Here is a 288,358-nt window from a genome sequence, read left to right on the forward strand (position 1 = left end):
TGGGCGCCGGCGCCTCGCTGCAGGGTGCGGACGCCCGCAGAGCCAGCTAGCTAGCGAGCGCGAGCAGAGGGAGGGTGGGTAAGCGAACCGAGGAAGGGTGGGCGCGTTGGTGGGTCTGGGAAGCAGACATCTCCGAAAAGCAGGGGCTACGCGGCTGTGCTGCCCGTAGGACTGCAGTGCCACCTCTCCCAAGAAAGCCCGCTAGCTCACACGCCCGCGCGCGTACGCACGTGCACACGGTAGGCAGGGAAAGCACAAGCGAGAGCATTTGAGTGCTGGGCGCCTTGTAGCTATGGCATCTGCCCTCAACAGCAAAATTCACCCGCCAGGGACTTGCCCGAGCTCCAAAGCCGATTCCCGGGGTGGCACTAGCTGGAGAATGGACTGTGATCCCGAGATGCACGTCAAAATGTGCAAGAAGATCGCCCAGCTCACCAAGGTAAGGTAGGGCGCTGAAGCTGGCGAGCTGTGCGCCCGGGGCTGCTAGAGCCAGGGAGGGAGGGCAGACGCGCCTCTGGGGAGGCCCGTGCCAAATCCGGACAAACTTTGTCTCTGAAGCCAACCAGGAAAGGAAACGGTGCTAAATCTGGTTGACTTGACCTTTTGGAGGCACCATTCTGAAACAGAGAGAACCTTTGCCAAGGAAACTCCCGCAGCCTGCCTGCTGAGCAGGTGGGTTGTGCTTTTACCAAGGTGGGAATGTGAATGAATCGTGTGTGTGTGTGTGTGTGTGTGTGTGTGTGTGTGTGGTGTGTGTGTTTTCGTTCCTTTGCCATCAATGCTTAAGTGATCGTGCCTGGAATGTTGTGAATTTTTTCAGCGCCGTACTTTACAGCTGGGAGGTCATGTGAGCACTATTTAAACACTTGATTCATTTATTCCTTCCATTCAACAAATATTTGAGTCATTTGTTGAGTGCCAGCAGCTTGCCGTGGCACTGCACTAACCCTGGAAGGCAGCCCAGGGGACTTACTATCAAACTGGCTGCAGACGTGTGTAGGAGCATAAATGGGGAAGAGTACAATTCACTATATAATTATGGGATTAGAAAGGACCTTGGGAGGTCAGCCAGACCTTCTCCCTACTTCATTTCAGAGACACAGAGTCGTGTGTCATATTCATGAAAACTATCAAGAGGCTGCCACCAGTGCTGGCTGTTAACCCTCTTCAGCTTCCCGATTAAGGAGCTCCTTGTCATAGGTTCCCCTCATGTGCCTTGTCTGTCCATGGAGAACTCCATTCCTCTCTGTCTTTTGCACAGGGTTTGAAGTGGATGCAGCTAGCTGTTTGTGCAGGTTTTCCTTTTAGTCTCCTAATAAACTCCTTAGAATATGCCTGCCAGTGGAAGGTGGGAGCCAGATTCTGTCCAGAAATATATAGAACATACTTTTTCCTCACTATCTCCTTCTTACTTCCCATACCCACTTTTTTTGTGGAATCATGGGCATTCTCACCACCAGACACACACTATTTTGCAGAAAGGAATAAAGCACAGAGTGGGAACTACTCAGCTACCTTCTCCTGCCTCTCTAGTTAACTTCCCCTCATTCTTTGCACATAAAACTATCTCCAAACAGTGATCTCTAGTCAAGGACTGAAAAATGGGAATGTAGATAACCAGTGGAGAACTTGGCATGTATGACTGGCACGATGGATCTAACCTACATTCATCTACTTAGTGACACCAATCAAAACATTTATTCTGCCTATAATCCCAGTAACTTGGGAGGCTGAGGCAGGAGGATTGCAAGTTCAAAGCCAGCCTCAGCAACTCAAGTGAGGCCCAAAGCAACTTATCTAGACGCTGGCTTAAAATCAAAAAGGGATAGGGAGGTGACTCCATGGTTAAGTGCCCCTGGGTCCAATCCCCAGTAGAAAAAAAAATAATTCAAATACCTAGAAAGGCACATGGCACAATGTAAGCCATCTTCTCTACCTTCAAAGAATCTAAAATATTTTTGAAGAAAAAGGCTTGAATATGGAGAACTAAGACATTGCTATTTTGTCAGTTGCTAAATTGGGTATTTCAAATTTCAAATTGGGTATTTGCTTCTACTATAGAAGTAGAAACAAAAGACTATGTCCTTTGAATACATTCAAATGGATAGGATATGTCATGTGAACAGGAACAGTTGGGTGAGACTCTTTGGACAAATACGATCCTTGAATTTTATGTGAATTTATGAAGTGCCTAGTATGTACCAGGCACTATGTTGAATATGGATGGCATAAAATTTAATAAGACAGCTCCTACCTTTCTGAGGATGTCAGCATATAAATAGATTACTTCAATATTACATAGTTATCTTTCCACTCATTAATATTTATGGTTTAGTTATAATGTGCCAAGCAATGAAGATATAGCAGTAAAGAAGGCAGGCATGATCCCTGGCACACAGTAGGCTGTGTTTCTTAACTACAGGTCATGGTTGAATATTATGTAGTGCCTTTCTTTACCATTTTTTTCATACAATTGCTTAAATTAGGAATTTTGTATTGATAAGCCATCTTTCTTTGTATTGAACATATTTTCCCTATCTGCACATTTAACCCTTCCATGAGTTTTATTTTGTGTCTCTCATTGGTGAGTTTAATCCAGGTGCATTTATTGTGATTATTAATATATCTGGGCCTATCCTTCCATCATATTTTTTGTTCTTCATTTATCAATTCTTCTCTTTGCTTCCTTTTTCTCCATTCTTGCCTTCTATTGGATTAATAACATGATCTATATTCCACAACTGGATTAAGATCTCTGGACTTTATTTTTATTCTTCTCAGATTTGTGTTTTTCAACATAGATTTTTAACTTTACGGTTTCCTAACAAATCTATCATCTGTTTTTTTCCTACAAAGGAGCTTTGTATACTTTACCCATTTAACAGTCTTTCCCTTTCTCATCTTGACATCAATGACTAGTTGTAGCTTTACCTTTTAAATTTAAAATGTTTTTATAGTCAAAAGTTAATTGAATTTACTGACATTTTATCAATTTATCTGCTCTTTTTTTCCCCCCTTGAATCCAAAGTGCTTACTTTGGGTTCACTTTTCTTCTGGCTGAAGTCCATCCTTTACTAATTCTTTCTGTAGGGAGTGGTGATTGGGTAGGCAGTTCTTTGTATACTTGAAATTATTTTGCTCTCATTGTAATATAACAATGTATTTGGATATAAAATTCTACTGGACCATTACTTTCCCATAGCACATTGATGGCAGTACTCTATTGTGTTCTAGTACAAATTATTGCTAATTGTTGTTTCTGGTTAAAAATTCTATTGCCAATCTAATTTTGATTGCTTTGTAGATAATCTGCTTTTTTCTTCTTTATAACACTTCAAATTTTTATTGTTGTTTATCTTCAATGTTCAGAAGTTTCACTAGAACTGTGTTGGTGTTTATTTATCTTTGTCCTCTGCAGATGTAGGAGAGTACTTGCTATGAAGACTCATGCCATCTTTAATTTTGGAAAATTATCAATGATTTTTTTTAAATATTGTTCCCTTCCATTGCCTCTATTCTCTTTTCTGAAAGTGCCACTATGTTGTATGAGGAAGCTTCCCCATCTGGCTCCTAAGAGGCTATGTTTTTTTATTTGTTCTTTTTAGGTATACATGATAGTATAATGTATTTTGACATATCATACATACATGGAGTATAACTCCCTGTTCTTGTGGTTGTACATGATGTGAAGTTTCACTGGTTGTGCATTCATAGATAAACATAGGAAAGTTATATCCCATTGATTCTACTGTCTTATCCATTCCCATCCTTCCTCCAGATCCGCCTTCCCCCATTCAATCCTGTGAATCTCTACTCCCCCACCCCATTGTGAGTCAGCATCTGCAAATCAAAGAGAATATTAGGTCTTTGATTTTGAGGATTGGCTTATTTCACTTAGCGTGATACATCCAGTTCCATTACTGGCAAATGCCATAATTTCATTCTTCTTTATGGACGAGTAATATTCCATTGTGTATATGTACCACATTTTCTTTATCCATTCATCTATTGAAGGGCACCTAGGTTGGTTCCATAGCTTAGCTATTGTGAATTGAGCTGCTATGAACTTTGATGTGGCCATATCACTATAGTATACTGATTTTAAGTCCTTTGGGTATAAACCTAGGAGTGGGATAATTGGGTCAAATGGTGGTTCCATTCCAAGTTTTCTGAGGAATCTCCATACTGCTTTCCATAGTGGTTGCATTAATGTACAGTCCCACCAGAAATGTATGAGTGTACCTTTTCCCCTATGTCCTCGTCAACATTTATTTTGGTACTTGTATTCTTGATAATTGTATTCTGAATGGGGTGAGATGAAATCCCTGAGAGGTTATTTTGAAAAATTCTTTTGTCTCTCTGTTGCTTCCTGGTGGATTCCTTAATCATGTCTTCCAATTTGTCAATCTTATAAATAATTTGTCTGTTCCAGACTTTTTCCCATCTGTTAAGTTTTAGAATTTTAATAATTATATTTTTCATTTCTAAGATCACTGTTCCTATTCTGCCTGTTATGATTGATAATTTCATGCTTAACTTTTACAGCTTAATTGGAGTACAATTTACATATCATAAAATTCACCTGTTTTAAGTGTGCAGTTCAATATATTGTAGCAAATTTATAGTCATTGTACCATAACTATGACCCAATTTTAGAATGATTTTTCATCCCAAAGAAATCCATCCCTCATGCCCATTAGTACCCAGTCCTTGTTCATATTCTCAACCCTATAACCTTTAATTTACTCTTTGTCTCTTTATATTTGTCTTTCCTGGAAATTGCAAATAAATGAAATCATACAATATTTGATCCTTCTCCTCTGACTTTTGTACTTCTTTTTTTTACTTAATTGCTAAATCTTAGCATAATATTTTTGAGGATCATTCATGTTGTAGCATGCATCAATAATTCATTCCATGTTTTGCTCTTGTTCAGATGTGTCATGTTTTATCTATTCACCAATTGATAGATATTTGAGTTTCCACTTTTTTGACTAATATCAATAATAATGCTATGAACATTATATTAATCTGCAGGTCTTTGTGTGTTCTTGGGTACATAAGAGTAGAATTGTTTGGTTGCATACTAAATTTATGTCTAACTTTTGAAAAAATTGATATTGTTTTTCAAAGTCACTGTACTATCTTGCATTCTCTAGCTCCTATCACCCAAGCACTCAATTCTCAAATTTCAGTGAAATACACTTCTTTCTATACTCCACTTTGCACCCATCTTTCTCTTTTTTGTGCTTATTTTAAAATTTTTTCATTGACATAAAACGTATACATATTTATGGGGTACAGTGGGATATTTCAGTACATGTATATAGTGTGTAATGATAAGATCAAGATAACTGGTACATCTATCACCTGAAACATTTAGCATTTCTTTGTGGTGGGAACATTAAAACCTTTTCTGCTAGCTGTTTTGAAATATACAAATAATTGTTGCCAACCATATTTACCTCATTCTGGTATAGGTTATTCCTTATTTCCAGGTGCACCCCTGTATCTAATAGCCATTCTCTCTCCTTCCCCTCACCCTTTCCACTATTCTACTTTCTACCTTTATGACATCAACTTTCTTAGCATCTAAGCTTCCTGGCTTTGTAAGTGTGAACATGCAGTGTTGTCTTTCTGTGCCTGATCTATTTTTGCTTAATGTAATGTATTCAATTCCAACTACCATGCTGCAAATGACAAAATATTTTGTTTGCTAAAGCAGTGATATTTCATGTGTATATATACCACATTTTCTTTGTCCATTCATCCACTAATAGACACCTAGCTTGATTTCATACCTTTGTATTGTGAATATATATTCATCCATTTTCCTCTTCAGGTTTTCTGACTGAAATATCTTCATCTCTAAAAATCATATCCTGTTTCCTCTAAGAAAAGCCTTTGGAAAAAAAACCCCTCACTGTTGTGAGTCAAAATGTGTCAAATAATTGTTAATAAATGTTAATTACTTTTTTCTTATCCATCTGTTGCATTAGTAGTTTATACAATGTCTGGTACATAGTAAGCCCAAAGTAAGTCTATTAAATTCAATCAAAGTTTCCTTCCACATATTTGGCTAAGATTTTTTGCATGATACTTATTCCTAACATATTATAGTTGATTTGTGTATAGTAGGTCTCTCAAAGTAATAAGTGCCTTAGTTTTTATTTTTAATACTTGACAACTAGCAGGCATTCAATGGTAGTCTAGTCAGGAAATATTTACAGCAATCCAAAGTCCAGGATGCACACTAAAATCACTTACAGAGCTTTTAAAAACACACAGCCATTACAGACTTGACAATGAAATGCAGTGTCTGATCTTAGACTGGATTCTATCCTGGTGGGGAAAAACATGCTACAATGTTTATCCAATGAGATAATAGGGCCAATTGACAAAATTGAAATACTGATAATAAAGAGAATAAAGCATCTGTATCAATGATAAGTTCACTGGCATTGACAACTATATTATGGCTCTGCAGGAAAACATTCTTGGGAAATGCACATTGAAGTATATCTTACTTTTAAGGAAATACAATGCCTTACAAAGCATTTTATGTTATAATAAAATGTAGACTATAAAATATATTTATAGAATAAATGATAAATGGGATGTAATGTTAAAAATTAGATGATTCTGAGTAAAGGGAATGTGGATGTTCTCTGTACTAGTCTTTATCTGTTCATTTTTTCCTATGTGTGAGATTATTTCTAAGCACAAAATTTAAAAGCAAAGAAACAGAAAGCATTGGTGCACCCAGGTGCCATTGGACAAGGAACAGAGGACGTGGGAGCAGGCATTGGTATTCTTCTCAAAGCCCTTCAAGAGTGTCCAGTGCATAGACAGGGTTGAGAAACCACTGTCTTTGGAGCAAGCAAAGGTTTAAACAGAAAAGTGTTCATAGAGGAGTTATTTGGAAGGGGAGGAGAATTCAAATCCCCACCCCCCACACTAAAGCCACTGTGAAGCTTTTGGTCTTGGAAGCATGAGGCAGGCTTTCTCAGCCCGTGCCTGCACCTGTGGGCTTCTGTCTGCACTCTCCCAGCAATCTCCTGCTCATTTTTTCCATATGGAGCTCTCACCACAACCTCACCCCAGGAAAGGCCCACTCTCTCCTACCCAAGATTCCCTGGTTCCTACTTTCAAGGAGGGAAAGTCTTGCCCCAGATACAAATCTTAATGAAGAGCCTTTTGTCTTAAAACAACAACAACAAAAAAAAATGAGTGGGAGAGCCTATGCTCCTCCCCATGACCCCATTTTGATGGCTAAGGCTGACTTTTGGGAATCCTGACCACAGCAAGAGAGGCGAACAGACCTGTGGCAGTACCTCTCATCTGGAGCAATTAGAGGAAAGGTACCTTGGAGGGAATGAGCAGACTTCTTAGTGCCAGAAACCATCAAGCTCAAAGTAGGAGTAGAATGGGACCCTCTTGGTCACTCTTGTTTCAGACATCTGCCAGTTTGTTGGAAGACCCTTGTTCTGGAACAACCCAGTCCTAGTATGTGAGAGCTGGCCCCAAGGTGCCATGAGATCAAAGAAAAAGAAGCATACAGATCTGAATTGCACAGAGTACAATTTGTCAGGGTATTTTGCTGAGGGAAGCATGGTCTGGGTGGCAATAAGTCCTGTAATGCACTTGGTTTATCTTAAGATAATATCAGAGTCAGGCACATCCCTGGACCCTGGATCCATTTGTAAAGCCCACATGTGACTCTAATGGCTTTATCTATTTATTGTTTCTAGGAAAGTATGCAAGAGAAGCCAGCTAGGGTAACTCAGGGGCAATCATGACTATGGTCATATGGATCTGAATCCATACAACGCTGCAAGAGCAAAGGTTCAATCAAGTGCCCACACCTTCTCCACACTATGGTCCTTATGTTTGTGTACTTTTCAAAGCCTTTAACATACTTACTTACTCCTCGTATGCATAGCAATTCTGCGTGGCAGGGAAGGAAGCAGGGTCTTTGATAGAAGGAGAATCCAATGTATGGGTGCAGGGTCTGGGTTCGGCATTCTTGCCTGATGTCATGTTAGTATGTATTGACAGAGCTAGGATACCAAGACCCAGTGCTGGGGTGGGGGTGGTGGAGTTGGGAGATGTTTCCCTCCTGTTTGTCCTTATGTTTTCAAGCCTCTCTCAATCATCTTTACTACTTTTCCCATGCAAGGGGGGTGGACATATCTGATTAGTCATGTTGGTGAAGCAACTGGGCCTGTGGAGCTCTTGTTTCCTGCTCCCTTCTTCCTCATATAGCTATCTGCCCACAGAAGCACATGTCCTACTCTACCCGTCCATTCTACAAGGAGGTGAAGTGCTGGAGGAGGAGCTGCCCCAGACTGACATTGTGAGTGGATTGGTAAGGATCAGGAATTCATCTTGCCAGGGACATAAAACACATCTCCAATATTAGTGTTGTTGGTAATAAAATGATGTTTTGGTTTCAAACAGCCTCATGCCTTGGCCTTGTATTTCAGTTAGCTCAGTGGGAAAGAGGGATTTTATTTTGGAGTCCAATAGACAGATCTTAGGATGGGGCCAGTTTTAAGGAATATGGTAAGGTATCATAATAGAAACTAATTCTTTCATTTGGGAAAGCATCCTAACCTTAGGGTAGGGAACTTTTGAATTGCAGTGTAGTAGTTATCTAAATACACATTCCATACAAAGCTGTGGAAGTCAAAGTCACCACTTCACACACAGTTGTACAACCCAAGCATGGGGACTGTGTGTCCCTTGTCCTAGATCTCAACCATGGTCTATGAAGACAGATTAGCTGAGAAGAGTGATATTGGGTGTGGGGTACAGTAGGAGGTGGGCAATATAGGGGAAGAGGATGTAATGGAGAACAGCCTCTGCATATAAATCAGAGATATTACAGGAAAGAAAATTACAATTTCTACGTAGGTTTTTTGTTTTTTTTTTTTTTTTTTTTTTTTTTGTGCCAAGGATTGAACTCAGGGGCATTTAACCACTGAGCCACATCCCCAGGCCTTTTTATTTTGAGACAGAGTCTCACTAAGTTGCTTAGTTATTTTTTAAAGGTATGTAAATTTTATTCTTTTTTAAAAGGGCTACTTTTTAACCCTTATTTATACTTATGAATATAAATTAAGCAGGAATGAAGGCACCTGGAGGGTAATAAACTGGGGATTAAACTTGGTGTGTTCTTCCTGATCCTTGTATGGCCAGTATCAGCTAAGATGCATTGTCTTCAGAGGGGCCCACCTGCCAATCTAAAGGGGACAACTTTCCTCATTGGAAGTGTAGGGGGTGGTGATTTCTTCCTTGGTAATTGGTCAAGAGCTTTCTAACATGGAAGGTCAGAAATGTGTTGGTCATAATCCAGTGCCAAGTAGATCTTAAGCTGGACAGATATTCAATTCCCTTACGTCCTGAGCTGCAGGAACTGCAGAGGGTAAGGACTTCTTTCTACCCAGTGGTCACACCAGTAATCTAGAGCAAAGCCAGCCCTTTCCTAGGACAGAGAGGCCAGGGCAGTGTCACAGTTGGTAGGAAGGTCTGTTGCCACAGGCGTCCTCAGCAACAGCCTGCCTCTTGAGCCTGAGTTTTCATGATTTAAAGATGTGGAAGTTTTATTTCACCCACTGACTCCTTTGCGTCTCTGAAGATATCCTCCTACTTGCAGAAGCGTGTCTGGGGACAGATGTGTAAACAGTTCTGGGCCAGTCTGTTTTACTACTTTAGATTTGAAATCTGCAGATCTGTTTTAACAAGCTCTCTCTGTTGGAATCTTAACAATGTAATGCCCTGAGTAAGGGCAGCTATCTCTCATTAATCTTTGTGTCATACCATGAAACAGTCTGAAGTGTTCTTCAAGTTGAGTGTTCTTGAACTCTACTTATACCTGGACTTTTATATAATCATTCTTTTCTGTTCACAACCCCATCCTACCCCAGCATTCCTCCAGTCTTTTCTCCGCACAACCAGAATGATTGCAACTCCTCATACCTGGGGGGTAGGAATATAAAACGGTGCAGCCACTTTGGAAAATAGTCTTGATAGTTCCTCTAATGGTTAAACAGAGGGTTATATGATGCTGCTACTCTTAGGCATGCACCCTAGAGAAATGAAAACTTGTGTCCACACAAACATTTGAACAGGAGTGTTCATAAAAATATTGTTTATAATACCTGGAAAGTGAAAAGAAACTAAATGTCTATCAACTGAGGAATGGATAAATAAGATGTGCAAAATACAGTGAGGGGGTACTGTATAAGGGGTGTAGGGTTTCTTTTGGGAGATAGTGAGTTCTAAGGTTGATTGTAGTGATGATTGCATCTCTGACTATACCAAGAGCCACAATTGTATACTTTATAGGTGAGTGGTCTGATACACTAATTATATCTCAATAAAGGTATTATAATTAAAGCAAGCAAAAACTGAGTCCTATTTGTCTCCTATTTAAATCTAGTTCTGAAACAAGTCCTGGTGACTTTATGCCATCAACACATAATGAGTCAGTTCATGTCTGTTCTCCATTTCTGCCTCCACCCTAGCCCAAGCACCTTCACCTCTGGCCTCCAACTCCTGCCATGGCTTCCTGACTGGCCTTGTGGTTCACTCTTACCCCCTCCCATGTGGCAAGAATTATCTTCTAAATGCAAACCAGAGCACCATTCTTCTATTTAAAACTCACCAATGGATTCCCCTGGGATTAAATTCCAGTTTGCATTGGAATAAAATATGTTCATCTATAATAAATTCTTCATCATGGTCACTTGAGGTGGCTCTTATCTACCTCTCAGTATCTTTCCGTTCAGCACACTCACCTTATTTCAAGCCTTCAAATGTAAGATTACCTACCCATAATCCATCTGTAATTTTCCCATTTTGGTGTCTTTCAAATGGAGAGTGAGAATCTAAAACACAAGTAAAACTATCTGAGCTCAGAATCATTCTAAACCATTAAAACTGGTTCCCAAGTCTTCACTTCTCTGTCAAACCTAATTTGATACCATTTTTTTTTCTTTAGCTACTTGCCTTTACTGAGTCCAAAACATTCAACCCAGTTTTCATAAGAAAGCAACTTTCTTTCCATATGTATATATAATTGATGTACTATGGTGTTTGGCTACATAATTACAATAACTACAACTGGCCTAAACAGGTGACAGTTTTGAATAAAGGTTGAATGGGTACTGGTGAAATATTTTCTGCTTCTCTTATACAAAAATTAAATTACAATGTTGCTAAGATAATAAGCAAGAACTTTGAAAACTTTGAACAATCTGAAGGATTAAGGATGTTGCTTTGAGACAGTCCATCATTATTGGCCGTTTTAGTTGGTTCCAGTTGGTCATTATTATAATCAATATTGTGGTGGTTCCCCTTTTGCCTCTGTCCTTACACAATTGCTAGATTACTTCCTGGAAATAATCCTAAAGATTCCTGTGAGCATAACTCACCTTTGTTATCATAGTAGATTCCTTTGAAAGAATATCAGGAAGATTGAAAAGAGCAGCTGAGAAAGAGAATTATTTAGTGGTTAGTTTAAAAAAAAAATCTAATACACAAGATATGCTGAGGTCCTGACTTGCTAACTGCAAAGCTTGACTTCGTAGAAGGCATGTATTACATCTCTCCTCCTACAATCCTAACACTGGAATAATACCTGGGGGGAGTAACTCTGGTAGTTACAGAAATAATGGCATAATTGATTTCAAACTACATTGACATAGACACAGCCCAAGCTGTTTGTTCACATTCTGCTTAATGGATCTGTTTGAAGTTCTTAGCCTCAATGGAAAAAGGATGTCCCTGGAAAACATTCCCAGGTAGCTCAAGATATCAGAGAAATGAATGCTTCTCTCATAACTCAGGGGTCCAGTAGAACCAGACATTCCAGTAATTCTCTCAGGTATAAGACTCTGCCCCTGTTTCCTAAGAAAACCTTTTTCTTAGTTGTAAAAACTTCAGGACAGGAAGCAGAAAGACCTACTTGTGAATGTTTGATATTAACATTAGGAATGGTGCTATTATCAGACTCCTGAGGCACAATAAGTACTAAGCAGGTGTTCCTAAAAGGTTATGCCCTGTGCTCACTTAGGCAGTGCATGTACTAAAATTGGAACAATATAGAGAAGATTAGCATGGTTCATGTGCAGGAGCTTTTGCAATCTGTGAAGCACTTCATACTTTTCTGAGACTGTTTGCCATGCTGAGAGCTATTCTCTCAGCCTCTGGGATGGACTGTAAGGACTCTGAGTCAGAGAGAGGGGCTGGGGCTTTCTCCTGAAAACTTGTCCCTTGGTGCCTCACTGAAGGCTGAGCCAGTGACCTTGTTTTCCCTCACTGTGACAGAATACCCTAGAAAAAAAATGGTTTAAAAAGAGGAAAGATTTATTTTGACTCATAATTTTAAAGATTTCAAACTGTGGCTGCTTAGCCATATTGTTTTGGGCCTCTGGCAAAGCAGAACATTGTGGTAGGAGAAGGTGAGGGAGCAATCTTCCAGGAATAAGAGAACAGGGACGAGAAAGGGGGCAGGGTACCAATGGCCTACTTCCCCCAACTAGGCCCCGCCTCCTAAAGTTTTTACCACCTCCTAATAGCGCATTTAGTTATAAATCCAGTATGAATCCTACTAATCCAGTTGTGAGGTCAGAGACCTGTGATACAATCACCTTCCAGAGGTCCCACCTCTGAACACTGCTACACTGGGTACCAAGCCTTCCACACACGAACTTTTGGGGGGCATTTAAGATACAAACCATAGCAAGAGACATGAGAACAGTGCCTGGCTTTGTGGAATCAGTGCAGGCACTGGAGTCAAACAATTCTGAATTCAATCCATTCTTCTCTTACCCTCTATGTCACTGTGAACCTGATACCAAACCCTGCAAGCCTTAAAGTTAATGCTCATTCAACAGTATTTATTGAGCACCCACTATGTGCATGTCTTTGTGCTAACAACTAAAGGCACACAAACCAATGAAATATAGTGAAACTTTGCTCCATAATGAAATGAGAGCAAAGTTTTCAGCCTTGAGGCCAATGGACCAATTTAGTGAAGCAGAATATGGGACAGTATGTGACACATAATGGCATTCAATCAACACCTATTTTGTTCTCCTTTCCTTACTTCTTCTGCACCAGAGTCTCTGGATTATCAGTTCTTCAAATGTCAAGCAAGGGTCTGAGAAGCCCATGTTGGCTTGAATGGGAAATGCTAACATCAGTTTGGCATGAGCTCTATATTGGCTCTCTTTCATGCCTCCTTCTCTCCCCCTCAGATTTTCATTGCTATTGGGGGGAATTCTTTACTTTCAGAGCCTGTGTTCTACTTTTTCTTCTTCTTGATTCTCTGTGGTGCATCTGACCAATTTCCTCAGAATGATCTCCAGTTCACTAATACTTCCTTTCACTGTGTCTAGTCTGCTATGTGGTCCTGGTGCTCTTGGATGGCTCTGTATGGGTTCAGCCTTATTCTGGAGGCATCATTTTTCCCCTTACATCAACAACAGAAAAATCTTATAGGAATCAGACTCAAGACAAATTCAAAATGAGTGAAATACCCATCTGAATAGGTACTTTAGAAAATTCCTCTGGTAACTGTTTAGAATATAGGCCAGAAATTTTTGGAGGAACAAGAAGCTTACTGATGGGGGACTGGACTAATTATAAAATGTATTTAATTAGCCTGTCTGAAGAGATATGTCTGTTGCAACCATGTCTTAAATAGAAACCTAGAAGGTGGTGACTCAATATATGAGTGAGTCTGAGCCAGGTAGAGGGTTTGGGGGAATGAGGACTTTGGGACCAAGGTTTAAGAGAAGGACCTCAGCAGAATGGTTCAACTTCCCTGAGCCTGTTTATTCATCTGCAAAGTAAAAACAAGAACACCCAACTCATAGTGTGACCTTGATCTGATGTGACCTATGTCTGGCTTTCTATTCACTCCTGATCCATCACTGAAGTCACATGCTCAAGCCTTCTTGTACCTCCACTCCTCTAAGTTCATTTCTGCTTGGTGAGCAGTATTCACAGACTCATTCTAGTGAGTCACTCTCCAACCACCCAGACCCACAATAATGAAAATCATGTTTGACATGGATTACAACCCATACAATATCTGGGTATCTTTGGTAACCAGAAAATCTGATGAGGCAATGGCTGCATAGCTGATGCTTCAGCACCAGACAATATGGGGAAGCAAGCTGCACATTCCAAGTTAAGCCTGTGCATCCAGAAGTTGGAACCTGCCCATCCCCACAGGTCTTTCCACTTTCATTCCCCAAGCAAAGGAGTGCCAGTGAGCCTGTCCTTTGCACCCTCTCCTCACCTTCTGTGCATCAGCTGCCTGAGGAGATAAGCAGTCAGGAAAAAGAGAGTGAGGGAGCCAGCTTGCCTGCCATTCCCCTCTGCAGGCTGTAGGTGAGGACCCCTACTCCCAGTGTAGCCCTCTCCCCCCAGCATTTCCCTGCACCAACCCCAGTTCCTGGACAAGCAGCAGGGGGAGAGCAGCAAGTCCTACCAGGATACATCAGAAGAAGAAAACTCTCTCTCCACCATGGTGGGACCACAGCCCATACCCAGGGCAACAGCAAGAGCTAGAAGGGGGCTAACAGGAGAATTGCCACCTGTGTTTCACAAACATGCTGCTGCATACCACATTGCTGCCTACCAGTCCAAAAGACAAGCCCTGGAGTCAGAAACAAAGTGACTCCACAAATAGATGACAGAGACAGAAAAAAACAATGGACCACCAGAGGACCCTAAGCTCTGTGAGATTGTGGGCAAGAGCTCAATTGGTCAAGGCAGTACAAGGATTAAACTTCCCCTGAGCCGTTCTCTATCTTTCTCCACATGTTGTGTTCTGTCTCTTAAACAGACATTAACCAAATACAGGTTTGAAGGATGTTTCCCTGCTCTATTTACACAGTATCAGTCTAATTGTGCACTCTGCTGATGTTATTGTGTTTAGGATGGCAGAAACATGTATAGGTAATGGTAGGGTAAGAAACATCTAGTTAGGTGTTGGGTAAAGAAGAGTTTGCAGAGTAATCTCTTCACATTTTGAACATTTAGATTGTGTAGATCATCATTTTAGTAAGGACAAGCCAGAGCCAAGGAAGTGAAAAAGAACCTTTTTCTGATTTTTGTTCATTTTCCTGCCAGGGCAGTCTGCCCTTGAAAAAGCATGCCCCTCAAACATCTGCTATTCCTTGCACTTGCAAACTCATTAATGGCATTTTCCCAGAGACCCAGAAATAGCAAATTCCATTAAAAGGCTTATCATTAAATACAATGCAGCTCTTTATGTGGGAGAAGGATGGCCTTTGAATAAGAGTCCATTAGGGCTGTGGGCTGGAAAAAAACGGGTCAGCTTTCTTTTAAGGGAGAAATTAATACAGCAGGCAAGAGCCAGCAATACTGCCAACGTTAATCTTGCAAAGCTTTCCCTCTTCTTGCTGCCAAAGTGCATTCATCCAGACTTGCTATTCCTGTCCTCAGCCTCCTGGAGCAAGGCCCATTTGTCCTGAGGAAGACTATCAAATTATCTGGCGACAGCCTAAATAAATATGAGAGGGAAGATTAGAACTGAGTATTCTGTGAGTGTGTGTGTGTGTGTGTGTGTGTGTGTGTGAGAGAGAGAGAGAGAGAGAGAGAGAGAGAGAGAGAGAGAGTATGCCCATGCTCGCACACTTTCGCATGTATACTGACTGTAATCTAAACCAGGTCACTAAAAGCAAAGCTAATCAGTAACTCATTTGCTGACCTGTCTCTCTTTTGGTGGGTCCTAATATCATTTTCATGAGACGTGCATGACTCATTGCCAAATCCAGGAGGTGCTGTCCCCAGGAAGAGCCAATACAGAGAAACTTGTTTTTGATATAGCAGGTCAGCATTCACAAGGTCTGTGCAGCATCCTCTCTCCTCACTGTGACTTAGGCCAGCTGAAGCACAGTACTTGGAGGGACCTTAGTCGCCAAGGTTGACGGGCAGGGGAAAAACTAGCACTGAACAAAATGGGAGCTGGGAACTGAATTGAGAATAGCCACGGACAATGTCCAAAAACAACACAGGAATGAGTGGGGCACATCCCTATCCTGGGAGAGCTGTCCAGCTGGGCAGGGTAGGGCAGTGAGGTTTCCCCAGGTGGAATTGTTTAGAAGTCAGGGGAGTGGGAAGTTGGAAGTAGGTGTTCTGTCCAAATTCAGCAACATCCCCTAGCAGAAAACGGACATGAAGACCCAATGCCACAGGAGGGGGTAAGCAGGCTGCCAGATTCTTAGCAAACAGCAGAGAATTTAAGGAGTCTGTAAGACGTTCACAAAGAGACTTACAAGGTAATTTGATATATAATTGTGCTAGTTTATATGTTTGTATATCTAGCAAATATTTGTTTGCTCCTGTCATCCTCTTTAACCCTGTGAGTAGAGATTACTTCTACATCCCTTTGGTGATGGGCTTCTCTGAGACTTTGGTCTATAGTATGTTAAAGGAAGTGAACACAGGAAGAGGCCTGAGCTGGTACAGATTGGTGATTGCTATGAAAGAGTAGGCAAAGTAGCCACTGCCCTACAGCCAGGCCTTAACAGAGCAGACCAGTACCCGGCTCCTAGTCTGAACCAGACTAGTATGACCTGACACTTGAAGCCTAGAGCAGATCCATTCAACTGAGCTCAGTCAGGATCAATCAGGTCAGCCACTGTTAACATCTATGAGAATAAGTGCTTCTAACTGGAGGTAACTGAGTTTAATTTTTATGTGACATACTTGTGGGCAGTCACTGACTTCTGCAGTAGACCTGGAACTTGGAAAAGATGTTTAGTCTAGAGATTGCTTTTAGAAAAAGTGTATTTGTTCATTTACTCAGCAAATATTTAGTTCAAACTTAACTCTCTGCTGAGTACCTTCATTTACTGATATGGAGGATACAGTTCAAGATCCTTATAGGAGCAGGCCTCTTGACAGGTTTCCTAGAGAGAATTTGCAGAGTGAGAAGAGAAGGCCATCAAAATGGAATCTCAGGGATTGCTAGCCCATGAAGGAAACTTTAGAGAGGTTAAGAGGAGACTCAAGTGAGGGAGGTGCTTCAGAACCCCAGGAAGAGAGCCATCAACCTTTAATGAGGAAAGAGTGTTTACCAGGGACAGGTTGTGTGGAGAGGTGAGGTGGACTGAGGCCTGAACTAGTCATTGTTAGTCTGGATGCCAGAACCATGGTGGTCCAGGGCTAGGAGCCTGGTGCAGAGAGCTTGGTGCAGATGTGTATGAGTCTGCACAGGCTGCCATGAGAGAAAACCACAGACAACATGGCTTAAACAACCCCATGTTTATTTCTCACCTTTCTGGAGGCTGGAAGTCCCAGATCAGGGCATGGCAGGGCTGATTTTTGGTGAGGGTCTCTTCCTGACTTGCAGACTTCCCACTGTGTCTTCACGTGGCCTTTCTTCTGTGCACTCATGGAGAGAAAAAGAGCTCTGGGGTCTCTTCCTCTTCTTAAAAAGGATACAAATCCTTTTTAGTTTGAGCCCCACCCTTATGACTTTATTGAACAAGAATTACTTCCTTAGGGCTGCCACGTGTGAATGTATAAGCCATTTCTGCCTCTTCACTGCTGTTCCTGGGGTCTGCCTTGGGAAGAGGAGCTCCTCAGCTGCATCTGCCTACTGTTACAGAGTGAGCAGTCTGGAAGGGGAAGACGCCCCTCCCTCTGGCTTCCAGCTGTCCTAGTGAGAGCCTTAAGGGCCTTCTCAGGCTTTCAGTTTTCTTACAGTCCCTTCTCTGGGGGGACAAGATGCTTGTTCCTGAGGTTTCTGAGCACCTAGGTCAGATAACACATGAGGGCCACCATCCTGAGCACCTTTCCTGCTGACAGTGAACTAGGGCCCAGTCGAGGTATTACCTTAGGTTTGGGGTAAGACTTCTCAGTCTGGCCACTACTAACATTTGGGATCAATGAATTCCTGATTGTAGGGGTTTCCTGTGCAATATAGGATATTTAGCAGTATCCCTAGCCTGAAGTCACAAATACCAATGGCCTTCTCCAAGTTGTAGCCACCAAAAATGTCTCCAGATAATGCCAGATTTCTCCTGGTCAGGGACAGAGGGCTGTGCTGTTCTCAGCTGTTGAAAACCGCTGACTTAGGGCAAATTCCTTGATCATTCAGAGCTGAAGCAGTCTTTGGCATTGATTTTGAAGAGCCTTTGGTTTACTATGGCAGGACTCAACTGGAAATCCCAGAGTCCTCTGGAGAAAGGTCATTTGTTACAGAAAACCCAATTGACTCTTATGCAAATATGCAACACTGTATTGGCCCTTTCTGGTAAGTCAGATTTTCTGAAGAGTCTAGGATTAGAGTCCTATTTTCCCAGAAGTCTTTTAGGATTCAAGTGCTCTGAAAATTAAAAGAACATTTCACATATAACTAGCAATACCAAACAATGCTACATGCATAGCCTGTGTAATAATAATACATAATAAATTATTTGGGGAAAGAGAGAATGAGAATGGGAATGGGGGCCACCAGAAAGGCTTGGTGTCAGAGGCCTGGATTTGAGCATAGGGTTGATCTTGAACCTTCATTTTTTTCTAGAGCTTCAGTTTTTCATCTACAGTATTGATGAATTTATTAATTTAGTAATGGAGGTATTAATCTCCACATCCTCCATGGGGTGTTTCTAGGCTCAGGTGAGAACTTATACATGAATTACTAACAAAGTGAGCATTTCATGAAATGCTGGGTTGTTTTGGGAACTCGGCGAGATGTAGTGAAAGAGCCCAGCTGTTTTAGTAATGCCTGAGTCACATCAGTGTCTGCCGCAGCCCTTATGGAGCCTCCAAAAGTCACCAAACACATTCCTTAGACTCCTCACAGTTCAGGTATTGGAACCAATATCCACCATGGTGTGTAGAATGGTAACTAAATGCCACGTGAATGGCTGTAAATCACTGCTGAGAACGGCTGAAGATTCTACTGAATGATCTTTGAGAACCCAGAGCCCAATATCAAGTGTAAGCTGCTTGGTGAGCTGTGACACTTTGCATGTAAACCTCCACCAATGCTGCAGAAAGTCTGCTGCTCCAAACCCCTATGAAGGTGATCTTTAAGAGTGTAGCATCTGGACAGTGTCCACCATGGGACAGCATTAACAGGAGAAGGGCAGAACATTAGAACAATGAGTTTATCAGTAAGCCAAAGCAAGAAGGTGGCATTAGAAGGGACAGGAGAGTACAGAAGCCAAAAGATGAACCCTCTGCAACCAGGTAAACCACCTGAGCAGAGAGAGAAAATGAAGTGAAATAGTCAAATAGCATGATCCACGTGGCAGTGTTTCTTAACTGTGAAGTCCTGCGGAAAGAGGTATGTTGTTGTGATCCCTTAGCAGTGTGCAGCTGTCACTCGGGCCTCCCTCCTGCTAAGTGCCATTTAACAGCCTCCAAGAATCTTATTTATAACCCCTTTCACTTCTCTGTGGGAGCACCGTCACTTATGCAATAAAAATGACAACGCAGCCTTCTGCAGATGCTTCAGTAGGCATTAGAGGTCAAACCATCTCTTCCTCTTGCCTTGGAAAAAAATTGCAGCTGTCACATTTCTAAAACAGACACAAAAGCCAGGACCAGAGAAAACCGGCCTTCTACATTATCTTCCCAGCACAGACAGCTCCTTGGCTGTGGCTCCAGGGAGGCAGGCAGGTGGTTGGTTAGTTCCGTGGCTAGTTGGCTCTAGGATGCACAGCCCGTACTGAAAGCAACTCTGGGCTGTTTGAACCTGCTGCCAATGCTGAATAAATGATCCCTGATGGCTAAAGTGACACTCATATCTCTCATGAAGCATTGCTGCTTCTAAAAATATACCAGCTACATCCCTTTTAAGGTGGCCTATTTTAAAAACCAACATATAATTAAGTTAATGCTAACAAAAGGGAACAAGGTTTAGTCCTTTGTGTTTCTGGGGCTGGAAATAACATAGAAATAATTTAGTCATTCCACCCATCTACAGAATGAATACTAGAGAGGTTCAGTGCTTTCCCTGAGATCACACAGCAGGTTAATAGAGAATGTTTAGTGGGGGTGGAGGAATATCAGTAGTTCTAGTTTGAGCATGCTCAGTTTAGGAGTCCTGTGAGACATCCAAGTTTAAAAGTCAAGAAGACAGTGGGATATTTTTAATAGTCCTTCAAATGAGAGGTCAGTTTGAATTATAAATTTAGGAGTGGACACTATTGATTACCTAACACACACATATTCTACCCGATTCCAGAGTGTGCTGCAGAGACTGAAAAGAAAATTATATTTCCCAGAATTCCTTGCAGCTAAATTTCTTGGTGTGATTTTGGTTATACAAACCATGTGCTCTCAAACAATATATTTGTTGTTGTTTATACAACAATTTGCTATGAAATTTAAAATATATATAACATTAGAAAGGGTTGTTGCTCAGCCTCCAAAATCACCAATGCATGTGAATTTTGCCTCATTTAGACCAGTACCTACTCCCTACATCCAATTATTTTATAGCACTCTCAAAAGTATTTTATCCAGGCTGGGATTGTAGGTCAGTGGTAGAGCACTTGCCTAGCGTGTGTGAGGCACTGGGTTTGATCCCCAGCACCACATGAATAAATAAATTATAAAAAAAAATTTAAAGTATTTTGTCCATAAATATTTCAGTGTATATCTCTGAAAGAAAAGCATTCTTTTTATAGCACATCCACATTACCATTAGCACATTGAAAAAACAATAGAAACCCTAACATCACAAAATATCTGGTCAGTGTTTGTATTTAACCAACATTTTTCTAGTACTTACATAATTTTGTCTCAGTGTTTTTACAGATTTTTTTTTGAAATCAAAATTAAATAAGAATTTATATGTTCCAATTGGTTGATAATGTCTGTTAGTATTAGGTGTCTCTTTACACACTTACATACTCATTGCCTGTAATTTCCAAAAGTTTGGATTTTGCTGATTGCACCCTTAGATGTTCTTTAATACATTGTCCTGTCACGATATTTCCTATAAGTTGGTAGTTATGTCTAGAAAACTGGTTAGACTTGGGTTCAAATTTTCGGCAAGAAAACTTAATAGGAACTGTTGTGAACATCCATCAAGAGGCACATATTGTTAGATTTTTTTTGTGTGTGTGTGTGTGCGCGCGCGTGCGTGTATGGTTAGCAGTTGTTTTAGTCAGCTTTTTTTGTCCCTGTAACCAAAAGACCAGATAATAACAACATAGAGAAGGAAAACCTTATTTTAGCTCACAGTTTCAGTGGTTCAGTCCATGGTTGGCCAACTCCATTCCACACCCTTCTGCCATGATTGTTCTGCCTTAATGTTAATGCTAGCAAAATGGAAAGGTTTAGTCCTTTGTGTTTCTTGGGCTGGAAATAACATAGAAATAATTTAGTCATTTCACCAGTTTACAGAATGGAGACTAGAGAGGTTCTGAGCTTTCCCTGAGGTCACACAGCAGGTTAATAGAGAAGGTTTAGTGGGGGTATGATAAAAGGGTAGAAGGCAGGAGGGTGTGGTAGAAGAAAGCAGCTCAGGACTTGGCAACCAGGAAGCAGAGAACGGATTCTTCTCGCCAGGATACAAAACACAAACTCCAAAAACATACCCTGAGTGACCTACTTCCTCTAGCCACAACCTGCCTACAGTTACCACCCAGTTAATCCATCAGTGGACTAATCCACTGATTAGATTGAGGCTCTCATAATCTAATCATTTCACCTCTGAGAGTTCCTGCATTATCTCACATGTGAGCTTTTGAAAAACCAGCAATTGCAAATAGACATCACTGGGTGTAATGGAGAAATGGAGGGCTGTGTGGGATGCAGTGGAGCATAAAGGAAGGGGACCAATTAGTTGGGTAGAGGGATAACAAAATGTCAGGGCAGGGGTCAAACAGATTTGAGAGGAAACTTCATGAAAAACCCAGCTACTGAAGTTGAAAGGACACTTTAGCATTGCAAACTGAAGGATGTATAAGCAGGCTAAAGCACTGCAGACAAATTAGAAATAACTACTACCTTCAAGGGCAAATGATGAAGTTAAGAGAGGAATAAGGGTGTCGATCACACTGCATTCCAGTTGAGAAATATGTTCACTGCCTGAGTCTTTGGTGTTCTTTTAATTTTAACAAGTACAGCTATCTTGGATTCAGTGCAGACCAAAGCTTTTTTTGGTGATGATATTGGATGTATGAGTGCAGTCATATATCATTCTGGGAATTCATCTGCAATTCTCATTTACATACCTGACTTGTAGAAGGTATCTTTCTGTCCTTTTAAAAAAAAATAGCTTCTGCAAATTCTGTGTGGCAGACTGGTGCAATGCCCTGAGACTCCTTCTGTGATCCTATTTTGGGATGCACCTCTATCCTCAATCCTGGAAATAGGGCGAACACTTAAAAAGGCAATGTAGCCTATTGAGATCTCTAGAGGTTCCTTCCCACTTTAAGAACACAACTCTCTGTGATAAAAGAAAAACTCAAAACGTTGTTGTTACTCATTTGTTCATCTAATAACCCATTTCTCTTTAATCCATTCATCCTATGGAACCACCCAAACATCCATCCTTTGTATTACCTCCTGTGCCCATCCAACTTTTTTAGCAACCACTCCTCTATCTTTCCTCTTAACTAACTACTCTTTATTTCTTTAGGGTAATGCACCCATGTTTACCTTTTAATACACCCCATGTTCACCCATTAACCTATTAAACCCCAGTTCCAAATCCCTGGTTCCTTCCCTTGTACCATCAAACTCTTCAATGGCAGCACTACCCCAATCAGTTCTACCTATTATAGTTCCTCCAAGCTACTAGTACAATAAAGGCTTCCAACTTCAGTCCTCCCCAATGAAAATGCAGCCAGTCATTTTGTACCAACAGTTACTGTTCATGGTGGGCTTGGAATTCATGTTGGCCCTCAAGCTGCAGATTCTATCCCACCATACTTGCACCTCTCTGAACTTGCTTGCTTGATTCTTTAGGACCAGAATCACTCTTTAGTCTTCCAGTCTAGGCTGACCTCCTTCAATAGACTGGATCTCACTGGAGCCACATCTCTGCTCAGAGATGGTCCCAAATATTGCTGAGACTTGAATGTTGCTACCAGCCAGACAACCCACATTAACAAAAAATTATTCGACCCCAGATGTCAACAGTGATATAGGTGAAACCCTACATTAAAATATAAGAATATGAAGCATGATTAATAAAAAGAATAAAGCTAGCTGGGCCCAGTGGCATGTCCCTGTAATCCCAGCAACTCAGGAGGTTGAGGCAGGAGGATTGCAAGTTCAAAGCCAGCCTTTGCAAAAAGTGAGGCACTAAGCAATTCAATGAGACCTCGTCTCTAAATAAAATACAAAATAGTGTTGGGGAATGTGGCTCAGTGGCCAAGTGCCTCTGAGTTCAATACCCGGTACCAAAAAAAAAAAAAAAAAAAAAAAAAAGAATATGCTTCTTTTATGAATGTCTGTAAAATGTTTTAGTCTTTTTTTTTTGCATATATATAACACTGATTTGTAATGTCTGACATCCTAGGGTCAAGATTTGTAAAATTAAAATAGAATCATAAGCATTAAATCAATAATTTTTTTCCAACAAGTATGATTAAAGAATAAGATACACAATGATGGTGAGGGTGTGGGGAAGCAGATACCATTTTAGGCTGGTGGTAAGACGAAACAGTATGACTATTTTCAAAAGCAGTTTGACAATATGTGTGATGACTCTTAAAGATGTTTGTACCCTTACCCACTCAATTTCTGCTTTGAGAGTCTGTTCTAAAAGAAAATCCAAACTATGAATAAAGCTTTAATACAGATATTGTTTTCTAAACACCATCATTTATAAGTCGACATTGAAAATAACATTTCCATCAATAGGTATAAATAGCAATAAAATATTCTTGAAGTAATGATGTAATTTTATGTCAGCATTAAGTGTGATGTTTATGAAGGAAAGACACTGATATTACAATGGTAAATGTAAAAATGAGGAAATAAAATTGAAGACAAACCATGAGTGTAGGTATGAAAATAAATGCCTTAAAGTACATATGTACAAAAGATATCTGGCAGGAGACACACCAGCATGTTGGTGTGACTGTTCCTTCATTCTAGTGGGATCAGAGATGGTTTTTTATTCTACTTTTTATTTCTTTAGGGTAATGCACCCATGTTTACCTTTTAAGACAATGAAACTGAGTTTTTAAGGTTATGCAATGATATTAAGCTTATTATGTTCTAGGCAACAAATGAGAACATACAGTTCATACTGACAATTCAACTTTAGATCCATTTCCATTCACAGTTCTTTCTTTTCTGATCTTTTCTGGCTTCCTTTTTATTTATCCCATGAATTCCTGAACTAGAGTCCACAGACATTAAGACATTAGAGATGCACTTCAGAAGGTCCTTAACTACCTAAAGTTGCAGGATGTATGTACTCTTTAAAAAAAATAAGAAGAATGTTTAATTTGGAACAGTTTTATTGTTATTCTTTTGATTTGTTTTTACCATATATACTACTTTATAGTGAAAATAGAATGATTCTAAAAAAATTACACAGAAATATTGAAGGGACAAAGCCATATGTCAAATCTAAGTATAACTGTGGATCAACTCCAGAACTGACAGTGGACCAAAGGACCCTGAACCCTCCTGAGGATGCCCTACTGATACCTGGATCTTTGGGGCCAGGTTAACTTTGGGAGGCAGACAGTTTAGGTAGTTCCAGTTAGGTAGGCAGTTGCTAAAGGCCAGTTAGTTGTTTGTACCCTCCTGGGTCTGTGAGATACTCTAGAATATAGCACACCCCAAAAGATCAAGAGTGGACATTTCACAATGTCACAGAGAGTTTCCTGTCAAGTATCATTCTAAGTACTGGCATATATTAAGCTGGGGGAGAAAAAACAAAAAACAAATAGCCTTTGTACTTCTGACTCATTCTCAACTTCTTGTTTACTTCATGTTTTGCTTAGTTAAAAAATAACTGTCCCCTAAAATTCTGAAGTGACATCCCCTACCCACATTATAGATCCGTAAATTAAAGAAATATAGATAAGCCGGAGGTTCACATTGCCTCCCATAGTCTTTTCTTCCATGGCTGACCAACTCCAGACTCCTCGGCTTCATAGCTGTTGTCTAAACATACTGAGAATATCTTCACCACGTTGCTGCCTGAGGAACAAATCTCTTCTCACTTTTTATGACCTGCTGTAATGTTACCAGCTATAAGAAATCACCTTGGCACATCCTGCCCTCCACCATGCATAATCAATGACTTCCATGGCTTCTCACAACACATTATAGATAACCAGAAAAGTGACTTTTATAAAAATTAAGGAAATTTTGAATATAAGTTATTGTCTATCAACATTTTACAGAGTTTATTCTGTGTACTACCCATATCAAAGGGGAGCTTCAAAAAGGACAAAGTCTCAGGAGCTACCCTCCTCTTCAGCAAAGTTCTCAGAGGGTTGGATTCAGGAAGTGCCTTTTCCAAAGAGTTCTGAAAAGACAGTTCTGTATGCTGAATTATAAGAACCATTGGCTAATTGCCCGTGGTTGCCTCAACGCGCCTGCGCGATGGCTGAACCTCCGGCTGTGCGGTTCCCGCCAATTCCCGCGGCGTTCCTGCTTGGGTCGAGTTCCGTGCGAGATGGAGTCGTTTGACCCGGCCGAGTTGCCCGAGCTGCTTAAGCTTTATTACTGGAGACTCTTTCCCTACTCCCAGTACTATCGCTGGCTCAACTACGGCGGAGTGGTAAAGAATTACTTTCAACACCGTGAATTTTCATTTACGTTGAAAGACGACATTTACATTCGTTACCAATCCTTCAATAACCAGAGTGATTTGGAAAAGGAGATGCAGAAAATGAATCCATACAAGATTGATATAGGCGCGATGTATTCCCACAGACCCAGTCAACACAATACAGTGAAGCTGGGAGCTTTCCAGGCTCAGGAAAAAGAACTGGTGTTTGACATTGACATGACAGACTATGATGATGTGCGGAGATGCTGTAGTTCTGCAGACATATGTTCTAAGTGCTGGACCCTCATGACAATGGCCATCCATATCATTGACCGAGCATTAAAGGAGGACTTTGGATTTAAGCATCGGCTCTGGGTATATTCTGGAAGGAGAGGTGTTCATTGTTGGGTTTGTGATGAATCAGTTAGAAAGCTATCCTCTGCAGTACGTTCTGGGATAGTTGAGTATTTGAGTCTTGTAAAGGGTGGCCAAGATGTCAGAAAGAAAGTTCACCTAAATGAAAAAATTCATCCTTTTGTCAGGAAATCTATAAACATAATAAAAAAATACTTTGAAGAGTATGCCTTGGTTGATCAAGATATTCTTGAAAATAAAGAAAGTTGGGATAAGATTTTAGCCCTTGTTCCTGAGGCTATTCATGAAGATCTTCAAAAAAACTTCCAAAAGTCTCACAGTTCACTTCAGAGATGGGAGTATTTGGAGAGAGTAGCCAGCACGAATCAGAATATCAAAAATGACAAATGTGGACCCTGGCTAGAGTGGGAGATTATGCTCCAGTACTGTTTTCCACGGCTGGATATCAACGTTAGTAAAGGAATCAATCACTTACTGAAGAGCCCTTTTAGCGTTCATCCAAAAACAGGTCGAATTTCTGTGCCTATTGATTTACAGAAAGTGGATCAGTTTGATCCATTTACTGTTCCAACCATAAGCTCCATCTGCCATGAACTGGATGTCATTTTTACTAACGAAAAGGAAAAAGAGGAGACTGAAGCTGAATCTGATGTCAAACATAGAACCAAAGATTATAAGAAGACCAGTCTGGCACCGTATGTGAAAGTATTTGAACAGTTTCTTGAAAACCTAGATAAATCATGAAAAGGAGAACTTCTCAAGAAGAGTGATTTACAAAAAGCTTTCTGAAGATAACATCTCCCCTCAAACAAATGGTCTACCTGCAAGCAAGAATCAAATACTTGAAGAGTCATTTAATAAATATGGCAGAACCATGTATGTGTCTTAATGCTTACAGCAGAATTTCCTTTTCTTGAGAAATAATTTATGTTGAAAAGATTCCCTGAGGTCACTAAAAAGACTCCTTAAAGTTTGTGAAAGGAACTTAAAGCAATTAATAAGTGAAATGCAGATAATTTTTGTGAAATTTAATATTATAGAAAGATAATTCCAAAGCTTCTGACACAAATAGTTCTACCAGTTGGCATATAGAGAGGTAAGTGAACAGTAATATACTTCCATTTCATCTCACTGGATATTGCCTCTATATTATGGGGTAAATGACAGCTTTGTCCTTAAGTCTTGGACACTTGTTAATTATACCTAGAGTATATATTCAATCACTTTCTAATTTTGTTTATTTATATTTATATTGATATTGCCTGTCTTTTTAAAAATTATTTTAAACTGGGCATTTAAACCTACCAAAACTTCAGTTCCAAAGATAGGAGTTATTAGATGAAAATTATTAGGGCCAAGTATAGTATTTTGTGCAACTATTGGGAATTGTAGCTCCTACTTTTTCCCTCAGAGAGCAACTGAATTAGTCTACCATAAAGAACAAGTTTAGGGCTGGGGCTGTGGCTCAGCGTTAGAAAGCTCGCCTAGCACGAATGAGGCCCTGGGTTCAATCTTCAGCACCACATAAAAAAATAAATAAAGTATTGTATCCAACTACAACTAAAACATAAATATTAAAAAAAGAACCATTGGCTGAGGAAAAACAGTGGCTCACATCATTATGTAGAGTCTCCAGTCATGGAGGAACTGTGCAGAATTACTTACCTTATCTAAGAAGATGTCATCAACGCTGAGTTTCTTTATAGTGACAAATGCCAAGTCTAACAAAGAACCATAGGCCCCAAAGAGCTGTGGATCAGAGATCTAAATATATGTTTCTAATTTTTCTCTTTGATAAAATGGGGATAATATTCTAGAATCTTAAAAAACAGGTAGAAGTTGTGAGGAAGAAGGGACCGCAGAAATTCAGGTCAATAACTTCAATGCTACAGATGAGATTAAATAAAGGATTCCACTTGTGTCCATTTCAGTCATCCCAAAATTGGAAACCAAGTTGATTTAGATGTGCAAGAGATTTATGGGGAGAAATGTCTCTAAAAGATAATATAGGAGGGAACAGGAGGAGGCAGAAAGCATCTGTTGACCGTGCTGCAGGTCTGACACCTGTGAGAGGAGAAGGAAGGAGTGGAGTCCATGGGCGTTATGGTTTGGGTCTGAAATGGCATCCCAAAAAGCTCATGTGCTGGGCAATGCAGCAATGTCCCAAGGTAGGGCTTTTAAGGAATGATCTGATCATGAAGGCTCTAACCTCATCCATGGGTCAATCTGTCTGGCAGCTTAATAATTTGAATAAGCTTCTGGGTGGTAACAGTAGGCAGTTGGGGCATGACTGGAGGAAGTAAGTCCCTGGGAGTGTGTCCTTGGGGACTATATCTGTCCTGGTCTCTTTCTCTCTCTCTGTCTCTCTGTCTCTGCTTCCTGGCTGCTGTGAGCTGAACAATTTTCCTCCATCATGCCCTCTGCCATGATGTTGTGCCTCACTTTAGGGCCAAAAGAGTGGAGAAAGCTGAACAGGGACTGAGATCTCTGAGTCTATGAGCCAAAATAAATCTTTCCTCCTCTAACTTGTTCTTGTTTGGTATTTGGTCACAGAGATGCAAAACTAGCTTTCACAATAGGAAAGTCCTCAGACTGCCATACACCCATGAAAAAGTCTTGGCCAGACCAATGAGGAGTTCCTGAACAAAGACTGAAGATGAGAGGAGTCATGTTGGGCAGAAATAGCCCAGTCTGGCTGTCCCCAACAGGCTTAGTTGTTGGCTAGAAGTAGCTTAAGAGGAGTCATTACTTTGTTGTGAATATCTCCGTGGATCAAAAGGTGTGAAAGATAGAAGCTGTCAACTAAATATACTCCCGACATCAGGTTTCCTTGAAGGGAAATCTGAATAGCATACTTCCTCCCCTTTCCAAAGAGACTTGCATAGGGTCCTCAATCTCAATGCTGTACTTCCTGTCTTCCCATCTCAGTCATGACTTAAGCTGGGCCAACTAGACTCTTGGGTATAAAATTCAAACATTAGAAGAAATAAATCGTCTTCTTACTTGAATGGCAAACCTATAATTGCAAGGTAGGGTGGTAATTTCCTATTTCTTGTTACATGAGAGGAGCAACTCCTCAGAATAAAGAGAAGTAGAATCCAGCAGCACTGAGAGGTGAGTGGAGAGAGAGAGAGTTTGTATATTTGTAATGGGCACATGGTGTCCTTAGTCCTAGTCCCCAAGACCCTGCCTAGTGCCTCCTGCACTGGGAGCTTCCTCAGAAACATGGGTCAGTGTATTCTGTTTTACTTGGTGAAGTAGGCAGATTTCTCAGATGACCCAAATTCCTAGCCCCTGGACCACACACCGTTTCCGTTATTGCATCAAACACTAATCTAGGTTTTGCAGTAAGGGATTTTGCAGTTATAATCAAGGTCCCAAATAAAATGACTTTAAGAGAGGGAGATTATTCAGGTGAACCTGACTTAATCACATGAGCCCATAAAGCTGAATCTAGAGATTAAAAATAAATCAGATTTGAAGTGAGAAAAGCTCAGTGAGGGAGATGGAGAAGTTATAGAGTAAATAATGAAGGGATCCTCTAGGAGCTGAGAGAATTCCCCTGATGGCAGTTTCACAGCCACAGAACTTAATTTATTAGAAACAGGTTTTCCCCTAGGGTCTTTAGACTTGAGCTTAGCCAGAACAACTCCTTGGCTTCATGCAGTCCTTGAGATTCTAAGCAAAAAACTCAACTGTGCCACACCTAGACTTCTGATACACTGAACTTATAAGTGACCAAGTTCATGGTGATTTGTTAATTAGCAATAGAAAGTGAGTTTGTTTACTTTACACCTCAAGAAGTCCAGACCAAACCACTGGGGAGAACAGAGGCTCATTTTTACTCTCCCCATCAAGACTCTAGAAACTATTTTTCTTTGCTGTTTCACTTGGGTATGAATCTGCTGCAGTGGTATCTGTTATTGACTATCTAGTGTGATTAAAGATTCCAAAAATTGCATCTGAATGGAGTCAGAGGGAACACAGGATGGTTCTTGGTTCTAAGATAAGCTAGGGCCATTGAAGGAATGAAGAGGAGAATAGGAGGAAATGGCTGACAGGAGATGGTGTCTGGGGACCCAAAAGAGAAAGATCTCCTGACTAGTCTTCCAGCTTCCCCTGTTTCAGCACAGCAGCCAGAGTGCTGTTTCTATAATGTGAATCAGATCCTGTCCCCCTGCTCAAAACTCTACAGGTCTTCTTGTCTCCCAAGGGATGAAATGAAGTTCTTCATTTGCCGCATCCCGGCTGCAGCAGAATAAGGGGGGGGGGGTTGACGAACGACTTGTGTACATTGATACAGCAGGAGTAGGAGCCGTTTATTGCAGGACAGGAGCAGTATTTATACATTCCACACAGCTTATCTAATTAGCATAAACTAGATACATCAGTCAACCAATAAGAAATCTCCACACTTAATGGCTCGCTGGTGTTACTTCACAAACCACTCCCTCTAGCATTTTGCCAGGCGCCATCCAGACTTGTTTACAGACTCTAACATTCATTGACCTAAAGGACCTTTGCCACATCTCCCTGTCCTCTCATTGTCCCCTCTTCCCCATCCACACTCACCTCCTTGTGAAACCACCAATACCATATGTTCCCTATGCCTGTAGGACTTGATCTTAAAATTATTATTATTAATAATAATAATAATAATAATAATAATAATAATAATAAATGATTCCAGTAAGAACACTTGACAAGGGATTTAACCTCTTAGCAAAAATTTCAGTTTACCACACATTATTGTTGACTGTAGGTACAATGTTATGCCACCATTCTCTAGAACTTACTCATCTTGCTTTGTAAAACTTCATACCCATGGAGAAACTCCCCATTTCCCCCTGTCACAGCTCCCTGGTAACCACCATATTACTCTTTGATTCTCCAAATGTGTCAATTCTTTATGCAGGTGGAGTCATGCAGTATTTTCCTTTCTGTGACTGGCTTATTTCACTCAGCAAAATGTCCTCCAGGTTCATCCATGTTGGCTAGGGCTTAGCTGTTAAATTCTGGCCTGGAATGCTCATCCTTCAGATACCTCACTACTCTTTATCTTTGCAAGATCTTTACTCAAATGTTACTTTTTAAAGAAGCCTCCCTTGACCACCCTGTGTAAAATTGCAACTCCATGCCCTGAAATATTCCTTCCTTGCTTATATTCTTTTAATTAACACTTGTCACTATCTAACAAATTGTTTAATTATTTAACCTTTATGTATTTTCTGACTCTCCCACTAGAATGTTAGCTTTGTTCGAGTAAGGACTTGAGTTTGTTTTAAGCCTGCCATGCCCCCAATACCAAGAGCAGAGCTTGTCACATAGTGGACACTCCATAAATGTTTGCTAAATGATTGATCAAAAGGGAGATGTGTGCATAAGGAGAGACATACTGTTATCTTCTAAGGGTAACTTCTTTCTCTTTACAAAGAATTTGGTGGTGAGCATATCCTTGAAGAAAAAAAAGGTGGGTTAGCTGCTTGTTCCCACTAGCTACAAGAATCCAGGATAAGAACAACGAGGTCTCCCAGCTTGCTTTTCATGTGGAGCTGACAGTGTAGATTGCTGTGATGGAAAAAGAAATACATGATATAAAACATAACCCCCCCCATGTGGCTTTATGATACAAAGCACCTGGGGGCCTGGAGGTTGGCTCTTGATGACAGTTATCTTTTATAAATATTAAATAAGTATAATCTCAAAACCACTCACTCATCCCTCCCGGCCTGCTTCCAACTAGGCAGCTGCCACTCTTCCTTGTCTATCTTTTGTGACTTGAACAATGAAACCAACCTGGTAACAGCACTCTTCCCAAGGTGAGATTATGTGCTTTATTTCAATAAGGGAGGAGTAAAAGAACAGACCAACCAGGTTGTAAACACTACAGTAAGGATTAGGGTTGTAGCTCAATGGTGGAGTGCTTGCCTAACACACGGGAGGCACTAGGTTCAATCCTCAGCACCACATAAAAATAAGTAAATAAAATAAAGGTATTGTGTTCATCTACAACTAAACATGTTTTGTTTTGTTTTAAAGCTACAGGGCTGGAGTTGTAGCTCAGTGGTAGAACGCTTGCCTAGAATGTGTAAGGTGCTAGGTTCGATCTTTAGCACCACATAAAAATAAATAAAAAGGGGCATTCTGTTCATCTACAACTACAAAAAAAATTAAAAAATAAAAGCTACAGTGAAACATTCCTAGCTATCCCCCAAATATTCTCAGAACTAGAAATATCTACTATGTTTATATGTGTATGAGTAATATTCATTTTTATTGTCCTTATGGTGTGACTTATTTGACATACACCCATTTATTTGATTCAGCAGGGTTTTTAAAAAATTTTTTTATGAGCTTCTGTTTTATGCCAGACACCATAAAACAGGGAGCAGGAGAAAGACAAAGGGACTTTTATTACTTAAGTTTAGGTTTGGTTATACCTAGTAGAACACCCCGCCCCCTGTCCCCCAATAACAGTAGCTGTAACACATATGAAGTTTTTATCTTCTTTATATAAAAAGTATACCTGGGGCTGGGAGCCAGGCTCTTTTTATCTTCATGCTTTACCATGCTGCCCTGGCCTAGAATGCTCCCCCAGATGTCTGCTTCCTGGCCACCTTGCATTTTCCTGAATCTAGAATAAGGACACCTGAGGAGATGTTGTGCTGGCCGGCTACCTTGGATGGAGGAGGGAGCTGAGGAGGCTGACTCTGCACCGGGCACCTGGGACTCCTCGGCCTGGAGAGTGGACTCCACCCACAGTCATTAAGGAAGGACAGGGCTGGGCCAGGAGCCAACACAGAGAAGAAACACCCAGAATCAAATCCAGTATGAATATTTGAAGATGGTTCTATACAGGAGACTCAAGCCATCTGACTTAATTCAGAGAGTTGGATCCTTGCAGGCACAGGGCCATATGTTGCAGGGGAAGGAACTAAGATTTTAGAGTCAGACAAATTTGGGTTCATGGCCCAGTTCTTTCACTAGCTTTGTGACATGTGACAAATTATTAGTCCTCTTTGTTTTCTTAGTTTATTCCTCTGTAAGGGAGAATAATACTACTATTATTTTATTAGCATTACTATTGTTAGCATTATATAGGCACTATTCCTAGCATAAAGTAAACATTACAAGCATTGATGATGATGATGATGATGATGATGATGATGATGATGGGTACAAACTGCTGTGAGACATATACCTATCTCTCCTACTCACATCTCCACACTGGTCAGCCTGGCAGGGTCATTCTTCCTACTAATGACAGGCTTTTCCCATGTGATAGAGAACAGGTCACAGGTCAATGAGTTTGCAAATCTCTAACACTCAGACCCAATAAGGAGATGAAATATTCTCTCTAACCTCAGGGAATAACTCCCAGGAGGGGCTTTGCCTGGCCTGTGCCAGTCACTATGGTCAGAGGTTGGAGTTCTATCATCAGCCCAGTCTGGGACATGTATTCACACCTGTAGTCAGAGACAAGGGTTGGCTGGATCCTGATAGTGTGTGGGTTATCATGTTTTCTGGGGAAATAAATAAAATAGTTGTCACTGTATATCCAGCTGTTATGTCCTTTTGTGTATTATTTGGTTAATTGTTTTAATTAATTTGTTGATAAATTAAAAACTCCTGGAGGCAGGGACCATGGCTTCTGTATCGACACATCCTTGAGCATCTAACATGGTACTTGATAAAGGAAGACTTCTATAAATGGAGGCTATTGAACTGGAACTGACTGGTTTATGAATGAGAGATCAGAAAATAACAGATTCTGTAGATAATTCCCCAGGAGATAGATTGAGGTTCCTGGGGTTTTATGGGCTCCAATATTAAAGTATTCAGAAAGTCTTTGTCCTTCTCATGAAGAACTTCAAGGCCAGTAGAGAGAACACTGAAAACCAAGAGATAAAGGTATAGTCCTGGCACTTCCATGAAAGTTGTGTGATTGTAAAAATCAGTGGATTCTTGAAGCCAAAATTGATTTATTTTTGAAAGGAGAATGATCATGGGGATAACTTCCCCCCAGGCTTAAAATTCAACAAACATATTTATCTCTCTTTTTGACATTTTTCCAGCTATTTTTGAACCTCCATTCAACATCTGAGCAATGTTATAATCAATTGTTTAAAGGTCACTGTGCTTACTTGGTACAACTTAGAATTCATGATTCCTTTTTCAATTTAATCGGAAGTCTCAATTTAGGGGAAAAAAAAAGAAAAGAAAAAAAGAACACTAGACTGAAAATCAGAGAACAGGCTATAGATTCATTTTCCCAGGAAGAGATGAGGGATATCGGCTTCCACCCTCTGAGCCTCAGATTCCTTGTAGTGTAGATTTGGTAAAAGCCAAGCTCTAACTTTGTAAGGAATGGGCCCAGAGGAAACAACCGGTCTCTCTTTTTCTTTTGGTAATTGGGCCATCTTTAGCTTTTGCTGGACACAAGGCAGCCCAGTCCCGGATGGCATTTCCCAGCCTCCTTGTGGCTGAATGTAGCCATGGAATTAGTGAAGGCCAGAGGGAGGTGAGCAGAGGTGATGATGCACCTTTCAGTTCTTCCCCAACCTAAGCACCAGCTGCCCACCCTGGGCCTCCCCTATTTTCCCTTCTTACCAGACAGGAAAGGTGACAAGCATAGCAGTGGCCTTGGACCCAGATAATGGAAGGTGCATGTTGAGAACTGACAAAGATGGAGGGTAGCAGAGCTGAGTGGTCACTAAAGTGGTCCACCCAGTTCTGATGACCAGCACCCTGGGGACTGTTGAGAGAAGAATGAATTTCCACTTTGTTTAGCCCTCTATATTTTGGGGGGATCTTCCTATAGTAGCTTAGCCTGCTCCCTATCAGTACTTTTACTTAAGATCCTACCAACTACAGAATTCAGGTTCACTTTTACTGAAGAGGCACTCCTGCTTTCTTTCAGTGGTTTTTGCGGTGGTGAAGAACACAGGCTCTGGAACCTGAACAGAGTAGAATAATGGTCTGATCACCTTCTAGCCATATAACCTCAAGCACAATACTCACTTCTCTGTGTCTTGGTTTGCCTATCTGTAAAACTGGGGCAACCATAAGACTTACCGCTGGGATGGTTAAAAGGATCTAACGGGAGAAGGTGTACAAAAATGTTACCACAGTGCTTTGTAAACCCTCAGGTGGTGTTAGTTATTCATGCAATTATTAGCACTATTATCAGTATCGTCCCATTGCTATGTCACCACCATTATCATGTATTCATGTCCTTGCAAAACTAGTTTGCTGAGCATTATGGGATTGGGGAACCTAATATGAACAGTCACCTGTCCTTCATTCAGCACTCTGGGATTCTCTGAGCATCTGTTTGACTTAGGATGCACTTAGTGCCATGTATGATCCACATTCTAAAGAGACTTGCTGCCTTTTCATGTATTCTGGTTGTGCTGTTGTCTGCAGTGTGGATGAACATAGCATTAGCTGTGCCCACAATTTTGTACGTTGAGCATCTCTTAGGATCCAGACCATCTGAAATGAGGTAGGAATAAGGAAAAATGGTAGGTAGCAATAAGGAAAAATGAAAAAGGTAGGTAGCAATAAGGAAAAACGAAAAGTGGAATAGAGAATGGTTTGTTTTTTTTATAATTGTTATCTTTATAGTTGCTTCTTGATTATGAAAAAATCCCAATGAAAGAAGCTTAAAAGCCATCAACAAGAAAACTTTTAATCAAATATAATACTGGACAGAGGAAAAAAAACTTCATAGTTAATTGGTTCATTTAGATTTGGAATCTTAAAATAGTTTTTAATTTTTCTTTCATCATTTTAATTAAGACCATTATACATATGTTATAGGGAGTTATGAAATATGACAAAGAAACATTTTTTCAAATATTGAAATCTCCAGCTGTGCACCATGACACATGCCTATAATTCCAACAACTCAGGAGGCTGAGGCAAGAGGAAGGATCACAAGTTTGAGGCCAGCCTCTGCAACTTATCAAGGGCCTGTCTCAAAATAAAAAAGGCTAGTTTATTATTATTATTATTATTATTATTATTATTATTATTACCAAAAGCATCCTGGATTCAATAGCAATACCAATAATAATAATAATAATAATAATAATAATAATAATAATAATAATAATAGTTTTTAAAAATCAAAATTAAAATTATCCATAACCCCACTACCTAGAGATAACTACTACTAGCATGTTGAGACACCTCCTCTGAGTCTTACCTCAGTGCTCCTCCTACCTCTCCAGGAGTGGCACTTGCTCCCTTCCACTCTTCCACCTAGATTCTCTCCCCAGAGCTCTTCCTTGCTGCTGTCCTTGGGTTCCCATTCTCTCCCCCACTCAGGACACTGGCTGTCACTGCAGTATGTGCACTAACTCTATCCAGAGAAAGGCGACCAGCAAATCAATAAGCTCTTCTAGGACTTGATCTCATGTGCCCTTAAACAGAGATCCAAACTCAAGGTCTTAAAGCACTCTAGGCCCAGCACTTCCCAAAATGTGTTATGAGGATATTAATTGGAATAATAAATGATTGTTATTTTGAGAACAAAAGAACTCAATGGCCAACTGCTGGGGTAAAGAGAACTAAACAATTGTGTTTTAACAGAGCTGCAAATATTTCCCAAGCTTATCTGACCACGGACTCACATCTATTCCCTTCGGGAAATGCCAGTTTAGTTTGACCATTTCATATCTTAGGAGAGGCAACTTCATTTTCTAGGGAGGTTAAGGGACCTACTTAAGGTCGCAGTGTTTGACAGGGCAGAGCTGAGCCTCAGAACTCTGGTTGTTTGTTGGCTGGCCTTGGGCCTCCTGCCAGCCCTCCCAGCCTGCACCATCTTCTTGGCTGGATGTTTTATATGATCCTTTCAGGTGCTCATGTGCTTCTCATGTTTTGTGTCAAAGTAGGAACCAAGTCCTCATTTCTTATTCTATCTCCTCCAGTTCTGGTGCTGGTGCCAGTGAACTACATTGGGTTTATTTAGAAGAGTCACGAACATCAGCTCTATGGACACTTGTTCTTACTTACATAGAGCCCATTCTTCTGGGCCCAGACTTCTAATTTCCTTTGAAAAACTGGCCATGTATAGCCTCAACCTTCAGACCATATAATTGAGGCAGATCCATCCCATTCCCCTGGTCCCCACATGACATGAAAGTAGCCAGGCCATGCGTCCACCCCACTGGCCACAAGGACCAGTCAGCATTAGACATGTGTTAGCTTTAAGGGTTTTGTTGGAACCATTGTCAGAGACAAGTTCTCTCTCCAAGGGTATGCTGAGCTGGTAAAATCTAATCTGAAAGCAGCCTATGACTATGTTGTCCAGACTCTACCAAGGAATAAAGTCAGTGCAGAGGAATAGTTTTACTTTGACATAGAAAGAGATGGAGTCAAGATGACACCATTTAAGAGCTTGTACCTGATGTCAGCAATGGCTCTGGGCTTCTCCCATGCACGAACCCATACATTTCCTTTAACTCAAGCTAGTAGATGTGGGCTTCTGTTTTCATACCTAGAAGAGTCCTGATTAGTAAGTCTGCACGTAGCTAGGATTCAGTTGCTAAAAAAAAGTAATTATTTTAAAAGAGATTTCACACATTTTTAATGGACAAAAAAGATCTGCCAAGACATGCTACAAAGGCATTATCTCATAACCACTGGATCTTTTTTCTCTTTTCATAAATAATGAAAGGCTCTTCAGGAGCACCTACTAAAATTCATTTTCTACCCTCCAGCACTGACAGACAGTATAAGATTGGCTCAGGGAACTCATCCAAGAGAAAGGAGACTGTCACCATTTGTGAAAATGGAGATGACTTTACACGTAACTCTATTATCCAGCTCCACCTTGGCAACCTCCCAGCTCCTCTCAGAATGTGTTAATAGGATTTCATGTAACCTCACAGACAGCTACCAGATTTGAACCAAGTGAAAAGAGCTCTGGACTCGGGGTGCTCACTGAATTCTCACTGAGGAACTGTTTCTACCGATTTCTGACTTTACCCTCTGGGATGTGTAAAATACCCAAATTGCATTTTTTTTTAACCAGTAGTGACATGCCTTTTCTTCCAGGCAGTCCTGAATAAGTCCCTCTCGGTATAACACATCTGAGTGGTGCCTCCTCTCTGGAATTCAGAATTCTTCTTTGCTTTTTCATCACTTACTCATTCACTCCTTGCCAACTGTTGAATTCTGGGCTAGGGGTTTTGCCAGGTATTGAGGATACAGTGGGGAGTAACAAACACCCATACTAACACCTCTTACTTAGGACCTACTGTGTGCCTGTTAGTTGTCTGGCCCAATGTTGTGCTTTTGGACAAAAGGTTCATCTGTCATGACTCTGCCCCACAAAGCCAGCAGTCTTTGCAATGGTGAGTCCCCATTGACCATGTCCTACTCTCAGGTATGCCAAGGCAGATTAAGGCTGAGAGCCATTGGTGTGGTTGGTGAGGGGCCTTCTGGGAGTACTAAACAGCACTGTCTTGAGTCAGCCCCTAGATTTAGAAGGAACACTCGTAGAAGCAAGAACACTCTTAGAAGAACACTTAGACTCAAGAAGAAAAAGTGACATAAAGTAGATTAGTTATAAAAAGGATAGTCTGGAGGAAATTATTTCAGAAATTTCTAGGCAGCACAGACAGCAGTCTTTGTATCAAATGTTTTTCAATGCTGTCAACATTTGTTCCCAAAAGAGGCTTATGTAAGGTTGAGTTTCGGAGATCATTTCTGAAAGCACAGACTAGCCATAGCCAACACGGGCTCCATTCCTCACCTGTGACCTGAGGTTAGGGAGTGCCTTGCACACCTCACTACACTCTCAGCACTAGCTTACGTGCTTCTCCATGGAACAGAGGCCCTTAGTGCAAAAAACAACACATTTGCAGTAACTAGGCTGCTCAGACTGAAACAGGCCAATTTCTATTTCTCACCAGTCAGATGGAGGCAGCAGAGCCAAAGCCAAATCCTCCAGGAGGCCTCAGGACTTGGCCTTCCTCCTCAGCATCTGTCTCTCCTTCCAGGCTGTGTCTCAGCTGATGTACGTGAGGATTAACTGATGCAGAACATTCTGTATATTCTCTAGTCTTAAAAACAACAATGATAACAAAAACTAGAGTTATTCTGATTATATTTGAGGTACACACCCATCAGAGAAAAGTTGGAGAATACACAAAAAACAAAAGTTAGAGGGGGGAATGATCACCCTTGATCTGCCCCCAAATAACTCTGGCCATGTTTTGGTATCTTCTTGACACTTTTCTTTGTCAATGTGTATTAACATGTATGTAAGTAATCATGTGTATGTAATTTTAAAACAAACTTGAATCTATCAATTTTATAAATTTTTATCTTAACCTCTTCCTAGTTTTTTGAGATCCTTGCCATGGTGATCTGTCATGGACTGTGTATTCCTATAGATTCTCCTGGCAGCACAAGTCAGGGATAAAAGACTGGTTGTGAACTGTACCCAGTGTGGCCCTTTCATTTCTGGAGTTCAGGTTAAATGGGCAGCGTCTGCCCCATCACCAATAAATTAAAAATCTGACAGAGTATTTAGCAAAACTCCTGCCACTGCACTGGAGGCTACATGCAGTACGAGCACAGAAATTCAGCCTTGGCTGGGAAAACAATCTGCAAAGATAACTGGGATCATAAATGAAGGTTTGGGTTTTGTTCAGGTGTTGTTGGCAGGGGATATTTAGCTTGAAACATACTGTTTATTGAAGATTTGTAGATGGCACAATAAACAGATTGGAAAATGTTACAAGAGATTTTTCTCCCTGGAGAATGGTAGAGAAAATAAAAATTTATTTAGAATGGGCATTAGTGTATTTATATTTATCATGATGTGGGATTTACCTTGTAAAGCTGCTTTGTGAGCCAGAAAGTGCTAATATGAAACTAATGTTAGCACCCATTATTATGTCATTTATTTGGAAACAAATGGATATGTATATCTATGTCAGTGAGCATACAAAGTCTGCTTTTAGAATTTAAGTATATAAAATTGTAATCTAAACGGGTGAATTTGCAGAACCATTATGTCTGCTTTTGCAATCATACAATTCTGTTTCTATGCATGTGGTTATAGGTTGTGATATTCCTGCTTGGATTGCTTGTCTGCCAAAATAGTTTCAAGGAGAAGTATTAACTTTTCTTTATTTTCATTCATAAAAAAGTATCATGGTTTGGATATGAGGTGTCCCCCAAAAGTTCCTGTGTTAATGCAAGAATAGAGGCAAAATTATTAGATTATGAGAGCTGTAACCTAAATAGTCCATCCTAATTTTCATGGACTAACTGGTAGATAACTATAGGCAGGTAGGTGGGGTGTGGCTGGAGGAGGTGGGTCACCGGGATGTGCCCTGCCCAGGATTCATCTTTCCTGTGGCCCCTTCCTCTTTCTCTTTCTGCTTCCTGGCTGCCATGAATGGAGCAGCACTCCTCTACCAGGCCTTTCTGCCTTGTCTTGGGTCCAGAGCAATAGAGTCAGCCTACCACAGACTAGACTTTTGAAACCATAAGCCAAAATGCGCTTTTTTCCTCTAAATTGTTCCTGTCAGGTATTTTGGTCACAGAGTTGAAAAACTGACCAACACAAGAAGTATCATTCACACGTATGCATATTTATTGAGCAGGTTGGTTAATCAAGGGAGTTTTCCATAAAGCTCTAGACAAGTGACTTGAGATTTGAGATAGCCAATATGGTCCCTTTCCAGTCCCACATCTTCTAAAGCCTGTAAAACTACTCAAAATAAAGGCAGGTCTGTGTCCATGTGTGAGTATTGGAGAAGCTGAAATTAAAAGCCTTCCTGAGGGACTGCCCTCACCTTTCAGCTGAGCCTCAGTCTACATTGCTTTGGGAGACAGTTGGATTCCAATTACTCAGAAGCTTATGTCTCACAATTCAGTGCCACATGCAGTGAGGCACCTAGCAACAGCTCTCTGATGGGCAATGATGAGATTTTAATTAGCTTCTTGGATCTGTCTAGAAATCCATTCCAAGCTCATTTGTGTGAGCCCAGCCTGGTCTGGGTCCTGTTCCAACTTGTTTCTATAAAGGAAGAGGCAGCAACCACATGACCTCTGCCCTTCTGGGCTGCTTTCAGGAGATTCCCAAACACTGAAGCTCCTCTCTGTGCCCAACAGAGAATCCAAAGCAGTGACCGTGGCCTTTCTATGGTCTGGTGTCTCCGGATGCCATGTTTCTGAGTAGGGGTGTGTAGCTACCCTGCAGCCAGGCAGGGCAAAAATATTTTCTGGACTCTTTCTCGTCCTCTATCCCATACCTGAGAATCACTGGCCTGCCGCTCCTTCTTGTCTACAGCTCTCAAAGCCCATACCTTTTCCCCGGCTGTAATCCAGCTTTCTTACTCCCCTAAGTTCTCTTCCAGCCTCCATTATACCCAGACTGTACTTTGCAGCCAGGGCACAATCCCAAAACTTAAGAAATGGAGAGTTTTAGTTGCTAGAAAGGGCACAAACCTTGTGAGAAAGAAAGACTTCCTGCCTGGAACATGCACCACAGGTTTCCCACTGTACACACCCATGTGGCTTTCAGATGCCAAGATCTCTTGCAACTGAATATAAAAATGCAGATCTCTGGAAAGCCCAAAGACCTACCCACATCAGGATCTCTGGTACAAAGCCTGTGAGTCTGCGTGGGCACCAAGTGCTACATGAAGAGAATAAAGCCTAATCCCTAACCTGGAACGTCCGACCCCTGCCCACCTGTCCAGCATTGTATCATACTGTTCAGCCTTTGCATGTACCCCCACAGTCTACTCTACTGCATGCCTGTTTTACTTCCTGGTCTTAATCTGCTCCCAACCTGTCTTTTCCTCAGACTCCTTCTACCTGACTGACATTTGCTCATCTTTCTAACCTAACCCAAGTATTCTCTGCACTCAGATAACATTTCTGCTAGGATGAAATGATATTTTATTCATTAAACAAATATTTATATTTGCAAAACGTAAATTTATATTTACAGAATCCTTGCACATTCCAGGTACTGTTCTGGGATCTAGTGGTGAACTCAGCAGACAAAAACCCCCTCCTGCATATAACTCATATTATAGAAGAAGAGAAAATCAGTAGAATTGCCAGATCATATGGTAATTGCATGTATCATTTTCCACAGTGGCTGCATTGTTTTACACCCCACCCACCCCCAGCAATTCATAAGAGGCTCTCTGTCCTCCCCAGAATTTGTTTTCTCTCTTTTTTAAACGATATCCATCTTAATGGGTGTGAAGTGCTAAAACATTGTGGCTTTGGTTTACTTTTCTCTAAGGATTAGAGATGTTGTGTATCTTTTCATGAGTTTATTGGGGGACTCCAAAATTTTTACCTAAGCAATTGGAAGAAAGGAGTTACTGTGGAATGAGATGGGGACTATTGTGGGAAGAGCATGTTTGGACAGAAATATCCAGAATTCAATTTGAGAAGCGTGTTGGATATCAAAGTGTAGATATTGGTATACAACAGGATATATGAGTCTGGTGTTCAGGTGACAGGTCTGACCTGGTCAAACAAATCTGAGAGTCAGTAGAAAATGAAACATGCATAAAATCATGGGATTGGTTGAGATCCCAAGGGAATGTTTATAGAGAAGATAAACAGTCCAAGACCTAAGCTTTGGGGCACTCCTATTTGAAGGATGAGAATGAGGAGGAACTAATTAACCAAAGAGATGGAAGGCAGTGGTCAGTGGTCAGGAGAAAGGTAGTGTATTCTAGAAGCCAAGTAAAGACAATATTTTAAGCAGCAGGAAATGATTAGGTCAATGCTGCCAAAAAGTTGAACCAGTGAAGCCTGAAACTTGACTCTTGTTTTAGTAATGTGGAGGTCAGTTGTGATTTTGATGGGCTATTTGGGTAGATTAATTGAAGTGAAAGGCTGATTGGAGAAGATTCAAGAGAGAGGAACTGGAGACAAACTAGTGACAGTGGGTATAAAAGCATTTGAGGAGTTGCTATAAAGTGGTGAAGGAAAATGGGGGAGGTGGGATCAAAAGAAGTATTTTTGGTAATGATAAAAATCACAGCACATTTATATATTGATGGGGCTGACCCATTAATGGTGACCCAGGAGAAAAGGGAATTACTTGAGTAATGTGATCTTTTCCCCTATGTTTCCCTGTGCCCCTTCAGAACTCCAAATACCCTTAAATGTACTGTTACTCTTGATCTTTCTTTGTGTATTAGTCAGATTTTCCTGTAATAATCCTGGGTAACAATCAACTCTCAAGTCTCAGTGGCTTTAACAACGGTGACTCATTTCATGCTCTGGTTGGCTCTGTTCAGCTGCTCCTGGCTGTGTCTGACTAAGCCACACTAATTCTAGACTTCCAGTTGGGGTCCAGGCTACTGCATGTGTCTCTTGTTCTGGGACCAGTGACTATGCTGCACACACTTTTCTTGTGACAAATAGTGAAAGCACAGGAGGACAATCCAAAACACACACACAAACACATTTAAAGGCTCTGCTTGCAACCAGTCCATTCATTTTGTCTTGTCCAAAGCAAGTTCAACATCATTAGAGAAGTAAAAGCAATGCCATCCACAGAGTGGGAGGAGCCACGGCAAGGAAGATGAATGAAGGGGGTGGGGAGAAAGTAGACAAATGTGTGCTGGGATGCCGTAACTGGTTTTAGGTTCGTTATGCCATTTAATCTCCAAAAAGAGCTATGAGGTACACACTGCTCCCCCATGTCATAAATAAGGCAACTGAGGCTCAGAGAGGCTCAAAAACGTACTCAAATTACCATAGCTAGAAAGAGGTGGGGCTACAATGTGGGCCCAGGTTTAGCAGGCTCTAAAGCAATGTGGCCCCTAGATGTGAAGTTAACCCCACTGCAAAACAGGATTAAACATAAGAATGCCCAATTTGTAAAATTGTTACATGAGTAATTGAAAAAACATAAATTACCTGGCCCAGTGAATGTCGTACTCTGCATACTCAGCACATAGAATTGCCTTTTTGTCCCCTTTTCATTTCAATTCTAACTCTTGTTGCTAAACTTGTGGAAACTTTTTTCAGGATCTGATGCTTGTAGCCTTGTTAAGTCTATAATGCTCAACCTCAAAGACCCCAACAGGCTCCGTGCTAAAATTCTCTCTGAAGTCAAACTATCTTCAGTGGATTTGTAAAACTCTTGGGAAGACCTCCCCCCTTTCTCAGTATTTCTCTTAGCTGCTAAATTATTTATGTCCCTTGATAGATGCTGGTCAACCTCCTCCTGAGGAAGTGGATTTGCAAATGAAGCCTAAACTCGTTTCTTTGATACTTCAGTGTAGTAGAAACAGGCAAGCAGATGGCAGGGGAAGGTTGCCACGTGACCCCTGAGGCACCGCGCCCAGAAGGGTGGCTCAGAATGTGCTCAACAATGTTCAGAGCAGGTTGTGGAGATTGTGTCTCTGAAATCCAGGGAGTTTTCCTTTTGAGGGGATGGAGTGAGAGGAGAGAAGGAAGAAACATGTAATGAGTACCTACTATGTGCCACTTTAGCAATGTAATTCTATTTGATTCTCCCAGAAACTAGGTGTGGGTTATTTTCATTTTACAGACAAGAAAATTGAGGCTCAGAGAAGTACGATAACTTGAGCATTTAAAAGATAAGTGTTATAGAGATGGATATGGTAAAAAACAAAATGAAAGTTCATTTGGAATGAGTCCAGGGTCGGTGTTGCTTTCCACTGTGCAGAGACCCTGGCTCCTCTTACACCACGTTCAAATCAACCTTAGCCCATGGTCCAAGATGACTGCCTGGAAAAAGAAGAATCATTTTAGAAGAAGTAATGACATTTTTTTATATCCACTTTACGAGATCTTGGTCACACGGCCATTCTGAGCTAGAGAAGAGGCTGTGACATGTGACAACACACCCACAGAAAAGCTAGGACTCTATTTCTAAGGATGAAGAGAGAAACAGATACTTGGTACATCAGCAACTTCCATTACAAGGAATACTGAGGACCTCAACCTTCCTCATAAGAAATGCTGTTGCTACAGAAATCTCCATTGGGCTGAATGTGCCCCATGGACAACCATAATAGGAAGAGTTTGGTTCTATAGGTTCTTCCTGTGAGCCAGGCACCATACCACATGCCTCACAACATTACCTCATTTAACCCTTCAGTTACTTTATAAAACAGAAACTTTACTCTTCCCATTGTACAAATGATGAAACCGAGGCCCAATAAGATTACATAGCATGCAAGGCCACAGCTAGAAGACAGCATCTGTACGCATACATCTATATGTGTGACATCCTTACAGGGGCAAATGGGATCTACACTCACGTGGCACAGCATCCTTCTTCAAGACAACGGTAAACACCTGGGAGTGTGGATCAGGCCAGGCACTGTGCTAGGTGCACAAGGAGCTACAAAAACGTGTGCTGAATTCCCTATTCTTTTTTTTTTTAGAGAGAGAGAGAGAACTTTAATATTTATTTTTTAGTTCTTGGCAGACACAACATCTTTGTTTGTATGTGGTGCAGAGGATCGAACCCGGGCCGCACGCATGCCAGGCGAGCGCGCTACCGCTTGAGCCACATCCCCAGCCCCTGAATTCCCTACTCTTAGAAAGCTTTCACTCTAATTCAACTTCTTGTGCCTAAATGTCCATAATATGACATGAAAGAGCCATAACCATTTTTTCCAAATGGTCCAAAATGTCCTGAGAAGACAGATGAATGGGATAACTTTCTGTATCTGCAGGGAGCTGCTATGGTTTGAATGTTTGTCTCTCCAAAATTTAAGATGAAACTTGATCCCCAATGTGGTAACGTTAATAGGGAGTTAATTAGGAGATGAGGGCTCTACTCTCCTGAGTGGGATATGGACCCTTATAAAAGGATTTGAGGGAGTTTGTTTGGCCCTTTCTGCCCTTCCACCCATGTGAGGGCATGTTTTCCCTTCTGCCACATAGGACAAAGCAACAAGGCACTATCTTGGAAGTAATGAACAACCCTTACCAGACACCAAATCTGCCAGCACCTTGATCTTGGACTCTTAGCCTCCAGAACTTTAAATAAATTTCTATTATTTAAAAATTACCCATCTGTGGTATTTTGTTATAGCATCACAGACTAAAACAGGAGATAAGAAATGCCTTATGAAGGAAGTGAAATTCCTTATATCTTTTCTCAATTATTTAAAATAAAACTCATTTGCCTGGAATTATACCATTTTTTTTAATCTTCTCCTTTCTTTTGAACTCTTTTCATTGGCCTTTCTCTCATCTCAGTCTTCCCCCCTACTCCCACTCCCACTTTGGTCTTGTTTGCCCATCTAGCCATCTACTCCCTCTGTCCTTCTTCTCTTATGATCACCCCTTCCCTAAATTCCGTTTTTTCTTAACCACAGCAGCCTGGATTCTGATCCTACAATAGACTAAGTACTACCAAATACTCTGGCTTTTTGCCAACCCACAATTAAGTGTCTCAAATCTTTTCTCTCTGGATAGGATAGGTTAGGATAGGATAGGAGGTAGTGTTCATTATATAGGCATTGGATGGAAGATATTCCTGTGCATTACCTTATTTATCTCTCAGTTCAATTCTAGAAGGTTGATTCTACTGTTACTCCCATTTTAAAGACAAAGAACTGGGCTCCACAAAGTTTGAATCACCTCCCTAAAATCTCCAGCTAGGAGGCAAAGAAGCTGGTACTTCAACTCTGTAACCCAAGCTCTTAATCATTTCTCCTACAAAAAGCAAGAAACAATAATTTATGCTAGGAGTATAGGAGTGGGCCAAGAATTAGAGTCAGGGTCTCAAGAAACATGGTAGAGAATTGAAATCACTTTTATGAGGACAAAGGAATAGGGAATTTTAGAACAGGTTGCCTATAAGGTTGGCCCTCAGTTAGCATCTGGGAAATTATTCAATTTCCAGAGGAATCCCACTACTTAAACTAACAAGGGTTGCTCATTATGCCTAAAATGTGCAAAAAAACATGGTTTGTGCTAAGCACCTGCTTTCCTTCTGGGAGTTTGGAAATTGGACACATGCCAAGAAGAGGTTGCCTGGCTGAGGATCCTCCAGTAAAAACCCTGGGTGCTAAGTCTTTGACAAGTTTCCTGTGTTGTCATACTGTGGGGTGGTCAGCACCCTGCCGTGGTAGGTTCCTGCTCAGGAGGTGTGAGCTGCTTGGGAAATAAAAAGTCTGAAATAATTAACTAAAAAGTAGAGACAGAGCCAGAAATTAGTTAAAAGCAGAGCCCCTGATAGGTCTTCCAGTCCTGATTCTTTATTTAAAGGGGAGTACATCAAAGGCACAGATAAGGTTTCAGTGGGAGGATTCTTGCTTCTGGGTGTGGCAGGGGTCTTGGAATAAACAGGTTGATTGGCATTTTGGCAAGCCACACCCATCTCTAAGAGGCTGTGTGGCTCCAGCGGGCCGCCCCATCTCTGATGCTGTGCTGAACTTGTGGTGGAGCTGGGTAGGAAGCCACATGAACCCGGCATTCTCAAACCAGCAGGGTTGCTGCTAGGAGTTCCCAGTATCAGGCTTTCCTGCCTAATGGCTTCAACATCGTTTTAGTTCACGCACAGTTCACATATGGGTCATGGATGGCTTCTGGCACTGTTGCAACTCCTTCATAGGTGAATTAACTCCATTGAAAGGGAAGTTTACTATTATAGGGCAGACCTCTCAGAAAATGTACCAAGTCCATTTTGTCCAAATCGGAGAGACACTTTATTTAGCCAGCCTGCCCAGAGACTGCTCCCCCAGAACACTTAACTGCAAGGAACAACACCTAGCCTGAGCATTTCAGGGTCTTTAAAGGCAAAACCCGCAAAAACCACATCCAGGTTGGCGAAGCAGCAAGCAAGCAGAGGTACAGAAGTTAAATTGAGCAGTTAGCGAAACAATGTAATGGGTACATTGGTATTTCCCACAAGACTTTCCAGGTTGGCATAGCAGCAAGCAAGCAGAAGGGAAGTGGGTCTCAAAATGACTCTACTTGAGTACAAGTTAAAGAATTGTTACTAACGTCTAGACAATCAATCTCTTCAGGGTACATAGCCCAAGAAAAATGGGAACCAAAGATAGAACAATTTTACATTGTATAAGAATTGCCATTTTGTGTTGCCAAACATGCTATGATAAGCAACTGTTGATAGGTACAGAGCCGGAGTGTTCCCATGGGGGAAGCATTTCTTACATGACATGGAGTCTCAGGGTAAAATGGAGCCTGTTTGCATTGCTCATATGGCCAGGCCCATAACACTTACCCCTGGCTTGCCGTCCAGATTCCACTCCATGCACTCTTACCCTTAGCTGATTTTGCTTTGTGCCCTTTGCTATAATAAATCATAGCCATATGTATGACTATATGCTGAATCTTGTGATTCCTCTAGTGACTCACAAATCCTAGGGTAGTCTTGTGGACCGCCAACATATTGGGGTAACTAACAGATGTGGTAACAGATAACAGCAAGTCAGACTCTCAGCATGGTAATTTATATCTGGTTCAGGTCCTCCTAGTAGAGGGCAGCCCTACTGAGTATTCAGGGCTCAGATGCCTTCCATCTTGAATTTAATCTTCCTCTAAGTCCTCTCCATTGTCTGCAGATAGGTAAAGAGGCTGTGTGAAGGATACATATCCTTCTTAACCTTAATGTCTGTGTTGACCCCAAGATAACACGCATTACTCCATCCACCTGAATTCAATTGGCAACTACTAGGCTATGGTCCTGCTTAATGCAGGGGGCTAGGAATGTGGTTTCTGCTCAATGTCTGAGCCCTGCAGCAAATATGATAACTTGCAACAATCCCATTATAGATACTTAATATGAATATACTGTGCATTCAATTTCATATCAAGTATTATGGAGCAACATGCAGAAGTGCTATTGTTCTTACCTAAGCAGCAACTGACATTCAAAATGGGATTGACCACCCAAATGAAGAAGGGGGAAGGCTTGCTTTTTCCAGTAACTCTTCTCTCCTACCAGACTTTTCCTCTGTGTTTCCATAGTAACTGGTGCTGAATCCTCTCAGAGCATTTATAAGAAAGCATTTAAACTTTCCATTTTCTAGTCTGTCTCACTGAATTGTATTTTTAAAAATATTTTAGTTATATATGGACACAATACCTTTATTTTATTTATTTATTTTTATGTGGTACTGAAGATTGAATCCAGTGCCTCACACACGCTAGGCATGCACTCTACCACTGAGCTACAACCCCAGTCCTGAATTGTATTTTTAAAAATATCTTTATTTGTAGATGGACACAGTAACTTTGTTTTGTTTACTTATTTTTTATGTGGTGCTGAGGATCGAACCCAGTGCCTCACATATGTGAGGCAAGCACTTTACCACTGAGCCACAACCAAAACCCTGAATTATATTTTTGAGGTCACAAATCTAATTGTCTTATTGAGCAGCAATTACCTCCAGTGACCAGCACAGAACTTGGCCCATTCAAGATGTACAGTGAATTCATGAATAAATAAATGACTGAATGAGGCAGCAAGATGCAGTGAGATCCTGTGTGGTGGGCATGTGCTTCGGGTTAATCACACCTTCTTATTTATGACCTTTTACTGAACTTCTCTGAAACTGCAATTCTCATTCTTAGAACAGGAAGAAAAACAGTAAATTACAGAGTTGCCATAGGAATTTTCTGAAATCATGAGTGGATATATGGTTTCTGTCCCTGTACAAGGCACATGATAGATTCTATAAAAATGGTATTTATTATTAATACAAATTATAACCAACATGGTACCAAATTCAACATTTACTTAGCTCGAGACACGCTCTTGGATGGTAATCACTAGGAAGCCATAGAAAACACCAGAAGTTGGCTGAATTCCGTGCACAGAGTGATGCAGAGGAGTTCTAGAGACGAAACTTCATTTCATCGTGGTATCTTCCTGGGAGGGCAAAGAAGCTAGTTTCCCTGGTCCCTGCATGGAAGACGTCAAATTCATGGTTCTTTATCTGGTGCTTATTCTCCCAAGGCCTCACAAGATGCCAAGCTCATCTTACACCTTGAAAGTTTCAAGATGGAGTTCTGATTCCTTCATCTACCCTTTTCCTTCCCCATTTAAATCTTTTTGGAGTGTCCACCTTGAGCTGGGCACTGGGGACCAAGAGTGATGAACAGAGAAGACCAAGCTCCTCTCTCATGGAGCTTACATTCTGTTGTGGAAGACACACAATAAACCAAGAGCTACATCACATGGAGACAATGGAAAATAAGACATTAGGCTGTTTCCTGGATGTATGTTAGTCTTCCTTCAAGCTCTGCAGTCTCGAAATAAAGTGTTGTTAAATCTATAACACATGTCACCTCTAGTGGTGCTCTTTGGTCTTCTTAAATATTCATTTTATACATGCAGGTGTGCTTCGGGTTAATCACACCTTCTTATTTATGACCTTTTACTGAACTTCTCTGAATATTTAAGAATATTCATTTTATACATGCGCACGCGCGCGCACACACACACGTGCATGCACAGCTTTCTCTCATTGACTATTTCTGATTGGTCTGTTCTCTATGTTATAAATGCCTAAATTCCTGTGCATCACTTTCAACTTTTTAAGAAAGTAACAGAAAAATTTTTGGTTTTTTTCCAAACTACATGTTGGAGAATCCCCAGTGCAAATGCTATCCTCCTCTGCTTGAAGAGGGGGGTTCTCACCTGCTCAGGGCCACGAGAACACAGTGTGAAAACTGTGGATGAGACACTGGTAGGAATCTGACCATGACATTATAGTCTAGTTCAGTAGACAGACTCATGAATAAGGAAACACCAGCCACCAACCAAGGCTAAAGGTAAATCAATGTGAATGACTGTGGCACAGGACAGCATTTTAAATACCCAAGGGAACCAATGTACACACTTGCTGTGGTGCCTTCTCCACTGGGATGTCTAGAGGCATATCAAATTTAATACATCCAAAGAGAATCCTTGATTTTCTTCTCCATATCCATTCCACCTAGTCTTTCCCATCTCAGTAAACAGCTACCTGTTGCTGAGGCCAACATCCTGGGAATCATCCTGGATCCTGGGCTTCCCGCTGTGTTCCTGGGTTCCTTCATCCCACTCTCCACACAGCAGATAGTACTTTTCCCCTTTTGTTTTAGAAGTAGAAAGGGCCAACATCCTTGTCTGGTTCCTGGTCTGGGAAAAGTCTTTCGATGAGCGGGGAGAAGTGTGATGCCAACAGGATTTTTCACAGATACGTTTTGTCAGGCTCAGGAGGGTCCCTCCATGTGGAGTTTTCTCCAATCTTCTTCCTGCACCTGTGGAGAATACTGTGGGCTGGGTTTCCTAAGGTGTTGTTGGTGTTTTGCATTCCTAAGTGTTCCTTTGGAACAAAGAAGATCACATCACCCCTCTGCTTTAAAACTCCCCTAGATTCCTGCTGTCCTCTCAATGTCCCCTGTGGATTTCCCTCTCAGAGAACTTCGCTTCCACCACCTCCCTGTGCCACTTCCCGGCTCTCTGCAGTTTTCAATAAGCGGCCGCCACCCAAACCTTCCCAGGCCCTGCTTGTGCCATTCTACCTCAGTCCCCAGTGTGGAGGAACAGCTCTCTGGTCCCAGCCGCCCTCCCACACACCCAGCTCCCTTGTCCTAACTGGGCTCTGCTGATTTGCTTGCAGGTCATTTATGCCCTCAACACCCGCCAGGATGAGGCGGAGGCGAGCCTGGAGGCGCTGCGGGAAGCGCACCAGGAGGAGCTGGAGGGCGCGGTGGCCCAGACCAAGGCGAGGGTCCTGCAGGAACAGGGCAGGAACAGCGACGACGAGGAGGCCCTTCTGCAGCGCATCCAGGCCCTGGAGAGCGCCCTGGAGCTGCAGAAGAGGCTGACTCAGGAGGCGCAGGCCGAGTCGGCCACGTGCAGGGTGGAGACCCGAGAGCGGCAGCTGCGGGTGGAGGCCGAGCACGCCGAGCGCGTCCTGTCGCTGTCCAAGGAGATGCTGGAGCTCAAGGCCGACTACGAGAAGCGGCTCCGGCACCTGACGAGCCACGAGGGTCCCCAGTGGAGCCGGCGATCCCAGGAGAGCCCCGAGGCCAAGGCCGAGCCCGGCCCGGACGCCGAGATGCAGGAGGTGCTGCTGGAGGTGGAGCGGCTGCGAGCCGAGAACCAGCAGCTGAGCCAGGACTACGCGCGCAAGGCCGAGGAGCTGCAGGCCACCTACGAGCGGGAGAACGAGGCCATCCGCCAGGCCATGCAGCAGTCGGTGAGCGAGGCCCTGGGGCAGTGGCAGGAGAAGGAGGCCGACCTCCGCAAGAACTTCCAGATCCAGGAGTCGGCCCTGCAGGCCCAGGTCAGGAAGCTGGAAGGGGACCTGGAGCACAGGGGTCGCAAGATCAGTGACCTGAAGAAGTATGCCCAGAAGCTGAAGGAAAGGATTCAGGTAAAGTGGCCTCTCTTCATACCTCCCCCAGGGCTAATAGGCTGCCGATTTTGTACACCTACTGTGTGTAAGGCACTGTGCTGGGTACTTGATTTCTACCAAAGTGAGCACTGTTATCTCTATCAAGTTCATTATTTATTAAACACCTATGGGTGATGGGCCCAGGGCTATGGGAGGAGGATGCATGATGAGCGAGACTTAGTCCTTCAGCTTTGAGAACTTAAAGACTTTCAGGTTACAGATGAAGAAAACAAGACTGAAATTGAGAAGCTTAAAGACTGGCCTCCCTGAACATGCAGTGAATGTTTTTGAACTCAGGACAACCTAACTCTAAAGCCTGGGTTTATTCTATAACAACGTGAGTCTCCTAAAATCCTCAGTACATTTCTGTTCCATTGATGAGTCAGCTGGTGAGCCCTACAAAAGCGCAGAGCCCCATTTTTAAGAAGTAGCAGTCACTAATATTTCTAATACTTCCTGAGCATTTTCTTCTGTACCAGACGCTTAATCTCATTTAATCCTTACTAGAAAAAGATTAACTAACAGCCAGTCAGAGGATGAGTAGGCATTTGATGAACCCTAAGCCACTAATTCCAGAGACTCAGGGCTCCTACATGCACTTACCCACCTTTCAGATCTGATGACCGTCCTGCACCCAGAGCGCGTCTTTATACAGAACTGAGACCCATACTGTCTGTTTAGGACCTGGATGTGCAGCTGAGGGAGGCTCGCCAGGAGAACTCAGAGCTGAAGAGCACTGCAAAAAAACTTGGGGAGAAGCTGACAGTTGCCAAAGACAGACTGCTGCTACAGGAGTGTCATGTGCCACAGAAAACTGGTGAGATGCCCTGAAACAAGTTCCTTAAAGATTGGAAGTTAGCTACCAGGTCAGCCTGGTTCTTCTGGCAGCTGTGACACTGCTGAGGGAGCAGGGGGGGAGGGGCAGGGCTGTTTCATCTGGCTTTTCAGGTGGGTGAGTCTACTCCCTGCAGGGCATAGGTGACACCTAGAGTTAGGCTGAGCTGACACCTAGAGCTGCTTCACCTGGAGCTGGCACAAGCCAGACACCTAAAAGTTGTGATGTGAAAAGACCCTTTGCCTCCAAATAGTTCCCCATCTGACCCATCTGAGTGCCTGCCCTTCTTGGAGCAGGCTTCCCCCTCCATGTTTAGACAGGACTTTTGTACTTTGAACATAATTTCATACAATTACATTATTGTGTCTTCCCAATAACTTTGTAAAATAAGTTTCCATTCTTTCATATTGCAGATGAAAAAAAATGAGGCTCAGAAAGGATAAGTAGCTAGTTCAAGGTCAGCCAAATGTTTGATAATAAAGCAGGTGTGTGTAGCTAAGAATATTTGACTCCAAGTGCCTTTCATTAGGCTCTCTCACCAAAAAGTTCCTGAATACCTGCAGCTTGACCAGCTTGATAACAGGCACAAAACATGGGCTCTGCCTTCAGGAGCTTATGGGAATGTTACACCACAGCCCATGGCATCAGGGACGTGACCCAGGGAGCAGGGGAATAAGGTGTCTGAATAGAAGAAATTACCGAAGGCTGAAATGTGAGAAGGAAGATACACAAGTTAGAACCAGAAGAGTGCTGAAGGTTTAGAACAGAGATGCTCAAATATAGGGCATGAGCACCTCAGGTAACAGGTGAAGGAAAAGTTAGCAGTTGTTTTTATAATTATTTTTTTCTCATCCTTTAAGTTCTCATTGAATGTACCTATGTTGGGGAACATGCTCAATATTTTTAACTAATAAAAAGTGCAATAAAATCAGATTACTCATTTAGGAAGGGAAAGCATAGCAATTAATTAAGCTCAGCATGCTTCTTGAGCAAAGGTGAGAATCACTGGGTTTATGAGCAGAGCACGGAGCAAGGATTAAGTAGAGGAGTAGTCACCAAAATGGTTGAATAGCAGAATGCGGGACCTGTCCTGGACACAAGGGTAAAGTCTAGAGCATTCCAGATGATGTTGAAACTCATGCTTGCAGATGACATGAAGCCTGAGAATGAAGTTCTGGGGGAAGTGAATGACTTGGAGGTCCACAGTCTACACCCTCAGCAGGATCAAAACTGTCCCAAGGAATGTCACCACACCAAAGGAAGCACAGATACACAGGTAGTGTCTGAACCCCACTGGAGGGGAAAGTCACAGGAGGGTTTGCTGGCATGAATTTCAGGTAGAAGTCTTTCCCCAACCACATGGAATCATCACATCCATGATTTCAAGAGTAGAAGAAAAAGAATGGAGTTTTAGCCAACTTTCTGTCAACCCCTTTTCATTTGGAAGTAGGACACTGGGACATGTAGTAGCATTTTCCCAGCTTTTATGCCAGCTTCTGGGAAACTGAAAATTGTTTAGGATTCTACTCCATATTCCCGATCAAAACAAACAAGCATTCTTTAGAAGCTGCTGTAGTATGGACTGGAACATCTAATCCCATTTGCAAACGATACACCCTTCCAAAGAGGCCCTCTTCAATATTGACAAAGTGAAGTCTGATTTTTATATCTAGTTTTGTAAAATTTATTCCCTTTCTGATATATGCATATTTAAATGTTGCAAGAGTTGCATGAAAGAGAAATGATAATTCCCTGGATAATTGCGCAAACTCCCATTTCTTTCAATAGACCAAGAGAGAGGCAAGTGTTGAGACAGAATATGTGAAGCAACGATATGAAGAGGACCTTCGTAAAATCAAACATCAGACTGAAGAGGAGAAGAAACACCTCAAAGACCAGCTGGTGAAGCGCCTGGAAGACATGGTGAAGAAGCACACGGTGGAAATCAAAGCTGTTCGATCGTCCGTGGAGGCTGAAAGAAAGAAGCTGCAGAAGGTGAGACCCTCTTCCACAGCTGTAAATCCCCATCTTTCCCTTTCTTACAACTCCTTCCTTTCCTCTTGAGTTTCTTCTTTCCTTGCCCAAACATTGACTGAGCTCCTGCTGTGTGCACCCTAAGCACACAGGTGAAATACACAGACTCTGCCCACAGGGAGGTCAGGGTCTTTGGCCTGACCAGGAGATGCCCCTGAGACTGTGAGACAGTGGGACCTGGAGTTAATGACATGGGATGCACTTGCTTCCAGTGAGCATTGAATTTAGGGGAATTCATCTTTGCTCACCCAGAAAAAAACAGAAATTCCAATAACCAAAATTCAGGCCTCAAAGGCTACCTAGATCTAAATCCCCACCCAGCCACCCAAGGAGAGCTACTTAATCTGGGCCCTTCCAGAGGGAAATTCTACATGCCTGAATTTTCTCATCTGTGAGATGGATGATGATAATAACAACATCTTACAGTACTTTGGGGAATAAATGAGAGGATTTATTTGAAAAAGTGCAGCATCTCCCAGTGCCTGGGTCGTGATGGGTCCTGTGAGGGAAGACAGGCTCTGCGGCTCCACCTCCCTCCTCAGCAGAGGCAGCTTTCTGCAGAGAAGGCTTGTGAAGCCTCATCTCTCCTGTTTGCCAGGAAAAGCAACAACATATGTGGAGATTTTAGGAAAAGAACGAAGTGTAGATCAGCATATTATGAATGTGGGTGTATGCTTGTTTAACGCTTCTGAGAAAACCTCTTTATAAGCCAAGAAGGTACAGTTCCAGCACCAAGTGTACACTGAGATATAGTCTGTATCTCTGTGGGATGCAGTTTTTTGTGGTAGCTAGGAGTAGTAAAGTACATAACACATATGAACTGAATAAATATATGATCTCATGAAAGACCCAGCCTACTCCTGGGCCTAAATCTTTTCTCTTCCACAAGCTGTGTAAATATGAACAGGTCACTTCATCTCTGTGAGAGCTGAACTCTAAAACAGTGATAAATACTTTAAGGGTTTGTTATGCAGATTAAATATTATATTACTTATGAACCCTTAGCTCAGTATACAATATGTATGAAAGCTCAATAGCTATTCTTAATTATTATGTGCTTTGGGTAACGTCATGTAAAATAAAAATATTGCCTAATACCCATTATGCTTTCTACGTAATACTTAAACACACTGAATTCTTCTAGCAATATTATAAAAGTGGTGCTCATGTTCCCATTTTAGAAGTGAAGAAATTGAGATTCAAAGATGTGATGTATTAGGTCACACAGATATTGAGTGTTGGAGCTACGATTCAAACCTGGCGATTCTAACCTGACAGAGCCCTTGGTCCCCAAGCCTTGGGAAGGGTAGACAACTGTATTAGAAGCATTTTTCTTCCTGTGAGGTGTGACCAGTTGCACAACTCCCTTCTTCAGACAAAGAGTCTAGCGCTTTTCCATCCTGAGTCACAGTTGGCAGGAAGGACAGTTGCTCTTCCAGATTACAGGTTGCTCTAGTAACCTGAGGGCCAAATCTGACACTGATTGTATAAAACTCAATGGGTTTTGTTTTGTTTTGTTTCTGCTCAAGTGTCTTTGAACTTGTGTGTTTATAGTTTTCATGCAGTTTGGAGATTTGGCCTCATTTCTCCATTTTTTCTGCTCTGCTCTCTTCTGATATTGTCCCACAAGTCTCACAGCCCTATCTATTTTCAGATTCCTTCTCTCTCTGTGCTTCAATTTGATAGTTTCTATTGCACTGTCTTCAAGTTTACTCATGTTGTTTTCTGTATCGTCTACTCTTTTTTAAGCTAATTCAGTACATTTTTCACATCAGATATCATATATTTCAGCTCTAGAAATTCCTTTCTGTTCTTATGTACAATTTTCTTTGTCTTCTCATTATGTTTACTTTTAAAAAATATTTATTTTTTAGTTTTTTAAGTGGACACAATATATTTATTTTACATTTATGTGGTGTGGAGGATCGAACTCAGTGCCTCAAGCATGCTAGGCGAGCACTCTACCACTAAGCCACAACCCCAACCCCATAACGTTTATTTTTTAAAAATCTTGAGCATATTTATAATTGCTCTTTTAAGTCCTCATTTTTATAATTTTGAATCTTTTTCTATTGCTGATTTTTCTTCTGATTATAGTCACATTCACTGCTTTGCATGTTTAGTAATCTTTCATCGAATGCTGGTCATTGAAATGTTAATCTGTATTTTGTGGTCAGCCTTTTGTATTGAGTTTCATTTTGACTAGCAGTTAAATTACTTGTGAAACATCTTTTTAGACTTATCTTTTATCATGTAGAATATATATATATATATATATATACACACACACACACACACACACATACATATACATACACGTATATATCATAAAAGTTAGCATTTCTAGACTTATTTTTAAGCTTAAGAGAAATCTAGAGCAGCATTTGCTCTAGTGGCTAAGTAAGCCTTGCTACATGTGTTGGTCAGGATTAATGTTGGTGTTATTGCTAATGATTGATTCTGAGTGACATTTGAGACTATGTACTGGCTGGCTGCATGCATCACAAACTTTAAATACATTATGAACAAATACTTTTTCTTCTTGAAAAAGGTTAGCATGTTTTCCCTTTAAACCCCATCTGAGGTCTCTGCTTGTAATTTCTCTGATGGCTCATTTGTTGTTCCCTTAAAATTTGCTAAGGTTCGGATGTAATTTGAATGTGTTTCCCATATTCTGGACACTTGGTCCTCAGTGCAGCAGTGGTATTGTGAGGTGGTGGTGACTCTTGGTGGTAGAGCCTCATGCAAGGTGATTGGGTAATTGGGGGTACTACTCTTAGAAGGAATTAAAGTAGTTCTCATAGGTCCTCACAACAGGGTTATTAGAGTAACTGGCCCTTCCCCACTCTCTGGCTTCCTCCTTGCCATATGATATCTCCCTCTTGCACATGATCTCACCATGATGCCATCACCATGATGTGATGTAGCCAGAGGACAAATCAACATGGCAGCCTGATCTTGGACTTTCAGACTCCAAAACTGTGAGCTAAGTAAATGTTTTTTCTTTATACATTACCTGGTGTGTTAGTTAGCTTTCAGTTACTATAACACAATACTTGAGATTCTTAATTTATATTGTAAAGAAAAAATGTTTATTTTGGCTCATGGTTTGGGAGGTTCCAGTCTAAGAACAGGTAAACCCATTGTTTTGGGCCTCTGTCGAGGTGCTGATGGTGATGACCAGAAATATGTGGTAGGGAAGATTGCTCACCTCACCACCAGGAAGCAAAAGAAAAGAAGTCAGGGTCCCACAATCCCCTTTGAGGGCATGCCCCCAGGAACCTGAACACTGCCTTAGGTCTCCACTAGGCCCCTTCTCTTGAGGGTTCTGCCACCTCCCAACAGCATCACCCTAGGAGCCAAGCCTTTACCACATGTGCCTTGGGGAACATTTAACATTCCAACTGCAGCACCTAGCCTCAGATGTTCCATTATAGCAAGGGAAAACAGGTTAATACAGAAAATTGGTACTGAGAAGTGGGGCTGTTGCTAAAATGAATACCTGAAAATGTGGATGTGGCTTTGGAGCTAGTTAGTGGTAAGACACTGGAAGAATTTGGAGAGGCTGCTAGAAATTGTTTAGAACCCTGTAAATGGAGCATAATGGCTGTTTGTGGGGAAGGTTCAGAAGAAGACCAGATGACTAGGGAAGAGCTAGAATATTTAGCATTGGATAAGTGGTCATAACAGATTGCTGATGGAAATGAGGAATATTCCTTTGGAAATTGAAGTGAAAGTCTCTCTTGTCACATCATTGCAAAGAATTTGACAGAACTGTGTCCACACCCAGGAACTTTATTGGCAGCCAGATTTAAAAGTGATGAAGTGGGATTTCTGGCAGAGGAATTATCTAAATAACAAAGCATTGATGCTGCTGCTTGGTTACTTTGAACTGTGGGCATCAGGAGCAAGGGCGTAACCAGAAGGAGGAAGGTGAAATTCAAAGGGAAGCAGAATGAAAATATATGAAAACTTTGCAGCTTTGCTAGGGAACGAACAAAGAAAAAACAGGTAAGGGAGAGGCCCTGCATCTGCTTGCTGAGGGATTAGCATAGATAGAAGGGAGCCACCCAGCTGCTCCTCATCAGGACAATGGGAAGGAGGACTGGAGGGCATCTGACACGTCTGTCAGGCTACCTCTTCCATCACAGCCAAGAAGCCTAGAAGGGCAGAACTGACTCAGTGAACAGGCCAGGGGAGCTTTCCATGGCTTGCTGCCCAGGCCCCCCTCGGGATTCTGCTCCCTGCTTTCCAACAAAGCACTCCTTGGCCACTCCAGCTGTGGTGTAGGCACAGCTGGTGCCACTACTCTGAAGGGATCCCAGGTGCAGACCCTGGTGTCCACAAGGTGCTGATCCTGAATGTGCGCAGGATCAAGAGCTACGCTGTGACAGCTTCTTGAGATGCTGAGATTTCAAAGGAAAGTCTGTGCAGGCGCGGAGCCATTGCAGAGATTCTCCACTAGAATGTCCCGTGGAGCATGGGAGTGGAACCGCTGCTTTTGAGATCCAGGAAGGTATAGCCACCAGCAGTGTGCAATGGCAGCCTTGAGAAGCCACATGTTTACACCACAGAGCAGCCACTTGCTCTGCAAGCAGCAAAGCCACGGGGCAGAGCTGCCTCACGTGGCCTCCTCTTCCACCTGGTGTACACAGAATGCCAGACTTGGAGCTTTAAGATAATGTCTGGGGACTGGGGCTGGGGCTCAGTGGTGGAGCACTTGCCTAGCATTTGTGAGGCACTGGGTTTGATTCTCAGCACTGCTTATAAATAAATAAAATAAAGGTCCATTGACAACTAAAAATTATTTTTTTAAAAAAATAGATGCAATGTCTACCCTGATAGATTTTGCACTTGCTATAGGCCCATTAATTCTTTCGACTTGCCTATTCCTCCCTTTTGAATGGGTATGTATATCCTGTGCCTATCCCTCTGTGATATAATGGAAGTAGATGATTTGTTCAGATTTTACAGACTCACAGCAGGAGTTTGCTTTGAGTCACAGTTGAGAATTTGGACCTCAGAGTCAATGCTGGAATAAGACTTCGGAATTATTTGGATAGAGTGTATTTTGTATGTGAGAAGGAAATGAGTTTGGGGAGCCAGGGATGGAATGCTATGATTTGAATACGGTTTGCTCCCTCCAGAAATTAGGTTGGTATTAATCCCCATTGTGAGTGCAAGAAAGTCTATTTCCTGTGCCTATATGAGAGTTCAGTGCAAAGAGGCTTTATGGAAATACTCTATAAATGCTGTAAATCAGAGGCTCATGTAGCCCTTTTCTCCAGGGTGCAGCAATTCATATCTTTGATAGCATTCATCTCTTTCCTTGACTTGGTGGTGGTTTTTTCTCTCCTCTGCAGTTGGAAGAGCATTAACACTTCCTGTTGAAATCCTCTTGCTCACTCTGAGCTGAACTGTACATGAACATGTTTTTTACTAGCCTGTGTTTTTCAGATGACTCAAAAATTTTGTTTTCTGACAGTAACCCACATGATTCTGCACCTAAAAGCAAAGCTTATTTATGACAAAAACTATTGCTAAAGTCAGTTATATCTGTTTGTAGGGGATTTTTTTTTTCACTTTAGGTCTATTTGTCAAGGTAACTGTGACCTGGAAGTTGTGCTGTGAGAAGATAGAAATAGCCATTCCTTTTCACCAAAAATCACCGTGGCAGAGTATTTTCATGTACTGTTACAATGGGCATGTCTTGGCAGAGTTAGTATCTGGATCAGGAAGCATCTTAAACCAAACTTTTGTTTAATACAAAGCTTTGGTAGATGAGAAGTAATTAATGAAATTTGCAGGGGAGGAGGAAGATAGTACCAGGGATTGAACTCAGGGGCACTTGACCACCGAGCCACATGCCCAGCCCTATTTTGTACTTTATTTAGAGACAGAGTCTCACTGAATTGCTTAGCACCTGGCTTTTGCAGAGACTGGCTTTTAACTCTCAATCCTCCTGCCTCAGCCTCCCAAGCTGCTGGGATTACAGGCAGAGACACCAAGCCTGGCTACTAATGAAATTTTTAAAAATCAGAATTTTTTGCTGGGAGGTTCTGATGGCTGCTTAAGTTATCTCAACTTGTTAGGTATCAAAGGATGATAGACATTGTTTTTATGAAATGAACTCCCCAAAACCAAAAGCTCTGCATAAGGGTTTCAGGTTTCCTTAAGAGACTATATGTGCCTTGGTGCTATACATCTCTATCACGTGACTTAATGATCTAATCGTGTGACTCAGGGACAATGCTAAGGGCCACCCCAGGGTTATTGGCCTGGGCTAGGCTTCGCCCCACAGAAAGTGTAAAAATGTCGTTCAAATGATCAGCAGCACATTTTTTGGATATTCAAATCAGAATCCAGGGAAGCAAACATGACTTCTCTCTCACCCGTAACCTGTAATCAGTCTTCAAGTCTATGAATTCTGTCCTATTCTGATGGTCCTGGAGTATCTCCACATCCCTCTGTCCTCAGTGGTTCCACACTGACCTAGTCAGCTGTCATCTCTTGATGGACCAGGTAATAACCTGTCTGTCTGCAGTTCTCTACTTCATGAAATCCAGTCTCCATTCCAACAGAATCTTTTATTTTTTTATTTATTTTTTAAAATATTTAATTGATTTTATTTTTTAAATGTATGACAGTGGAATGCATTACAATTCTTATTACACATATAGAGCACAATTTTTCCTATCTCTGTAAATAAAGTATGTTGACACCAATTCGTGTCTTCATACATGTACTTTGGATAACACATTCCACCATTTTGCTACCCCCTGCCCCTTTCCTTCCCCTCCCACCCCTCTGCCCTATCTAGAGTTTGTCTGTTCCTCCCACAGCAGAATCTTTTGAAAACTCACCCTTGGTCTCGAGCGATTCAACTCCCTATCATTTCCACAGTGGAGTTCCAGTTCCTTAACATGGTTTATAAGACCCCCCAGAGACAGGCTCCTATTGTCTTCTCCTGCCTCATTCCACACCTCTCCACTCCAGCCTTCATTCATTCCATGTTCTTTCCCTCTGGGCCTGTATTCATGGCTTTACCTTCCCACTCCCAAATTCACCTGTCTAGTACTTATTGACCTACTGATCTCAGTAATCTAATATTCCCAGTTTAAATATAAGTCTTTCTACAAGTCTTCCCTGTCCAGCCTAGTGCTGCTGGAGTCTCCTACATGGCACCCCTGCCCATCCATTAGCATAGTTCTTATCACACTGTCTTCATTTCTTAATCTATATAAGCTGTAATAGCAGTACTTAATTGCTGTTCACAGTGCATTTTTCACTGAGATGTGTTGTTCATGACTACATCCAGCAGTGTTTTGGAGCCAGGTAACAATGGATCATGAAAGGCAGTTGTCATATCTTGTCCCAACTTTGTGTTCAGTAAGGTCATTGTAGTAACTTGACATTGGCCACAGTAGGAGGACTCATACCATGAGAATCACCAAATGCAATGATTTGTTTTTATTTTTATTTGTTTAGAAAGCCAATTGTTAGTCATTTATCTGAACACACTGACTTTTCCCCTAGTACTTGGATAATGATGTACTTTGGATAATGATGTCATTACATTCCACCATTTTGCTAACCCCCTGCATCATGGTAATTGGCATATGGTAGCTATTCGGTTAATAGTGGTTAGCTGAATGAATAAATGACAGGTTTCCGTTTGATCCCGGAGCAGCCCCAGTTATACAGACCTTTGTCCACATTTTCCTGTATTTTGGCTCAAATGCCTTTCACCGCAATGAAACAGAACAGGGTTGCAATTCAAGCAGCTTCTTCGCCCTGCTTTGGGAAGCATCAGGGTCCTGCCTCTGGGAACCCTCTCAGCTTCTCTGAAATCAGAAAACCTTTCATTTGGGGATGCCTCTATCCTGGGTGCCACATTTTCCATAAGAAATCACGAAAGAAGCATAGCCAAGCAAGCCTTTCCCAAGTTCAAATCTTTTTTTTTTTTTAAGAGACAGAGGTGGAGAGAGAGGTAGAGAGAGAGGTAGAGAGAGAGAGAGAATTTTAACATTTATTTATTTTTTTTTAGTTATCGGCGGGCACAACATCTTTGTTTGTATGTGGTGCTGAGGATTGAACCTGGGCCGCACGCAAACCAGGCGAGCGCGCTACCGCTTGAGCCATATCCCCAGCCCCCAAGTTCAAATCTTGACCTCTAAATTTACTTACTACATGACCTTGGGCAAGTCATTTACATCTCTAAGCTTCATTTTATATCTTTTATAATAAGCTTTAGTAGTAGAACCTAAAACGGGAGTTTTTCATAAAGGTTGAAGAGATAGATCATCTGTAAAGTGCCCACTAAATGTATGCATTCAGTAAATGTCAGCCACAATCACAATTATGATCTACCCTAAATTAGATCATAAAGGTCCATAATCAATTGGCAGCATAGAAGAGCTGCTGTCAGATACCGTAGCCTCAGATTCATAGGAAATGCTGGGGTGACCTCTTGTACTTTCTGTTATGTTCTCTCTCTAGCTCTTCTCCTCCAAACAGACGCTTTACTCCTGAATGTATAGCCAACCTAGAACTCTCCTCTTAACTGTACACCTGTATATCCAACTATCTACTTTGATATCTAGCAAATGTCTCAAACTGAACAAGCAAACCCTTTAGACTCTCCAAACCTTCTCCTTCTCTCTTGTTCTCCATCTTAGTCCATGGATACACCATTCTCCCCTTGCTCAGGTCAAAACCAGTGGTGTCCTCTTTGATGCAGTGTTAGCCAGCTTTGTATTACCATATCAAAATACCTCAGGTAGTCAACCTCTAAAAAGAGAAGATTTATTTTTGGCTCATGGTGTTGAGGCTGTAGTGGGGCAGCACACCACAGCAGGAGCACTTAGTGGAACCAAGCTGCTCGCCGCATAGCTGGAAGTGAGAGAGAGGAAGGGGAGGGCTAGGGTCCCACAATCCCTCTCAGGGCCATGTCCCCAGTGACCTAAGGACTTCCCACAGACCCCATCTCTTAAGTTTCCACCACCTCCCAATAAAGCCCAGCTGAGTACTAAGTCTTTAACCCGTGGGCCTTTGGGGAACATTCCTGGTACAAACTATGGCAGATGCCTCTCTTTTCAGCAGGTCCTGTCACTCTACATTTCAAATCTACCCAGAGCTCTGCCACTGCCCACTACCCACACTGGGGCCATGGGTCCAGGCACCGCCAGCTGTCCCCTCAGTTATTACAGCAGCCTCCTTGCTGCCTTCCCACTGCCCCTGCTGCTCTTCCCATACTACCCTTTTCATCATGTGTCCGCAGGATAGAAACTGGCAGTGATCTGGTTAAATATAATTTGAACCATGTCACTCCTCTGCCCAGATATTGCATGGCCTTCATTTTTCTTGTAAATCTTACCAAGATATGTAAGGCCTTGCACGATGTCCCTCTAACTTCATCCCCTACCACTTTCCCCCTCCTTCTCTCCAGTCCAGCCATAGTGGCCTTCCCCTCTGTCCTGAGAAAGTGCCAGGGTCTTGGCAGGTCCTGCAAAGCTCACACCCAGACATCTACTTGACTAGCATTTCAGTCACACAGGATTTTACTCAAAAGTTACTTTCTCTGACCAAATTATCTAAATTTTAACCCCTCCTCAATACTGCAGAGTTCCTTCCCTACTTTGTGTTTTATTGATGCATTATAATTATATATAATAATGGGGTTTGTTGTTACGTACTCTTATATACACACAATAACAATATAATTTGCTCAATTTTGTTCCCAGCCTTTCTCTGCTTTTTTTATTTCTCCATCCAACACAGTGTTTGTCATACGGTACTTATTGACTTTTTTTTTTTCACTTAAATTTAAGCTCCTTGGCACATAGGAACTTTGCTTCCTTTTTACTCCAAGAACCATGCCTTGCACCTGATAGTGAATCTAAGCCCTTGTCCTGGAGCAGTGGAGTGTTGGTCCGAGCCAGCTGGGGCAGCTTTGGCAAGCACTGACTGTGACTATGTGAGCCCACTGTGCCAGCGTGGGCCTGAGGCCCAGTGAGCCAAGCTGACGCAAGCCAGGGTTTGCTGACCTGTCACACTGGCAGCATCCAGGGGCAGATGCCACTCCACATATGCCATAGCCCAGAACCCCAAGAATCCACAATCCAAAAACCTCAACCTCCTACTTCCCAAGGAGTAGTGGGAAAACAGAAGTGGACCTGACCTAAATGGGATTGCAGGGCTAACCAACAGTGTTGATACTTTTCCAAATCCTGATTGGCATAAATGTGGACCAATAGCGACGATAGTTTCCAAACTCTGTTAGCATAAATTTGGACCAATAGTGTTGACCCAAGTGCCATATAAACCCCTAAACAAACAAGTGGCAACCCCTGTTAGGTTTTCTCTAGTCCTCTAAGAGGTCTGTTTCTTTTCTTACCACATGAATCAGTCCTACTCGTTTGCACTCGCTCTTCCTCATCTGTGTATTTAATTCTTTGAATTCATAAGACAAGAACCTGGAAAAAAAATTGGAAGTGAGCTTCTGGGGTCTTCATAACTGTAGGCCTCTGCAGCCAAGAAAGTCTGGTATGCTGTTAGCAGCTAATCAGGTCAGGGAATATCTGCTGGTCTCAGCTCTGAGGGTGGCAACCAGCAAAGCCCGATTCTCCTCCACTACCCTAAGGGGTGTGTTGCAGCTCTTAGTGGCAGGCTATGCCCTCCAGTGGTGCAGCAGATCCCAGAAGCTTTCCGTCAACTTCTTTCCAAGTTCTTTTTGGATGAATTTGAAGAATTAAATCCATGAACAAGGAAGAGTGAGTGCAAAAGAGTAGGTTTATTTGTGTGGGAAGAAAAGAGACAACTCTCACAGGGCGGGAGGGAACCCAATAGGGGTTGCTGCTTGAGTGTGTTAATCTAGGGGTTTATTTAGCACTTGGGTAAATGCTATCAGTTTGAATTTTTGCTAATCAGGTTTGGAAAAGTACCAATGCTATTGGTTAGTCCTGCGATCCCGTTCAGATTTGCTCCACTTCCATTTTCCTACTGCTTCTTGGAAAACAGGAGGTTGAAGTCTGATCATGGATGCTTGGGGGTTCTGTGCTGCAACAGTGTGTGAAGCAGGCTTCTGTCCCAGGCTGCTCCCAGTGCAGCAGGTCAGCACACCCTGCCTAGCCTTAGTCCTGGCTCACTGTGCCTCTGGGTCATGCTGGCATGGTAGGCTCCAGCTGGCCATAGCTGGTGCTCACTGCCTGTGAGCACTCACTGCTCAGCATGTAAGTAACACAGCAAGTCACAACAAGGTAAGAATGTACTAAGATGGGTGGTGACATTCATCCAGAATTTCCCTTCATCTGGTTCCAATCTGTACTGAGGCTCACTGGCTGTCAGGAGGGACCACCTGGGAGTCAGCCCTGTGAACCCATCATTCTGACCAATGTATGAATCGAATACTGTTGAGATGGAGAGATTCTGTTTTACTTTTAACATTTCCCCTCATCTGAGAATGTAGTTGGGTTTTTGACTTATGTGATACTGAGACTTGTTAGCAATGAACATTTTCTTTTCTTATTTGATGCTAGAAAACAATCAAGTGTCTACCCCATCTTAGCCCACCCTCATATATATCATACATTTTGATATGATTCAAGACATGTTTTCTTTTGACCTCTTGTACACTTCTGGTTCATGTTCTGACAGTATTTTCTGACTAATCTTCTTTGATCCCCTTGGAAATACGTCAGGGTGTGGACAAGTAAGGGTCCTATTTTCATGCCTGGGGTAGCTAATATCCTTCTAATCACTGCTTAGGAAGTAGAAGCACAGTTGGAAGAGGTGAAGAAGAAATCAGAAAAGGAAATCAGGCAGCTAGAAGAAGAGAAAACAGCCCTAAATGTGAAGCTTCAGAACTCTCTGCTTGAGGTAAACCCCCCCAAAATGCAATGCTTGGGGATGATGATTTGGCTCCTGGAAGTTTCTGGCTGAGACGCCAGGAGTGTCAGGAACCGGCCCCACCTCCTTATATCCTCAGAACAAAGAAGAGGGCACTGGGCCAGGAAGACTGTCTTAGGGGCATAAATTTAACTGCAAGTAACAGAAAGAAGCCTGATTTATAGAGGCTTAAACAAAGAGGCCTGTAACTTCTCACATAAAAGAAGGACACAGGAGGCAGCTGGCCGACTCTGTAGCTGAATAGTGCCAGCAGTGGCGCATCTGCAGTCTCCCCAGCTACAAGGCGCCATTATCACTTCTGTGGGCCCGAGGCACCTGTGCCTTCCTGGATGCCTTCCTTTATAAAGAATAAAATTCATCCTTTATGACTGTGTTGATTGGAAGATGAAATAGACCAGGCTGTGTTTTTTTTTTCCTTCCGATTTTAAAAGAAATGAAAATGTTTTTATGAGCCTTTAAAGGTATTGAAGAACTAGCAGAAGAGGTTTAAAACATGGTCCCTAGGGCCATTTCTGAGCCTGATTAGACAAAAAAAAAAAATAGAAAGAGGTTTTCTTTCCCTACCCTCCCTCACGGTCCCAGATGAGATCTGTGTCTCCTGCCATCCCCAGGGGCCATGGACTCATTCCTCAGCCCTGGCCATGCACCACAACCTCTGGGAAAATTGTTTTTCTTTGTCTTTTCTTTTTGCAGTGCCTCTTACGTGCTAGACCAGCATGTACCATAGGGAACTTAAATAAAAGAAGCCATGGGCAAAAGAATGTAGATTCTTTAGAAGTACATATCCATGGAGGTCAATCCAAAGAATGAATGAGGGTGACAGAGGAGAAGTGGGGGAGGATGATGGATCAGGGAGATGTAAGAGGTCACAACTGCAATTTGTGCTTTTACTTCTTCAACTGAGCCGTGAGCATATGGTGCTGATTATATTCTTCTCCAACTTTCTTTTTATATTTCTGAAATTATCATTTAAATAAAAAACCAATGAGCATGCCATGCCTGAGACTTGACCTATCAAGCAATGGGTTGTGGTGAAAAGTCTCTGTAAAGAGGCTTCTATCCTAACCGAGGCTAAGGTGAAGCTGCACGGAAAAGAGGCCCATTTTTTCCCCTTCCCTCCCTTCCTGCTACTGCTCACTCCTGTTTTTTACTTCCTCCCATCCTGTTGAGCCCTGATGCCAATCTGCATATTGTACCTGGGCTACTTTACCCTTCTGGTCATAAGGTGGCTTCATATATGCATATGAGACCAGCCCAGTTATTCTGAATGGGACACCTGGGCCACATCAGAGAGATTCAGAATTGATTCCAAAATTAATAACCAAATGCAGGTGGGAGGACTTCATTTCATCACCTCATGTTTCTTGTCTTCCATTTCAGGTTTTAAGGCTGGAAGAATTTATCCAACAGCACAAGGTGACTCCCCGAAGAGCAGAGGAAAGCCCCCAGGAATCCGACTGCCAGCACTGCAGTATTTTGGAGACCCAGGTAACCTTTAGTTTTTTCTGTCATAATTAAGGATATTTCCACATCCTCAGTGACACATGCTGATGTTAACAGGCTGCATGTCCCCTCTCAGCACTGCCAAGTGCCTGAGGGGTAGGGAAGTCACCACAAAATCCATTTGCAAAAACCATGAAGGAAATAGAGTTCTGAGTAATTATCTTTGTGGCCTAAAAAAGAAAAAGGCTGGTCAGATTAATCTTGTCTGAGAGCAGTCTGCCTGGCAGATAGGAGGGGCCTTTGACTCTGCCCAACATTAACCACAATAACAGCTTCTCTCTACCAACCCCAACATCCTGGGTCCCGTTTACTCTCACCATAGCCTTCCCATGTGAAGGTGCCTTTCAGAAAAGCTTCTGGATGGTAGGAACTGGCTCCTGAATGTCCTGCTCATGGTGAACTATTATTTTCCTAGGACTTCCATAATGAATCACCACATATTTGTTGGCCTAAACAGTAGGAATTTTTTTTTTTCCTCATGGTTCTGGACACCAGACATCTGAAATCAAGGTGTTAGTAGAGTTGGTTCCCCTGGAAGCTATGAGGGTTGCTTGACCCAGGCATCTCCCCCACCTCCTGGTGGCTCTGGCAATCCTTGCTGGAAACCCAGCCCTCCAATCTCTGCCTATCATCAATGGCCTCCTTTCCTATACAACTGGGTCGTCTTCTTTCTTATAGGGACATCAGTCATTGGATCCAGGACCCACCTTAATCCAGAACAACCTCATCTTAATGTATTACATGCGTACAGACCCTCCCCAAATAAGGTCACATTCACATGTATCAGGACTTAGGACTTCATATCTTCTTGGGGGCGTAGCTCAATCCATAACAGATGCTTCATGGACACTCACTAACATCCATTGTGTGATGTCAGAGATGTAAATAGTCCCTGCAAAGTTGATGTTTGAGTACCCTGGCTTAAATAACCCTTTTGGTTCCCATTTTGATAGTACAAGTCATAAAAAACCCACTGCCTTAAATTTTACTTATTTTATTGCTGCCCCAACAGTTCAGTCCACTTCAGACTTTAGGTAGGAAGACACTAACGTAGCTGAGTCTGGATCTTCCCATGTTAGCCCCCTGGATCTCTTAATCACCCATGTCTGTACAGCTCAGTGTCCTTAGGAAATGTAATTCCTCACCACTGACCCCAGTCTTCCAGGGCTCAGGCACAGTCCTATGACAGTCCCCATGGCATGCCCTCCTGGGATGATCCCTACGCAACCACTTACTCACCAGGGAAGAAGTGAGCCAAAAATCTAATGTACGTAGATTTGATAATAATTAATATTTATATGGGAACTGGTCAGTAATAGGACACTGTTCCCATCCATAATTTCGTTGGAGTTTTACAACAAACCTGCAGTGTACCCATTTTACATAGGGGGAACCAAAGGTGAATAGTTAGGTGACTTTCCTTTGTCACTAGAGATAAAGAGTTGAGCCAGGACTACTGACTCTTGCCCCCTATCTCACTGTGAGAGAGATAATACAACCAGTATGCCTTTCAGATACAATAGCCCCCAACTGTGTGTCTCAGGGTTAAGGAGAGTGGCCAGGACTCCCTGGGGTTCCTTCTGACACCAAACTGGAGGAGAGTCCTTCAGTAGCACCCTCACCCCTGTGTGAGCCTGGAGGAGAAGCCTCAAGGAACATAGGCATCTTCTTTGGCAGGGGTGTTCCCTTCCTGACCTGAGTCCGTTGCCATCCTTCTGCCTGAGAAACATGCAGATATTTTCATTCTCTTTCCATTTCTTAAGAACCAGCCTCCTGAGCTAGCCTTCAAGACAAAACTTCCTGGCTCCAGGGGCAGCTGAACTTTGCACTGCTTTGTGAGGGATTTCTCAGAAAAGTTGTTTCTCAAATATTCTAGATCTCTTAGCTCCTCAAAATGACTGCTGCAGGAGGAGGGGCCAGAGTTGGCTGGGGCCTCACTGATGAGATTGAATTTAAAGCAAGGGCGGTATGCTGGAGAGTAGACACAAAGGCAGCCCAGGAAGGCTGGATGGCAGGCTGTGTTTTTAGGAGGGAGCACAAACTTGTGGACATTCTGGGTATGTTCCAGGGCTGCTGATCAAGGGTCTCACTGTCAAGGTCAGGTTGTCCATGAACCAGCACTGTCACTGCAGCTCAGGGCCTCTCAGCTTTAGCACTTGCCTTTTTGTAGTGGATCATTCTTGGGTGTGGGTGCTATGCTGTGCATTGTAGAGTGTTTAGCAGCATTCCTGGTCTCTACTCACCAGATGCTAGTAGATCCCCACCCCTAACAAACTGACTCAACCAGAAATGACCCTAGACATGGCCAGATGTCTCCAGGAGCAAAATTACCTCCATTGGAAAACTAATGCTGCACTGAAACAGCAAATCCTGGGGAAGCCCAAGACACACATGCACATAAAGGACCTCAGGTTGCTGAACCATGAGAGCAGCCCTCATCTGGTCCCTTGCTGAGCTCAGTGTCTAGAGAGAAGTGTAGACTCCTCTTACACGGAGTTGCAGGAGGGGCCTTAAGAAATCCAAGGCCTGCTTCATTCAATAGAATATGCACATTACTCATTCATTCCAGGGCCATTTGTGGAATACTTGGGATGTACCAGCCTCTGAGCTGAATACTAGATAAATATGCATAAACAAATAACTTTAAAACAATGTGTACATTTAGTATAGAGTTAAACATGTGCTGTGTTTTCATTTAGGTAACTATTATGCAATTTGCAGGTACTGAAATTTCCTTCAAATTTAGTACCCTTTTCCAATAAGTAATCCATGTACATAGTACAGAATTCAAAGATATACATTGAAAAGTATCTACCCTCCCGCATGCTTCCTGTCCCAGGAAAACTACTTGTTTTGTTCCGTTTTATTTCTTAAATGCCCTTTTAGAGCTATACTATATATTTATAGGCATAATTATGAGTATTTTCCCATAAATAAGGGCATATTTTCCTGTGCTCTGCTTTTTTAAAATTAAATCTCATATTTGGAAATTATAACAGGTAAACTTCCACACAACTTCATTTTAAAGAAAAAAACTGTCTAATTATCCTTTGTACAGAATAGCCACAATGTATTCAGTCTTTCCTTTCTGGTGGGCATTTAGATTGTTTCCCTGTTGCAGATCATACTTCAGTGGATAGCACTGTAGAGGGTATAGTATAGTAGATGGGCACATTCGCCAATGAATAGCAATGCCTGGATTCTTGCTTACTGGATAACCTTAGACAAATATTTTAACAGCTCTTTGCTTCAACCTTGTCATCTGTAAAATGGGATACCACCTATCTCAGAGGCTTTGTGAGAGCTAAATGAGTTAGTATATGGCACTCGGCATGAGTCACTAACTCTTTCTGTTGTGGAACTTGCTGGGTCCAGTGGCATGTGAGTGTTCAATTTTGATATCTTGCCTCCCATTGAGATGGCTCCTGCCACAAGCAGCACATCTGCCTGTTTCCACACATCCTCACCAACATAGTGAGTTATAAACTTTGCCAATCAGAAATTTACAGTTTACTTCAAATATTTGGGGCAGCCTCCTGCCTGGCAGCTGTGCCTCGCCCTGGATAATGTGTGAGCAGCACCCTGAGCGCAGCAGACTTGCAACCCCACAGGAGGAGACAGGGGTAGACATTAGGCCAAGGAGGTTAAGGGATTTAACAATCTAAAGGTTGATCTGCTGGGGGGACAGGGCCACCAGAACAGGGTGCTCAGTAACAGCCTCCCTGTGATGTTCTTGCTGGGTTGGAGGCTATAAGATTTAAATTTGTTCAAAGACTTAAGGGGTTTGAGCTCAGGCTCTGTATTGTCCTATTAAAGCACTTCAGTGAGTCAAGAGAGATAAAAATAATAACAGCAACTGAGGACAGAATTTCCACACCACTCCCTGAACATGCAGAGAGGGTTGCCAAACCTGGGTGCGGCTCTGTCTCCTCCAAAGTTAGCTGGGACCTCATTGAACCTTTTGTTCTTGTTCCTTATGTCCAGTCTCCTAATTTTCTTAGATTCCTAGTGTCATTCATTGGTTTGCAGAAAGCCATTTTGGTCTTCATAATTCTGAAGGAAAACCTTTTTCTAGAAGACTCCTTTTGTACCTGGGTCATACTGACATAGGGACAGAGAGAGGTGGATGTTTTCATGGATGTGTCTGCTTACACCTTCCTTAAAAGGAAAAAGAAAGTCCTTGGGTCACCACCTCCACAACCCTGCAAGGCAAATGTTAGTATTATCTTCTTCATTTTACAGACAGGGAAACTGAGGCTTGAAGAGAGGCACCAGAGCCTGTGCCCTGAGCCATGGCAGCAGTAATCCCTGCCTCCCTACCACAGAGACTCGTGGTAATGAACAAAAGAGAGCATATGACAGCACTTCTCAAAACCATTCAAGCTTCTATAAATGTAAGGTGTTTTTATAATATCTACTACCATCCCCTGCAATCATTTCAGCAAAACTCCATTACGTTAGGTGCTCTATTTTAAGATGTACAGAATGCTACCTCTGGAAGATTATGAACTGAACTTGAAAATGACTTTGAATGTTCCCTGCCATGAGATTTCCTGGTAGTGGGTGTTTGTTTAAAATAGAAACAATCCAGATGAGTTTAAAATGACTGAAAGATGAAAGATGGAGATCTAATGTGAACCTAGGTTTAAAATAACCAACTATTTGCTTGGGAGGAGTTAGGAGGAGCCTTTTGTGGTAGATGGTTTAGAGAAATGGATCTATTTATTTTTCTGTGCACACTATTTATACTCAGGGCACTTTAAGACTGGAAAAAAAGCATTGGACTGAATCTCAGCAGAATTCCTGATGAAGAACCCAAGAGTCTGAGTCAAGGGTGGATGACATGAGAAACTCTGGGAGTAGCTCAGGGTTATTTTTACTAGAAGGCTCCCTGTGATTAAAAAAGAAAAAAAAAAGAAGAAGGTAGCAGGGGAGTCTATTCTAGTTGGAGTTCAGAGAAGCAGGTAATTGAATCAGCATTACTGGGCTTGAAAGTAGTCATTCAGCCAACTGTTTATTATCTCCAGGGTCAAGTTCATTTATGAAATAATAAAATGGCACTGTAGCATCTTTTGAATGATATATTTGGACCTGAAATACCAGGTGCACAAAGTCAAAGAGAAGAGATAATTTTTTGTTGTTATTTGTGTGGTCTGACGGAATTGTCAGGCCAGGCATCTCTTCCAATTGCTGGACCATAAGGCAGTTGAAGTCAAGAACTATACCTTATTAATCTTTATCCTTCTAGCATCTAACATATCTACATGTGGCAGACGTTTAACCTCTCCTTTTACAAAAACTGAGACATGACTATAGAATGAATGGAGCTGACGGTACCATTTTGGGTCTCAGTAATTAAAAGGTTAGATTAGGAACTCCTTCCAAAATGAGCCTTGGCTGGAGGATAATTTAGGTCACTGGGATCTCTTTCTAATGACTTGGTGTCAGTGGGAGCGAGTAATCTTCTCTTTCTTTGGGAAAGACTTTGTATCAGTCTCTTTTGTGTTAACTACAATGAAGTAAGCTAACTTTATAAAGAAAATAATAAAGGTAAAATTATTTTGGAGGTTGAAAATCCAAACAGCATGGCTCAAACTCTGTTGAAGACCATATGAGAAGTGGCAGGACCATATGCAGGAGAAAGAAAGTGCATCATGAAACAGGAAGCCAGAGAGACTCAGGGATTAGGCTCTCACTCTCAAGAATTCACTTCAGAGAATGAGTATTTCTTTCCCAGGGCAGCACTCAGGTGTAAGGACCTCCCACTAGACCCCACCTGTTAGAGTGTCCATTATTTCCCATATTGCCTAACTCGGGAACAAGCTTCTGACAATAAAGGTTGGAAACAATAAAGGCTGTCCTTATGGGCAAAACACATCCCAACCATAACGGACTTCCTTGTCTCTGGTGTCCTGGAGGCTGGAAACGAGTGAACAGAAAAAGGACTGTGGCATTCATTTCCCTGTTCAACTGGAGAAAACTCAACGACCTTCATTTCTCAGGTTTATTTTTTACTTACTTTGTTTTATTTTATTGTGGCAAGAACCACAACAAAAGAGATCTACCCTCTTAAGGAAAGTTTCAAGTGTATAATACAGTGCAGTTACTATAGGTACAGGGTGGCACAGCAGATCCCATCTTGCTTGACTGAAACATCATGTCTTTTGATAGTAAAGCCCTACTTCCATCTTACCCAAGCCCCTAGAAACCATCATTCTACTCTGATTCCATGAATTTGATCAGTTCAGATACCTCATCTACATGGAATGAGACACTGTTTCTCTTTCTGTGGCTAGTTTATTTCACTTGGTATAATGTCCTCAAGGCTCATCCATGTTGTTTGCATATTGCAGAATTTCCTACTTTTTAAAAGATAAATAGTATTACACTATATGTACATACCACATTTTTTAACCCATTCAACTGTCAATGGACGTTTAAGTTGTTTCATATATTGGCTACAGTAAATAGTGCTGCATCGAACACAGTAATGCTAGTATAATTTAATACTGATTTCAATTCTTTGGGATAAATGCCCAGAAATAAGATTGCTGGATGATACAGTAGTTCTATTTTATTTTTTCAGGAACCTCCATACTGTTTTCTTTATTAGCTACATCATTGTGCATTCTCGCCAATAGTGTGCAAGGGTTCCAGCCTTTCCACATCCTCACACCTACCTATTTTGGAATGGCCATCTTGACAGGTGTGAGGTGATATCTCACTGTGGTTTTAATTTGTATTTCCCTGATGATTAGTAATGTCCATCTCCTTTTAATGTATCTGTTGATCATTTATGTTTTCTTTGGAGAAATGTCTATTCAAGTCCTGAGCCTATTTTAAAATTTGAGTTATTAGTTTTTTTTTTTTTAATCTTACAGTGTTTGGCTGTAGTAATATATATGTGTTATATATTCAGAAAATATTTTCTCCATTTTTTTAGGTGTCTATTTACTCTGTTGGTTGTTACCTTTGCTGTGAAAAAGTTTTAGTTTGATAGAATCCCACCAGTTTATTTTTTAAATTTTTTTAAACTTATTTTTGTTGGTGCATTATAATTATACATACTAGTGGGATTCATTATGCCATATTCATATGTGGTTTTTGCTTCCTTACTTTGGTGTCATATACTTGAAATACATGAAAGTATTGCTAAGACCAACATCATGAAGATTTTTCTGCATATTTTCTTCTAGGAGTTTTATCATTTGAACCATTACATTTAAGTATTTAATCCATTGTGAATTGATTTTTATATATAGTATAATATAAAAAATCAAAATTCATTTTTTTCAAATGAATATGTAATTTTCCAAACACCATTTGTTTCCCTATTGTCTTCCTGGCACCCTTGTTGAAAAATTGGTTGATTATAAATTATGAACTTACTTCTGGGAACTTAATTCTATTCCATTGATCTCTTGTTTCCATGCATATATAATATGTCAAAATATACTGTCATGTATATCTAAAAAGAATTTTTAAAAGATTGACTTAGCTATTCACAGTCTTTGATGGTTCCATATGAATTTTGAGAATTGTTTTTTCTGCTTCTGTAAAAAATAGTATTTTTTTAAGGATTGCATTGAATCTGTAGTTTTGGGGGTTGTGTGGACACTTTAACAATATTAGGTATCCCAAACCATGATCACAGATTTTTTTCGTATCTTTTTAAATTTATTTCACCAGTGTTTATAGTTTTGCATATAGAAGGCTTTCACCTCCTTGATTAAATTTATACCTAGATATTTTATCCTTTTTGGTGCCATTGTCAGTGGAACTGCTTACCAGATTCCCTATTAGACAGTTCAATTGTTAATGTATAGAAATACAACTAATATTTGTAGGTTGATTCTGTACCCTGAAACTTTACTAAATTTGTTTACTGGTTCTAATAGTTGTTTTTTAGTAGTACTGGGGATTGAATCCAGGCATGCTACATCCCTAGCCCTTTTCTTAATTTTGAGACAGGGTATTGATGAGTTCCCAAAGCAAACCTTGAACTTGTGATCCTCCTGCCTCAGTTTCCCAAGTCACTTGAATTACAGGTATCTGCCACCATGCCCAGCTAGTTTTAATAGGAAAAGTTTTTATAGGAAAAGCTTTTATTTTTCACCATTTAGTATGATATTAGTGGTGGGATTGCCATATGTGGGCTTTCTTATGTTGTGTTCATTTCTTCTGTGTTGAGTTTTTTCTCAATGAGATGGCATTGGATTTTGTCAAATGCTTGTACCACATCTATTGGGACTATTTTGTGATTTTTATCCTTTATTAATATGATGTGTCACATTAAGTGACTTTTGTATAATGAACCATTCTTGCATCCTAGGAAAAATTCTTTTTGGTCAGGATGTATATGCCTGTAAATATGCTGTTAGATTCAGATTGCTATATTTTGTTAAGGATTTTTTTTGTATTTAAGTTCACCAGGGAACCTGTAGCTTTCTCAAGGTGTGTTTGTCTGCCTTTGGAATCAGGGTAATATTTGTCACATAAAATGATTTTGAAAGTGTTTTTTTTTTTTTATTTTTGTTTTTGTGGCAAGGGTTTAAGAAGGATTCTTTAAATTTTTTGAATATTTTGCAGAATCCACCCATAAAGCCATCTGGTCCTGGAATTTTCTTTGTTGAGAAGATTTTGCATAGTGGTTCAACCTTCTTATTTCCTATTGGTCCATTCAAATTTTCTAATTTATCCCTTCTGCTTAGTTATCAAGTTTGTTGTTCATAATGGTCTCTTATAATCTTTGTTTCTGTAGCATCAGTTGTAGTATTTCCTTTCACTTCTAATTTTATTAGAGTCTTCTCTCTTAGTTTTGGCTATTTTTGTCTAAAAGAAACAACTCAGCCAGGCATGGTGGCTTACGCCTATCATCCCAGCAGCTCAGGAAGCTGGGGCAGGAGGATCACAAGTTCAAGACCAGCTTCAGCAACTTAGCCAGGCCCTAAGCAACTCAGAGAGCCCTGTCTCAAAATTTAAAAAATGGTTTGGGAATGTGACTCAGTGGTTAAGCACCCCTGGGTCCAATCCCCAGTGCCAAAAAAAAAAAAAAAAAAAGAAAAAATGAAAGAAAGGAACAAATAAAATTCATGGTTTCATTGATTTTTTTTCAGTTTTCAATTTTAATTATTTTGCTTTAACATATTTTTCCTTCTACTATCTTTGGGCTTAGTTTGTTTTTCTTTCAATAGCTCTTAGGTTGTTTACTTGAGATCCTTCTCTTTTTTTGAATATATAATTTTTTGATTTTATTTTAATTAGTTACACATGACAGTACAATGATGGAGATCCTTCTTTTTTTAATGAAGTTGTTTTTTTTTTTAATACCTATGAACTTTTCTCCATAGTATTGCTTTTGGCAATTTTGTCTATCCCAAGTTATATTTTAATTTCATTTTTCTTTCTTTCTTTTTTTTTTTCAGTTCTGGGGATTAGTCAGGGCCTCATGCATGTTAGGCAAGTGTTCTATCACTGAGCTGCATCCCCAGCCCTCTAATTTCTTTATTTCTTCATTTCTTGAAAGACACATCTAGTCCATCTGCTTTATTTACCTGGGAAATTATCTCTCCATTTTCAAAGGCAAGTTGTGCTGGGTATAGTATTCTTGGTTTGCAGGTCCCCCCCCCCCACCTATTTTACTACTTTGAGTATTATCATCCCACTCCCTTCTAGCCTTCAAGATTTCTGCTGAGGAGCTGGGGTTGTAACTTAGTGATTGAGCGCTTGCCTCGCATGTGTAAGGCACTGGGTTCAATTCTCAGCACCACATAAAATAAATAAAACAAAGATATTGTTTCCACCTACACCTAAAAAAAAAAAAAAGGAAGATTTCTGCTGAAAAATACACTTATTTTCTTATGCGGATTCTCTCATATGTGACAAGTAGCTTTTCTTTCGCTGCTATAGAAAATTCCATGTCTTGGACCTTTGACAATTTGATTATAATGTGTCTCACTGTGGACTTCTTTGGATTCATCTTATATAGTGTTCTTTAGGTTCTTTGATCTGGATGTCCATTTTATCCCCCCCTCCCTCCCTCCCTTTTGGAACTCTCATATGCATGGCTTGGCCCACTTGATGATGTCCCATAATTCTTTTAAGCTTTTTTTATTTTTAACTTTTTTCCTTCTTTTTAATTGTGCTTCTATGACTGCATATTCCCAATGACCTTTGAGTTCATCAATCCTTTCTTTTGCTTAATTATCTGTTGAACTCCTCTAGCAAATTTTTCAGTTCAATTATTGTGTTCTTCAGCTACATTATTTCTCTTTGGCACTTTTAAAATATGTTCATTTTCTGTCTCTTTGTTGAATTTCTCACTGTGTTCATTCATTTTTTTTTTCATATGTTAGTGAGCATCTTCTTGATAGATAGTTTTAATTCTGTCAGGTAAATTATATAATTCTGTTTCATTAGGGTCAACCCTGCAGAGGTTCAGCTTGTTCTTTTATTTGGGACTGTTTGCCCTAAATATCCCTAACAGCATATTTGCACAACATATTTTGAACTTACATCCAGTTAGGCCCTGATGTTAGTAGCTGGGAATCATGCCTACATGGCACACCCGAGTGCCTGTTTAGTGACATGGAATGACATGGATGGGAGTCAGAGAATAGAGGGGTCTACTCCTCATGCCACCTCCTGTGGCCTGGGACAAATCACTGCACATCTCCAAACGTAGTTCCCCAAATGTAAAGGAGGATGACAGGCCTTTCCTTTCCCCCTCACAACGTCCTGAGCAAACCTGAGACAATGTATGGAAATAGGCAAATGTGATGTAGCTGGGAGCTGGTGTTGGTACCTGATGAATCAGCTCTTGGAGTTTTCACCCCACTCCTATTTCTGGATTTCTGCCCAGGGCTCCTTTAAATATAGCAGTGGTCAATAAATCAGGCCGGAAATTACATCCTGCAGACTCCCTTTCACATCTCCGTGCAGCTCAGAGTACATTTGGAATTCTTTTTAATCTCTGTTCTGTCATGAGATCCTTGTCCATTATTCATGTTGCTCTCGGTTCTTTCTTCCCTTTTCCTTGATCAGGCTTGCCAGAGGTTTGATGTGTTTTTTTTTTTTTTCCAAAAAGCCTTCAGATGTGTTGATCAGATTTATTATTTTTTCTATTTCATTTATTTTGCCTTTTGTATCTCTTTCCTTCTACTTACTTTGGGTTTATTCCATTGATCTTTTTCTAACTTCTTGAATGTTTTCCAACAAATTTGCTTGTCTATTAATTGCCCTCTGTATATCTTTATCTATGTCTCAGGGTTTTGAAGCTTATCTTGTTTTTAACCTACTTTCTCTCTCTGTCTCTCTCTCTGTCTCTCTCTCTGTCTCTCTTTCTCTCTCTCTCTCTCTCTCTATATATATATATATATATAGAGAGAGAGAGAGAGAGAGAGAGACTATATATTCTAAATATATATATAAATATATATATTCTCTCTATATATATTTATAAATATATATATATATATATATATATATATTTATTTAGTTGTAGTTGGACATAATACCTTTATTTATTTTTATGTGGTGCTGAGGATCAAACCCAGGCTGTGCACATGCTAGGTGAGTGCTCAACCACTGAGCCACAATCCCAGCCCCTTAATCTACTTTCTTATTGCTCTTTAATTTTATTGCATTGTCATCAGATAGCACAGTCTATAGAATATCAATACATTCAACTGCCTTTAGATTCACTCTGAAGCTTAATATGGGGTCAGTTTTTTAAATGTTCCCTATCTGATGGAAAGAAAGTATATATTCTTGAGTTGGTTATGAAGATATTTTATTTATATATATATTGAATCTTTGCTCTGTTTTATATTCTCTGCAGCAAATTATATATCTTCTTCTGCCTCAGTTTTATCTCCTTTAAACTGGATGATAGTTTCTATTTCATACAGTTAAGGGCCTAACATACCATGCACCATATAAAAGTTAGAAACTACTAGTTCTTTTTAGCTATAAGGTTCAGTTTATTAATCTTGTTTTTCAGATCTTCTTATCCTAGATCATTTTGTCAGTTTAGTGTATCAGTTTCTGAAAGATGTGTATTAAAAAATCTCCCATAATAATTATAAAGTTTTCCCTTACAATTTTGATCATTTTGCCTTATGTTTTTGGGCTCTGTTGTTAGATGCCTATAGGTTCACTATTAGAACTTTTTAATGAATGATTTTCTTTCATCAGGATAGGTTGACATGTTGAACTTTATCAGTTCATGTTTGATGTGATTACTGGAATTAGACTTGTTTTGACAACATAACCAAGAATTCTGTGTAACAAAATTTGAAACTTGGATGTGATTAATTGCACATCTTATATGTATTTACAGCACAGTAGTACGCATGCTATTCTGATTTGCTGTTGTCTCCAACTCCACCAGGCAAGTTCTCCAGGTTTATACAGAACATGTATTTATAGCAGGTGACTCGTAAAGCTGTTTGCTTAGACTACATTTGCTGCTAGACTTTATGAGAATTGGAGATCTCCAAGACAGTTTTAATTCCCCAAATACTGGAAACTAAGAGGCAAAGGTGAGCCTTTTTGCCTCATGTCCATATGGAGATTGTAATCTGTCCAGTTATACCATTGTTTGAACCAAACTTATTGGGACTGGGACTAGTAGGTGTCAACTAACTGGACTTAGTCCAGTAGTTACATATAGAAAGAGTGGGTTAGGGCTATAAATAAAAAACAATTGTACTAAAGGATCTTAATTACTGGCTGTATGCTGTGACCTGCATGGCCAAACCCTAAAGACCAGTGAGGGTAATGAGGGATTAAGAAAGACACACAGACATTTACAAAGAGAAAGCTGGGACCAGGTGGGACACTGACCTCTGAGGGAGGAACAGGGACCCAGGCCTAGCACAGCACACTTATTACATAAGTTTTATCATCAAAAGGTTTTCTGTGGGAAAGTTTCTGCAAAGCAGGCAGCCTTGAAGGTCACAGCACTTGCAAACTATTATAATTATCTTTTATGCTCAGAATTCTTATCCTCAGCATCTGGTGTCTGAGCTCATGGTCAAGACTAATATAATTCTGTGCCTTTTCACAGAACTTCCTCAGACAGGACACCAATCTTGTCCTGCACCTTTGCACACAAAGTTCCCAGAGCAAAAAAGAGCCACAGCGTCCAGGCAGTCATAGACCATGATCCAAGTCACTGCTGTCCACAGTTGTAGGATTTATAAGACTTTTAAACTATATCTGAGGTTACTTTTACATTCACTTATAGTCTAGGAAGGGAGAAAAATGCTCCTGTAACTAATTCAAGGCAGAAAAACTCTTGTCTGTTTTGTTTATTGTTATATCCCCAAAAGAGAATGCCTGGCACAGAGTCAGGATCAATAAATATTTGTGAGAAGATTATGATACTGCAAAATATTGTTATGGGAACTTCCACAGGAGAGAGTCTAACTACAATGTGCCAGGTGGTAAAACCTCCAGGAGGACATGACAGTCAAGTAAGGTCTTGAAGAATAAACAGATCTGGGGATTAAAGTCTGCACCATTAAGATTCCATCAGAGAAGCAAACTAGGGATGATACAGGATACGAGATTAAGTGTAGGAACTGAGCTGGCATAATTGTGGGACCTAGTTACGCATTTTGTGTTCAACTACTGCCTCTTGGTCTGGTGGTGGACCCAAAGTCAGCAGAGGGGCCTGTCAGGAGGCAAGTAGGCAGAGTGAAGTGGAGAAGACCAAGGGCAAACTGCAGCTGTGTGGCTGAGCTCCAAGTGTATCATTCTCTGAGGCCAACAAGGCTCCAGCTGGAGGACACAGGTGGCCTGCATCCTTTGACATGAAACTAAGCACACCTGCAGTCTAAGACAGGGGGAAACCTAAGGAGGACCCCATGGGAGCTGGGGTGCTGCAGGCTACCTGCTGCCTCAGGGTCTGCACACACTGGTCCCGGAGAGGGAGAAGTCCAAGGAGGATCCAGAAGAAGCTGAAGGAGCTGAGAGTCCCCAAACTGCCCAGGCCAACAAGGTGGCGTGCCGATCAGTGCCTTCTGCCCTGCGTCGAGCGTCCACGCATCAGGATGTGACTGCTGCTTTACTTCCATCCTCCAAATTTAATGCAAAGTCACATGGCCCAGGAGTGTGCAGGGAAGGAAGTCCTGAGGAATGTAGCTCAGGCTTAGATGAGTTAACCCAGGGCACATTCACCCCGGAGGGGAAGATGAGGGCTCGGGTGGAATGCCACTGGCCTGGGAGACTTCCCACATATACGGAATACATGGAGGCCATTCACTCCAGAGGACATAAGGTGGGCTCAGGGTCACTCAGGGTCCTCCTGCTCTCCTGGAGTGACCCATGACACATCTGGGATTATTCATTTGGTGTTTGCTGAGTGATTCCTGTTCTAGGCATCAGGGAAACTGGTGGACAGAGCAGAGTCCCTGCCCTATGGGGCTTACCTTTCAGTGAGGGAAGCTGAGAACAAATACGTAGACAAATAACATCACACTGTGAGATGTATTTTGGGAAAAACATACAGCAAGGTGGGGAGAAAGACTGCAAGGGGTGGTATTTTAGAGAAGGTGATCAGGGAGCAATCATCTCATAGAACATTAACGTGAGTGCTTGCTATGCACCTAATACTATCCTGGGGCTTTTATATGTATTGGTTCATTTAATTCTGGTGACAACCTGAGTAATTTTCCCAAGATTGTATCACCAATAAGAACTGGGATTTGAACACAGGGAGCCTGCTACTAGAGTCCAAAATCAGAGACTAAAGCGAGGAAGCAAAGAATGTAAGCATTAGAGCAAAGAGCATTTCAGACAGAGGGATCAGCCTGTGCAAGCCCCTGAGGCAGGTCCGGTTGTTTGGAGTCTGGATGTGTCACAATTGGAGGGGTTTATTCAATATTAAAGACAGTTGGATATACACGTCTGAATATTGGGGGAAAGGTTGGAAATAGAAAAGTGAATTTGTCATAAATAACCATGTGTCACCAATATCCATGTGGCATTTAATGCCATGGGACTAGATGAGATTCTGAGGCCTGGGGCAGAAGAGAAGGGAGTATTATTGGAGGAGACTGAGAAGGAGGTACTGGTGGGACAAAGGAGACCCAGAAGCCAGATACCCCAATCCTGCTGAGAGTTCCAGCTAGCTGAGGCTGGAGGATTGAGCACTGTGCAATGTGAATGTCACTGTTGACCTCAGCATTGTTGACGTGTAGACACTTCAGTATGTGGAAAGGCACCAAACCATTTTGTTGCAGGTCAAGTGGGGTTGAGGTCCCACCCTCGAGCTCAGGTCTGCCTTTTCCCACCTAAGTGACCTCAAGACCCCTCTCCCGCAAGATTTCATATAGTTTGAAAATCACATATGCAAGCTAACCAGTTCATTTATAGTTGGTGAGTGTATTCAGGAAAGGGAAGATGCTGGCTCAAGGTCACACTTCCTGGTTAGTGAGAAATCCAAGTTGTAGTTTATCACTGATGAGATCTGACATCAACAAATCTGCTCCTATCCTGTCTTAACAAACTGTTTTCCATGGACAGTGGTTACCATTACAAGTAGAAAAATAAAAATTAAAAAGTCTTTTGTACCCTTATGTCTCTGTGGAAAGGAGAGAATGATAAAATGAGCAAATTCAATTGAGTGAAAATTCTGAAAGCTCATTGTTCCCCCATCATTTCTGATTCTCCACCCAGGTCCCATTTCTCAATGCTTTTGGCCTTTCAGCAAGTTCCCTGTTTTCTGACCCTGTGTGAGGAGGTGCAGCACACCACAACCTATGCGATGGGCCTGATAACCAAGACTAAGTTGTTCACTTTCACTGACGCCTGGCCGTGGGTCAGTAGTGTACTCTGATCCTCACCACAGCCCCACAAATCAGGCCCAGCAGGGATCCCTCTCTACAGGCTGAAGTGGTTAAGGGTCAGACTAGTCCCACAGTTCCACAACTGTGATGGTGGACCCTAGGCCAGTTACTTATTCTCTCCAACTTCAGTCTCACCTGCTATATGAATTGCTTGGTAGACTGCAAAACAGGACGCAAGCATAAGCACTGCCATGGTCAGAGCCAGGCACTGTTCCAGGCATTGTGGGATCATGGCCTCGTCCTTCCAGGCCTGTGAGCTGGGCACAGACAGTGGATCTCAGGGGGCTCTTTCTCCTCTGCTCTCTGGTTTGAAGAAGCCAGGTGAAATCAGCGAACTGTGCTTAATCTCTTTGTGTCATTGTTTTTTGCCTTAGGATCCATGTTCAGAGTGGAAGGAGCCCTCCCAGACACTGCCCAGAGAAGAGTATCAAGATAAGTTAGCAGCTGAAGAAGGAACCAGCAGCGACGAAGAAGAAAGGTACAGACCCTGAGCACTCTAACGGATGAGGACTCAAATTTGGAAGGAGGCATTCATTCATTCCCTCTGTCCTCAAGTATTTATCCCTGCTCTTTGCACCATGCTCAGGGAGGGAACAGACATATCATGTGTGTTGTCAGCATAGCTGTGGCCTTTACATAGCCAATTACCTACCACACCAACCCAGAGAGGTCATGGTATAGTTTAAGCTCAAAGAGATTAGGAAGCCTCCCCAAGATTCAGTCCTGAAAAAGTAGTAAGTTTTCTCCCTGGGGGGAAATGCCCCTCTGCATCACCTGTACTAGTCAGCTGTTGCTGCTATAACAAGCATCCTCAGATATCAGTGATTTTATAGGTGAGCTATCTTTATGCTTGATTCAGCTAGGCTCTTCTGGGCTTATGAACAGTTGGTGCTAGCTGAGGGTTAGGTGCTACTGCTTTCCTATAGACTACAGTTTAAGTTTGTTCCATGTGCTTCTCATTCTGGGACCCAGACTGAGAGATTAGCCCTATTAAGGGCAGGTTATTGTCATGGTAAAGGGGCTCAAAAGGGTTAAGAAGAACATGCAATGCCTCTTAAAGATAAGTACTTTTAGAATTGTATTCAATTCCACACTTGTTCCGTGGGCCAGCATAAGTAATGGAACCACAACTCACATTAATGGGCAGAGAAGCATATACTTTTATGCATCTTAGTCCAGTGGGCTGTTTTAACAATATATCATAACTGGGTGGACTGAGGAGAAATTTATTTCTTTTAGATTAAAAGGTGGGAAATTCAAGATCAAAGTACCAACCAACTCAGTGCCTGATTGGGACACTCTTTACAGATGACCATCTTTTCCATATTCTCAAATAGGAGAGTGGGGAGGGAGAGAGAGATCAATTTCCCATGTCTATTCCTATAAGGGCACTAATCCTATCATGAGGGCTCCACCCTTGTGACCTAATTACTTCCAAATGCTCCATCACAACTAGTATCAAATTGACAATTAGGGTTTCAACATAGGAATTTGGGGAGATACAATGTAACCTATAATGCACTTATAGCCACAACAAGCAGGGGAAGAGGACAGTGAGTATTTTCTGAGTAGATGCAACATGAAACAGTCTGTTACAGCGTCTCATAAGATTCTGATACACAGAGTCTAGGGTACCTCTCAATCATGTTATTTTGAAAACATGTCCCAGGTTATTCTGAGGACACCACAGTTATGTCCCACTGCCCTGCACTAACACATGACATGTGGATCCTGGCAGATGCTCCTGCCATCTAGAAGTTCTCTAGATGATTGACAGGCAGGGTAACACACAGTCCAGTGAACTCCCCAGCTCAGAAGAGTCCCATACACTCTCCAGCTCCTGTGTCAGTCTCTAGGAGGCACATGAGCAAAATAGTTAACAAGGACAGACTCTAGAGTCAGGCCTCCAGGTTAAATCCTGGCTCTACCACTTAGTCTCTGGCAGGCATAAACCTTGTTCTGTGTAGAACTCATGATACTGGAGGGAAAGAAAGCTCTCTTTCCCTGAGAACGCTGGCAGAAATTTCAAAGAGGTACCCAGTGGGTCCATCTGGGTGACCTGTATCTTCAAGACAGCCATTCTTACTATCCCACTTTGTTTGGCCAGGCATGTGTCATATGCCCTTCCCCAGGGCCAGCTGTACCCAAACCCCATGGACTAAACAGGGTCACCACTGAAGGGGGACAGGCTTTCCCATGACAGGATGCTGGGCAGACCAGCAGCATGTTGTGATCACAGCAGCCTTCTCTTTCTCCTGTTGAGGCTATGTCACTGAGGAAGGACACCCAACTACAGAAGAATTAGGGATTAGGGAAGCCAGGCCCTGGAGGCTGTTCCCACAGATTTTTTTTTGGAGGGGGGTGGGTAGAAAAGCTAAGCAATATAAAAGAAGTGGGACTCCTTTTTGCATGTTCTGGAGTTACTCCCAGGAGGCATGAGAACTGGGAACAGACAACTGACCTTCTTCTGGGCACAGTGGCTCTAAGAGAACAGCAGCTTGTCCATTGGCTGTGACATGAAGCGAGGGACAGCAGGTCACATTCTAATTTAAAGGGGAGTTGGGTAAGGTCAGTCAGCTGTGCCTGCTTTGTGCAGGATGGCAGGACAGTGGGATGGCGGGATGGGACCAGTTCCTTAGGATGAGAGGGAATTGGAGGCAGTGGAATGAGTACAGAAAGGGAAATTGCCACTTGTGGTATTCCAGGGAATAATAATAATGGTGAAATAATAATGTTTACTGAATGGTGAAGTATGATAAGCACATTTAAAGCATGAATCTATTTAATCTTCAAATGTAGATCCCATTATTGGGCAGGGATTATAGCTCAGTTGGTAGAGTGCTTGCCTTGCATGCACAAGGCCCTGGGTTCAATCCCTACCACCACACAAAAAAAAAATAAAATAAATAAATAAATAAATAAATATATATATATATATATATATATATATATATATATATATATCTCCCATTATTAAAGTACTTCATTTGGAAGATTTCTGAGGACTAGAAAAGAACAAAGTAACTTGCCTAAGTAACTTTTCCAATAAATGGAAAGATCGGAATGCTCTATCATTTGACTGAGATGTTAATTTCATGGTTGTATATATTTGTTAAAATTCACTAAATTATACACTTGCATTTCACTATATGTAAATTTTACTTCAATAAAACATTTAAATAATAATACATGAGCCCATGTCCTGGGAGGAAGTCCAGTCCCCTCCCCAGGATTTACCAGGAGAGCTCACCTGCTCCACACAGTGGCCCTGGGGGCCACCTGTCACTCTTGCTCTAGGCTGTCCTCTCTGCCTTTCCAGCCTTCTCCTAACCTTAGGTTTGTTTCAGACCCAGGTATGCCCTGTTTTTGCTCCTTAAACTGTATTTAGTACATCTTCAAAAAGCTTGAAGATAACCTAAGAGAATTAGAATGCAAAGAAATAGAACTTCTCTTTTTAAATATTTAATTAGTTCTTCATATAATGCTTACTGTGTACCAAACACTGTTTTAAGTACTTTGTAGATATTAAATCTATTAAGCCATATCACAATCCAAGTAAAAGATATAATTGTCGGCCCCTATTATAGATGAGGCAGCTCAGGTCCAAATAGTTTGAAGGTCTCACTCAAGGTCACATAACTGGGACAACTGGGACGTAGTCGCCCTGGAATGAGAAGCTGGGCAGTTCAGCCCCAGCACCCAGGGTCTTAGCCACGTGGCTGTGCCGCTGCTCCCAGTATCCTGCTCTTCCTTTCAGGTCCCTGTTGACTGTCTCCTCCTTAACTCCCCACCTGAGACCCTTTGCTGGGCCCTCTTGAGCAGAGACCTCTTCCTATGTCTTCCATCACAGTCCAGGCCCCTAAACCCCCGAACTCTGGTCCTCTGGCCTAATGTCCTTGCCAGGGGAAGCAAATCATCACCCTAGGCCATCCTTGTACATTGTCAAACAGGACAAACACTTAGCAGCCCAGCCCAAACATTTGAATTTCTCAGTAGATCAAAAATTCAGAACTGAGGAAGCTGGGAATGGGGGAGGGTCCCCTCAAAGGCATTCATCAGCGTCTTATCTTGAATGAAGAAACTATTGTGGCTTTCAATAGCCATTTTGGTTCATGCTTTCATATGTAGAGGCTTCTTTATAATCCATCAATTTATACCTGGGGACAGCCAGTATAAGTTATGAGCATGCTTTGAAAAGCGTAAAGTACTGTGTGGTTGTTTCATTTTCTTTCATATGAAGGAAAAGTTGTGAAAACCTTTAGACCATACAAACCTCTCTTTTGGAGCTCCCAGGGACCCCCAAAAGAACTCTAAGCTCTCAAACATTCTGACAGTCAGTCATCATTTATTAAGTATCCATTAAAATGGGTATCAGGTAGTTCCTGCAGAATCCTGTGCAGTAACGTTTAGGATGTCTACGTCAGATTGCTTTTTGAAAGACAAGATGTTTTTCACCCATACCAACTACTACCAGAGCCACCTCCTCTGAGGCAGAGTGGCTAAGATGGTGTGCTGTGTCATTCTGAGCCCTAGGATCTTTAGTGATGTGGTCTTCATGTCTTCCAAGGATTGAAGTGCCCCTCAAGGAGAGAAGTGACCCACGACTTCCACTGGGCTCTTTGCTGAAGGAAAAGGCACCTGAAATCCAGCGTCTTCAGGAGGACTGGCAAAGCCAGAAGGCCAGGCTGCAAGCCCAGGTAGAAGGGCAGCCCGGTGGGGACTTCCCATGGAGTTAGCTTGCCTCCTTCTACAGACAACTCTGGGAAAGCACTAGGGCAGGCTGCCATTCAAGCTGGAGAGGGCATTAGAGTCCAGGACGAGGCAGGATTCTTGGTTTTGTTAATTTATTTTTTCAAACTCTGCCCTATTCAAAAGTCAGTGGTAGAGCAGTCACGGTGCATGTGCCAGGCCCTGGGTTCACTCCCTCATACTGCCCCCCAAAATCCCCTTCTGTGCTCATGGACACACTGTTGATACATCAGTGAACAGTGAACATTCCAGATAAGACTCCTGGTATTTCATACATAAGGAACACGCGCATTAGCAACAATGGTGGGAATACAATAAACCACCCTCCATATCCTTGGTTTCTGCAACCTGGAATTTAATCAAATACAGATAGAAAACAATTAAGAGTAAAAACTACTTCTGTACTGCACATGTACAGACTTTTATTTCTTGATATTTTCTAAACAATAGAGTTTGACAACTGTTTACATAGTTGCCCTGATTCATTGCATTTACATGCTATTGTGTATTGTACGGAATGTAGGGATGGCTTCAAGTATGCAGGAGGATGTGCCCAGGTTAGATGCAAATTCGGCACTGTTTTATGTGGTATCCACAGATGTGCTGGATCCAGTCCCCTGCAGATATGGAGGGACAATTGTGTTTTGTGCTTTAGCAGAGGAGTTTGGAACAGACAGAAAGTACTAGAGTAAGAAATAAGCAAATCATGCAGGACCTTAGAAGGAGATGGGTCTTTAGGGCAGGGTGGAGGGGCTGGACTCATGGGGAAAAGCCTCAGGAAGAAGCAAGATCCAGAATCAAGCCCCTGAGGGAGGTGAGGGAGGCCACTGTGCGGGGAGAATGTTCTGGCCCCTCCTGATTTCTCTTAGAGGGTTTGTGTCCCAGAACATCCTCACTTTCCCTCCTGGGTGGCTCTAGCAGAGCCCTCTGCCCCTGCCCTGGAGGACTTGCCACCGGGTTCTTCTTCGGCTGGCATTTCCACTCCTCGGAGTTGCCCCACACGGGAGGCTCAGCTAGTGAGACTACTCAGAAAGCTCGGGTTAGGGGGACAGCCCGGGAGGGCAGGGGCGGCCGCCTGAGGAGCGCGGTGGCGGGCAGGTCTCGCAGATGCAGCGGGCCCTGGAGCAGTGCACCAGCAGCTACGGGGAGGACCTGCGCGAGCTCCAGGACAGCCTCCAGCAGAGCCAGGCCGCCAAGGCCCAGCTCGAGGCCTCCCACCAGCGCGCCCTGCGAGCCCTGGACCAGGCCAAGACGCAGGAGCTCAAGGTAGGGGCAACTGTGGGAGCCAAGCCGTGCAGTTCTCAGGGCCCTGCCGTGTCGGCCCCTGTTGCGCACCTCCTGACACCCCAGTGCCTTTGGTCCATTATCTCCAGCACCCACGTGAGCACACAAGGTCACTATTATCCTATTACCTTTTCCATACAAGGAAAGAGGCCCAGAGAGATTCAGCAACTTGCAGAAGGTCACATAGTAGTAAGGGGCAAGGCAGGGACTCAGACTTGGTCCCTTAGGCTTCTGGTGCCGCTTTCTCCTAACGGCATGTGTCCTGGTATTAAGAACAACTTGCTTTCCGGACTTGAGCAATGTCCCGCCTGACGCATGCTGGGAATGTGAGCCCAGGCCAGCAGTTAAAGGGGGAGGGGAGCTCCACGCTGAGAAAGAGCAGCTTAGCATCAAGAGCTCCCCCAAGGCTGTGGGAAGCTGCCAGGTGGTGGCCTGCCCAAATGATGTTGAATCCATCAGGCCATCTAGGCAAATTTCATCTAGCACCTTCTACCTCTAACTTTTTGGTTCTGTAATATATATCCATATTGCCCTGATAAAAAAGCAAAACAACCTTTAAGAAAGAAAGAAAGGGAGGGAGGAAGGAAGGAAGGAAGGAAGGAAGGAGGGAAGGAAAAGAAAAGAGAAAAGAAAAGAAAAGAAGTGAGATAATGCGCTGGACTGCCTGACGTTTACCAGGTACTCAAGGAAAAAAGTTCCCTCACTTCTTTTATTTTTCTATCTTTTTCCAATTTGGTTTGCAATTGACAGAACAGTCTGGTCAATGAGACCCTCTAAGTCTATCCGCTGTTGGGTAGCTCTGGCTTTCATGTTTGTCAGGACTTCTCCCCTCCCCTGGGGGCTGCAGACCCTAAACCACTACAGAGGCAAGGAAGCCTGTAAGGGAAGAGCTCCAGGGGTTCTGGGAGGCACATGAAGAAGGATCTGAGGCCCAGCCAGGGCAGAGGAAAGGGCACTCTGCTCATCACGGGCTCCAAGTCCTACTGCTTGGAAACTCTAGAACCAGATTCAGGGATCTTCACTGCAGCTTCAGTCTGCATGGGGATGGTTCCAAAATGAGACCAAAGAGGTTAAGTGCTGATTCTGATTGGAAGGAGCCAACATCCAGCATTGCTGGTGCAGACTAGTAATTAAGAGTAAGCCATCTGGGTTCAAGCTCTGGACCTAACCACTTACAAGGTGTGAGCCAGGGCAGGTCACCTAGGTCCTTTGTGTGGGTCTCAGTCTCCTCATTTATAAAATAATAGATAATAGTATGTATCAAATGGCATGTTTGAGAAGATTAAAAGACAGAATACATGTAAAGTACTTAGTAAGACTAAGAGCTCAGTTTTTAAAAGGTCCACTCTTGCTACTCATTTATTTATTCTACAGATACTTATCAGGCTGCGGTCCTGAGCTACTATGGTGCTGAGCGTGGGAGATAACAGATGATTAACACCCTGTCCTCTTAGGACTCAGCGCCAAGGGCACAGGTAGCCACTAAAACAGACTGCTGTAATTTAGTGGGCCAGAGACATGGGAGTTGTCCAGAGTATTTGGGGAACACAGAGAAAGGAGACTATATACAGTACAGGATGTGAGAGACAGGTGGAATCAGGACCCTTGGGAAGCCCCAGAGTGACCACAAAAAGGACAAATAAAATTCCCATGGAGACTGGAGCACTCACCGGAGATGAGTGTCTGATGTGATACAAAGTCTGGGTGCAGCACCCTGAGTGGTCATCACTGTCAGGGGCTTCTCTGCAAGACAGTGGGCAGCTGACCTGAATCCCTGCTGTCCCTAGAGACAGGGACATGGTCACAGAGTTAGAGATTGCCTCCCTCTTTTATAACCCTGTGTGTTCCCACTTCCCTGGACATAAAAATTACCGATCAGCATTTTCTGAGCCTTGCAGCAAGTGTAAGTGCCAAAGGAGGGAAGTCAGATGGTTTGAAAGCAGGAGGCCAGGAGGCTTTCCTGTCTTCTCATTGGATAGGCTTGCCACTACAAGACGGAGTTTCCCATGGAATAAGACATCCTCCTGCTGCTGCTGGGGAGGAGCAGAGACAGAGCCTGGGAGAGTGGGCTCTGAGTTCCTGCTGGGTTCAGTAACTTGGCTGGAAGATGGCTGAGTTCTCCCCAACAAGAGACTCATGGATTCTGCCCCCAGGGGTCACACCCCCTACCTGTCTTCAGGCAGATCCTTTACTTTCTAAGACCGTTTCTTCCTTTATTAAAAGGAGTTGGGGTTAAAACTCCTGTATCTCTTCTGTGTAACTTAAAGAAAGCCAAGTCATCTCTAGTAGCCCTAGCTTCCTGTTTTAACTGGACCTCTCTGGGTTGCAAAAAGAAAAAAACACAGCAGAAACTGTATTTGTTTCTTATTGCTACTATTAACAGATTACCACAAACTTGGGACTTAACACAAAACAAACCTGTCACCTGACAGTTGTGGAGGTCAGAAATCTGAAAATCAAGGTGTTGGCAGAGCTGAGTCCCTTCAGTAGGTTCTAGGGAGGGTCTGTTTCTTGGCCTTTTCCACTCCCAGGGGCTGCCTGCTTTCCTTGGTTCCTGGCCCCATCCTGCATCATCAAAGGCAGTCATCCAGCATCTTCACATCTCTCTCCCTCTCTCTCCTCAATTCCACCACAAAACCCCTGTATCCCTTTTATAATGACTCTTGTGATTGAGGCCCACAAGATAATTCAGAATAATCTCTTTTCAACATCCTTAACCTAATCACATCTGCCAAGTTTATTTTACCGTGAAAGTTAACATATTTAGTTTCCAGAGATTCAGACATGAACATTTTAGTGGTCATTTCTGTACCTACCACAGGTGCCTCTGCCCACTCATCCTGGGAAAGATAGAAGATAGTGTTTTAGTCAGCTTTCACATTGCTATGACCAAAATACCTGAACAGAACAATTGAAAGGAGGGAAAGTTCATTTGGGGCTCATGGTTTCAGAGGTCTCAGTACATAAATGGCTGATTCCATTGCTCTGGGCCCACAGTGTACAGAGACAGTATATCATGGCAGAAGGGGCTAGCACAGGAAATCTGCTTGGCTCGTGATGGGGTGAGGAAGCAGAGAGAGGAGGGTCACAGAAAGATGCTCTCCCAGGGCACACCTCCAGCCAGACCCTACCTGCCTATGGTTAGCACCCAAGCCATCCATTGGTTGGACTGATTAGGTTATAGCTCTCATAGTCTAATCATTTCACCTCTGATTATTCCTGCATCAACAGGAGCTTTTTGGAGACATCTCATATCCACACCATAACAATTCAGTGCTTCTGAGTGTGTTAAATCTGTAGCCACACAGTCAGTGTCTGTACCTGTCCCTTTGTCTCATTCCCTTCCTCCTCTGTGTCCTAACACTAAATTCCCAATGAAAGAATTCTGATTGGGCCCCCTTGGAACAGATGTCTTCTCTGGTCCAATCAGCTGTGGATGGGGGTGAGTTCATGTGGTACAAAATGGCCAGTCCATTGCTAGAGCATCCCCGTAGCCTAACAAGCCCTCCACAATTGAGTAATGAATGCCCAATTTTATGCCTCCTTCCTCCTGCTTCTGCCCACAGGCCATAGAGGAGCGCTTGAAGAAGGAATCCAGCCACAGCCTCCAGATCCAACACCAGGCACACCGGCTGGAGCTCCAGGCCTTGGAGGAAAAGGCCAGGCAAGAGCTGCAAGAGGAGCGTGAGAGGATGCAGGCACAGCAAGCGCTGCTGCTAGGTACACCCCGCCTGCAGCCTTCAAGTGCCTGGCCACCTGCAGGGGCCACATGAAACCAGTGGCCAGCAGGGACTCGGGCCTAAAGGCACGCAGGCCAGAGCAACAACCTTGCTCTGCCTCCAACAGCTGTGCCACTTAGGGTGGACCACCCTGAGCCTCGTTTTCCTGTTCTATAAAATGGAGTCACAATTGTCCCTACCTCATAGAGTAGTTATATAGAATTAAAGGAAATATTAATTCTATATAATAGGAGTGTCTTGCATATAATAGGAGCCCAGGGAATATAGATATTAACATCATTATTAATATTGAATGTAAGTCAGATCTCTGAGCTTTCCCAGGGTTTTATGGGATTGCCTCAGCCTCTCACTGAAGGTTTACCCAGTCTTTCCTGGTCTTCCTTTGTGTGCTCTCAACATGATATTCAGCCCCTCATCTGTTTCCACATCAAAAACCACTCACAAAAGGATTCTGAAAGTTAATGGAGGCAGCGAAGAACTCTGGAGCCAAACTTCCCAATCCAGCTCCAATACTGATTTATATGAGTAAATTTCTCCTGGCTTTGGTCCATCTCCAATTGGGATGACACACCATCTCCTGCCTCCATGATCCAGTCAAGACCCCAGGCCCGTGGGATGGAGAACCTGCAAATGCTTTGTCTCAAGAGTTGATATAAACTTCAAGATTTTCAACTTGAGACCACTGACCCCAGAGGAAGTCCCTGGGTCTTTTGATAATTCCTTGTTCTTCCCGTGGCTTCCTGATGTGTGCTGAGACCAACTGCTGCCTCAGGATTGGGCCCTGGGCTCAGCCATCCCACTCTCACCTGCTACCCATCCTACCAATGAGCAGTAGCCAAGCAGGTGGTTCAGAGTAAAGACGAATCCCCACTCCACCACTTAGCTGTGTGGCTCTGGGCAAATTACCCTGGGATGTTCATCATAAATGGAGCTCGGATGAATGGGAGCGGAGGATGTGTGTGTGTGGGGGGGGGGGGGGGCGTAATATGCACCAGAGAAGATGGTTGTGGGGCTTAAATGAGAACAGTTCTCAAAGGGTTTACAGCGTATTTAGTGCTCCATACATGTTACTCTGTTTCTGTTATCTTGGAATAAGTTCAGGGGACTCAGCCTGAAGCCTTCAGCAGCTACCCACTCAACCCCACCCCAAAGACTGTCCCTGCAGGACAGACTTCAGCCATGACCGTGACCTTTTGCTGCTCTTCTTTCTGCAGAATCCCTGGGGCAGGAGCTATCAGAGCAGCGAGCTGTGTGCTCTGAGCACCAGAAGGAGCTGGAGGCACTGCAGGCTCAGCTGAAGGCTCTGGGAAGCTTGGGCAGAAGGCAGGCCACTGGCCCATGCACAGGAGACAGCAAGGACCCTGCCATCATCACAGAGGTCAGTGCCTCTGCCCCCACCATAGCCCACCCCACCCTACCCCATTCTGCCCTCCTGGAGCAGCATTTGGGCCACAGCATGAGCCCATGGACAACAGGCACTGGTACTGGCTCATTCCCCTGCCTGAAATGGCAAGACCCTTCTCCTCCCTGGATCTGGGGGGGGATATTTGGTGAACTGACAGACTTTCATCTTTGAAAAGCAAAAAATAGTGCTCAAGTGCTGCACATTATCTGTAATTCAGGCACAGTGGCATCTCAGGGTGTGGTGCCAGACACCTCCCATCCCAGACTACTAGTCTGGGTTACTCCTTGGGATATGCATAAGAATTTCTCAGAACTCGTCCCCAGATAGACTCCCCATCTACACCTTGCTGTTTTCATTGAGGTCCAACTTTCTGCCTGGACCTTGCCCATCAGCCCCTTCCCTGCATGTCCTTAACTCCTATTCCAGCCAGGTAGCACAGGGACCTCCTAACAGTCCAGGCCCTCTCCTTCAGCCCTTTGCTAGGCTTTGGGTATTTGGTTAAAAGCCCAGAACTACTTTGTGAAAAGCCTTCAGTGGCTCCCGTTGGAATAAGCTCCAAATGCCCCCAGACATTGAAAAGCCTCCACTGGCTACAGCCTGTGTCTCCAGTCACGTTCCCAGCGGGTCCCTTGGCATCTGCACCATCCCTTTGTCCTTGGAGCCTGTGAACTCCAGCCTGTCATGCTTGCCCCCTCTTCTACCCAGCTTACCCTGGGTGGCAGAGGAAGGGCCAAGCGGCCGGGAGTGTGGGGGAGCTTCTCCTGCACACCCAGACCGCTCCACCCTCGAGCTCCTGGAGAGCTTCCTATTGGCACTCCAGACTGCTGCGGGCCCTGTTAGGCCCTTAGGCGGTAACGCTTAGGTGGGGAGCCCTCCAGGTGGAGGGAATGGCAAAGGCAAGCAGCAGGCAACAGGTGAAGTAAGTGCCTTGCTTGTTTGGATGTGAGCTACATTCGTGGTTCACCAGTTTTAAACTCTTTGCGGGCCACACCTGGCCAACTCCCAAAGCACCTGGGCGGGGGCTGCAGGCTGGGCGGGCACGCACGGGCCTCCATCCTCGCTGCAGCGCATTGGCCTGTGGTGCCTTGTCCACCTTTGCAACCCCTAAAAGCACCGGTTTTGGTTTGCTTCTCTAGGATGGGGGCGGCCCGGGCCAGGCCGGCTCCCCGCCGGGCGTCGCCGAGCAGGGGCAGAGCGAGGGCTGCGGGCCGCGAGAGGAGAGCGCTCAGCTCAGGGACGCCTTGCTGCGACTGCGCGCCGAGGCCGAGCAGCACCAGCAGGAGGTGCTGCAGCTCCGTGAGCAGCACAGGTGGGTCAGGGCCCGGCTTCACTGCCCCTCGGATGCGGCTCAGGGCGGGAGATGGGAAACGCCCCCGCCCTCCAAAAGACTCCTTAATACCTTAACAATCCGGGATGTTACTCCTTTGACCCCTGCAAGGTACTGGTGTTCTGGGAATCCTAGATCTCCAAATAGGATTTGCCCCATAGGAGAGGGAACCCCATGTCCCTGCAAAACACGGAATTCATCAGACCTAGACTCATACCTAGAAGACCCCCAAAGTGTTCTCAGATCAGGCCTTTGGAGAAAGTATGGTGGAATAATTCAAACAGTGCTGTGCACTTTAACTGTGACATTGATGAGTCAGCTGATTTCTCCCAACTGGGTCCTCATCCGAAAAATGGAGTACCACCGACCGCTGTGGCTGGGGCCGCGGTAGGGTGCAGCGAGGTGTGTGCAGAGGTGGTTTGGGCCAGCATGGAGGAAGCACTGTGTTGGTTCTTTGTGGAGGTTAGTAAATAACTTATCAATCCTGAATTCACTGCCCTTTTATCCCTGTTGGAAAGTTTTTAATACAAATCCAATTTCTTTAATAGGACTTTTAGCAAGACTTTTTAGTTTCTTTCTTTAAGAATGAACTTTATCAATTAATCTTTCAAAAAAAGTGGTAGAGCACTTTCCTATCAGGCACAAGATCCTGAGCTGAACCTCTGGCACTGGAAAAAATAAAATAAAATCTCCTGGAACCTTTGTTGAGCATACATTACTGGGTTCTATCCCTACTCTTTCTGATTCATTGGGGCCGGAGTATAATTAAATAGATTTTCAGTACTAAAGGAGCTGCTGCTGCAGTCACCATATCCATCTTGAGTACCACTGTGTGAGTCCTTCATTTCCCTCTTCCTGCAATTAACAGATAGGGTGAGGGAATTTTCCAGAGGTTCTGGAGTTCCTCGGGACAAGGGATGAATCCCCCTTTTCCAGGCAGAAGCATTGACTGAGATTAACCAAGGGAGAGGTGTCCTGTAGCCTCAGGTAGCTCTGGGTAACATGGGTTCTCAGACAGAGATGCCTCCAAGAGAGCTCTGTTAAAAACATCCACTCTGGACTCCCCTAGTTGCAGTAGAGCTGAGGAGGGGCTCTGGAATCTGGATGTGGAAAGAGGCCCCAGTTGTTCTAATGCCCAGAGGAGGGAAGCTGCCACCAGGAGAGGGGCATCACTCCGAGTCCTCAGCTCACGGTGAGGGGAGGAGGGTTCCACCCAGGCTCCTGTGGCTGTGAAGTAACTCAGGCCCCAACAGGGCTATGGTCCTGAGACCTGCCCCCAAGTGAGCAGCAGACCTGAGGCTCCTCTGAGGGATGGCCACAAGCCCACCTGGTGGGACACCTTAGATTCAGATAGTGCCTCACCAAGTGACCCTGGGCAAGAGCCCAGAATAAGGAGGTTGGGCTGGGGTTGGGACTCCGAATCACTCTGGGCCTACCTCCCTTCAAGTAAGGAAAGGAAGAGCTCCTCTCCTGGGAGTAAGTACAATTACATGGAAATTTGCAAGTCCTTTATGAGAGTGAATTACCTCTGTGGCTCACCCGGGGTCCCTTAATACTCCACCTTAGTTTTAGGCAAATGGTAGCTAATGGTTGAACATGGGTTTTGTGCCATGGACTGTTCTAGACATGTATTAATGCAAGTCCTCCTGGTAATGACCCCCATAAGGTAGGTGCCACTGTCACCTCCAGTTAGCAGAACACAGATTAGAAGCAGCTTGCTTGAGGTCACACAGCTAGTGGGGAGGAGGCCATGGATGCAGGCAGCCTGGTCCCAGGTGCTGCTCTTACTCCATCCCATGCTGCCTTTCCACCTGGACGGGGGATCTCCAGGTCTCAGAGTCCCAGGGCACTGGGTCTCCCCAGCTGCTCCAAGTGAGGGGAATGTTTCCTGGGCTCTCCTCCAGGTCTGTTCCTCACCCCTTTCCTCTGAAGCCTGCCTCCTGCTCAGGGTCTCCTTCATGGATGCCGGAGTGGGAGAGAGCTGCAAAGGAACCCGTGGATTCTACAATTCAGACCCAACTCCTCTCATGAGTGTTTTGATCTTAGATTCATAACCTCCCTCTACCCAGGGTCACCTAAACCATCCCACTCAGTGGAGTGTGGAGGGGCTGGCTATCCCTGGAGCTGGAGTGAGCCTGGCTGTGCTTCTGTCTACCCAGGATGCTGGAGGAGGACCAACAAGCCCAGAAGACCAGGGAGGTGGAGATGCTTCGCCAGGAACACAGGAAGGAGATGCAGGCCATGGTGGCTGATTTCAGTGGAGCCCAGGCCCGGCTCCAGGCCAGGCTGGCGGCCCTGGAAGCTGAGTAAGGAAGACCCTGGGCCCCAGAGAGGGAGACACTAGCAGATGTACCATTTATGAAGGGGACCAACTCATCCTGGTGTCTCTAGGTTTTCCTAGTTTTTCCTGCTAGAAAACCTCTCCCTTCCTGGCAGATGAGGATGGTGGCTCTTCATCTTATAAGGCTGCAGGGCACTGGTTATCTGTGAAAATGAGCACTGTTTCATGGGCCTGGTTTACCCCTTACACTTAGAAAAAAATATCAGAAGGACCTGGGCTACATTTTTGTGAGTGTCTGCCCTATTCAAACATGTATCATCTCATTCAATGTTCACAAGGGGGAAACTGTCCTCCCTCACCCCCCAGAGGAAAAAAACACAGTCCCTTGTGCATGTCTACGTGCATTCATTTATTTATTCAACAAGTATTTGTTAAGGGCCTACTATGTTCTGTGCACAATTTTAATCTCAAAAGTTGTAAGCGGGAACAAAAGACTATGCTTTCATGGTGCTCACAAGTTCCAGGTGGGGATTCAGATAAGAAATAGTCAATACTTAACTTCATAGCAGGTAGTGAAAGTGCTAGAAGGCAGGATAAGGGCACAGAGTGACAAGGATCATCTGAGAGCCAGTCTGAAGGAACAAGTACAAAGGCCCCAGGGCCTGTGTCACATAACTGGGAAGAGTCAGTTGGCTGGTTTGGGTGAATGGAGTGAGAGTGAGTGCTAGGGAGTGGCTGGCTGAGATCTGCCCTTTACTGGAAGGAACTTGATGTGTTTATAGTCCTCGGGGAAGCCCTGGGGATGGAACATCTGATTTACCTTTTAAAAGAGTCACTTCTAGGGCTGGGGTTGTGACTCAGTGGTGGAGCGCTCATCTAGCACATGCGAGGCACTAGGTTCAATCCTCAGCACCACATAAAAATAAATAAATAAACGTATTGTGTCCAACTACACCCTGAAAAATAAATACTAAAAAAAAAAAAAAAAAAAAAAAAAAGAGTCACTTCTGGTTGCTGAAAGATGAGGCTAGGGGTCTGGGGTGATTGATAGGGACACCATTTAGGAGGATATTACTATAATGCAGGTGCAGGTAGGTGAATCCATTTGCCCAAGATTATACAGCACTAAGTAAATAAAGAGATCATCTATCTGGCCCTTAGCCTGCACTCTTAGAAACTGGTCTCCACTGTCTCCAATGCAAAAGGAATCATCCAAAAGCTTCACTGAAAGGTTTTTCCAGCCACCATCTGTCTAATGGGCACTTGTCATGTGCTGGGTATCCGTTACTTCATTGAATTCTCACAACCACCCCATGGTTGAAATACTATGCTCAGGGTAACATAAGAAGGAAAAAGTAGCATCAGGATTAGAGCCCAGGTCAGCTCATCCCAAAGTCCCAGGCCTTAGGGGTCCTCTGCAGCCCCAAACCTCCCTCTCCCCTCACCACGGGAGAATCTGGCTTCAAAAGACTGGCTCGTGCTGCACCTGTCTGCCAGCAGATGGCACCAGAGCCATGTCAGCATCCAGGGGACCTGCTGGCCTCCCAGTGGGTAGTGGCATTTTCCTGCTCTTGCCCCAGCTACATCCCAGTCTCTTGAAGCCTGGCTGAGTGCAGCGTTTATGTGCACCCATGGATCTTTAGTTCCTTGCCCTGCAGCCTTGGGAGAACTGACAGGGGACATACTGGGAGATGGGGTCCTGGATTCTGCACCTAACTCACGAGTGGCCCTGTGCCGGCCTCTGCTGCTGTCCTACCTCAGCTGGCCAGGCTCAGTACATGCCAACATCCACCTGGTGTCCACTGGGCATCCCTCCCGTTGAGTAATCACTGTAAAGGGGACTAACTGCCTGCTTTGGACAGACTGAAAGATGCGGGAGAGAAGCCAGGAAAGGGAGCGTCCAGGCCTGAGGACCTGCAGCTCATAGGCCGTTTGCAGACCCGCCTCAAGGAGAGAGAGGAGATCATCAAGCAGCTCACGGTGAGACTGCCAGGGCCCAGCAGACAGCAGCAGGCCCAGTGCCCATGTACCTGGTGGGGCATGGCTGAGCTATCCAGGAGCAACCCCCACTGGGTGCCCAGCCTTTCTCTAAAAGTGCCTAAAATCTTGACTTGCAAAGAATCCTTTCTTAAACAGAATTACTCACTGATTAAAAATATTAGTACAGGAAAACAGGAGGCAAAGAAAACCCACTCTACTCCCAAGATGGGGTCCTGGGTTCTGCACCTAACTCAATGAGTGGCCCTGTGCCAGCCTCTGCACAAGTCTACTCCCAAGTCCAATGGCATTTGCTTCATGTTGAATATTAGTTCAGTTTTTTGTAGTACCAAAGAGAATTTCTATTGTTGATCTTCCTGTTGTAAAAATAACCATCTGTTTCTTAGTTAAAAAAATAAAAATCATTCCCTTGATCCTTTGAAGGTAAGTTATTTCCAACTCCCTCTGATTCTATATCCTAAAGCCACCAAGACCTGATGGTCATTTCTTAAGATGCCCCTTCCCTTCCTTTATTCCTGATCACCTGCCTCACTTTTATGTGTCTTCCAACTTTGACCAATGACTGAAGATTATATTAATAAGGAATTATGACTCACTTGATAAGTGTGGGATATTGTGGTTATCATTTTTGTTAGAAAAAAAAAAGAATCCTTAATCTTTGAAATACATATTGAAGTTTTTACAGATGAAATTAAATGACAACTGGAATTTGCTATAAGAATAATATAGCTGGAGAGAAAAGAGTAGATGACATACATAATAATCCACCTTGGTCCATTACAGTTATAATTGCTGAAGTGGGCGATGGATCTTATGTGCCCTCTTTACTTTTGTGTTTACATCTATGATACAAATGTGAAATAAACGGTAGTGAGGAAAGGAGCCGAGATCTCTTGGGCATTCAAGGGTATTCTTTCTCTACATTAGATTTCAAACGCTGAGAATACTTGCTTGGCATAAATTTGTTCTTTCCTTCCCCGAAGGACCCTGGAAGTAAAGGGCATTCCCTACAGCTCCAGCGGCTGGTAGCTTAATTGCCGACTGTCCTCCCTCCCGTGGCCTTGCCTTCTCTCTGTGTTCTGCCCTCCCAGATGTCTTCTTTCAAGTCAGGCCCAGTGCTATGTGCTCAGGCCCATTTAGACTTGTTGTATTGGTTTTCCAGGAAGAGAGAAGGTTTCACTACGCAGCGTTCCCTAGCACGATGTCCCATCGGAATCGGTCCTTTTCTTTCAATCCTCACCCAGGGTATTTGACACCTTCCATGAAGGTAAGTTGGATCTACGGATTTTAATGCATCATACAGTTCTGTTGACTTCTTTCCTCCTAAAGGAAACTGCAGCTAGTTGATGTGCACTGGGCTGGTGTACATTGAGAGGAGCAGGCATTGGCAAAAGACCCACAGGAAATGGCCCACTGTCCTAACAAACAGCTTTTACATCTGGCTTGGGCAGATTATGTGTGGTTTTTACTTCCCATGGGCCTTTGTATTTTTCAAATTTTCTACAGTAAATATGTGTCCCTATTAATAATAGTCCTATCTGGGTCATGGGAGAGAGGGGAAATAGTGGGAATTTTCTACTGCTTTCTTTACTTTTTCTTAAATATTTCTTAGTTGTAGATGGACATAATAGCTTTATTTACATGTAATGCTGAGGCTCAAACCCAGTGCCTCACACGTACTAGGAGAGCACTCTACTGCTGAGCCACAACCCCAGCCCCTTCTTTATTTCTTTATGATGTTTTTGGAATATGTAATGATGAGCCTGTTCGTATCCAAGTCTCTTATCTGCTATCACAATATCCTAACACTTCTAAAGAATTAGTATTTTTTTACAGCTCATAAAACAATAAACCTAAACTGACCTGAACTGATGAGATCTTATTTATATCCTTACTTATATCCTTACTGTAACAAAATATAAATTTCACTAAGGAGATATTAATATATTTGAGTACAGGGTGTGTCCAGCTAATGTGGGGTGGTACATGGTCTCTAAGCTCTTAAAAATTATTACACGTCTTCTCCAGAAATTTTGGATAAAGAAAACTGTGGACTTACATGTTCTTTAAAACATAAAATAGGGCTGGGGATGGGGCTCAAGCGGTAGCGCGCTCGCCTGGCATGCGTGCTGCCTGGGTTCGATCCTCAGCACCATATACAAAGATGTTGTGTCCGCCAAAAACTAAAAAATAAATATTAAAAATTCTCTCTCTCTCTTTCTAAAAAAAAAACATAGAAGAAAGGGGATTTAAAGAGCTAAGGTGTAGCTCAGTGGTAAAGCACTTGCCCAACATTTTTGAGGCCCTGACTTTTGTCCCCAGAACTTCAAAAATAAATAATATTAAATAAAAATATCTAAAAGTAACATGCAAGTATATCATGAAAGTTGTTGCCTCTTTTCCCATTATCGCTTTGGTTGGGTGGGCCTTCTTTACCTTTACAATAAAGCCATTTGTGGGAAGCACTAACAGAACTTCCCTCCAATACAAATAGAAAAAGAGGATGGAGGAGGTGCCGAGTCGAGTAGTGAGCGTGCCAAACCTCGCCTCCTACGCCAAGAACTTCCTCAGTGGGGATCTGAGCTCCAGACTTAACGCGCCTCCATTGACCAAGTCACCCAGTTTGGACCCAAGCCCCAGTTGTAGCCGGCCTTACAAACCCACCCAGTCTCTAGATGCTAAGACTGCCACAAGGTAGGGGTGCAGAGGTCTCATTGCATTTTTCCATGGATGGGGCAGGGTGGGGAGTGTGGAATTAGGGATTCTTTTTGGCACATGCTAAATACTCCACATTTGGGCAAATATAGAGTAGCAAAACCAGCCCTGTCCTGCAGAAATAACAATTAGCCAAACAGGAAGATTGTGTAAGAGAGGGGAATTATGTCATTCTTTGGAAGGGGTACTATTTCTGGTATCAAATTCCAAAAGGTCCTTCTTTTTGGGGGGTGTGGGGGGATGTTACCCAGTATTGAACTCAGGAGCACTCAACCATTGAGCCACATCCCCAGCCCTATTTTGTCTCACTGAGTTGCTTAGCACCTTGCCATTGCTGAGGCTGGTTTTGAACTTGCAATCCTCCTGCCTCAGCCTCCCAAGCTGCTGGGATTACAGGTGTGTGCCACTGAGCTAGCCCAGAAAACCTTTTTTAATGGAATCACTTAGCTGAGAACTTTGGTGTGGGTTACATAGAGGATAGACTCTCTTCACCTGGCTTTGAGGTCTGTATTTAAAATCTGGTCCTCATGTTTCTTAGCTGTGTAGCCCTGGCCAGTCACTTGACCTCTCTGGTTCCCTATATTCCCACTATGAAAATGGAAATCATATAGTTAATACCCGCATCATTAGACTGATGTGACACTAAAGGAATTAACCCATAGGACATGTTTAACAAAGGCCAGGCACAAAAGGGCTCAGTACAATTTCACTATTATTAAGGCTATTTCCCAAGATTTATTGTATTATTTTGGAGTTTTAAGGCCTCTAAATCTGTGAGTTTGATTGATTGTGCATAATGATCAGATGCACCTTCCTTATCTTCCCTTGTTTCTTGCTTCTGAAATCTTTCACACACTTCTGATCTTCCTGTGTTTACTAATTCTCCTTCCTCTCCAGTCTTGCATTCAAAAGGCGCACTTTACATTCTGGGCTTAAAGTTTGCATTTCAGGAAGGGCCCCATCTAAAATGTCCTGTCCCAGAAGCCCTGCCTGCCTGCTGCCCCAGGGCTGTCTGGACAGATGGAGAGGCTGAGAGCTTTTGAGTGTGGCGCTGGAAGGAACCCCTTGCTTTCCCTGTATGGGTCCAGCCCGTTTCCCAGCTGTGGAAGCCCAGGCCCAGAGCCCCCAAACACCTGTTAACCACCAGGGCCAGTCTTTGACTCTGGCCATGTTTTTCTCCTCATTAATGTACACTTCTGGGCTGGACATGGTGGCGCAGGGCTGTAATCCCAGAGGCTTGGGAGGCTGAGGTAGGAGGATCCTGAGTTCAAAGCTAGCCTCAGCAAAAGCCAGGCCCTAAGCAACTCGGTGAGACCCAGTCTCTAAATAAAATACAAAATAGGGCTGGGGATGTGGCTCAGTGGTTAAATGCCCCTGAGTTCAATCCCGGGTACCCACCACCACAAATGCACTTCTGTTTAAAGCTCTTCTGTTGTTTCACATGAAGCTTCACAATGCATAGACTGGTCAGCCAGGTGTGCTGGGATTGGTGACTACGGTTTCTCCTTTTCAATCCAGTAGGCTAATTTCAAGGCCTCGCTGAGACGCTAGAATACACTAGATAGCTGGTAGTGCTCACAATGTTCTGCTGACCTTTTTTATACTTTTTTACAATTAAACTTACCTAATTCGTGTCTGAAATAAATAATAAACGTTGCAAAATACACCTCATTACTGTAGTAACCACTAGCTTTAAGGAGACAATGGAGAAGCAAACAATGGAGAACCTTGTTTTCAAAATAGGAACTGGACTTTCCCTCCCCACCCCATTCCTTACAACCTGTTTCCAGCCAGGAAGAGGTGGTCTCTGGCTGGAATGTTTCCTTGGAAAGGTAAGGGAGCATTCCACTGCCTACTGAAAAATTTCAAAAATCACAGAAGAAACTTCTGTTTGTTTTTAGGACACAAGATGGTGAAACAGCCCAAGCCAAAGAAGCCCAGCAGAAACAGGGCTCCCCACACCAGGAGTGGTTTACCAAGTACTTCTCCTTCTAAACTCAGCCTTGAGATACCTCAGAGAGGCTGTTAGAAAACCACTTAAAACGTCTGAAGGAGTGAACTACAACCAACCAACCAACCAAAACATTTCAGACTATTTCATTGTGACACAGGTTCATTAAAAAATCTTGATATTAAAGATAAATCAAACCAATGTTATTAAAAAGCACCCACAGGAAAATGTTATTAATGTTCCAGTGACCTATACCATTTGTATTTCCAGTGTCCGTGACATTGTACTCCACTTTGTGGGCTGGCAGACTTTGTGGTTTCCGTGGTCTATTTTAAAAGTGGTTTCATTTTTCCTTAGGATGCTAGTCATTTCCACTTGAAAAGCTGCTTTTTATGTAAAATGATATTATTCCAAAATACACATCCAACCTCAATAGGAAGAGGAATAAAAATAAAGTTCAAAACAGGAAAGTCAATAAAAAAGAAAAAAAATCGACCTATTAGGAATGAACCACAGCATGCGTAGTTTGCATGTTCTGACTTCCTGGGTCTAGGACAGGCAGCAGTTTACAGAGGGTTAACACCTACCTCAGAAGGGGCTTTGCAAGATTAAACAATGAGTGAAGATGCCCATCAAGAACTGGAATTTTTTGTGAGTAGTTGTGCCTTGCCCCACCAAACATCTGTTTCAATGACTGTCCTGTCAACTTGTTATTTTTGAAAGTTTCTAGCCCATCTGATCTCTGAAGTCAAAGATCTCCAGAATCCCTGGTATTTGGGTTTGGGCCATTTGCCTCATGATGTGTTGCTGCCCCTTTGCATGGACTCTCAGTAGATCAAAGGGCACTGGGAATGGCTGCTCACGGTGCTGACCTTGCTCTCAGTCCACATGCATTATCTACCCTCTGCAGAGCAATGTGACTTGACAAAGACTCAATGCAAATTTTAGTGGGCAAAATATTTTCTCAATCCTTTGGTGCTGGCCCAGTAAGTGGCCTAAACAGATGTTAACTCTATGCACTGTCAAATCTTTGCTCTTTGAATAAAACTTTAAACAACTGGGCAGTAAGAATGGTTGTGCTGGTATTGCTTTTTCTTAAAAAGGTAGAACTGGATGAAGACAGAGTTGAAAAGTAGGAAATTCATTTTAAGCTCAGTCAGAGCATCAACAAATAAAAAGTGGCAATAACATACTTCACACACATCAGTTTGAGAGAAATGCAAGTAAAATTGAAACTCAACATTTAAAGGCAAAATTTACTACTGAAACAAAACATGAAGCTAATAGGATTTTGTTGTCGAAATGCTGGGAAGTGCTCTATCACTGAGCTCAGCAGTGTGGCTCAGTGGTAGAGCATACACTTAACATGTGCAAAGCCCTGGATTCAAAAAAAGAACTTGAGATTTTGGAATACTTGCATATATATGAATATATGAGATTTTGGGGATGGAACCCAAGTCTAAAGATGAAATTCATTTGTTTCATACACACCTTAAACAGCCTGCTGGGTAATTTTATACATTATTTTTAGTACACCTGCATTTTGACTACATGCCAGGTGTGGAATTTTCCATTTGCAGTGTCATGTCAGTGCACAAAAACTCTTGGATTAGGGAAACTGAACTTGTCTCACATGAGTATTAAGTTCCAACAAATGAACTTTAGGAAAACAACATTCAGATCTTGGCCATAAGCATTGTGTTTTGTTTTGTGACAGGAAAAAAACTATACACAGGTGGTTATACTTCTGAGTTGAAACATTATCACAACCCTGTACAACTCCTAATAACTAACAAAGCAGACTGCACTATATACTGCTGTCCTCTGACTCAGCATAATACTTTTGCAGGGACAAAATTATGTTGCTACTACATCTGTTTTTGACTCCTTTCTTACTTCAAGTGAAAGAACTTATTAAATTTCTAGATTCTACCTTGAAATAACTAAGCCTTTGTTAACCAAATTTTTACATTCTTCTATTAGTTTTTTGAGACTATTTCCTTGAGTATTGAAGTAAGGCATCTAAAGATACACAAATAAACTTTTAGTTTATTACAAAATAAACCACCCCAAAAGTTTCTAGTAATTTGTTATTTTTACCAGCAGAAAATGAAATTTTCACCTTTTTGGAGCCAATTATAGTAACAAATCAGATATGCTAGATATAATTCCATCTGTTTGAGGTGGCGTCATCTGATTCCACCAGACTCTCAAGAGCAGCCCTAGAGGTGATGGTAATGGCCTGTAGGTAACAATGGCTATTGAGAGACAGGGACTGATTCAGGTTTGATGCTAAATCTTTTCAGGCTGTATTATGACCAGAGGCTGAAGAGTTCCATGTTCCTAGGGCTCTGCTGGAACGCAAACTGTTTCTTAACTGGGGTAGAAAAGAACAGATTCTGATGCTGCAATCTGTATCCGGGGTAAAAATGGGAGCTCATAACCCACTTGAATCAAAGTGTGAAATATGATTTGTCAAGAACTATGTAATGTTTTGAACAACCAACAATAAAAATGAAAAAAAAAAAAGAAAAAAGAAAAGAAAAGAACAGATTCAACCCATCAGTTGCTGCAGACCACAGACCTGGGCCCTTAACTGCTCCAGCATTATTACCACAGCCAATGTAGTGGTTGTGGTTTAGACTCTTGGTCAACAGTCACTCTCCAGGATCCTTCTGAACTCTGTAAAGGTGAGGCTGGCAAATTAAACAGCTATGACAGGGACTTCCTTCAGTGTCTTACAGATTTCTAAGGGTGACAATTACCTCCACCATTACCCATAACTCTACCCCAGGATCCAATATTGCTTTTGTTTTTAGTAGTACTGGGGACTGAACCCAGGGCCTCACATATGCTGGGCCAGTGCTCTACCAATAAGCCTCACCCCCAGCCTCCTATGACACTGTTTTGATCTACTGTCTTCCACTAGCTCTCAGCTGTCTGCCTTGTAGGTGACTGATCTAGGACCTAGAACATGCAGGCACTGCAGCAACAGGAGAGGAAAGCCCTAAAGAGGTGGGAAGGGTTGTCTATGGGGTGGGAAGACAAGGAAGTCCTGGAGCATGAACTCTGGTTTCTCCCTGAAGGACACAGCAGTGCAGAGAATTCCTATGTTCAGCAGTCAGCAAAGCGTCATTAAAAAAAGATGTTAACAAATTGACAATATTGGAAAATCATTATTTATTTGACGGATAACTTCTGAATTAATATAAAGAAATGACAGTAACTTGTATTTACATTCATTCAAAACATTTTCATTAAGCACCAAGTAGAATAGTTTCTGATCTTTTCACCAAAAACACTTTTATCATTGAAAGACTGCCTCAAACTTAGTTTATTTTGTGGGGGATGGGGGGGGGGCAGGGATACCAAGGATTGAACTCAGGGACATTCAAGCCACATCCCCAGCCCTATTTTGTATTTTGTTTAGAGACAGGATCTCACTGAATTGCTTAGCACCTGGCTTTTGCTGAAGCTGGCTTTGAACTTGCAATCCTCCTGCCTCAGCCTCCTGAGCCACTGGGATTACAGGTATGTGCCATCACACTCGGCGTTTATTTAGGTTTTTAATCAAGAAACCTAAAGCTGCCAATCAGAGCTTCTATCTGGCATGAGATGACCAGGTTAAAACCCTAAGAGTAAAAAATAACTTTTAAGTTTTGACTTATACACTCCAACCAAGGGGAGATACGCTGGCCTCAGGCTAGTCATCACAGGTCATAGGTCCACAAACCAAGTATCATCCTCACAGGTCACAAACAAAATGAGTAATATGTATACACAAAATGAGTACAAAATACATGTTCCTGTATATTCCAGGGGAGTAATGCCCATTTCCCATGAGCATACAATGCAGCAAGGAGCACAAAAAAAGATACCATTCACTAACCCACAAGACAGTGGAAGGAAAAAAAGCCCTGTGCCCTGGAATGGAGTGGAGGCTTTGTGGACCAGGTGGCATCCAGGCCACACCAGGAACATGAGTGGATATCAAGGCGCATGGGAAGGGATCTTCAGGGTTGGAAAGGACAAAATGAACCAAGACACAGCCACAGACCTACTGACTATTCAGAAGACAGAGGAGTGTTTGTACTGGCTGAGGGATATAATCTAAGAGTTGCGTAAAACAGAAAATAGAAAACCTCTTCTGACAAGAGGGCAAAATACCTTCCCCACAGAGGATCCACATGCTCTCGGTGGAGGTGAAGGAGCTGGGGATCACTCTGCAGGTCACCTCCACCCCAAAGCCCTAGGTTCTTGGAATCAAATCCACTGAACAAGAACCTTCCTTCATGTAAACTGCCTTTTCTCCAAAAAGTAAAATAAAAACACAAGCAAACAAAACAAAACAAAACTCAAAAGAAAAAGAATCAGACCAAGCTTTGACCCCTTGTCCATCACTTGTGTCCCAGCGTCATGCTAGGGAGACTGGGTCTGCTGTTACTCACACTGGTTCATTACTATGAGGCCTCCAGCATGTCGTGCTCCCAACACAGCTCCCTCAACACAGCAAACACCACATAACACATACACTCACCCAAACAAAAGGCAGCATCAACTTAAGGATCTCTGCTAACCTAGCATACTTGAACCCTTTTTTCTGACATATTTACAAAATATCTGCACTCTGTACTGCTATGGAAACATTACAAATGTTGCATTAGATTCCTCTTCTTGAGGTAGTTCAAAGTCTTGAGATAGCAAATTTACGTATTTTTCTGTACTACCATGGATGTGTAGTAATCATAAAAGACCAAAAACCAAATTCCTTCTCCCCTCATTCTAGGAGTACTTTAATTTTCCCCCTCGGATCATAGCAAACTAACAACTGGGGGGAAAAAACTATATATAAACTACATAAAATTTTAAAAACAAGCAAAAAGCCAAGAAAAAAAAAATCTGTGGAAAACTAATAGCCTAAACTTTGCTACAGACAAAACAAACAAAATGAAACCTCACTTTGTCTACCAAGCACTTTATAAAGTACTAAGTAATTAACAGCTCATAAAAATTGGGGAAATTTTTAGGTGGAGGTAAAATTAACACCAACTCATTCTCTAGCAAATAGCTGTTCTAAAATGCCACGTCCACACAGAGAGGTCTGGAGGAACCGTCTGCAGGAGGCTACCTTGTAGGCCAGACCTCTCTCAGGTCTGCTTCATAGGCGCAGGGATGTTGGCAGATGCCTGTTCCAGGTAGGCCAAGGAGCCCTGAGGGACCTCAGCTGGCTTTTTGTGCTGCACATTGATGTCCTCCAGCACCTGCTGCCAATGCCTCAGCTTTGTCAAGTGCTTCTGCACCAGTGCATCTTTCCGCTGCAACTCATTTCTTAGTTCTGAGACGTCCTACAGATGAAAGGGATGGAGTAAGTCAGAGGAAATGCAGGGGAATAATAAAGTTCTTGATTAGTGAGGAGCACCAGGAAGCAAATTCAAAACCATTAAACCATATCAGCCCATTCCTTTACTTGGCTCCACAGTTTGACTAATCTAAAGCAACTCTTCCAGTGAAGCTGACCACCTAATAACCAGAGCTTTTATTTTTAATCATCTTGTTCAGTAACAAAAGTCATAAAATTTAAAAAGCAACCCAGGGCTACTGTAAAAAAAAAAAGAAAAAAAAATCGAATACTTTCTCATCCTGTTTCCCAGCCATCTAGCAGCCCTCCCTTGTCCAAAGACTACAGCTGAGATTAGAAAATATTAAGAATGACAAACATATCAGCAATTGCTTGTAGGAATCCCCATCAAACCAGGTGCTGTGGTGCACATCTATAAACCCAGCTACCAGGGAGGCTGAGACAGGAAGATCACAAGTTAGAGGTCTACTGGGCAACTTGGCAAGACCCTGACTCAATCTTTAAAAAAAAAAAAAAAAAAAAAAAAAAAAGTGGGGAGCAAGGAGGCAGGGATATAGCTCAGTAATCCCCAGTACCACAAAAAAGAATCCATACCACTGTCTATAATTTCAGATTTCAAAATATTAAAATTGCAGATTCAAGAGATTTTTACAAACACCAGCATTAAATCTTTTATTAAGACCCAGACTTAACCACACCTGCATTGTTATTCAAGTATTTGTATCAGGAAACAAGTTAGCACAATAGACTATTAAGAATGTCATCATCTTATAATTCTCCCTCTCAACAGCTAGTATCGTAACAAAAAAGAACCTTTCTGATTAACTGGTCAGCTTCTAGGAGATACTTTTTTAAAACTATCAAAACCTTATAACTTCATTTTAGTGTTTCTCACCGGGAGCACCAAGGGCCGAGTTAGGGTGGGAGGATTCCTCAATTCTCCACAATGAGGAGACAGGTCCTGGTTGGATCATTCATTGTCATTAAAGCTTCCTAGTCTTTGTGGCAACCCCAACGTATTTCCAAATGCCCCAGTCTAGAATCACAAAGACCCACCAAAATCCTAAGTTTTAAAGAACTATGCAGATCATTTACTTTTTGGTTCTTTGAACAAATTTGACAGATCCCTTTCTATGTGTGAGGCACAGGGCAAGGCAAATGTTTACACTGCCTGTCCAATATGGGTTTCTACCTATATTAATGGCTTTTCACTCTTTTTCACAAGGCAGAACTTTCTCTTTAAGAAAACATTTACTTAAAAAAAAGAAAGAAAGAAAAATTTACTGTGAAAGCTAGTGTGTGAAAGTAGGCAGAGCTACTCTTAAAGAGCTGCTCTCCACTCCTCACTCCTGGTGGCCCTTTCTGTCCAGGATGTCATAAATGGTGACAACCAGCACCATTTCATATTGATCTATAAATCCCTGATACAATTCACAGGTGTGTTTCATTAAAGCATAGATAGACTCATAAGACCAAGTGTTCTTCCTAAAAGTTGAGGAAAAATTGAATTTGTACCTCTTTTATAACTTGCTCAGGTTTCTGAACAGACAACTGCAATCTTTTTTGTAGAAAAAAGCATTCTGTCTGTCTTGCAATATCCAGAAACTTCTGGATACACTGATCAACACCTTAAAAAAAAAAGAAAACAGTAAGAAAAACATTTAAACATATATCTTCCACATAAATAGTCAGATACATTAAAAAAGCCCCTTCTTATAGATGTAGTCTGGGATTTTAATCTTAGCCGTAGCAATATTAACTTAAAACTTCCCAGGTGTTAAGCAATATTAAATAGCAGATAATTTGTAAGGTACGTAAGGTAGTATGTGCCTGTAATCCCAGCAGGGAGGCTGAGACAGGAAGAGGACATGAATTTCAAGGCCAGTCTAGGCAACCCAGTGAGACACTGTCTCAAAATTAAAAATAAAAAGGGCTGGGGATGTAGTTCAGTGTTAGAGCACCAATACTAGGAAAAAAAATTTTTTTAAATATAATATGTGCTTTTATCAGGAGAAAAAGAAACCTTACACAATATGAATGCCATGAGGACTTCTAATTAAGAATATGGAGATTCAGGGATCATCATGATTTCTTGTTAAAACAGAACATTTAAAATATGGTACAAAAAACTCAGAACTGACTCTTCTGGAGACACAACACTGGGGTGAAGGATAAACACAGAAGATTTTTTCTCTATAGCACCTGTTCAAAAGATAATATCAATCTAGTTAGAAATGGTGGCACATTTCCAGCAACTAGGGAAACTGAGTCAGGAGGACTGCAAGTTTGGGGCCAGTCTTGTCAATTAAGCAAGATCCTATTTCAATCCCAAATACCAAATACCAGGGAGGGAAAAAATAAAAGATAATCACAACTTGTGGACTTTTAAAAAAAGCAATTCACAATTAATCTTCTTTTCCTGTTACCAATATGAAAAGGTCATTAAAAATGGTTCATTCTTGGGCTGGGGATGTGGTTCAAGGGGTAGAGTGCTTGCCTGGCATTCGCGGGGCGCTGGGTTCGATCCCCAATACGACATAAAAATAAAAAATATTGTGTCCACATAAAACTAAAAAAATATATATATTAAAAAATGGTTCATTCTTAATGACACACATCTCAGTTAATAAAAAAAAATCCTCAGTAGTTTATAAGGACTATCTGTATATATCTTATTCCCCAGAATAGTTCTCTTAGGATATACACAGGACTGAAACAGACGAAGTGCAAAATCAGCAATAAGGAATCTTGCTGAAGGCAGGAACACTGTCTAGAAAGAGGGAATTCTTACCAGTTCGAATTTCTTCCTGATCGGTGCCATTGACATAATCTTGACTCACGAGAGAAGCAAAGCAAGCCTGGGATCAAAACATCAGAAAAGAAAAAGATGGCATCTGCACACCAAAAAATCTTACTTCTGAGTAAGACATAACTTCTTCTTGGTCATTCAACGAGTTGATGCACATGCGACGACAATATATGCCAATGAAAATACTCGGTAAACTGAGTCCCAACTAGGGGGCATCACCATTTGGTCTCTTTCCTTCCACCCGCACTCTGAGCTTCAGTTTCTCCACCAATAAAACAAGGCAATGGAACTCCATGGTCTCCCAGGTCCACATCCACAGGGCAGGATCTCAATAAACCCCTTGCACCCTGGGGAAAGCCACAGATCTCATGGGGCGGCACCCAAATAGAAAAGGGAGGCCGGCAAGCAGGTGCCTCTGGAAGGGTTAGGTCACAAGGAAAAAGGAAAAGTTCCAAAGAAAGCGTGACCTTAAAACTGAGTCTTGAGAGAAAACGGGGGCAGTGTAAGAGGGGAGCTCCTGGAAAGTTGGCGTTCGCAAGGGAAGCGACTCGGACACGGAGATGGGGACAGCCCGTAGGAGCCTGGAAGGGTCCGCGCTCGGTCCCTGGCAAAATTTTAAGGCGACGTGCCTCCGCCAGCCGAGCAGAGTACCGGCCACCCTCACAGCGTGGGCTCAGCAGGTGACTCACGATCTACGCGCCTAACTTCCCATTTGTAACTGGGTGTTGCGACGGAGGAATGAAATATCGGCTGACGCGCAGCTCGCATTGTGAGGGACGAAGGGAGGGCTGCGGACGAAGACTCCAAGTCTCGGCTTACCTCGAACGACGACTCCAGCTCGTCCACCAAGGTGCTGCTAGAAGTCCTCGGCGCGCCAGGCGCTGCCTGAAGAAGCGAAGCCTGGCCCGGGAGTCCCGGCGCGGGTTGCGGGGGGCCCGGCGGCTGCCCGGAGAACATACCACCCAGCGGAGCCGCCATGTCTGCGGTGGCGGGTCGCCGCCCACTGCGCCTGCGCAGAGAGGCTCCGGCCACTGGCCGCGCGTGGCCACGTGACAGGGCGGCCGCTGGGGCGTGTGGGTTGGGCGCGGGGAAACTGGATGCTCCGTTCTCCAGTTTGGGGCTCTTTCCCGCTGCCGCCGGTGATGTCTTGCTTTTCCTTGTCTTTGTTAAGTTTGTTGCAGAAAGCTCTGTCCTTGACCCTGAGAGCAAGCCAATAAGGAGGACATGGTTTTGACAAAAAGGCTTATTACTCTGCTAGCAAAGGAGAAACACAGGGGACTCTTGTCCCAAAGGCTGGGATTCTGCCCATCAGTAGGAACAGGGGACTTTTAAAGAGGTGATTCAGAGAAAATTAGATTAGGAAGGAGAAGATCAGCGAGGAGAAGATCAGGGAGGAGAAGTCCAGGGGAAAAGTGGGGAAAGTTAGGGAGAAGAAGGTTGGGAAAAAAAAAAACGCAAGGGATTCAGAAGCCACAGGGGAGATAGTCAAAGCATCAAGTGAACCCGTTACAAGTACAAGGCGATAATGGATGGCTAACCGTTGTATGCAGAGAGAATTAGTAACCGCGGTGGAGCAGCCCCCGGGAGAGGTCGAGTTCCCTGTGGGACCCTGCGACCTGAGTGAAGGGACTTGGGCCGAGTCACGTTCGTTCTCCTTCGCAGCTCAGGTAGAAGGAGTCAGGCCTGCACTCCCGAGCAGTTACTGAGAGTTCACTCTGTCCCAGATGCTCATCCAGTCGTGGGTTATAGCGGGAATGAGGTAAGAGAAGCCACTGCCATTGTTGAGGCTACCTGTGTGCCTGGCATTGTTTTAGGGTGGCTTCGAAGAGGAAGTCACCGTGATAATCTCAACAATTGCTTTTTGACTCGTTTATTATTTATTTCAAAAGCCTTCATTTTGGTTACCATGGAACACACAGAACTCTCCGTGTCTCAGGCACTATTTTATGATCTAGGGGTTACAGCAATCACCCCAAATTTCTGGAGAAAGAGAAACACGTAAATATACATATATATCAATATAAAGGTAAATATTAGGAAAAAAATTAAGCCGTGTGAGGGGATAACTGGTAATGGACTGGTGTTCTTTGAGATGAGTGATTGGGGAAGACCTGAATTGGAATGATTGAAGAGTTAGGAGAGCTTTCTGGACAGAAGGATCCTGCCTGACTGGCATATTTAAGGAAACACAGGAAGCCCAACAGGGCCAGGGTAGAAAAGGTCAGAGAAAAGTCCTTTGCCTGTTAGGCTTTAATCAAAGTCAGCCTCCCAGTCTAAATTAGACCCAGAACTCCCAGACTCTTCTGTTTAAATTTCTTTACAGCATTTAAACATAATCTGAAATTAACTTGTTCATATAATTTTTTATTGACTAAATTGCAGACTTTTCTCCTCCTTTCCCCTCTTCTCCTGGCATCAGAGCCTGCTGGTCTTATTTATCCTGTCCCCAATATCCAACTGTTTCCAATTGTGCTTGGCAAAGATAGAGGTAATAAGTATTTGCTGATAGAAAGAATCAAAAGAAAAGACTAGGAGGATCTAGTCTGAAAATCTACTTTATTCTCAGGACACCTTTACATGTCTAAAAATTATTGAGGATCCCAAGTGTTTATTTTTGTGCATTGTCTGCTAATATTTGTCTATTAAAATTGAGAATTTTAAAAAATGCCAATTCACTAAAAATAATAAACCCATTACATATTAACATGAAGTTTTTGTTAAAACTATAACTTTTGCAAAATAAAAAAAAAATGGTAAGAAGTTTGTCATTATTTTGCTTCTTAGCAAATCCCTTTAATATCCAGTTTACCTAAGGGCCATACAAGTTGCCTGAGAACAACATCAATGGTAGTTGCCTGGGATTCACACCAGAGGTTTCTGGAGACCAGTGAGGCAGTGATTTAGAAGAGTAGAAAGAGTGTGCTGCTGGGAGCCATTAGCCAAGTAGGTATGACAATTTCCTTGCCAGCGTACCCCATGTTGCTGACATGTTGCAGTGACATTGAATGTACGTGACCTTGCTCAAGGACCAAGGCAGATTAGGGTGTTCCCGGTTTTAAGATAATCGTGTTTAGGGCGTTCCCAGTTTAGGTTCCAGGTTTAAGGTTTAAGATTATTCCTGCTGGGAATAGGGCGTATCCTGCTGCCTGAGTTCCACTTGAGTTCTCACGGGATTCAGACAGTATATTTTGGAGATAGAAGCCCAGTGGAGGTGGATTTGGGCAGAGAACGTGGATTTGGGAAGAGAACGTGGATTTCCCCAGAACGTGATTGTAGACGGCTGGTGTGAGTTCGGGAATAAAGAGTTGCTGTTTGAATCTACAAGCTGTGTGGTGGCTCGTGATTGTGTGCTCAGCCAGACTGCGGCATTTGTGCCCAGCCAGACTGCGGCAGTGTGCTATCTTTTTTTTTTTTTTAAAGAGAGAGAGAGAGAATTTTTAACATTTATTTTTTAGTTTTCGGTGGACACAACATCTTTGTATGTGGTGCTAAGGATCGAACCCAGGCTGCACGCATGCCAGGCGAGCACGCTACCGCTTGAGCCGCATCCCCAGCCCAAGAGAGTGCTATCTTGTATTGGGGCAGTTAGACAGGTGGTAAGATATATAATCAGCTAAACTCCATGAGTTATTCAGGGGTTAGAAATCTAGTTGGGAATTGAATGCCTGATGTAATTTGAAGATAAGGTTTAAGCTCTTATTTCCCTAGGACCACAGCTAGGGGAGAAGCTCACAGCTCTTCAACAGCAGAGCTACCGCTGTAGAATATGGCCCATTACACAAGAAGAGCCCCAAAGAAATGGTCAGGCTAATTCCATCTGATTGATCTGCTACTAAGTGGTAAGAGAGTGGTTCCAGAACTACTCTTCTCCCCAGCCTACGACCTTGAAGAGTATGAGGACATCTAGGAATTTACTCTGCTGTAATCTTAAAACCTTTAACTGCCAAGCACTCCCAAGATTCCATCAAGTTCATCTCTTACCACACTGTATCCTTTCTCATCTATTCATTCAACCAATATGGACACTTATCAGTGGTCTGAGTCAAGTAACATGAGCAGAGATTTAGCAATAAACTGGAGAGGTATGGTACCTACCCTCATCATACTTAATGCACTCTCCCTTTATAGCAAGGGTTTATAGAGTGTCAGTGATGGATTCTTGTGCTCAGTGCTGTGTTGAGGGTATATAGATGCTCGACTTTGCAAATCTGGAGTCTAATCCATGATCTACTTTAGAGTTCATAAATTGTCTCCTTACCTTCTTCCCCTTCTTCTGTTAGAATAGCAACACAGCCAGCTAATCTCTGTATGCACCCCCCTTCCCTTGCAGTAGCTATGGCTTACTCTGATTGACATAATCTGAGTATATATGAGACTTCAGTGAAAACTCCTTCAGATGTGTAAACTGCAGTTGCACCGGTTTTGTCCTGCTTTCTTTCCTCAATTTAATGTTGCCTTCAACCACATCAGGTACCTGGACTATGAGAAAGCCTTCTACCAAAGCCTTACTAGCATTTCTGACTCACTCAGGAGTGTGTTTTTCGTTTCCTTCATAAGCCAATAGTTCCCACTCTCTGAGTCCATCTTTCCTGATGAAGTAGCTCCTGAACAAGGATACCCAAGGGAAACTGAACCCGTTTACTCACTTCTCTGCCTGCTTTCAAGTCTAAAATATACCACAAATGTGCACACTCATTTCCATTCCCTCTTTATAAACCAGTTTAGGTACATAATATCCTCTTATCTGACAAACATTTTTAAAGTTAAAAATAACTGTCCTCAACAGTTTTTTCTGTCAAAAAGGGCACAGATTCTATTCATGGGTAATTTGATCCATCTTACACAAAAGTAATGGGAAGACCTTTTGTTCTAAGTCTGCACAAATGGAATTCTATTGACTGGTGGTAGTCCCGAAAGGTTAACAAATAGATACTCATTTATTGTCCCTTTCATGGTCTGGTTTCTTGCTTTCAAATAAATTCCATATCTGTTCAAGTCACTGAACTGAAAGCAAGCATTACAATATATTAATTAAGCATGCCAGCTCTGAAAGCCTCCCGAGTTTAACCCTTTGTTCCTTGACATCACTGACATTTTACTAAACCTGTCTCGTGCCTCACCTTCCTCATCTATAAGGGATAATAGCACCCACCTCACTGGGTTATTAAGAGGATTCAGTAACAATATATGAAAACCCTTAGAACAGTGCCTGGCATATTGGTGAAGTTTGAATAGTTGGTTAATACTATTATGATTGATTCATTTTGGAAACCACAGGCCAGGCCTGTTTCACAAACTAATAAGCTCACTCACCGAGTGTCCCAAAGTGATTGATAGCATTGAATATTTCCATCACTGTGCCCCAATTTAATTACTCAGTTTATGTTAATAGGCCAAAGAGACAAGTTCTGTTGTGGTAGAGTTACCGTAAGTAAATATCAGAGCCAAATCAGAACACCAAAACTTGGATTTATTGTTTCTCACAATTGCATAGTAACTTAATTTGCTTGCATTTCTAGCATCACAAATCTGAAGTGCAATTTTTCTTCTCAATGAAAAACAAATACTTTAAAAAGTGATCAGGAAGTTTAAAAAAAAAAAAAACTGATCATGATGTGTAGAATATCTTAAAAATCTTGCCAAAAAGATACTAGCTTTACTTTTATAAATCTTTGCATAAAATGAAAAATCAAGGCATACAAATTTCATTTAGTTTTATAGTTTTAAATACCATCTTTTGTTGCCTTTAAAAGATTTTTATTCATCCAAAAGTATTTTCAAGCTCCACTGTCCAATTTCAGACAAATGAAGGCATTTCCGAGTATCTGAGCTAAGCACTGTCTTGGCTGAAGCGGAGTAAGAACTCAATCAGAGTCCTTGTGGGCCTCCCGGTCATGCCTTTCCGCAGGTATGGGACCTCATCTTTGTTGGTCATCACACCTGCTATGTCCAAATGTGCCCACTTAGGATGAGTCACAAATTCCTTCAGGAACGCTGCAGCTGTACATGCCCCTGCAGACCTGAAAGAGAAAGCCTACGTCAAGGTGCATGAACCATTTCATCAATTCTTGCCAAATAGGTTCTATGACCAGAGAGCAAGAGTCAAAGTTACAGGACCAATTATGAAGTTAACCAGTAACTTCAGCAGTAAAGAAAAAATTTTGGATTCCTTTTTCCTATGTAACACCTTCCAATATTTTCCACATCCTTTCCTTATCATTTGTTTACATGTAAAATATAAGCAAATGTGAAAATGTGCGAAATACTAAGAACCTGTTGGAGAAATACCTTGAAAACTATAGACATTAGAACTAAGCTTACAAGCAAAGGAAATCAGAGATTAAAATTTTGTGTAAAGATGATAAAATTGAAAATAGTGATTCTTAGGCAACCAAGGATGATTGTAAAAATGAACATCTAGCTTGTTTTCCATACCGATATTTTCCAATGTTGTTAACATCAGCAAGCTGACAATCTATAACTTGTCTTGTATAATGTTCAAAGAGAGGCATCCTCCAAACACGGTCCCCTGTTTCAATGCTGGCCTAAAAAGAAAGAAAAAGATATGACACTCTTAAGTTAGGTTCTAGAAAATTCATAGTGTGCTTGATACATGAAGGAAAGAGCTTTTCTATGAAACTATAAAACAGGTATCAGGACAATGGTCATTACTGATTATTTAAGAATTATAGCTGAGTGTGGTGGTACATGCCTGCAATCCCAGCTACTCAGGAGGCTGAAGCATGAGAAGATCAAAGTTTGCAGTCAGCCTTGGCAACTCAGGGAGACCCTGTCTCAAAAAGAAGCAGGTGGCGATGTGTGGCAAGAATAGCTCAATGGTGTAGCGCCACTTGCCACTTAGGTTCAATCCCCAGTACTGCGGTGATTATATAGCAATGTTATGAAAAATCCCACAGATCTGCAAGGAATTTGCTAAAGTCTCAATTAATAATCTGGTATTCTGTGTTGGAAACAGGTTTTGTAGGTTTGAGTAGAATGAAAGAGTTTCTGTGAGGCTGGTCACCTCAGTGTACTGGGGAAATGCACACCTGGACCCACTTTAATGTCCCTGACACAGGGTGATTTCCCTCCTGCCCTCCAATCCTTTCTTCTATTTCTGTCTTCTTCCTTCTCTCTTTCCTTTCATCATTAATTGAATTTCTGCACACCACTAAGTGAACTGAAATATTTCAGCCATCAAAGAGCCCACAGGCTAGCAGGAGAAATGTACACATAAACATTGCAAGAAGTCAAAAGTGGAAAGTCAAGAAGCAGCAATATAAGCTATGGAGTCAGATCAGCCTGTGTAGGACATGAGTATGTATCAGATGTATCAGCCATGGAAAATAGACTGTAAGTTGCTGACTATTTATTTATGACTTTGATTTTTAAAAAGTCCAATGTTGTGATGCCATGATGAGAGGGAGGGACTGTGGATACATGGGAGGCCAGAGGAGAGGTTCTGGCCCAGCCTGGAAGGAGAAAACAGAGAGGAATTTTACAGAGGTTGAGAGGGCAGGCTTCACAAATGATGAGAAGACAGCTATGCAGGGAAGCAGCGGAGGGTGAAAACTAAGTGTAGGACCTTAAATCAACTTCACAAATATGTTCAGAGACATTTTGTGTTTTTTCCCATAATTAAGTTCCCCTTAACTACTTGCTAAAAGGATGAATGAGCTGTCAGATGGACTTTGGAACACAGGAAAGAGACAGAGCCATCAATGGAAAGATGCAGGTGGGATCCATTGAAACAGATGAGCTTCCCCATAAGCATAAGAACATGTGGCCAAGGACAGAACACCATTCAGAAGTGGACAAAGAACAACAGCTACCAAGGGAGACTGAAGCACCATGGTCAGAAGGAAACCAGAAGAGAAGATTTTCACAGAAGCCAAGAGCTGGGTGTCTCCAAGAGGTCACAGGGTCACATGCTGCCTCGAGACAGGCTAGGTTAGATTAACAGGGTGCTAGCAGGTGGAAACTGATGGCGGTGACTGACTGTGTGTGTGCACGCATGTGCATGTATGCTGGTGGTGATGGGATGGGAGAAGACTGTGAGTCCACCTACACAACAGGCTGACCGACTCCACATGCATTCATCAGAAGGCCTTCCTTTCTTCACAAAGCTGTTCTCATACCCTTTTCTACCTCAAGGATTCTCAACCACAGCCATATTATTTGTAAGTTATTTTTAATTCATTCTGAGGCCACTGAAGAAGGCGGTGGTATTATGCCCATCATTTAGGGACATCTGTAGAAAATGTGAAGCCACTCAATCGAGTTTGTTGCTCTGGTCCATTTTCAATTCAAAGGCAAACCCACAGCATAAAAATCACTTTTAGCATAGGATATGAACAACTATATCATTCAAGGGCTACAATAATTGATTCATCATCCCTATAATTTAGGTCTATGAATATTATACCCACCTCAAATAGTTTGTTCCACAGCCAGGATGAGTTGGTAAAGACCCCAGTGGCACCTGACCCCAAGGCTATGTCCATGGCACCTGTGAGAAACAACTCTCAGGTCAATTCCATTCTCCTGTCCAGACCAAGTGGGCTCCTCTGCCACTCAGAACAAAACTGTGAACTTAAACCCTACTTAATGGCTCTCTCATTGTAAGAAAGGTAAACTTAGGAAATCAATCCCATATTTAATATATTTTTATGTCTCTCAAACTAGATTCACCTTTAATTATTAAGGAAAATGCAGAAAAGGAAAAGAAATACCATAAAATATCACCATGGATAACTGTTACCAATTTTGGTATTCCAGACTTTTTTTTTAGTATTTAAGATCATACTATATGTGTACAAGAATGTGTTCATCCTTTTATGCTTTAATATTTATTCCTCTTTTATAAACAAATGTTTGAAAGTATCTTTAATGCTTTTGGAACAGTCCTTTGGATGGAGGTATCATAATTACATACTATAGGCACAGATGCATCTCTAACTTTTTAGTACTTTTAAACACATGTTAGTAAATATCTGGCTTTGCTGCCTTTTGTAAAAAACAGAAACAGTTGTTGTTATTGTATCATTTATTTCATCTAATTTCCTTCTCCAACAAACTTGTGTCCTATTGGCTGACTTCTTTTTAAAAATTAATTTACATTCTTAAAAAATCAAGTTGAAAACAAGCTTTCTGTTTTCTAGGTACACAACCAGGAACAGCAGCTTAGTGCTGCCCTCTTGGATGCTTAGCTCCAGCAGTCCCATTTGTTATTTGCCTGGTCCCGTCTGTAACTTCTGGGCCAGGGAATGTCTCTGATTCTGATCATAGACTCAGGGTCTAGCACACTGCTCAGTAAGTAGCTATCAAAAGGAAAGAGCAACACTGTCTTTCAGAAATGGGACACCACGTGGAAAGTCAAGGTACACAGCACTGAGCCTGTCACTGCCAACACTAGGGCCCTGGAACGTTAGAGGACATAAGCACTGGAGTTGGCAGAGGTTCCATAGTTTCACATCTATGAGCATCTGCTCTCTGCAATGTGAGGTTTGTCCAGGTGTCCCCTTAATCCCTACCTGTGGCTTTGCATCAAACTGCTCATCAGCATTTCCCCCAAGGAAAACTGAAACTTCAAAATACTAGTATGTATGCTGCTTGACAAATTTTATTTAACTATATAGTAAAACTTCCCATTTTCTTATATTTCTTTGCAGTCAAGATTAACAGTGGCTGCATGACATACACTGAGGGATCCCATATGCCTGCATGTGGAAAAATACTGGTACATATCTCTGATTTAGAGAACCAAGTTAGACCCATATATCATTGTTGATCTGGTGGCCCTCAGCAGTTCTGCACAGCACCACAATGATTTAAACTGATTCCTTTCCAGGGAAAACGGTAGTGCTTTTTTAGTATCGGGTTGCTCTGTGTCACTGGGGTGTTGGATTGTACAATTTTTCCCAGGAAGTTACGGTAAATGCCATTAGTTATTATTTAATAGTAAAGAACCATAAATTACAAATCATTATTTGAAAGTGATGGCCCATATAAATTCTTGTGATTCTACATGACATTGGGGTAAATTCAATTGGTCTGTGTCATTTGCTCCTTCAAGCTTCATCACTACCTCCCAGTCACTTCGTAAATCTCTCTCTCCATTACGGCTATTGCCATTATCATCTACCACCTGAACTACAGTAATCACTTTTTTAAAAAAAACAATAAATTTATTTTTGAAATTTTCAAATATATACAAAAGCAAGGAAAATAATATAACTGACACCTAAGTACCCATTACCCCACATCAACAATTATCAACTCCTGGCAAACTTGTTTCACCAGAACCCCACACCTAACATTATTTTGAAACCAACTGCAGATACTGTATCATTCATCCTTAACACACCCCTATATCCACATCCACAAAACTCAACAACCACAACCCAGCTCACAGGCCTCACGGGTTGGCGCATTTCTCCTGGGGTCCTTCTACAGCCCATTCTTCACAGTGCATGCTGGGAAACCTTACAGGGTGCAGATCCAACCAAATCATCCCTGTACTTAGCCCTCCTCAGTAGCTTCCTGCTGCACTGACTCCCCTTGTAATATGGCACCTACCACAGCATCTGCCTCACAAGCCACACAGCATACCTCGGCCTGAACACTGCTGCCCCCCAGCGCCCCACAACATGGCCTTTGTGCACGATGCACCCTCTGTTCACCTCTTCTCCACTCAGACCCCAGGCTCAAGTCACCCTTCTTAGGATAAGAGGCCCTGCACACGCTGACCTGATCAAATCCCCAAACCATATAGGCTCCCTCAGGCTTCCTTTAATTCCACTTCCTTGTGCTTGTCGCCTGCCACTTTATTATTTTTTTTTTTTTAAATTTTTTATTGTGGGTTGTCACCTGCCACTTTAAACCCTCAGTGTGATTGTCTAGTTACTGCACTGTTTCCACTAGACTACAGGCCTCACTTATGTTCTGCCCCATCGCTGCATCCTCAGCCATCAACACAGTCCCAGCACATAAGAGGTGTTAATGCCTGCTGATTGTGTCAACACTGTTCATATGGCACTGTGACAAGTGATGCTTACTCTATGTCTATGCTCCATCTCTATGACGGGAGTGGGGGTTCACATTATAGTCTTCAATACCGTACTTTTCAAGTTAATGGTATTTTACAAATGTAGTCACTTGTCTCCAAAACATTTCTATCAACTTCATAAAAGTTTTTCATCCGTTTTTAAATTTCTCAGAAAGGATGAACATTAACCTCAAACAAAAATGTAGTACCTTCAATTAAATAGAAAATGATAAGACATAAATATTTAACAGGATAATTGGGATCATAGCTTCCTTCCAACAAAAACAGTAGGGGTCTGACCTGTTAAGGTGGCTGCGTTGATGATGAGTTTTGGATTAAAGGTGTGCGCGTAACAGAGCGCATCGGCCAGGATGAGCCTCCCCTCAGCATCGGTGTTATCAACCTGCCAAGAGGGAGATCAAAAAAGGAGTGATACATCGATGTTTTTGGCAGCACAACTCACAATAGCCAAACTGTGGAACCTACCTAGATGCCCTTCAATAGATGAGTGGATAAAGAAACTGTGGTACATATATACAATGGAGTATTACTCAGCAATAAAAGAGAATAAAATTATGGCATTTACAGGTAAATGGATGGAGTTAGAGGAAATCATGCTAAGTGAAGTAAGCCAATCCCAAAAAATCAAAGGCCAAATGTTTTCTCTGATAAGTGGATGTTAATCCATAATGGGGAGGGACATGGGACAAGTGGAAGCACTTTGGATTGGGCAAAGGTGGGGAGGGGAGGGGCCAATGGGATAGGAAAGATGGTGGAATGAGACAGACATCATTACCCTAGGCACATGTATGATTGCACGAATGGTGGGACCCTACTTCGTGTACAACCAGAGAAGTGAAAATTTGTGCTCCATTTGTGTACAATGAGTCAGAGAATTCTGCTGTCATGTATAACTGATTGGAACAAATAAACTTGGGCTGGGGATGTGGCTCAAGCGGTAGAGCGCTGGCCTGGCAAGCATGCGGCACGGGTTCGATCCTCAGCGCCACATACAAACAAAGATGTTGTGTCCGCCGAAAACTAAAAAATAAATATTAAAAAATTCTCTCTCTCTCTTTAAAAAAAAAAAACACTAAATTTTTTTTTAAAAAGGAGACTATAGGAGTAATGAATATAAAAACCAGGCAATTATACACCAGAATTGGATATAAAAGTGAGAAAAAGCTTGGATGACATGTCATCAAGATTCAAAAACAGGTTTGTGCTGGGCACCCTGGTACATGCACGCCTATAATTCCAGCTACTCAGAAGGTTGAGGGAGAGGGATTAAAAGTTGTAGGACTGCCTGGGAAACATAGTGAGACCCTATCTCAAAAAATAAAAAGGCTGGGGATGAGGCTCAGTGGTTAAATACTTCTGAGTTCAATCCCTACTACCATAAATAAACAAACAAATGAAATGAAAAAAGTAAAAAGGGCTGGGGATGGAGCTCAGTGGTATAGTACTTGCTTAGCATGTGTGAGGCTCTGGCTTTAATCCCCAGTACTGCAAAAGGAAAAAAAAAAAAGTGTACTTATAATAGTGGAAACACTATTTAAGAGTGTTTTTCCTGCCTTGACTATTCCTAATATTATTCAGTCTAATCTGGAAAGCAAATAAAATTCATTAACCCCTGTATCACAGCTAGTAACTTAGGGCTGATGACATGGGAAGCTGAAATAAGTAGAAAAATGCCTTTCCATTTTACTAGCAACTGTTATAACTCATTTAAAGAGGGGGAAAATAAAAAGATTTCTGAAAACAAAAAGGCTAAGTACCTAAGAAAGATACAGCTAAGCAGCTCTGGATCTTCGGGCCGAGTCTCTTTGGCAACCCTTCCTAACTGTACTGCCTTCTTTTTAGTAGAGGCCCCACCATCATGGGCAGTGAGTGAGAGCATGCAGGCCCACACCATGGGGACCTTCTGCTTGCTGCCAGGTCCCCACAGTGCAGAGCCCATGATGCAAGACAGTGTTTCCCACCTGAACCTTTAGAATTGGAAAATGTTTTCGTGGCACAAATATACCCAGAAAATAGCCCACATTTTTACTGCTTTGCCAAACTCTGCAAGCCTGGCTACAGATTCATGGCAATTTGCGTGTACAGCATACAGGAAGTGAGAGGAAGAATCAAGGCAGGAAAAACACTCTTAAAAATTCTCATTGAGAAATAACAATGACTCTGCATGAAAAACTACTCTGCACGGAAGATACCACCCTCCCCAGAGAGGTGGGGCCCTGCTTCCAGTCACACTGCAGTTAGGTGGCCACAATGGGGTTCCCTAGAAACATGTTGGGGAATGGTGCACCCTCCAGTCACAAACCTGGATGGTCTTCCCATTCTTGGCTCTAACAACATCTCCAGGCTTGTTGGCCTTGCCACTGGGCATATTCTCACAAAGAGGAGCCAAACCTATTGGAAAAAATATTTGAGAGAATATGGTTATACTGTGTCCAAACACACCACCCATGGGACAGGAGGCCACTAGTGAGCCACCAGAAGCATGCCCACAGATGCCACCCTAACCAACCAAATTCCCTATCACCAATGATATATGTTCATCAACAGCAGGAAGTACATGCCACCTTTATAACATTCTTAGCACAGGCCTGACTTGATTTCAATGGAGAAAAAATAAGTGCAAACTGTGGAAGATCATATCAGCCAAGACTCTTCAAAACTTCCAGTGCCATAAAAGAAAACAGGGCAGAAAGAGAATTCTTGACAGAGAAAACTAAAGAGACATGGCAACCCAATGCAATGTCTGATTTTTTTTATTAGCTCCTGGATTAATAAAAACTAAATATAAGCAAAATATACTTTTTTTAGGTAATTGGGACATTTTAATTAGATTATTATATTCACCCTTGGAAAAGGTAATAGTATTATCATTATATAGAATGTCCTTTTTCTTAGGTGTTGGGAGCTGCTCTGGAAAAACATGCCCTTAAGTCCTGAGCAAGAGATATCAAACAATTATTGGGCCCTGCAATAACTTTACCACCACTGGGATAATGAGGAGTGGCTCCAGGAGTAGGCAGCACCTGGTGGGGTTGAGTTACATTCACCTGTTCCTTGGTAATCCTATCCCTTTGCCCTTTTTGGGATGGAATGTTCCATGGAACTTCCCCTTGTGTGTCCCCTATATAAGAAGAATTCCAATAGCTCTCTTTCGAGGGATCCCTAAGGTCACACAGATGACCCGGATTTTGAAAAGGTACTTCTGTGTGTTTGCATACTTTCTTTGCCGTTTTCTTAAGTTATTGGGAATAGCCAAATTTTGTGAACCCAGCATTAGGTCACCAACTCTGATAGATGGTAATAAATGGAGGCACAGCTTGGATTGTTTTAGGGTAGTTGATAAGATGTATAGGGTTAAAGGGTAGCCCTCTCTCATAAGCAGGTTTTTTATGACTGTGAAACTATTGTGGAATTTTTGTTTTGAAACATTTTAGGTAAGAATTTTTGGATTTATGTACTGGGAATTAATATTTCGAGAATGAAAGGAGAGAAAATAAAATTGTTTTCATTATGGGACATTAAAATTCCAGAAGTTTTCTGCTTCTAAAAAAGCAAAAGTGTTTTTTTTTTTTTTAATTTTTGTTTTATTATTACTTTCTGGAATTGTTTGGGCAATTTAAATTAAACTAGTGGATCTGCTGAGCCTCTCTCATTACATCCTTACCAAGGATCAAATCGGGTGAGCTATGGCCCAGCTGTTCAGCAGACACAGGACTCTGGCTACTGTTCCCTGTGGAGCCACCAGCTAGTTCTGACCCTTTGGGGGCCTGGTCTAGCCAAATGCAGGCTGCCCTGGGGCCCGCTGGCACCAGCATCTGCCACTGGGACCCAGTTTGGGGGTTTGAAAATTTTTTATTTTTATTTTTGGAGTTCTCACGCGCTACAAGGAGGAGCTACAGGACGGGAACCACCCATAACTCCCCGCCTCTCCAGAGAGCGCTAAAGCTGGCGCGATTCCCAGAGGCGGGATCCCAATTGTGGTTGCCTGGGACTCCGCCTGGGGCTCCGCAGCGGGATTGGCAGCGGGATTGGCGGGATGCCCAGGTGGTTGTAAGGAGATTTGCAATGACAACGACGAGGTACAAGCAGAGCAGCCCAGTGCAACACGGCCTGAAGGGACACAATGCTGACCGGGCTGCAACAAGGGTTCAAGGAGATGAGGACACCACTACTGCTGCCCAACAAGCTGTCGGCTCTCCCAGGAATCCCGGGTTCTGTTGGAACATCCCCAGGAGCCCCCACGAGGCGCTGCCCTGGAGAGATTCCTAGCGGGAAAACACAAACAGATCGGTCAAAATCCAAACACCTGGGGAAATGCTGGGAGCAACACGTGGCTTTCCGGTGGAGTTGATGGCAGGGAAGGGACACATTACTGGTTTGTAATCCCACTTTAAAGATCCGACAGAGTGCAATCTACTCGGAAGGTCTGGCGCTGGCTTCCCACGCTTGCCCGCCCGGGCGCAGCCATGCATGCGCCTTCTCCCCGGCGCAAAGCCCGCTCCAGCGCTGGGAACTCAAGCGGGAGGCACTGGCGCAGGCAATGGTCAAACGCTAGCTGGCCAGGGGCGCAGGCATGGCAGCGGCTGAACGCGGGGTCAGCCCAGCTCCAGCGACTTTCACCGCGGGAGGAGATGCGGCCACGGGACGGCAAAGACGCGGACAACCGAAAAGGGCCTTCATTACCTTCCCACAAACCCGACCAACTCTAGGCTTCCCTGGTTACTAAGGCAACCGCTCACGGAAAGGCCTCGTGCACGACGCATGGCTATGCGCACACGCTGCCCAGCATGGCGAAATACAACCAGGACTGCTGGGGTCAGAAAAACAATGCATGAAATAAAACCCCCCAAATTTCGGGCAAACTAAACTCTCCAGCCACAAGGCCAGGGTAACATGGCGGATAAGTCCCACCTCCCACATTTTTCATAGGTTTCCCATTTGTCCTTCCACCGTCAGGCAAGCAGGGCTTCTGGGCCAGCCTCCCAATTACTAACCTGTAGTTTCTAACTAACCTATAATTGCTAACTTTCTGCAGGCTAGTGAACGGAGCTGCAGAGCCTGCATGTTACTTAAAAATGTCCACTGGTCAATACTAACGAAAGATTTCTTTTTCAGACAAAATATAGTTCAACAGGTTTCTATGTTGCTGCCCTAATCCTAATGTGTTCTCAAAGCTAAATAATTTGATTTTTATCCCATGTTCCCTTAGAAATTCTTTATGGTTATATTATTAAAGAAAATTGCAGAAATAATGTAACACTTATAAGAGATAAAAGACACATATGCTTGCTTATGTTTTACTTTTGGACACTGTGAGGATGCATTTTGCTCATCACAGGAATAAGGCCGGCAACTTAAGACAATTTTCTCACAATGTTCCCGTGATGACCAAGAAATCCTTCCTTTTCAATTCTAATTATGTAATTACAAAAATAAGTAAAATATAAGCAAGGATGTTATTTCAGCTACATCACGTGATGTCACATGTAAGAGTACACTCCTAGTTAAAAATAATTTAAAATGGATCCAAATATTTTTAAGAACCATATGATTTCATAAGATAATTATAAACTAAACATTTTATTCTTAATATATTTTTCCAGTTACTTAAATAATCTATACTCTTTAATCCATAGGATAATTAAAACATGTCTATTTGTTTAATATGTGTCCATTTGCTTCCAAATGTTTTTCAATAGAAAACACATAATTTATACCTTTTATACATGCATTTATCTGATACTCTGCAGTTTATAGTTACAGATAGAGATAATACAATCATCAAGTAATCTCTAATTCTCAAATTATTGTACAAACTTTTATAAGATGATAAACAGATATGATTCTGTCAACAGAAATGTCCAAGGGCTTTAACTATATTTTCATTGAGATATTTCTTCTCATGAATGTACAATAATTTGTTTACTAAGATTTATAGAAATTATTCCAAGGTATAACTAAAGAATTCTAGAAAAGGAAAAGAAGATGCTTCAACAGAAAGGAAACAGTTTGGAGTAAAAAAGAAATCATGTTTGGATAAAATAAAAGAAGCATTATGTTTAAGACTTTTATGGTAAAAAAAGATTTCCTTAATAAAGGAATCTTTACATGATCATCTAGAAAGTGAGATAAAAGGCCAAAGTAATCAGAAGACAGACTTGTATGCAGCTGGATTGACTATAAATATATAAATGATCAGTTTTATGATGTTTCAGGCCTTACCCCCCCCCCCCCCGATTTTATTATACTGATATGAACCAAAATTTTGCCCATATATTGACATGATAAAAACCTATTGAAACATTGAAGTTGAGTTATTTTTATTAAATAAGGTCATTGTTTACCTAGTAATTCTTACTGTTTTAAGACAATGACCTAAAGCCAAGGTTCAAACAACTGAGGATTGATCCAGAGATGTCAGCCCTGACTCCTCCCATCAAGAAGAAACTTCAAAGGATGAGGGGAAAGAAAATGGCCCAGAGAGACCCAACAGTGAAGCTACCCTCATGGAAGATGTTGAAAAATCTGAGGCTGCAGACTGAGTGGATGATCCAGCAGCAAGGAAGAACTAAGTCTCCAGCTATGATGCTTGCAGCAATACTAGCTCTGTTGAGCTGCCAGGCAACTGGGACACAGGGAGAAACTTATTAGACATATTTCTAGATCCACCTTTAGTACACTCAGGTGTGTACTGGAGAATCCATCCCAGTATTTACTAATGACTCATACATGATGGGAGGATTTACAGACACCCATATTACTCCCATCCATGGGAATGGAGTTAATTATTTTGGCTATAGTGGTCAGCTACCTATGTGGTGATCCTGCAATAAACGATAAACGTGCTGCCTGTCTAAAAGTGTCCTTTGAGGAAAAGACAGCAGTTGGAGGGACTAGACTAGCTAATCGTACTGGCCTTGGGGATTCAAAGCCATATATTAGAACAGTTATTAAAATGGGACTGTCTAATAACAAGCCAATCATTTCAGCAGAACATCCACTAATATACCTCACTGTCCTAACCATTCTGCAATAGAAATTGGCACATTCCCTAAATGGATGGATTGTATAAATACCTTGCCAATACAGCATAAGGTGTCTAGAAATAGTGGTATATTTTAGACTGGTCTCCTAGGATTGACAAAAAACAATTACACAAGGGCGCTGCCATGACCCCTGAAAGATTTGTTAGTAACACCTTGACCTTCAGCAAAGGTGGTATCAAGAAAGATGTTTGGTGTTTGATTGCAGCCTCAGAATTTTACATTTTACCGACAAGTGTTTACCTGACCTTGTAGGCAGAAATTATAAGGAAGGTTCTTGTTACGGCTTGCAAGCCTGTTCAATCCCTTTATGTTTTAATTACTAGAGATGTGAAAGTCGAAAGATGATAAATATCTTGTAGCGATATTTAACTAATTGTATCATCAGATATAATAGAAGGAAGGGAACACTGATGCTTCACCAGCCCTCTGTTGTCTTATTGCCAGCTAAAATCTCAGGGCCATGGTTTGCTAATTCTGGTTTTCAAGTCTTACAACAAATATATGCCCAGTTGATTAGACCTAAGCTAGCTCTTGTACTTGTAATTTTAGGGGTGGCTGGCTTAGTTTCATTTATTGCTTCCACGGTCACATCTTGGGTGGCCATATCTCAAAATATTCAGCATGCAGATTTTCTTAATATTTTGGCTCAGAACACTTCCAAAGCTCTTCATAATCAGATCAATATTGATGAAATAATTGAAACTAAGATAAATGTTTAGAAGCTACTGTAATAAATATTGGTAATGAGCTTTCTACTTTAAAGTTCAAGGAAAGGCTAAAATGTCATGCCAATTATAAATATGCGTGTGTTACTGCTGCCAAATACAATGCTTCCCAATGGGATTAGGAGAAAGTTAAAAAACATTTATTAGGTATTTGGCTGAACAATAATAACCGCTTGGATCTTTTGGAGTTATATCATCATATTCAAGATATACAAAAAAGTAAGATTGATGTTTTTTTTTTTTTTTTTTTTTTTGATCCTACCTCTAGCTGATCAAATACTTCAAGAGTTAAATGGTTTTAATCCTGGAAACATACTAAAACATTCTGCATGGTATATTACTGTACTGTTCTCTTTGCTATTAATCCTGCCTTGTAATCATAGGATGTCATGCCTTCAGAACAAGAATTCAAGACCTTGTGATAGCAACTCATCACCTATTTTTTCAAAGAAAGGGAGCCCCTCTGGAAATACACACCCTCAAGTCCTGAGCAAGAGATACTGAACAATTATTGTGCCCCCTACCTCCTCTTGGATAATGAGGCATTACCCAGTAGGGTTGAGTTACGCTCACCTGTTCCTTTGTAATCCTACCCCTCTGCCCTTTTTGGGATGGAATGTTCCATGGAACCTCCCCTGTGTGTCCCCTATATAAGAATAAAGAATTCAGTAGCTCTCTCTTTTTCCATGGACCACTAAGGTCACAGGACCATTCCTGGATTTTGAAAAGGTACTTCTGTGTGTTTGCATGTTTTCTTAAGTTATTGGAATAGCTGGATTTTGTGAACCCAGCATTAGGTCACCAGCTCAGATGAGACATGCTAAAATATTCAGCACATCAAAAAAAAAAAAAAGATCACACACATGTACGTCAGACACACTTGCATTCTACCTTCCCCATGCAATGGATGAGACACTGGCTAAGTCAGGTAACCTAAGCCTTCCCCCTCTTCTTCTCAAAACTTGGTATTAGTAATGCTACACACTCTCAGCATCACTGGCTATGGAAGCTGGCATTCTGTAATGCTAAGAGGTGTCATTGTACTAAATGCTTTTTCTGTACCAGGCAATTTCTGTGTATCAGGCATTTAATTGGCCACAATCCTATGAGACCATCTGTAAATGAGCCAAGAGTGCCCTTTGACCTGACTACTGAGCAGTTTCCACTGGAGTAAACCACAAACTTGATATACATGCCCCTGACTGCTAACCACTTTTTGCAGAAGTAAAATCAATTCCAGTTACAGCTATTAGTTGCAAAACACATTTAGCTGAATCAGCTTGGACATAAAACACTTAGCTTTTCATCAAGCTATTTAAAAATTGTCTCTTGATCTTTTCAGATCAGAGAAAGCCATGTTTGTTGTCTCAGTTCAAGCATCTGCTGGGTTCCAGAATCTCAGATATACAATCCCTTGCCCCACTCACCTATGATATTAATAGGCAAATTGAGCTTCGCAGCAGACACAATGGCTGAACAAATTGTGGCAGCTCCTCCCATGTCAGCCCTCATGAGGTCCATGCTTGCAGAAGGCTTGATGGAGATGCCACCACTGTGAAGGAAAAGGACAGCTGCAACATAACCATATAAAAGCACCACACACCTGCCAAAGAAACTCATATTTCTCAACTTAGAATCTCAATGTTGAATTATTTTAATGTTGTAGACTTTATAAAAGATACAAAATAATTCTAGATAGGTATCATAGCTCAATTTATTTATATTTGAATGAAATTTAAGCAGTACTACTAGAAATGTTTCCATATCATAATATCAGTGCTATCTGTTTCATCTCATTGTTATGTTTTGAATAGAAGGTGTCCCCCCAAAGTTCCTGTGTTAATGTATGAATATTCAGAGGTAAAATAACAGGATTGCAAGAGCTGTAACCTAATCAGTCCATCCTACTTTGAATGGACTGGGTAGTGATTGTAAGCAGGTTGGACGTTGCTGGAGAAGGTGGGTCACTGGGGAGTGTCCTGGAAAGGTCGGTCTTTCCAGTGGGCCCTTCTCTTCCCTCTCTCTGCTTCTGGGCCACCATGTCCTGAGCAGCTTCCTTCCACTACAGCCCTCTGCCATGATGTTCCACCTTACGGTAGACCCAGAGTAATGGAGTCCACTGACCATGGACTAACCTCTGAAATCATGAGCCAAAAATAACTTTTCCTCTTCTAGATTGTTTTTTTTTAAATTTTTTATTTATTTATTTATTTATTTTTAATATTTATTTTCTAGCTTTCAGCGGACACAACATCCTCGTTTGTACGTGGTGCTGAGGATCGAACCCGGGCCACACGCATGCCAGGCGAGCGCGCTACCGCTTGAGCCACATCCCCAGCCCTTCTAGATTGTTCTTGTCAGATATACTGATCATGGTGACACAAACCTAACACTCATTAACTGCTGATACCTACAAAGATTGTCTTTTCAGCAGATTTTTATGAATGGATCAACTTATCAAACCAAAGTTCACAGGCTATTAAAGAAAGCTAACAAGTTCAGATAGGACTGGGAGCATTCTTCTCAAACCCACATGACAGAGGTATAATCTTGCCATCTGACACCTGTACAGGTGTGTTCTAGCCTGCTGATGGCAAAATACAACCTGAGGGAGGCACAGGAATCAGGGAGGGACCTACACAAAGCCTCTGAGACAGCATTAAATATAAGAGCTGAGTTTTAATTAGCAATTAGCAAGGCAGCCTTCTAACCAACCAGTGACTTCTGCTTCCCATCTTGTGAAGCAACTTGTTCCACAAGCCATGCACACAGCCAGGGCCTTCAACTTCTGCCATCTACTGACTTGTCTTGTTGACTCTTTGGAGAAATTTCTATTCCCTTCTCCGAGGTCTGCTTGCTTGGAAATCAGGTACTAATTCTCACTTACCTCAGAAACACTTGCTAATGAGATGGTTTGCATTTATACTTCCTTCCACCTGCCACTCTTAGCCCAAGGTGTTTTCTGGGAGCTTTGCTTCCTATGCCTACGACTAGTCCCAAAGTAGCCACCAACCAAGGATCAGGACTCATCTTTGCTATCTTTTCAAAATCATCCTAGATTTCATTAAAGCCTACTCAAAGCTACAGGAATCAAGATGCTTAGTCACAGGGTACCAGTGACCAGATGCAGGGTCCAGAGATAGATCTCAAACTACATGATTAACTGATTTTGTCCTAAGATGCTAAGGTAGTCCCATGTCTATGATGGAATGGTAGTTCATGTACTGTCAACTAACTGTGCTGAAATAAATGACTATATAATGAGGGCAGGCAGGCGAGGGAGGAAAACCTTAGGCCTTTTTTCACCATATACAGAAATTCAAAGTGGATCATAGCCTAAAAAGCTAAAATTGACTTAAAAACTATAATGTCTTATTGATAAAAAAAAAAGATTTTGGCATGGGCAATACTGTTTTAGGGCAAAAGAAAGCATGAACTATAAAAAACTGAACGTATACTTCATCAAATCAAAACTTGTTCTTCATAAGATATTACTAAAAAAAAAATGAAAATGCAAGGTTCAGACTGGGAAAAAAATATTCCTAACCAAATAACATCTGATAAAAGACTTATATTCAGAATATATATACTTTTAAAAAACTTTTAACTTTTAAGGAAAATACCCTATCAAAAAGGGTAAAAGATTTAAACACCTCACTAAAGAAGATAGGTCAATGGTCAAAAAAACAAGTCAAGACATGCTCGACATCATCAATCATTACAGAAATGCAAAGTAAACCTCAAAGAAGTATCACTGCATCCCCTATGGCAGCGTCACAAGTGGAATGACGGATCATGTCAAGAAGGGAAAGGAGCAGAAGACGTGAGTCCTGTCAGCTGAGGACAGGAATGCAAACTGGGATGACCACTTTGGTCATAGGAAAGAATGTCCTTTGAACCTGAACCTCATTGGAGAAAGGAAAACATGTGGCTACACAAAAGCTTTCAGATGATCTTGGCTTAATTCCCCATAGCCTAAAACTGGAAACAACTCGAATTTCCATCAACAGATAAATGGATAAGCAAATTTGGGTATTTCTATACAATGGTACTACATAGCAATGAAAAGGAACAAATTACTGATGTGACTGATGAAATGGATAAATACTGAAGACATTGGGCTCAGACAGCCCAGAGGCCATCTATATAAATTTCTGGAACAGGCAAAACTAATCTACAGTAACAGAAAGATAATTGGCAGCCTGGAGCAGGGGTGGGGAATAACTGCAGAAGCACAAGGGAGTTTTGGGGTGAAGGGAATGTTTTATCTTCTCAGTATTGGTCCCTGTTGGATTCTTCTGTTAAAGCTCACTTAGCCAAACACTTAGAGGGTGAATTTTACTGCATATATACCGTCATTCCCTCTGCCAGAAACCTTTTCAAGGCCCAGAATAATAGATCCTGCCTAAGTATCTAGCGCATCTCACCCATCTTCCCAACCGCTCTGGTGCAGAGCCACACGGACATTCTTGCAGTACCCAGAGTTGACATTACTTCCTACTCTGCAGCCTTCCCATGTTCCCCTGCCCTAACACTCATCCCTAGTTCCTACTGAACTAATTCCTCCTGCTCTCTCACATCTTAAGTTAAATCTGATGCTTCTGCAAGGAAGACTTCTCTAAACCAAAGGATCTTGCTGAATATTTTTAGCAAAAAATACAAATATGGATTTAAATTAACAATAAATCTCACCCTGAACATAAATATCTCCCTAAAACTATTAACACTTGATAGTATAAAACCACTACAATTAGCAAGTTTTTTTTTTTTTTTGGTTTTGTTTTGTTTTTGGTACTGGGGATTGAACCCAGGGGTGCTTTATCACTGAGCTACATCCCCAGCCTTTTAAAAAATTTTTTATTTTGAGACAGGGTTTCTTCCTAATTTTATTTGCTGTCGTGTTTTATATATACTTTAGTATATATAAAATGGTGTAGCATTTGCATCCACCATAAATAAATATACATATCTTGAAATCTTTTTCTGATGGACTACACAATGAAAATCATTTAGAGACCAATGTTTAAAGAAGAGAAGTTGAAGCTGGAGGTGAGTTAGTAGTAGAGTGTATGCTTAGCACATGAGAGGCTCTGGGTTTGATTTCAGCACCAAAGGAAATGAAAATACAAAAACAAAAGAGAACAGAACATTCATGTTTTACATGGAGTTTCTGAATAGTTGCAAAAATGTACTGGGGAATTTGTTTTTTTGTTGTTGTTCTTCAGCAGCATTCTCCAAAGCAGTTTCCCTGGAACATGACTTCCAGAATCAAGATTCTTACAAAAGAAAATTCAGAAAATGTGACATTCTGTGCCCTGAGAAGTTCTGTAGCTAAAGAAAACAAAAACAAACCTCATTTGGTTTATTTAACCTAGTTTTCTGGCCAACTCACTCTTTTTATGCTTCACAGTCACCAGCATCCCTGACAGTCATATTCTGTGGCAGATGATTCCCATAGGAAATACCAAAATACACTGACTTCTCCAATTCAGCCCCTTATTGGCTGGAATAACCCGAGGTGGCTTCCACTTCTAAGGAACTTATGGTTCAGTCAGATTAACGGGAGTGGACTGTTCTGCAGCAGGAAGCAACTAAAGCAAGCCAAGGGAAGGCAGGAGATGGCGGCGGCAGCTGCACTGTCTGTGCAGTAAGCCTTGCAAGGGAGAATCAGAGTGGGACACAGAGATTTGAAGATATTTTAAAGAGACCTGATTTTCACTTCTGGCTCTAATTCTTAGTTATGGGTCTCTGAACAAATTACTTAATACCTCTGAGTCATGGTTCCCCTATAAGCTGGCTACTGTAGAATGTCCATGATAGCCAGCTTATAGGGGTAAGACTGAGCCAATATATGTAAAATGCCTATGTCTAACACATATGAGCATTTCATAACTGGGAGCATAATATGACCAAATACCATGCTTATGAATCAAATTAAGCACTAAAAAGAGCATACAAAACATTCACCAAAATACAAAGCTCAGATACCCCCCTCGAGTACCTGTCAAAAGTGATTCCCTTCCCAACGAACACCAGGGGCGGCTCCCCCACGTCAGGGCTGCCTTTGTAGTGGATTTCCAAGAAGACTGGAGGCTCGTCGGACCCTTTGGCTACACTTAAGAATGAACCCATTTCCTGTTCCTCAATCCAAGACTTGGGTCTATAAGGTAGAAAGGGGATAAAAGCACATATACGGTTACCTTTATTTCAAAATAATTCAGAAAAGCTCAAAAGTATGTTTAAAGTGTAATATATAAGCTCTTAAAGTATCACACGGGGCAGGAGGTATAGTTCAGAAGTAGAGCACTCACTCCCAAGCATGAGGCCCTGAGTTCAGGGAAAACAAATCACACACAGTAAGGCTTTGATTATCACATCTGATCATTTGTTTCCTGTATATTCTTGGGCAAGTCACTTGATTCTGAGTCAATTTGCTCATCTACATGAAGTTAAGGATTCCTCAATCAAAAGACTTCAGCATTCTTAGGAGAATTTATATATGATAACTAATACAGTTCAGGTAATAATGTAAAGTCAATAAATAAAAACGCTCCCCCAACCTACTCAGATGTTTCTAAAGATTTAATTCATAAAAGATGAGACTAGCAAGGCCCTGAGACCACAAGGGTGCATAAAAAGAGCTAAGATGCTCATTATTTTTGGTATTTCTAAAAATGCCCCCTCCCCAAATCAACCAACTAACAAAAATCTAACAAAGCTATACTACTCTTCCTGGACTAAAATAACCTACTTATTTGCTCTTTTAGAAATGCTGGAGTTCTCTTTTCAACAATGTCACACTATTTCTCACAGCTGTAACTGTCATTTGAGATGTCTCTAAAGTAGGAAAATAAGTTAATTCTTATTTAATTAGCATAGGATCGATGAGACTAATGAAATAGAAACATTTCTCAGTGCAAACTAGAAAATTGACACCATATTGCCACTTTCTATGCTAAAGGTACAAAGGGCTTTGTGTTGATTTCTAGCCACAGTAACGAGGCCTCCACTGCTACAGACAAACCAGCAGCAATCCTTTCCAAGGAATATTCTGGCACTTGCCCAACCATTTGTCAGAAGTATAAAACTAGGATTGCCAAAACTGTCAAAGGAAAAATAATTTTTTAAAAATAAAATAAACGTGTCAAAAGAAACAAGGCTGTACCATAAAGGCATGTTAGTCACAAACTCAGGACTTGATGTTTCATTAAGTCCGGCCCTTCTGGAAGAATTGTCTGTCTTTGTTTCTTTAATGGAGACCCGCCTACACTGGACAAGGTGTGGTGCAGCTATGTCTCAGTTTAATGAGTCATTTGCCACCCACACGCGCATCCTGATCAACTCTTGCCTTTGCTCATCCATAAGCCTTGCTATTCCCAAGGGGCCACGGTTCACCTGCTTCCCCACCTGAAATGCCCAGCCCCATTCTCGTTGGTTAACTCCTCAGCAACCATCAGGGCTCTGCTTAGGCTGCATGTTCTTCAGCAGGCCTCCCCATCCTCCCTTCCCCAACCTGGTCCTTCCAATGAGATCCTCCCTTCTTTGAGGACAAGGAGCACCACTGTACACTCATTTGCCAAATTCCCTGGCACGGTGGAGGTGCCGTCACTGATGTGTGGTAGCATTGCCAGTATTTTCTGACATAAAGTACCTCTGGTGTCTTCTCTTGTAAGACAAGGAACAGTCTGCCACAACCCCTCTACAGAGGCTACGTACTGCGGCAGGTTAAACTTATAAAGGTTCTAGCAAGCTCTAAGTCCTGGGCTTTCTATACAACATTTTCTTTCTTTTTAACATATTTTTTTTAGTTGGACACAAAAACCTTTATTTTGTTTTTATGTGTGCTGAGGATCGAACCTTTATTTCAAAATAATTTAGAAAAGCTCAAAAGTATGTTTAAAAGTGTAATATATAAGCTCTTAAAGTACCACACAGGGCAGGATGTCATGCATGCTAGGCAGCCGCTCTACCATTGAGCCATAACCTCAGCCCTACAATGTTTTCTTCACTGTCTAGAGCATAGGGACTTTCCTGAAAAAGATGAATTCTAATCACAATTAACTACTGAAGAATTCTTTTAAACCTGAGAAACTACTTTGATAGTGAAGAATTCTTTAAACAAAGCAAATATCTGTCAGTTTATTTTAATCATAAATCCCCAAACACTCAAACTTGGGCTGCATACAGGGCTGTGGGGAGATTCCAGGAGATTCCAGAAAGCTGGAGGAGCTGGACATTAATAGCCCATCGCTGACCATGGCTCTCAGCAGGCCTGGGAGCACCATCCTGCAGTCCAGCCAAGGGACTCCACGAGGCACAAATTCTCATTCAATAACTAGTAAGGAATAATACATTCTTCACTTGTGTCAAAAAGTAAAGATAGGAAGAACTCACCAAAACAAGAAAGTAAATAAGTATGTTCCTCGAAAAGTTAATCAGAGTTACCATTTGGTCCAGTGATTACATTTTTGCTACAGACCCAAGAGAAATAAAACAAGTCCACACAGAAACTTGTTCACAATGATCAGATTGTACCCAAAAGGTGGAAATAACCTCCAAAGTCTGTCAACTGATGGCTTCAGGGGACAGGGAAATGAAGAGTGATTGCTAATGGTAAAGGGTTTCCTCTGGGGGTCACAAAAGTATTCTTGACTTAGTCATGGTAGCCCACTCTGAATATACTACGAATCACTATCACTTTATGTGGCACGTGAATTCTGTCTAAACAAAGCTGATACAAAACGTGGACACCTTGACATGAGTAGGAAGTCGCAGCACTCTCTCACAGGCAAGGAAAGACAGACACAAGGAACCTCAAATGAGCCCTGTCCCAGCTTGTAGGGCTGCTGGTGGTTATCTGGCCTCTATGGTCTTCAGTTATTCCTCTGAATGGAGAGGGAGCTGGATTTAGGATCTCAAAGGCTCCTGCGTGTAGCATCCCAAAGTCTACAACGTAATCCTGAATTACCTGATGTGGACCTCTGTTTTACTACTAGCACTTCTGAGATTCTTCTCAATAATCTCGGCAAATCTGGTTGGTGTCATCTCATTGGCTGGAGTTTCCATCAGCTGGCGGGCCAAGTTCTGCCCAGAAGCAAAGAGGACTCCTTTCTGCCAGGCCTCCTCATCCCCACTGCAGAAGAAAGCAGAGCTGCTGGTCAATGACCCACAACACTGACCTGTGGCCAGGAGAGGCTCTTATCCCACAACAAACAAGAGGAGGACAACAGATGGAAACTGGCTGACACACAGGACCTGGTCTGTTGTCTGTGACGTGACCCAGGCAGCTGGCGGTACAGTGAAGAGCTAGAGAACAGGCCCTGGTGAGGGCCTGGGGACACTTGGCCGGGAAGTCCACTTCAGAATCCTCCCTAAACAGAAAGGGGCTGCACAGATGGGTCTTTGAAGCTAAAAATCTACCACAGAAACTGTGGGAGGGGCTTTCTGTTTTGTTCTCCTTCCCTGCATTGCAGATAGCGCAGTCCCAAGTGCTAATCACCAAGCAGGCGAAGCAACCACCTGGATGTGGAACTGAGGCTCTGCCGCCTTCTTTTACCTGGGTCAGGGCTCTAAATCCCAACGAAGTCCCTGATAATAAGGATCAGCTTTAGAAAAGAACATACGTGGGCCCGTGGTTCATGATCCTAGAGCTCTTCTTGTGCACAAGAGCTAACAGTGTGGAGACGGGTAAAAGAACAGTTGACAGCTCAGTGGGTCACCATGCGTCACATATGACACACTTCACACTTTGTCTCTGGGTTAAGAGTACAACTCCCCAGAGATTTCAACTGCTTAACTGAGGCCACTGTGAGTTAAGTGGCAGAGCCAGGACTCAAACCAGGTTGACCACTACAGAGCCCTTTTCTCCAGCACCAGCTGTGTCAGGGTCACCCCTGCCCTCATGGCTCCCCATACCTAAGGTCTCTGATCTTCTCTCACAGCAGTGACCTTGTCTCCCAGGTTCTAAGACTGAAATAAAGGAGGTGCTCAATGATCCACTGAGCCACCCCCGTGCCAGACCACAGGGCCAAAAACCAGTTCCCTTCACCCACGTAGCTCTGGCATCCAGTCCAAAGCCGGCGGATGCCAACTCAATGGAATGAAACCCACTGGGACACGTCTGCATGTCGTTCCTTCCTCCCCACTCCCCCGCATTACAGATTCCCAGTGTCCAGCAAGCGTGGAGGAGCACATGACAAAGGCTAGAGCAGAGCCTGGGGACAGTTATCACACATTAAAATGGCTGGGGCCATGGGAAGGTTACGGACAGAGCACACAGCAGCGCCGGATACTGAGAAGCAGGCGGCTCCCGTCCAAAAGACCACACTGTCGGACACCGGACAGCACCACCGCGCCTCGGTTTCCCTCCCTCACCTTCCATGGAGCTTCGCGGACACTGCCATCTTCTTTTTCTGCTTTAGGTCATCGTATTCATAGAGACCGAGCACCGCTCCTTCTGCGGCCGCCTGAGCATCTCCACAGGGATCCACCTCCACAGAGGAGAGCTCCAGGTCCTGAATCTGCCTGCACCCAGCTGCAGAGGGACAGAGGAACCAGAAGGGAAGTCAGCGAGAGACACTGGAGGAGCAGAAGGCAGTGTATGGGCAGTGTGCTGAGGAAGCACCGGGCTTCCAATCCCAGTGTGACAACTCTAGTCCTCCATTTCCTCCTCTTAAAACGAGGCCGGGGCGCACCTCACAGGCAGAGCCGAGCACAGGCCCTCAGATCACCACAGGGCTCCTCACACGGGGAGACCCCTCAGAGAGAAGCAGCAAGTACCAGGGTCATTTCTGACTATCAGTGCTTCCAGACGAAGCTTCCCAACCACCAGGGCTTCCCCAGTTAAGAGGGACAGAGAAAAGATGACCATGAGATTGCACCTGAGCAAAGTCCATTATTAACACAGCATTTTATTAAGATCGTGTCAGCAAAAACTCTCATAAAAATTATGAGAAAACCCTTAACATAAACTTTGAAAGTAAGTTTAACAAGCATTTATGATACACACAGGGCCAGGTGTTAATCAAGCCCATTCCTGCTGCTTCAGCATGGATCTCAAAGACCTCAGCCACAGTCTCTGAGGTAAAGGCTCTCACTGCTGCTCAGCTAAGGTGACTCAACAGCGTCCACCTCAACTCTTTCAAGCCATCCACCCAAAAAACTGGGACCAGCACACAGCTTTTGAGAGTGATGAATGAGCACCCCACACTCTACTCCCATTTTCTCCGAGTTGTACATATATAACTCCTTGTTACTTAAAAGTTGGGCACACCAGGGGAGAATTACAAAGAGGAAAAAAATCCACATGCCAAAATTTCTGGTAAAATACAGTTCTAAGGCCAATGCTATAAAAGTGAACAGACCATAGTAAAACCTCCAATATTAAGTATTTGATAAATGTTAACTATGGAGAAATATTAAAAACAAAAATTTCATAAGCTAACCTCTATATCCTTCTTAGAGGCAAACATTCAAAAAATGGAAATTGAGTTTGTTAAGGTGAATTACTTTTGTGCAAATGTGATAAGGGTAGAGATGGCGAAAGGACAAAAGGAGAAGAGACAGTCTTAAAGAGTGGACTCGAGAACCTTGACCAGTATTAAACTTAAAAAGTAAAGTAACCTGCGACAGCAACTCTGATGTTTTCTTTGCCTTCATGCCAGTTCTCCTGGTCATCGACGCCAGCTGACCTTTTGCCTAGGCCGACTACCACCACGCTGGGGAAGTCCTGTTCCACAGAAACACACCATCAGCCACTGTGTTTCCTGAAAGTGCTCATTTCCAGCAGAGAGACTCACTGAGCTCCCGCACTATCACTTTATGTTCGGAACCTTTTACAAGGTGTGTCTGATAGACAGAGTGAGGATAATCCTGCAAACAATTCTATGTAAGACAGAGCCATGCTGGACAAAGCCTTCAGACTGAGGAACACAAGACCAGCAGTAGACAGTGATCGCCTCTTTATAATCTTAAATGATAGTTCTGCTTAACGTTGGAATAAAACTATATAATCCAATACAAAATTCTTAGCATGACTGGACAGCTACGGTACAAGGCACCCAGAGGTGATCTTACTGAGGGTTCACAAGACACATCATCATCATCTCATACCTGATGCAGACCATAAAAGGTTCGGGTTTTGCCTGCCTTCAGAGGTGGTCCAGATCTAAACCAAAAAGAAATAATTGTTTTGGAAATTTTCAGTTTGCTCTGTTTGCCTGGAAAGTAATATATACATACCTTTAGTATTATCATAATATTCTGCTAACTGCTTTTGTGGACGTTGTTTCATTTGTACTTTTACAGAATGTTCTCAGCTCGGATTTCCTAGATGCAGTACTTCTAACTCTAGTTCAAAAACTGTAGCAAACTTTCAGATTAGAGTTAACACAAATTTACTTAAAGCAGTGGAAGCAATGCTGGTGCCGCTGCACAGGGGATCTGAGCACTGGATGTGAGCACTGGATGATGGCTGGACTGAAAGAATCTCCAACCTTTCTACTAAACGACACAGCACACCAACACAACACCATGGTACCCGAGTGGTTGACTTGATGGCAGTGTGCCTGGTTTAGAGAATGTAGGTGAGGGCTTATCTACAGATGGGAGACAGGGCAGTTTCTTATAAAAGGTATACTAAAGTACAGCCAGGGGCATGAGAAGTGCTGTGGGTCGACAGGAGGTCAGGGAGATCTGTAGTACAGCAGTTGGCTTTTGGATTAATGACTTAAGCACATGAGAAGATTCTGGCTACTGGTGAAGGACTAGTTAGCTAAGAGGAGCTGCAGATTCTGTAACACATCCATTAATTAATTATTAGACTGCATCTAGTAGATTCAAACAGGCTATCTATAATCTGAATAGTATGAAGCTGCAGTGGCTTTTAATGACACTTCTGTTTTTGCCAAAAGGAACCAGCAGCTCCAATGTCTCTCTAGTTCCTATAGACCCTAGCTAATCTAAGAGTGGTGGGAATCCCAGGCCCCTCCCAGACTTACTGAATCAGTCTGCATTCTTACTACATCTTTGGGTAATCCAGTTGTACTTTTAACTTTTGAGAAGCCTTCAAGCTCCAGGCACAAAATAAAAAGGTAGAACCCTTATACTGCTTTTTAACTATTAATTAAAGGACACAGAGAGGCTGGTGGGAAGGGAGGGAATAAGGAAAGTGAATTTGAGCCAAGAAGGTGGGTTGAGGAAATCTGGTACTTTCCAGATCCTTCAGGATTTGTCCTCCACACTAGGTCTGTGATTGGGTTGGAAACCATCTGACTTCCCAGAACTGCAGACCCACCCATACTGAAAGGCAAAGTGACAAAGGGCCTTCCAGACTTGCACTTTCACTTCCACCAAGAATTTCCTGGCCCGGGTGTTTGTGTACAACTTATCTATCTACAATACACCATAGAAAAATACCCCCTTTGATTTGGGGAACTTTTAGGAACTGGGACCCCCAGGTAATACTTACACATTCAAAATCTCTCTCAGCTTTCCAGCCACCAATTTATCAAAGTTCTCTCCTGCACTCGTAAACTGTGGCACATCCTCTTCTCTGTCTCTGGAATAGATTCCTAAAACAAGGCCCTGAGAACAAAGCAAAAAAGATGCGTATAATTGGAGTAGATGCCTCAGCGGGGTTCAGGAGTCCCCGAGTTCCAGAAATTCAGAAGGAACACATAATTCCACCAAAACTGTGCCCTCCATGAAGACAGAAAAACAAAACCAAAAAAGCAGCAGCCATGGCCAATATATGCACTCCACCTGCCTCAGTGATTCAAATTCCTACAGAGACTCTGGGTCCCATGCCTTGTCTTGCATGGTCACCCCCAGGAAAGAACTCTGCTTTCACACAAAGCAGAAAGAGGTTTATTTATTTATTTATTTATTTATTTAAATATTTTAGTTTCCGGTGGACACAACATCTTTATTTTATTTGTATGTGGTGCTGAGGATCGAACCCAGCGCCCGGCGCATGCCAGGTGAGCGCGCTACCGCTTGAGCCACATCCCCAGCCCCAGAAAGAAAGGGGTTTAAAAAAAAAAAAAATCCAGTTGTCACCAAGTTAGACCCTGAAGGGCTTCTGAACATGTTATTCCATAATATGCTGCCCTGGCATATAAATTACTTTGAGCTGTTGGCACCGGAGAGACAGACAATGTAGGCAGGGCTCTCAAAAATCCCCCCTTTTTTTTTTTTTTTTTTTTTAATCTTATTTTTTTTTTTTTGGTGGGATTCTTTTTTTTGTCTTTTTTGGAACTGGGAGTCGAACCCAGGGCTTTGCGAATGCAAGGCAGACGCTTTGCCACTGAGCTACATCCCAGCCCCCCTTTCTTACCTAAAAGCAGGGCATAAAATTCCCCATAAGAGAGGTGCCCTCACTAAACTAGGGAGAGCATTCTCATCACCACCGGCTGGAAGTTAATGCCAAAATGAACCTATACAAACAAACCTGCTGAAATACGCCTTATCTTCCATTAGCACCCCAATATATTTCCCAGTGCCTATCCCAAATGACAAGACAAAGGCCAACCTCCTTCCTCTTGTCATACCCCCACGCTTCATTTTTCTTTGTTTAAAAAGGTATAAAACTGCAAGGTTCAGTGGCCCAAGCCTGTAATCCTAGCTATTCTAGAGGCTGAGGAGGATCAAAGTTCAAGGCCAGCCTGGCAACTAAGCAATACTCTATTTCAAAATAAAAATGTAAAAAGGCATGGAGATGCAGCTCAGTGGTAAAGCATCCCTGGGTTCAATTCTTAGTACTAGAAAAAGAAAAAGGAAAGATAAAAAGCTTTTGGGCCTAATGCTTCTCCAGGTCTTCATTTTCTTCTGCAGGATCCTATGTACATGTAAAAATATCAAATTAAATTGCATGTACCTTAGGTCAGTGTCAGGCCTACTTTCTTAGACTCAACCACGGAACTGAGGGCAGAAGAGAGTCTGTTTTTCCTCTCCTATAACCATCAGATGCAAATCTTAGACATTCTGCCATTACAGGTTGAGCATCCCTTATCTGACGCTTGGGACCAGAAAGAAGTGTTTCTGACTTCAGATTTCTTTTGCTTTTTTTCAGTATCTGGGATGGAACCCAGGGCCTCCCACGTGCTAAGCAAGCGTTTACCACTGAGTTATAACCCATCCCTTTTTATTTTTTAAGACACAGTCTACATTGCTCAGGTTGGCCTCAAAATTGGGATTTCCTGCTTCAGCCTCCAGAGCAGAGTAATAGGCATGAGCTACCACACAAGATTTTTGCTATTTTTGTTTGTTTTTTAATATTTAAGACATCTCAAGAATGGGACCCAAGTCTAAACCTGACATTCACTTGTTTCATATACACATAGCTTGAAGGGATTTTGGAAAATTTCAGATTTCAGATTTTTGAATAAGGGATGTTCAACCTGTATTCATGGTACTCTGATCAACTCAGACTGAAAGACAAGAAGTAAGCAACTTAAAGGAGGGGCAGAACAGAGGGTTCTACCAAGCACTTGGTGGCAATATTCCTTCATCTTTACAAGCCCCTGGGCCCCAAAACTCAAAGAATGAAGTAAACCCAGTGCTTTTCGCTTTTACAAAGACTTTATATATTAAAAAAAAAAAAAAAAAAATTCGTTTGCCTTAGGGCCACTCTGAGGTAAAAAGAACATGCATGCACTATTGCACTATATTTCCCACTTAACAAGATAAGGAAAATGAAATCTAGTGGGACACACTAGCCCCTGGATGGTAGAACTGTGTGAAAATCCAGATAACTTTTTCCTGTCCTTGGTCCTTCCCACAAAGCCACATAGGTACTTAGATTAAATACCGCCCTGTCTGTCTTTCTCACCAAAGAAAATATACTTTCCTTGGCATTGATAACTCTGCCAGGTTCTCATCTTCCTAAGACTGCACACTCCCATAGACCAAATGGAGAACCTAGGAGACAGGTCACTGTTATAAGCTTAGTATTGGAAAGAGCACTGAAGAAATGTGTGGTCCCTCTGTCATCTGTTGATACCTCCAGGAGACCTGTCTCAAGCCCCATCTAGAGAATTCTTCACCAGGGAGAGTCATTTCTTTCTGATCCTCCGGCATAACTCCCAAGCTTGTGCCCCTTCCACTGAGCCACTCCTCTTTCCAGATGTTTCAGACCTGAATTGCCTAATATAAAGGATCACTCTAATTTCTCAGGGCCCAATTAGGTGGAGCAGCCTTTTCTTCTGGAAAATGCTTTTCTTTTAATTTCACGAAATAACGCGTCTCTCTGCAGAGCCGCTTTCCCTAGAGAGGATCTCGTTTCCTCTAGAAACACGTTCAGGGAAATTGCTCCCAGAGGCCCTGTTTTCTGACCCTTGACTGCAGCAAGGAGGTCTTGGTGTGCAGCCCAGGCCCTGAGGCTGGCTGACTCTGGGACCTCTGCTGACATTTGGGACAATAATGTCACCATCCCTTCTTGGGTCACGTCCAGAACTAAAAAAAAAAAAAAAAAAAAAAGATGATGAATGAAATAAGCGCATGTCATTTTTGAAGCTCAGTGAGAGGGAGAAGGCTCAATAAAGTGCGATCGGTAAATGGTAGCCGCAGCATATTCTCTTGCCCAGGGTTCAGAACCAGGCACTCCCCGGACGAGAAGGAAGATCGCGCCATCAGAAGACAGCAGACTGGGAAATCTCCGGGGAAGGGGGCACCGGCGACCCCACCCCAGCCCCTGCCAAGGCGGATCCTGCAAAAGGAGGGAACTTTTCATTTTAGTCGATTTGTGTAACTTGGCGCAGAAGCCGCACACGCCGCGGCCTGGGCCCGCCCTGCCCCGCACCCAGGTCGCCCGCAGGCAGTCCTCCCGCGGTGGCCCGGGAGCAACTGCCGCCTCTCACCTTCGTCATGTCGGCGGTGGCAAGACTCCGGCCCCGGAGACAACTCACTCCCAGACGTCGGAGAGCAACTCGCCCGGCTGCCGGAAGAGGCAGCAAGAACATCTTTTCAGCGCTGCCCCTTGCGCCGCCCTCCAGCGAGCACGTGGCGCAGGGAGGGACGGCGCGCGCCTGGGGGCGGGTCCACCGGGGTCGCCGGGCGCGCGTGTGGGAGCCGGACAGGTGCAAGGGGGCGGGGCTCTCAGCGCGCGGCCTGGTGCGCGCCTCCGGGCTGCGGCTGGGACGAGCCGGCGCGCGCCGGGGGGCGGGGTGAGTGGGTGCGGCCTGGACCGGGCGGGAGCGCGCTGGAACAGTGAGCGGTGCTGGGGGAACGCGCGGCTTTGGGGACCGGCTTAGTATTGAAAAGAGCACTGAACTATTGTCGTGGGCCCTGGGACCAAGACAGGAGGGTCCTAGACCCGGCTTTAGGGTCCCGACAGGCCTCTGTACAGGGGCGGAGCTGCATGTGACGTCCCTCGAGAGGCGGCCTGGAGGCGGAGAGAGCGCTGCAAAGCTATTAGGGAACCCGCGAAGTGCGTCGCGTTGTCACGGTTGCAGTATACTCAACTGGATGGGGAAGACACTGGCTCTGAGTTATTTTTATTGCTGTCCTTGCTTGTGAACTTTCATTTGGTCCAAGGATGCAACACTGTAAGGCAGTTGGCCCAAATTCTGTTTTTGAAAATAGGACCTAATGTTTTAATATAGCTTTAGTTTTTGAAAGCGTTTTAAGAATTTCACTTAAAAAAAAGTACACGACTGCATACAACTCTGGGAACCCAGGAAAGCACAAAGAGGGATACAAAAGACAGCTTTAATATTAAACTAGTATCTGATCATAATTTTAGCTGAATCTTTGATTTCAACTCTGGGAGCAGGTGGAGGGAAGGGACACATCAGCAGAGAGAGCAAACTGCCAAAGTCTCTGTTGCGACAAGGAAATACATCTGTTCCACTGCCTGAGGGTTGGACATAGGCAGAGCAGAGATTTGATCACCCTATCTGGAAGACTGGGCAGGATGGGACTGGTTGTTGGCTAGAACTTCCAGCGTCTATGTAGTTAAAGTGGGATCATCCAGCAAACCCCAAGTTTTCAAGGTGCTTTTACTGTGTTTTTCTGTTAAAAAAACGAGGGGTAAAATGGTATCTATAACAGTGTCCCTATCCTCAAGGACTTCATTATAAAGTAAGAGTAAGAAAACTTAATTTTTTAGGGTCTTAAACTGGGCCTTATAATTAAATTGGCATAAGACAAACAAGAGAAAAGCATATAAATTTTATTTAAAAATTTGCATATACCTGGGAGACCTCACAGGGAAATGAGGACCTGAAAAGTAATTCAGTACTTATATTGTAGGTTGCACAAAGTAATCATTGTGAAAAACAATTAAATATACATGGAAGCCAAAGGAACATAGGATTAATTCCACAAGGTTAGATGATGCAGATTTCTCTTTGCTTGACTCCTTGTCTCTGGCCATAGTGCTCTCTTCCTCCTGGCACATCATTCACAAGTGAGTTTTAACTCACTTTCAGAAAGAAAAGGTGAGGCCAGAGAGCCCTTTTGCATTTCTTGTTTTTCAACAGCCTTTGGCTCAAAATAATCTTTATGTCAAAGTGATGTATTTTGGGTTGTCATATTCTGCTATCCTTAATTATCTAGTAAACATAAGATAGTTTTAAGAAAGAAATTTTAATAAGACTTATACAGTTGGGCTGGGGATGTGGCCTAAGCGGTAGCGCGCTCGCCTGGCATGCTCGGGGCGCTGGGTTGGATCCTCAGTACCACATAAAAATAAAATAAAGATGTTGTGTCCACCGAAAACTAAAAAATAAATATTAAAAAATTCTCTCTCTCTCTCTTAAAAAATTTTTTAAAAAAGACTTATACAATTTTATGAGGGTATATGTAATGGCTTGAACCTGGAGTGTCCCCCCAGGCCTGTGTGTCAAGACCTGTGTGTCAAATGCCTGGCCTCCAGCCTTCGGGGCTATTGGGAGTTGGTGGACCCTTTAGGAGGTGGGGTCTGGTGGGAAGAAGTTAGTCACTGGGTGTGTGGTTTTGAGGGGATATTGGGCCCCTGGTTCTGTCCTGATTGCCACGAGGTGAATAGATCTCTTCTACTAATTGCTGCTGCCATGGTATGGCCTAAAATGACAGAGCCAAGTGACCATGGCCTGAAACCTCCGAAAATATGAGCCAAAATAAGTCTTTCCTCCTATGGTTATCTCAGGTATTTGTCATGGGGATGGGAAGGAGTTCTTTCTGTGTCTACTTCATTGCTTGACCAGTGCCATATCTTCCAGGAAACTTTCCTGACCTTCCACAACTAGGTTATGTGCCTCCCTATGCTCCCAAAGGAGCCTGCCTCAAAGTGTAGTCACCTTTATTCTCTTTGCCCCACCCTCCCCCCAGGCATCTTGGGGCCTTGGCTTTCATCTTGGGATATTCAGTTCCTAGATTTAGTGTCTAGATTGTGCCTAGTTGCTATGTGAGGTGCTCAGAAGATGTTTGAAAGAATGCATGATCAAGGTCTAGTGAAGGTAGCGTTGGTAATTAAGGATTGGTGTCGCTTGTGGCTTTCAGATAATAAACATGCACACACACAGCTCCAAATGAGCCAGCAGAATGAGAAGGACATAGATGATTGAGGGCCACAAGATCAGGAAGAGCATGTGGGAAGGTTTAGGCTTGGCTTGGGGTGGAGATGTTAGAACTGCCTAGAATAAAAGGTGGATATAAACAGGATGATGCTGGGTTAAACAGGATCTTGAAAGGCAGGAAGTGAAGTTTATTGTGGATGTGGGAGTCAACAAGGAGCCAGTGATGCTCTTTGTAGAAGCTGGGACAATGTACAATTGATGGACATTTCTGTCCAGGGAAGAGAAAAACCAGTTTGTCTCCATTTGCCTGTTGATTTCAGTAGGCCCGACCTATATTATATCCACTATTAGAAATCTCTTTTGAACCCAGCATAACAACTATTTGATTCTGTTATGCCAGATTCGTGGGACCCCTATAGACCTCCGGGAGCCAAATCCGATGCAAGCACACAAGAGTCTTTATTGCAAGCTGGAGCCTGGACTCACAACCGTTCCCGACGCAGCGGTCCCAGGGAGTGAGTCCCGGTCCTTTGTTCAGTGAGATTTTATAGGTTTTGGGGGATACTCTATGCATCACAACATCATACAGCAAATCATTCCATACTGCAGGAAAATCAAACAACAACTCTTAACATTGATTAGCACATTCAATGGCGGGAACAATTTGGGTAGGGGTGATTGGTTAATACAAGAGAGGGATTCCTTTGAACTGACTGGTTTAGGCCACAAGGGGTGTATGTGCTAAACTACATGGTTTCCCAACATGTTATCAACCACCATAAACTACTGGGGGGTCATCTGGCATTCCAGGTATTTTCCCTGTCTCATGCTGATTGGTGGTTGCTAGGGGGTTGCTATGGGTCTTCACCTATCCTAACTGAGTCAGGGACACCTGGCGCCTCAGACCTCTCCTGTTATTTACAGACAAACAACTCAGCAGGGTCGGTATGTACTTAGGAGTGCTCTGTGGGTTTTTCCAAGGACAAGGGTCACGCCCTCTTCCTTAGGACAGGCCTTGAGGTAGAAGCTGCTGTTATTTATTTATTTTTTTGGCAATGATGACCCACTTGCCCTCACTGAGAACAGAGTTTGATAATGAGAATCTTTATTTATTTATTTTTTTAAAATGGAGTCACATTAGTTTCTCAATTCCTTCATGAGTGAAATAAAATCTTTGACATGTGTTCATTTTTATTTCTCTATCAGAGTCAGGATTTTAAATTTTTGGAAAGGTTATCTTCTAATAAGCTAGCTGGAGGCATGACTTTCTGATGGAACTTGATAGCTGACTCCATTTGAGAAATGAAAGGTGGAATCAGCTAGATAAAGCCTGTGGGTGTGGGAGACATACCCAAGTGCAGTGTTTAGGGTCCTAACCCCTCCTTCCTGCTTAGAAGGGAGATGCTGTGAAGGCAAGCTATTTGGGAGTGGTTATTACATACTTCAGGAATGGGACATTGAAGGGGAAGCAAGTGGGAAAAAAAAATGTCCAGTGGGGGCTTGAGATGAAGATGCAGACTTGCACCAGGGTGAGTTCTACAGCCAACAGATGGGATAGTTTCCCTAAGTGAGCCATCACAAGCAAGATAAGCAAGGGAATGGAAAAAGCTAAAGAAGACACCTAACATCAGGTAATGGAAGAATCCCAGGGAGAGGCAGAGTGGAGAGTCATCAGAGAGGAGAGAAGGGAATTGTCACATCAACATTGATGAATATCAGTCACATCACTTTGCAGACCCCTGAACAGGCTAATGATCCAACGCTGCTTCCAGCAGACTTAAAATGTTGACCAGGCTTGGTGGTGCACGCCTGTAATCCTAGCAGCTCAGGAGACTGTGGCAGGAGGATTGCCAGTTCAAAGCCAGCCTTAGCAACTAAGTGAGGCTATAAGCAACCTAGTGACACCCTGTCTCAAAATTAAAAAAATAAAAAGGGCTGGGTATGTGGTTCAGTGGTCAAACACCCTTGTGTTCAATCGCTGGTACTAAATAAATGAATAAATTAGTTAATTAAAAATTAAATGTTGGGGCTGGGGATGTGACTCAAGCGGTAGCGCACTCGCCTGGCTTGCGTGCGGCCAGGGTTCAATGCTCAGCACCACATACAAACAAAGATGTTGTGTCCGCCAAAAACTAAAAAATAAATATTAAAGAAAAGAGTATTTATAAAAAAAAAATTAAATGTTGGCATTTATTTACAGAAGGCAGGGAGAAACATTTTCAAGTAGCAAAAATTGTACATATCTCTTTCTTGTGTTTGGATTAAAGGAGTCAGTATATGTATTAACTATGGCATACTCTTAACTTTCCTAAAATCTCCTTTTATTATATTTTTAGTTTTATTTATTTATTTTTATTTTTTGTAGTGCTGAGGATTGAACCCAGGGCCTTATGCATGCTAGGCATCTGCTCTGCCACTGAGCTGCCCCCCCAGCCCCATCCTTTTACTTTTGCAATCTCTCCCCACCAAATCATAAGTAGAAAATGTTATTCAGTCATACTTGCTTAGGAAAATATTGAGAGTGTGAGCTATACCCCAAAATGAATTTTCCTATTCCTCTAGCAATGGGAGATTCGGCAAGGCACATCATTACTTAATTAAAAATTATACTTCCTGACTTTTTTCTAGAATGACTAGGTTTCAGGTAATGGGAAGGAGTGGAAGTAAAGGGCGCCTGTGCAGCTTTCAAGGCAAGGTCGTGCTTCATCCATGAGTTCATTTAAAAGTATCTGTTTAACACTTACTAAAAGCCAGGAATGGCTGTGGCCACTCAGGGTACCTCAGTGAATAAGAGGTATCAAGATCCTTGCTTCTGGGGAATCACAAGTGGGGGACACACACACACACACAAGAACAGCTACACTGTATGGTATGTCAGAAGGTGATAAGTGCTGGATAAAAAGAGAGCGAGAAGAGGCTGGGAGCAGTCAGTGGGGATCTGGGGAGCATGAAACACAGTTGATCTGGGAAAAGAGCTTGCAGGCCTGGGGAACGGCCGGTGCCAAGGCCCGAGGCAGGAGCTTGCCGGTACACTTGAGGAACAGGGAGGAGGCTGCACAGCTCCTCGAGGGATGAAAGGGAGCAGGAGAAGTAAAATCATGGATGAATGGAGACAGGGAGGGCTGACCATGTAGGACTCACAGCCACTCCGAGGACTCCACCTTTACTCTGAGCGCAGTTGGGAACTTAGAGGGTTTTGAACAGAGGGGGACACGTGATCTGCCTTGGAAAGTATAACTCAGACCAGTGGGTGGAGAATAGTCTGTGGAGGACAAAGGTGGAAAGGACCAGTTAGGCTACTGTGATGCTCTAGATGAGGGTCAGACTGCGGTGTTTGGAGGGAAGCCGGGAGCCGTATCAGATTCCAGCTGTCTGTTAGGTAAGCTGTGGGACCTTCTTCATAGACTAGAAGTTGGGTTTGAGGGATGACTTAAAGACAATTCCACCTTTTGGCCCTCGTGACCATGAGGGCGAAGTTGCCATCAGTGTGGAGAGGACCAGGATGGTGACGATGGGGAAGGCCGAGGACACGCGGGTCTGCAGGGGGAGGTCCGGGTATCCACACTTGCTAGTCATCCTAGGGCAATGTGAAGGAAGCAGCTTGATAAATGAGTCTGGAGTTCAGGAGAAAGTTCTGGGATGGAGATAAAAATTTGGGAGTCGTTGTATGAAGATGATCCCTGAAGCCATGAAAGGAAAGAGGGTAGACAGAGTGGGGAGACAAGGCAAAGACCCAAGAATTGAGCTCAAGGGCCTTTCACACCAAGGCACTGGAACAAGGAGGAAGAACGAGCCCAGGATGAAGAAGGAGCAACCAGGGGCTGGAGGAGAACCGAGAGTGCCTTGGAAGAAACCTAAAGATTTCCAAAAAATGGGAGTGTGAGCCTTGCTCCTCCTCTGCTCCTCTCTCTCTCTCCCTGGGAGGTAGACATGATGCGGGGAGCCAGAGGCCCAGCGTTTTAAACCCCAGGACTAAGGAAACGGGTCACCAGCGGGTCTCAGCTTTGTAACATAAATGGGCCAGTGACTAATCTCTGAACAGCTATGTCTTAGCTGTCACTTAAAGAAGCAGACATGTCTCTTACTGGGCCACTATTATTTGATCTTTGGTACAGTAGCTGAACTTGAATTCTAACTAATATACACAGATAACTTTACGCGGTTTTGCTCAAAATATGATCTTCACTCCTTTGCCATGGTTTCAAACTAGTAATACATTTCATACTTTGTATGTTTCTTTTTCTCACTTGGGTTTAATTTTTCCTTACCAGACTGAGCAAACTCTTGTAAAGCATAGAGAGTTAGAGATTAGATAATAAGGTACGTCATACAGCAGCATTATTTGTTTTTTTTTCCCAGGGAGGCTACAGACCAAGAAACTGTCAAACAGGCTGTTTTCAAGGTAGGGAGCTGCTTCTTTATCCTTGCACGTTCATATTAAAAAACCACCCCCAGGGCCAAGTCAGCATCATGAGGAGAGTGTGGTTTTCATGTGAGGGTACCATGTATGCGCTTCAGTAGGAAGAAGTCAATTTATATTTCAACAAATATATGAGGATGGAGGTGAGGGAAATTGAGTTAATTGGTACCACATGTCTGATTTGGTCTACAGTAGTGCCCCTTATCCACAGTAAATACATTTCAAGACCCCCAGTATATGTCTGAAACGTGGGCAGGTTAGCAACAAACCCTATATATACTGTTTTTTCCCCTGTCCAAACATACCTATGATAAACTTTGATTTATGAATTAGGCACAGTAAGAGATTAGCAATATTACATAATAAGTAGAATAATTATAACAATATACCATGATAAAAGTCATTTAAAACTTATGAACTGTTTATTTCTGGAAGTTTCTATTTAATATTTTCAGATCTTAGTTAGCTGAAACCATGAAAGTGAAATCATGGATACTATTGTACTCATATTTTAGCATCTCTTCACAGATCCAGTTATGTAATTTGCAGAGGCTGGAACAAAAACATGAGGCCCTGTGTTTAAAAACTAAGAATTTCAGGTGCTAATAGCAGAGTATTAAACCAAGCACGGAACACTTGTAGGTGCGGGAACCTATGGAGCTACATGAGTCGCCTGCCCATGAGGCTGGCCCTGCCCTTATAATATGAATGAGTGTGCTGGGAGGTACCTGTGGGGACAGTTCCTTCACACAGCTCTGGCATTAGGCACTTGGCCATTGATCTCAGCTTTGTAACATTAATGGCGCCAGCAGAGGAAGGAGTTTTGCTGTGATTGGGTGCTCAAGAGTTTCCAGTGCTCCCCAGAGTAAGGCGCACACGGACATGGAAGGTTCTACTGTGTTGGTCAAGACAGAGGCCCTTCCTTAACATGTTTACAACACCTACTGCTCTTTGTAATTTTTCTCTAAGTTATGAATGTTTTCAACTGCAAGAAGCAGAATGTTTTGATTAACAGTGATGTAAACTAATAGCAGCCTCCATTTCTCACAAGGCAGCAAGTCCAGAGACGGGCTTTGTCCAACCCCAGTTGATTCGTTCGGCTGCTTGTGCAGCGCCAGCTGTCCCAGCTCTTGGCTGGCCTGTGCTCCTTGGTAGCATGAGGGTGCAGGGATCACAGTCACACCCAAGGCAGCAGGATGGAGGAAGTCATGGCTCCCACCCTCATCTGTCTTTGGTGGAAAGAGCAAAAAATTTCTATAAAGCCCCGACCAGCAGACTTCCACCCATTTCTTGTTGGCCAGAACTGGGTCACATGGCTGCACCTTGCTGCGTGGGGTGGGTGTTGATCTTTCTTGGCTCCTGTAACAGAAGCAGGCAAGGAGGGAAAGGGACGTGAGTGGATGTCCCATTAACCAAGAGTGGTCTCCAGCACCACCTTCCTGATGACACTTGGTGCTCCTTGAGGGCGTGAAACATGTTGGTGTGTGTGTGTTCATATGTGTATGTATATAATTTTATATTTTGTATCCCTAATACTAGGAACAGGTTGGGTCTCAGTTTATGAAATGCAGAACTATTGTTCAAAAATGATTAGTTCTGTTCACTGCATGACAGCCAGTATTGAGAGACTGGGTTGGTGGGAAGGAAATCATGTTTTGTTATGATCAACTAGCTGATCAGGAAAATGGCTGGATTTTCATCCTGGTGACAATTTTCAAAGAATTCAGGTACCTGGAAAGGTTGACATGAGGAGGAAAAGAGGGGAGTGGTTAGTTATGGGAGAGTGCTGTGCTGAGCCTGGCCTCTCGGTGCACAGCCGTCTTCAGGGGATGTTTTTCTTTCTCTTCAGTCAGAACATTCTTGCCATCACAAACGACCTTCCTCTCTTCTCCTACCATCCTTTAGATAAACACATTATATTCATGCAAGTTAAACATTATTCTTCTTTTAATTAGAGAACAGGATTAGCAAGTCCTTGGCCTGTATTTTGATGTTATTTGAAAACCACCAGCTCTTCTGGGTTCTGAAAAAAAACTAAAAGACATCTACTGATTCGAGGGTCTGGGACAAATTTTGTTATGTTTCATTTGGGTTTTTGTCCCCTTTTCCTAGAATAGTTGACAGCAGTAGTTAATATCTCAGCTATTTAAAGAGTGGTTTTGTTTTGTGCTCTTTTAAAAGAAGTTACAATGTTGGGGAAAATGAATTGTCCCTTTACAATGGACAATTTCACAAAGTAGAGCTAATCTGGAACAGGGTGGCAGTCTTTGCGGCTGTTACAACAGCAGGAGAGTCTGTCCAAGGTAGTTGGAGGGGACAGCAGCTTGCAGATGCCACCCCTTGTTGGTTCAGCAGGGATGGAGTTTTCTGAAAGGGTGGTTTGAGGATCAGAGGGAAGACTTGAGGCAGAGGGTCCAGCAACTGTCTAGAGGGCTTCAGGACTGATCTGATGGGAGCCCTGCTGTCCTCCACTCTGGCTTCCTTTGCTGCAGCTGACGCCCCAGCATTTCTGCCCTACAAATTCCGTGTCAAGACCACTGCCACCTCTGAATAACAGGAGCCTCTGCTTCTGCCCCACTAGGAGCTCTGATCCCACAAGAATCTCCCTCCTCAGATTGCTCTCCCCTAATCAAAATCTCCCCAAGGATCCATGGAGCCTTGGGCTGGGCAACCCACTGGGAAACGAGTCTTCAGTTTTCTCCCAGGGCTCTGGGGCTCCCAAGTTGGAACATCTCCTAAACATAAGACAGTGTGCAAGAGGTGCTGGGAAGCCATCACATCTGAAAGAGAACCACAGTCCTTTACTTCCTGATGAGGAATTTGATGGCCACACATAGGCAACAAATGGGAAGGCAGCTGAAAAACAGCCAGAGGGGTAAATGGTTCATTTAATGGTTAGAAATTATTTTGAAATATGTTGTTTCATACATCAGAAGAATAATTATCATGTGTATGCTACTTCTAAAGCATATTAGTAAATCAGATACCCGTGAAACCACTACTTAAACCCAGACTAGAAATTACCATTACCATTGAAGTCACCAATCATTGCTTTCTCATCATGTTTCTGAGCTTTATTAAAGGGCATTTATCCTGGATATAGTTTTTTGGTGACATTCTTCCCTTAGTATTTTATTCCTAAGATTCATCCATGTTATTCCACGCAAGTTTAGGTGGATCATTTTCACCAAAATGTTGTGTGTAGTTTTGTGTGGCTCCATTTTCTGTCAATGGACATTTGGATGGCTTCTACTTTTAATTCCAAATAATTGAATAGACAGGATAGTCAGATAGTAAAACATAGGCAGGCAGTTAAAGCAATGGGCATCCCAAAAGGCTTCTCTCAGTAGGACAGGAAGTACAGGTTGCTTCACAGAAGCGGATTGCCCTGCAGACACATTCCAAACATTTCCGCCTACTCCTCTGTCCCAAAGAGGTGGGAAAAGAGACAATGGGGTGGACACCTGAGCAATGGCTACAGAAAACTTAAACACAACAACTAAAAGGGCAAATCAATCAGGATGATGCAGGCCAGACCAATGGCCTTAGCATTTCCCAATACCTGATTAGCATAAATATCAAACCACGTCCCCAAGAGCAGCCACAAAAACCTCTAGACTAGCATTAAGTGACAGCCTGCTCTCATGGCACCTCTTGCTTGGTGAGAGCTCAAATAAATATTACTTTCACACTCACTCTCTTGCTCTCCATGGATTTCATTCTTGGAGTACGAGAGACAGGAACCCAGGAAGGAAATGCAGGTGGAGCTGCCGCTGGGTGGTAGCACTAGTAGCTCTGGCCTGCCGAGGATATCAGAGGGAGCAGAAAATCCAGTTTCACAATGACATGGCCAAAAATAAATAAATTAATTAATTAAACATGTGTCCTGATTCACAAGTTCAAAAATACTTGTAGAAGGAAAAGTAAGAGTCAACTGCTGGGAGGTAGGGTATGGGTCCTTGACCTTATGAGACAGTACCGAGAATGCTTTCCCTGCACCGTGTAGGCATTCCCATTTTACCACATTTGTCTCATTCCTTGACTTTGTTGGACTTTATCTTTCCAATCTAGTGGATGTGAAGTGGTATTCCATTGTGAAAAATCAGCCTGTACTTCAGAGCAAATCCTGTCCGAGGAAGGGACATGACCTTTGTCCTTGGAAAGACCCACAGAGCACTCCTAGGTACATTCCCACCCTGCTAAGTGGTTTATCTACAAATAACAGGAGAGATCTGCTGCACCTGGTGTCCCTGACTCAGTCAGGCTAGGTGGGGACCCATAGCAACCCCCTAGCAGCCACCAATCTGCATGAGACAGGGAAATACCTGGGATGCCAGATGACCCTCCCAGTAGTTTATGGTGTTGGGAAACCATGTAGTTCAGCATGAACACCCCTCTTGGCTTAAACCAATCAGTTCAAATGAATCCCCCTCTTGTAGTAGCTAATCACCCCTACCCAACTTGTTCCCGCCAGTGAATGTGCTAATCATGTTTTAGAGTTGTTATTTGATTTTCCCGCAGTGTGTGATGATTTGCTAAGAGATGCTATGATGTATGTGGGGGTCCCTGCTTTCTCCAAAGAATGTATAAAACTGTTGCAAACCCTGGGCTCGGGGCCTCTCAGCATCACCAGTTGCTGTGTGCATGCGCGGAGGACGGAGCTAGCTCGCAATAAACACCTCTTTGCTGTTTACATCGATCTTGGTCTCTGGTGGTCTTTTGGGGGTCCTGAATTCGAGCATAACAATTGCAATTTTAGATAGTGAGGCTGTGCATCTTCTCATAGATCATTCATAATTTCTATTTATTCTTTGGTAATGTCTGCTAGCTAATGCCTTTTACCTAGTCATCTTTTGGTATTGCGATGGTTAATTGTATGTTCAACTTGACTGGGCTAAGGTATACCCAGATAAATCGTGAAACCTTATTTCTGAGTGTGACTGTGAAGATATGTCTGGAAGAGGTTAGCAGTTGAATCAGTGGACTGAGTAAAGAAGATTAGACTAGGCCAGCTTTCCTGGGTCTCCGGCTTGCAGTAGACAGACTCTGTGACTTCTCAGTCCCTATAGTCTCATGAGCTAATTTCTCATAATGAATTCCCTTATTTTTTTTCTGTAGATCTGTATCTATCCTGTTGGTTTGGTTTTTCTAAAGAATCATGAGTAATACAAGTAATTTATCTCTTAAAATTGGTTTATAGTTTCTTACATATGCTAAATACGTTTGCCAGTCTAGTATATTTATATATAACATACTTCCAGTTTGTGGCATGTGCGTACATGCATGTGTGTGTGTGTGTGTGTGTATCTGTATGTTTGTGTGTTGAAAAAAGTGCATTTTAATACAGTTCAGTACTATATATATATATATATATTTTTTTTTACCATTATATAGTCTTTTGTGCATTGTTTAAGAAATTCTTAAACAGACTCTTAAACAAATTAGAGACTATCTTCTCATGTGAAAGAAGATTAAGGCAGGTACTGCCACTCCACAAAGTTGTCAGAAGCTCAGACTTCTCTATTTCTGTTCTAGCATATGTAGTGCTGAGCAGGCGGCATCTGCAGCCTATCACCAGAAGCAGAAGTTCAAGCACTTCTGCCAGCTGCATCTTGGAGTTAGATTTGCCAAGGAAAACCCCCTGCAGCAACTGGTCAATTGGCTTCCATGCACCCTCCTCCTGCTATAGCAGAATGACCTTATCTAATCTCCTCCCCAGGCCCGAGTCTGAAACTCTGAGAGCAGGATCATGCCTGAGGGCCACTGATGCATGTGCTTAACTAGGACAAAGCACACCCTGAGCCTGCAATGGGAGCTGGTGTTCCCACCCAAGGCCAAACTGGGCCCAGGGTGTGGCTCTTTTATCTCTTGATTAGAAAGTGTTCCAGGCCCAAGGCCCATTCCTATGTGGTCCCTGAGAGTCAAAAGGCTTCATACACTTTCCCAACACCCACCCCAACCTCACCTTGCTGCTGAAACAGCAGATAGAACCTACCCAGTCTGGCAGGACCATGGCCCACCCAGAACCCGCAGGCAGCATGGGGCCTAATGGAGGCCCTGGAGCCACCCCTCTGGATATGGCTTGCTCCAAGAATCTCTCAGTCATTTAGAGACAGCACTTCATCAGGATTACTAGGAAGACCAGATCTAGGGGGATGGTCAGTCCTGCTTGGAGGATAATCCTCCTCCAGGAACCCTAACTACCAGAGTTGAGCCAGCTAAAGAGGTAAAGAGTGAATCAGGTCAGGGGAAGTGCTGGTGGACAGCTGACCACCATCCCGTTGGAGCTGGAGGTCCTCCAGGCTGATTCCTACCTTTCCTGAATTATTGATGTATACACAGTCAGAGGTGTTGACAGTGACCCAGACACTGCCCCTACTGCCAGCAGGTAATCAAGGACAACTAAGAGATCCACCACCTCGAGGCTAGAGAGTTACTGAGTCCTCTTCATCCTGAATACCTGGGGCAGTAATAGGAGGTATCTCTGCTTAGTCAAGGTCAAGTGGTGCGCCATTTTTTTTCCCCATGTCATGTGCACCTACACTGGGTGGGAGGACAGCATAGACTGTCAGAGTAGAGCCAGAGTTCAGCTATCCCCACCCTGGCAGGGTGCCTCAGGCAACCCTGTGATGTGTCAGAGTGAGTGGTCCTTCCAATTTAGAGTGTCCTTTTGCACAAATACCTGAGGACCCAAGAATCCCAAACAGCACGCCCCACCTGAGGGCGACAGGCACTCTGCAGGCCAGTACTCCCCACAAAGGTCACTCTGGTCGGAGAGAGTTGCTAGGAGTCTGATTGTACCAAGCTTGTGTCTGCTCTAATCACGAGTTAGGTAACAGCCACATCAATGTCAGTGTTGGGAGTACATCTCTGATTTTATGTGTATTTTTAAGAGTTTTATGTCTGTTTTCAAGGTAAGCCTCTTGCATGGGCTATTAGGCATCCTGTGTATATGAACCCATACTGAGGGGCTCACCCTTCCATCAGAATTGTCAGTGGCTGTTAGGATCCTGCCAGATGATTGGCCACTTGAGAACTTCCTGGGTCTGGGGCCTATGATCTGAACACAGCATGCTTTAACTCTCTCCCTGCCAGGCGGCTGTGCTCACCCCACCCCCACCGTTCTCAATCCAGGCACCACTGGGTGTTTTGAAGGAACAAGAGGAGAGATTAGATGCCTGTACCTCCTGTGGCCAGAGGTGTTCTGTCTTTATCTTGGGGTGCCAGCTGCCCAGGTACCACAACCCAGGCTGTCCAGGTCTCCTCAGGACACCCATTGCCCTTGTTGTTTGGCCCTGACCTTTTGATCTCACTCAGCCAGTCCAGGAAGGGAGGTTGCATCCTGTACAACCTTGATAACATTGTCCACACAAATGGGATAACCAGATGCCCCAGAGCCATTAAAGGTGCTCCTTGGTCTGGTTCTTCACTCCCATAAAACCCCATTAAAGGAGGCGCTCAGGGTAAACATGGCCTCCAGATTAGGGTTGGGGACCCTGTCTGGGGTACTGTGGTGGCCTGAATCACAGGCCACCCCAAGGCTGTGCTCTAATGGAGAAGAAGAAAATGGATGGTTGGTTACCTGAGACTGGGATGTAGCAGGTGCAGCCTAGGAGGTGGCTGCCAGCACACCTCATCCCACCTGCCTCAGCATGTCCCCATGGGTGCTGTGGTGCCACGTTTCCCTTTGCTGGGGTCAGTGCTGAATGTCCAGTGGCCTCCGTGTCATGTGGGTTGGACACCCACCTTTCAGTGGCTCTGCTGGCCTGCTCCTGACAGGGTATGGAACGTCCAGCGTACTCCAGGGAAGTGCCCCCCCTGTCATGCTACTTGGGCAGTGAAGACCTCCAAGGTCAGAGTACAGTCTCCTGAGACATCCAAAATCATGACATAGGTCCTGTCCAAGGGTGGCTCTGACAGTTCCCACGTCCATGACAGGCTGGAATGGCAATGCTCTAGCCTGAGTAGGGGAAATGGCAGAGAGGCACCACTGATAACCCCCTGGCTGGGGGTCAGGGCCTAGTGTGGTCCATCTGCCAGACTGGGCGTGTCCTTGTCCTCAGGTATTGTGACTCAGGGCTCCTCTGGGAATGATCTGGGTCCATGGGCAAATATAGCATGGCTGTACAGCACCCTTTGTCTTGACATCTTCCAGGGTCACCCCACAGCCCGTGGCCCCTGGTCACATCTGAAGTAGACGTCCTTGTCTGGTCCACTGGTGTGTCAAGTGAGTGACTGTTGATCCTCATGGGCACAAGCCTGCTTGGCTTGAGAGTTCTGTTCATGTTCTATTTCAGAGTTTCCTTTTTTGTGAACACCCAGGTGGGTGACATATATTCGTCCTTCCCAGGCAGCGAGCTTCTCCTGTAGTCTTTGTCCCAACATTGGGGGTCCCTTAATAGTCCAGTCATTCCTTTGCCATTCTCCTGACCAGATGGGGGGACTTTGGGCCATGAATTGGCAGGATGTAGCAAGGCATGGTGGGAGGAGTGGCCAGGGTGGCCTTCATCATGCCTGCAATTTGTCCCATTGGATGGGTTGTTCATATCCAGTCTCCATCAAAAGATAGGTACCTGCTGGCCAGAGGGTAGCCATAGTCCAGGGGACCCTGTCTGCTTTTAGTTTCACAGAACCATCCATAAACCTGGCCATACTGTCAGCAGGCACATCTTTGAATCTTGAACCCTGGGTAGTCACCAGAGGAATAAAGCATCCTCTGTGAGTCTCTTGGTCCCTTCTGATAAGGTAACTATTTGTCTATGGAGCCTGCTGGTTCCTGGGGTCCTGATCAGGCCTCATCTTAGATGGACCATTTATTTCCACTTGAAGATCAAGCTCTCTTAAACCTGTCTGATTTTACTGGTAAGATTCATAAGTACCAGAGTGAGGATGGGCAGGTTAGGTCACAGCATTCTATGTGGTGCTCTGGATATAAGATGCCCTGCCTCTACCAGTTCCTGACGGTGGGCAGGAATCATTATTAAAAAGGGGCATCTCTGGCAATGTACGTGTTCCAAACCCAACAGTCAGTGCACCCCAGTGGCAGATTCCACGTGCCTCAGACTCCAATAAGCTGCAAGGGACTTTCAGACCCTTGCAGTTCCATTGGGTTTGCAGGGTTCAAATGTCCCCAAGGCAGTTCCTGAGCCACGGCTTGCTGCTTGGCTTCCCAGGTGGCTGCTACAGAGGACCTTGCAAACCTGCCTCATCCTTAACAGTGCCATTCAGCCCGAGTCATTTGGGTCTGCAACATTGCACTTTCAAACAGATGTGCCGCCAACCAGGGCACACAACACCGTTTTCCATATTTTACCCTGAACCTTTGTGTTTCATTGTCAGAAAAAAAAAAAATCCAGCAGTTTTGTTTTTCAGCAACGCCACTGACGGTTGCCATGGAGTGAAAAAAGAGCTTATTTGATGTCTGAAAGGGACCTGGACCCGGTGATCCTCCCTGCACACCTCCCTGCCATTGTCAGGGAGCCCTGGGACACCATAGACATCTCAGGCCTATCCTCAGAATGGCCAGAGGGAGGCCAGCATCTCAGACAGGCCGTTTTCCCCTCCCCAGGGGAATAGTCAATACCAACCTGGGGCAACAGGATGGACAGCACTTTTTACACGATGCCATGGTATGTGTCCTTGGAGACCTGTCCGCCACACCAAACTGTCCAGCAAGCAGCACGTGTCTGAGCTCTTCTGCCCACTGAGCCTTGCCATGGGAGTCACCAGGGAAGACCAGGCAGCGGGGCCCTGGGAGGAACAGCACTTTGTTCCTGGAGAGGAGGCAGCAAGATGGACTGCACTGTGTGGGAATGAGACACCCAAACACCAAGCGCTCCAGGGGCTTTGGGCCTGTCACTTATGTCACTGGGGAGAAGTGGATGAGCCATGAATGCAAGACCACACAAGGTGGATGGAAAAGATGTGGAACCAAAGAGCTGTCTCCAGAGAGGATTCCCAAAGACCAGGGGCCCACTTAACTGAGAAAAAGATCTTTGCTGGTGGCATTAAAGAAGTCACTGAAGAACATCACTTACGAGCACGAGAAAATTGAAGTTACTGAAATCATGACTGACTGAGGCAACGGAAAGAAGAGGGGCTTTGCTTCTGTAACTTTTGACGCCCAGGACTCCGTGGATAAGATTGTCATTCAGAAATACCACAGTGTGAACGGCCACAGCTGTGGAGTGAGGAAAGCCCTGTCAAAGCAGGAGATGGCTAGTGCTCCATCTAGCCACAGGGCGAAGCAGTTCTGGAAACTTTGGTGGTGGTCATGAAGGTGGTGTTATGTCAGTGGTGGCAACTTAGTGGCAACTTAGAACAAAGCAGCCCACACCGGAAAAGAACATCAATCAGATGCCGGCGGAAATGCCTGTCAATCAGCCAGATCTCCTGATTAATGCCTGTCAATCAGCAGGACCCCCTGGCCAATCCTGGAGTTCAGCCAACTCCCCTGACCAACTCCAAGGGGGCAAGGGACCCTAGAAACACCTTTTCCTGTCACAAGCCCTTCCCTTCCTGCTGTAAGCCCCATAAAAGTCCAGTCCGGTCGAGCTTCCACGCGTTTTCTCCTCAGACCCTTCCCCTGTCTCCGCTGTGGGTCTGATCGAGTTCCGCCCGGGAGTGATATCTCAATAAAGCCTGTTCAGCGGCCCTTTTAAATCTGCCTCTTTTGGGCTGGGGATGTGGCTCAAGCGGTAGTGCGCTCGTCTGGCATGAGTGCGGCCCGGGTTTGATCCTCAGCACCACATACCAACAAAGATGTTGTGTCTGCCGAAAACTAAAAAATAAATATTAAAAAAAATTTTCTCTCTCTCTCTTCAAAAGATTCACTTGATATAACTATGCAATCATGGAATGTCATTTGCTTAAATTCCACCCATAGTATTTCTCCTTTCCTTATACTTCTCGCCCATGATCCTTGCCAATTCTCTACTGGTGTTTCTTTGGAAAATAAATAAATAAATAAATAAATCTGCCTCCTTTGGTCACTGCCTGCCTCGCCTGATCTGACAGGTGGTTTTGGTGAAAATGACAATTTTGGTCGTGGAGGGAACTTCAGTGGTCGTGATGGCTTTGGTGGCAGCAGGGAGGGCTACAATGGCTTTGGTAATGACGAAAGCAATTTTGAAGGTGATGGAAACTACAATGGTTTGGCAACTACAACAATCACACATCAAATTTTGGACCCATGAAGGGTGGAAACTTTGGAGTCAGAAGCTCTGGATCTGAAGGCAGTGGAGATCAATACTTAGGGAAACCATGAAACCAAGGTGGCTACGGCGGTTCCGGCAGCAGCAGTAGCTACGCCATGGCCGAAGGTTTTAACTAAACTGCCAGGAAACAAAGCTTAGCAGCAGAGGACAGCCAGGGAAGCTGCAGGTTTCAACACATTTGTGAACTCAGCCACCCACAGGCGTGGCAGAACCAAGCTGTTACAAAGACGTGGTTTAGACAATGCACATATGGGCAAAAAGCCTTGAGGCCTCTATTTGTGACTAATTGAATAACAGTTTATTTTAGTTTCTGTTCTGTGGTGTTGAGAGCCACAGCCGAAGGGGCCCCAGCAAATTTCCAGCTGCCAGCAAACTTCCAGCTGCCGGCTGATGATTGGCTCACAGCGGCCCCAGCAACATCTAGCTGATTGGCTCCTCTGCGGTGATGCTCATTGGGCTGTTTGCCTGCCCTTTCAGACCACGGAGCTGCTCATTGGGGGACTTTTTTGGCTCCGCCCACGTGACCCAGCCAATCGGCCTCAAGAGCAGGAGGATTGTGGGAGGTGGGGAGAAGCTTGTGTGGGAGAGAGAGGCTTGTGGAAAGCCGGTGGTGGCAGTTGAGGCTCTGAGGGTTTTTCCTGAGAGGCTGTTTTGTTTGGCGTGTGTGGTTCTAAAAATAAAGTTAGTTTCTTTTGACAAGTGGCTCCTGATTGTGCCCAGCCAGACTGCGGCACTGTGGAAAGCATGACGCATTCCAGCAAAGGGTTTTAGGGGGTAGACCTTTTCTTTTGCACCCATGCTGTTGATTGCTAAATGTAATAGTCTGATTGTGGTGCTGAATAAATGTGTCTTTTAAAAGTAAATAAATAAAATTAACAAAGAAAGGGAGATTGTATTGTAAGGGTCCGGCAAAGCGTCGGAGAAAGAGACCACCAAGTGACCACTCATGCAATTGGCAGAAGGGGATTTATTGAACCAGCATGCTGGGGCTCCGTGCCCACTCAAGAAGGGAAAGCAGCCCAGAGCCCTGAGCAGGGGCTGAGCACTGCTTAAGTACACTTTTTTGGGAGGGCGGGGATTTTACATATATCACAGTCTCCTTTAACAAATCATTATACACCGCGGGAAAATCAAACAACAATTCCTAAACATGATTAGTTCATTCATTGGCGGGAACAGGTCGGGCGGGAGTGATAGGTCAGTTCTAAACGGGGTACACATTCAAACTGATTGGTTTTAGGGTCTAAATGACTACGTGACAAGTTACACAGAGTCCCAAGTTATTGGACAACCAGGGAGTCAGTGGGAATATTTACTGGGCAGTTCCAGTATTGTCCTAACAGCTACAGGGATTTCAGGTTTTGCAGGTAGCATAGAAACCTAACAATACCTAATCCTTTACATTTTAACTCAGACCTTGCAGCTTAGAAACTTTACAATGCCCGGTCTTTTACCCTTTAACTTTTACGCTTTAACTTCAATTTCTTTTACCCTTACAGTATACTTAAACACCAAGTAATTTCTGCCCAGAGTGATTACTACTCATCTTTCAGGTCCCTGCGCATATTTAATTTCCCAGAGAAATTTTATTTCCCGATGCCCCTAGATCAGGTCCTCTTTGCCAATGATTTTTAACACCTTACATTTGTCTCTTACAAGGCTTATTACCATGGCATTTAAATTATTCTTAGGGTTCTTCTGACATTCTATGGACCAAGAGGACATGATTGTATTTCCAGTTCCTGTTACATTTACTGATACAGAGTATGTGCTCAAAAAATTTTTGTTGAATGTATCAAAAGACAAATTCACAGCAAATCACCTTAATGTTGTATATTTCTAAAAAAAAATTTTTTTTTTGCATACTGGGGATTGAACCCAGGGGTACTTTACCACTAATTTACATCCCCAGTCCTTTATTTTTTATTTTTATATTTTACTTTGAGACAGATTCTCAGTTAGTTGCTGAGGGTCTTGCTAAATTGCTGAGGCTGGCCTTGAACTTGTCATCCTCCTGCCTCAGCCTCCTCAATCACTGGGGTTACAGGTATGCTCTGCCATGTCCCACTTAAAGATCTTAATGGGTTCTTATTTGTAATTCTAGAATTGGACAAAGCCTCATTCTGTAATGTAGTATGAGTTTTCCAATGAGCTGAACAAAGGAAGTTGATTTTGTAGACAGCAAAGGACTGAGGAGAGCAGAAACAGGAGTGGATTGGTTGTTTCAAAGTTACTTTGTAAAGGTTAAAGCAGAGGGGACTTGCTTATCGTGCTGGCTAAAATGGGCCTGCTGGAGGATTTGGCTATTTTCTCTCTCTATCCTGATTTCTTGGAAGTGGCTTGGGGAGGAGGAACACTAGGCTAAAGGGCTACATTTAAGTTGGTGACAGTTGAACCGAGAAGCATGGCATGTTCTGTTCTTGAGATAATGGCAGGAGGACCTCCTCCAACCACATTGTGGTTCAGGACCACAGGTGAAATCCAACCAGTGTGGGGCAGATGGGACCACGACTGCTTGCTGGGAAGTAACCAAGACCCTTATTTAAATGCATTTACATGTTAAAAGGGACGCCCAGTGAGGAGATCTAAAGCATTTTTGATTGTGTGCAAACTGGCACAGGCAGGATGTAGCTTATGGGTATGTTAATTTTTGATCCAAAATGTATGTAGGCTGCATGCCCCTTGGTGTCCTTGCCATTCTGCCCATGGGGTAGCCACCTTGCCGGGCGAATCAATGCAGTAAATAATTCTCCTTAGCCCTCTCTTTGTTAGTCATGTTTGATTTCTATCCTTTATGAGCTAAAGGACCCACTGAGCTGGTGACAGAACTTTTGTATAAGTGACCCCTCTTTGGTTTGGTCTGTTGGGACTAGTGCAGGAGCTTAGTCCAAATCAATGACCTCTAATAAATGTTATTTAACAAATGAATGAATGTGCAAATCACAGAAAGGGTAGAGGCCCATCCAGTGGCACATGCCTAGGATCCCAGCTCCCCAGGAGGGTGAGAAGCAGGATGATTCCAAGTTCAAGGTCAACCTGGGCAACTTAGTGAGAACCTGCAAAAAATACAATTTTAAAAAAGAGGCTGGCCAGGCGTGGTGAAGCACACCTGTAATCCCAGCAGCCCAGGAGGCTGAGACAGGAGAATCGTGAGTTCAAAGCCAGCCTCAGCAATGGTGAGGCGCTAAGCAACTCAGTGAGACCCTGTCTCTAAATAAAATACAAAATAGGGCTGGGGATGTGGCTCAGTGATCAAGTGCCCCTGAGTTCAACCCCCAGTATCACTCCTGCTTCCTGGACTTTTCCTGTCAGGAAGAAGCCAGAAACCAACATTGTGGGCTTTTCCATCATTCTGCCAAGTGGAGTGTAGATATAATGAATGGAGCTTCCATAGCTACACCCTAGGGGTGAGAGAGCAGCTCCATAGATGTGCCAGAGAGTCCTAGACATCAACCTCTACACTTCTTTAATAGGGGAGTATGAGTCCTGGTGAAAAACCAGCCTCTACCTCAGGCAAAGCCTGTCCAAGGAAGGGACATGGCCTTTATCCTTGGAAAGACCCACAGAGCACTCCTAGGCACATTCCCACCCTGCTAAGTGGTTTATCTACAAATAACAGGAGAGATCTGCTGCGCCAGGTGTCCCTGACTCAGTCAGGCTAGGTGGAGACCCATAGCAACCCCCTAGCAACCACCAATCAGCATGAGACAGGGAAATACCTGGGATGCCAGATGACCCTCCCAGTAGTTTATGGTGGTTGATAACAAGTTGGAAAACCATGTAGTTCAGCATGTACACCCCTCTTGGCTTAAACCAATCAGTTCAAATGAATACCCCTTTTTGTAGTAACCAATCATCCCTACCCAACTTGTTCCCGCCAGTGAATGTGCTAATCATGTTTTAGAGTTGTTATTTGATTTTCCCGCCGTGTGTGATGATTTGCTAAGAGATGCTATGATGTATGTGAAGTCCCTGCCTTCTCCAAAGAATGTATAAAACTGCTGCAAACCCTGGGCTCGGGGCCTCTCAGCGTCACCACTTGCTGTGTGTGCGCGGAGGACCGAGCTAGCTCGCAATAAACACCTCTTTGCTGCTTACATGGATCTTGGGTCTCTGGTGGTCTTGTGGGGGTCCTGAATTCGAGCATAACACCGGTACATTTCAGTTACTATCGCATGCTGTCAAATCTAATCTTCTTCTTTTTTCCTTTTCTTTTCTTTTTTTTTTTTATACTTGGGATTGAACCCAGGGAAACTTTACCATTGAGCTGCATCTCAAGCCCTGTTTATTTTTTATTGTGAGATAGGTTCTCACTCAGTTGCTGAGGGTCTCATTAGATTGCTTAGGCTGGCCAGGGACTTGTGATCCTCCTGTCTCAGCCTCCCAAATTGCTGGGATTACAGGTGTGGGGCAGCATGCTCAGCTTCACATCTAATCTTAATAAATTTGTGTATCTTGGAGATTCAAGCACCCTGCCCAAGGCCCAGCTCTAACTCTTGGAGGAGGCATTTGGAGCCTGGCCTATTGAGCCCTAGAGTTAGTACTTTTAATTCCTAAATCAGAATTTTCAGAAATCTCAGGAAAGCATAAGGCAAAGAAATCTGAAAATCTGTGTTGACATTAAAGCAGCAAATTGGACTTTGTCCTTGTCATGAATGGTACAAATGATACAATTTACTTGTCTTCACTACTTCATCTCAAGACTCAGAAAAGAACTCTCGTTCATGCTCTTTTGATCCTGTCTTCCAATATGAGGTTCTGCATAGCCCCCATATCAGAGCAGCTCGCCTGTCAGCTCTTTTTCCATCTCACAGTTTTTTCATGTTATTATTGGAGCCTGGTACAGTGTCTACCTCCATATTAATGAAGGATGGATTTCCCAGCTCTAATCCCTAGGCCAGTAGAAGAGAAACACCCGAGCATATGTGTTTTCTAATAACTGCCTTTTTTATTCTGAGTTTTAATCTTTCATTAGAATATTAGTTCTTACCTTAGGTCATTCTAAGCCCTACCAAAGCAAGTTGAGTGAATTTGGAACAGTTTCTGGGGCTCTTAGAACAACTGATCTACTCTTTTGCAGAACAGTGATTGGAGAAGAGAAAGGTCTCCAAAGGAGAAATATCAATTCTTGGAGAATTAAATTGTCTGGAAACCCATATGTGCTTGATCTAATGTTTGATGAATTCTGTGAAGATTTTTCTTATTTAAACATGAAAACTTAATTTTTAATCTTACCATCAGCAGAGTGAATCTGGAAGTGAAAAGGAATTTAAGGAGTATATTAAACTTTGCATTTTTCTACTCTATATGGGGAAAGTTAGCGTGTTTGTTTGTAATTTGAATTTTATCTTTGCTTTTGTGTATGAGATCATTTTAGGTGTATGTAACACTGAAGAAATACATTCTGAACATTTGTAGAAACTTCATGCTTACATGTAACCTATAGCTGGTATAATGTTTAGGTGTTAAAAGTAGCTTACTGGACCCGGGATTGTGGCTCAGTGGCAGAGCGCTTGCCTCACATATATGAGGCACTGGGTTTGAACCTCAGCACCACATAAAAATAAATAAATAAGGTAAGAAAAAGTAGCTTATTTTGATGCACCTTTGAGTTTTTCAGGAGGGGCTGGAAACAGTAGTTGTTAATTGCTGCGCCCCTCCCCTGACTCAGGCCATGGCAAGGCCCTACTGAGGTGGATGGCGCAAGGCGTCCACCCTCTGGAGGAGCGCAGTATGTCTCTGGGAATGGGCTGGTTTTTTTTGTATTCCTTTAATAAGTATAGTTGTGACTTCTCATATGACCATTAAGTATGAAGAAAAAAACGTGACTTTCCCAATTAATGCAACTACTTCTAAAGAATAGATCTGTTTGCTCTAAATGCAATGATTCCCCTGTGGAACGTAAATTGTTAATGTTTAATGAAAAACTCCCTGTATTCCTGTCAAGGAAGTTTTTGAGAAATTAAATTAAAATCTAGAGAAGAAGAAGTAATGTTAAGAAGACAGATTAGTGTTTAGTACTGGACAACTTGTTCTTGTTCCTGTGCACAATGGTTTGTGCTCTTACTCTTGTTTGATTAAAATTAATAACAAGTTAACCACTTGCCGTAACCATGGCACCGGTTCCAGTCAGTAAGTCAAGAAAGAATAGTCAAGGTATAGGCCAATAGTTTGGGACATTTTGAAGTATTATTAAAAGCTAACTAAGCAGAAACAGCTCAAAGCAAAACTCGAACTGAAAGTACAAATGCTTGCTTATGCATAAGCCAAGAGACATTCTTCTTATCTAATTGTAGCTAGGTAATATTTTGTTTCTTTGAATAATGATTCTTGTTTTGTAACCACAAAGTACTATGAACCTGCCAAAATGAAATGTATATATGATGAACTTCACAAGTAAAGATTGGGATTCAGCACCTTCACTTTGGTGTCTGTGTTGTTTCTCCACCCCCTTTCGCCGACTCCTCACCATCCATTTGTCTCCTGAGACCCCCTGTTGGAGCTGGTCTCCGACAGTTAATGTTATTTAAATCAATGTAATTGCACTCTATGTTACAAATTCTGGGTAAATTCACTGCTATGTGCAAATTTGAACTCAATGTTCTAAAATAATATGTGTGAAGTTTTGAAATTTGTGTTTTCATAAAGCAGTCCTAGAAGATATATTCCAGTTAGAAGAAATCTCACTTGCAAAATCGCTCACCAATTTGTCTTCTGAGTGGGACGGGAAATAGCTGTAATATATGAAGAATCTACTGTGCACAAAATGCAGGCTGCATATTAGTTTCACATAGATTTCTACCATTGACTTTTTTTTCCATACTACGGGTTGAACCTCCAGGGGCTCCTGCATGCTGGGGGGTGCTCCACCTCTGAGCTGGATCCCCAGGCTAAGGAGACCTTCTTGGCTCATGGGAAGAGCCTGACAATTAGCAGCTGTCCACCTACAATGACTCGGTGGAACCCAGTCATTTCACTAGAGCATCCCCAGACGTCAGAACCCGCAGCCTTTCTCTGAGGCTGCCTTCCTAAGCCCCAGAGGATCAACTTGTCTTGTTTGTCCCTCGGTAGCCTGCTTGTTTTTTTGGAGCAGGTCATGAGGAAGGTGCTTTGACCCAGTGGATAGCTTTTCACCTAATTTCCCTGTTTTCAGTTAGGTGCCTCTTCCTACCCCAGCTGGGCTCAGGGACCCCAAATCTGGAACATCCCCAATTTCACCCTTTAGAAAAGAAGAGGGTGGGGAAGATGGATTTACCCATAGATCTTTAAAGATCTATTGAGATATTTTCCTGTGACTATAATTTTTCATTCCTATGTAATATGGTCTCACGATTGCTCTATTAAGAATTAAGAGTCTGGTTATCAATGTGACTGTGTCAGACACCAAATACTCAGTACTCCTCAGACCCCTGGTGTGGAATTCCACCATGTGGGCCCATTTGTTTATTCAACAAGGATTTACTGAATGTCTGCTTTGTGTCTGGCATGGATCTCGATTCAGGGGATACAGCAGTGAAAGAGACAGGGAAAAGTGTCCTGAGTTACATGATCCCATTCCTTTAATAAATACTCTGCAGGTTTACCGTGTTCATCAGTTTTCTATCACTGTGACCAAAAAATACCTGAGATAATCAACTTAAAAGGAGTAAAGATTTATTTTGGCTCATGGCTTCGAAAGCTCTCCCGAGGACTCACACTGAGGCTGGACCCAACGGTGAGCAGGGGTGAGGGCTGGTGAACAGGCCAAGAAAGTGGCTGGGCTTTCAAGAACTGAGAGAGGGTGGACGCTCGCCCTGCAGGTGGGCAGCCAGGGGACAGTGGGCTGGACAGGTAAGCAGGGTCTAGTGGTTGAGGGCTTGGGACATGTCGGGGAGAGCTGTTGGTGGCTCGAACTAGATGGTGGCAGGAGCAAAGAAGAGACATGGAAAATCACCAAGAGAGTCAGAAGGTAGACTTGGTGATGGACTGGATTTGAGGAGCGAGGGAAAGGGAAGATTCAAAGATGCCTCTAGACTTCCAGCTCAAGTGACACGGTGGAGGTTCTGATGTTAACTGAGGGGAAGCCCCAGGAGGAGAAAATCCATGCCTTGGTTAGGAACGAGGCAGCAGGGAAGGTGGCTCCATCTGCACGAGTGGAGTTTGAGGCACCCTGGGCGCCCGAGGGAAATATGCACTTCGCAGCTGCTGTGTCCGCAGCTGGGACGAATCCCCCCCACCATGATGCTGATTTTGGAAGCATTAGCACATGGCTGGAGTGAAACCAGGGAACAGGAAAAGATCACCCAAGAGGAGTCTTGTGCTTGGAGGACTTGAGCACCTGCATGACCTTGAGAAAGTGCAGCTCTTATGCAACAAGGAGGGGAAGAAAGTGTGTCACCCAGGACCAGGGCTGCCGAAAGGCCTAGCAGCGGCAAGAGAGACGGAGAAGAGCCCACAGACTGTGCCACGTGGAAGTTACTGTTTGCCTTGCCAAGAGCAAGGTCAAAGGTCTACTCTATCCTCAACAGACTCTGTAAAAGACGTGGGTTACATCATGTCACTCCTCTGTTCAAAAGTCACCAAGGCCTTCCTAACTCACTGTGCAGGTTTCTAGTGTCCGAAAAGGTCCTGGGGGCAATCTGGTTTCTCTATGTACAATCAGTTACCTACTGGACTTCACCTACTACTCTCTCTGCTCCTAAACATTGCTCACCTTGCTGATTCTTGGAAAAGCCAAGAAGTTTCTTGCCACGGGGCCTTTGCACTTGCTATTTGCTGTGCCAGGAACTATGCTCTCAGATTTCTTGCCAAATGCACTTCTTTGCTTCCTTCAGATCTTAGCTCAGCCTCACCTTTTGGGGAGGCTTTAGCTGATACTTTAAGTCACACGTCCCACACAAGCTCTGCCCTTATTTCCCACTTATTGTTCTTTATGTCATGTGTCACTGTTTAACATTACTGTTTTATTTATTTACTTTGTTTGTTGTCCGTACTTCCTACCTTTTCTCATGTGTAAGCTACATTAGGGGGAACAATTTTTGCTCGTGGTTGTGTCCTAAGAACCTAGAATAATGCCTACAACACAAAGGCACTTAATAAATATTTGATGAATAAATGAAAGAACAGAAAAGTTGGCAGATAAGGGGGAAACGGAGAATATAAGTTAAGGAAAGTATTTTCAATATATTTCACTAAAAAAAGTGAAGGAAGATGTTGTATTTGCAGTGGAATGTGAGATCTAGGAAAGACGGTGTGTTTTGTTTATTGACACAAAGAATAATTTGAAAAAATTATCAGTTCACAGAAGCTGGAAAGAAAAGACAGAGAGTTTCCTTTTACCCTTCACAGAGTTTCCCACGTTGCTTGTACATGCAGATAATAGTGATAAAAAGCAAAACCAGGGAGAGGACACTGGCTAGTGTGTTCTGTGGCTCTCAGTTATTTTATCAAGTGCAGGTTTGTGTTGTCACACTATAAACCAGTGCCGGCCTGCTCCCTCCCCAGAGACCTCCTGGCACTACCCTGGCAGCTGTAGCTCATCCTCTGTCCCTTCATCTGGCAACTACTAATTTTTTTCTCCATTTCCAGTGCTGTCTTTTCTAGAAAGTGACATAAATGGGATTGTGCACTAAGTCACTTTTTTGTTTTGTTTTTGGTGGTGCTGGGGATTGAACCCAGGGCTTTGTGCATGTGAGGCAAGCACTCTACCACTGAGCTATATCCCCAGCCCCTAAGCTACTTTTTGAGACTGACCTTTCCCACTCGGCAGAGGTAGTTGAGCTCCACCCCGCTCTCGTATGCACCAGTAGTTCATCCCTTCTTACTGTGGAGTTGTATTCCATGGTTTGTGTAAATCATCGCGGGTTTCTTTTTTCTTTTTAGCCATTCACCCATTAAAGGACATTTTGCTTGTTTCTGGGTTTTGGCTTCTCCCAATAGAGTCTCTATCAACATTTGTGGGTGGCTTTGTGTGGACCTAAGTTTTCACTTCTCTAAGATGAATGCCCAGGCATCTAGTCTAGGTTGACTGACAGATAAATATTATATACTTAGCTTTTTAAGAAACTCTGAAACCCTTTTCCAGAGGGGCTGTACAATTTTATAATCCCTGTGGCCTTGTTGAAAGGTGGGGGCGATGTGACACATGTTCAAATGTTGTCGGGAAGGAGCCGGGCACCTGGAAGGGGCAAGATTCACTGGAGTCCAGCTCCACAGGAAGCAGGGAGGGGGTCAAGGTTAGTGAAGGGACACCCTGGGTGGAGGATGCATCCAGGAACAGGAAGAGGCAGACAGTGAGGCCAAGCAGGTGGCTTTATAGGTGCAGTGAGAGGAACCCCGGGGCCTCTCCCCTCTACTAATAAGAGAAGGACCACAGGGCATATTAGAGGAAAGGGCCCTGCCACCAGCCAGCTGCGTGCTGCTGCAGGACTTGTTATAAAATTAAAGGGTTAGCAGACTCCTAAGGAAAGAAAGAACACTTCCTGGTTTGAATAAATGCATTTGTGTGGCAATTTATTATTTTACTTTCTATATTTATTTCTGAACTTCGCCTTCCCCACCAACAAATTTCTCTTGACACCAGTTTGGAAAGCTCTGTGATGGAACATCCGTGAATTTCCCCTTCTCCACTAGAGGCAGAATCCAAATTTAAATGTGTGTGGACACAGAGAATTGTGGCCAGAATTCTAGTAAAATCTCCTAATATTTCAAATATATTCCAGTATAGTTGATGCACTAATTATACTAAAAGGATGTGAAAAAAAAAAAAAAACCAATGATCTGAAATCATGGGGTGTGGTGAGCTGGACATCTGTGTGGGAAAAGTGAGACTTAATCCCACAAAAATAACTTCCAGCTCAATGTGAAAGGTAAGACAACAAAACTTCAAGAAGGTAACAAAGGGGGCTATTTTTATGAACTTGGGGTAGATTTTGATGAAATCGGGCAAAGATTTCTTAAATAGGGTCCAAAAAAATTAAACCCAACCAACACTACTAACCATAAAGATTGATGAATCCAGGTTAACTAAGAATTTCTATTAAAAAAAAAAAGACATTAAGAGTCAAAATGTAGGAAAATTTATAATCCATTTAATCAGCCATAGACTCGTATTCAGAATAAAGAAATGTTGTATAAATCAATTACAGACAGACAACGCAATAGAAAATCATGAAAAGACTTGAGTTGTTTAAGTCCCTGGTCCAACCAGCGTCCCCCCCCAGCACTTGGGACTCAGTGAGGTTTGGCCGGTAGACGGCTGCCCCCTAGTGGGAAGAGGTGGTGGTGCGACTTCAGTTTTCAGTAGTGTTGACCCTGGAAGCCTCCTTCACAAAGTATTTTGCATCAGGGCTTTGATTGTTATAACACATGAGTTTGTGATAGTGTTACATAATGTAGTTCTGAAGCTACTCTCTAATGATCCTAACAATAAAATCAACACTATCTATCCAAAGAACTCAAAGCTCATTACTTTTCTAATTTCTAATTATTTGAAACAACTTAGATTCCTACTGTTAAGAAATCTTACAGAAATAGTCGTCCCTGTTCACACAAGACAAGATTATAAGCCAGTGTGATTAAATTTCCAGAAATGGCAAACTGCCACCAAATAGTCACAAACCTTAGTAACAAGCAGAATAAAACAAAAAGAAAGATTTGGATACCTTTTATTACCATATCCAGAATTTTATAAACAGATCAAACCTAGAGAAAAAAATTATCCCTTTTTGAGACAAATTGGTATTCAGGAACAGTTTATAAATAATCATACATTTTCTTTTAAGAATGTTGCTTTTATATAGTTTTCAAGGAGTTTCCCACCAACAGCATTATTTTCATTTGCTTTCTTAACAAGTCTTCTAGGTAGACAGGAGGGTATTATTATCATGTTATTTCTCAGGGTCCAGGAACCCCAGGTGTCTTATCTCAGTGAAGCCCAAATTCCTTATCAGGACAAAGGAAGCCTTCACAACTGCCATTCCTGCCTCGGAGGCCCCACCTACACTCCCGCCTTCCCTGAGACCTTTGCCCTCACCTGCTCACTCACCTTTTCCTCATGCTCCAAAACGCACAGTGAATGGGATCCTTTGTCTCTTCAGGCAGGTCAGGCTCTGGCTCCCAGCCAGGAGGACCAGCAAGCTGGTGGGCAGATTGTGAGGAGCTACTGTGAGAGCAGTCTGTTAAGAAGATGCTGATCCAGGTCTGATGTTAGGAACTTGCTGCCCCAACTGACCCGGGCTGGGGTCCCTCAGCCCCACCCAGCGGGTGAGGCTCTTCTCATTCATGGCTGGTTACTATGCACTTACATATTTGTATGTGACTCATACATGAAGCTGGCAGTAACTTATAGAGATGCCAGTTTACAATCCTGCACCCACCTTCCTCCTTCCCCTTCCAAGCAGGTTGTGGGCCTGGCCTCAGGGGAGGAGAGTGGCTATGTGGAAACAGAACAGCTATCCTGGTGGCTTTGCAGTATTACAGTCATGGCTGGAGCCAGTACATCTGATCCAGGGCGGAGACTTAGCCCTGCTTTCACATTTTGGCCAATGCTAAGCTCACTGTAGTAACCCCGTCTGACCTTGAAAACAATATCACCTGAGCACTCCCATGTTAACCCTGCTGGAAATGTATGCTCACCCCGACACATGATTTCTATTAATAAGTTTATTTAGAAGCCCTCCACCGCCTGAGCGAGGCTGTGTCAGGACTGGCTTTGTCCAGCCGCCAACCTTGTGTCATAATCCAATGGGATGTTTTGTGTTTCTGGCTCCAAACAATGTCATATTCATCTTTGTATCCCCAGGACTCAGCGTCATGCTGGACATTGAGTAATGCTCCCAAAATATCTGTTGAAAATGGAAACAGTCCTATCTATGGGAGGACAGGGCAGGGGGCAAGCAAACAAATATCTGGGAATATGTCCACGAAGAGACTTTTGTTGGAGGAGGCAGTTGAGCGGAGGCGGAGGAACAGGTGAAGCAAGGTCGGCTGAGTCAGCCATCGTGGGTGCTGGTATCAAGTCCATGGGCTGTGTTCTTGGAGTCCCTCTGCTTTTAAATACATTCCACATGTTTCCCAATGAAAACTAAAGCAAAAACAGACCCGTCTTTGTTTACCATGGAGGATGTGAGGAGGAAGTGCTGGATGGTAATGAACTAGGCTGCTGTTGAAGCTGGTCTGCTGGTCTTCTTTGTCTTGTCACAGCTGCCCTTTGTGGAGAACAATGGTGACGACTTCCACCTCTTCTAGGGAGACTTCCAGAGGAGGAGGTCAACTGCTGTGGCTGGTCAGCCCTGCAGGTGGGGCTCACAGATTCCCCAGGATAAGACCTTCATTTAGCTGCAAGAGGGATCGTTGGAGTAATAAAGCAGTCATTGTCACATGTCGTCCTTTGGCTCAGATTTTGTAAACAGAATCATCTCTCACAATGGCATGAGAAGAAAACAGAGAGGCTCAGGCATTGTCTGAAATGACAAGACTGGAAATTTCCACTGCAGGGGGATGTCATGGGACTCGATTCCGATAGAGCCACCAACACTTGCAAAGAAGGAAACGACATGACATAAATAGGCTTGGTATTTTTATTTGAAGAATGCAGAATTCTTCAAATAAAATTGGAATCCCATGGTGTCAAGGGACACCATGGATGGCATAGAAAATATGTTGAAGTGTTGTTCTATCATATCACAGCCTGGATGAACCTCGAAAATGTTAGGCTGAATGGAAACACTCATAAATGCCACATAGTGCACGATTCTGTTTCTACAAAATATCTGGAACAGACAAATCTTCAGAGACAGAAAGTGGGCTCATGGCTGCCTGAGCAGTGAGGAGAACAGCAAACTGCCGATGGGCCCCGGGTATCCTGAGTGGGTGATGAACGTGTTCTGAAACTGATGATGTTGTGCACCCTTGTAAATATGCCCAAAACTGCTGAGCTGCACATTTTAAATGGCCCAGGTTTATGGTATGGAAATCGTATCTTACTAAAGCTATTGAAAACGTTGGAGTATTGGGATAAGAGCGTTTCTACTTTTCCTTTCTAAGCTACAGAACAGTATTTTTGACAGTTTAACAAATTCCAAGTGCCTTACTGATGTCACCAAAGTGACAACAGAAAAAGAGGTGAGGCCTTCTTGGTGAAGAAGCAGTCCACTTAGAAGACAAGTGAAGCCTCGAGATCCCTTCATTTTCTAAGATCCCCCGCCCCCATCATAAGAAAGTACTAGCATGGCAGGACCCTTAAAAGCAGGTGTTTTAAGTGGCTCAGCTGATTATTCAGCACAAGGAAATTTACTTTTAAAAACCAATGTAAGGGCTGGGGTTGTGGCTCAGTGGCCTAGCATGCCACATAAAGATAAACGAATAAAATAAAGACATTCTGTCCATCTACAACTACAAAGTAATAATAATAATAAAAATGTAAGACTTTGAGTCGTTTGTTTTGGAAACAAAAATGACTCCTGACAATACATGCAAGAAAGAGCAGGCACCTAGGGAGCCATCTCTCAGGTGTGCCAGTCCAGGTGGAACCCAGGTGAGCACAGCAGGGTTGAGGGTGTCCTCAAAGACCAGCCTGCCACCCTCTAGCTCGGCACAGAGTCTGCAGGCCTCGCATGCCTCTCCTTTCTAGCAGAATGAGCAAGTGTCCTTTGGGCTCCCACCTGCCTCTACCCTGGTGAGATCTCCCTGGTTGAGAGATTGTTATGAGAGAAGAAAAAGGAATGTAGTACATCCAGTGTGCTCTTCCCCAAGAGCAAATAGCAAAAGAAAAATTGCTAATGTCCCATGGTCATTTGTCACTGTTACTTATTATTTTTCCCCAAACAAAAAACACTAGAACAAATAATTACATGGCATATTTTTTTTAAAAAAAAATATTTGTCTTATTAAACTGTTTTAGTCAGCTTTTTCACTGCTGTGACTAAAAGATCTGACCGGTATAATTTTAGGGAAGAAAAGTTTATTTGAGGGGCTCACAGTTTCAGAGGTCTTAGTCCATAGAAGGTCGGCTCCATTCCTTGGGGCTCCAGGTGAGGCAGAACATCATGGCGGAAGACTGTGGCAGAGGGAAGCAGCTCATATGATGATCAGAAAGCAGAGATGCCTCCATTTGCCAGACAAAAATACATACTCCAAAGTCACACCCCTAATTCTCACCTCCTCCAGCCACATCCTACCACTTCTATTACCACTCAGTTAATCCCTAGCAGGGGATTAATCACTGATTGAGTTAAGACACTCACAACCCACTCACAATCCATTTCTCCTCTGGAACCTCTTGCATTGTCTCACAGGTGAGCTTTGGGAGGACACTTTGTATCTAAACTAACATAAACCAAGAACTCTGCCATGACTATCACAGAATGCATGTATAGTCAAAATGTAGGGGGATTGATGCTTGGAATCCTCACAATGTTGAATTTTCAGTATAAACTTAGCATCACCCATCACATGGGTGATCACACATTACCCAATGGCATAGATGAAAACCCCTGGCTTAGTGCCTGGCAAACAGTAGGTGCTCTATTCATTATAAATGGGGATATTTTATGTAGTGTTCAAGCATCCTAAAATGTTAGAGTGGGAAGGAAAATTAGAGGTCATCTCATGCAATTTCTTTATTTTACAAAGGAGAAATCGATGTTCCCCGTTTTTTTTTTTTTTTTTTTTAACTCAGAAAAACAGAGAACAAGAGGAGGAGCTCTTCATAGGGTTTTTAAAAGGATGAAAAGAGAGACACACACGTGGAACACCTGGTGCAAACCGGCACATGCAGGCTCTCAGCAAGTGTGAAGCCTCACCTCCGTCACCTGGTGGCTGTGTTTGTCGACACTGTTGACATTGTGGCAGAGGGGATGACATCCTGTGAGCAAGGCAGAGCAGAAAACCCCATTTATTGGGCAAGAATTTCAGCTGTGTCAGAGTTACTCGGGTTTCTTAGTTGAACAACCACAACTAAAAGAAGAGTGACGAGGATGGAGAGGAATCTTTCATCTGGGACTTTCCTGGTGGCCCTGTCCCCCATGTGGCTGTGTCTCTTGTCACAACCTGATATCAGGTTTCTGCTTCTCCTCTAAGACTCCCTGGGCCTCTCATAGTCTCCCTCTGTAGCTTCCAAGGAAGCTCCTGGCATAATATACCAGTATTTGAAGTAGGTGAGCATTCCAATCCTAGCAAGTATTTTTAAAATTGCAATGTTAATCTATTATTAATGACTAGTGATTAATGCAATTTTTTTGTTCATTAGTTTTATATCTAAATGTTATCTGCTTTTCAGGAATATGGTTAGGAAGAAATACTGGTTTGAGTAGCTCTATTGTAGCAGGTGGGAAGAATGTCCCTCCAAAATATCCTAGATGGTGTGGGTGGGTGGAACTTCACAGCCTTTGTAAGAGGCCGACAGGAGCATCAGAGATAGTATCTGCATGACAGAAAGAGAAGCTGGAGACCTCTGATTGTCAGAAGGGACCCTGAGCAGTAGTGGCGCCTAGAAGCTGGAAAAGGCAAAGAAACAGATTCTTCCCAAAGCCCCCACCAACACCAAGATTTACCCTATAAGACCCACTTTGGACTTCTGACCTCCAAAGCACTTAAGATAATAAATCTGTGCTGTTTTAAATTACCAACTTTGCAGTACTTTGTTGCAGAGGCACTAGAAGCTAATATAATTGTCAGTTTTGAATCATGTTGCAAACTTTTGCTCAAGTGTGCATTAGTTCTCCTTAAACATCAAGTATTGGTCAGTGACCTTCTGCTATAGAAAATGGAATTTTTTTGAAAAATAAAAAGAGCTAGCTAGCATTTTTACTACATGCTTTTGGAAATGTGACAGTTGTTTAATTCAAGCTAGAGTTTCATATTGCCTGAGGGAAAAGTATATTTATAACATAACTGCTCAGATTTGACATGGGAGGGTTCTTGTTATTCAGTCTGATTATGAATTTTAATTGTTATATTTTCACTAGTGAAAATCATGTACTACTCAGTTTTTACGAAGTGAACACAGAGTATCTTTTGATCAATGCCTAATTACTTTTCTTAATTATAGTTAGGAATTATTGGCTTTTTTGGCTCCTCTAGCTAGAATTAGTGATGATGATATTAATAATAATAATTATTATAGTATTAATAGTACATAATAAGTATATAAATAAATGCATGGGACAGATTTCTTTAAAGGACATGTGAAAATCAATCATGATTATCACCCTCTAACCAATGTCATAAAATAATCCTAAATTTAGCATTTGGACTCTACACAGACTAGTGGGCTGGAAGGGTTGGGGCACTGTTGGGTCTTGAGATGTGTCTGTGAGCCTCAGGCAGGTGCCACCTCTATGTGGAGGCATCCTTGAGGGCACAGTTCACCATAAGCTGGAAGACTATTGTCTAGATTGTCCCCATATTTGCATCCACTTTGGGTGGGGTGTCACTTTCACAGTCATTTGCAAAAGGCCTTGGGGGAGCCTCCCACTTTTAAAATGGAATTTATGTCATATTTGGATTATTTTCTCTTAGCAGAAAGGAATTGGGGGAAGGAATAAGAGGTGTGAATTACTTGCTAAGAGGAAATGGAGAGGCGGCCCCCACTCCATGGAGCAGGATGCTGTGTTAAGACCGGGACTGGGAGGGTCTCCTAGGCAGGGGTGAGGTGACTCTGCAACAGAGCTGGGGGTAGAATGATGGACAGGTGAGCTGGACAGAGGACCTGGTGGTCACTCCAGGGTTTCCAGCCAATGGGATTCAGGCCATGACTGGGCTCTGACCAATTTCAAAAGAACATTTCACAAATGATTCCAACCTCAGACTGTTCCTGCAAGGTTGGCAAGACTGGGAGCAGTAAGGTGGATGGAAAACCAAAGAGCCAGTGTGCGTGCCTCCCAGAACCAGCAGGAGGCCTGGGGACCCTTCTGGGAAATCAGGACACATGTGGGTCTCCCTCCTCTACAGGCCTAGAACAATTTTCAAGAGAAGGTAGGCCAGGGAGGTCATCTGAGAAGCAGCCATTTTATCCCAGAGAGACTGACCATCACTGGAGGGATGGTGTCAATGATAAGGTTGGATTAAATTTTTTTTTTTTTTTTGTACTGGGAATTGAACTCAGGGGCACTCAACCACTAAGCCACACTCCCAGCCCTATTTTGTATTTTATTTAGAGACAGGGACTCACTGATTTGCTAAGCATCTCACCATTGCTGAGGCTGGCTTTGTACTCCTGACTTAGCCTCCTGAGCCTCTGCGATTACAGGCATATGCACCGTGTGTGGCTAGGTTGGGTTACATTTAAACTGGATTGGGCATTTATTTACTCGTAAAGTGACCAAATTAATCATAGTCAAAACAAGGGGCTACATTTTCTCTGTGCACTTGACTAATAATGCAAGTGATTTCTGTGACCCAGATGTTTAATCTCCCTTCTCCCTCACTCTCTGCTAAATTCTATTTAGGAATTGGTTCCATGGTGTCCCGAGAGATGGGTTTCCAGACTGAACCTGAGTCTCTCCAGGGACATTGTGGTTGCTACCTGATGGATCATGGTTTGAGACTTCAAGGTGTCACTGACGCTGATGAAACCCTTTCAAAGGCTGTTGGCTTTGTCACTAGAGACACACCCACAGGTACAAAGGCCTGTGCTTTGACTCCTTGGCACACGTAGCCAACGCCACTCTTAGAAGCAAAATTGAGTTTACCGGGCCTCCTTTTCTCAGTGACAGTCTGCACACAGCTCAGGGCAGTGACTGGTCCAAGCCTACAGCCCTGCTCATTTTCTCAGCAGCTTCATCACAAGCTACTTCTGCGTGAGCCACCCCAGATGCTCAGAGCATGACTCTCTGGAGGGCAGGGATTTGTTATTTGTTAACTGCTCTACTCTGAGCTCTTGGATCAATTATGAGACTGTGTGTGTGTGTGTGTGTGTGCATGCGCGTGCGTGCAATATGGGGAATTAAACCCAGGTTCTCACACATGCTAGGCAAGTGCTATACCACTGAGCTACATCCCTAGCCCTTCTTATTTTTAAATTTTGAGACAAGATTTCACTAAGTTGCTGAGGCTGGCCTCAAAGTTGAGATTCTCTGGCCTCCACCTTCCAAGTAATTGGCATTGCAGGCATGTGCCACTTCTCCTGGCTCAACACTTGTTTTTTTTTTTTGTTGTTGTTTATTTTTTATTTAGATATGATAGTCGAATGCATTACCATTATTACACATATAGAGCACTATATATATATATATATATATATATATATATATATATATATATATTAGTTGTAGTTGTCAATACCTTTATTTTTTTTAATGTGGTGCTGAGAATCAAACCCAGGACCTCACATGCGCTTTATCACTGAGCCACAACCCCAGCCCCTAGAGCACAATTTTTCATATCTTTGATTATATACATCGTATATTCACACCAATTTGTGTCTTCATACCTGTACTTTGGATAATAATGATCATCACATTCCACCATCATTTCTAACCCCATGTCCCCTCTCTTCCCCTCCAACCCCTCTGCCCTATCTAGAGTTCGTCTATTCCTCCCATGCTCCCCCCCCCTATCCCACTCTGAATCAGCCTCCTTATATCACAGAAAACATTCAGCATTTGGTTTTTTGGGATTGGCTAACTTCACTTAGCATGATCTTCTCTAACTCCATCCATTTACCTGCAAATGCCATGATTTTATTCTCTTTTATTGCTGAGTAATATTCCATTGTGTATATATGCCACATTTTTTTTTTATCCATTCACCCATTGAAGGGCATCTAGGCTGGTTCCACAGTTTAGCTCTTGTGAATTGTGTCAACACTTGTTGAAGGAATAAATGCGCCAAGATCCTTAGATCCTTAGAATGTAAACTATTGTCAGATTCTTGTGTACTTATGTTTTTTTAAACCCATCAGCTGGACTTTGTGTTCAACTGGATATGATGCTGACATTTCTTCATGTTTTTGGGCAGCATGGTGCTGTTGCTATCCTTTGGATCCCTCTCCCATCACATTAACTTCCCTCTAGCCACATGCCATCTGAATTGGTCCACAAAAAATACTGAAGCTGTGCTGGGACAGGGGCAGATGGGCCCAGCGGGGAATTATGAGCATTTAGCACAGAGAGGTGCTAAGGAAACTTCCCGAAGCCACCAAATCAGGTGTCCTTTTAGATTGGTTATGTGGAGGCAAGGGTTAGGTGACGTTTACTTGGCATGAAGACAGGGGGCCTGGGAAAGGACTGGACCCAGTTGGTGTCACAGAACAATGGGAGAGTTGGGTACTTGTATTAGCTAGGGTTCTCCAGAGAAATGGAGCCATATAGGATGGGTGCGTGTGTGTGTGTGTGTGTGTGTGTGTATGCAGGTGGCCCTTTCTGTCCATGTTCTGCATACACAGATTCAACCAACTGAGGATCAATAATATGGTTAGGCCTAGGATAATTAACATGAACAGGTCTATTTTTTCTTGTCATGATTCTCTTAACAATATAACAAGTATTTACATAGCATTACATTGCTTTATGCATTTTTTACCAGTGATCAAGAAATGATTTTTACATAAGAGGATTGTATAGGTTACATGCAGATACTATGCCATTTTATACAGGGGATTTGATCATCCATGCGTTTTGGTATCTGACAGAGGTCTTAGAATTAATCCCTAGAAGATACCAAGGAACTGGACAGGGAGAGAGGGATGGGTGGAGGGAGAAATGGGGAAAGAGAGGGAAAAGGGGTGGTGGTTAGGAGTTGGTTCAGTGGTTGTGGAAGCTGGTAAGTCCAGAATCTGCAGGGTGTGCAGATAGGCTGGAGACTTGGGGAAGAGTTACGGTTCAAGTGCCAAGGTAGTGTGCTAGCAGAGTCCTCCCTACCCCACCGGGAGGTCAGGCTTTCTTCCATTAAGGCCTTCTACTGATTGGATGAGGCTCACCCACATTATGGAAGGTAAGATTTAAATGTGAATCTCATCAGAAGATATCTTCAGAAAAATATTGATGATAGTGTCTGACCAAATATCCAGGGACCATGTCCTGGCCAAGTGGACACATGAAATCAACCATCACAGCATTACTTAGGAAAGCCCAACACAAAGCAACTGGGTTTCTCCAATTAGAGCAGCGTTCTCATACCACTGAGCATTCACGTGCCTGAGTGCCCTTCTTGGAATTTCATGCCTGGGCCTCGGATCCTCTGTACTGACGCACGCTGCCATGCCCCTCGCCAACCTTGCTTCTTTATCACTGGAAGCAGTCCACTCATCTTTCACAGTGCAGATCAGATGTTGGCTCTGTGACACTTTCTTCATGCCACATGCCTTGCTGAAGCTCTAATTCCTTCCTGGGTCCTTTACACCTGTCTGATTTCAGCACTTATCATGGTGCATTGCGATTGCTCCTCTATCCACAACAGGTTAGTAAAGTGGTTAAAAGTACAGATCCTCCCTCCAGGCCTCCTGGACTTAATCCTGACCTCAGCAAGTCACCCAGCTTCTCCACATCTTAGTTCTTTTATCTGTCAAATGGGCTACAATAGCACCTACCACCTGAGTTTGCAGAGGATCTAACAAGTTAATGTGTGCAAAAATTCTGAGAACAGTGTCCAGAACGTAGTAGCCACTCAAAAAATGGTAATTTTCATTCTTAGTGTTATTATTGCTAATTACTGTCATGTAGGAAGAATAGGTGTTTCTCAAAGACAAGGACGTTATTATTATATTCTTCTTCAGACACCCACTAAATACTGTGTGGGATGGACCAAGGGTATGGACACTTACTAGAGTATATGGTACCCTGGATTTCTAGAGTGCTCTGCCCCCGACACCAACACTCATATAAAACTCATAACAAACTTATGAAGTTTTACAGATGAGGAAATTGAAACATAGACACTAAGTGAATTGTCCAATGTCACACACAGACGGCAAGTGGCCAAGTCTCCAAGCCCAACTCCAGAGGCCTGAGAGAGACTCAGTGTTTGGGGGAAACACTGCCGGGAAGCCTTACTTCTCTGGACCAGAGCCCTCCACCCCAGCTTGCCCCTTCCACACCCTTCCTACCACCAAGAACAGGGACACTACCGTACGGGAAGACTGCAAAACCTGAGGTCCCCCTCCCGCTGGGGGAACGATTTAGGAAGGGCGTGAGCAGGAGGGGGCCGTCAGTACAAGATGTCCTCAGCAGTGACTGTGGCCTCTTCGATTTTGGTCTTGATCTCGGGGAGGGGAATCTGACTGATGGCCACCACAACCAAGTTGGCCGCATGGGCTGACGCACTGGCCACGCAGATCCAGAAGGACTCTTCGTACCGCTCCTCCACCACGACGAACTGGAAGAGCTTCTCCTGGAAGTTGGCGACTCGCTCGGTCAGGTGGTGAAATCTTGCGGCGGCCATGAAGCTGGCGATGGCCAAGGCCACCACTCCACCTGAAACCCAAAACCCGCCCTGAGTCATCAGTCACCACTGCTCCTCGCAGTCCTAAGGACTCTGTGTGAAGTGGCATTTCTGTGCCGTGGGTAACAAACTTGCTTTGGGTCTAAAACACAAGACAAATTTTAATTTGTTTTAACAAAGCGGCAGCAAACCCACCCAGCTGAAGGTGACAGGTGGCCCATGTGAGAAGGAGCATAACTTTGTGTTGGATGGACTTTGAATCCTGGTCCCTCCAATCCCCCTCTTTCCCAGCACCATTCTTTCTCAGGGATCACATCTGGAGAAGTTCGGACTCTGAACATCTGGATTTCTGTGTGGAGCTGAGGGCTGGTGGGAGGAGCTGGGGAGGTGATTCTGCAGGTGGGTTTCACCTGGGTCTGAACTGTTAGGTTCTCAGCTGCTGAAGGCCGTAGAAGGGGGAAAGTAGGGAGGGAAAAAATCCAGAATTCCCAACCTCATTTACCTCCTTATCACTTGCTTGAAACTTTGATGTTCTTGGGTCTCTGTCTTTTCCTCTCTGTCTCCCACTGGGCATATCTCCTTCCCTGTTCTGATTTAAATTAATATTTTCAAAAATGCATTTATTATGCTTTTATGAGGTTATTACATCCTCACCAAGGAGAGAATCTGGACACCAGTGACATCTGTCGTCATGGAAAACACAGATTTACTTTTATCCTAAAAGCCAGGAATAAACACTTTGAGGGCTGGGGATGCGGCTCAAGCGGTAGTGCGCTCGCCTGGCATGCGTGTGGCCCGGGTTCGATCCTTAGCACCACATACAAACAAAGATGTTGTGTTCGCCGAAAACTAACTAACTAACTAACTAAATATAAACAATTTGAACACATTAGTATATTTGGCCACGTTTCTTTCCCTTTCATACAATTGGTATTATGGTGCTCTTACTTGGATTTTAAAATTGAATTTTTTCTCTTCACTTGAACATTTTTCCATATTGTTAAATGTCCTGTCGCAGCACAATTTTGAAATAGATGCAGAGTATTTTATTCTGGACACACACTTTAAATTGTTTAAGCATGACCTTATTTCTGGAAATCTAGATGGCTTCCAGTTTTGATATTATAAGTTGTTGCAGTAAACATCATTTTATGTACATCTTGTGCTCTTGTTCTGTTATTTCCTCAGCACAAAACCCCATGTGGAGTTGTTCACAGGCTATTCATGTTTTTATGGCTTTGGACACTACAGTTTTGCCCAACTGCTTGCTTTTTATACTCTCATCAGTAGATTTTGAGAGTCCTGTCTCTTTGAGGAGGGAAATTGACAGAGATAATCATTTATTTACTAAGCAGGATTGAGAACTTTTTATATGCCAGCCACTCTGAGGGTGCATACGGAGAGGAACAGGATACCTTAGGTGTAGACGTGGGTAAGCACGTGCATAGACAATTCTACAGGGAGTCAGCATCTGAAGGATAGGAAAATACCAAATAACTGATTTTTCTTTTTTTTCTTTTTTTTTTTTTGTGGTGCTGGGGACTGAACCCAGGGCCTTGTACATGTGAATCAAGCACTGTACCAACTGACCTATATCCCCAGCCCTAATAATTGATTCTTGATACTACATTATAATATATGATAAAATAACACATTATACTTGACGGTCTCTTTGTCTTAAGTAAAGGTGGTGAGGGGTTATTGCCATAATGGTTTTATTAGCCCTTGTTTTGAGGGACTTTGTTACTTTCATTGCAGATGATTTGTTAAGGGCATAATTAAGTGTGGATCAATTTCTGTGTATCAATAGATTCACACACACTCCCACAAACACACACGCTGTTGTTTTGGAAAAGTTTTTGGTTTGGGAATAAGACCACTGATCAACGAAAAGTCAAAGGACTTAGTCAGTCATCTTGGGTTGCAATACCACTCCTCCTACTCATCGCTGTGTGACCTTCTAACTTCTCTGACTCTTCATTGGTAAATACGGGTCTGACAAACCTCCTCGTAGGGATTCTGAGACTTAAATAAGGTATGGGAAATCCCCAGGCCCATGCCTGGCACTTAGTGGACGCTCTGCGATTGGCATCTAGCATCAGGGAGTGGAACAGAGAAGGTGTCTAAGGAGGAGAGGGGGGTGTCCTGGGGGCGGGTGCCCTGGACACTGGCACTTACTGCTCCTTTCTCTGCCTGGAACCTGGAAGGAACAGCCTTTCACAGATGGCTCTGGTGCTCCCATGGCCCTCTCTGCTGTCATTTGTGCTGGCTCCTTGCAGGTCCAGCTGCAGCGGTGGCCACCTTCTGACCCCTCACCATGCCCACCTCTCCTGTCCCCAGCTCTTCCCCTTCACCCTGACCTCTCCTCACTGCTCTAAGTGAAGACTATTCTAACAACAGGGTTCTTTATTTTGAAAGCCTCGGGGACTTTTAGTAAAGAGGGCATTTCCTGGCCACCGAGTGACAGCTGAAGGTTGAAGGTGGACATTTAAATTCCTCCACTCTTTTTGCCCAGCCGTGTGGAGCCCACCTGGTGATGGTGTGGACCCGAATTTCTATCCCCACGGGACATCTTACCTGCCAGGACATTCCACAGGCAGATGCCTCCAGGGCCGTTGACCGCCCGGTAGGGGACCTGGACCATGTTGAGGACAGCAAAGCCCATGCTGACCAGAGCCAGGGCCAAGGCCAGGAAGAGGAGCAGCAGAATCGTCAGGTGGAGGCCCGTGTTGAGCTCCTTCACCAGGTGCGGGAAGACTGGGGGGAGAGGACACAGCTGGTATTTCAGTCGGAGCTTGGTGCCTTTCAGAAAGCCCAAGCTGCCTCCCACCTGGCTTTGACCGAGAAGAGAGCACACGCTGGGTTTTCCAGAACAGGGGGCTTCCTGGGTGAAACCCTGGCCCCCCAAGTCCCCAGTTGTCAGGTGACCAGCAATCTTCTCTTCCTTGGAGTGACCACAACATCCCTGACCTTGCAGCTCTGAGACCTGCTGTGCCCTGAGGCACATGAGCCCACCCCAGGGCCAGGTGGATCTCATTGCCCCCAAGGACAAGGACACTTAATCCTTGCGTTGCACAATATTTTATGAAAATATGAATTCTCTGTACAAGTGTGGCAGGATGGTTTGGTGAGAGATTCCTTTCTATTTGTTTCCTGTCTATGTGCCACCAGTACTTACCACGAGGAGCTCTTCAAAGGTTGCCTGGGAGGACAGCTTCCCAACAATGGCAGCAGTGGGCGCTGTTGTCAGTTTTACCCTCTGACTTGGGAGGGTCACGTGGCCTCTCAGAACCTCAGTCTCTTCATCAGTACAATAGAGAGTGATGATTGCCTATGAGTTGAGGGTGATCAGCTTTGGCTGAGCAAAGTCACGGGCTGAGCGTTTTGTACCCATCACCTCATTCAGTCCTTGTGGTAATGAAATGAGGATCATCTTACCAAGCCCTTTACCCACAGGCTCAGAGACACGAAGGTTCTTGTCTTGGGGCAATGTGTCTCTAAAGTCTACACAGGGTTTTAGACTGAGTACCATATGATATAAAGAAATCCAAGTCAGTTTTTACTAATTATAAAGGACAATGAAAGGACTCCTGAGCATGCCTATTTCTCTGCAACCACTCCAGGGTTTCAGCTGAGTACCTCCTGGGGGACCCTGGGCCCAGCGGGGAGCCTCTGATTCAACTGGCCAGCCCTCCCCAGCCCCATCCCTTCAGGGGCCAAGACCCAAAGCCTTCCTGGTTCTACTCTCACTCCTTCCACCCTTGCTTGCCTGCCTCCCCTTATTCACCAAGGCTGCCATTAGCCAAGCCTGAGAACCAAGGCTTTGTGCTCTCCTTACGACGTCCTTGCTACCTGCAGGGTCTGTACTCCGTGCTTGCGTCCTTAGTTCTGATTGAACTTTCTTTCCGTTTTGTGTTTCCGTATTGTTATCTCACTGACCTGGGAAACTCGACCTGGGAAGCTGAGCTCCTTTCAGGGAGTTCGTCTTTCTAAGGCATCTTCCTTCCCTCCACCTGCCTTCCTTTAGATTTTATTTTTTCACCCTTTCAACTCCTCAGGCTCTTTTTGTTCCTAAAATGGTCGCTCACACTTGATTACCTAATTGTTCTGTTGTCCCCTTTCTTGATCATGCAATCCTTAGGATACACGACCTGCTTAGTAATCAGTCCTCACCGAATCCTTCCCACAGAGAAGAGTCATCTGTGAGATGGCCACGTATAAAATATTTGCTAATTCTCCGTACTCTCAAATGCTGTAGGGATGTTGATTTTCCAACCCGGTAAGAGGGCAATTTGGCAGCATCTGTTAAAACAATTTCACTTCCAGGAATCTATTTTCCAGGCACATTTCTACAGGTGCTTAAAGCAGCGTAGGTAGGATGTTCATCACAACAGCAAAAGACGGGAGAGAAACCAACGTGTGAATCCACGGGAGACTGATTTAATAAATTAAGGAACAACCATGCAATATAGCTTAAAAAAAACAACTAATCATACACACGATGATCCCAGCCCATATCCATATTAATTTACTAAAATACTGAGAAGTAAGCATATTAGATGATGAGGGAGGGGATTTTGGACATATGGAGGGATGGGGAGAGGGAGGGAGAGAGCCTAAACTTGGGCCTCCATCGTAGGAAGTGTATTAATTATATTTAAAAACAGTTCTTCATTGGCAAAGGGTGAATCTCATCTAATGCCCACATTCACGGGCCACATGCCTCGGCTCAGATGTCCCGGTGTCTTGAAAGCTTACTTATTTTCCATGTGTCACTAGGTGGAAACTGAGTCTCTCCTCTGGAGTTTCAGGGCATCCGTTCTTTCCATCTGTCTTTGAGGGTGACTTGACCTGTGTTCCTGTCACAAGTGCTGCCCCCCGAAAGCTGCTGCTCACTTGCCTTCATGTCTGTCCCATTTCTAAGAGTTTTGGGTATCTCTGAAATTTAACTTTCCAGCCTGCAATGCGTGACATAAACACAGAAGATCCACAGTCATAAATGACAACAGCTACCTCGATCAGGTGCAAACGGTGCAGGCACTGAATACACATTTTCTTTTTACTGTGCATGGCTACCCTCTCTCTCACTCTTACAGATGAGGAAATTGAAGCTCAAGGAAGTTAAGTAGCTTTGCCAAGGGCACACACACAGCCAGCAAGGGCTGCCTAAATTATTCTGCTGTAGAGCTCATCACTGAAAAGTCAGGAAACTTGGATAAATAAAGGTTGACAATGTTAATAATAGCGTAGCTTGAATTCGAGAGGTTTTATTTTGCATTGGAATAAATGTTCTTATTTTGTACATATTAGAGTTGGCTCGCTTGAATGCCAGAATCAATTAATCATTCTATCAGTACCTGAAGTTTAGATAATTTGTCTGCTCCTGATCCCAGTGAAGTGTGACAGCCTATTTAGTCCCAGAAAGGCAAACAAAGCAGGTCTTGGCTGCTGGAGAAACACTTCAGGGGTAGGAAGAAGGGAGGTAACCCAAGAACTAAAAACCACAGCACACCTATTATGTTAAGTGCTTTTACAGAAATTATTTCATGTATTGATTTCTTTGATCCTCAATTAATTTTCTTCACAAAATGAGCATGCTAAAGTCTTTCTTCTAGTGCACCAAGATGGAAGGAAATGAATCTCAGAAAAAAGCTTGAGATCCCAGGGTGCCCTGTGCCTTGTTCACACTTCCTCTGCGAGGTCCCGGAGGGGGGGGCACTTGTCCAGATCCTGGAGGGGAAGCACTTGTCCGATTGACTTGTCCCTGGCTTCCTATCAGCATCTGGTCTGGAAATCCTTCACACAGTTGAATGTGTGGACACTGTTAATGTTTCTCTCTTTCTTTCCCTAGCCACCCAAGAGCAGGTTAACTTGTTTTGGTTTCAGAAGGTCTAGGTATAAAAGAAGACCTTAACCTTTTGTGATGAATAGTCATTGGGCTTTCCCTGTGATGGATGGGGAAGTGTTTCTCTTGGGCGGTCCCTGGGAGACCTCTGTGATGGTGAGAAAGGACGCTGTTTGTAAATGAGACCCAGTAAAAACTCCCTGATCACAGTTTACATAGCACTTTCAAAGACTCCTCTTCCCTGATCTGTGCAAGGCCTTGTAAACAGGGATATTTTTGCACAAATCAACATTAAGTGGCAGAGGTTGGTAAATCCTGACTTCAAGTCAGAGGTAGGAGAGTCTGATACACCCCGCAGCTGCCTCAGGGCTACATTGTGCTGGAATAAAGGGCTGTAAATCTAAAGGAAACTAGATTTGCGCCAGAGGACATGATAATGTACGCAGTGTCCCTGAAGTGCAGAGGTAAAGTCAGCTAATCACAGGAGGAGCCTGCCCCAGGCTCCCATGAAAGATTTCAAAGAGAATCACTTCCAACCTTGAAAGCTCCCTCCTCTGGGAGGCCCGGGGGCAGCAGGAAACCAGACATTCTCAGTAGCTACGATACTCATGATACTCACAGCTAGAGATAAATAGCATCCCTTGTGCATCTCACTCAGTTTGGATGCCCTAGGGACCAGACCCTGTTAGAGGAACCCAGAGGCCTGAGGCCCAAGGGTGTCTGTCTCTCTGAGAAGGAAGAGGTAGCACGGAAGGGAACATTGATTTGAGTTCCTCCAGAGAGCAAACAGCAAGTGCTCATAAATGAGCACTATGGCTTGTACCTGAGGCAGTTTGAATCTCTGTGGCCCAGAACGGTGGGGGTCTTATCTTTAAGACCCCAATGGCACATGAGGCCTAGTTGAGCACATCTATTCCAGTTTCACTGATGGTCCCAATGGCATCCTTTGCAGCCAGGGGATGCAGTTCAGAATCAAGTATGGCATGACATTTTCATGGTTCCCTTTTAACACTTCCTTTATTCTAATTTCTTTGTATTTGTAAACCTTTTAGGTTACGATTCATTAATACTGGGGTCGAATCCAGGGTCTTGAGCATACTAGGCAAGTGCTCTATCACTGAGCGATGTCCACAGCCATTTTAATTTTATTTAGAGAGTGGGTCTCACTAAGTTGCCAAGGCTGGCCTTGAACTTGCAATTCTCCTGCCTCAGTCTGTCAAGTAGCTGGGATTATAGGTGTGCACTGCCCTATCTGGTTTTAGGTTATATTTTTAATGGATCTCTTTTTCCCATATGCAGGTCCAATTTAATTGCTGAGTAAATAAAAATATGCTCAGAGATGTTTCCTAACTAAACATAAGAAACATGTCTTTTCTTCGTGTATATAAAGGACGGCAATTTGTATTACATTTGTCAGTGTCGCAGCCTTTCCTCTTTACACAGGGAGAATATATGCCCTGGCCAGGTTTCTAAACACTGTGACAATCCTGCACTAAATAAAATTCCTGGTGCTCATGCATCAGCACAGGGCTGATTAGTGATGGTTTTGTGGGCCGCCATTCTCATCTGCAATCTAATTTTTGGATTCTAAAGGTTTATATAATATTGTCTTTTTTTGGTTTTCCTTCCCGGAGGACGGTTCTTAAGCCAGATTAGATTCCTGGCTTCATGACTTAGAGGACTGCTTTGTTGACATCCTGGGTGGCTCTGATCCCAGGCTGAACTCAGGCCAGTGCCAGCATCTGCTCACGTTCCCTTGAGCCGTCAAGTGCCCTGCCTGGGTGTCCCCACCAGTAAACAGCCACTGTGCCACAAACCCCGGTGAGTCTGATCCCATAATCCATGTGCAGAGGCCCCTTGCTTTTTTCTGAGGCTGGGAAGCTTTGATATACACAGACGTGGGAGCAGTTGCCACATTTCCTGAAGGCTCATTTCTGCAGATGGTCTACACCCGCAAGTAATTGTCGAGGGCACCAGAGTCATGTGACATGCTTCTGGCCCCTGGTTCTGCTGTTTCCTGGCTGAATGACCTCAGGCCAGGTATGTAACTCTCCAAGCCTCAGAATACTCCTCTGCAGAATGGACATATTAATGATTCTTTCTTTATAAGTTGGTTGTAAGGCTTAAAAAAGACAAGCCAGGCGAAGCCTTTGATGGAATGTTTGACCTGTGTTTTTGACCCAATATTTTAATATTGAATATTAAAAATTTAATTAGCATTATTAGTAGAGATAAACTACAAAAATATGCAAATTCCTATTTGTAATGTTTCTCTATGCCTCTATTTTTTTTTTTTTTAAAGGAAGAAAGCGAGTCTCTTTCTGGTACTGAATGAAACTTCTGGCGCACTGCAGGCTTTGACATTACCCCCGAGACTGAGACATCAGTCAAATTCCACATGCACACATGAGCACCCTCGCAAATGAAAAGAAATAATAAGCATCTAAGTCAGTTTTTATGCCCCCAATATACTCACTGGTGAATTGGGACCGGCGGCCCCCGAGACCACACTGCCGCACCTTACACCCTCGGAAGAGCCCGTAGTAAATGTCCCCAATGAATTTGACGAGCTCTGGATCCGTGGCGTTGACCAGATCCACTCCAGTCTGACACAGGATTTTCCCACTCAGCCAGTGGGGCACCGCCAGGGCGACGATGATCAGCAGGAAGGAGGAGAAGCTGAGGAAAGAGGCCAGGCCGTACCATGCCTTTTTGAACCATCCAGGCATGCTGGAGGGTGCAGGTCATCCCGGTGACAGCTGAGGTTGTTGACATCTTCTGGACACCATTTCAAGATTTTGAGTCCATCCCTTTGTCCTCCCTCAGTGCCGGCCTCCACAGCCCGTGCTGTTACAACCACATGCAGATCGTCTTCCTCGCACAGTAGAGTGTGTTACTGAGGGGAGTAACCCTATCTCTCCACCAGACTAGTATTTCAGCACAGGGTTTAATTGTTCCTCCGTTCAAGTATTTAAACAACCCTCGTTTGGACCTCCTAGTGACGGGAGAAGTTAATAACCAGCAAAACCAGGCAGACTTGACCATGAAGAGATGCTCGCCAGTCTCAAAAAATGCATATGGTAGAAGAAAAACAAAAATGGAAGAATGAGCACTTGCCCGTTGCCAACAGGGCACGGTATCAAATGTCGATCTCTTTGATGTGTGCCCTGGCATTTCTTTCTCTAAAATGTCACTGCTGTCAGATCCCCAGAACCGTTAAAAACACCAGCAAACGACCGGTTTCTTGAGGCTTCAACTAAAATGTGTAAATTGGGGCGTTACAGATTTATCCCTGGGTGAAACTGAAAAGGGTAAAATTGCAACATGAATCTATTTGTGGACCCTGATACTTCACATTCCTCTCCCCTTCCTCCATGTTCCATGTCATCTGAAATGTGACAGAGAAGTGTGTGTGTGTTTAATATGTCAGCAAGTAGTGGTTATACTGCTGGGGTATTTATATCTTTTAAAAATGAAGATCTCTCTTTTTCTTTTAACCTGTAGACACTAGGAATGAATTATTATTTACTTCCTGTCTTCTGTTGCTTTTAAAATTTTGACTTTTATGGTACTGTGAATGTCACCTTAATGTCACATATGACTGGCAACAGCCACTCTATCAATACCTCAGGGAACAAAATTGGGCATAAATGGCACAGCAGATTTTCTTATTTGGTCACAAAAACCTGGAGGGGTCTCAGGAAGGTGCAGTAGTCTTGGAAATCTCACCCGTGGAGTGAGGGGGTGGCAGAGGGATGTGCTATAGAAGTAACAACTTGCTTCTTCGTATTGGGGACTCACATCAGTGGCTGCTCTACAATGAATGTAAAGAAGAACATTTCAGAAGCTTGCATGTGGCTTTACCACACGTTCCATCATCTCTGAAGCTCCAATAACCCTTTGTGTTAGGGAGGAGAGGTATGCTGTTTTAGTCATTTCTATCATGGGCAAACTGGTAGTGAGCACTGGGATTGTAATTCAGGTCTTTGAAATACAACAGCTCATCTACATCACAATGACCTTGAAATAACAAACATGTTTCTGGTAATAAATGATATAGCACATAAAAAAGGTTTAAGAATACTGCTTGGCAATGGAATATTACTCAGCCATAAAGAGAAAATGAAATTATGGCATTTGCTGGTAAATGGTTGGAAATGGAGAATATCACACTAAGTGAAATAAGCCAATACCCAAAAACCAAAGGCCAAATATTCTCTCTGATGTGCGATGCTAACTCACAATAAGAAGTGGGGGGTGGGGTGGGAAGATAGAATAGAAGTTCATCGTATTAGACAAAGGGGAGTGAGGGGAAGGGAAGGGAATGGAAATAGGAAAAACAGTAGAATGAATCCGACATTACTTTCCTATGATCATGTATGAATACAAGACAAATGTAATTCCATATCACATACATCCCTAAGAATGGGAAGTTGTACTCTATGAATGTATAATCTGTCAAAATAATTCTACTGTCATGTATAACTAAAAAGAACAAAAAAAATACAAAAAGAAGACTTCTTGGAACTTTAATAAATGATTCACAATGTTAGCTAACATTATTATTTTAATATTAAGTATGCTTTCAGAAAGCAGGATATGTGTAACACCTTGGTATCACTTTTAAAAAATTATTTATTGGGCTGGGGTTGTGGCTCAGCGGTAGAGCAATTGCCTTGCACGTGAGAGAACTGGGTTCGATCCTCAGCACCACCTAAAAATAAATAAGTGAAATAAAGGTATTGTGTCCAACTACAACTAAAAAATAAATACCTTAAAAATTATTTATTCATTTTAATTAGGTATATATGACAACAGAATGCATTTTGATTCATTGTACACAATTGCAGCCAAACTTTTCATTTCTCTGTACATGATGTAGTGTCACACCATATGTGCAGTCATACATGTAACTTGGGTAATAATGTCCATCTCATTCCACCTTCTTTCCTGTCCCAATACCCCTCCCCTCCTCTCCATCCCCTTTGCCCAATCAAAGTTCCTCCATTTTCCCCATGCTCTCCTCCACTGGCCCATATGGAGCAGCATCCACTTATCAGAGAGAACATTTGGCCTTTGGTTTTTTTGGGATTGACTTACTTTGCTTAGCATGATATTCTCCAACTCCATCCATTTATCTGCAAATGCCATGATTTTATTCTCTTTTAATGCTGAGTAATATTCCAATGTGGTATCACTTTTTTTTTTCCCTAAATAGTGAACTTCTTAACTTTTGGTGCTTTGGGGATTAAGCAATCATTTCCAGGAAATGGATCATCATTTCTATGGATAACACAGGATTCCCAAGGAGCCCATAGTGTGCTGATTGGAGGTGTACTTAAGCAAATCCTGGCTGTTGAAGATCTGGGTTCAAATTTTCTCCTGGGTCATGGGATTGTTTGGTGGAATAAAATGAACCAGCACACAGGAGTCACTTACTGGCATTGACATTTATTGAGCTCCTACCACTTAACTATACCATATATTCCTCTAAGTACTATAGTATTGTCATGGAGAAAAATGTAAATGACACCTCTCTTAGCTGGCTTGAAAATGACTAATTTTGCAGACTGCATGGCTGGACAAAATATTAATAGTTTCCCACTAGCTTTATTGCAGATGACACCTCTGACTGTGGGTTATGATGACAGCAGCTACTTAGGTTACTCTTCAGAGACTGAAGGCCACTTGTGCCGAAAACAACTCTTCCCTCGGGCCCGCAGAGTTGGACAGGCACTGGAACTGGATGAAAAGGCTCGGCACCTGTCTGCTTCCTTACCTTCTTTGCCTTTGGGTCAGATTCCACTCAGCACTGTATGTAGACATGTTGATCATTTTGAGAACTGTTTTGATCAAAACTATAATATAGGGTTTATTTGACATGGACTCCTTAGTCTTTATCCCGGCTTGAGGGCTAAATACAGCTACCTGCCACCAGGACCAGAAACACTAAACCATGAAAGGAACGTAAAACCGTGGGCTCTGGGTTCCTGGGAGAGCTCCACCTATTCCCAGAAAAGACGTGAATATTCCTTGCCATTGTTAGCTTCTCGATCTTATTATTTGTACCCTACATGTCCTCCACCCTCTAGAGTTGAGAAGTTGATTTGTCAGCAAGACAGCTCCTTCTTTTTTCCTTCGGCCACTGGATGAAACCTTCCTTTCTTCCTCTCCTGTTTGGATCCTGGTTTTTCCGAGGATGTGCTTCCGAACCTGGGTTTGCTAACAGCATTACCTTTTGCAATCCTTCCCCAAACCTCGGGGAAACAGACAGAATATTCTTCCCAATTCACTCCCGAGGAAACTGAGGCATGGAGTCAGAAAGGAAGTGGCTTAGGCCACACAGCTTTCGAACAGTGGGGCAGGCAGAGTCCGCACTCTTACTTAGATAAATAATGTATTTTAGGAGGTTTGTTTTGCAATGGATTTCCAGCTCCTCGTGCAACTGCCCTCTGCTGCCACGCGCGCTCTCGGCGCTCCACTGTCGGGGGCTGGACCCTCCTGAGTGACAGACGGTCAGAAGGCGGGGCTTTGCCGGTGTCTCCACCCCCGGGGCGTGGTGGATGTGGGCGTGGCTGCAGGCGCAGGTCCGGGGCGGCAGAGCTCGCTTGCTTTGGTGGAGGGCTACGCGGCGTTGCCAGTGCGGCGCTCAGTCCGGTCTTCGGGAGCTGCGGCGCCGGCGGGGAGCAGCGGCATGGCGGCGGCTGCGGGCGAGGCGCGCCGGGTGCTGGTGTACGGCGGCAGGGGCGCGCTGGGCTCGCAATGCGTGCAGGCCTTCCGGGCCCGCAACTGGGTAATGTGGCGGGCCGGGCACTGTGGGGACCTGGCCCTGGGCTGCTTGTGCAGCGGAGGGAGAGGGCAGCCAGGAGGAAGCCAGGACCCCTGTGCACCTGGGACGCGGGTGCCTGCACGTGCGCGCACAAGTCTGCAGGTCTCTGTCTTGCAGACATGCGGGCCCCAGTGCCAGGAGGTGGTGGTGGGGCTGCCTACTAAACTCTCACCTGGCCCAGAAAGTCCAGATCAGTTCCAGAGGGGGAGGAAGAGGAGCCGGGGTGAGAGAATGTAGAAGGAAGCCTCTAGAATTAGACTGCCTGTTGCCTCTGGTTACTAGGCCCACGACCGTGAATTGATTACTTAACGCCTGCAAACCTCAGTTTCCCCTTACATAAAATGGGATTACTGATGGCGTTTACCCCTTGGGGGAGTTTTGAAGAGTAAATGAGATAATTGATGTTGTTGCAGGTAACTTATCTGACACACGTGCCAAAAGCTATTTAAATGCCAGTTATTTTTGATGTTACTATTACCACCCCTGTTCCTTTAGCTCCTTTGGACCTGCCAATTTGAAGACAGCCCGCAGCTGCGGCCAGCTTTTTAACAAAGAATATTTCAACTACTTTTTGTAATCAAGTGTCCAGTCTCAGAGAGTGGCAGGTGCAACAGGGCTAATGGTGGGAGGGGCAGGGACTCTTGAGCCATCTGCTCAGCACATGGGTCTTCTCTGCAGCTGCCACATGCTCAAAAGTCCATCCTGGAGTTGTGGGGCACCTTCCCCGTGAGTTTAGTTAGCAGAGGCAGCAGCCTGGGTAAGGGAGTCCCCTTGGATCACAGGGAGGGTCCCAGGGTTTTCTTCTCTCTCAAAACTTGGAATAAGCTTCTAAAGGATTCCAAACACACCTTTCCCTTCTGTCACCCACCTGCTCAGAACCTGGGAAGACTGGTTAGGGTGTCTTCCTAGGTGTGCAGAGATGGAGGTTTAGATGGCAGCGTTGAAGGAATGTCTGCTGGGGGTTAGGCACTGTGCCCCTACACATCAGAGCTCCCAGACTGCTAATTTCCTTTAGTCCTCCCTGTAACTTTAGTGGGGTGGATCCTATTAGTGTCTTGTTGTTGAAGACAGGGAAGGTTGTGCTTTCACTTGGCAGGGGGCACTTTGGTTTACCTCAGCCTCTGTTGGAGTCTGACCAACTAATTTACCTCTGACTCTGTCTTTTTCCCCTTTCCTTGTTGGCTCTTAGGGAGGGTTGGGAGGGAGTCTTTTTTGTCTCAGTATTCCCCGTGGCTTTTGGAATTCAAGTAATGAGAGTTGTTGAATGATTCTGTGGTCACAGCTTAAGGTAGAGATACTGACCTCTGGGGCCTTCAGACTGAAGGACCCTGGAGCTTTCTGAGTAAGAACCCTGTGTGCCTGGAGACTTAGCATCCTCCATTTCATGTAATTTTTGCTAACCTTGTCAGTCATATAACCCACTTTGTGTGGATGAGGAATGGCTGTGGTGTTTGAGGCTGAAAAAGCCTCTCAGTGGCAGAACCAGCATCCACTGTGATCTGTCCAACTCCCAAACCTCTCTGCCATAGACATGCATCCTCCAAACTACTGGCCTCCACGGGAGGAATCTGGTCAGCCACATGCTGTTGTATAGTCTGAGAGCTAGAAAGGGTTTTACATTTTCAAATGGTTAAAAAAAAATCATAAGAACAATATTTTGTGACGTGGAAATTATATGAAATTCATAGTTCAGCATCTGAAGATTCATTGGAACACAGCCATGCTCCTTCATGTCCTGTTGTCTGTAGCCGGCTGTGTTCTGCTGCTATCATAACAGATTTGAGTGCTTGTGACAGAGACCATATGCCAGCAAAGCCTGAAGTGATTACTATCTGGCCTTTACAGAAGATTTGCTGACTCCTGGTGTCTCTAGAAGTGTAGAGAAGGAGGGGAGGTGTTTGGAGTGAAAATGCACGGGGAGGAGGTGAAATCTGGGGCCAAAGTCACAAGTTTCTGGGAGAGGTCAGTTGCTTCTCTAGTGGGTTTTCATTTAAGTGTTGAGCATCCTTACAGCAAAAAATCTGAAATGCTCCCAAATCCAAAACTTTTTGAGGGCCAGCGTGATACCCTAGCTGAAAAATACCACACCATGAAACTTTGTGGCATGTACAAAATTATTAAATATATTATGTAAGATTACCTAGAGGCTTTGGGTGTAAGGTATATATGAAATGTAAGTGCGTTTATATTTTGACTTGGGCCATCGCAAGATATATTATGTGTGTGCTAATATTCTAAAATCTGAAAATCTCCAAAATCTGAAATAAGAATTTTAGATCAGGGATCCTCATCCTGTGAGCCTCTTTTCTTTTTTTTTTTGTCTCCCCTCATTTCTGGGTGTGGATGTGGATCTTTAAGGGAGTAACGTGGTGTCTCTGAATCAAAACTATTTTCTTCTCCCTAGTGGGTTGCCAGCATCGATGTGGTGGAGAATGAGGAGGCCAGTGCTAGTGTCGTTGTTAGGATGACGGACTCCTTTACAGAACAGGCTGCCCAGGTAACTCCAGAAACATCCCCAGGGATGGGCCACGAAGCCCCTTATTGTGTATTCTTTTTTGTTTTTACAATCATTATTTCTATAATTATGAAAGAAAGCCATTTGTGCTCATGGAGGAAAATTTGGACAAAGTGATAAAATACAAAGTTAATTATATAATCTATGTCTGAATAGCTCATTGTGGCCTGTTTTCTTGTCTTTCCTATGCAAACCATATGTATTACTTTTGAAAGTTGGGGTAGTTTTGTATTTTTTTTGTACTAGGATCAGCTTTTTAATTTTTCTTTTAAATTTCTTCTGTAATTTAAATTCTTCAGCACTTAAAAAAAACCTTTGGGATGTGCACTTTTTCATATTGTTGATTGACCACAGTTTACTTATTTCTATTTATTGTACACTTCAGTTTTTTGCAGATTTTCATTTTGTTTCTTATTATTTATCAAGAATGGTGTGGTGAATATCTTTGTCTACATAGCTGATTTTTGGTATACATTCTACAATGTGAAGTTAGCTAGTTCAAAGGATGAATGTTAACATAGGATATTTTAAATTAAAAACTATATGCATATCATAAAACAGACTGAACACAGTTATATAAATATATAGGTAAACTGTAAAATGCTTCCTTTTCTCCTCACTTTACTCCCCCAAAGGCAGCACTGTTAACTGCAGCGATGTCTTGGTATAAATGCCTTAGATGCTCTTAGGCAGCTCTTCCTTTCTGGAGGAGCCCTTTCGAGCCGCCTGGAGGACTCTGTTTAATGTCTCATGCTGGTAGTCAGCCCTCATGCCTCAGGAAATCTCCAGGTCATCCTGTGCGATGTACTGTGTTTTCACAACCATTCATGAGGCAGGTGAGAGGATCATGTTATTCCTGGGAACACTGGGTTTCAGACACTAAGTGCCGTGGTCAACAAGCTAGTTCCTGGTGGAATCAGGGACATGGGTCCTGACACTAATGTGGCTTCTAAGTGGGTCACCTTTTCCTTTTTTTTTTTTTTTTTAATATTTTTTAGTTGTCAATGGACCTTATTTTATTTGTTCATATGCGGTGCTGAGAATCGAACCCAGTGCCTCACACATGCCAGGCAAGTGCTCTACCACTGAGCCCCAACCCCAGCTCCCACTTTTTCCTTTTCATGTAATTGTGCTCTCCTTGATGATCTTACACTGATGGATGTTTTCTGATTTTTGGCCGTTTTGACAACAAATTTAAAGAATTTCTAAGGTGATGTGTATATGATGCAGAAAATACAGATAAGCAAAAAGAAGAAATTGTTGATAGTTTCACAATGTAGTTAATGTATTTTTAAGTTCACCACCAATCCATCTCTCCAAACATGCAATTCTAAAATATTTAAGAATAAAATTGAGCATAACTTGCAGCTCATTTGCTCTTTCTAGAGTATCAGATTGATGTAGGATAGAATTAAAAGCCGGATGACTTACTGTGGAACATAGTCATCTCTTGATACCTATGGGGAGGTGGTTCCTGAACTTTCTGTGGATATCAAAATGTTCAGATGCTCAAGTCCTTTATATAGAGTAGTATAGCATTTTCAGTAACCTACATGCCTCCTGTATACTTTTACCCTCTCTAGACTACTTATGAGAAGTAATACAATGCTGGTGCTATGTTAGTATATGTTATGATGATAAGAAAAAAGTCTATACATGTTTATTACAGATGTAGTTTTTCCCTTTGAAAATTTTCTTTCCAAGGTTTGTTGAATCAGATGTGTAGCCCATGGATGGCGGACTGTGTTTTCATTGTTCTTATTTTTCTTAATATGGTCCTAATGTTTGCTCTACTTACATGTTAAAAATTGAACTTAATGAGTATAATAATAAAGTTGACCTGGCTTCTTTAGTTGCTAGGCACTGTTCTAAGTGCATTATTTACTTTAATTCATCTAGTCTCCATGATACCCTCAAAACAAAGTTTCTAATTTTATCTCCCTTTTAGAAATGGGGAAATGAGGCACAGAAGGACCTTTGGTATTTGCTCAAGGTCAAACAGGTAGGAGGTGGCATAGTCAGAATTTGAACCTGGGCAATGGGATTATTTTAATGACTGTGTTTTTAGCCACTGTGCTGAGTTTCCCCAGAGCAAACTACTTCATATGAACAAAGTAATTAAAAAACAAAATGGAAGGGCAGTGCCAGGGCTCGGCAGGCAGAGGGTCTTTTGGGTGTGGGTCTCTGCAGTCAGTTCCTGCTATCTGCAGGTTCTGAAGTCCCTGTGGGTTTTTGAATGTGGCTGTTGTCCCCACCTGAAACTCGACTATAGAATGCATCTGTAAGAGACTGAGGAATGCCTTAATTTTTGTGGCTCAGCTTTTAAAATTATTTATTTATGGATCAACAGCATGATAGTTAGTTTTTAGTTTTAAAGCTCCACAAGAAGAAATTCAATCCTGAGACATGTAAAATTGGCCAATGGGTAGGAAATTAGTGACAAGATTTAAAAGACAGTAAGGGTATAGAAGATTCTTGGGCACGGAGCCAAAATTTAAGTGGAGGGAATTTAAAACAGTCTCATTTAAATTTTATTGTAAACATGAAATGTAGATGCTTTAAAAAGGAAAATAAGTCAAACAGGTCATGGTTGCTGGCTCCATGTGTCCCTAAAATGTAGACTGTGCTGGGTTAGGTATGGGGTCTGTGCATGTGCAGCTGTCAGGGAGCTGATCCAGCTTCTGGCAGGCAGATGGACTCTGAGCTCTGGACACAGCTTCAGAGAGGAGAGAGGGGCCAAGGGGCAACTCAGAGCCACAGGAGGAAGGTCAACAAAAGATGCATCAGGTTAGGTGGAGGCCAAGGGAGATTTGGGAAACTTCTGAAAAATGAAAGGTGAGGCATGTAGGGGAGGGAAGATTGGTTTCCACTGGTGATTGAAGGAGCAGTTGAGCCCACCGAAATTGCCTGGGAAGAGGTAATAGACGGAGGTGTTGCTGGAGAGACCCTGGGTCCTGATGTAAATCCTTAGAAGATTGACGTTAATGAGCACTCGGGAGGCATCACCTCAGCCATTCTAGAGAACTCAGGAAGAGTCATGGTCCCTGGCCAGAGTGGCCTGTCTCGCCAGACTGTTCTTTTAATAAATTGAAACAAGAGGCCATGAATATATTTTTTGTGCTTTCAAATTTCAAACAAATGTGGATCATTAAAACGAACCCCATGTAATCAGTATTTACCAACATTTTACCTTGACTGTCTTTTTTTCTTGTGCTTAATTTTTCTTTAACATTTTCTGTGAGTTGCAGTTAAAGGGCTTATTAACTGGGAACAAGTAGAATTGATTTTCTTCTCAGATTATGATTCCATGATTTGCAAAGAAAGTCTGGAGAGGAGTTCACCAGAAGGTTAGCTGTGGGCCATGAAACCTAGGGAGAAACCTTGTTCTCCTTTTCTTTATTCATTGCTGTGTTTGGGGGGAAGCTGTCCCTACCTTTTAAAATATTATACGGAGGCTCTAGATTGCTTAATGAAAATCCCACTGAAATGTAATTGGCTTCTCTATTCAAAACACCCCTCAGAGGTCAGTCTTTCTGTCTGGTGTCCTGTGTTGATAGCCAGCACTATAAACTGGCTTAGAATGAAGAGGAAGAGAAACCAAGACAACTGTCAGGATACAGACTGTCTCAGGCTGCCCTACAGCTCATGCATCTGCTTGTTCCCTTGCTCAAGGTGACTGCTGAGGTTGGAAAGCTCCTGGGTGAAGACAAGGTGGACGCCATTCTCTGTGTCGCTGGAGGATGGGCTGGGGGCAATGCCAAATCCAAGTGTGAGTTCTTTTCCGAGTTAATCATTCACATTACTCTGCTCTTTGTCCATCTGATGCGGATCAGGTGTTGGCGAGATGCTAGGCCAGCTGTTTTTCTGTGTGTCTCCCAGAATCTTTACAGTAGCTCTGTGACTTAGTCCATTTCGTGCTGCTACAACAAGAATGCCTGAGAGTGGGTCAGTTATAAAGATCAGAAATTTATTTCTTACGGTTCTGGAGGATGGATTAAGTCCAAAGCTGAGACTTGGTATCTGGTGAGGGCCTTCTTGCTGCATGATCCCATGGTGGAAAGCAACAGGCAAGGGAGCAGGAGGGAGAGGGGGTGGGAGGACAGGAGTTCATCCCTTTATCAGTGAATAAACTCCTGCAATAATGACATTAATCCGCTCATGAGGACATAATCACTTTTAAATGTCTCAACCCTCTTTACTTTTGCACTGAGGTCAAAGTTTCCAACAGGTAAACTTTTGGGGACACATTCAGACCACAGCACTCTCAGGTAGTGATTAACACCTGTCTTTTAGAGATGAAGAGAAAACGTCCCACAGAGGGAGAGAGGGAAGGTAGACATTGAGTTTGAAACTCAAAAATAGAGACAGAATGAAATAAGCTGTTTCTGCCCAAATTCTCAGAGTTGATTCTATTCAGGAATTGGGGGATGTGCATGAACTTGAGAGATTTTTCTGCAGGTCCAAAGAACTCAGATTTGATCTTTTGCTGCATCCGATTACATTTTTCAACTTTTTATTAGGAACATTTTTCACACACACAGAAAATGCACACAAGGCTATTTCACCAACCCGATTACTGCACAAAATACCAGTCTCATGTTTAAATGTGACTCAGAGAACTTCAATTCCTCTTTAAATGGCTTTGTTTAGTATAAAAGAGATGGTAAAATTAGGAAACTTCCTTTTTCTTTATTAATTGCTGCTTTTGAGGGGGCTCCTTAGTGTTATAAAGAGGCTCTAAATTGCTTCATGGAATAGTCATTACGCCCTCCAAGTAGACTCAACAGTTGTTAACGTTTGCCAAACTTAACGCTCTCCTGCTTTCTTGCATGCCTGCACTTTGTGTATGGCTTTTTTGTTAGCCATTGGAGGGAAAGTACATGTCACCTCACCTCAGCATGCACCTTTTCCAACGGTGAGCCTGTTTTCCTACATTATCCCAACACCATTGTACCTATGAAGATTGACAGTAATTCTATAGTTAATAATGTCAAGTTGCAAACTGTTGCTGTTTTTAGTCTCTTCATGCAGAATTCTTCCCCTACTCCCATGAGACTTTTTGTCGAGTCGCAGGCAGTTTTCAGAAATAGAATGTCCCATGTTCTGAACTCTGTTGTTTCCTCCACGATATCATTTGACGTGTTCCTCTGTCCCTGCTGTTTCCTTGTGAACTGGAAGTTAGATCTAGAGACTTGATAAGATTCAGGTTAAACATTTTCGAGGTGGGAGTTCTTGAATGATGTCGTGCACTGAGTATTACACCACACGGAAGCCCAATGTGTCAGGTGGCCCTGCCCCTGTCAATGCCAGATTTAATGCTTGGTTAAGGGGGTAAGTGTCCTACTTCCACGTTTTCATGTTTGCAGAGTACATGACGCATCAGATTATGTATAGAACTGCGTCCCCCATGATTTTAAGCACCCGTTGGTGACCCCTGCCTAAAGCCATATGCTGGCAACTGGAAAGTGGTAGTTTACTAATTTTAACATCCCTTTTAAACGTATTAGCTAAAGTCATTTAAAGAGGAATTGAAATTCTGTGAGCCACATTTAAATGTGAGATTTTGTGTTTTGTGGGATAGTTAGGTTGGCAACATAGCCTGATGACCTTGGGTGTATTTTGGAAGCAAGAAATGATAAATATGGGTCCAGCACATTTTTTCCTAGTATTTTTTAGTAGGAAAATGCAACCCCTGGTTTGCGCCTGCCGATCCCTCTATGAGGAGGGCATTCTTTCTGGATCATGGGGTTCCATGTGTCCTGTTAGTCGCCCCTTGGTGGGGTGACATGTTACCACTTGTCCTTCCTGCCTATCTGGCAGGAGGCTAAAACATGTGTGACAGGGTTGTCATTTCAGTTCCCTTTGGGAGCTTTAGCTGACAGTAACCTTTCAGTCACAAACAATGTAGCTCTGCCAAAGCCCTCTTTATGGCCTTATGGTAACATCCCTCGGATTTTCATCATGGATAAAAGCCCACATAGTCATATAGGTTCTTGTTTTAAATCTAATGCCTTTTGTAAAATAAAATAATCTATGAATTAATGCCAGTGTGGCAGTTTGGTGACTCCAGATTTACTTGCTAAATTTTTTTTTTTTTTTTTTTTTTTTTAATAAAGAGAGAGTGAGAGACCGAGGGAGAGAGAGAGAGAGAATTTTTAACATTTATTTTTTAGTTCTCGGCAGACACAACATCTTTGTTTGTATGTGGTGCTGAGGATTGAACCCCGGCCGCACGCATGCCAGGCGAGCGTGCTATCGCTTGAGCCACATCCCCAGCCCCAACTTGCTAAAATTTAATGGCTAAAATTTTCCTGGTTAGCAGGTGAGGAAGCTGAGACTTGGTGGTCACATGCCCGGGTTTGAGCCTGTGCCTGCCTCTCTGACTACCCAGCCCTGTGCTGTTGGTATTAGACCCTGCAGGCAGGGGACCAGGGGGCTGTAGGGACTCCTTGAGTTAGGGCTTGATGTGTTGAGCTCTCCTTTGATTTTCTTCTCTGGGAAACTGAGCCCACATGTTTTTCTGCTTAGCTCTCTTTAAAAACTGTGACCTGATGTGGAAGCAGAGCATGTGGACATCCACCATCTCCAGTCATCTAGCCACCAAGCACCTCAAAGAAGGAGGCCTCTTGACCTTGGCTGGTGCCAAGGCTGCCCTGGATGGGACTCCCGGTAAGCCTTTATTTTCCAGCTGTGAAATGGGAATGTTGGCATTGCATGTTGGGGCTGCTGAGCACTTCATGGAATGAGGACTACTAAAGCCCTTTATGCTCTCAGGTGCTTTAAGGTTGGATGGATTTTACTTCCTTTTATTCCTGACTCTGTAGTGGGAGGGGTCCTGATCTTTTCATTTGCATTTGTCCTCATGTCACACTGACTAAGGAATACTAGTCTGGCACCCCTATCTGGTCCATTTAGGTGTGGTCCACCCAGGAGTGAATGGTGTGGTGGGTATTCGCTGGTTGATAAATAGGTTTTATTATCATTGCACGTGGTCACTCATCCCAGAGAAGGAGCTTGGCAGCTGGAAGTGGTGAGGACTCTGGAATGAGAGGCTAGGAGTAGATGCCCCATTCTGTTTTCTCTGACCAAATTTCTGTTGTTGTTTCCCTAATTGTACAACAGTGACAATAATATCCAACTTGAAGAGTCACTGTAAAGCTGTAGAGCTGTTGAAGGGTGGATAGTGTCCAGCATGGGGTGAGACCAGTACACGGAAGGTCTTACTAGGTGCACATCAAATGGTAGATCTTATTATATTCACTCTTTGCCTTTCAGATATATTCTCATTTAATCTTGGGGTAGGTATCACTGTTTGCTGTTTGAATATATAAGTTCGGGAGTTAAGTCTAGGTTTATACAGTAGAGATGCAAACTTGCTTTGAACAAAAACTCTGACCCTTTCTGAATTGTGTGCTGTTTCCATTCCATTGTGCAGACCCCAGCGTCCTTTGCCTTTGTTGTTTCCTGTATTCGTTTGCTGGGACTGCCACACACTGGGTGGCTTAAACAATAGAAATTCATTTTCTTGCCTTTCTCGAGTTGGAAGTCTGCAGTCAAGATGTTGGTAGTGTTGGTTTCTCCTGAGGCCTTTCCTTGGCTTACAGGTGGCTGCCTTTTACCTGTGTGCTCACCGTCTTCCATAAGTTTGTGCTCATTTCCTCTCCTTAGGAGGATCATGTTGGTCTGAGTTCCCACCCTAATGACCTCACTTTGATCACTTTCTTAATGACTCTTTCCAAATATAGTCACATTCTTGGGGGAGGACTGCTGATTAGGACCTCAAGTAAACTTGGGGGATGCACTCCCCTTGGAACAGGCTAAAGTGCACAGAGGGGAAGAAAGTGTCCCCTAAACTCCTGGTTGTTGTTTTTTTTTAAAGGGAACTTTTTTGGATCTAATAATGGAGACCTGGGGCACCTTCTCAATTTTAATGTAACTCACTGAACAATGAGGCCCTTATTAATTAGTGATTTCTTTTTCTTATTTTGGTACCAGGGATTGAACTCAGGGGCACTTGACCACGGAGCCACATCCCCAGTCCTATTTTGTTTTTTAAAATAGAGACAGGGTCTCACTGAGTTGTTTAGTGCCTTGCTTTTGCTAAGGCTGGCTTTGAACTCATGATCCTCCTGCCTCAGCCTCCTGAGCTGCTGGGAGTGTGCCACCAGGCTTAAGTAGCGATTTCTTGCCACTCATTTTCTTATTACATTTCCCAGAGCATATGATTGTACAAGTCCATGGCTGTTGTTATAATTAAATCTGTGTAGATGTTAGATGTTTGGTTGAGGTCTGATTTTATTAAATGTGACATAGGCCAGAGGTACTAAAAAGTAAATACAGAAATGAATAATAGTTTGACATTTAGAAACAAAACCCTAGGACTGAAAGACTTAATTTTTCTAAAGGACAAAGCAGTCCTCTCTCTTTTCCTTTGGTTTCTAAGTTCAGATCGTCCCCGACTTTCAATAGTAATTCAATTTTCCAATTTTTTGACTTTGCAGTATGAGAAGGCATACCTGTTATTCAGGTGTTCACTTTCAGTACAGTATTCAACAACTTACATGAGATAAGCTCTTTGTTAGATGATTTTGCCTGATTACAGCTCATGGAAATATTTGAACATGTTTAAGGCAGGTGAGGCTGAGCCATGCTCTTTGCTAGATGTGTTTTCAACTTGCTGTTTCAGCTGTCCATGGGTTTATCAGGATGTGGCCCATCATAAATTGAGAAGCATCTGTATCCTTCTTTATGTGCCTGTAAGCCCTGAAAGTATCTACACTGGTCTTCTATGGTGACTCTCATGCTTACTCACCATTACATATTTGACAAGTTCCTTGACCACTTTGAGCCTTGTTTGTTATCTGTAAAATGAAGATAAGTAATGATTCTCCTGTATGTGGTGGTTGTGACTTGTGTACGTCTTGACGGAGGTAAATGGCTCGGAGGGTATTGCAGCAAGTCCATAACAGTGTGAATGAACTCTTAGTGCATGCTCCAGGCTTTCTTTTGCCCAATGACTGCTGCTTACAACAGTCATAAATTTATCTCTAAACTCTTAGGTTAGATGTTAAGCTTATTTGAGGCATGAGATCTTTTTGTTGTTATTGTACTGTGGATGGAACTGAAGGCCTCATTCATGCTAGGCAAGTTAAGCTATGTCCCCAGCCCTTTTTAATTTTTCTTTTTATTTTCAGAGAGAGTCTTACTAAGTTGCCCAAGTTGGCCTTGAACTTATGATCTCCTGTTTCAGTCTCCCAAGTAGCGGGTCTTACAGTCATAGGTGTCCATGCCTGAAGAGTCATGATGTCTTTCAACTTTGTTCAGATATCTCCCTGCCAAAAAAAAAGATTGGTGGGGCTGGGTTTTGTGGCTCAGTGGTAGAGCTCTCTCCTAACATGCGAGGGGCTCTGGGTTCAATCCTCAGCACCACATAAATGTAAAATAAAGATGTTGTGTCCACATAAAACTAAAAAATAAATAAATATAAAAAAAGATTGGGGAAATCTATTTATACTTTGAAAATAAATGATGAATCAAGCTTAATAGCCCCTTAAACCCAAGAAGATTTGTTCAAACATAATTTTTTTTTTTTCTTTTGGAGAGATACTGAGTAAATGTCCCACTGAGTAAATGTTCTCCCTCTTTCCAGGGTTGTATTTGAGGGCTGTTTATTAGAGGATAAATCTACTAAAATGATGGATCACTGTGCAGTGATTAGAGTCTTTGTAGGAATTACACTGATCATTGTATAATTTGGGAGACAGTGTTTTTCTTCTTTGTGAGGTGTACTTTTGTTTTGGATTTCGCAAATGAGCTCTTACCCACTTTGTGTGCCAAAGGTGGTGTTCTGTAGGGCTCAGCCATTAGGGTTGCTTGTTGCTTTCTTCCCTTCCCCAGATCCCCTCTCTTGGGACTTTGCTGAGTTTGTCATGTTTTTTAATTCACTGTTGGCTTCCTGATCCCTGATTAAATAGAGAAGCGCAGGATGGTGAAACACTCTCCTTGTGCTTCTGAGTACTTTTTGAGACCTTGACCCTCTTTTGCAATTCTTGGTGATTGTGGAGGCTGGTTGGTGGTTGGTTCCTGGCTGGGCTGTGGTGTCCCTCCCCCTGGGCCTGGCTGCCCCTGAATGATGGCATTAGCAGTACACGCGGTGCTGGGGTTTTTTAGGGAGGCTGCTGAGGTCTGGAAGGAATGGTAGCTTTCTGAAGGGGGAGGTGTGATGGGATCACCCGTGCTCACTGTTGCTGTGACAGGATCCAGTGAGCAGCTGCAGTTGGGTGCAGTGGGGAGCACAGAGAGGAGGGACACCCTATTTCTGCCACATGTTTGTGGGGCAAACACACCTCCCCTAATAAAAGGTATCTCTTGCTTCAGGCAGCAAACCTCATTAAATAGTGGGAGGGAAGAGAGACTTAAAGGTAGCATGATACATTGGTCAAATTGGCTCAGGTGGTGTGCCTCTCACATTGTACAGCTTATGGTACATCAGTTCATCTCAGTAAATTTGTTTGGAAAAAAAGTCTAATTTTTTTAGGCATCTGTCTTGCAGTGTTAGGTTTATTGGGTCAAGTTCTGTATGGGCTTGATATCACTCTGTCTGCAGAGGTACCTCTAAAGTAGGTGCAATTGTTACCCCTTGCATGTAGGCAAGAAAACCAAAGTTCAGTGATGCTAAGTGACTTGTCTAAGACCACTCAGCCAGGAAGTAGTGAGTGAGCTAGTAAGTAGCAGATTGGTGTGGATACTGCATCGATCCATTGACTTGGTCATTGTATTGAGTGCTTGGGATGGCTCAGGGGTGCTGGTGGTGAGCATGGGACACTGTGCCCAGTTGAGGTCTAAGCAAAATGCTCTGGGGAGAGCAAAGGGGAAGGGGGACCCCAGCTCTGGGAGGTTTTGTGGAGGGAGCTGATTTGATCAGGATCTAGGAATTTGAAAAGAACCACATAATCATCGCTGCTGCATTAATTATGTTCACAAGGATCCTGTGCATCCTACTTGCACCAAAGGTAGTTTATTTTTTTTTAAATTTATTTATTTTTTTAGTTTTTTTTTTCGGCGGACACAACATCTTTGTTTGTATGAGGTGCTGAGGATCGAACCTGGGCCGCACGCATGCCAGGCGAGCGCGCTACCGCTTGAGCCACATCCCCAGCCCCACCAAAGGTAGTTTAGTAATAAATGTTTTTTGAGTAATACTGGCACAGTTTTTCTTTTAAAGCTTCACATTGTGGATGCACCACTTTTTTGCCAAAGATTTTGGCATAAAATCTGTGACAATTCCGCAGTAAAATATGTAGAACTTAAGGGGAAAGATGAGAAGTTGCTTTAGTTTTTATTTAAACAATTTTATTAATCAGCTTTTTAATTGGAAAACTAACCAATGCATGTAGCAAACGTCCACATGGAGCTAAAAGAAGTACAGTGAGCAGGAAGAGTCCCTCCCATGCAGCCTCTGGTCCTGCCGCTCTCCCTCCCCGGCTCTGCCAGTCACGCCTCTCCTGTACCCTTCTGGTAGCATCCTGTGCGTATTCTGTGTGCACCCACACAACGCCAGGTGCATTCACATGTTTAAAACAATAGTTCCATGGCTTTATAGAGGCATTTTTGTGCCTTGCTTTTTTTCACTTTCTCATAGATTGTTCTTTCAAAGTTAGTTTGTCTGGAATACTGAGAATCTAAGGGTAGTGGGAAGCGTTTGCACAGTTTTGATGAAGCAGAGCTCCCAGGCAGAACTTCGACTTCACACACTTTTTTGAGGACCGGTCCCTTGATTAAGCCCTGTTCTCCACCCTCACCTGTTGCCCTTTTCTGATTACAATGATTTCAGTCCTTATTGAATGCCACTCTTTGGATTGGGGCTACACTGTTAAATAGTTAAGATCCCTCCCTTGGGAGCTCTGGGAGTGAAGAAACCTGCTTGAGATGTAAGATGACTTTTTGTGTAAGTGCCTAGTGACGTGGGCATTAGTATTGCATTTGGTGGGGATGAACTGGAGGCTGAAGGGGCCGCTGACACTCGCCTGAGTCTCAGTGGTGAGGAACCACGCCTGGGTCCCAAGCTCTGACCTAGGTTCTTTTCCGTGGGCTGTGGGACTCCTCCTCAGGGCCGGGAGTTTCTTTGTGTTCCTAACACTGGATCTGTGAATTCACACATAGAAGAGGCTTGGTAATGGGATGGGTTCAGAGGGGTTTCCGTGTCTGGGAGTGGCAGCCCCTGGCAGCTGCTTTCCAGGCTCTGGCTTTGTAGGCAGTGGAGTGATGGCAGGTGGGCCCAGTGACACCAAAGAAATAATGTTGAGACCAGAATTGACAGTCGTGCAGAAGGAGTGCAGGCTGCTGTTCCCATCTCTGGTGAGGAGACAGGCTGTAGATACCTTCAATGCATGCCTGCAGGATGATATGAGTAATGGAGAGCTGGCCTGGAGGGCGTCCTGTCTGTCCCGGCCCCCAGCAGAGCATCTCCCAGGCAAGGGGGTAGCTGGTGCCCCCTCACGAAGTTGCGCTCCCCGCCACCGTCGATGGGCAGTCTCTGGCTCCATGTGCTCTCTGGTTCCTGAGGCCTTTTGTGGATATGGTCTCCTTTGATCCTCAGCCTTGTGAATAAATTGAGATCTGAGTTGCCACTTCCATTTACGGATGGAAAAACAGGCCCAAGGGGTCTGTGATTTTGTAGTTGTTGGTAAAACAGGAGTGAGAGCCCCACTTTTTGAATTCTAGGTCCAGGACACTTCCTTCTGCTTTTTATTACAGCTGGGGAAGAAGAATTGGCAATGACACCTGGGGGTCTCTAGGAACCTGTGTTCCTGGAACCTGGCCAGAGGCTACAGCCCCTGCCTGCCTGACCCTGTCCCCTCTTTCTCTTTGCTCGCTGTCTGTTTTCAGTGTGAGTGTGTAGGTGAGGTGCCCTGCCTGAAGGAGGCGGCCAGATGCGGCTATTGATAAAATTTTAAGGAAACAAAGATGTACAAAGGAGATCACATGTTCCTGTGGTCACTCTGGAAGCCAGAGGTAACTGAGACGTTTTTTTCTCCCCATTTCCCAGGAATGATTGGCTACGGCATGGCCAAGGGTGCTGTCCATCAGCTCTGCCAGAGTCTCGCGGGCAAGAATAGCGGCATGCCACCCGGGGCTGCTGCCATCGCCGTGCTTCCGTAAGTGCTTGGGGGTTTCCTGGATGCCATTCACTTCTGCCCACCTCTGTCCAGTGCCAGGAGCTGATGGTTGTCTCAGAGTTGCTTTCTGCCAGGGACTTGTGTGTTCATCATCTCAGATTCCAAAATTCACCAGAGACCCTTGTCTTGGTCTGTTCCTGCTGCTATAACAAAGTATCTTAGGCTGGGTGATTTATAAGCAACAGAAGTTTATTGCTCACAGTTCCGGAGGCTGGGAAGACCAGACTCAAGCTGCCTGCCGGATTGATGTCTGGTGAGAGAGCTTATTTCTCATAGATGCTGTATTCTCTGTGAGGTCACATGGTGGAAGGACAACAGGGCTCCCTCAAGCCTCTAATCCCATACATGTTGAGGGAGCTCTCATGACCTGATCGTCTCCCCCCCCCACCCCCAGATCTATCAATTGTTTATCACTTACCAACTTTTGAGGTACATGAAGAGTAAGCTTCTTAAAAACTTCGTTGGAGTCACCCCTATCCCATGGTCCCCTTTCCCTTCTCCCACTCTCTATACCCAACTAAGTGTCACCAGAGCATTTAGTTAAGCCATTATTTCGGCTAAGCCAAGTGCACTGCTGTTTTTTTTTTTTCTTCTGGCCTCAATTGTTATAGTTTCTCACCTTCTGCACGGATTTATTCCCTTTCTTTACCATACACACCAATACTGACGGGCCCGTCTCCTGATACCACCTGCAGATGGTATTTCAACCTGTGAACCAGGGCTGGGTGGCAGTAGGCAGGGGGTGGCATTCAGCCTGTAGCAGTGCATCTTCAGCTGTTGGATTAGATCAGGTGTCCAGAGTGGTTGATTAGCTGGTGGGACAGGTCTGTCCTCTTCTTTTCTTGGTTTCATTTCCCCCCCCCCCATTTTTCCCTGCGTCCTGCTTCCTTTAAAAGTAGTTTACACGTTCTGTTTTACCATATGTAGCCCCATTGTTCATGTTGTTAGGAGGTCAGTGTGTGTGAGAGAGAGAGAGTGTGTGTGTGTGCGTGTGTGTGTGTGTGTGTGTGTGTGTATGTGTCTATGTTGGGGGCCATGCATGGGTGGCAAAGTGAAGGAGGGTTTATGAGAGAATGTGGCAGCTATGGGCTGTGATCAGGAAGGAGGTCCCCAGTCAGTGTCCCATGTGGTGGCAGCGGCCTTGGTGGTGGCGTGTTCCTTCTCCCTGCAGGGATTCTAGCACCAACTGGCCTGCTTCTCTTGTGATCCTAGGAAGGGACACTGAGGCTGCCCAGGGACCACCTTTCCAGTTCCCTCTCAGTTGTGAGGTTTTACGACTCTGTGAACATCTGGCAGCTATTTTGAATGATTCCTGAGGCCAAAAAATCCAAAGATTTCATGAAGAGTAGACTTATACTTTAATATTTTAGTATTCTCATGTTAGAAGGAATGTCATTCCACTTGAATCCTTGGAAACGAGTCTGCTTCCCTTCAGGGAGCGTGTGGAGACTTCACAAAGCAATTCACTCCCATAAGGACCGTCTTTAAAAGGAAGGCAGAATATGGTTCTTCCCATTTTGATCTTGTCTGCCTCAAGGTGAGTGGCAGACAGCTTGATAGAGTTACGCTCAGGTGTGACTTTTGTTAGTATGGACGGCTTCCTGGTCTCTCTGATCATCCTCCTGTCTGATTTCTCGCATGGACGTCTGCTGGTGCCAGAGGCTCGGGGTGGTAATGGTGCATGTTTGCCTTTTCCTGCCCAGGAGGCCTGGGAACCTGCTATAAAGGTGATGCATAAATGACACGCTTATCTCTCTTTCTGTGTTACAGGGTCACCCTGGATACACCGATGAACAGGAAATCAATGCCGGAGGCTGACTTCAGCTCCTGGACACCCTTAGAATTCCTAGTCGAGTGAGTATTTCAGAGATGGCACTAACTCAGCAGCCCCCAGCCCCCAGTCTCTGCCTTGTATGTGCTAAAGGATAAGCCCATGCTCTGTCAGTTCATCAGTAATCCAAGGGTGGCCTTGGGAGGTCACTGGGCCTCTGGGGATATGTGACACTTCAGTCCAAATCTCAGGGTAGGTGGGTTGGGAGCTGAGTAATAGTGGAGGGGTTTATAGTGAATCCTGATCCCCCAGCCACCTTCCACTAAGCTGAAAATGTGAGTTAATGCTCTGGGCCTCAGTTTGTCTGGCTGTGTGGCGAGGCCCATGTTGATGGTTCAGAAGATGAAACGTGGTGGTGTGTGCTGAGCCCCTGGCACAGTGTTGGACCCTTAGCAAGTAAACCTTAGCTCCTGTACTGTCATTGCCGATGTGACCAGGGACCCCTGTGTAGTAGTGAGACTCTGGGTAGAAGGTCTGGGATCATGTTCTCCATCTGTCAAGCCATAGACATGCAGAAAGCTGAAATCTGTCCACCTGTTTGTGTGAACATGCGGCATTTGAGAGCTCACTAGAGAAAGGGTTGATTTGCTCTTCTTGCTTTTTCCATCTCAGTTTCTCAGACCCCTCTGTTTCATAATCCTGTATTCACTGAGCCCTAACTGGGGTCAGGTACCGCGCTCAGCCCTGGGCGCAGGGGGATGTAATCCCCTCTCTCATGGAGCCGGTGGGCCCAGCGGGTGGAGGCCGAGACCTCGCCCAGCAGAGCTGGCGTGTTAGATGCTCCGGTGGTTGTAGGGATGTTTGCACAGTGTGGAGGTGCTTCTGGCCTAATGTTTCAGGCTCGTTTAAATTAAATGGGGATACGTTTGGGGTTTGCATTTTATGTTTGCAACAAGTACCTACACTGTACTGGTTACGTGCCAAGCGGCCCTCTGAACACTGCATTGCAATTACTTAACGCTCAAGGCAGACTCTTTCCTCACTTAAGGCTTGGGGACTTGGGGACATTGTGGGGGTGAGTAACTTGCCTGAGGTCACAGAACAGAGCCAGAAATCAGACCCAGGCAGTGTGGCCCCCAAACCTGTAGTCTTAATAAATGGTATGTTGACAGTTGTTTCTGCCTGTGCTGGGAATCATGCTTAATGCTTTGTTTATAAAGAGAAAAAAGTCCAAAGTAGCAGAACAGATCAAGCTTTGAATTATGATTGCATTTGAATTCCTTTTTTTGACAGTGCTGGGGATCAAACGTAGGGCCTCAGACCTGCTAAATGGGTGCTCTACCACTGAGCTATATTCCCCGCTGATATTTTTTTTTTTTTTTTTTAAAGCCAGTGCTCCCAACAGCACTTGAGAGAGACATTGATCTAGGACCCTGACTCTAGATGGAATATATGGGCTCCCATGTGTGAATTTGTGCTGAGCCACAGACCCCAGAGGACTGGCTGTCTCAGGCATCCTTGGTCTAGAAATCATATTTAGCCATTTACAGTATTTGAAAACTCGCTGGATGAGCTGGTGTGAAATTTGCTTTGAAATGTCTGTGAGCACATTGCTTCCTTAGCATCCATGGTAAGGTTCTCTCTCATCCACTCCAAATTAAGAAGACAGACAATCAGAGACATGTACAATGAACACGGGAACCTATACACCTCCAGTGTGACCGGTCTTCCCCAGCGGGGCCGTGCTCTGCCTGCTCCAGGGCAGAGGACCACAACGTTGTAGTTTTTAGGGAGTTTTGCAGCCTCCGATTTCTGAGCCTGGACTTCTCTTGGCTCATTCAGCCCTCAGAGAAGGAGCTCGGATGACCTATAGCTGACCACCAGATCTACTCTAGAAGGTTATAGGTTGGCACGAGAGTGTCCCTAGAACCTTTGTGTGCTTTCTAAGGAGGTCTGGAGGACCAGCTGGCGAGCCGTCAAAGTGGATGCTGTACTCTAGTGTCAATGTTTTGTTTTTAAAAAATGTCACCTAGTTGTGGCTATTCCCTGTGAATTCATAGAATTCTTGCAGTTGTGTCTCCAGAGAGGTTCCTCCTGGCTGCCGCAGCAGGCTCAGGTGCCCCTCTCCCCAGTGCAGTTGTTGCCTGCTCTTGTTGCGGCTCTCAGCGTTTTATTGTAATAGTCTGGTTTTTGTATCTCTTTTTTCATTGCTTGGCACAGCTGTGGGTGTGCTTCACGGTATTTGCTTAAAAAAATAGAATTAATTTCCAAGGTGTAAAATTCAATTGGTTCCCTCCATATCTGTGGCTTCTGCATACTTGGAATCAACCAACCTTGGGTTGAAAATATTAGAGGAATATTTGCTTCTGTGCTGAACACGTGCAGATTTTTAAAATTGTCTTTATTCCCTGACCATTTGGTGTAACTACTGTTTACATGGATTTATATTGTGTTAGGTGTCTAGAGATGATCTGAAGTGCCTGGGAGGATGTGTGTAGGTTACATGCAAATGCTGTGTCATTTTATATGAAGGGCTTGAGCCTCTTCGGATTTTGGTATCCTCAGGAATCCTGGAACTAGTTCCCTGCAGATACTGAGGATGCCTCTGTTGTACATGTGTCTTTCTCTTAAATTAACTAAAGTCCTTTTTAATCACTTAAGATAACATCACCCTTATAAAGAATTTCAACAGTGCAGAAAAATACAAAAAATGAATGTTAAGGTCACATCAAATATTGTCACTCAGAAGTTAGAATGAACCAGAGACTGAACTCCCTGGGGCCCTTTCACAGCTGCTGCTGTATATCACCCTCCCTGCAGCCACTGATGTGAACATGAGCATGCCCAGACTTTTGTTTTGAAAATGTAAAGCTTTTTTTCTTTGTTCTAGAACCTTCCATGACTGGATCACAGGGAAAAACCGACCCAGCTCAGGAAGTCTAATCCAGGTGGTGACCACAGAAGGAAAGACGGAGCTCACCCCAGCGTATTTTTAAGCTTCATCTTCAGTGCCTGGGAGGGGCCTGCTATAAAAGTCACTAACCTGTCTCAGTGTGACCGTGTCTGGCCCTGTGTTTTCTGTAACCCTGGGTGTGGTACGAGATAGCGAGTCCTGGTTTTCTCTCACCTAACGTTCATTTGCTCTCCCTCTCCCTGGACAGTGTAATATGTTTATGTGAAATAACATGTGATTGGGGCCTGCAAGTAGCACCGCCAGTCTGTGCTGACTGCACGAGGCGGTCTCGGAACAGCCCGTCTGTGTCAGGGTTGTGCTGGATTGCTCTTGAGTCACTCGTCTGTTCCTGACAGAGGCTGCTGCCTCCACTAGATCAGTGATTTCTTGGTATTGGGTCATTTTGAGGGCTGAGTTATTTTTGAATGTCACTTATTGTTTTATGTCATAGATGTAGTTTTTGTGACCTTGAATTAAACTGCCTTAAAACTACTTTTGTGGTGTCAGCAAAATCCCCTGGACTCTATCATGGTGTCCTTTGCTTGTACAGTTGTCAAGTGTGCCCTAGCCTAGGGCTAAGTGTGCAAGAGAACTACTGGTGAGTCTTTGGAGTATTTTCTCCTAATAAATGCACTTCATTTACTGTGTTGTCTTCTTGAACCAAACTGAGCATCACGTGCAGTTGTCATAGACGGTGCGCTGGAATCACAGGCTGCCTGAGGGCTTTTATCTGCTGTTCTCAAAGGGGGCGAGTGGTTTTCTCCACACAGTAGCTGTCTGTCTTGGGCACATCTGACTCGGGGGGTGGGGGCATGGCCTTGTGCCTCTAGCAGTGGCTCTTCAGGTGACTGACTCGGGCCCACCTGGTTGGGAACTCATGGTGTAATCCAATGTAGTCATTTTGCAGATGAGGAAATTGGTCCAGAGAGACGATAACCATTGTTGCCAGTAAGTGCCAGGACTGAGCCCAGAGGCCCTGTCACAGACAGCTGCTGTGGGTAAAGGCCCATACTCTGTGTTTTCTTCTTTTTAATGAAGTGAAATTCTCATAAAATTACCCAAACTTATTAAATTAAAGTCAAGGTGAGCAATCCAGTGGCATTCACACACCCACAGGTTGTACAGCTGCTGCCTGTAGGCCCCAACTATATTCATCTCCAAAATAAAACCCCGGGGCCTTTCAGCAGTTCCTTTCCACTGCCCTCCGTGGTAGCTCCTCTGAGGACCTTATTGCACGGCATGTGTGTGAACTGCAGCTTTGTGTATTGTCATCCTTTGGTAGACGTTGGGCTGTCTGTCCTGTTGGCTGCTGTGAGTATTGCTGCCATGAACATTCATGTACAAGTGTTCAGACACTATTTTCAACTCTTGGTTAAATGCCAAGGAGCAAGGTTGCTTGGTATTATGGTAATTTCTTTGCCTAACTTTTTGAGTTTAAAAAAAATATTTTAGAATTTTTTTATTCTTGTCATTATTCTTCAGGGTGGTTTTATCTAAGTATGACAGGAAAGAATCTGGGAGCTCCCAGAAAGGTAGGACTGCTTATTCAGGGTCTCCCAGCTGGAGAGCATCACACCTGGAATTGGAACTCAGATCCAGCAGTTGATAGCACCTGCATAAGTTGCCTAGGTCCTCACACGTCCAGTCTTCCATCTCATCCTCAGAATTTCTAGGATGGGGCTGGGGTATAGCTCAGTGGTAGAGCACTTCCCTAGTGTGTGCAGTACCCTGGGTTTCATCCCCAGCACTGAAAAGTAAAACAAATGAATACCTAGGAAGGATGGCTCCATTATTTAGTTGAGGAAACAGTCCCCTATGTGACTTGCTCAGGATACAGTTAGATTCAGGAAAGCTGGTAGTTTTTATTCTACTTAGAAATCAGACCTAGTAAGTAATGATTGAGGTGTGTTTTTATCAGCAAAACTCAACATCATGTCAGCTATGCAGGGAAACTGTTTCCAGAGGCCAGCTTAGTTATCACACAGAAGGTAAGGAGGGGTAGCTTTGGAGCAGAGAGGAAATAAACTGGTAACTGGAAATGCACTAAATATGTGCCAAGAGGAGAAGAAGATCCAGGACTGAGTTCTCTAGAAGATTAGGAAGAAGAGAAAAATTAATAGAGGGCACTGTAATAGTCCATTTGTGCTACTCTAATGAAATACCTGAGGCTGGGTAACTGTATAAAGAAAAGAGATTGATTTAGCTCACAGTTCTGAGGTTACAACCTGCATCTGGTGATGGGGGCTTACGTTTTAACACATGAACCCTTAGGGGACATACCCAAACCATATCCAAGCCATAGGAGACACTGATGAGGAAGAACCAATAAGGCAAAAACTAAGGATGTGGTGTCATGGGGTAAAGTGAAAAAGTGTGTTAAGAGGAGATGGTGAACAGCAAGGCTGAATGTGGCTGAGAAGTAGGATGGAAGCTAAAACTGACCACTGTCCTTGTCATGGGGGGGTCATCACGATCCTGACGAGCATTTTCAGGGGTAGTGGGAGGACAAAGATTTGAGTGGACTTTAGAGGGCCTGGGAGGAGAGGGATTGTGTGCAGACACTCTTTAACTCAGTTTAGATACTTGACCTCTATCCTTGGCCAGAATCTAGAAAAATCTGCCTGGTTTTGGACCTGCTTTTTGCTTAAATCATTTCTTGGGTAGCTGATCTGAAATGTAATTTTAAGCCTGACTTTTGAATTTTCAGGTTCTCTCCACCTGAGCTTGCCAGAAGCATACTTGCCCCCTCGGTGCTCATCTCCTGCCCTGTTGCAGATTGTGGCTTCTGCATCTCCTCAACTGCTATCACTGGTGTGGTCAGCCTGCACATTCCTAGAAGCTGAAGGTGCACACAGTTTCTGGGAACAGTTAGAGCTGTTGCATGTCCTGGGGCTGCAGAGGACTGGGAGGGAGACACTGTTGTCTGTTCCATTAAACAATTGCAACTTTTCCTTGGAAACTTTCACTTTGAGTCTAACCTACTTCCAGGAGTAGGAAAGAGTAATACAGAGACGGTGGAAGACTACGTGCATTTGAACTTGCCTCTTCCACCTACTTGCTGTATGACAACCTGGTGTATACGCATGTCTCAAAGGGGAAATGAGGACAATAATGTCGGTAATCTCCAAGGATGAAGCAAATGAATGCAAGTACGGGGATTCACACATGGAAATGCTCGAAAATTTTGGTTATTATTTCTTATCTTTGCATCAACATATGGAAAAATGATAAGGTTCCTCCATGTTGTAGCATATTTTGGTTTTATTGCCAAACAATATTCCTTTGTACAGATCTATCTATCCATCCATCCATTGATGAGACTGTTCTTTTTGCCTTTGGCCATTATGAATTATGCTGCTTTGAGCACATGTATGCTAACTTGTTTGGACATATGTTTATTTCTCTTGGGTATATACCTAGTAGTAGAATTGTGTATTAGATGTTTAACCATTTTAGCAAGTGCTAGAATGGTTTCCCAAGTAGCAGCACCATTTAATACTCCCACCAGGAGCATATGAGTGTTTTGGTTTTTACACCCGCAGACCGACACATGTTGTCTGTCTTTTTTATTGTAGCCATGCTAATATATGTAAAGTGGTACATCATTGTGGTTTTGATTCCCATTCCCTCACTGATGACGCTGAACATCTTTTCATGTGCTTTTGGCATTTGTATATCTCCTTTGGTGAAATGTCTGCTGAGATGTGTGTTAGCTTTTCATCACTATGATCAAAACACCTAACAAGAACAACTTAGAGGAGGAAAAGTTTATGTGGGTTCATGGTTTCAGAGGTTCAGTCCATGGTTGACTGACTGCATTGCCTTTTGCCTAAGGTGAGGCAAAACATGGATAGCATGGAGAAAAGCGGCTCTGCTCATGGCAGCCAGGAGCTGGGGCCAAGATTCAGTCCAAGGCATGCCCCCAGCGACCTTCCTTCAACAGTGTCCCATCTGCCTACAGTTACCGCTCAGTAGTCCATTTAAATGATTAATCCATGAAGTGGACTGACTCACTAATGAGGTTACAGCTCTTATAATCTAACATTTCACTTCTGAACATTTCTGTATTGCCTAATATGGGAGCTCTTGGGGGAACACCTCGTATCCAAACTATAACACGATCCTTTGCCCATTTTTAATGGTGTTGTCTTCCTATTATTGAATCCTAATATTTTTATATAAATATTCTCCATGTAAGACCCTTTCAGCTATGTGATTTGCAAAAATTCTCTCCTAGTCTGCGAGTTGTCTTTTCACCTCATATCAGTGGTGCCTCTTGAAACATAAACTTTTTTAAAAAAATTTTTTATACCTTTATTTTATTTACTTTTATGTGGTGCTGATGATCGAACCCAGGGCCTTGCACGTGTTAGGCAAGCGCTCTATTGCTGAGCTACAACCCCAGCCCCAAAACATCAACGGATTTAATGATTTTCATTAAGGACCTAAACTTTTTCTTGACTGTTCTAGGGAACCTAGACAGAGATACTGGATGAGGTAGACTGATGAGGAAGTTAAGGTCATGAGAAATTCACTATTATTTCTTCAAAAGCTATAGCTAGAATAGAAGAAAGCCAGAATTTACACCAAAGTTCGTGGGATTCTTTAGCCCTGCTCCAAACTATGCTTTGCGGGGACATGTGGCATGATATTGCACACCTTGGTCCCTTGGGTGGTAATGATAAGGGGCATGCATAGATCATCTGCTTTGAGCATGGAGTTTTATGCACATTCTTCTTGGTGCCTCTTCTTCATATACCTTAAAATACTCACATCTTCATTCTCCAGGAAGGGAAGGTTTTTGCAGGAATATCTTTTCCTCTCTTGAGGAGTTCCACCTTGGGGGAAGAGAATAGACTAATCTGATTGGAGTGAGTGAAAATGGAGACTGATGGGAATGCAGACATGACCAGGGGCAAGTCCACTGCACGGGCTTTGGGCTGTATGGGTCTTGCTTTTCTAACCTTTTCTTGTAGAAATGATTTATTGTTCCTTGTCTGTTTTGGTCTTGGTTCTTAACCTTTTTGGATTGGTTAGGAACTTAAAGGAGAGAAAGGATGACGATCAGATTCTCCTTAGTCCTTGAAGCATTATTTTTCATTTTGCATCTGTACACACTTGGTGTTCAGAGAATGTGGAATGGGTGGACAAAGAGACAGACTTGGAGAAGTTAACTATCCTGTGTGTTCCTACTAAGAGATGCAAGTACTGCAGGGCTATGAGGCTGATTTAAATCCCAATGGCATCCTCTGTGATTCACCTGTGGGGGCTGCCAAAGGCTCCAGAGAGCATCTCTATCTGCCGCTGATACCTTAAGTGCCATTGGGATTTTGGAGCAAGGTCTAAAATGTCAACTGCATACAACTGCCCTTCCTTTGAGAAACTGCTCTTGGCCTGCCCCTAGGCCTTAGTGAAAACTTGAATGCTCTACCAAGGACTTCCAAGTTGCCATGTGACCTGACCTGCCCATCCTGAACTGGGTACTACCTCTTCCAGGAAACCACAAATGTGAATATGCACAGCAGCAATCCTTCATCAAATACAGGTGGTGAGGAGAAGTGGGGTCATTGCTGTGACTAACCTGACCATGTGGTTCAGAAGCCTTTGCAACTGGTTTGTGGGAGGAGTTTGGAAAAATATTTGATGATACAGGCTGGAAAAACCGCTCAAATGTTGTGAGCATAGATTAATGGGTGATTCTGGTGGAAGGTCAGAAGACCAGAATGCCAATAGCAATGTGGACAGCAACGACTGCTCCTGACCAGGACTTATTGGGAATTAGATTAGAGGCCATTCATATTGCGTTCTGACAAAGAACTTGTCTGTACTTTGCCCATGTCTGCAGTTGAATTTAAAGATGATGGACTAACTAGTTTGGTGAAGAAAATTTCAAGGCAGAACAGCAATCAAACTGTGGCATAGGTATTGGTGCTGGCTTTTAGCCAGGTTTACTGTGACAGTGGGAAGCAGAGGCAGAGAAGAAAGATTTTAAAAGCTTACAGCTTGGCCAGAAAAGCACATGTAAAATTGGGACCAAGGAAAATACGATTCAGAAGAGATTACCTTCACTAAAGAAAAGCTAAGTATTTTGTTCAGAGATAATAGAAAAGATGCCTTGAGGGATTTTAGGAATCAGCAAGACAATACTCTTTGCAGCCTCCGAGGTGTGAAAATGAAAACTTGAGAAGAGACCTTGGGGCACCCTGCTTACACAGGGGTGGGGTGTCCAGGAAGTTGTTTCACCAGAGGCAAGTGCCATTCTTCTAAATCAGGTGCTTGGATTGCTGCTGCATTGCTTAAGGACATTGGATTCCTGCTCCTTCACTCTTCCAAAGTGGACTCTGACCAGTGATTCTCCAGGTATTTTCCAGGCTTTTGGTCTCTTTTGGTCTCAGACTGGGGTTGCACCATTGGTCCTTCTGAGGTTACAGCTTTTTGGACTGAGCAGCTACGGTTCCTCCAGCTCTCCAGTCTGCAGACGGCCATTGTGGGACTCTCTGACTTCTGATCCTGTAAGCTAACCTAGTAAATCCCTTTTATAATTATTCATACAGATAGACAGATATCAATAGATGTATGTATTGATACCTGTCCTCTGTCTGTCTGTCTATCTCCTGTTCTATTCCTGTAGAGAATCCTGACTAATAGAGATATACCAAAATATCAACAGGGAGGGGTCCCTGGGATGTGGGTGGTTGTTGAGAGCCACAGCCGAAGGGGCCCCAGCAAACTTCCAGCTGCCGGCTGATGATTGGCTCACAGCGGCCCCAGCAACATCTAGCTGATTGGCTCCTCGGCCCCAGCAACATCTAGCTGATTGGCTCCTCTGCGGTGATGCTCATTGGACTGTTTCCCTGCCCTTTCAGACCACGGAGCTGCTCATTGGGGGACTTTTTTGGCTCTGCCCACATGACCCAGCCAATCGACCTCAAGAGCAGGAGGATTGTGGGAGGTGGAGAGAAGCTTGTGGGGGAGAGAGAGGCTTGTGGAAAGCCGGTGGTGGCAGTTGAGGCTCTGAGGGTTTTTCCTGAGAGGCTGTTTTGTTTGGCGTGTGTGGTTCTAAAAATAAAGTTAGTTTCTTTTGACAAGTGGCTCCTGATTGTGCCCAGCCAGACTGCGGCAGGTGGTTACATTTATACAAATGAGTTGAAGCCTCAGCACTGGTTGCTGCCTTCTCTGAGAAGTTTGGTTCATTTCTTCATCATTGAGTTAATTATTTGTCCTAATTAATTTATTATCTATATTGCCTGTTGGATATAACTAACGAAAGGGAGACCGTGTTTATTTTGTAAAACTCGGCATCCCACTGTCGAGTTTCTGGTGATCTAGCCAGTGGCTGAAGCGTACCAGCGGCCACAAGTGCCAACTCACAGACTGACTCCCCCTTCCTCTCCTTTACTCCTGGGTCTGTGGGGACGAGGGTCATACGTGGTGCCTGCCACGTGCCAGGCTCCATTCTTACTCCTCACGTCATTTATTTCCTCTTCATAACTGCACAAGGCAGGCGCTGTCATTCCTCATTTTGCAGGTGAGAAAACAGTAAGGAATAGCCAGATGCCCAGCAGCACACGACAAATGGCTTTTTCAGTTTGTTTTTTGTCACTGTGACCAAAATACCTGACAGGAACAACTTACAGGACGGGAAGTTACTTGGGGGCTCTTGGTTTCAGAGATCTCAGTGCCCAGACAGCTGGGCCCAAGGTGAGCAGCACATCATGTGGAAGGGCCCAGTGGAGGGAAGCTGCTCAGCTCACCGTGGGGTCAGGAAGCAGGAGGAAGGAGAAGGGGCTGTAGGGCAGATGCCCCCTTCCAGGGCACACCCCCAGTGACCCACCTCCTCCGCCATGCTCCACCTGCCTACAGCTGCCACCCAGTCAGTCCATTCAAGCTAGGATGGACTGATTGGGTTATGGTGCTCACATTCCAATCATTCTACCTCTAAATAGTCCTGCATCAACACAGGAGCTTTTAGGGGCCACCTCACATCCAAAATACAACAGTGGCAGAGCCAGGACCCCCTCCTGGAGGGACAACTCCAATCTCTTTACCGCCTTTTGCAGAGTTTGCACTTGGAAATTTCCTTTGGACTAAAGAAATGCTGATCCGCTCTAACTCTGGATGTTAAAAAACAGACCGCGAACCACACCAGCAGTTTCTGATCCAGGCACAGCCGAAGCTCCATGACAGCAGGGGTGACGGATGCTCCCTCCCCTCCCCTTCCCCATTTTCTTTGCCTCTGTGGCCCTCAGCTTCTGGGAAATGAGATCTTACATAGCTTTGCTGCCCTGTAAAATGCCCTGAGCAACTAGATCCTATGTGTAGAAGGTAAACCTCCTCTTGAGTGTTCACTGAAGTTTTAACTATGAGGCAGGAGAGGAATGTGGTCTGGAAGGCTGCCTTTTCTGTTGTCTCCCTCACCCCATCCCCACTCCAAAGGGGCTTTACATGCCTCCTCCCTCTGTCCCATTGCCCCGTTGCCTTCTGGTCCCACAGCTCAAGCATCACTTACGGGGAAAGCCTTTCCTGGTCCTCTAAGTCAGATCCTATACGCCAAGCTTTCATAGAACTTTCCAGAACGGCAGTTTTACCATTGCTCCTGTGGCTGTGGCCTGTCGGCCCCCATCAGCCTGTGAGCTGCAGGAGCTGGGAGCAGTGCTCTTTGCCTGTTTGTCCCCAGCTCACCCTGGTCTCTCCAGCACAAGGCACGGTGCCTGTAGTAGGGGCCGTATGATGAAGTCTGAATGGGCAGAGTGCCCTGGAGGGGGAAAGAGCTTGTAGTCCTCCTTGGGCGGGTGGGGTCGGCTTGACCTTGAATCATATCTTCCCTGATGCTCTGCGAGCTTCAGACCCCGGTCAAGCTCCTCTTGTCATCTTTGTGCCCTAGGATTGCAGCAGAGTGACTCAAGAGACTGGACCCAGTGTGGCCCAGAAACATGGTGCTTTGGGCCACAGGGGGCTGCGATTGAGTGGACTTCAGCTCAGCCCTGCATGTGGCCTGGACATTGCATTTGAAGTGACTTAGGAGTGAACCCAGGGCCCTCTGCTTTAGTAAAACAGCATGGACATCAGCATTGGTAATCATCATGCTGAATTCTTTTATCCCTCTAACTCAAGCGTCCTCCTAACACATTTCCCCATGTCCCTTTAATGGTCCAAAGCTCATATCCACCTCTAAAAAGCACAGAAAATCCTCCTTGGGATGTGCAGGTTGCCCAGAAGGGCTAACAATTTGGTGCTTCTTTGAACAGATATTCATTGCATCTGTTAAGGAGGAATGGATTTTTGCTTAGCTGGGTGCTGTGGCGCATGCTTGTAATCCCAGTGTTCAAAGCCACCCTCAGCAATAGCGAGGTGCTAAGCAACTCAGTGAGATCCTGTCTCTAAGTAAAATACAAAATAGATGTGGCTCAGTGGTCAGGTGGTGTCCCTGAGTTCAATTCCTAGTTCACCCCTAACCAAAAAAGAATTTCATGTAGAATGCTAAAAAAAAAAGCCAAAAGCAAATGTATTTCTACAGCAGAAACAGACCCAGCATGCGGAAGGTACTTTTGTGACAGCACTTCTTTGCAGGGTCTGCTCTGTGTTCAGTTTTCTATCTGACTCTCCAAACCAGATTTCCTGGGAGACGGTGAAGGGGCAGATGGTTTAGGAACTCCAGGGCTGGGAAACGGTGGAGGGGCTTGGATAGGAACCAGCATATCCCTGCTGGTGGTGGAGGCTCTTAGCTGCAAGGTACAAAAGGAGAAACTCAGAGGAGAAGTTTTAAAATGTCCACTTGGTGGAGCTGTGAGTTTAGGTGTTGCGATTTCCAGAGATGCTGCCTCTGTCCTCCCCTTCCTCTGAGTTTAGTTTGTCATCAAAGAAATCATCTAGGCAGCTTACTGAAAACGGATTCTGGGAAACTCCCCTATTCTGATTCAGGGGTTGTGAGGTGGAGCCAGGTATCTGTTGCTTTATAACAAATCCCTTAGTGGCTTAGAAGGACACTACTTACCTTTCATAGTCCCAGTAGGACAGGAGTTTGGGAGTAGTTTATGTAGGGTTGTTTTTGTGTTCTGTTGCTATCACTGAATACCACAAACTGGGTAATTTATTAAGAATTAAAGGTTTGTTTACTTCAGAGTACTGGAGACTGGGAAGTCAAATAGCATGGTGCTGTCATCTGCTCAGCATCTGTGAGAACCTTCCTGCTGCTGATGACATGGCCTAGGGCATCCCGTGGTGACAGCGAGCAAATAGCTAGCTTGGACTTCTCTTCCTCCTCTTTCTTACAAAGCCACTAATGCCACGAGAGTGGGCCTACCCTCATGACCTCATGGAATCCTAATTACCTCCCAATTCATTATTAGATGAATATGGGGATTAAGTTTCCAGTGCACAAACTTTTGGGGGCTGCGTCCAAATCATCGCAGGGAGTTCTAGTTAGAGTCCCCCCTGAGCTTGCTCTTGGATGTCAGCTGGGCTGTGTTCATCTGAGGTCTTGACCGGGGCTGGAGCACCCACCTCTGAGGGTGCTGGCCAGTTGGCTCCAGGAGCAGGCTAGGGCAGAAGGACATGCTGGCCTGGCTCAGGTACACTCAGACACACGGCTGGCCTTTAAACTTGCAGGATGTACTCCTGTTGGGTCCTCTGACAGCAGCAGCCTGGAAGCACACAGTCTTCCCCTCCAGGAGGGGTCACCCTCCGTCCCCAGGCTTCACTGGTCCCCTTCTCTGCTGGGCCACTTGTCTTTCCAGGGAGAGTCTCTTTCAAGATGGCTGGAGGTGGCTCCTTCCCACACATGGCCACAGCTGGGCTACGGGCAAACATGAGCATTTGTCTCCTCCTTCTCTCCCGCTAAGGTCAGAGGAAGGAGAAATGCCAGCAGCCCCACCGCTCCCTCCAGGGACGTGGTCCTTCTGGCTTCTCGGTCTCCCTGTTGGAGACTGGAGTTCAGGGAGCTGACCGCGAAGTCCCAGCCTCTCTCCCCTCCCCACGCCCTCCTTCTCTTCTTGCTCATGCTGCAAGTGGAAACTTCGGGTGCTTACCGAGCCACATCCTAATCCCTTTTTATTTTTTATTTTGTGACAGGGTCTCTAAGTTACCCCAGGCTGACCTTGAACTCAAGATCCTCAGCTCTCTCAGCCTCCCAAGAAGCTGGGATTACAGGTGCCACCACCCTGGGTGGCTTCCCCGTCTCTTGATGGGCCCTGTGCAATGACCGTGGGGACTGGGTACCTATTCTGTTCTCAGCCTTTGGGCTTCAACGGAGAACCTGACACACCAAGTGCCTTTCCGGATCCTGTTCCTCCTCTGTGCTCCCTCGGACCCCGAGAGCTTTCCATTTGGTTACCCAGAGCTAAGCTGGACACATAGGTCAGTGCTCATGATCTGCCCTAAGGGCCACTTCTCCTTCCTTTTCTGTCTTGGTCTGAGGCACTTGGGGCAGAAACCAAGGATCTCCCTGGACCACCCTACTCCCCCTCCCTGCTCCTGCTCCATCCAGCCCCTCCCCAAGCCCTAGTGGCCTCTCCTGCCTGTTCCTGGAGCCTGCCTTCCCTCCCGCGCTGCCCTCTACTCTCCCTCAGCCCCTCTCTGCCTGCTGTGGTTCAGATGTGGAATGTCCCCACCCCACATGCTAAATGCCTGGTCCCCGCGTGGCACTCTTGGGAGGTGGTGGAACTTGTAAGAGCCTAGTGGGAAGTCCTTAGGTCCTTGGGGACCTTCTCTTGGAGTACTTCTCATGCAGTTCCTTGAACCTCATGAGATGGTTGGAATAAAGCAGCCAGCCTGCCTTGCCCCTCTGCCCTGCCTGTTCTCTCCCTCTCTGCTCCTGTTGGAGATGTGACTGCTCCTACATGTGCCATGGTATGTCACCATCTGCCACTCTCAATAGAGGCCAAACCAATGAGGCCACCTAATTTTGGCCTTTGAATCTCTAAAACTGAGCTAAATAAATCTCTTCTTACTTTATAGGCAGCCTGCCTCAGGTGTCTCATTGTGGTGGCAGACGACGTCACCTCTAGTTTAGCTAACTAACTCCTCCTGTGCCTGGAAAGCCCTCTCCTCCAGGAACTTGATCGAATGAGATCCTGTCTGTCCAAAGCAGGGGCTCACTGTGCCCCTCACTCCTGGGCCACCCGTGGCCACCTCTGTGCCTGGCATCACATCCTCTGCTCATGTTGAGTCCAGCCCCCACTCTGAGTAGGTGCCAGCTGACCGCTCTTCCCCAGGTGTCCCACCGCCTCGTCTCTGTCCCTGGTTTTGCCCGACATTGAGGCACAGGGAGGACACTAACCTAGGCACAGACTTGGCTGTTATAATTCTTTGTCTATATTTCTGTCTCTTTCACTTTACTACAAGCTCTTGAAAGCAGGGCCTGTGCCTTATTAGTTATTCAGGGAGTTTACAATAAATACTTGTTAAATAGATGGCTTGGAGGTAGAAAGAATACGATGTGTTTGCAGATTGCACTCACAGGCACTGGGGGTGTCTGACCTTCACAGAGTGCTTTATCATGTACTGTATCTCATTTACTCTACAACCTCCACAGGAGGTAGGTGCTATTATTAGCCCCTTTTTACAGAAGAGGAACAAACTGAGAGAGGCTCAGTGACTTACCAGATGGGTAGAGATGGGGTAAAAAGGTGGATCTGGATTTTGAACTCCCAGTGGTCTGATTCCCACGAGGGCTTCTTATCTACCTGATCACACGGAGGCTTGAGGCTTGTTTCTCTGTGAGGAGTTGTGGAGAGGGCGCTGGTTAGTGGGCAGGGGCTGCGTCTAGAAGGACATCTCTCTAGAGCTAGATGTGCATGTTCCACACCATGGGGCACCGTGGAATTCTGAGAGCACAGTCCCTATACAAGCAGCTGACAGCATTTCCACAAGGGGGCAGCCGTTGGCAGCAGATGAGGACTCGGGCTTCTGAAAACCAGCGTGGGAAACCGGGTTCAGTCTTCTCCCAGGGGGACCTCACCCGGCCCTCAGGGCAGATCTAGGATGAAGGTCACCCCACGGGAGCTGCAGTGCTGCCTGTGTGCCTTCCCGCCCCTTCCTCCCCGCCCCCCTCTTCACCTTCTTCCCTGGAGTGGAAACAGGGTCACGAACACAGCAGATGTTCCCAAGCACCAGGTGGGTGCTTCCAAATCATCACCTTGCAACGTCTTAACAGTCCAATGTTCAAACGCAGCACACAAATGGTTCGCACCCCACATAGGGTGTGCCCAGAGTGGGTGCCAGCCTAGGAAACGGTCCCGTCCCTGTGGTTACCTTTCAGGAGTCACAGTGCAGATCCTGTCACCTCTGCAGTGTAGAGAATGGTACTGATCCCACGTTAGGCCCAGCCAGCCCTACTGTGCGTCAGGTGGGCGCTGTGAGGTGGAGCATGTGTGTCTCACTGAACCTTCACCTTCATAGTTTGAGTTTAGTAGGTTCTTCCCTATGAATAGACAAAGCCATGACGTCTCAGAGAGTTGAAGATCACACCATTGGCACATCGTGGAGCCGTTAGGAGATATTTGGACTTGTAATGTTCCTGCCTCGAGTCCAGCTGGATTGGCTGATTTGTCACCATGCCCTGTGGGTCTGAGACCCACCAAGGGAAGGGCGGTGTTAAAGGCCCTCTCTGTATATTGATGTCAACTGGGTGCAATGCGGAGAGAACGACGAGGACTGGATCCGGGGACTGTGTTCCCCACACATCAGCTTTCTGATCTACATACAGGCTGGAGGGCTAAGAAGGAGCGGCAGACTTAGGGGACCAGGGAGTGGAGACCCATGAGGGACCCAGTGTTCTGAGACCCCCTGCATAGCACTGACTGTCCTTGGAAGTCCTGGTGGCCAGTGGAGGCCTGAGACCCAGCAGATACTTGTTCTGTTAAGTTCCTGTTCCGAGGAGAAGCCTAAGGAGCCAGAGTGTCAGAGTGACCAGTCCAAGGCCAGTGAGCAGAGAGCCTGTGTGGGGCTCTGGTCTCCCATCGCAAAGGTCCATTGCCCCCTGCCTCAGAGCTTTCCAAAGCAGGACACAGGCTGTGTCATTGGGACAGTGTGCAGGAGGGACGGGGTCAGGAGATGACAGGTGAGTGCTTTTAATTAATAATCGTGTTTACTTAACGACCACTTCAAGACCATGATTCTGTGGATATTATTGTTGCCATGAGTTTAAGCAGACAGTAAGCAAGAGGTGGACAGGCTTAAATATCACGAAAAGAACACAGTACAGGGCTGAGGCTGTGGCTCAGTGGTAGAGCGCTCACATAGCATGTGCGAGGTGCTGGGTTCGATTCTCAGTCCACATAGAAATAATAAAGGTTCGTTGACAACTGAAAAAATATTAAAAAAAGAGAATACATTACAGGAAGGGTGTTAGTTTTCAATTGCTGCTGTAACAAATCACACCAAAGTTAGTGGCTTGGAACAATATGTATTTATTATCTTGCAGTCAAATCCTGAGCTCGGGATGTGGCAGGACCTTGCGGATTTGAATCCTTGCCTCCTCAGCCTGCCTCGTTTGGCTTGGGGCCCTGTAACTCACCTCACTTTCACCTTGGCCTTGTTACCACACCTCCTCTTTTCTGACTGTGACCCTTTTGTCTCCGTCTCACAGGAGCCTTATAAGTGCATGTGGCCCAACTGGGTAACATAGCATGCTCCCTCTGTCCCAGCTCCTCACTTATAATCACAAAGGCCCTTTTTCTGCAAGGGCACAGTTTCCTGGGCTCTGGGGACTGGGACCCAATCCTTTTGGGCCAGGAGGCATTATTTCTAACCTCTACTGGGACAGTAGAGATGGATGACTGTGGGACAGACTGAAAGGTCTTATCTGGGAAACGCTGCCTTGCATCCCTGCTGCCTCCTTAAAGGCCTTTCCCGGTCTGGAAGCCAGCTTCCTTGGATCTGGGTAGTTATGGGGTCAGGCAGAGGAGAACTTTGGTGTTTGGGAGCATAATTACCCCTTAGTGAGGCAGGCAGTGCCATGAGAAAGCTCTCTGCAGAACTGTAGGAGTTGCACTTGGGGGGCTGGGGCTGGGGCTGGGAAGAGCTGACCGGTCCACACTGAGGTGTGAGCATAGGGCCACAGCAGCTCTGCTGAGGGGCTGAGGTGCCTGTGCAGAGCCAGGCATTTGGCATTTCACCTGGAGTGGTTCTCATACTTGCTGTGTAGCTTCTTGTTCTTGGGAAAGTGTGTGTGTGTGTGTGTGTGTGTGCAAAAAAAAAATCACTGGCTTGCACAGGCTGAAGTTCTTCTCCCTGCCCCCTTCCCCTGATTGAGGGAAAGGCTGGTGGGAGAAAATGGGGAGAAAAACATTGCCAGATATCTCCGGGGGGACCTGGGTCTTCCTGCATTTTACCCTAGAAGTGTCCCCCAAACCTTGGAGATCAGACAGGTTGTGCTAAGACCTTAAAACGTCCAGCTGGGATTTGGGTCACTTCTGCGTGACTGCAAGGCTGGTTCTGGGACTTGTTATTGTGGACAAGCTGCCTGTTTCCAGCTTTATGGGGACAGTGAAGTCTCAAATCTCCCCTGGACCTCACTGCGGCATCCACCCAAAAGGTTGATGTACCAACGTTCATAAGTGTCCCTGAACACTTACGAGGTGAGGAGTCAAAGACAAAGCTCCACACCGAAGTGTAAGGACAGCTTTAATTGGTGATGTGCTGTTGCAACAGGGAACAGAATTCAACTCTGATCTGTACAGAGGAGGGTGGCACCTTAGAGGGAGCATGAAGGAGGAGGGAGGGGGTTGGGGTGCCAGGAGAGCCAGGGAAATGTGGGATGGGTGGTCGATCCATGGGAGACCCGCAGGTTTTGAAAAGTCACGCTCCTACCTCCCACAGGGACCAGGAGGATGGTGAACCGAAACAGATTTCTATGCATGCGTGAGTTTGTCCTGATGAACCCAACTATGTCCAATCATAAGCTCTAATTAAAAAAGGAAGGAAGGAAGGAAGGAAGGAAGGAAGGAAAGAAGGAAGGAAGGAAGGAATGATGTCAGAGTTTTGCTGGGTGTGATGGTGCACGCCTGTCATCCCAGGGCTTGGGAGGCTGAGGCAGGAGGATTGGAAATTCAAATCCAACCTCAGCAAGTTAGTGAGACCTTGTTTCAAAATAAAAGATTAAAAAAAAAAAAAAGAAAAAAGAAGGGCTGGGGATGTGGTTGAGTGGTTAGGGCCCCTGTGTTCAATCCCTGGTACCAAAACCAAACAAACAAAACCCCCAAACAAAACAATAATGTTAGAGTTTTGTTCAGGTCTTTACAGACCAACTCGGAGGACAATCATGATAGGGGACTTGGCTCGAGTTTGGTTGGGAGGGAGTCAGTCAGGAGCATCCTCAGGGTATCAGATGTGGTCCCGCACTGTTCCCAAAGTGTGTTCTTTAGGACATGATTGTCTTGGGATGGGACTAAGTTTCCATGAAAATAAAAGGTTCTACCAGGAAGGAAAATATGGAAAATCAGTCAATTTTCTAGCTACCTACCTGTCATCGGTCACCTATTTCTATCATCATGTATTGCTCTGTATCTGTGGATCATCTCTGTTTCAAATCTATGTAGCATCTGTCATCAATCTCTGCTGTCTGTCTACCTACCATCTGTCTTCTGTCTCTATTACCAATCTATTCCCTGCAGACCTTCTCAGAGCCTCAGTATGTGCACTGGGAATCTCCAAGAGGGGGACTTTCTGGGGATTGTTATCTAGAGATCGTGCCTGGTGCCAACTAGGACTCTGTGAAGGTCTGTGGCACAGATGAATGAAGGATGGATGGATACTCCAGATGGTGGCGTCTCCGAGGAAAGGAGGAATTCCCTGATCACTGGCAGCCCAGAACTGTAGTAATGATCAAATCAAAAGGGATAATATTGGCCGGGCGCGGTGGCACGTGCCTGTGATCCCAGCAGCTCGGGAGGCTGAGACAGGAGGATCACAAGTTCAAAGCCAGCCTCAGCAATGGCGAGGCACTAAGCAACTTAGTGAGACCCTATCTCTATTTTTTTTTTAGAGAATTTTTAAATATTTATTATTTAGTTTTCGGCAGACACAACATCTTTTGTATGTGGTGCTGAGGATTGAACCCGGGCCGCACGCATGCCAGGCGAGCGCGCTACTGTTTGAGCCACATCCCCAGCCCAAGAGACCCTATCTCTATTAAAATACAAAAATTGGGCTGGGGATGTGGCTCAGTGGTTGAGTACCCCTGAGTTCAATCCCTGGTACCCCTCTCCAAATAAAAAAAAGTATAATAATTAGTAGGCTCATAGCTACCATTTAAAAAAGTACTTACTGTATGCTAGTAGAGACTAGATGCTTTCTTCTGTTATCTTTTTAGCTACATTAGTCATTTGTAGGCCTGGTGTGTAGTGGTAATCATTACAAAGCATTTGCGATGCTTTGACCAAGATTTAACCTAACTCCTGATCACAATATGGGAGACTACAGACCTGCTGACCCTCCAAGCCACTGGAAACAGTAATAATTAGTGGCAGCATGTTATGCATAATTAGACACCACCAGTGTGCAGCTCTTTTTAAAAGGCGGCATGTATACTGGCTGTCAATCTTTCCTTAGTCAGGGAACACTGGTGTACAGTCCATTGCTAAGTGAAAGCAGGCAGCCAGGTTAAGTTCTAATTAAATGTTACCATTGTTATTTGAAAAGTGGAAGCTTAGTGTTGATGTCAAATTGACTTTTGTCAGTGGATGGGATTGGAACCTTCGTCACTTTGGACTCATACACGTGTATAACACAGCCCAAGAAACCTTCTTTGACTTCACGGTTGAGTTGGATGGCAAGGATCGAAGCGAGGGCGTCACTGTGCACAAGGAAAGGATCATGCTGTCTCTTTTCCTGTGAGCCTCCATCTCGGCGGCATGAGCATTCCGGGCATTTTCCCGGGCTGCAAATTGCACATGGAACTGTGCTCCTGGGCGGCAGCTCACACTCTGGCTCTTTGGCCTTTCCGTGCCCACTGTCCATGCAGGGATGGGAAGAGGTGGGAAGAGACACTGTGAAGGGAAGCTTCGCCGAGAGCTGTGAGCTGAGGGTGAGCTTCCTGTTCTGTTAGGCTTCCTGCAGCCCTCATGCAAGGTGACCAATCCCATTCCCGGGGACGGAGCCCCTCCTGAAGGTGCCGCTTCTCATTACTATTGCACTGTGTGAATTTCCAACACGCAGCCTGTGGGGCACAACTGTTCAAGTCAGTGATGTCTTACAGACTAATGTGCAGGGCAGGTCTTTCTTGGAGAGCCCTGTGGTGTCGTGGCCTAGTGGGCGAGCTCTGGAGTCCATCCTGGGGTTTAAACCTCGGCCCTACACCTACCGGCAAAGTGTGCATATCTGGAACTCAGTTTCCCAAACTTGAAAATTAGGCAATAATACGCCCTCCCAGGGTTTTAGGAGAATTTGATGGTATATAACGGATTTCTGCTTAAGGGCGAGGGAACAGTTGTTAATAGAATAATTCTTCCAGTGGTGACATACACAAGCTGGGAAAATGACAGAAAAATTGCTCTTTAAAGGTGTCGGAGACCAACCGAGACAGCCACGAATTTTAATAATATCTTGTTTCTTGATCCAGGTAGTGGTGATGGAGTGAAAACTGAATGCTCATGAATGTTTTCGTGTGTAGGTCACGCCTAGGAAGAAAATTTACCTGAAGGTTATAGATACCTTCACGGCACCCCTTGTGCCTGGGACGTGCCGACGGAATAAATCGCATTTTGAAGAGGTGTCAGTTCTTTGATACGTGATAGAATTGTTTGCCAAAGTTGCATCTGACTTTTCAAACACACCTTGGATATGCTGGCAGAGGAGTGGGTGACGTCCTGATGATCACACGCTGTCACTTCAGTGGCTTCTACAGGAAACATGTCGTTTCCACTGAAATCCAGGCAGCCGACTTCTGTGGAGAGAACCCCGAGCACGTGATGGTTTTCCCTGTGTTCAGGATCAGGTGAAAAAGGAAAACATCTTAGTAAAGAAAACCCAGCTGTTGCCTTGCAAGGAAGGCACCCTGTGCTTTGTACCCTTGAACTCAAGGACTAAGTTGGGAAGAACCTTCTATGAGGGCATGTGCAGGTGCAGTGCACCAACCATCTGCAAAAAAAAAAAAAAAAAAAGCTTCATTCCCAGAGGAAAGAGAGCAGGCCTGCCCCAGCGCCCCCCTCCATCTTTTCTCCTCCTATGTCAGGCTCTTCCCTCCACAGGACAGAGCAGTGCCCTGCTCCTGAGCTGTGGCCCTTCAGGGTACCAGTTTTAGATGTTGGTGAAACTATAGTAGGAATTGGAGGCCAGCCTTACAGGGTAAAAGTGGTAAGAAGAGCAGGCCACCCTGAGCAGACCCTTAGCTGTGTCTCCTTCCTGCTCCCCAGAACCCCAGCCAGCAGAGGTCAGGGCCCACGGAGAGCGGAAGGCCTCACAGTCAGTCAGTGTCCGGATCCTGCTTTCGTCTTGTGTGCGTGTGCGTGCGTGTGCGTGTGCGTGTGTGTGTGTGTGTGTGTGTGTGTTTACCTTGGCACATCCCTTACATTTACACCAGCTTTCTTGATGATGCATTTCAAAAGATACTTGAACATTTTTTTCTTTTTCACTTGGGATTTTCGTGATTTTCCACTGGACAGGTAGTTTGAAGTACCTCGTTGGCTAACCTCAGAAACCAGGCTCATCAAGGTACGTGTTAGTCCAGGCTCTGCAGTGAAAAAGAATCCACAGGACAGTGTTAGGAATTGGCTTGTGTGAGTATAGAGACAGAAAAGCCCCAGGTCTACAGTTTGCAAGCTGGAGATTCAGGATAGCTGATGGTGGGAGCTTCTGTTCAAAAGCTGAAGGGCTAGAGACCCCCAAAGAGGCAGAGTTCAGTCCAGGTCTGAAGGCCAGAAAAGGACAGTGTCCCATCTCAAGCAGTCTGGCAGGAGCAGTCCCCCCTGTTCTACCTTTTGATTCTCTTTAACTGATTGAGTGGGGCCCACAGTGAGACGGGCCATCTGCTTTTTTCAATTTATTGATTCAGATGCCAATATCTTCCCAAAATACCATCCATAGACACGTATCAGCTTGACCTTCCATAGCCCAGTCAAGTTGATGCATAAAATGAATCACCAAGGAGAAGAATTCAGCTTTGCATTTTGAAAGGTTTTTCTTCTCTTTTCCACATATAATATCCTATATGGATCTTGTCATTTCTTCATTCAGCAAATACCTCCTGAGGGCTGTTGTGTGCCAGGCTCAGCTTTAAGTGCTGGGTATACAATGCACCAAATAGTTCCATTGTGTAAAAGAAATACACGTGGGTGTTATCTGAATACTGTGTAAAGGGCTCCTGACAATGTATATGAAGTCAGATATTAGAAAGTCTCGGAGTTAGGTTTATCTGGTATAAGAGAGGGGTTTGTTCCTAAAAACCGCCATAAAAATATAAAGCCTCCATTTTTCTCTTAGTTGTAATTTTGACAGTGCATTTCCAAAATTTCAGGGTGTTTCTCAACGTGCTTCTGATTTTGTTCTTCTACAATTGGACATGGAATTGATCCTGGTAAGCCCCATGCATGCTCCTTGGAAGCTAAAGATTAACCCTTTCAGACACACAGAGATAATAATCTCCATCTTCGTCTCACCTTCTATTACATTTATGACATTTGCATTTTTTAACTGTAGTACTCACAGTTTCTTTCTTTTTTTTTTTGGTGTGTGTGTGGGGGGTGTTTACTCATTATGTGAGCTAAGAACCCGATATTCTACAACTTTACCAAACAACCTAATTGCTGATCTTTACATACCGACTCTCATGGGCACTTGGCTAAATTCTCAATGAGCAGCACCTTATTTAACTGTGGGACAGGGTGCATGTCTGGCCCATGCCCTAGGACTGCAGTCTGTTCAATGAGTTATTAGAGAGAGAGAAGGATGTGGACGTGGTGGGAAAGATCAATGTGTCATGATGAATAGGACACTTTAAAAGAGATAATTAGCCTTTTTCCCCCCAAATTTCAACGTATTCAAATAGAACTGCAGTTATTCCAATAAATGAATGAGCTCTTGATTACACTTTTCAAGTAATACAAAGTCTGAAATTACTGTAAGTCAATAACTTCTAAGTTCTAATTGATTTGGAGTGGTATGTGGGATTCCTTATTATCCACTAGATGGATGTGAATTCAGATGCCCACTTCCCATTACGCCTGGTCCCGACCCCTGGACAAGTTACTTAACTCTGAGTCTCAGTTTATTTGGTTGCAGAGCGGAAGTGATACTAACAACTTGGAAGGGTTGCAAAGAGGATAAAATGGGTTATCATTTGTAAAGAACAGATGGTGGGAAACTCAGGAGATCATAGTTATCTAAAAAATACTTGATCTCCATTTCTTGACTGCTTTAACAAGTTTTTTTTTTTTTTTTTGCTTCTTTGACTAAAGGATCTGACCAGGACAACTATAGAGGAAGAAGAGTTTATTTGAGGGTTCACGGTTTCAGAGGTTTTAGTCCATAGAAGGCTGGCTCCATTCCTTGGGGCTGGAGGTGAGGCTGACCATCACTGCAGGAGAGGGTGCCAGAGAGAAGCAGCTCACGTCACGGTGATCAAGAAGCAGAGAGAGGGGTTGCGGATGTGGCTCAAGTGGTAGTGCGCTCGCCTGGCATGCGTGTGGCGCTGGGTTCGATCCTCAGCACCACATAAAAATAAAATAAAGATGTTGTGTCCACCGAAAACTAAAAATAAAAAAAAAATTAAAAAATTCTCTCTCTTAAAAAAAAAAAAAAAAGCAGAGAGGCTCCACTCCCAGGTATAAATACATACCCAAGCCATGCCCCAATTCCCACCTCCTCCAGCCACACCCTACCACTTCAATTAAACCCATCAGGGATTAATTTACTGATTAGGCTAAGGCTATAGCCCAGTCATTTCTCCTTCAAACCTTCTTGCCTTGTCTCTTGTGAGCTTTTGGAGGACACCACATCTAAACCATAACATTGACATCTAAACCATAACATTGATGTTAGTATATTTTAAGAATTCAATGATTATTTCTTGGAGATGTTGTTTTATCAATAATCAAAAGGCAGTTGGGAACTGGGTATATATCTCAATCAGTAGAGTGCTTGCCTCTCATGCACAAAGCCTTGGGTTCAATCCCCAGCACCACCAAAAAGCAAACAAAAAATAATCAAAAGGGATATGATATTAAAATAAAATTAGTTATTGAAGTTTGAAAGAAGGCTGAAAACTTTTGAACTTTATTTTTTTTTTCCTTTCTGAGTCATCAAACTCTAAGGCAGAATGTTCTGGAATGACTATTTGCCTAAATTGCTATTTATTTATTTTTTAGCCAACTGGTTTAGAACACTTATGTAAACAAATCGCACCTCCGTAGGTAGGCTGGTGGTGAGAAGCGGAGGGCAATGCACTTCTCTGCAGGGGTTTCTGCTCCAGGGTATGCTGAGGATGCCCGTCCTGGTTCAATCCTCTAGGTTGGTCCTTGGTAACAGCCGTGAGCTTCCCATTCTAATCTGATTCCCCTCAGGTGCAAGCTGTGGTTCATAGTGCGCTTTACAGGATAGTGTGTTGGGGGGGTGGTGAACTTGTAAATTTTAAGCTGACCAAGTCCTTGTGAAGTCTTTGGAAGTGGACGTTATCACAGCTCACCAACATCTGGTCTTCCTCCTCTTTGTGGGTCCACAGAGGATGGCACTTCCTTGCCAGTTAGCGGGATATGTGTCTGGTTTTGGTTGCAGTGTTATGGCTTATGCAATTTCTCTTTGGAGCCCAAATGTGGGCCATGCTAACATGAAATATCCATGTTGCCTCTTCAACCTTGTCTTGAGAGATTAGAGTCATGAGGGGAGAGTCACCTGGAGCCCTGAATTCCTGAGTGGATCATGGTTGCCCTGGTAATTGGCATAGGCCCACAGTAGACCCCACCAAAGTGAGAAGTAAACACAGATGGCATAAACATCCGGTGTCAGAACATGTCATGTCAGTACATTTGGGGACTATTTGTTACTACCCTATAATCCAGTTTATCCTGACTGATACAGACTTTTGGGGGAAAGTTTAAAATGAGCAAGGTAATATACCAGACTACCCAATAGCTTAGGATTCTGCCAACCAGTCCTGTCTTAGATGATGAATGATCAAGGCTGAAGGTGGGAGATGAAGAAAAGGGAAACAATGAATTTAGACAAACTGCATCAAAATTGCTATATAAAAGAATGCCCGACTATCTTTTTACAGAGTTTTGAATTAGTCTGAATCTTCCTGCAATCCAGGGCTCTCAAATTCAGAATCCGAATTGCCTATCTCAGAGGAATCCCCCTTAAGGCCAATGTTTTGAAGTTCACTCATAGCAGGACCCAGCTAAGTGTTTGTGGCTAAGCCCCTTTGCAAGCAGAGAATGTTGATCACAAGACTTCAAGCTACTCTTCCTCCTTCACTTGACGTTAACAAATTTGGGTCGACAAAAACAGATAAGGGCTCACCATACATCAAGTTGCTGTGTGTGGCTGTAGGGACACAAAGATGAGTGAGGCATCTCTCTACCCTCGAGTAGCTCACAGTCTAGTGGGAGAGAGAGACACTGACATAAGTAGTTACAAAATGAGGTAGCCCGGGGAAGTGTCTCAGCAGAAGCGTTAACAAAAGAAGCAGAGTCCCAGGGAGGGAGAGATCCATTCTGATTGGGGAAGATCTGTGTTTGAGCTAGTACTTGAAGAATGACATTGACCTTGACAATTTTCTGGGAGTTATGAGGGACAGCCAGTGTTGAATACCTTGCCTTAAGATCCTTATTTCTATGCTGTGGACATACTAGCTCAGGAGATGTGTAATTTGGGCATTTTCAAAGCCCATGTAGCCAGAGATCTGGGATAATGGGGAAACAGCAATAACATTATCATCGAATGTAAGAACTTGTTGATATATTTTGCTAGATTGCTCCTATTAATGATTTATTAATCTTTTCTGCTTCCTGCACTAAAAATACTAAAATACCTTGCTGTGGAATTTAACCCATGCATATACACACTCAAGGCTTGGCCCTTGTCAGCCTTTCTGATGTGGTTGTGCTTCCAAGATGTGGATTTTAAAATTCTACAACAATAGATATACGTAAGAGGGACAGGAGACCAAAAATCTTCCATGACCTACAAACATCAGTTTCTTAAACTGTGATTCCTAGGCACTATTTTTGGAACTATTAATTGGTGTGATATGAAACAAAAGGTCCATATGAAATGTTTTCTGTCAGTGTTCCGGCTGTCAATTTATTACCTCTCAGCTTCAAATTCACCCTTTAGTACCCGCTTTCGTGAGGACGCATTAAGCATCTCTTTTGCAGCAAACACGGTATTAGGCTTTGTCAGCAGAGGGCGCCAGAGGGACACTGCAGGAGGGGTGTCTTCCTCCTGGTGCTGGTGGACTTTTTGTGTCTGATGAACTGGTGCTGGCTTAGGGCTCAGCCCCAGCTGCATGCCTGGGACACACAAATCCTCAGCAAACTCACGCCCCAAGGACCAGCGTGGTGACCCACTCACCATGCACCTCAGGCTTTGCACTGCCCTGATGATGAGTGGGCTCTGGATGGCCTGCATCCTGGCCCTCTAGCCCCCTGCATGTTAAGGGGAATTTCCTAGTTACCTGGCACTGTGGGCCAGCTCTCACCTGGCAACCTGTGGCACTTCAGCCTGGTGTGGGCTGCAGCCACGCCAATCCCAATGAAGCCTGTGTCCAGCCTTAGACAGAAGCCCACTCCCTTAGGTGCTCTTCCTCTACCCTAGAGTATAATTTAGCATTCTCTCTGCCTCTTTATGATTACTCTTTTGTTACATGTAATAAGAATTTATATTAAAAATTTATAATCCCTGTATAAGTCGTTGTATAGGTCTGTCTCCTCATTGGACCTTGACTGGTATAGTCAGGATAGACTTCAACAACAGTTCTCAAAGATTTATTCTTAGAGCACTTTTATACTTGTAAAGAGCTTCTTATTTGTGTAGGTTATGTCTGCTGGTATTTACCATATTAGAAAGGAAATTTGATTCCTTAAAAAATGATGGTCTTTGGAAAATGCTAGTTTATTTAGTTATGCAGATCTTAAGATGCTGACTCATTTCCTTGTACAATATCAAAAATCACATTCATTCGTATTACAACTGATCTCATTAGACAAAATCTTTAAGTATTAGAAGTTGTCAGGCTCACAGTGGAAGACACGAATTTTCCAAAATCCTACCGTTTACTTAAAAGCCTGGAGTTTATCATTGGCAAGAAAATATTTGCTGAATAATTGAATTGGAATAACCTTAATTTGTCTGTCAGTCATCTTTTCAAATAAGAAAAGCAATTTAATGAAAAAGGGGCTAATTCAGCTTGCAGCCAAATGATCACAAGTGCTTTTACTTAAGACAAAGCTTAGCACTTTGGTGTGCAGAAAAAGAGCCCTCTGCCTTATTTCTATTTCATCCCAAGAAATCTCAAGAAGCTGCACCCTCAAGGCTTGGGCTTAATAAAATCAGTCCTTTTCTTGTGTGTGTTCCACTAAGTGATGGCTCTGTTAAAACTGTGACTGACGGGGGCAGGCTGGGGGTGAAGAACATCAAGGTTACTGAGTGCAGCTTGCTCTCACCCTTTCACCATGTGGAGGGACCAGGCGTTTTACCCTCCGTTACTTTTCCACCATTAATGTAAATGTCACCATCGTGAAAAACCAAGGCATGTTTCAGTATTATTATGAACATAGTTTTGACTTTGTGGAGTTTGAAAATGGCACTGTGAGGACCACGAGGCTAGTTATGCTGTGATATAAATGGCTACGGAACCTCAGGGGCTTAAACTTCATGGGCTGGTTTCTTGCTCATAGGACTTGTCCACTAGGGAGCGGTTGCGGGTTTGTTTTGTATCACTTTTCCTCCAGGACCCGGAATGTGGAGCAGCCTGCTTTCTGGAATGTTCATGACTGTCGGTCGCAAAGGGAAGAGATGAGAGGAGTCATGAGCTGGCTAAGGCTTCTGCTCGTAAATGACTACGGGAATCACACAGGATTGGAATCACTTCTGCCTGTGTTCCCACCGCCCAGCCACTAGGAGGCACCGTCTGCTGGTACCTAGAAGTCAGCTGTTGTCAATTATTTGAGGCTCTTTTGAGGGGTCCCAACATCCAATAACCAGTGTGAAAATGAAAACAAATAAACTATACATGTATATGCATATATTTTATTTATATAAATATATAAAATATATATACATATAGTTTATACACACACACACACACACACATTCCTCTGATCACAATATTCTTGATTATTGCCTAAAGCTTAACTGAATTCTACTTTTTCTCCAGTCCAAATCAGATCCTACCTCTGTTGGGTATTCCTTCTCATAACGCTCTGGATGGCACTTATTTGTGATTCTCTTTCTCTGTGCTACTTCCCGTGTGTTTCTGTGCCTATGTGAGGAGCTCCGTGATGGCAGAAGCCAGGTCCATCTTGCTCACCACTGTGATAGTCCAGTGCCTGAGGTTTAGTAGGTGAACACACACCAAGGGGATGAGCGAGCAAACGAGTGAAAGCCTGTCCTGGAAGTGACAGTTTCTGTTTGTTGATCACCAAGGCATTTACTCTCTGTACTACTCAATCCGAGCTTATTGTGGATTACTATCACCCTAAAAGTGGATAAAAATGGTTCAAAGACAAAACTCTGCAGACGGTGAGGGAATATTGGATATCACAACTGAAAATAATTAATAGGTTTGTCTCTCCACCTCCAAAATGGTGAAAAACTCTTGTGAACAGTTTGGAAACTATTCTCCTTTCCCCAGAACCCATTATCAATCCAATCCTTGACCTCACCTGGGAGAAAGAGACTGCCGCAACAGGACATTTTGCAACGTATAATTGGAGAAGTATGTGCCTCCTGAAATTCCACCACGTCTGGATCTAGGGGGTATCAAATTGGAGGTTAGAATATCTGTGACTCAGAGATGTAAATAATGAAGCCTTTGGGCAATGGATGAGAAAGAAAACTCCCCTCAATGAGCCAGTGGAACCTGGTCCAAGGTGACCTAACATATAAGTAAACATGGGACGTAAGGGAGAGTGCTTGGATCAGGACTGGGATGTTTCTTTCTCTCCGCCCCTTCTCAGTCTCTCTGTGTATACACACACATAGAGATAGATATGTTTTATGATACTGAAACAAAATATCTGAGGCAATTAGCTTAAAAAGAGAAAAGGTCTATAGACATTTTGCCTCAGGGTTCCAGAGGTTCCAGTCCATGAGCTCTTGGCCCTGTTGCTTGAGCCTGTGGTGAGGCTGCAGATTGGGGGGCAAGGGGTGTGGTGGAGTGAGCTGTTCACCTCAAGGAGGATGGGAAGTAAAGAGAGAGAAAGAACAGTGTTCACCATCACAGAATCCCCTGTGGGTGCACACACCGGTGACCTAACTTCCTTCCATTGTGCCCACCTCTTAGGGAGCCCACCACCTCCCAATAGTGCCACAGACTAGAGACCAAGCTTGGAACACATGGGCCTTTGGGAACAGTTAGGATCTAACTGCAGAATTAAGTAAGCTTGAAAAAACAATATAGTGAAGAAAATGTAATTAGAACTCTGTGGTTGAGTTTAGGTCTACTCAACAATTTTCTTCCGTTCTCTTAAAAATGTGCATATTAGAAAAGAGTCATGCCAGGTGTTTAAAGGATACCATCAGAAATGGGTTTAACTTACCTTTTATTTATATTCGAGATTTAGGGTGAGCAGAAGGGTCAAGGACACTTATTCCTGTTTGGGTACACAAAGCATTACATGAGGTGTATAATTTTGCGCATTTATAGATCTTATCAGTAATCCTGTAAGTCCTTTAACGATCTTGCCTCGTTCATCTGTGTTTCTCTGCAGGCCAATCAGGAGAGTTGTTTGGGCTCACAGGTGCTAGGTGTTATTTGGTATCTGTTTACCACCTGATGGTCTCCTTGGCCCTTTTGTCCCTTCAGAATGGGCCGTGAGCTATAGCTGCCCTAGCGAGGCCTTGTGTGAGTGGCAGGCTGGTCAGACGGATGCCCTATTCATTCCTGCCTTGGACTCTGCTCACTCTGGTTCCCTGCTTCGGATGCTCTCTCCTGTATCCTTGTTTCTCATTATTCAAAGTTGTGTGGCACCCTGCAACTATTTATTACATCATTTGGTCACCCTTTTCTATATTGCAATGATTTTTATGTTATTTTAGCATCAAGGAGTGAAAACGATGATTATTTTAAGAAAAAAAACTGGGGGAGGAATTTTCATTTCTCAAGGAAGTTGGTGGTAAAGATTGACTTGTGCAAGACATTGACATTTATCATCTGTCTGGGGCAACATAGTATTACCACTGGTCACATGTGCTCTGCTAGTGCATCACGATCTACTCCAGCTTAGTAGGTATTTTAAGCAGATTGAGGCTAACAATGACAAATTAATATGGGCAGCAGCTTTTGCATAGACCTCTGTGAAGCATGACTCCTCATTTAAAACAACTGACTACTTTTCTAAATTAGCTTTTCTCATTTTCTATACCAGATTGTTGTGTGCAACATAAAAAGTAATATCATAGCTGTTAAAGTAACTCCATTAAGCACACCTATAATCCCAGGGGCTCAGGAGTCTGAGACAGGAGGATTGCGGGTTCAAACCCAGCCTCAGCAATGGCTAGGCACTAAGCAACTCAGTGAGACCCTGTATCTAAATAAAAATACAGAATAGGGCTAGGAATGTGTCTTAGTGATTCAGTGCCTCTGAGTTCCATCCCCAGAACAAAAAAAAAAGTTAATTTCTATAAAGATTGAAATTTTTTACCCAATGATTGGAAACAAGTTAAATTTGGAAATCCATTCCACGGAAGGTAAAACACCTGACATTTTGAATGTTGTTATAGATGAAGTTCAAAAGTTTGACATTGAAGATCAAATTATTTGTTTTAAGGTAATAATACAGGTACAACTTTAGGTTCAACACAATTCCAAGTTAAAACAATCTCTTTTGGTAAATGGTAAAACCCATGAAGCAAAATAGTACTTGGAATTGGTTGTATTGTACACATACTTTAGAATTCTACCCAGATAAGCTTGATAGTCCACTAATCAAAGTAGAGCATTTCCTATTAAGTTTTATATACTTTTTGTGCATATGTAGTTTCAGTAACTAAACTATAAAATTTTTGTGATAATGTCAAGTGAAAAAAAAAAAAACATTTCGCTGCACTACACATACCTTTTCTCCTTAGCTGCCTCTTGACAACCAGATATATTAGAAGTATTTGACTCTATGGATAATAGTCAATTTAGCTTTCAACAATTTCATATTTACTAAAGTTAAATAAAATGTTGAGGAAGAATGAAGACATTTGTATGAAAACATTAAAAATGGTCACACCTGTTAGAGTGCTTGCCTACCAGGTGCAAGTCCCTGGATTTGATACTCTATACGGCAGAAAAAGAACAAAAGAAAAAAAAAATTAAACCAAAATTTTTTAGAAAATATGCTTGATATTGTACTGGGGATGGATGTGGCTAAGGAATCGACTGAAGTACTTAACTATGTATGAAGAATAATTATTCTGCTTGTTATTTTTAATGTTCAGAAAATCAATATAAAAAATAAAATCCTTCACTCATTTCATGCTAAAGGTCATGCATATTTTTAAAAAATCTTATTTTTGAAAGCAATTTTTGAATAGAACTATTTTGTAGGTCTATCAGTTGAATAAAATCAATTTGTTGATCAGTAAATACATATTTCCAAAATTTCATAATCATAATTTAAAGAAAACTTTTACTCTTAAGTGCCTGGGTTTTGAAGATGAATTGTGGGGTTGTTCTAGGGACAGGAGTGATCCGTGCCACTGGGAATCCACCAGCTGAGAGTGAGGGATGAGCATCTCTTAAGGGAGGGTAAAGAAGATGAAAAAGATGGTTGGTAAGAAAACCAGCTGTGACTACTACATGCAAGTACCAAACGAGGACTCAGGTTTTCCGACCCTACCTCTGATGCTCCAGGACCAAAGTTCATTTTCCATTCCCTCTATGATCTATGTCACAAAGTTCCTTCCCTTGCGCCCAAGTTCAACAGTTCCACCGCACGGTCCCAGGGAGCACAACCTCCCTCGCTGCCCTGTTGGTGGCCGAGAGGTTTCTTCTTTAAACACTTCTAAAGCTGCCGCAATCTCGTGTCTCAATTCACTGCTCAGCACATTCATAAAGCTTAAATCATTGTTTTCAGCAAAGTGAGGGCAAACTGAGCCCAGGCGGCTTTCAAACGAAGCCCCAGGAAAAAAACGAGACATAAAATACTTAATATGTAAGTAGCAACTGTTCACCAGCTTCTCCCACCCCCAGCCCTGTGGGTTGTTTTTTTTTTTTTTTTTTTTTTTTTTTTTTTACCATAGTAAGTCGTAGTAGCCAGAGCAAAGCAGTCACTCCATTAATTATAAAGTAAAGGAAAAAATGGGTATTGATCTTAAGTAGTTCATTCTACTTGTTCAGTATTAATTGAAAGTTATTCCTCTGATGCCACTTAAAAGAAATCTTCTGAGTCAGTATAGAAAAGCAGGTATAAAATATTCACTCAGGGTCGAGTGAACTCAGATTTGAGCTTTTATATAAACATGATATTTTAAAATCTGAACTGGTTTTTATGTGAGTGACAACATGATTTGAGTCCCCGTTAGATCTCATTGTTCATGTACTGATCTGTTGATGTGCATGCTCAGGGTGACCAAGGTGTTTGTCCAAGTGGCACAGGGTAAAGGGCTGCTGTGACCCAGAAAAGCTCCTTAGGAAGCAGCATCCACCTGACATTCACTGATTCAGTAGCTGCTCCTTCTGGGCACCAAGAACATGACCCTCATTCTGGTAGGACACCTATGTAGGTATGAGAATAATCTGGCAAATACTTGCATAGCGCTGACTCCGGGATATGTTCTTTTGAATGCTTCATGAACCTTAGCTCATTTAATCCTCACCCATCTCACGAGAGGGACAGGATCATCATCACCTCCACTTTAAAGATGAGGAAACTGAGCAACAGGAAGATAAATGACTTGGTCAAGCTCACTCACTGGGTAAGTGGTGCTGCTAAGATTTGGACCCAGAACCTTTGCCTCAGAGCATGATACCCCATACTACAGCAATCAAAAATACATTTTCTATTTATAATCACACCTGACGTGTCCTTCTGTGACTATAAAATGTTTCAGTTAAGGAGATCGACATCCCTATTCTGGAACAAGAACTAGATCGAGCTGGTGTAGGTATACTTCCATACAATAAGCATAGTACGTGGGGCAGTTGATGTTCATTTTCAATTCCTTTTGAATTGGCAAAAAACTTTGTGGAGAAATGACTGAGTCCCTACTCCATAATCCAGTTTTGGATTATGTTATTTTGTTTTTTGTTTTTTTGCAGAGTACACACGTATCACAGGTAAGGAAGACCTAGTTTGCCATCCGAGTTCCATGACTAGTTTCCTCCCCAGTAAAATGGGGAGGTCTGTGACAAGTGTGCAGGGTTCTTGAGGATGCAGTTTCTTGGATTTATGGACATTTTTTTTTCTTTTGTACTAGGAATTGAACCCAGGGCCTCATGCATGTTAAATATACCCTTTACCACTGAGCTGCACCCCTAGCCCCTATAACTTATTTATTTATTTTTGCTATAATTCAGTGCATAATGTAGTGTCTGTCACATCAGAGGTGTATACTAGGTATCAATTGAGCTATGAATGAAAGTACCTGGTACACACCATATTTTTCTGGCTCAGAGAACAATTTTTCATATTTTAGCTTCTTCTAAACTGGGGTATGTGCTATCCTGAATGGAATATTACAATAGATGTCAACCGGATGGCTGGTGAGATGTAGATGTCAGTGCTCACATAGCTTGGCTTTTACCCCAGGGTCCTCCAAGGAATGAAAGTAAGACCTGGTTTCTACTTGAGAACCTTTCATTGGTACCTTTTGGTAAGGACATTTAGGCACCCAAACTTGCAGAATAGGTGTCATAGGTTACAAAGAATAACCTCTAGGGACAGTGATAAAACACGTTCAGGAAATGCTGTCTTTAATACATTTGACACACAGAGAATATTACAGAGGAAAGGAAAAAAATGGACATTAGGTGTTCTGAGTCAAAAAGGGATGTAAAAGAATTGAACACTGATAGGCAGAATTAATACTGTTACCATGGCCATTCTACCAAAAGCAATGAGCAGATTCCATGCAATTCCCATCAAAACACTAATGACATTCTTCACAGTACTAGAAAAGATAGTCCTAAAATTCATTTGGAAGAATAAAAGGCCACAAAACACCAAAGCAATTCTAATCCAGAAAAGCAAAGCTGGAGATATCACTGTACCTGACTTCAAATTATACTACAGAACTATAGTGACCCAAACTGAGTGAGATTGTCATTAAAACAGACACACAGACGAGTGGTACAGAATAGAAGACACAGAGACAAACCCACACAGGTATAATCATCTGCTCCTTGACAAAGATGCCAAAAACATACGTTGGAGAAAAAGCCTTTTAAACAAATGGTGCTGGGCAAACTGATCATCCATTTGTACAAGAATGAAACTAGATCTTTATCTCTCATCCTGCATAAAAATCAACTCAAAATGGATCAAAGTTGTTGGAACTAGACCAGAAACTATGCAACTGCTAGAAAAAGATGTAGGGTCAACACTTGGTTTGTAAGTGCAGACAATGCACTTCTCAGTAGGACCCGTAAAGTTCAGACAGCAATTCCACAATGGGATGGTATCAAGTTAAAAAACTTCCACCAGCAAGGGAAACAGTTAGGAATGTGAAGAGAGGACCTACAGAATGGGAGGGAATCTTCACTAGCTATTCTTCTGACGGAGGATTGATATCTTGAATATATGAACTCAAAAAACTCAGCACCAAAAAATTAAATAACCCAGTTAATAAATAAATGGGTAAATGAATCAAACACTTCTCAAAAGAAGAAATACAAGTGGCAGACAAATATATGAAAAAATGCTCAACATCATTAGCAATTAGGGAAATGCAAATCAAAACGATACTGAGATTTTATCTTACCCCATCAGAATGGCAGTCATCAAGAATACAGGTAATAATAAACTGTGGAGAGGATGTGGAGAAAAAGGAACACTTTTACACTGTTGGTGGCATTGTAAATTAGTACGACCTCTATGGAAATCAGTACGGAGGCGCCTCAAAACACTGGACATGGAGCCACTCCTCAGTATTCATCCTGAAGAATAAAGTCATCCTACGACAGCGACACATGCATACCCATGTTTATAGCAGCACAATCCACAGTAGCCAAACCATAGAACCAGCCTAGGTGTCCATCCACAGATAAATGGATAAAGAAAATGTGGTATATATACACACAATGGAGTTTTATTCAGCCATCCAGAAGAATGAAATTATGCCATTTGCAGGAAAATGGATGGAACCAGAGACCATCATGTTGAGTGAAATAAGCCAAACTCAGAAGGTCAAGGGTTGTATGTTTTCTCTTGTATGTGGAAGCTAGAGAGGTAAAGAGGAAAAGAAAGATGGGGACCAGGGGTCTCATGAAACTCAAAGGGAAGTCAGTAGAGGAAAAGGACCATAGGGGGGCCGTTCGGAGTAAGTGCTGGGAAGTGATACAGTGTTGCATTGTGTGCAGGTACAAATGTATAGGGACAAATCCTTTAGTATGTACAACTATAATGCATCAATAAAATGTGGAAAAAAGAATTAAACATCGAATGTAAGCATTTTGAGCAATACCTTAAGCCCTTTATTTGCATACATATTCCTTTTTGTGCACAAAATGATACGTGATAAAAATGCATAGGTGAATCTACAAACCTTTTAGGATAAAATGATGAAGGATAATCGAGTCTTGTATTGTTTAATTGGCAGTGCTTTAAAAACATTTTAATGTAGGATATATTAAAATTTATATAAAATGGTCATATGATAGAATGAGCTTTATCAATTGTAGCTATTAGTTACTACTTCAAATTTGATCATCATGTAGTGGATTTGCATGGAAAATGGATCCTGTAGGACACACAAGAGGTACATACAGAACACCAATGTGTCTTCCCAATTGGGAATTTTCTGTGTAACAGCTTTCTGTCTTCCCACATGTCCTCATCTAAGGGTACGTGTGAGACTGAAGTCAAGTCCCAGGCTTTCAAATCATGCTGGGGGTCTCCACATGGGATCCATGGGTGGACTTGTTTCCCACCTTTTTGAGATCTCAAATATGAATGCCTACAGGGGGCTATTGGTTCCTAACCTGGGGTCTGAGAATTTCATTACAATCATGACCAAGTAGAAATCTGAGTGGACATTTACTAATTGGGAGGCTAAGAGGCCAAGTCAGAAAGACTTTACTTAGCCTTCATTTTTTTTTGAAGTACGTTTTTGCTGGGCATAGACTTCCAAGTGGATAGTTCTTTTTTTCTTTAATTTTTTTTTTCGTGTTGGAGAAGTGTTCTCAGTGGCATCGTTTCCAGGGAGCCATCTGCCTGAACCATCGTCTTTATTCTCTTGTGCATCATGTGCCTTCCCTTGGTTACTTTTATGATCTGTTCCCATAGACTGATTTTCCTCTCATTATGGGTTGTGTATTTCTGTTTCTTTGCATGCCAGGTCATTTTTTATTGGATGCTGGACATTGTGAATTTTCCTTCTGTAGGTGCTGGGTATTTCTGTATCCCTGTACATGTTTTTGAGCTTTGTTCTGGGACGCAGCCACGTGGAAGCAGTTTGATCCTTTCAAAGGTTCCCAGTTAGCTGTGTCAGGCAGCCCCAGAGCGGGCAGTAGCCCTTCCTACTGAGGCAGTACCTCCAGATGCCTTGGGCTAATGCCTGCTGAATTGTGAAATGGTGAGAACATGAACTCCCCCTGGTCCTTTTTGAGCTCTGGTGATGGATTCTTCTGTCCCCTCTTAGTTTTTCCCCAGCTTCCAGTGGCTTCCCCAGATACATCTGTACTCAGCTGAAGAGTTTGCAAGTTTTCTGTGTGGATTTTCAGGGCTCTTTCTCTCTTCTGCCTCATTGTCTGTCTGCTTCCCACTGCCTTGCTCTCTCCTCCCTGGTGCTCTGATCTGCCAACTCTAGCTTCCTTGTCCTGTCTGGACTCCAACCTCTTTCCCTCAGCTCAGAGAGACCCCCAGGCGTCTGCATTCCCTCTTTGCACTGCGGCCTGGAACCCTCTCTCTGAGGTGTGAGCTGGGGCGTGTGCAGGGCTCACTCTATTTCTCCTTCCCCAGGGCTCAGTGTTCTGCAGAGCCTCGTGGCCAAGAAACCTGCTATTAGTCTGTGTCATCAGTTTGCTTTAATCCAGGGCTTTGGATTTAGAGGCAGCTGGGTTTGATTCCTGGCTCCAGTGCTTACTGTCATTGTGACACTGTGTAATTTATTTATCATTCCCTCCATTGAACATGTTTCTTCATCTGCAAAATTGGAATGACATCTCCTACCTGGGAGAATTGTTGAGGGGATTAAAGGAGATTAAAGGAGATGCATGTAAAATTTCACAAAATAGATCATATCTAGTAAGCACTTGCCAGGTTTTTTTTTTTTATTGGCATCAACTAATATAATTTACTTTGGAACAATCTCATGAGATAGCTACTATGGTTTTCTAGAGGAGGAAGCACAGAGTTTGTGTAAATCAGGGTCAGCCTTCAGACTCAGAACACCTGGCTTCAGATGCCATGTTCTCCAACACCACCTTCCACAACTGCCACAGGTACACTCAAGAGATGGTCCTAAGGCTGCCCCATGGTATCCACAGGGGAGTTGTTCCAGGGATGCCTACGGATACCGAACTCCATGGATGCTGAAGTCCATTATATAAGATGGAGTGATGCTTGCATTTAATACATCCTCCTGCATTCTTTGCATCGTATCTAGATTACTTATAACACCCAATACAATGTAACCATGTAAACCCTTGTTCTACAGTTTTGTTTAGAGAAAAATGACAAGACAAACATTTGCACATGTACAGAAGATGCTTTTTTTCCCCCTCCGAGTACTTCCAATCTGTGGTTGGTTGAATCTGCAGATGCAAACCTCGTGGGTTATTACCACTTACTCCCTGTTCAAATTCTATTTGAAATTGGATCATGTTGATCAGCAGTACTAATTCCCACCATGACACATAAAGGTATTTAAAACCATTGACTCCCAAGCAGGGGGATTGCAGTATTTCAGAGCCAGAGCTCCACAGGGACCCTTGTCCTCTCTATCTTGGTGTGAGTCTGTGCTCTGAGAGAGGCTTGTGCATTGGAACTCATGAAAATTAAATTCTGAAGTTCTGCAATGGCACCAGGCACACCTCAAGAGCCCAGTAGACACATATGGCAGTGGCTCTGGCCCAGGACAGCCAGGGAGAGAGCAATTCTGTCCTCATAGGGTTCTCGTGGTCAGTGCTGGCCCAGGTTCCCAGCGTGGTCATCTCCTAAATGCTCCCAGGTCCTCCCACAAGCCTTCCTGTTCATTCAGTCGATATTTTCTGGGCATCTCCCTCGTGCCAGACCTTGCCATATGACAGTGGGCAGAATCAGACAGGCTCCCTGCCCGTCTCAAGGACTCCCCTGCAGGCCGTAGTCTACTGGCTGCCCAGGGGATCAGGTCTGGAATATAAGTCAGAGCATTCTTCTCTTCTCCTTGAAACTCACCAGGAGCACTGTGTCTCCCTCAAAATGACCTCACTGCTCCCTAGCAGGCACCAAGGTCCTCTGAGATCGGACTCCCATCTCTGCTTCTAGTCTCAGCTTCTCTATTCTGCTGCCAGGGGCCTCGTGGGTGCCATGACTTCTGGTGCTGGCACTCTGGAAGCCTGTCCTGCAACTTTGCTCTCCCAGGTGCTGAGAGATGGGAGGCAGGAGCGGGCCCCACAGGCAGGGCCCTTGACAGCATCTCCAAAGACCCCTCCAGCCACACAATGCCCCTTCCTTACTCTAACTCCCACCCGGGTTTGGCTCAGCCCACAGCTTCTATCATATCTGGTTCCCCAAGCACACTCTGATCTTTTCTCTTGGGACTCCTATAGCACCTTGCAGCAGCCCATGTTACAGGGCATTGGCAATGTTGAGTACCTACTGTATACCACACAGCATGCCTACCCTTATGAATGCACAGCCAAATGAGACTGGGCTCTGCCCTCTATGAATCAGCATTTACAGATGGAGAGAATCCACCTAAATATAAAAGGAATGTGCTGGGCATGCTACCTGAAATAAAGGCATGATAACAGCCAGTGATTACTGAGCACTTACTAGGTGCCTGGCCCTGCCTGGGTTTATGTGCATTCTATCTCATATTCCTCATAACTACCTGTGACTCAGGTATATTGTCACCATTTTTCAGATGAGGCGAATGAGGCTTAAGTCACTTGCTCACAGTCACCCTAGCCAGTAAGTATCAGAGCAGCATTTGAATCTAGGAATGTCTGTAAAGCTTGATCTCATCACCATGTCAAATTCCTACCCATTCTGAATGTAGCAGGGTTTTATAGAATGAACAGGAGCTTCTCATGTCATGGACAAAAGTATGAAAGTATGGGCTTTCAGGGCGGAGGAGAGAGCAAAGTTTTTTTTTAAAGTGATGCTCAGAGAGGTTAATTAATTCATTCAAGGTCACACAGTGGGGACAGAGTTTGAACATGTTTCAGGGTACTCATTAAAATGCTGGGGCTGGAGATGATGAAAAAAGAAATAGGAGTTTCTTTCTTTTTTTCGGTTACCCTCCCTTCTCTCCCACTTGCTATGTAAAAATGAAAGGACTATTGATTGGTAGGGTAGAATGTGCAGTTAGTAATGAGATTCCCTCTGAAAATCCTTTAAAGTCTCCATAATTAATTTATTTGGGAGGTGAAGCAAACTGTGCACGTGGAATGAGTTAAAATTATTAACGACCCGCGCCGGGTCGGTTGCCTGAGGCTGCACAGCATGACGAAGAGCACCGGGATTCGGGTCCATATGCTGCCCCTCCATCGCCCTCGCAATCCTGTTCTCCAAATCAATCATCGATCACACCCGGGGTTCGAGCAGTCGTTTCTCAGCCACTGTGCTCAGCTCTGCAGCGGCTGCTGTGCTTGTCCTGGTCCTCCCTGGACAGAGCCTGGAGCCAGGGGCCTGGGGAGGTGGCCAGGGCCCCTGTGACCCCCTGCCCCATCCTCTCAGCCCGCTGCTCCGCCTCTCTCCAGGGGAAACACGTGCCATTTAGCCTCCGAGCGGCCCCTTGTCTCAGCACAATAGTGCAGTGGACTTGGGGACCCTGTGCTGGGCGAAGCCAAGAGGAGCAGCTTCGAGGCAGGACAGTGGGGTCCGGGTGCAGCGAGCTGCCTGGGGACCGGCCCAGGGAGCCTCCGGGGAGTGGGACGGTCTGTACCTTTGCCCAGGTGGATGCCCCCGGAGGCTGAGGCTTGTGTGCTTTACTGCATGCCCCTTGGACCTTAGGAAAGAAGGAGGGAACCGTGTTTTATAACTCTCTTTCCTCTGCCCCTAGAAAGGTGAGTAGTGGGATGATAATGGTAGGGACTTGCTGCAGTTTGGCTGCAGCAAAATAACCGGGGGGACTAACTCTGAGTAGTGTCCATGCAGGCGTTGTGCCCAGCGTTTCTCCATCTGCCCGATCCTCCTAAAAACTCTGCGTGGGTACCATTCTCAAACCCATTTACCTGACATCAAAGCTCAGAAAAGGTAAATCAAGACCTAAGGGCCTGCAGTGATTGAGCCAGGACAGGAGTCCTCTGCTGCTGTCCCTTCTGCTGTGTGGTGACCCTCCCTGCCCAGCCCAGCCTGGGTTTTTTTTTTTTTGTGTTGCTGATTTTTCTGTCCCAAGGGCCAATCAGCAGGGTCTGACTTTCGAAACCGGAGAGTGGGGCCCAGCCCAAGGAATATCAGTGCCTTCTGTCAGAGCCTCTGGTTGAGAAGTGGCCTTGGAAAACTGCACCGTGCTCTTCAGGATAGTTAACAATGAGGTGCAAAGGATAGGAAAAAGGTGACTCCTTCATCCAGATCTAAAACCACATTCATGGAGCATTTGCTGCAGACCACGGCTGTGCTGATGCTTAAAGTGAGATCTTATTAAATCATCAAGTAGCTATAGGGGGTAGTTATGGTTATGTCCTTTTCAAACCGGGGGAAACTGGGATCAGAGAGGTTAGCAGCCTGTCCCCAGCAGTCAGTGATAACTGGGTTCAAGTCCTAGTCGGCCACAAAACTCTCACATGCATCCTGGCATTCCGGCTGCCTCTGAGCACCCATTAGTCTAGGAGTTTCCCACCGCCCCCTCCCACCCTGTCACCCCAAGACTCTTACACAAACTCCTTTCACGTTTCCCCCTTTGGAATATGCTTGCCACATTATTTACGAGGATCAATTCTGCCAGAGGATAAATGGAACTATGGAAGCCAACAGCTCGAGTGACACAGGCAGAGCTCATCCGCTGCATTAAGTACAGATAAGTATAGTCGTAACTTCTGGAGAGATGAGGGCATAGATCAAGTGAGCAGAGCATGCGTGTGGAAATCATGGAAAGAGATGGAGAAGCCGAGAGGTGTCAAACATTTGACTCCCCAAACATGAGGCACCAGTTTCCAAATAGTCACAACAGACTCAACGTACCCGAGGCTCCCAGTATTTGTGAGGTCTTAAATCTACCACCATTGCTGACACCCATTCTGGCCCCAAGAGTTGTCTGCCAAGTGAAATCCATAGCAACTCTTCAGGGTGATCTCCTGCAGTCTCCTGCGCACCTCGCTGATACAGCACGTGCACTGTGTTGGCCCTGGGCACCCCTCATCTGCCAAGTTCCTATCAACTCTGATCCTTGGAACTTTACCATCTGTAGGGAAGGCACAGAGAGATGTTGAGAGCCACAGCCAAAGGGGCCCCAGCAAACTTCCAGCTGCCAGCAAACTTCCAGCTGCCGGCTGATGATTGGCTCACAGCGGCCCCAGCAACATCTAGCTGATTGGCTCCTCTGCGGTGATGCTCATTGGGCTGTTTCCCTGCCCTTTCAGACCACGGAGCTGCTCATTGGGGGACTTTTTTGGCTCCGCCCACATGACCCAGCCAATCGGCCTCAAGAGCAGGAGGATTGTGGGAGGTGGAGAGAAGCTTGGGTGGGAGAGAGAGGCTTGTGGAAAGCCGGTGGTGGCAGTTGAGGCTCTGAGGGTTTTTCCTGAGAGGCTGTTTTGTTTGTCGTGTGTGGTTCTAAAAATAAAGTTAGTTTCTTTTGACAAGTGGCTCCTGATTGTGCCCAGCCAGACTGCAGCAAGAGATAGCACAGGGGCTCTGCACAAACCAGGGACCAGGTGATATGGCCCTTCTCCCCTGCTTGCATTCATCACCCAGTCCCCAGTTGCTCCAGACTGTATGTTTAGATTTTTATACTGAGTCAGGCCATTCAAGGCTCTCAACTTGGTCCTTGACCCTTTCTGTTAAATGGGCTTTGCAGTAGCTGGCCTTGGAGTTAGCATTGTCTCCAGATAATTCTCCCTGGGACACCTGAGTCCGTTCTTTTGTCCTCAGAGGATGCCCTTGATACCAGGGTACGGAAAGCAAGCCAAGGATATGGAAGTGGACCTCCTGGCCTTCAACGCTGCCTCGCTAGTCACCTCCTTAAAAAGGCTTTCATTTCTCTAGATCTGTCAAATGAGAGTAGGGATCCCTCTGTGGCAGGATTGTTGTCAGGATTAAATAATGACATTTGTAAAAATATTTTTCAAAGCCAGTGTAAACTGGATGGCTCTTGTTGTGACACTCAGATCAAATGTGTCTTAATTTGTTTCTCGGCATTGATAGGAATCCTAATCCAGGCTTTCTGGGGTGGGCTGACAGTGATGTAGACCTGTGAGAATCCCAGGGGTCAGGAGGAAGCCCGAGAGGTGCTTCAGGTCCTTGGTCGCTCAGTGGAAGCCTGAGATGCTGCCCTCAGCTGTGGCTCTGTGGGTTCCAGTGTGGGTCAAGGCCATGCACTGGGATTCAGTACCCAGGTGTCCAGTGGTCACCCTACTGGAAGTTCTGCCATTTGTGTGCTGTTTAGAGACAGGGAGCACAGAGCCCCCTCCCCTGTATCCCCTGCCTCTCTCCCGGCTTGGAGCTCACCTCTCCCCTCCACCCCACTAAACAGGAGCTGTTCTGGAAGTCTGCACTCACCCATTGTGTCTTCATGGTGCCACCAGGGAGGGAGGCACAGATGCTACAGGGACGCCATTCACCCAGTTGGCTGCAGCAGAGGGAGGCTCTGGAAAGGCTCCCGGAGCAGGTAAAAACCTTTGAGATGCAGGGGGAGAGAGTTTAGCTAATTAGAATACTGAAATTAGGAGAAGATGGTGGCAGGTCCTACTTCAGGCAGTAGGAGTAGCAGTGGCAATGACTAGAAGGCAAGCTGGGGACCCCCAGGTAGTTGGCCTGGCTCAGGTGAACCAGCGCATTGATGGGCAGCTTCTGGTCCCACGTGGACCAGGTCTGAATTTACAAACATCCCTAAGACAGAGGTGGAGTGGAAACAGAAATGGGGCTTTCACAGAAATCTAAGGAGTCAGAACTTCACTGAAATTAGGGAACTGGATGAGGAGGAGGAGTAAGCAACGTTTGTATTTTTCTTTTAATGTGTGAGACAGCTTCAATCTCCACTTAATAAGGCTCAAGGGGGGTTTAACTTGATGCCAGGAGGATGGTGGGCATAAAGGATCTGAGATGTGTCTTCCAGGATTCTTAGTTAATATGCATGAGGCCGAGATGGCCGTGCACAGATTCAAACTTGGTGACAGCAGCATTTAAGAAGCAACTTTGTTTTCTCCCCCTCTCCCCTGCAGGAAAGGAGAAAGGTAGAACATTTAGCATCTGCCAGATTCATTCCGATTTCTTCCTGTTGGAATGCACCTCTGTCTCTCTGGTCAACTGCAAAAGGAAGTGGCCTTGAGAGTTGGAGTAGAGGTTATTTTTAATGTAAATGGACCTGTAAGAAACCCTTCCAGGAAGTCAAGCTCAGACAGACCCTGACAGCTCTGAGACTTGATTGTCTTAAGTGGCTCTTCCTGGGAAAAATGCGAAGGAGTCTGGCCACCTCTTACCCCGACACAAGCTTCTTTAGGAAGGGACAGGAAACGTCATTAGGAAAAGCTGAAGGCCCATTACCATCCACTTTAATGTAGCTTTTATTTGGTGGGCCATTTGCTAAGTTAATAAAGACTGCAGATTCCCGGTGACTGATGTTCAGAAATTGGAGAAGCCTTTTCCCCAAGAGCTCAGCAGAGTAGCTTCAAAGAAAGCTGGAGATATATGTTCCAACTTCTAGAGAGATGTGCCTGGCAGAGTACAATGGAGGAACTCAGAGTGTCTGGCCTGGGTTGGGGTCCTGGCTCTGGGTGGGGCTATGTAACCTCCCTGGGCAACTTCATCCCTTTAAACTTTGTCCTCTTGATGTATAATATGGGTCTAATGCACAAAAAAATAGATAGGTAAATAAGTAAATAAATAAAAGAAAAAAAATGAGTATAAGAACATCCTCCTTCCAGGATGTGAACTTGACCAAGATACAGTGTATCAAGAGCTTAGCCTGGTCCCTGTGATGCTGTTTTCCACTTCAATCAAATTAGAGCTGAGAGGAAAACGACGGTGGCTGAGGGCCCAGTGCACAGGACAGAGCTCTGCTCGGATGGCCAACATCCCCAGACAACTGCAGCCATGGGACCCTGCCCAATGCGGGAGGGGTGGGGATTGCTGCAGAGGCATGAGCACAGTGGGAGGGGACCTGTGTCTGACTCTAGCTCTTCCACCTCTCAAGGCAAGCTTCAGGCAAGATAAAGAAGTCTAAACAGACATTGTCACCCCAAAAGAGAGCTGGAAAATGCAGAATTGCTGTCCTCTGGAGGGATGAGAGGCTGAGCAAGACATTAACTGTGGGACTCTGTTCATCCAAAGATGGATGGCTGGGGGCTTCAGATACGCTGACCAAGGATCATGGCAATCCCAAGGTGTGGTCTGTCAACATTCAGTGCTGGGTCATGACAGAGGCCAGAGGGGAGGGTCCCCGGAGTGCAGGGCAAGAGTTCCAGGGGGTGGATAAACCTTTGGATAAGATGCATATGGGAAGAAACTAGTATTTTGGGAAGGAACCTGAGTCTGGGGAAGATAGAGATCAACCCTTGCTGAGAATGGCATTGCAAAAAAATTACAAATGATGCTGTGGAAGAGTCAAAAGATACAAGAAATGGTAGAATTTATACCCTAATAACCATGGATAATAAAACAGTCCAAGAAAGACTTTTATGAAGTATGCTTATAATATTCAGAGAGATAAGGGAGAGAAACTAATAGGTAAGAACATGAAATTATAGAAAAACAACAGTTGGACTTGAGGGGAACCGAATAAAAATCCAAGAAATTTTTTAAAAAGCATGATTGAAATGAGAAAAATAAAATAAAATAAAAAGGCTCATGAAATGGTAGCTAGAAATAGTTGAAGAGAGAATTAGTAAAGTGGAAACAGAGCTAAGTAAATGAACCAAAAGGGAGCATGGCTACGAAAGAGAAAATGCAAGAAAAGGCAGAGATTAAAAGGATTAAAAATGTATCCAATAAAGTGTTAGAAAAATAGACGGGATGTGATGGAGAAGAAGAACCCCTTTTAGGCAAAATGGTGAAGAAGTTTTTCAATTTTGAAGCCATAAGTTCTCATTAGAAGAGACTAAAGAGTTTTAAAAAGCACTAATTGAAACAAATTAATTTGTAGCTCTACCATAGGAAAATTGCAGAATATAAAAAATACATAAAAATATTACATTTTGAAAAATAAAATAACATGTTACTTATGAAAATACATGACATTTTAAGACAATCTGAAAAAATAAATATAAAGTAGATTTGGGAAGGTAGCTCAGGGGTAGAACACTTTCCTGGCATGTGTGAGGTCCTGGGTTCAATTTTTTGAAAACAAAGGTAGAAACAACAAACCAACCAACCCACCACTATTAGTCAATTACTACCAATTATTAAATATGGTCTACTTCTTTCATTTCAAAAATTCATATATCTTTTAAAGAAAGTTTAGTTTTTTAATTTTTCACACTTTGATGCTTAGTTTTAAAATTTCGTGAATCATGACCAGTGTGATTCTACATCATGTACAACCAGAAAAAGCAGAAGTTATACTCCATTTATGTATGTTGTGTCAAAATTCATTGTACTGTCATGTATAACTAATTAGAACAAAAAGACAATTTAGTGAATCATAGATGGTCCCATATTATTTAAAATTTTTTTTTTAGTTGTAGATGAACACAATGACTTTATTTATTTATTTTTATATGGTGCTGAGAATTGAACCCAGTGCCGCACATAGGCTAGTCGAGTGCTCTACCACTGAGCCACAACCCCAGCCTGATCCCATATTATTTTAAAGGACAATTTTCAATATTGAAAAGTTTCAAAGTTACTGATAGATTGCAAGTACAGTAGAAAGAAGAGCCTCCCTCCCCAGAAATTTGAGAGAAACTTGCCATTGATGCTCTATCATTTCCAAATATTGTAATGTTTATTTCCTACACATAAGAATGACTTCTCATATAAGTACAGTATATTATTATACAATAATAAAAGGGAGGGAGTTAATATCAGGGTGTTACATTGAATCCTCAGGCTTCACTCAGTTGTTTTTGCTAATTATCCCCTGAAGTCCTTACATAAGGACATCCTTCATGCCCCTACAATCTCATGAATGTCCAAACAGATCCAATTCAGACTCAGGCACTGACTTAAGTTGTCATTTCTCCCTAGTCTCCTGCCATCTCCAACAGTTTGTCAGTCTGTTCTTGACTTTCACAACCTTTATTTACACTTCAGAATATTAAACCTCACTTGTTTTGCAGAAGTCCCTCAGTTTTTGGTTTTCCTGATATGTCCTCCTGGTTAGTTTCAAGTGATGATTTTCTGACAGCCTTATTACAAACGTGTGCCATTCTGCCAGGGTACCCTAACAAGTGGCACACAGTTTCAATTTGTCCCAGAGCTGAGGATGCTCGCTTTGACCACTTGATTAATGTGGTGTCTGTGGGGGTGTTTCACGGGAACGTTACTCATTTTCCTTTGCAATTAATAAGCATTTGACAGACAGTTACCTTGAAACTGTACAAACATCCCATTCCTAATCAACTCTCTCTGGCTTTATTTATATCAGATGGACTCATGTTTTCCTATTTTATTTAAGGGGTATAATCTGTTACTGTCACCGTATTTTTAATGCTCAAAATTTCCCACATTTGGCCAGTGTCAGCCCTGAACACTGGCTCCTGTGTGCTTTGACATGTCCCTGTCATTGTTCAAGCAGCTCCTTATTTTATGAAACAAGATGTTATAGGTTCTTCTTGTATTTTTCTTATTCCTGTCCTGGAATCAGCCACTTCTTCAAGGAATGTTGATTTCTTTTACTGAAAAAATCATAGAAAGAAAGAAGTCTTGATGTGGACATCAATTGGTCTCATTGTAATGGGGATATTGCTGATCCCAGATACCCTGAGTGGACAGAGCAAGGTGTGTGTGTGTGTGTGTGTGTGTGTGTATGTGTGTGTGTGTGTGTGTGCACGTGTGCGCATACATTCTCTTTTATATTCATATGTCCATATCTGTCAATCAACTATTTTATCATCATCACATGACATCATCTCTCATCTCTCCACGCACCTATCACAAACCCTGAGTTCACACTGATGCCTCCGGCTCCAATCTAACAACACTTTGCTTCCCATCATCACTACCATGCGTATTCATTTGGTCAACCCCACCCCTACCCGCTGTGTGCCCAGCCTCCCCTGCAGTGCTGCTTCTTCCCTGGGCAGAGGCAGAGGCCCTCTTGCCCAGTGAGAGCCCAGGCACCTGCATCTGACTGCCACCTGCACTGGCCCCACCTCTGCACAGAAACCTCCTTACTCAGCCTGGGCTCAGATGGCTGGCCCCAGCTATGGACAGTGATAGTGTGATTTTTAATTGCTGTAACCTTTTATTGTGGTAAAATATACATAACATAAAACTTACCATTTAAACTATCTTCAATGTACAATTTGGTGACAGTAAATCCATTCACATCGCTGTGCAAACCGTCACCACCCCTCACCTCCAGAACTTTTTCATCATCCCAAACTGAGACTCTGTGCCCGTTAAACACTACCTCCCCTTTCTGATTTCCCCCAGCCCCTGATAATGACCATTCTACTTTCTGCCACTGGGAATTTGACTATTCTAGGTACTTTATGTTAGTGGAATCACAAAATATTTTTTTCTTTTGTGTCCAGCCTATTTTACTTAGTATAATTCATCCATGTTGCTATATTTATCAGAATTTCATTGCTTTGATAAGGCTGACGGTATTTTATTGTATGTATGGATCACATTTGTTTATGTTTGGGTCGATTTCCCTTTTGCTTTTTGTGAGTAATGTTGCTATGAACACTGGTACACAAATATCTGATTCCTACTTTTACTTCTATGGTTTATACCTAAGGGTGGAATTGCTGGATCACATGGAACTTTCATTTTTAATACTTGGAAGTGCTGTGGGTTGGCTGTAGGTCCCCAGGTCTCTTTTAGCATCAATTAATGAAAGCCATGTCCCCACCTGTCCCCCAGATTTCTCCTTCAGTTGCTGCCTGTCCCTGATTTACTGGTGGCTATGAAATTTTATTCTTCCATGATTATTTTGTGTCCTGGTGCAGATCCTTGGTGCTCTGAGTGGTACCAGTGGTTCTGATGGAGCCCAGAGGACCAAGGTCACTCCGTGGTGACAACCCTTGAGTAGGGAGAGAAGCATTTCCAAAGAGGAAATGGCCTTCATTATTTAAACCTCCATCTGGGCAATGGCATTCTTTGATTTCAAACATGAAGAAAATTGCTCAAGGCAGACTCCCTCTATAAAAGAACATTAGTAGAGAACATTGTAGATCATAGGACTCTTGTACTGTTAGAACTAGAAGGACCTTGGAAATACCAAGGTATTTCCAGGGGTGAAAAAAAAATAGGGTGCTTCTAAGGACTGGGCATGAGAAATAGGAAAACAATGAAGACTTCCCTGAACTGGACACATGTACCAGCAGATGGAGCCTTCTCTTCACCAGGAAGTCTCCAGCAGAATTTCCCTTGAGAAAAGCAAGGGCTTCCCAACGCCCCTCCGTGGGGAGGGAGAGTGAGCTGGGCAGTACAGAGCCACTGTTCTCCTGCCGGAAGATGCTGTTCTCTGGCCACGACCTCGGCTTGCTAGAAGGTTGTGAGTGGATCAGAGGAGGTACCAGAAGAGCAGTGAGATGGGAGGGAAGGACAAGTGGGAAAGTTGTCTGAGCCTCTCTGAGGATCGGGAAATACTGCGTGAAGAGAGTCCCTTGGACTCAATATCTGTAGGGAGAGTTTGGGAATCAGTGAAAGCTGGAGAAGGGAGTGTTTGGGAATCATCATCAGAAAGAGGATGTTTTTGTAGTTTATGGCTGGATGAGGGAGAGAGATGACATAAGGGGAGAGAATGACCACAAGAAACTGTCCTAAAGGGCATCTCACACACCTTGCCGTGCATCGGGAACACACTGTCCTTCTTCACCATGTGCTCAATCCCTGAGTGCAGGTTTGAATGGGTTTAGAATGCTCTTTTGAGTTGCTGGACCCAGGCTTCTTACAACATGTATGACATTTGTGTTCAGAATATTCGTGGATAGTCACCTGAAGGAGTTGGGAAGATACCAGGGGTGGGGGCCAGGGCTGTAACCCCACTGCAGGAATTAGCACACCTAATGAAGCAATGGTCAGACATCTATAAAGGTAGATGGCACAGTGACCTGAGTTTCATACCCTCTGTCTCTGCTCTCTGCTCATAGCAGATGGCTTGGTGAGTGACGGCTGTGTGATGGCACTACTGGAAATCTCTTAGAGGTCTCTCCAGGTCGGCCTGTTGAGGTTCTCTCAGGCCCAGGTCTAAGCTCTCTGGAACCTGGATTCCTAGTTTTTCACCCTCTGCCCTGAGGCTTATATTTGAATATCCAATTGTTCTTCTGATTACTTCCCACCCATGCAAGTCTGGTTGTTAAATACTGAGAATGTTGGGCTGGGGACATAGCTCCGTTGGTAGAGTGCTTGCCTCGCATGCACAAAGATTCAATCCCTGGCACTACAAGAAAAAAAAAAGTACTAGAATGTTGGCCTGATTTTATCCTACTTCCCCCAAGCCTCCTGGTTGCCATAATCTACTCCCGTGATCCTCCTGTGAGGAGATGATCATTCTGTTGCAAAACCTGTTAAAGTCTGCACAGTATGGGGTGCTGGGTGTCTTCCTGAGGTGTGACTGAGAGGTGAAGGCTCATTAAACTGGCAAAAGAGATTCATAGGAAGGTTGCAGGCTGTGTGACTGTGTCTAGGCTCTGAATTCTTGCCTAGCAGGTCTTGGTTGCAAGATCTAATTTCCAAATGGAAGTCTGGGCATCCCAGAAGGTCTTCCAGGTAAAAAATATGATGAATGATTTTGTGTTCATCACATTTTCCCTCTTCATCAAGTCTGTGTTTGGAATTATAATATTGATAATGGAAGATATAGCTGCACACAGTGGGTGCTCATGTAGACATGCCAAATTTGTGCATGAGTTTTCCTCAAGGGGCTTACCTTTTGAATTCTTGATTGTGAATTAAGAGAGTCCACTGGAGCTAGTTTAGGTGAAAGGAGAAATTAATTTTCTTGGGTAAATGGGGAAGGAGGGAGTACTACTTGGGAATATCGAAGCTTGGGACTTTCTTTGGTCTTGACTTCTTTTGGAATGTCAGTGTCAGTGTCTCTATGGCATCTAGCCTTCCCTAGAGGAGAGGGAGTGATAATTAGTTATGTCCAGACTCAAATTTTCATACCTAAGAAGAAAGGACTCTTAGCCAACTTGAATCTGAGAAAACTTGGGTAAGAACACTGACCAACCAGGTATGAGTCCTGTGACCAGGTCTCCGACTAGTCCCGGTTCTTGATCAGGTTTAGGTACGAAGATCCTCTCAGGGTGGATCCCAGACCCACCTCTATGTTCAAGGTTCAGACTTCTATGATCCACTGATCCAAAGAGTTGAAATTGGGGAGGGGGAACTGTTTAGTAAGAGAAAATTGTTGTCTTTCCTTGATGGTGGGCAAAAGACTGTTGAGAGGACTGCTCCCACTGTACACATTGAATATTAAAACAATAATAAAGCAGCATGGAGATTCCGCAGAAAACTTGGAATGAAACCACCACTTGACCCAGTTATTTTATTCCTGGACATATACACAGAGGACTTAAAATCAGCATACTACAGTGACACAGTGACATCAAAGTTCATAGCAGCTCAATTACAATAGCTAAGCTATGGGACCAACATAGGTGCCCTTCAACAGATGAATGGATAGAGAAAATGTGGTATAAATACACAACGGAATATTACTCAGCCATAAAGAAAATGAAATTATAGCATTTGCCAGTAAACGGATAGAATTGGAGACTATCATGCTAAGTGAAATGAGCTAATCCCCCCAAATCAAAGACTGAATGTTCTCTCTGATATGTGGATGCTGACTCACAATAGGCTGGTCAGTTGAGGGAGGGAAGACTGGAGCTCATCAGATTGGCCAGTAGGGAATGGGGTTGGGGAGGAGGGATAGGAATGGAAAAGACAGTAGAATGAATTGGACATAACTTTCCTGTATTCATATATGAATACACAACCAATGAAACTCCAAATCATGTACAATCACAAAATGGGAATTTATACACCATGTGTGTATGATATGTCAAAATACATTCTACTGTCATGTATAACTAAAATGAACAACAACAAAAGACTAAAACAATAAAATCATTGCTTTGGGTGGTACTGATTCTTAGTACACTAGTTACTTAGGTTGGAGCCATGAAGCTGGACAGAATAGTCAAATTTTGGACAAGGTGGGACCTGAGCTTGCTGTGATTTAGAGAGCAATGACAGGGCTTTGAATGAGAAAAGAGAAATGCATCAAATTAAGAGTAAATATGAATGGAATTTAGAAAAATAATAAAATACTAGCCACAGCAGAACCCAAACAACATAATAGCTAACATTACTGAATTCTCACTGTGTATCATTACTGTGAAAAGCACCTCACTCTCTTACTGAATTCTGACGCTTGCTCTTTGAGATAGTTGTTAGGGCAAAGTAAGACACAAGGTGCAAGATGGGGAGTGGTGGGAAACACTTTTCACATAAGAGATAAAATATGTCACTAATTAGTAGTTGAGGAAAAATTCATGTAATAGTCAACAAGCATTTATTGACCTTGATTAGGTCCCAGCCACTGTGCAACTTGGCTTTATTAAAAATTAAGTCTCCTGTAAGTTGGCTCCGGAAAGCTTTATCTTTAATTTTCTGTATTAGTCAAGTTAAGATGAGTGATGCTGCATTAATAAAACAATAAAACAAAGTTTATTTTTCACTCACTTAAGATGAGTTGAGCTTCCAGATACCTCTCCAGGGCAGGACATCATGTAGTGGCAGTGGTTTAATTTTTGAAGTGTAATCCAATAAGACTGATGACCAAGCACTTCAGCTCCTGGAGAAGATAATGAAATACGTGTAAGCCATCTGGACCTTTGTGTTGATTGATATCAATAAGCGAACCAGTTTTTGATGTTGTGAAAGAAATGTTCATCTCCAATGACGACTGCAAGCTCCTGAGGGCTTATTTGGTCAGGAGGAGGCCACAGTGTATCATCCTCTTTGGCAATTTTACTGTCATCAATGATTCTCTTCAATTCCCCCGTCACAGTTTTCTATACCTAGGCTCCTTTTCTGATCATGACATCATTTTTGTAATTGCTGTTGTTGGCATACCTCAATTTGCAATTAGGTTGGAACTCAAAATCCAAGAACTCGCAACTGAACTTGCCTTGGTGACCCACATAGTAATGCAGATGAAAGTCACTCTCCTTGACTCACAAGACTGAATCATCACAGGGTCTTTGACTCCCATGTGACCACCCCAGCAGGGGAAGAGGACATGTAGGGTTCAAATCAAATTTGTTTTATGGCCCCACCTAAATACAAAGGAGGTAAGGTAGTGTGATCCTTTTGTATGCTGAAAGGAACCTGCTAATGAGTGTATACCACAAGCCTCCACCTTATTTCTGGAGTAAAATAAAGTGGCTTTCTCCCTCTTTCCCTTCCTCTTGTCCCTCCCTTTCCTGACTTCCAGAGACCCCAGGGTAGTGGACTTCTCTTTTAATTCCACAGCTATACATTCAGAAATCGTACCAACTGACCAGGCTGCCTCAGCCTGGGGAGGCTGAGGGTGATTAATGACTTGCTCAGGTTTGCCTACCCCGTATTGCTCTATTTTCAATCATACTGTGCATTGCATAACTTTACAATTGATGGGGTGCACCTGCTCCCAGTGCAACAGTCTCCTGGAGACATCCAGAACTGCTCCAGGCAGGGGCAGGGGCAGGGGCAGCTGCTAGAAGGTCAGATTTCCTTAGCAACATATCACTTAGCAACAGTGAGCTGGTTGGTAAGGCCTGGGTTCTGAAGAAGGAGAGCCACGATGGAATAACAGTCTGACAGAGGGAAGACTGTCTGAGAGCAGCAGAGCAAAATCCTAAGAAATGTCGATGGTGGGCATTCTGGACCCCACACTGAATGGAGCACAAGGGAGGTACCCCAAAATGGCACTGTAGCTATTGTTCAGTTCTGAAATTGAAACTGTAGAAATTCTCCCAGGAAACATAATTTCTTTTCAAGGCTTTTTTTCTTTCTTCTTCTTCTTCTGTTTTTTTTTTTTTCAATCTGATGGGAATCTACTGTGTATGCTTCACAATCGATTATGCATTTTTATTGCTTTGAAGTGATAATCTCCCCCAGTATCATGGTGATTTCTTCATCTGCTGGAAGAGGATCTGTGTGTCACCCCTGTATGCTTGAATGATTTCAAACCCCCTCCTGCATAGTCCTCTGGGGTCATCACAGGAACAAATGGAGGCACAAAACCACATTATTTGGAGCACCTCGAAAAACTTCACACACTTGTTCAGTCACAGTGGGTGGCAGGGCCACAAGAAAGCAAGACGTTGGTTTAATTTTGTTAGGATTGTATTGGCAGGATAACACAGTGGTGAAGCATCTAGCTTCTGAACTCAGACCTAGGTTGGAATCATGATTTGGTCACTCACTATTGGGGTGACCCTGGGGATGTGGCTCTTTAAGCCTTGATTCTTCTCATCTATAAAATGGGAGAAATAACAGATTTGATCTTGTGGAATTACTGTGAGAATTAGGTAAGTTAAGGCATAGAAAGCACTTGGCCTAGGGCCTGATGGCTAATACGTGCCCAATTCATACTGGTTTTTATTATTAGTAAGCTCTAGCAATGCTGTTCATGGAGAAAATAAGTGTTAGTTTATGTCTTTATCCAATAAAACCTTGGAAAATAAATCATTATTTACTAGAGTTTATTTTTCTGTTCAAATCTATTCAATCCTGAAGTCCAAGTAGAAGTCAAATGGGGTTTTTGGTACTGAAACAAAGATCAGCGGGGACTGCTGTATCAGGAAGTAGGGATTGCAAATCGTAAATGTGGCCTCTGAAGTTTTTCTTTGTTGTGGACAATATTTCTGTTGTTTTAAGCTTGATCAGCTGCCAACAGTGAAGAACCAAGAGATTTTCACATAAAAATTACTGTCTCCTTCTAGACTTGTGTGGGTCTGCTTTACTCTTTTATGTTACCTGCTGTGATAGAAGACAATGGCCCCCCAAAGATGTCCATGTTCTAATCCTGAATTTCTTAGGCTACATGGCAGAGGGAAATCAAGGTTGTAAACTAGGTTAAAGGTGAACCCCTGCTTGGGGACTGGCTTTCAGTGTGGGTGGCCGTGCTCAGATTGTTCTTTGGAGGAGAGAAGGCTGCCTTTAGTAAGATGGTCCCATACTTACGGTGATTTGACTTAGGAATTTTGACTTTATGATCAACACACATTTGGTGGAATCCACACATGGAATTCTGATCTTTCCCCAGGCCAGTTACGTGTGGTAAAATCCTCACAATACTGGGCAGGGACAGGGGGCTGCATGTCCTGGTCAGCCGGGCCATCCCAAGGGAGCAACCAAATCTCTATAGTGTGCCGCGTTGCCAGCGTTTTTTTGGACACAGATACTCAATGTATTCCATGAGATACCCAACACTTCACTATGAAATCAGCATTGTGTTCCATGATTCTGCCCAACCGTAGGCCAGGGTGGGTGTGCTGAGCACATCCGAGGCAACTTAGGTTGGTCTGTGGTGTTCAGTAGGTTGGGTCTACTAAATGCATGTTGACTTACATTTTATTGGACATAACCCTATTGTGAGTAGAGGAACATGTGTACTTTTTTCCTTTCATTGCTAAGACGGAAGACTTGGGAGCATAGAGACCCTTCAAGCACAGAATCTTCATATTTTATGCTTTGATTGATACTGGATCTGTAAGTTGAAAATTTGCTCCAAAGTGTAAAATCTGCCACTAGAAAAGGAATGCTGATCGTTTGTCTATGTATTTTGAAAGCACATGACTTTCAAATTCCTCCCTATCTTTACAGCATTTGCACCGTGAACCGAGCTTTCCTGACATTTCCAATCCCTTCCTTCAGCGTGACAAATTTTGAATGCATATTTCTAGACACATGTATATACACCAGCTTGATCTCTCAATGCAGTTTTAAAGCCAGCTTGATGGAGGAGGCCAGCTTAGTAACTTGAAAATTGCTTGGGCAGTGCCTTTCAGAGGTTTATTACATAAGCCCAGGTTCAAATCTGATTTTTCTGGGAAGGAGCTGGGAGAAATCTCTCACACAATGACCACTCAGAGCAGAGACTTTGACCCAAACATTCATCTTCTCTCCTTCCTGTGGCTGGTAACTCACCAGCTGGTAGAAGCAAAAAGACTGTAGGAGTTGGTGATGCCTAAACAAAAATAAGCAAAGAAAGAGAAAGTCTCAAAATAATTAGTCTTTGCAGAGACAGAATTTACCTGAGGTCTCTGGGCAGACAAAGGGGATTCCAGCTCAGATAGGATGCCACCAAAATGAGATTTGGAAAGCAATCCAAGAGCTGGGCTTGATGCACCAGATTTATGTATGCTGTCAGCTTCTGAGCAATTTAATTATTGTCATTTTCTGCCTTGAGATATTGCCCCTGGTTTCTGGGAATAGGCCTTGAATATTTCCCACTTGGTGACATTTATTACTGCCACCCCTTGTCTCGTAGCAAAGCTCAGTCTAAGTCTTCAATTCCCCTGGTCCCCACTAAATCTCATGTTTAAAAAGAGCCCCGGCCCTATTTCCAATTGTAAGCATAAGTATGAATGCGTAACAAAGGCTCGCTTTTTACAATATTGTATTGGGGTAGATTTCCTTGTCTCCAGCTGCTGAGAAACTGCTGACAGTTTCAGATCTCAGTAAGCCCCGTGGACTAAAGTAAGACGGGAGCCCAGGCATGTAGACAGGCCTGTGGAGTGACTCATGGAAGACTCTTCGATTCATGACTGAATCTTGCTGGGCAGGCATTGTCCTGGGAAGACTGACTTCCTGGAGGTGAAGTTCTTTGTGTGTGTGTGTGTGTGTGTGGTGTGGCACACATGTGCCAATTCTCCCTCTCTGTCTCTCTGTCCTATCCTGTCTCTTGGTGGTGCTTGGGCCCTCAGGAACTCTTTTTCAACTTCTGACTTGAGGGTGGCCTGCACAGTGGAATCTAGAACTGAGTTATAGCTGGTCAGTTCTCGCTGACCAGCAGTGGCTTATGGCTATGCAGTGCTTGCCTTGGTCCTCTTCCATCAGCACCACATCCTCGTCTTCATCATCACTGCCACCATCATCCTCGTCTTCGTCATTTTATGACCATCATCCCTATATATTTATCAATGTCTTCTCTGTGCTGTGCGAGGCAGTTAGAGATGCGATCTTATTGACGTCTTATTATACTACTGCAAATTAGATATTCCTGTGTCCATCTGTGGCAAGGCGAGTGTGGCTCATGGTGGGTAAGCATCTTGCACCAGGTTGCAAGGTGAGTGACAGGCAATGTGAGTCGAACACAGAGCTGTTTGACTTCAAGGCCTCTGTCCTCAATGCCATACCATGCCATACCCAGCTGCCTCTCTTAAAAGATTTAATTAATCTTTCTCTTTATATTAGAGGATTGTTGTGCCCCAAATCAATGGGATTGGTAAAGCTGGATTAAATAACAAAACTTTCTTAAAGCTGAATGCCAAAATTAAACAATTTTTAAACAATTCTTTCCCCAAGCCCTTCACAGACATTAAGTATTTAGTGATTTAATTAGGTTACACTTTGTTTTCATTGCAGCCATCAGAATACAAATATTTAGAACTTGACCTTGTGGCTTGGTTTTGTGTTATTTTGACCCTTTGCAGGGCCCCTTTGAATGACATATTGGCACTGAATAGGGTTTCACTGGGACATATTCATACATGCAAATAACATAGTTTTATCAATTTCATTCCCCACTCCCTCCCTTACCCTCCTCTTCCTCTCTCCCTCTCCTTCATCCCCTTCCTCTGTGTTAATAATCCTCCTTCTATGTTCATGACATCTTTTTTTCCTTCCTTCAATTTCCACATATGAAAGAAAACTTGCCTTTCTCAGTAGACTATTTTGCTTAACATAATGATCTCCAGTTCAACCCATTTTTCTGCAAAGGACATTTTATTCTCCTTTATGACTGAATAAAAAACTCCATGTGTATATACATATATGTTTCTGTCTATTATCTACCTATCTACCTACTTACCTACCTCACATTTTCTCTATTGATTCATTTGTTGACAGGCACCTAGGCTGATTCCGTATCTTGACTGTTGTGGATCATGCTGTAATAAACATGGGCATGCAGCTTAGAGGATGCCAACTTTAATTCTTTTGGATAAATACTAAGGAGTGGTATAGCTGCATCATGTGGGGGTTCTGTTTTGAGTTTTTTTGAGAAGCCTCTCTACTGACGTCCATAGAAGTGTGTCCTGATTTAGATTTCCCCCACAGTGTGTAAGGATTCCCTTCCCCTGCATCCTAGCCAGCATTTGTTGTTATTTGTATTCTTGCTGATTAATATTCTGAGTGGGATGAAATCTCAGTGTTATTTGGTTTGCATTTACTTGATGGTTAGAGATGTTGAACGTTTTTTCATACATTTATGGTTCATTTATGCCTCTTTTGAGAAATGTCTGTTCAATCCATTTACTAATTGGGTTTTTGGTTTTTGGTGTTAAGAATTTGAATTTTTAAAAAATATATTCTGCATATTAGTACCCTGTTGGAAGAGCAGCTAGTAAAGATTTTCTTCTGTTCAGCGGGCTCTCTCATCACTATTAACCATTTTCTCTGCTCTGCAGAAGCTCTTTAATTTTATGCCATCTCATTTATCAAATTCTTGCTGTGATTTCCTGAGTCCTATTCAGGAAGACATTGCCTATGCCTGTATCTTGAAGTGTTTTCTTCTAGTATTTGAAAGCTTCAGGTGTTATATTAGGTGTTTGATGTATTTTGTGTTGTCTTTTGTACAGGGTGAGAGATAGTGATCTAGCTCATTCTTCCACATGTGAATAACCAGTTTTTTGAGCAACATCTGGTAAAGAGGCTATCTTTTCTCCAACACGTGTGTTTGGCATCTTTGTCCAGAATCTGGTGACTGTAGCCACGCACGCTTGCCTCTGTGTCTTCTATTTCATTGATCCTTGTGTCTGTTTTATGCCAGTTTCACACTGTTTTTTTTTTTTTGTTACTATAGTTCTGTAGTATAATTTGAAATTAGTTAATGTGATGCTTTTAGAATTGCTCTCCCCCTGCCCCACTCAGGATTACTTTGTTATTCTGTGTTGTTTGCTGTTCCATATGAATTTTAGGATTTTTTCCTTCTTCTGTGAAGAACATCATTGGTATTTTGGTGGGGACCACATGGAATCTGTAGATTGTTTTTGGTGTGGCCATTTCAACAATATTATTTCTTCCTATCCAGGAACATGGGACGTCTTTCCATCTTGTGTGCCTTCTTCAATTTATTTTCTCAGTGTTCTGAAATTTTCACTGCAGAGGTCTTTCACATACTTGGTTAACTTTATTCCCAGGCATTTTGTTTGAAGCTATTGTGAACGGAATTGTTTTCCTGATTTCTTTCTCAGCAGGTTCATTATTGGTATATAGACAAGCTATTTATTTTTGTATGTTGATTTTGTATCCTGTTATTTTGCTGAATTTATTTCTCAGCTTTAAAAGTGTTCTGATGGAGCTGTTAGGGTCTTCTAAGTATGAAATCACATCATCTGCAAATAAGGACAGTTTTACTTCTTCCTTTTCTATTTGTATCCCTTTTATTTCTTTTCTTTGATAATGACTCTGGCTAAAATTTCAAGAACTATATTGAATAGAAGTGGTGAGAGGCAATGACCTTGTCTTGTTCCTAATTTTAGGAGAAATGTTTCTAGTTTTTCCCCACTCAGTATTATGTTGGCTTTCAGTTTGTCATACACAGCCTTTACAGTGTTGAGGTGAGCGCCTTCTATCCAGAGTTCCTCATGGCTTTTGTCATGAAAGGGTTGAATTTTATCTGAGGCTTTATTATTATTTTTTGCATCTATTGAGATTTTTATATTTGCCTGTGTTGAGCTATTCTTGCATTTCTGGAATGAAACACTAACTTGATAATGGTGTATGATCATTGTAATGTGTTGTTAAATTTGGTGTTCAAGAATTTAATAAAGAGTTTTGCATCTGTATTCATCAGGAATATTCTACTGTGATTTTCCTTCATAGTAGTGTTCCTATCTGGTTTTGGTATCATGGCGATTGTGGCTTTAAAAAATGAGTTTGAAAACACTATTTCTTGAAATAGTTTGAGGTGAATTACATTGGATTTTCTTTAAAAGTTTGGTGAAATTCAGCTATGAATCCATCCAGTTCTGGGACTCTCTTTGTTGGGAATCTTTATTATTGATTCAATTTCATTTTTTGTTATTGGTTTGTTTGGGTTTTTAATAATATCTTCTTGATTCAATTTTGGCAGGTCATAAATGTGTATACATATATTCATCTAGATTTTATGATTTATTAGAAAACATATTTTCAAAATAGTTCCTAATGATCTTCTGAATTTCAGTGATATTTATTGTGATATACCCATTTTAATCTCTAATTTTATTGATTTGAGTCTTTTCTCTCTTTTTTTTTTTTTTGGTGAGTTTGACTAAAGGTTTATTAATCTTGTTTATCTTTTCAAAGAAGGAATTCTTTCTTTTCATTGATCTTTTGTATTATTCTTTTAGTCTCTATTTAATTAATTTCAACTCCAATCTTTGTTAACTCTTTCTTCCTACTTTTGAAATTGGCTTGCTCTGTGTTTTTCTAAGACTTTGAGATACATAATTACTTATTTATTTGAGATCTCACTGATTTTTTTTGTATTCATTCATAACTAAAAAGTTCCCTCTTAAAACTGTTTTGCTGTATCCCACAGATTCTGGTATGCTTAATTCTAGGAAATTTTCAATTTCTCCCTAATTTCTTCAATAACGTTTGATAATTCAAAAGTTCGATTTCCTCATGGTTGAATAGTTTCTGTAGTTTATGATGATGTTGACTTCTAATTTCATTCCATTATGATCTGATAAGATGCAAGAGATTATTTAATTTTTTTTTAATTTTCTAAGAATTGGTTTATGGCCTAATACATAATACACTTTGGAGAAAGTCTCATGGGCTGCTGAAAAGAAAGAGTATTCAGCTGTTGTTGGATGGAATATTCCAAAGATATCTGTTAAATCCATTTTACCTGTCGTATATTTTAACTCTGTTGTGTCTTTGTTAACTTTTTTGTCTGGATGACCTATCTTTTGGTGAGAGTGGGGTATTGAAATCCCCTACTATTATTGTATTGATGTCTACCTGTCCTTTATGTTGAAACAGTGTTCATTTTATGAAATTGACTGCATCAATATTTGGGGCCTCGATATGTACAATTATTATGTCCTCTTGTTGGACTGTTCCATTTATCAATATGTAATGACCTTCTTCGTCTCTTCTGACCAATTTGATTAAAGTCTGCTTTGTTGAATATGAGAATAGCTACTCCTACTTGCTTTTTGATCCCATTTGGATGGAATATCATTTTCCATCCTTTTACTTTCAGTCTATGAATGTCTTTGCTGGTGAGGTGTGCTTCTTGCAGACTATATGCAGAGGGATCTTTTTAAAAAATTCCACCTGCAGTCTATGTCTTTTAACTGTAGAATTAAGACTTATACTCAGGCATATTATAGAGAGGTATGTGCTAATTTTTGTCATTTTGTTTTATTTCTAATGTTTGATTTGTTCCTAACTCTTATTTCCTTATCTATTCTTCTATTGAGATTTTTTTCTTTCAGATGCTCTCTTTCATATTTCTATCTTTCTATCCTCTGTGTCGGATTACTTTAAATATTCCTCCAGTGCTGACCTAGTGGTCATGAATTCCTTTAGTTTTTGCTTATCTTAAAAGTGTTATTTTATTTTATTCTGAAGGATAGCTGTGCTGGATATAGTCATCTAGGTTGGCAGATATTTTATTTCAGGGCTTGAAATACATCATTCCATGCCAAACAAACCTTTAGAATTTTGCTGAGAAATCTACTATCATTCTGATGGCTTTGTCTTTATAAGTGACCTTGTGCTTCTCTTGCAGCTTTTAAAATTCTTTCTTTGTTCTGCATTTTGGCATTTTAACCATAATATAGGGTGAATAAATTCTCTTCTGATTATGTCTACTTGGGGTCCTAAAAGCCTCTAGTACCTGCATATTCATCTTCTTCTCAAGATTAGGGAGAGTCTCTGCTATTCTTTTACTGATTTTTTTATTGTGTTAGACTGTCTCCACTCCTTCCTCAGTACCCATGAATCTTAAATTTTGTCTTTAATGTTGTTCTAGAGTTCTTGTATATTCTGTTCATAGTTTATCTCGATCCCCCATTGCTATCTGAATGTTTTAGTTTGTCCACCTTGTCTTCAAGCACTGGTATTATTTATTGTGCTTATTCTAGTCTATTAGCCAATAGTGCCCTAAGAACCCTTAACCCCTGTATTAGTTGTGATGCAATAAAAATATTCCATAGACAAGATGGCATAAAAAACAAAAATTTCCTCACAGTTCTATTGATTAGGTCAGAGCTCTCACAATCTAAGCACTTTACCTCTGGACATTCCTGCATTAACCCAGGAGCTTTGGGGGACATCTCATACCTAAGCCATAGCACCTCAGTACCCAAAAGCTGTAGTTTGAGTAACATTCTTTGTGAAAACACTCTTTGTGAAGCTATCTGTATACAATCTCCATTTTAAAGTTAGTTTCCTGGGAAGCCCGATTGCCTTTTTTGTGCTGGGTGGGTACGATGAGCAGGGCCTGTGGTTCTGGGGGCTTGGAAGTGCAAGACCAGGGACCTGCAGGTGATAAGGATCTTCATGCTGTATGATTTCATGGTGGGAAGCAAAAGGGCAAAGCAAAGGTGGGATGATGGGGGAGGGAGAGAATGAGACGGGGGTGGTGAGAGGACCAACTCATCCTTTATAAGGGACCCTTCTGCAACAATGAACTCCTACGGTGGTGGGATTAATTCATCACATTAGCTCCCATCTCTCACTAGGCCACATGTCCCACCACTAAAGCACGGGTTATTATGTTTCTGACACAAGATTTCAGGGGACATATTACAACCATGGCACTGACCTAAGACATAGGCATTTTTTTTTTTAAAGAAATCCCAAGGATAAACTATGATAGCAGGATATTGTCTTATACTCATTTAACAAACTAGGAAATTAAGGCTTCAGAAGATGGAGTAACCCGCTCTAGATTAGAGAGCTAGTTAACAATGAGACTGTGGCAGGAGCCCATTTCTAACCAACTCTAGCCCCACCCTTCCCTACCCTATCTGAGGGGGTCAGTAAGCTGGCCCTTGAGGGATGGCCAAGCCTTGTGCAAGCTGGGTTCTGAAGATGTCTTCTCTCAGCTCTCAAGGGTTAATATGGATGTGACTTGACTGGAACAGAATCAAGTCATTTATTATTGATCCCAAATAAGCCACTGTCCTTTTTCCCTAAAGTGTTTCTATAAATGCAGCATATTGATTCAGAAAGACAATTTAAGCCAATTTAAAAGAAAACTATGAAAATATAGATTTTGTTAAAAACTCAAATCCATAAAGCCACTTTGATTTCTCATGATTGTGTCCTAACTGCTCACTTCCATCAAAGAAGACCCAATGCTAACAAAGAACAGGAAGGGTTGATGTTATTGAAATACTTTATCTCTGTGAGGCTGAATTCTCTAAGTGCTGAGAGCTTCTTAATGCTACCTGATATTTATGTATTTAATAGCCAACAAGAAATATATTTTTCTGTTATTTCACTTAAGAATCACTTTAAACTGGCAGGTGGGTTTTAGCATCCCTCCTTTACATATAAGGAAACTGGTACCTAAAAGGATAAAGTGCCCAGGTCTCACAGCTAGAGAGAGAAATAGCCACGTTCAGAAACAAGTGCCTCTGTCTCCCATGCCCCACCACGGGAGGTGGTGTAGTCATCTGTTGTCCTCAAGAGATACCTTCTACCATATTCACTTAGTCATTGAGGTGGTTTGACAAAGGTGTCTTCACTTAGAACTTAGCAGTGAGTCTCGGACCCAAATCTGGTGTTCATCCCGTATCCCTCATCTGAGCTAATAATGTGAATTTCCACTCAACCATCTCAGTCAGAAATTCTGAATATTCTTGAATTCTTTACCTTTCTGTTTGTATCCTTGCTTCATCCTCCCCTTACCTAAAATTCCATATTTTTCTTGTACCAAAATGATTATCAAACCTCATTGTTACTATGTCCTGACCATCATCATCTGCCATCTAGATCAATATCAGCCTAATAGTTCCCTAATTGTGTAGAGTTAGGTGTCCCTGGTCCCTATTCTCTTTCATTTCAAATGAGGTAGGATCAAATTGTAGTCTGAAGTCCGACTGCTTGGATTGGAATCATGTTTTTTTTAGTAATGGATTCAAACTTATTTAACCTCCTTTGCCTTGAGTTTCTCATCTGTTAAATGGAAAGAATAATAGTAATGTCCTTAAGGGATTGTTGGGGTTATTAAGTGAGATAATGCATGCAATGCTCTTAAGGCAATGTCCAGGACACAGCACTTTATAAATTCAGCTCTTATTAGTACTCTTCTTTCTTTTGAACAGTGGAGCGATCTTTCTAAGACACAAATCCAATCAGATTATGCTCCTGTTTATAAAACTCCTGTGGCTCCTAGAACCTGTAGAATATCATTCCAGACTTTTTTTTTAAGCTTAAAAATATCTAGCCACTATTATATTCCATGCTATATTTTAGAAGCTTCAGATATAGTAGTTAATTCCTGGAAAGATAAAAGTAATTATAATACATATATTCTTTGCTATGGTTTGGGTAAGTGCCCTCCAAAGGCCCAATGGTAAAGGCTTGGTCTTCAGCCTGTAGCAGTGTTGGGAGGTGGTAAAACCCATAAGATGTTGGTGGGAGGTCTTCTGATCAGTGCAGGCATGCTCTTGAAGAGGATATGAAGACCTCAGCCCCTTTCTCTTCCTCTCTTTTGCTTCTCAATGGCCACAAGATGAGTATATTTGCTTCACCAGTCACTCCCTGCCATGATGTGCTGCCTTGCCACAGGTCCAAAAGCAATGGGGTTAACCAGCTATAGGCTGAAACCTCTGAAACAGGAAGCAAAATAAACCTTTCCTCTTTATAAGTTGATTATCTTAGACATTTTGTTATAGCAACAGAAAACTAACACATTCATACTTTTTCCTTCACCAGTTTGACTTGAAGACTTTACATGTCAATGTGTATAGTGACGTCATTCTATTTTAGAACAGCAAACTCTTCTATAGCATAGATGCAGAAGTTTACCATTTTCCTTTTAATGGCTGTATAGGACATACAGTAGCTTAAAAGAAGTGGTCATATTCTTACCTTTCTATTTATACATGCTTCCTTTGCAATGTAGTATTGTAGCTCCTTATAGCAAGAGGTTGTCTTTTCCTCTAAGCCTTGGACCAGGGGTGAGCTTGTGACTTGCTTGGGCCAAGAGAATGTGGCAGAAACTTTGTGCACCATTAAAACCTTGGCTCTCAAGACCTAGCTTTCACTCTCCTTCCTGGAACCTGCTGTCAACCTTGTGAACAAACCCAGTTGTCCTGCTAGAGGCTGAGGATCATGTGGATGCAAAGCTCAAGAGCAGAGAGTATCCACTGACCTGGCAGCTGACTGCTGGTAAGAGAGCATTGCCGAGACAGGAGAACTCTGGCTGGTCCACGGTGTCGACTTGAGGACTGTGATCTATTTCGATAGCTGCTGTTTCAGTCACCAAGTTTGGGGCTTGTTTGTTATGTGACCAAAGCTAACAGATAGAAGTGGTTTCCATAGTTTTGCTGTTAAAATGATACTTCAGGGGTTCTCACTGTCCATATGTCTTTTGTGTAAGTATTTTCCTATTGGAATATATCATTTAAAATATATTTAATTATTTGTTATCGCTCAGTTCATTTTTCTGTTTTTAAAGTTTTTGCTTTTTTAATTGGCATATAATATTTGTACTCATTTATGGGGTACAGTGTTATGATTTGACACATGCATAAATCAGGGTAATCATCATTTCCACCTCCTCCGATAGTATCATTTCCCTGTGTTGGAAACCCAGAAACTCTTCTCCAATTATAAATTAACTGTTGTGGGTTACAGGTATCCTCCTGAGCTACAGAACTACTGCTCTGTACTTTTCCAGTTATCCATCATTTCTCCATCCCCCCTCTCCCTGTCTTTCTGCTGTATACAGTGTCCTTGAATGCAGTAATTTCTGCACCTTCTATACTATTCTGCTTATTTATTTATTGTTACACCAGTGTTTCATTCTTCTAATTACTATAACTTATATGTAGGACAAGTCTCCTTTTTTTAATTTTTTTTAAATGTCTAAGTGAAACTGCTCTGTACAGTGCTGTCATGGTGGATGCCGTAACCATGTACCCGGACCCACTGACTGTGGGGTCACCAAGAGTGAACCCTAATGCAAAGCAGGGGCCTTGGTGAGTAGTCAGGTGTCAGTGTGTTCATTGACAGGTGGGGACAGTTGATGGTGGAGGAGCTGTGCATGAGTGGGGAAGGGGATGTGGGAAATCTCTGTACCTCCTGCTCAATTTTGCTGTGAACCTAAAACTACTCTAAAAAATAAAGTGTAGTAAAATTTTTCTCTTATATTTCTTTTCCCTTTTTGATGACACTTAGAATTATCTTGTCTAGTTTATAAGAAATCCTCTTACAGGTTATTTTTTTTTTTCTGTATCTGGGATTGAACTCAGGAGCACTCAATCACTGAGCCACATCCTCAGCCCTATTTTGTATTTTATTTACAGACAGGGTCTCAGTGAGTTGCTCAGCGCCTTGCTAAATTGCGGAGGCTGGCTTTGAACCCTTGATTCTCCTGCCTCAGCCTCCCAAGCTGCTGGGATTATAGGTGTGTGCCACAGCACCTGGCTCTTTTACAGTTTTGATGGGAATTATTCAGTATTTATGGATAATCTGGAAGAAC

The 288,358-nt window shown here is 43.4% G+C and overlaps 6 protein-coding genes, 1 long non-coding RNA gene, 2 other non-coding genes and 1 pseudogene across 10 annotated transcripts; 6 read left to right on the forward strand and 4 right to left on the reverse strand.

Moving 5' to 3' along the window:
* Window positions 1–253: 253 nt before the first annotated feature.
* On the forward strand, window positions 254–108,054 carry Fam184b (family with sequence similarity 184 member B). Of its 2 annotated transcripts, XM_046423900.2 has the most exons (18): window positions 254–439; window positions 51,754–52,512; window positions 53,215–53,350; window positions 54,517–54,644; window positions 55,157–55,363; window positions 67,169–67,279; window positions 68,690–68,797; window positions 85,041–85,144; window positions 89,234–89,363; window positions 90,514–90,681; window positions 94,266–94,419; window positions 95,654–95,817; window positions 96,981–97,153; window positions 99,331–99,477; window positions 101,315–101,432; window positions 102,613–102,717; window positions 103,945–104,144; window positions 106,067–108,054. In XM_046423900.2, exons 1-18 carry the CDS (start codon window positions 293–295, stop codon window positions 106,158–106,160), a joined length of 3,153 nt encoding a protein of 1,050 aa, XP_046279856.1. In that variant the 5' UTR covers window positions 254–292; the 3' UTR covers window positions 106,161–108,054. The 2 variants fall into 2 exon arrangements, with proteins under 2 accessions (XP_046279856.1, XP_046279857.1); XM_046423901.2 differs by lacking the exon at window positions 103,945–104,144.
* On the forward strand, window positions 12,068–12,172 carry LOC124078841 (U6 spliceosomal RNA). The gene has a single exon (XR_006847071.1). It is a non-coding gene; the product is annotated as a U6 spliceosomal RNA (small nuclear RNA).
* Window positions 25,610–27,005, forward strand: LOC124078811 (DNA primase small subunit-like). Its single transcript, XM_046423902.2, has one exon. The coding sequence runs from the start codon at window positions 25,658–25,660 to the stop codon at window positions 26,870–26,872; it is 1,215 nt and encodes a 404-aa protein (XP_046279858.1). The 5' UTR covers window positions 25,610–25,657; the 3' UTR covers window positions 26,873–27,005.
* Window positions 108,055–109,272: 1,218 nt separating the features above from the next.
* On the reverse strand, window positions 109,273–115,299 carry Med28 (mediator complex subunit 28). The gene is made up of 4 exons (XM_046423889.2): window positions 115,104–115,299; window positions 114,267–114,333; window positions 112,991–113,103; window positions 109,273–111,461 (listed from the first exon to the last, which is right to left on the reverse strand). Exons 1-4 carry the CDS (start codon window positions 115,260–115,262, stop codon window positions 111,264–111,266), a joined length of 537 nt encoding a protein of 178 aa, XP_046279845.1. The 5' UTR covers window positions 115,263–115,299; the 3' UTR covers window positions 109,273–111,263.
* Window positions 115,300–119,733: 4,434 nt separating this feature from the next.
* On the reverse strand, window positions 119,734–150,135 carry Lap3 (leucine aminopeptidase 3). Its single transcript, XM_046423837.2, has 13 exons — window positions 149,980–150,135; window positions 146,592–146,707; window positions 145,235–145,289; window positions 144,746–144,851; window positions 143,498–143,657; window positions 142,092–142,256; window positions 139,125–139,283; window positions 134,551–134,675; window positions 127,655–127,743; window positions 125,632–125,734; window positions 122,714–122,793; window positions 120,720–120,829; window positions 119,734–120,304 (listed from the first exon to the last, which is right to left on the reverse strand). Exons 1-13 carry the CDS (start codon window positions 150,079–150,081, stop codon window positions 120,115–120,117), a joined length of 1,560 nt encoding a protein of 519 aa, XP_046279793.1. The 5' UTR covers window positions 150,082–150,135; the 3' UTR covers window positions 119,734–120,114.
* Window positions 150,136–153,667: 3,532 nt separating this feature from the next.
* Window positions 153,668–153,756, forward strand: LOC124078845 (small nucleolar RNA SNORD103/SNORD85). The gene has a single exon (XR_006847075.1). It is a non-coding gene; the product is annotated as a small nucleolar RNA SNORD103/SNORD85 (small nucleolar RNA).
* Window positions 153,757–190,380: 36,624 nt separating this feature from the next.
* Clrn2 (clarin 2) lies at window positions 190,381–199,290 on the reverse strand. Its single transcript, XM_046423535.2, has 3 exons — window positions 198,936–199,290; window positions 193,192–193,371; window positions 190,381–190,646 (listed from the first exon to the last, which is right to left on the reverse strand). Exons 1-3 carry the CDS (start codon window positions 199,186–199,188, stop codon window positions 190,381–190,383), a joined length of 699 nt encoding a protein of 232 aa, XP_046279491.1. The 5' UTR covers window positions 199,189–199,290.
* Window positions 199,291–203,059: 3,769 nt separating this feature from the next.
* On the forward strand, window positions 203,060–224,347 carry Qdpr (quinoid dihydropteridine reductase). The gene is made up of 7 exons (XM_046423824.2): window positions 203,060–203,252; window positions 205,693–205,785; window positions 209,476–209,572; window positions 212,332–212,472; window positions 218,852–218,960; window positions 220,752–220,835; window positions 223,643–224,347. The coding sequence occupies exons 1-7, from the start codon at window positions 203,154–203,156 to the stop codon at window positions 223,746–223,748; spliced, it is 729 nt and encodes a 242-aa protein (XP_046279780.1). The 5' UTR covers window positions 203,060–203,153; the 3' UTR covers window positions 223,749–224,347.
* A 16,547-nt stretch (window positions 224,348–240,894) lies between these two features.
* Window positions 240,895–249,858, forward strand: LOC124078631 (uncharacterized). The gene is made up of 4 exons (XR_006846989.2): window positions 240,895–242,639; window positions 243,307–243,355; window positions 244,158–244,217; window positions 245,098–249,858. It is a non-coding gene; the product is annotated as an uncharacterized LOC124078631 (long non-coding RNA).
* Window positions 249,859–274,234: 24,376 nt separating this feature from the next.
* On the reverse strand, window positions 274,235–276,493 carry LOC131423359 (protein mago nashi homolog; annotated as a pseudogene).
* Between the last annotated feature and the right edge of the window lie 11,865 nt (window positions 276,494–288,358).

The sequence above is a fragment of the Marmota monax genome, unplaced genomic scaffold (assembly GCF_021218885.2).
Source record: "Marmota monax isolate L192 unplaced genomic scaffold, Marmota_monax_Labrador192_F-V1.1 WCK01_AAM20220418_F8-fsc00009, whole genome shotgun sequence".
Lineage (NCBI taxonomy): Eukaryota > Metazoa > Chordata > Mammalia > Rodentia > Sciuridae > Marmota > Marmota monax.

Bases quoted from the DNA above. Each gene is read 5' to 3' on its own strand.
- Fam184b (XM_046423900.2), top strand. From the start codon at position 293: ATGGCATCTGCCCTCAACAGCAAAATTCACCCGCCAGGGACTTGCCCG. The intron at 440-51,753 runs GTAAGGTAGGGC...ATTTGCTTGCAG, and splicing joins AGATCGCCCAGCTCACCAAG to GTCATTTATGCCCTCAACAC. The intron at 67,280-68,689 runs GTAAACCCCCCC...CTTCCATTTCAG, and splicing joins TTCAGAACTCTCTGCTTGAG to GTTTTAAGGCTGGAAGAATT.
- LOC124078811 (XM_046423902.2), top strand. From the start codon at position 25,658: ATGGAGTCGTTTGACCCGGCCGAGTTGCCCGAGCTGCTTAAGCTTTAT.
- Med28 (XM_046423889.2), bottom strand. From the start codon at position 115,262: ATGGCGGCTCCGCTGGGTGGTATGTTCTCCGGGCAGCCGCCGGGCCCC. The intron at 113,104-114,266 runs GTAAGAATTCCC...TTTTTTTTTAAG, and splicing joins TCAGGAAGAAATTCGAACTG to GTGTTGATCAGTGTATCCAG. The intron at 111,462-112,990 runs GTACAAATTCAA...TTTCATCTGTAG, and splicing joins CTGAGCAAGTTATAAAAGAG to GACGTCTCAGAACTAAGAAA.
- Lap3 (XM_046423837.2), bottom strand. From the start codon at position 150,081: ATGTTCTTGCTGCCTCTTCCGGCAGCCGGGCGAGTTGCTCTCCGACGT. The intron at 139,284-142,091 runs GTAATTCAGGAT...TCTACCTTATAG, and splicing joins AAAACAGAGGTCCACATCAG to ACCCAAGTCTTGGATTGAGG. The intron at 134,676-139,124 runs GTACTCGAGGGG...TTTCCTTCACAG, and splicing joins AAGGGAATCACTTTTGACAG to TGGTGGCATCTCCATCAAGC.
- Clrn2 (XM_046423535.2), bottom strand. From the start codon at position 199,188: ATGCCTGGATGGTTCAAAAAGGCATGGTACGGCCTGGCCTCTTTCCTC. The intron at 193,372-198,935 runs GTGAGTATATTG...CTCTCCCCCCAG, and splicing joins CCGCCGGTCCCAATTCACCA to TCTTCCCGCACCTGGTGAAG. The intron at 190,647-193,191 runs GTAAGATGTCCC...TTTGGGTTTCAG, and splicing joins CCTGTGGAATGTCCTGGCAG to GTGGAGTGGTGGCCTTGGCC.
- Qdpr (XM_046423824.2), top strand. From the start codon at position 203,154: ATGGCGGCGGCTGCGGGCGAGGCGCGCCGGGTGCTGGTGTACGGCGGC. The intron at 209,573-212,331 runs GTGAGTTCTTTT...TTTTCTGCTTAG, and splicing joins GGGCAATGCCAAATCCAAGT to CTCTCTTTAAAAACTGTGAC. The intron at 220,836-223,642 runs GTGAGTATTTCA...TCTTTGTTCTAG, and splicing joins CCCTTAGAATTCCTAGTCGA to AACCTTCCATGACTGGATCA.